At 41.7% G+C, this 287,439-nt stretch overlaps 8 protein-coding genes, 1 long non-coding RNA gene, 2 other non-coding genes and 1 pseudogene across 18 annotated transcripts; 7 read left to right on the forward strand and 5 right to left on the reverse strand.

The window, feature by feature from the left end:
• Positions 1 to 11,924: 11,924 nt before the first annotated feature.
• RNF135 (ring finger protein 135) lies at positions 11,925 to 27,434 on the reverse strand. 2 transcript variants are annotated; one of them, XM_069602880.1, is made up of 5 exons: positions 25,888 to 27,434; positions 21,641 to 21,766; positions 18,395 to 18,554; positions 14,464 to 14,553; positions 11,925 to 13,514 (listed from the first exon to the last, which is right to left on the reverse strand). In XM_069602880.1, the coding sequence occupies exons 1-5, from the start codon at positions 26,242 to 26,244 to the stop codon at positions 12,985 to 12,987; spliced, it is 1,263 nt and encodes a 420-aa protein (XP_069458981.1). In that variant the 5' UTR covers positions 26,245 to 27,434; the 3' UTR covers positions 11,925 to 12,984. The 2 variants fall into 2 exon arrangements, with proteins under 2 accessions (XP_069458981.1, XP_069458980.1); XM_069602879.1 differs by having other exon boundaries at positions 21,623 to 21,766.
• An 8,774-nt stretch (positions 27,435 to 36,208) lies between these two features.
• Positions 36,209 to 65,820, reverse strand: ADAP2 (ArfGAP with dual PH domains 2). 2 transcript variants are annotated; one of them, XM_069602881.1, is made up of 11 exons: positions 65,588 to 65,820; positions 64,629 to 64,759; positions 62,724 to 62,815; positions 58,525 to 58,604; positions 57,193 to 57,305; positions 49,349 to 49,495; positions 44,835 to 44,918; positions 41,702 to 41,764; positions 40,300 to 40,377; positions 38,786 to 39,014; positions 36,209 to 37,536 (listed from the first exon to the last, which is right to left on the reverse strand). In XM_069602881.1, exons 1-11 carry the CDS (start codon positions 65,679 to 65,681, stop codon positions 37,502 to 37,504), a joined length of 1,146 nt encoding a protein of 381 aa, XP_069458982.1. In that variant the 5' UTR covers positions 65,682 to 65,820; the 3' UTR covers positions 36,209 to 37,501. The 2 variants fall into 2 exon arrangements, with proteins under 2 accessions (XP_069458982.1, XP_069458983.1); XM_069602882.1 differs by lacking the exon at positions 40,300 to 40,377.
• On the forward strand, positions 65,002 to 82,722 carry TEFM (transcription elongation factor, mitochondrial). Of its 4 annotated transcripts, none has more exons than XM_069602884.1 (5): positions 65,002 to 65,113; positions 77,671 to 78,107; positions 78,987 to 79,450; positions 80,532 to 80,681; positions 81,878 to 82,722. In XM_069602884.1, the coding sequence occupies exons 2-5, from the start codon at positions 78,077 to 78,079 to the stop codon at positions 82,313 to 82,315; spliced, it is 1,083 nt and encodes a 360-aa protein (XP_069458985.1). In that variant the 5' UTR covers positions 65,002 to 65,113; positions 77,671 to 78,076; the 3' UTR covers positions 82,316 to 82,722. The 4 variants fall into 4 exon arrangements, with proteins under 4 accessions (XP_069458985.1, XP_069458987.1, XP_069458986.1 ...); XM_069602886.1 differs by having other exon boundaries at positions 65,003 to 65,113; positions 77,778 to 78,107; XM_069602885.1 differs by having other exon boundaries at positions 65,005 to 65,113; positions 77,763 to 78,107.
• A 1,665-nt stretch (positions 82,723 to 84,387) lies between these two features.
• ATAD5 (ATPase family AAA domain containing 5) lies at positions 84,388 to 119,292 on the reverse strand. 2 transcript variants are annotated; one of them, XM_069602877.1, is made up of 23 exons: positions 118,800 to 119,292; positions 113,966 to 115,875; positions 112,891 to 112,987; positions 109,597 to 109,752; positions 108,088 to 108,223; positions 107,428 to 107,509; positions 105,570 to 105,754; positions 103,757 to 103,914; positions 103,113 to 103,272; positions 102,335 to 102,661; positions 99,629 to 99,725; positions 97,972 to 98,051; positions 97,607 to 97,749; positions 97,370 to 97,520; positions 95,594 to 95,770; positions 94,729 to 94,862; positions 94,016 to 94,109; positions 92,968 to 93,032; positions 89,773 to 89,953; positions 88,003 to 88,184; positions 86,618 to 87,480; positions 85,880 to 86,038; positions 84,388 to 85,766 (listed from the first exon to the last, which is right to left on the reverse strand). In XM_069602877.1, exons 1-23 carry the CDS (start codon positions 118,863 to 118,865, stop codon positions 85,688 to 85,690), a joined length of 5,682 nt encoding a protein of 1,893 aa, XP_069458978.1. In that variant the 5' UTR covers positions 118,866 to 119,292; the 3' UTR covers positions 84,388 to 85,687. The 2 variants fall into 2 exon arrangements, with proteins under 2 accessions (XP_069458978.1, XP_069458979.1); XM_069602878.1 differs by having other exon boundaries at positions 84,395 to 85,766; positions 85,880 to 86,035.
• Positions 119,293 to 129,755: 10,463 nt separating this feature from the next.
• CRLF3 (cytokine receptor like factor 3) lies at positions 129,756 to 171,797 on the forward strand. Its single transcript, XM_069602887.1, has 8 exons — positions 129,756 to 130,142; positions 144,829 to 145,036; positions 147,661 to 147,748; positions 148,871 to 149,048; positions 150,728 to 150,950; positions 151,855 to 151,987; positions 169,153 to 169,265; positions 170,337 to 171,797. Exons 1-8 carry the CDS (start codon positions 130,026 to 130,028, stop codon positions 170,591 to 170,593), a joined length of 1,317 nt encoding a protein of 438 aa, XP_069458988.1. The 5' UTR covers positions 129,756 to 130,025; the 3' UTR covers positions 170,594 to 171,797.
• Positions 136,345 to 136,961, reverse strand: LOC138447252 (large ribosomal subunit protein uL13 pseudogene; annotated as a pseudogene).
• LOC138415557 (small nucleolar RNA SNORA30/SNORA37 family) lies at positions 156,257 to 156,387 on the forward strand. Its single transcript, XR_011247310.1, has one exon. It is a non-coding gene; the product is annotated as a small nucleolar RNA SNORA30/SNORA37 family (small nucleolar RNA).
• A 7,093-nt stretch (positions 171,798 to 178,890) lies between the features above and the next one.
• SUZ12 (SUZ12 polycomb repressive complex 2 subunit) lies at positions 178,891 to 217,938 on the reverse strand. 2 transcript variants are annotated; one of them, XM_069602890.1, is made up of 16 exons: positions 217,407 to 217,916; positions 215,047 to 215,093; positions 214,898 to 214,962; positions 210,586 to 210,654; positions 202,588 to 202,637; positions 199,152 to 199,237; positions 196,952 to 197,183; positions 195,797 to 195,890; positions 191,533 to 191,638; positions 187,837 to 188,014; positions 185,233 to 185,324; positions 184,869 to 185,012; positions 184,238 to 184,395; positions 183,668 to 183,866; positions 183,125 to 183,204; positions 178,891 to 181,270 (listed from the first exon to the last, which is right to left on the reverse strand). In XM_069602890.1, the coding sequence occupies exons 1-16, from the start codon at positions 217,678 to 217,680 to the stop codon at positions 180,925 to 180,927; spliced, it is 2,220 nt and encodes a 739-aa protein (XP_069458991.1). In that variant the 5' UTR covers positions 217,681 to 217,916; the 3' UTR covers positions 178,891 to 180,924. The 2 variants fall into 2 exon arrangements, with proteins under 2 accessions (XP_069458991.1, XP_069458990.1); XM_069602889.1 differs by lacking the exon at positions 210,586 to 210,654 and having other exon boundaries at positions 217,407 to 217,938.
• LOC138447254 (uncharacterized) lies at positions 195,310 to 220,693 on the forward strand. The gene is made up of 3 exons (XR_011259750.1): positions 195,310 to 196,234; positions 196,323 to 196,452; positions 216,991 to 220,693. It is a non-coding gene; the product is annotated as an uncharacterized lncRNA (long non-coding RNA).
• A 21,342-nt stretch (positions 220,694 to 242,035) lies between these two features.
• Positions 242,036 to 268,694, forward strand: UTP6 (UTP6 small subunit processome component). Its single transcript, XM_069602891.1, has 19 exons — positions 242,036 to 242,269; positions 243,637 to 243,721; positions 248,114 to 248,155; positions 248,377 to 248,469; positions 249,602 to 249,649; positions 250,104 to 250,167; positions 251,945 to 252,063; positions 252,663 to 252,740; positions 253,944 to 254,025; positions 254,455 to 254,536; positions 255,481 to 255,665; positions 258,478 to 258,557; positions 259,150 to 259,227; positions 261,576 to 261,755; positions 262,650 to 262,730; positions 262,913 to 263,022; positions 263,995 to 264,061; positions 266,462 to 266,534; positions 267,563 to 268,694. The coding sequence occupies exons 1-19, from the start codon at positions 242,178 to 242,180 to the stop codon at positions 267,718 to 267,720; spliced, it is 1,797 nt and encodes a 598-aa protein (XP_069458992.1). The 5' UTR covers positions 242,036 to 242,177; the 3' UTR covers positions 267,721 to 268,694.
• LOC138415560 (small nucleolar RNA SNORA54) lies at positions 252,815 to 252,942 on the forward strand. Its single transcript, XR_011247313.1, has one exon. It is a non-coding gene; the product is annotated as a small nucleolar RNA SNORA54 (small nucleolar RNA).
• Positions 268,695 to 274,590: 5,896 nt separating the features above from the next.
• Positions 274,591 to 279,171, forward strand: COPRS (coordinator of PRMT5 and differentiation stimulator). The gene is made up of 4 exons (XM_069542689.1): positions 274,591 to 274,811; positions 277,389 to 277,440; positions 277,822 to 278,043; positions 278,744 to 279,171. Exons 1-4 carry the CDS (start codon positions 274,713 to 274,715, stop codon positions 278,911 to 278,913), a joined length of 543 nt encoding a protein of 180 aa, XP_069398790.1. The 5' UTR covers positions 274,591 to 274,712; the 3' UTR covers positions 278,914 to 279,171.
• Positions 279,172 to 287,439: the final 8,268 nt, after the last annotated feature.

The raw sequence follows: 287,439 nt of genomic DNA on the forward strand, positions 1-287,439 counted from the left end.
CCGTACTGGGCATATAGGTGGCACTGAATAATAAACTCTTACTGATTTGTCTAACATTGCTTTAATTTCTTCTGACTTTCTCCATCCGGAGGAATTTGTTGCTATATGTGTAATGCTTGAACAGAGCTTGGAATACAGTGGGAGATGATAGCTATAGAGGTATCTAGAATAAATGAAGAAACACTAAGCATAATATTCCTTTTTTTCCTATGTTAAATATTACAAAATGATTTTTTGGGTTTTTTGGCCGTGGTATGCTGGCATGCAGGATTGTAATTCCTGGATCAGCGATCAAACCCACGCCCACTACAGTGGAAGAGTGGAATCTTAACCACTGGATGGCCAGGGAAGTCCCCAAAAATGAATTTTTTAAAGGAAATGACGTGTACGTTATACCAACCCTCTTTTCTCCTAAGAGAAGCCTTGTGGTCTGGTGCAGCAGTTAAGACCATGCTGGCAAACTGCATGTGTTTGTATCCAGAGCCCATCACCTGATAGTTATATGATCTTGAGTAAGTTCTTTTATTTCTCCAAGACTGCCCCTTCTTCTGTAACATGTCAATAACAATAGTACCTACCTCCTTGGATGGTTGTGAAGAATAAAGATAATACATGTCAAGCATTTGCCAGACTCACAGTACTTGCTCTGTAATCTTGAGGTCATTACTGTCATAAACCTCACTGAAAAGTTGAAATCCGTAGGTTTTGAGGCAAATTCATTGTTATGTTTACAAGAGTATTTCACTGTCTTATTTATATGATATCCCTAAGAAGCATAGGGGTGGAGGCCCTTCCAAAAATCACTCTGTGATATAAGGAAGAAGACAGGAAAGACACACTCTCTGCTCACTGGGAGGTAATAAGTCATATTCCAGGATGGAGGCAAATAAGATGAACTCCACAAGGCCTGATGGCCTGCTCTTTCAGAGGAAAGTATTTCTCAGAATTTTTAGTACAGTAAGTCCTCTACATGTGAACCTTCAAGTTGAGAACTTTCAAAGATGGGAACAAGTGTTCACACTGAAAAGAGTCCCAACACAGTAAATGGCAGGGGGATTTTTCTTTATTTAAGGAGGCACTGTTAGTTTTTGAGTCACTAAACCCAAATGTGGAACAGCACACAAATGTTACAACACCCGTTCAAAATGCAATCCAGTGCTACCGTGTGATCTAGGATGAAAAAAAAAGACCTACTACCCAGACATCACTGGATTGTTTTTTTCAAGAGGGTACATGGAATTGCATCCAGCAAGGAACCAGAACCTGTGCCATCAAGGTCAGACGTGAGTGAAATTGCAGCTTGCCCTCCATCTCCCACCTCCTCTCTTTCCTCCAGTCATTAACTCGTCTTGCCTATTCACTGGCAAGGACTAATGGTTTGTTATAAAAGAATAGCAACAGTCCCTAATGAGTGGAAGTAGGGAGCCTGACAAGCCAGAGTGTGTCTCTCAAGCAATGTAAGTTTCCTTTTTACCATCCCTTCCCATCTCCCAATCAGCTATACTTCTGAAGCTTTGGCCTCCTGCCTTGCCTTGAGCTTTATGCCCTTCTCCTGTGTTAACAGACATTCATCAGGGGCCACTCTGAAGTTCTCTTGCAAACAGCATAGCTCAGTGATTAAAATCAGGGACTCTGGAATCTGCCTGCCTAAGTCTGAACCTCAGCTTTACCAATTCCTAGCTGTGCATCGTCAGGCAAATTGCTTAAGCTCCTCTAAGCCTCATCTGCCAAATGGAAATAACACTTCATGAGACGGTTACAAAGATTAAATGAGTGAATATAATAGGAAAATGCTTCAGAGAATGTCTGAAACATGGTCTATAATATACACAAATGCTGAATAAATAAAATAACTCATGAGAGAAGTGACTTCTATACAACTTTCTGAGCCTGAGGACTGAGCCACACAATGACCCGCACTTTGCAGCAAAATAAAAGTCAGAGAATGGAGTTGTTGGCAGTGGATTTACAGTTGGGATATTGTAGATTGATGACTGGATATTAAGTGGATTGGATAAAGCCAAGAGAACAGATTGGTATCTAGAAGGCACTGGTGGAATTTTCCTCTGGAATGCTGGGAAGCAGTTCTGCCTTCACAAGACAAACTTCAGGGCTTCTCAACTGTGAAGGGAACACTGGAAAGTCTGAACAAAGTGCTTTCCCCAAGAGATAAGAGGCTCCATCTTTCATACCTATCAAAGAAGGAACTTGCAACATAGCCTTTCTCTGAGATTCAGGACCGTGGAACGCCCAGGGCTACTGGGCAGGCCTGCTGGGTGGAAGATACAGTGTGTTAAATGACTGATACTGGGTGGAACAAGAGGCTGGTCTGTGATGGGTGAGTTAGACACAGTCCTGGGCAGGAAGCCAAATAAGATGGGTTGGCATTGGTCCCACCTTCAGATCCATCTATCTTTGGTCTCTCAAATTAAACCCAAAGTGGTATCCGTCTTCACTCTTGTCTCCTGTTTCTTCCAGGAAGACTTCCTCTTTTCCAGCCAAGTTGCTCTGGCAGAGCAGAAAAGTCTAATGACTTGATAACAGAGTAAACCTTTTATCTTACCTTTGAATGCACTTGTTCTTGACTCATTGGTCAAACATCTATGTCCTCTGCATAGTCACATGGATTGATCTCCAGAGGACGTGGATTCTATTTGTTTAATTTGGTCGAAAGAGACATCATTCAGCACCTTTACTTTAAAAAGATATTTGATTATAATTAACCATACTAAGGGGACATTTTTCCAGACAAGAGCCTCATCTGGTGATGAGGTTGCATCCAGTTTTCTTTTGAATTTTCTCAAGTTCAAATTCAAATTCTCAAATTATATGAATTTTTTTTCATATAATACTGTAAAACCACTCTTGATTAAGAGATAATTGACATCGAGAAGACTCTCAGAACTTCTTGCCCCCAGGTGGCCTGAATTCCCTCATGTCAAGGTTAAGAGCATGAGCTCTGGAGTCTACATTTCATCTCCAGTACTTGGCTACCTGTGCAATATTAGACAAGCTACATAACCTCTCTGAAAAACCCCATCAGCAAAATTAGTTCATAGAGCTCTTCGAGAATTAAATAATGCAATAAAACATTTATCACATTACTTAACATATGGAACATGTTCATACATCATCCTTACCAACTGCATTTTTTTAATATTTACTTATTTTTTTAGAGTACATAGATTTTTAAAATAATTTCACGTATTTATTTATTTTTGGCTATGCTGGGTGTGTGTTACTGCTCGGATTTTTCTCTAGTTGCAGCGAGCAGGCTTCTTACTAAAGTGGCTTTTCATTTTGCAGAGCATGGGCTTGAGGGCATGCGAGTATGTGGGCTCAATGGTTAAGGTTCCTGGGCTCTAGAGCACAAGTCCAACAGTTGTGGTGCTTGGGCTGAGTTGTTCTGCTGCCTGTGGGATCTTCCTGGACCAGGAAGATTGAACCCATGTCTCCTGCATTGGCAGGCGGATTCTTTACCACTAAACCACCAAGGAAGCCCAGCAACTGCATTTTTAAATTTGGGATTCATTTGCTGATTTGCCTTATCTTTCCAAGGGCAGATTGATTAGCCTGCCTGCCCAAATTGTAAGCTCTGAATGACAAAATGCATATAGTATAATTTTTAATTACTGCAGAGACATTAAAATTTGTGCTGACTTGTTATCTATGCCAACCAGTGATTCTCAAAAAAAAATTTAGGCCACAAGCCATTTCCACAAAACAAAAAATTCTGTACAATAGTAAAATTATAATTTGCTGATCTCTGCAAAGAAATTGCCACAAGTAAATATGTTCCAAGCAAATAATCTAAAAGAAGAAATATATGTCTACACATTATGCATGCGTGCTAAGTCACTTCAGTCATGTCCGACTCTTTGAGGTCCTCTGTCCGTGGGATGCTCCAGGCAAGAATATTGAACTGGGTTGCCATTTCCTCCTCCAGGTGATTTTTTCCGACCCAGGGATTGAACCCCCGTCTCTTGCATCTCCTGCCTTGGCAGGCAGATTCTTTACCACTGCGCCACCTGGGAAGTCATTGTTTGGTATGTGTGTGTGTGTGTGTGTTAGTCCCTCAGTCATGTCTGAGTCTTTGCAACCCCATGGACTGTAGCCTTCAGGCTTCTCCATCCATGGGATTCTCCAGGAAAGTATACTGGAGTGGGTTGCCATGCCCTCTTCCGGGGCATCTTCCTGACTCAGGGATGGAAACCGCATCTCATGTCTCCTGCATTGGCAGGTAGGTTCTTTACCACTAGTGCCACCTGGGAAGCCCATTCTATATACCTATTCTATTTATAGCATCATTATACAGTAGTAGAAAGTGGAAAATTAGACAATGTATATTGTATAACAAAGCATAACAAAGAAATAACATGTATTTCTGTAACTTTTACCCTCCACACCTTTGCAATTTTGAACTTTTGCCGGCATGCACAGGTATTAATTGGGTAATTAAAAACTAATGGATGGGACTTCCCTGTGGCACAGTAGATAAGAATCTGCCTGCCAATGCAGGGTACACGGGTTCATTCCATGTTCTGGGAAGATCCCACTTGCTGTAGAGTAATTAGCCCTGTGCTTTTCTGAGCCTGTGCCCTCGAGCCACAACTACTGAGAATTAATAAAGCCTGCATGCTCTGGAGCCGCACCCTGAAACTACTGAGCGCCCATGCTGCAACTGCTGAAGCCAGGGTGCCTAGAGCCCATGTTCTGCAACAAGAGAAGCCACCGCAGTGAGAAGCCCATGCACCACAACAAAGAACAGCGGCTGCTCGCTGCAGCTAGAGAAAGTCCACGTGCAGCAGTGAAGACCTAGTGCAACTAAGAAAAAACAATGATGTACATAAAAGATGAGAGTACAAAGGAGAGAGAAAACGTGCTAAAGATTAGGAATTAGTTTTTAGTACAATCATCTCTTGTAAAATGTCAACATTAATAACATCTCTTATATAAAAGTAATAGAAATATTTGGAAAAATAGCAGTGCTTTAAGTGAGACATTATTGTAGGATATCAGGGCTTCCCAGGTGATGCTAGTGGTATAGACCCTGCCTGCCAATGCAGAAGACATTAAGAGACGCAGGTTGGATCCCTAGGTCAGGAAGATTCCCTGAAGAAGGGAATGATAACCCACTCCAGCATTCTTGCCTGGAGAATCCTATGAACAGAGGAGTCTGGCAGGCTACGGTCCATAGATTCGCAAAAAGTCAGACGCAATTTAGCATGCACAAAATGTACGATATCGTGTTTATAAAATGATTTAGCAAATGTTTATTGCTTCCACCATGTGCATTGCTCTGTACTAGGTTCTAAGAAAGCAGTAATAAGCAACACAGACTTATTGTGGCGGGCAAGTTATGGATAAGGAAGTCTCACCAGAATCCTCCAAATCCTTCTCCCATCAGCCCAAACTGCCTTTTTTGAAAACCTTTCACAAGAGGTAGCATCTCATAATCTAAATCTCTTTCTACCTCCTCTCTCCCCATCCCACCCCTAGCCAAAACCAGCCAGACTTGTGTGACTGTCCCACTTCTAGTAATCCACTCCCCCTGCCTGGCTGTGTTCACAGACAGCCTCCAAGGCAACACAATGCCTTAACCAGAAAAACTGCAAATATCCCCATAAAGCTCCTAGGAAAATGACTATGATTTTAGCCTGAGTGGCCTTCCTGGACCTTCTTCTATAATTAGTGCATCAGCTTTGATCTGAGCTAAACTCGGTACACACGCACACATCACCATGTCAGGCACAGTGACAGTGAGAGACTCCAGTCCCCTTGGTAGAAACCAGATCCACTCTGGGTAAACCGTGTTCAACTCTGGCCAAGGGGGTGAGAGAGAGACTCCAGGCCAAGCAAACGGCAATTGCAAAAGTATATGATGTGACATAGAGAAGGAAGCTGGGCAGGACGTTGCATCTGGGGAGATGACAGGAAATGGGGGCTAGAGGTAGGTGAGAGCAGAGACAGGAAGCAGAACTTTCTATTTTAGGAGACTTTAAGGAGCACCCAGGAGTAAGCTGGGGAGTGACATGATCTAACTCCCATTTCAGAAAGTTCACATTAGAATGAGAATAGATGGGGAGAGGGCTCCTCACTAGAGATGGAGGAACTCGAATTAAAATAATCTTGGAGAGAAGGGATGAGAGTCTGAACCAGAGCACAGATACAGAGGGAAGAGTTGGGGGGCAGAGTTGAGATGCCTTGAGAAGGCAGATGCTAGGCTCAGAACTTGGTGACTGATTGTAGGGAAGGTGCTACCTGTACCAGAAAAGCTCCCTTGGCAACACCCAGACATTGAGTCCTGGAGATGTCACTGACCAAAGCCATAAGTTTTCTGCCCCCAGGGTGTATTTACTCTGAAGAATAAAGGTGAAAATTTTCACTGAGCACAGTCTTCCACATTGCACCAGACCAATCTCTTGGAATCACCTGGTAAAATAAGAGGTGTATAAGTGGTGTAGGGACAGCAGAAACTGTAAGCCTTGTGGACAGAAACCTTTCTTTTTCTCTATTATCTTTCCATCCTGATTAAGTCAAGATGAAAGCCTCAGTAAATCTGTGATACCTGATAATCTTCTTTTGAGCCAGAGAGAGAGAGAGAACACTTCAGTTCAGAAACTTAAGACAAAGGTTCCAAGCTAGTTATAGCGTTTTGTTTTCCTTGAAACATACATTTACGCTTATCTCCATTTCAAACATATGATTCTGATTTCCGTTTATATCAACTTTTTAAAGCTTCCTTTTGAAACCCATGTACCTGAAGAGGGAAGAGTGAGTTGGTTTAGGAAAGATATTAAATAAAAAATGGTACAGGAGATTTGAAGATGTAACAAAAATCATGGCATACGAAAGGCTGAAGCTTAAGAAACCTTGTCTTTAAAAAGCCTATGGCTGGTTAGGAAGAAAAAAATCACAAATCTTCAGCATAATCTAAGTATTTATAATTAAGGAAGAAAACTTCAGTCATCTGGAAGGACCCAGTGTTTAGGGTTTTGAGCAATTATGAATAAGGATGAATTTGGGGCTAACGGCTCAGCAAAGTAGGGGTGATGGAGCCTTTCCGGTCAAAATCCCCAGGTGCCTCCAGGGAAGGGACTTCTCCCTCCAACAGAGCAGAGGAGGCTGAGAGGTCTCCCAGAGAGCAGCATTATTTCATTTTGTGATTTGTCTCTATAATGAGCTAGGAAATAAAGTCTTCACATTGAACTTTTCTGGGGCTTCCACGGTGGTTTAGTGGTAAAGAACCCGCCTGCCAATGCAGGAGACACAGGTTTGACCCCTGATCCTAAAAGATCCCACGTGCCATGGGGAAGCTAAGCTCCTGAGCCACAAATATTGGACCTGTGCTCTGGAGTCCAGGAGCCTCAACTCCTGCGTCAACGTGCTGCAACTACTGAAGGCCTAGAGCCCATGCTCTGCAATAAGAGAAGCCACTGCAACGCGAAGCGCACCCACCCCAGCTAGAGAGTGACCCCGACCCCTGCTCGTGGCAGCTAGAGGAAAGCCGTGCAGCAATGAAGACCCAGCACAGCCAGAAATAAATAAAATTTTTTTTAATTAAACTTTTCCAGAAAAAAAGAAAAAGTACCCGAGGGAGGAAAAACAAGAGACAGATAGATATAACTGTATTAGGAGCTGTCGTGAGCCTTAAGAAGGTGGTGCCTTCCTCCTTAGTAGGTGGTTCTTCCAGGAACTGGAAATTCTGCTGTGCTCTGCTTAGTCGCTCAGTCATCAGTCTTGTCTGACTCTTTGTGAACCCCGGGACTGCAGTCCGCCCAGCTTCTCTGTCCATGGGGATTCTCCAGGCAAGAATACTGGAGCGGGTTGCCATGCCCTCCTCCAGGGCATCTTCCCAACCCAGGGATCGAACCCAGATCTTCTGCATTGCAGGCAGATCCTTTACTGTCTGAGCCACCATGTCAACAACCACTTAGATGTTTGAGAGAAACACCTCCAGATGGGGTGAGCGGCTGCCTTCAGAGTCCCTGACGGGAAGTCTTTCCGGCTTGGTCCTGGGATGGATGCTTCCCCCACACGGTGCAGACCCAAGTGAGAGGTCCTTTATCCACTGGCATTTCAACTTCAGTTCTTCTTCTAGGTAGGATTTTCAGTTTTGTTTGAGAAAAGGGTGCGATTGATATTTTTCACACTGCATGGGAAAGGATATGCTGACAGAAAACAAGGCAAGGGACTTCCCTGGTGATCCAGTGACTGGGACTTGGAGCTCCCAATGCAGGGGGGCCTGGGTTTGATCCCTGGTCAGGGAACTGGGAGCTTCCCTGGTAACTCAACAGTAAAGAATCTGCCTGCAATGCAGCAGCCGCAGGAGATGCAGGTTTGATCCCCTGGAGGAGAGCATGACAACTCACTCCAGCATTCTTGCCGGAGAATCCCATGGATAGAAGAGCCTGATGGGCTACAGTCCATGGGGTCGTAAAGAGTCAGACAAGACTGAATCAACTAACTGGATCTCTCATGCTGCAACTAAGAACTCACGCAGCCAAATAATAGAAAGCTTGAAAGAAAAGCAAAGAATCCAAAAATGATAACCTTCATTCCCACCTTTATAATTCTTGCGCTCTGGCTGCAGTTTGGGGAACTCATGTGACCAAAGAATTAAACCCCACTCTGACAAAGGCCCCATTGTCCAAACCACCTGAGAGGATGGTATTTAACCAAATGATTTCAATAGGCCAAAACCCTGGCCTTTACTAAGTTTTAAAAGGCAAACATCAGGGACTTCCCAGTGGCTTGGACTCCGTGCTCCCAACGCAGGGGCCTGGGTTCCATCCCTGGTCAGGGAACTGGATCCCACGCGCTGCAAGTAGCACATCCCACCGACCACAACTAAGACCCAGCACAGCCAAATAAAGATAATAAAGTAGAATAAAATACTTTTTTTAAAAAATGAAAGGCAAACATCAAGGTGACTCTGGGTGAGCTGATAAAGGCTCCACAAAACAGGAAGTGAGAACAGAGAGCCTTTTAATGGTCATCTGGCACAAAGAGAGAGGCCCTGGCCCTGCTTAGGAGCTTGAGGCCACTAGACTGAGACCTGACACGAGTGAAGAAAGGGCATCTCGTGGCGTCAGTGCTGTGTCTTATCAGAGTGGACAGCCAGGTCCGGGTCTCAGCCAGGATCTTATCAAAGGATGTTAAGCTTTGAGACTAGCAGAGTGGGAACACTGGGCTGGCTCCCAGATCTGCCATGCTCAGCTGACCGATCCTGCCCAAACCCCTAAGTTGGTCCAGGCCCCCACTCCCCTCTCTCAAGCGTTAACAAAAGGTGATAATACTCATCACACAGCGTAGTTTATGAGGCTCAGAGAGCAAATGAGTAGATCATGGGGGAAGAATTCGGGTGCTCCAGTTTCCAAGAACATGTGTGGAAATTAGGCGCGAATCTAAAGATGCTGGAGACCCAGGTGCTCTGCTGTGCCTAATCGCTCAGTCGTGTCTGACTCTTTGCGACCCCATGGACTGTTGCCTACCAGGCTCCTCTGTCCATAGGGATTCTCCAGGCAAGAATACTGGAGTGGGTTGCCATGCTCTCCTCCAGGGGATCTCCCCAACCCAGGGGTTGAACCCAGGTCTCCCACATTGCAGAATTCTTTACCATCTGAGCCACCAGGAAAGCCCAAGAATACTGGAGTGGGTAGCCTATCCCTTTTCCAGGGGATCTTCCCAACTCAGGAATTGAACTGGAGTCCCCTGCATCAGGTGGATTCTTTTCCAGCTGAGCTACCAGAGAAGCCCCAGAGACCAAGGTAGGTGATGTGAAAGTACAGTTCTGAGGCTTCCCTAGCAGTCCAATGGCTAAGGCTCTGGACTCGCAATGCAGGGGGCACAGGTCCAATCCCAGGTCAGGGAACTAAGGTCCTGCATGGTGTGGCCAAAAAAAGAGAAAGAAAATGTCGTTCTGTCATTGTTGTCATGCTTATGACCACCCTGGCATTCTTCCAGGGTCTTCACCCATAACTTTAACTCTTTTGCAACCCTTTGAGGAACAGAAGGAAGGGCCAATAATAATGAGTGCCATTTTACAGGGGAAAGACAATGAGGTGAAATGCACTGCCAAAGGTCGCCTGGCTGGTTTGTGCGGCAAGACTTTCTGTTCAACCCAGTCCAACAGAACTGGATTCCACATCTCCAGCAGGTGCTCATGCAACCTGGGGGCCTAGAGATCGATTGTAAGGTGAAGAAAGGGAGAGGAAGGCTGTAGATCAGGTGACTTCAAAGACATAGCAACTGTTCATAGGAGTGATGAAAATGTTCTAAAATTAGATTATGGTGATGGTTTCACAACTCTAAATATACTAAAACACATTGATTTGTACACTTTAAATAGGTGAATTTTATAGTACGTAAATTATATCTCAACAAAGTTGTTAAGATATATCAGGGTTTGTGGGGTTTTTTTTGAGTTTATGCTAAAGATGCATGTTTGGGTGCTAAAACTCTAAAGAAATGCAAGCAAGTGATTACTGTAAAAGTCAAGATGCCTTTCAGGTGGAAAGAGGATTTTGTAACTGGAATGGGGAAACAGCCTCTGGGGTCGGTAGCAGGGATTTATTTCTTGACCTGAAGTGTAAAGGGTGCTTAATAATAATAATAATTATTCCTTATGCTGCACATGTGCTTTGTGGTTTTCTCTATCCATTCTGTTATGGATTCTAAAAAAATGGCGGAAATCACATATGAGATGATACCATGTGATGGCCAGACTATAAGGACCACCACCCCCCACTTTCTGGTATTCATGTTCTTGTGAATCCCCATCCCTAAATGTGGGCAGGGCCCGTGACTTGCTTCTAATCAACAGAATAAGGCAAAGGCTAAGGGCTCCGCTGGTTATATGTCCGTGTGTTTACATTCAGTTCAGTTCAGTTCAGTCACTCAGTCGTGTCCAACTCTTTGCGACCCCATGAATTGCAGCACACCAGGCCTCCCTATCCATCACCATCTCCCGGAGTTCACTCAGACCCACGTCCATCGAGTCCGTGATGCCATCCAGCCATCTCATCCTGGGTCGTCCCCTTCTCCTCCTGCCCCCAATCTCTCTCAGCATTACATAAGATTTAATGTTGGGACTGATTTGGTGGTCCTGAGGTTAAGAATTCACCTGCTAACTCGGAGGACACTGGTTCGATCCCTTGGTCCAGAAAGATCCCACAATTCATGAGGCAACTCAGCCCATGAACCACAGCTACTAAGCCTGTGCTCGAGAGCCCGTGCTCCGCAGTAAGAGAAGCCGCTGCATGAGAAGCCTGTGCAGCGCAACTAGAGAAGACCACACGCAGCAATGAAGACCCAGCGCAGCCAAAACTAAATAAATTAAAAAACATTTCTACCACACATCAGCATGAATTAGCCACAGGTCCCCTCCCTCTTGAATGTCCCCTCCCTCTTGAATGTATGGCAGAAACCGAACCAGTATTATAAAGCAATTACTCTTCCATTAAAAATTAACAATTTTTAAAAAAATTAAAGTTTTTAAAAGAGTGAATGTCCACCTTTTGGGAGACTTGATCTCCCTCGTTGGCTTTGATGAAGTAAGCAGCTATGTTGCAGAGGCCCACTGGGTAAGGAACTGGGGTCCTCAGTCTGACAACCCACAAGGAACTGAATGCTGCTGACAACCACGTGAGCTTGGAAGCAAGTCCTTCCCCAGGGGAGCCTCCCTGTCAGCGGCCCTAGTTCACACTCTGACTGCAGCTTTCAAGACTCCAGAACAGAAGCCTCAGCTAAGCCTACCCTGACTCTGGCCCATAGAAGCTTTGAGATTATAAATGTGTGTTGTTTGAAGCCACTGAATGTTTGCTTGATAGCATGCCCCTTGTGGGTGGGGAGGAGGTCCCCTAAAATCAATCTCATTATCAGTGTCTCACTAGAAGGACTCACAGAATTCAGCAAAGCTGCTATACTTGTGATTACAGTTTATTACAATGAAAGGATACAGGTTAAAACCAGGAATAGAAAAAGGCACACAAGGGAGGGGTTGGGAGACCCCACCCTTCTCTCAGTGGCGTTATAGGGCCATAGCTTAGTTCTCCCAGCATGATGTGACAATACACGTGGAATACTGCCAACGAGGGAAGCAGATCCAGGACTCAGTGTCCAAGGCCTTGATTGGCCCACGGTAGGCAGATTCCCCGGCGGCTCAGATGATCAAGAGTCTGCCTGCAATGAGGGAGATCTGGGTTCAATCCCTGGGTCAGGAAGAATCCCTGGAGAAGGAAATGGCAACCCACTCCAGCATTCTTGCCTGGAAAATCCCATGGATGGAGGAGCCTGGCAGGCTACAGTCCATGGGGTCGCAAAGAGTCGGACACGACTGAGCCACTTTATTCTGTAGGCAGAATCACTGCTCATATGGCTGATCTTCGTTTCCAGCTCCTCCAGAGATCAAGCTGATACTGTGTGGCCCAAGGGCCTCCGATAAAGACAATCTTATAAGGCAGGATAGTCCAAGGGCTTAGATGTTATCTCCTACTCAAGAGCCTATCCTTTCTTTGGACCGCGCAGGGTTTGAACAATGCAAGTTAGCCGAATTAAACAGTTTCTTTGCATCCCTCAACTTTAAAAGTTCATTCCTTTACTGTTTGCAATTTCTTTATTTTTAAAAATTATTTTTGGCCGCGCAGGGTCTTGGTTGCTGCGTGCAGGCTTTCTCCAGTTGCGGTGAGCAGGAGTTATTCCTCCTTGGGGTGTGTGGTCTTCTCATTGTGGTGGCTTCTCTTGTGGCCGAGCACGGGCTCCACGGCTCCAGCGCTCAGTAGATGTGGCGCACTGGCTTAGTTGCTCTGTGGCGTGTGGGATCTTTCGGGAATCAGGGATTGAACCCGTTTCCCCTGCTTTGGCAGGTGGATTCCGAACTGTCTGGACCACCAGGGGAGTGCTGGAAGAGGGATTCTTAAGTGGCCACCCTGCTAAAAGTCAGAGAGACCAGGAAATCGATGTGTTTTAACACCCAGGGAATGTTTACACATTCATTTGCCTTATGGTCAGAGAATTTCCAGGGTATAAGCCATACAGCCAGAAGGCAGGGTGTAGGGGAAAAGAGACAGAGACTGGGCACTCAAACAGAGGCTTCGCCTGATCTGCCTCGGAATAGAAGGCAAGTTTTCCCTCCTCAAGGTCCAGCCAGATGCCCACCACACTAGGTCTGTCTGAGCCGAGGACAGTTTCCTTGACCATGCACCATGCAGAGAGCTCACTGGTCCCTTTCCACTCTACACACCAGGAGTCCATGGTCCTTCCCAGGATCTGGTCACGCTTCATCCCCCGTGAAGCCACCCCGACTGCCCAGTGGCTACAATGCTGAGTGTCCACTTCCCAGTAATGCTGCCCAGAAGAGAGAGGCTGGGAACATAAAGCCTGGCTGGAGGCAAACCTCTCGGGACTCCAGGCATAGAACATTGGGAAGTCAGACACAGTCACTGTCCGGTGATCCACAGACACCTTTAGATTACAGGAGAGGCTCTCAAGCTCAAAGGTTGGACTGATGGCCCCTGGGGGAAAAAATAGAACATGACCAGTCAGCTCTGATGGTTCATGCTACGAGGTCCTCAAATAGCGAAAAGCAGCTGTGTATCTTTGAATGCGATCCAGTTTTTCTTATATTAGCATTACAGTCGGAATGTCAACTTACAGTGGAAGCTTGTTATACATACCCCTGATGCTGTTCTAGTAACAATACTCCCCTCTCCCACCTTCATTTCTACTTAGCCTTCTTTCAGGAAGCTGTCTGTGAAGCCCACCCCACGAAAGTCACCTCTTGCTTTTCCCCTAATGCTTTACCTGATCACTAGTGATACTTAACCATTTTCTATCTGTAGTAGAGTGATTGATGATTACGGCTATTTACATCTCTCTGGTTACACTAAGCTTCCTGATTAAGGCTCATGTCTTATTCATTTTGTATATTCCATACCGTTTTCCGCTAAGGGAGTAAATAACTGCTAATACTCAGCATTCCTACTGAAACTCATATTTACACACGTTTGCTCACTTACCCTGATGACAATCCCACAAGGAAGTAAGTACTACTATCTCCATCTTACAGATGAGGGAACTGAGGCTCTGAGAGATTACATGACTTCTCCAAGATCAGACAGCCTAGTGAGTGGAGCAGTTGGCTCCAGGATCTGTGCCCTCAAGGATTATTCCAGACTGGCGCAGTGATAGTAGTTTAGCCAGGTTGGGGCACTGGCAGTTGGCTGTAAGTAGTGCCTCTGGCATGAATGCCCAAAGGTTGCCAGGGTTCTGAGAACTCATTGGTCTGGCTCAACCTGGAATTTGGGAGTCTTCAACCCCTTTTGCCTTTGTCATCAGCTCCCCATGGGGAGGGGCCAGGTGTAGAGGAACTAGCCAAGGGGTCTAACAGCAGAGAGATGGACACAAAGGCAGCTCCTTGCTCCGCCAAGCCAAACCCAAGTTGTAGGCAGATCATATACTTACATCGAGCAAACAAGGAAGCCTTCTTGGGTGCAAAGCGGCTCTGGTCAGGCAGTGGGCATGAGGAAGAAGATGGAACTTCTGGGAGTTCAACTATGGAATCAAAAATATTAGGAGAGGGAGACAGTCCCATCAAAAAAAAATGCACGTAGAAGATATCCAAACATCGTGATCAACACACACAGCTTGTCTTTCTCATCATCAGCATTTGATCAGGCAGCACATCCAGCTTAGGTGTATCTAGTCCCATGTTCTTACTGTGGACTTTTTCCCCCCACTGAGTCCTAAGCTCCTTGCTGGCAGAGATTTTATTCATCTCTGTATTCTACATTGCCCATTGCCAGGAACATAGGAAGTATTTTATGCATATCTATCAAATAAATTAACTAATATGGTTCTAGGAGATCTCAGCACCCTCACCCCCAGAATCTCCATGACTTCAGGTCAATGTTTTAAATCATTATTAAACTGGGAAACATGAGTTGATATGAGACTCATCACAACTGCTGATACCTATTTCCTCTCAATATACTGAAGTTCTGTTTTCATTTTATTGAAGTATAGTTGCTTTAGTGTTGTGTTAATTTCTGCTGCTGCTGCTGCTAAGTCACTTCAGTCATGTCCGACTCTGTGCAACCCCATAGATGGAAGCCCACCAGGCTCCCCCGTCCCTGGGATTCTCCAGGCAAGGACCCTGGAACGGATTGCCGTTTCCTTCTCCAATGCATGAAAGTGAAAAGTGAAAGGGAAGTCGCTCAGTCGTGTCCGACTCTTAGCGACCCCATGGACTACAGCCTACCAGGCTCGTCCGTCCATGGGATTTTCCAAGCAAGAGTACTGGAGTGGGGTGCCATTGCCTTCTCCAGTGTTAATTTCTACTATACAATAAAGTGATTCATGTATGCATATATATATTCTTGTTCATATTCTTTTCCATTATGATTCATCACTGGCTACTGAATATAGCTCCCTGCACTATACAGTAGGGCCTTGTTGTTTATCCATGCTATATATAATAGTTATACCTGCTAATCCCAAGGCTTGTCAGGTGGCTCAGTGGTAAAGAATCCACCTGCCAATGCAGGAGCCTCAGGAGAAAAGGCTTCAATCCCTGTATTAGGAAGATCCCCTGGAGGAGGAAATGGCAACCCCTTCCAGGATTCTAGCCAGGACAATCCCATGGATAGAGGAACCTAGCAGGGTACAACCCATGGGGTTGCAAAGAGCTGGACATGACTGAGTGACTGAGCACGCGCTAACCCCAAACTGTGCTAAATGTTATTATTACCTTAAAGCTACTGTGTGCTTACAATGACCACAGTAAGTGGCAGAAGGGAAAGTAAGGGAAATGCTAGGACATGGACTATGAAGGTGAAATCTTCCCCATTTGTATCCTGAAGTGACAGCAGCATAAACTGAACCTCAGTCGGATGATGTAAACTTACGGTGTAGACAGATACAGTACAGTGCTGTAACTGTATTTTCTCTTCCTTATGCTTTTCTTAAGAACATTTTCTTTTGTTCTAACCAACTTTACTGTAAGAACATAGTGTATAGTACACAAAACATACGAAGTATGTGTTAATCAACTGTTCATGCTATAGTATGGCTTCCAGTCAACAGCAGGCTACTGGTAGTTAAGTTCTGGGGCAGTGAAAAGTTATAGTCAGATTTTCGGCTTCATGGGCATTTGGTGCCCCTAATCCTCATGGGTTCAAGGGGCAACTGCATTCCTCAATAATTAAATTTGTATTACAAATAATCACCCATACTGGGTAAGCCCAAAATGGTCATCAAAACTGTAGTGTGCATTAAAATCTCCTGCAAAGTTGGTACAAATACAAATCCTTGGTACTTAGTCCCAGAGATGCTAGCTCAATAGTCTGGCAACGGGGCCTGGATTCTGAATTTTCATTGTTTAAGGGTGAGAAGATTTTTAATTAATACTATGAAGTGAGCATAATATTGATATCAAAATCAGGAAAAACACATAAGAAAAAAAAAGTAACAACATAGGCTAACAAACTGGAGATTATCTGCATTCTTTCCAGTGTTATACAGAGCCCTGGGCCGTGCCTTGAGAAACACTGCTGTTTAGGCTGCGTAATTTCCACAGCAGCTCATGGTCTATCTCAGTTCAGTTCAGTTCGGTTCAGTCACTCAGTCGTGTCCGACTCTTTGTGACCCCATGAATCGCAGCATGCCAGACCTCCCTGTCCATCACCAACTCCCGGAGTTCACTCAGACTTACGTCCATCGAGTTAGTGATGCCATCCAGCCATCTCATCCTCTGTCGTCCCCTTCTCCTCCTGCCCCCAATCCCTCCCAGCATCAGTCTTTTCCAATGAGTCAACTCTTCGCAGGAGGTGGCCAAAGTACCGGAGTTTCAGCTTCAGCATCATTCCTTCCAAAGAAATCCCAGGGCTGATCTCCTTCAGAATGGACTGGTTGGATCTCCTTGCAGTCCGAGGGACTCTCAAGAGTCTTCTCCAACACCACAGTTCAAAAGCATCAATTCTTCAGCACTCAGCCTTCTTCACAGTCCAACTCTCACATCCATACGTGACCACTGGAAAAACCATAGCCTTGACTAGATGGACCTTAGTCAGCAAAGTAATGTCTCTGCTTTTGAATATACTATCTAGGTTGGTCATAACTTTTCTTCCAAGGAGTGTCTTTTAATTTCATGGCTGCAATCACCATCTGCAGTGATTTTAGAGCCCAAAAAAATAAAGTCTGACACTGTTTCCACTGTTTCCCCATCTATTTACATAGGGTCAAAGGAAATCATTGTGAGGAGGCCAAATTGCTTAGCAGCTGCTAAAGTGCAGACTTGAAGAACAGCTAATCTATTGTCTTAAAAACAATCTTGTGAGAACTTCAGGGAATGATGTTTCAGGAAATATTCAGATCCTGTGTTTTAAAGCTGCCCTGGACTGGTCCAAACAATCAAAATCAAAACACCCGAAACAGGGGCTTCCCTGGAGGTCCACAACGGCAACCGGCAGTCCCATGGTTAAGTCTCTGAGTTTTCAGTGCAGGGGTTGCAAGTTCTGTCCCAGGTCAGGGAAACTAAGACTCCATGTGCCTTGACACCATCCCCGCCCCCCCCCCCCAAAAGACTCCTTTTTCCCCTACAGCGGAATGAGCTTAAAAAAAAAAAAAAAAAGCCGAGATAATAAAAATTGTACTCGCTAAGACATACTTGAATTTTCTAAGTTAAATTTTTTTAAAAACTATTTTATTTCTGAAGTTGCAGTGAACGGGGGCTACTCTCTCACCGCAGTCTCAGGCTTCTCACAGTGGTGACTTCTCTTGTTCTAGGGCGTGCGGGCGTCGGTTGTCATGGTTCTCGGGCTCTAGAGCAGAGGCTAAGTAGTTGTATTGCACAGGCTTAGTTGCTTCTCAGCATGTGGGATCTTAGTTCCCTGACCTGGGATTGAACCAGTTTCCCCTGCACTGGCAGGTGGATTCTTACCCACTGGGACACCAGCCAACTTCTGTTATAATCTACCTTGTTACTACTTAACATGTTAACACACCCACCAGAGATTATAGTTGAATAGAACTGTACACAAAGTTGCATTCTTCATTAATAAGACATTTGCTAGTGAAAAATTAAAAAGCCGCCTATTTCTGAATCTCCTCAAGTAGAATAACACAGGTGTGCAGTGAGCTAGCAAAATCAGGTCTAGGTTCTGGATTTATAGGTCTTAGAAAATGAGTTTCTGTCTATTAAGGGCCTGTGTTATATCACACCTCCAGTCAGGTCCAAAAACACATCCAGCCACAAAAATAGCTCAGCCCACTCCTTCCTCATTCATATCCCAGGGAACACGCAGCTGGGCTCAGAGATCCTGTTCCCTCAAAACGAAGCCGTGGGACACTGGCCCGGCTTCCATCATCAAACCTCTACCAAATAACATCAACTCACCCTGTGTTTGTTCTTTAAGGGCCCCTTTCTGCGTGAAGTTTTCTCGTAATTTTTCTTGGATCTCTTCTAGGTCATGGAGAATAGCTTTCATTTTTTGCTCAGGTGGGCTGGAACTCACTTTGGGAGAAGCCAAGGAAAGGTCCACCCCTTCCAACAAAGTCTATTGATGAATAAGAACAGAATGAAAGAGAGGGAGGGGGAAGGGAGAGGGAGGGAAGGAAGAAAGAAAGAAGACCTTCTAAAGAATGCATCAAATACATTCCAGTCCTGCCAACCATCTATAATTTTCTACTTACCTCCCAACAGGTTTTTCAAAATATAATTAGGCCCTCAAAATACGTGCCTTGAAAACAATCTGGAATACACTATTATGGCAATAATATTAGAGAGTAGCGATTTCTGGGTGATGGGGTTATGGATGGGTTGTGGGTCTTAAACTGCTATGTATTTTCTAGTATTTTGTACAACAGATACAGAATTCTTAGCTCATACCCCCCCAAAAGTTTTAAAGTTTTAGGCCCATCTTATAGGGGCCTTACAAAATAAATAATACAGATAGTCACTAAGATAAGCCACAGAGGCTGAAATAGTCTTCCCCCGACTGCTATCATCTTATCATAATAACTCTTCCCCTGGGTCAAGGTAATCATGTGGCCTGCATCCAGTCTCTGGGGCCTCCAACACACACACTCTGCTTTTCTTTACCTTCAGGTCCTGTTTTTCCCCAGCACAGCCTCTCATCTGCTCACCACCTTCCTACCTCCAGCACTTGACTTTCCTTCCCAACTTAGGAAAATCCACTTCCCATTCTTTTCATCAGTCATAACAGGAGTAGGTACCACCTCTTGCGTATTTTCCACTGCTCACCTCTAACTGCCTAACAACCTTCCAAGATAGGTTTGTTACCCCCATTTTGCAAAAGAAGGTTAGGGCTGTGTGTGTGTGTGTGCTCAGTCCTGTCCGACCCCATGGACTGTAACCCATCAGCCTCCTCTATCCATGGAATTTTCTAGGAAAGAATACTGGAATGGGTCGCCATTTCCAGGGTTAGGGTTAGGGTGAGTTAACTAAATTGCCACAGTTAATTTGATTGTCCCACATTTTCACATTGCTTAAGGACATTTTAAAACAAGATATTTTAAAAAAAAATCTCCCCATTAAACCAATGAGGAGCAGGCCACAGATCATTTGTGTTGTTGTTTTACAGATAGAAGCCTGAGACTCAGAAAGATGAAATGACTGGCCCAAGGTCATAACACTAGTGAGAAACCACATCAGGACTGACAAACTCTCAGACTTTCTGCCCCAACACACTGCATCCCTGAGGACCCATTTATTCACTCATTCACATACTCTGGGTATTTACTGAGCACTTACTATGTCCCCAGCACTGTGCCAGGCCTGGGAAAACAAAAATGAACAAAAGAACAAAAGTCATCAAGGTCTCTGCCCCCCTAGAGCTTAGAGTCCAGTGCTTAGGAACAGGAATGAAAGACAATAAATTATGGTGTCAATCACTATCAAGTCACAAGTCTGACAACTGCTGCAAAAGAAAGGGACATGGAATCACACACATGAGAGCCTCTAGTAAGGGAACTTGACTTGTTCAAGGAAATCAGTGAAGGCTTCTTCAAGGAAGTGATAATCTAGTCGAGGTCTGAAGGATGAGCAGGCATGACCTACATGACAGGGGAAAAGAAGAACATTCCATGGTATGGGCCCCATGATGAGAAGCAGTGTGACTCTATAGAGGGAACAGAATGGAGTGATTAGGAGGCTTTGGTAGAAATCCAGATCAGAGATGGTCATAGGATTGGATTAGAGATGTTTTTAAGGAGCTCCAGAATAGTAAATAGGTTCAAGAGATGTTTAGGCAGGTGATGGAGGAGGGCAACATGATCCTCAGCTTTCTGACTTGGGCATTTGGAATGGTTACAGGGTCAGCTGCTCAGACGGGGTACCTAGAGGAGAGACAGCTCAGGATGGATTAAGTGTGATGTGCCTCTGAGATGCCAAGAGGAAAAGACGAGAAGGAAGACACCAGATCAGAGGAGGGTCCAGACTGAAGCTACGTTTGTACCCAGGGTGGGTAATGAAAGCCACAGGTGTGGACAGGGCCATCTGAGGGAAAGAGACAGTGACCTACAACTCAGCCTTGAGGAATCCCAGCATTTCACTGCTTAGCAGAGGAGAGTGAACCCGCCAAACAGACGGAAAAGAGCAGCCAGAGAGACATGGAGGAAAACTGGAAGACTCGCATCTCAGAGCTAAGGGGAAAGAAAGCTTCAAGAATGAACTTGTGAGAAGCAGCAGACTCACTGATATACAGAAAACAAATCTGTGGTTAGCAATAGCTAGTGGGAGGTTGCTGTATATCACCGGGAGCTCAGCTGGGTGCTCTCTAATGACCTAGAGGGGTGGGATGGGAGGAGGATGGGAGGGAGGCTCAAGAGAGAGGGGGGAGTATATATATTCGCGTAGCTGATTCACTGTGTTGTACAGCAGAAACAAACACAACACTGTGAAGCAACTGTACTCCAAAAATAAAATTTTTTTAAAAAAGAAAAAAGGGGGAAGAAAAAGATGTTTTATCTCCAGTCATAGCAGAACAGGTTTCAAAAACAGATTTTCTTTTAAATATATTCAGCTATTACACAGTGTTTTGTAAATATATATATTAAATATATATAAATATTAAAAACCAAACAAATCAGTGGGGAGAGAGGGGAAGAGAGGCAACACGGGGGCAGGGGAGTGAGCGGTAAAAACTACTGGGTGTGAGACAGGCTACGAGGATGTGTTGTGCAACACTGGGAACATAGCCGATATTTTGTAACAACTGTAAATGAAGTGTAACTTTTAAAAATCATACAGAATTTTTAAAAAATTAAAAAAAAAAGAATGATGCTGTGGTCAACTATGTCATAGGTGGCTGAAAGGCCAATGAGAATAAAAGCTGGAAGGTCTGGAGGATTTGTATAGAGGTCACTGGTGATCTTCGGGGAGTAAGCTGGTTATGTGGAGTGGTAAGGATGGATGCCTTCACACCTCACCTCAAACATTCCAAACTCCCAATTATCTGTGTTGGGTAGTGAAGAGCAAGGTGAAAGATTGGGATTTAGCGCATCCTTCAAGGGCAAACATATTCATCTTGCTTCCCAGCGGTTCCAGGGAGTTGTCCCTAGCCCCACCCCCTGGCACATCCTTTCTTCTCCCAGATGAGCCTACCATAGCCAGAATGCTCACTTCTTTATCTGGTTCAGATTCTGGGAGGTGTCTCGGACTCTGAAGGTTCCTGACAATATCTATAAGCCGTTCCACCAGCTTTGCCAGCTCCCGGTCAACTTCTGTGACGCTCCTCGGTGCCTCCACCTTTAAAAGAGCAAAGCAGAACACAAAGCTGGACCCGGGAACCAGCTCTAGACAGAGGGAGCCGTAAACACTGGATAAAGGAAGTGGGCAAGGAAGTGACAAAAATGTCTAGAGGAAAAGGAGGTAAAGTCCTCGGACTTTCCGCATTCCCACCTCCCCCTGCTGGTTGTTCACAGGGAAGCAGCGTTCATCCATCAGATGGGGCCAGGGGGGTGGGAGTGAGGCATGAAGGGAAGACTGGGGTTATTTTGAACTGGGGAAGTCAGAGAGGAAGCAGGGTGGGAGCCTGGAGATTTGGTGCAGGTGGCAGCTGGTACGTTGAGTGGAAGGCATTTAGCTCAGGCTTTAGCTCCACTCTCACCTCTGACTCATCCTGCGTCTTCACCACTCCTTTCAAAAATTAAAGCGACCACCCCTAGTTCCCTTTAACAGTGAAAAGCATCTACTATGAAAGGATCGTGGAGATTCTAGATTGCTGTACAGATGCAAGCTCTTTTTGTTTATCGGCGTCCTTCACATTTAAAGAAACATTCAGATGAGAATGCTAAACAACTCTGCTTCCAGAGCTTCATCTGTGCAGCTGCCTGGCTGAGAGTGGGAGGAAGTTTGGCCACCAACATTTTCTGGCAACAACCTCAAGACCTGGTGACCATCATCAGAGGCAGGCGGGGCCCAGAAGTCATTGGAGAAATCTGAACTACCTCCCAAAGTGGTCCTACATAGAACCACAGAAATACAAGATTTTCATTATTCTACTCTAAATAAACCACAGTTTTTAATAACTTTGGGGGGACAGCTCTCACTTTTTAAATTATGCTGGAACCTCAAAAACTGGAACTAATTTTTCATCTCTAAGAAGCACTTATGTCCCTCAAAAATAGCATGTGTTTCAGAAGCCATATGCAGACTAATTTTCAGAGGAAGGTGGCTGACCACTGGTAACATTGTTTGCTCTTGTATATCCAGGTCTCACTCCTAAACATTCTGGCAGCTGCAGTTCTGGAGTGGAGCCCTTATCTAGACACCTGAGCAAATTAAAAACTTTTATAAATAAGTGTTGGTGGTTTTTCTATCCATAAAACTGCACACTTATCATGATGAATGTAGAAAATGCACAGGGTTGAAAGAAGAAACATTTTAAATCATCCAATATCCTACCATCCACAGACAATTGTAATCTGAAAGCCAATGCAAAGTATATTCAGTCACTATACTAACAAATAGTTTTAAGGACCTGAGGGATAATGCTGAATTTATTCATCTGTGGCCACACCGCTCAGCTTGTAGGGTCTCAGTCCCCTGACCAGGGATAGAACCTGGGCCATGGCAGTGAAAGCGCTGAATCCTAACCACTAGACCACCAGGGAACTTCCAATGCTGTGTTTATAACCAAAAAGAAGAAAACAGCTTTAATTATAAGGGGGGGGTGGAAAGGAAGCAACCAATATGTCCATTAAAAGGTGAATAGACAAACTGTGGGACATGTATGCAATGGAATATTATTTGGCAATAAAAAGAAATGAGCAGTCAAGCCACAAATCTTAATTATGTTTAGTGAAAGAAACTAGTCTGAGAAAGCTAGACACTGTATGATGCCAATGGTATGACATTCTGGAAAAGCCAAAGAGATAGCAAAAAAAATCAGTCATTGCCAGGGGTTGGCAGGGGGTGAGGGGATACACAAAGGTGGGGCTCAGGGGGTTTTGAAGGCAGTACAACTATAACTGCAGATACCTGACTTCGTGCATTTGTCAAAACGCATAGAATGGTACAACACAGAGCGAACTGCAACTATGGATTTTAGTAAATGACAATGTATCAATATTGGTTCACGGGACTCCCCTGGTGGTCCAGTGGTTAAGAATCCACCTGCCAATGCAGGGGATTGACCCCTGATCCGGGAAGATTCCACACGCCACGGGGCAAGTAAGCCTGTGCACCACCGCCACTGAGCCCCCGTGCCCTAGAGCCCCTGCTCCACAACGAAAAGCCACCGCAATGAGAAGCGCAAGCACGGAAACTAGAGCGTAGCCCCCACTCAACACAACTAGAGAAAGCCCATGGGCAGCAATGAAGACCCAGTGCAGCCAAAAAAATAAATGAAAATTTTAAATACTGGTTCATAAATTGTAACAGAGGAACCAAACTAATGCAAGAGAGTAGTAATAAGGAAAACTGTGAGGGGAATAAGGGAACTTTCTGCACTATCTGCTCAATTTTCTATAAATCTAGAACTGCTCTAAAAAGTAAAGTCTATTAATTATTTTTGGAACAACAAAAAAAAAGGAGTAGATAGCTCCAAGCTTTCTGACCCTCCATCAGTCCCTAGCCTGTCCCAACACATCACACACAGAAACGTCACAAAACAAGCAAAAACTGTCAGAATCAACTTTTTGAGGCAGAACTCTGGCAATCACTGACTCAAAAAAACACAACCTGGCAGTAGGAAGCTTTGTGACATTCTGACCTGCACTCACCTCATTCCCTTCCTGGCTCAGTGACAGTACTGAAAATTTCCAGCATGAAACTCTGGTCCTGGTTCCCAAAGACACAGAAGAGATTTTATTCCCAAACCATTGCATATGTCTGTTCTAACCAGGCTCAAGGTTTCCAAACCATTGCATACGGGGCTGTCTGAAGGAATGACACAGGGTGCTCATTCATCTTTGTTTCACCTAACTTGGAGCTCAGCTCAGAGAGGTGGTGGGCATTGCTCAGAAATGCTGCAAGAGGAGTCAGCCTTGCAGGTGTCCAGGACAAAAGAGCATGGTGTAAACTGACAATACCCTAAGTCACGGTGGCTAACAGACGAGGAGCAAATAGACCTAAGTCCCTGGAGCAAAAGTTGAGAACTGGAACCCTTCTACTTTGTTAATGGGAATGCAAAATATTGTAGCTGTGTGGAATGCAGTTTGGCTGTTCCTTAGTTAGCTAAACACAGACCTGTCACGTGGGCCAACAATTCTGCTCCTACTGGAAAGAACTGAAAATAGGAATTCGGATATCTGTACACCAATGTTCACTGCAATGTTACTTATGATAACCAAAAAGTGGAAACAATCCAAATGTCCATCAATGTTTGAATGGATTAAAAAAAAAAAAAAGAGTGGTATAATCAAACAAGGGAATTATCATTCAGCCACAAAAAAGGGAATGAAGTTCGGACCTCCCTGGTGGCCCAGTGGATATGAATCTGCCTGCCAATTTAGGGGACATGGGTTCGATCCCGGGTCTGGGAAGATTCCCCCTACCTCAAAACAACTAAGCTCCTGCCCAACAACTTCTGAGCCTGTGCTCTAGAGCCTGAGAGCCGCAACTAGTGTAGCCTGCATGCCCTAGAGCCAAGGCTCAGCAACAAGAAAAGCCACCGCAATGAGAAGCCTTCACACCGCAACCAGACAGCAGCCCCCGCTCACAACTAGAAAGCTTGAGAATAGCAACGAAGATCCGGTGCAACCGAAAATAAACAAATGAAGGAATAGTTAAAAAAAAAAGGAATGAATTTCAGATATATGCTACAACACAAATGAATCTTGAAAATGGTATAGCAACTGAAAGAAGCCAAGGCTAGAAACGAAGCGGCAAATACTACATGATTCCACTTGTCTGAAATGCATAGAGTAGGCCAAGTCATAGAGACAGAAAGTAGATGAGAAGGTACCACGGGCTGGAGGGAAGGGAGAGGTCATTGCTTCACGGGGACAGAATTACTGTTTGTGGTTTTGGAACTAGATAGCGTTGATCATTGCACAGCAATGTAAATATAATGCCACTGAACTGTACATTTAAAAATGGTTAAATGGCAATTTTATGTTATATAACGTAAACATATTTTAGCACAATTAAAAATCGTCAGAGAGGCTGCAGAAAGACTGGAAATAAGTGGAAATAGTCCAGGGTAGATAGCACTTAAGTTGATAGGATTTCAGATTTGGATTTTTTTTCTCCTGCTTCTTCATATTTCTCTGAACTTTCCAAAGAACGGGTTCTATGTACAGCCTGAGAATACTAAAGTGAAAGGAGAAACAAACAGGAAGAGAGGAAGCGCCCTGTAGGTACCGCGGTGCAGGCGGCGCGGATGAGCGGAGGGCAGAGGGCAACCGCTGGTCCCGCCTTCCTACCCGCAGCTGCGCCGTGGGGCGCCCGGGTCGGAGCGCCGGGCGAGGTGCCGGACCCGGCTCCGGGCCGGGGTACGGGCTCAAGCCCTCCAGCTCTCGCGCCGCCAGCCTGTACTTGTCCGCCAGGGCCTCCAGCACTGTGTTCTTCCGCAGCTGCGGCGGCCGGGGGGCGCCCTCGCGGCAGGTGGGGCAGAACCGGCCGCGACTCGCGGCCCACAGGTCCAGCAGGCAGTCGCGGCAGAAAGTGTGGCCGCAGGGCAGCGTGGCGGGCCAGGCCAGCAGATCGTGACAGATGATGCAGCCCAAGTCGTCCTCCTCCAGCCACACGGGGATCGCCGGGCCCGCGCCCAGGCCCGCCATGGTCCCAGGCCGCCCCCGCCCACCGGCGCGGGCGCGCGGAAGTCGGGGCCACGTGGGGACCGCCAGCTCCAGGTTACGTCTTCGCCAGCTCCTCCCTCGCTCTCTGCCTGTCCGCTCCTCCTTCGCTGACGCTCAGGTCCACCCTCGTTCCCTTTTCCCCGTCCCCCTGCGAGCTCACTGGGAAATTAGCTCGCCCCAAGTCGCTAGAAACACGCCGATGCCATAAACAAAAAGGAATTTGAGTCCGGCTGTAGTGACTCAAAGCCTGTTATACAGTGAAGTAAGTCGGAAAGAGAAAAACAAATATTGTATATTAACACACACACCAGCCAATCAACCCTGAACTTGGAAGGACTGAAGCTGAAGCTCCAATACTTTGGCCACCTGATGCGAAGAGCTGACTCATTGGAAAAGACCCTGATGCTGGGAAAGAGTAAAGGCAGGAGGAGAAGGGGACCACAGAGGGTGAGATGGTTGGATGGTATCATGGACTCAATGGGCATGAGTTTGAGCAAACTCCGGGAGATGGTGAAGGACCAGGAAGCCTGGCCCGCTGCAGTCCATGGGGTCGCAAAGAGTTGGACACAGCTGAGCAACTCAACAACAAAATACAACGGCATACACAAACGCACACACATATGTATAGAATCTAAAAAAAATGGTACCTTTGAACCTATTTTCAGGGCGGGAATAAAGACACAGGCATAAAGAACGGCCTTGTGGGCACAGCGAGGGGAGAAGGCGGGGAAATTGAGAGAGGAGCGTTGACATACATACATTCATGCCAGTGTTCAGTGACTGGAGTAATGTCCGACTGTTTGTAACTCCATGAACTGTAGGCCACCAGGCTCCTCTGTCCATGGGATTTTTTTAGGCGAGGATACTGGAGTGGGTTGCCATGTCCTCCTCCAGGGGATCTTCCCCACCCAGGGATGGAACCTGCTGTCTCCTGCATTGCAGGAGGATTCTTTACCGCTGAACCACCAGGGAAGCCGCATATATACCCTACTATGTGTGAAGTAGACAGCTAGTGGGAAGCTGCTGTATATGAAAGGGAGCTTGGCTCAGTGCTCTGTGATGTGAGGGAGGCCCAAGAGGGAGGGGAATATATGTATACTTTAAAGCTTATTCTTGTACAGCGGAAACCAACACAGTATTGTAAAGCAACTATCCTCCAATTAAAAAAGAGAGAAAAACCAGCTCATTAAAACTATAAAGTTTTTTAAAAAGAAAGAGATGTGCTGATATCCCCAAATTAGCTTTATGTTCCCCCGCTGCTGCTGCTAAGTCGCTCCAGTCGTGTCCGACTCTGTGCGACCCCATAGATGGCAGTCCACCAGGCTCCCCTGTCCCTGGGAGTCTCCAGGCAATAACACTGGAGTGGGCTGCCATTTCCTTCTCCAGTGCATGAAAGTGAAAAGTGAAAGTGAAGTAGCTCAGTCATATCCAACTCTTAGCAATCCCATGGACTGCAGCCTACCAGGTTCCCCCGTCCATGGGAGTTTCCAGGCAAGAGTACTGGAGTGGGTCGCCAGTGCCTTCTCCGTTATGTTCCCCAACCCCCAATAAATTGCGACCTGGACAACTCTCTGGAGAAGAAAAAGGAGAGGATCCAAGAAGTGTTTTCTGAGCTGCGCCCACTAGGTGTCATTCAGCTACACCATGAAGCAGTGAGGGATTGAAGAGTGCTGGGTGCGGGTAGCTGGCAAGCGCTTTAAAGGCTGATTTCTTTGTCTAGGGTGGAAACCCGGCATGGGTAGTTTTTAAAGCCTGACCCAGATGATTTTGGGGCTTCTCAGGTGGCTCTAGTGGTAAAGAATCCACCTACCAATGCAAGAGATGCAAGAGACACCGGTTTGATCCTGTATTCTTGCCTGGAAAACTCCATGGGACAGAGGAACCTGGTGGACTACAGGCCGTGGGGCTGCAGAGAGTCGGACACGACTGAGCGCACACACACGCAGATGCCTCTAAGGTGGAGCCAAGGTTAAGTCACCCTTAGATTTTTAAATTGTTATTACGATGCAGAATTGTGCCACTGAACCACTGTTTCCTTACTGCTCCCTGCTGGCTGAAAGCGCATTGCCTGCTAGACTTCAGGATGAAAATAACTAACGTCTGTTTTCTTGAGGGAGCACGCCTGGCCCGGGTGGGGCTTTCTCTCTTCCTCCTCTCTTATTCTAGTCCTATGTGCATGACAAACATAACATAGAAGAGCTGGAAAAGCAAAGTCCCCAAGAGGCAAATGAACTTGCAGGCTTACCTAGCAATACCTGAATGGCAGAGAGCCGGACCCTTATCTGTTATCTGTTGAAATGAACTAAAAGTGTCCTATATTTTATTTCACCCCATATTGCCTGGGATCAAAATACAGGTACGGGATAATATGAATTTGTGGCTATTTCCAATACTGGAAATGACAAGAAATACTCTTTAGTGCTGCTCATCAAAGTCTGCACTATCTATATGTTAAAAAAAGCATAGTGATGCACCACCAGACATTATTTTTAATAACCTCTCAGCTGACAACTTGATTAGATTTTCCTTTTTTTTGTTGTTGAAAGGAAAGAATTTGAAACCACCTGTGTTCCAAAAGTTATTGGAATTAACCACGTTCTCATTTTCTGGGAGGTAGGCTAAAAAGACTTTGAAAAAAGTGTGAAAGTAGCTCAGTTGCATCCAGCAACCCCATGGACTGTAGCCCACCAAGCTCCTCTGTCCCTGGAATTCTCCAGGCAAGCCTAGTGGAGTGGGTTGCCATTCCCTTCTCCACGGGATCTTTCTGACCCAGGGATTGAACCCAGATCAGACACTATCAATTATACCAGTTACTCTTTTAGTTAGAGGCACATTGTTTAACATGATATACTCAGAAAGGCCTAGGAGAATTAGAATATTGTTCATTTATATAGACCTTTGTTAATCTAATTTTTTGGAAAGATACTTGTATCTTAAATGCTTGAAGGAGGAGAAGGGGATCACAGAGGGTGAGATGGTTGGATGGTATCATGGACTCAATGGACATGAGTTTGAGCAGACTCCGGGAGATGGTGAAGGACCAGGAAGCCTGGCCTGATGCAGTCCATGGGATCGCAAAATATTTCCTTCAAATGTTTGGAGCTGCAAAATTAGCTCATTCAGTACAGGTAAAATATATGCCACACAATCTAATTGGCTGTGCCAGTTCTCATAGTTAAACCAGTTGGTCAAATCAAACTCCTTTTCTATCAGAGAGTCTGACATCATTGTTAAATTTGAGTGGATATGTTAATATACATCCCTGTGATGCTGAGCTCTAATGCTAAGTCAGATGGGAAAGCACAAGGGTCTTGAGTTTGTATGCAACTGCCATTATTATATTCTGTCAGGGCTCCTTTCTTTGTTTTGTTCTCACTTCAGGGACAAAGCATATTTTGTCAGGGGAAACATCAGTAAACTGCTAACCTAAAATAATAAAACAGCCAGTTATTTTACCAGCAAAAGGGGTAGCAAAAGTAGCAGCAAAGAATTGCAATTCAGGACAGGGAATTATGGTGAACCACATACAACTCCAGTTATGCAAAGGACGGGAAACTTCTATTATAGAGAAGGAGGGGAAGCTGGGCTAGACTTCTAGAAACAAAAGGTCCATTGGAGGAGTTTAAAGTACAGTGGCTTTTTATTGGCTGAGCTGTTGCCAGGCAAGGGGAAAAATCTTTCTGCCCCCTGCTGGCAGAAATAAAGCAGTGTCATTCCCTGCTGGCGATGCAAGGTACATCTCTTCCTATAGTGAAGTGAAGTCGCTGGTAGCATCTTAGTTATCTGGACTCTGACTCTGCGTGCGCCTCCATTTCACTGGAGGTTTAAAGTGAAGTCGTTCAGTCATGTCCTACTCTTTTTGACCCCATGGACTGTAGCCCACCAGACTTCTCCGTCCATGGGATTTTCCAGGCAAGAATACTGGAGTGGCCTGTCATTTCCTTCTCCAGGACATCTACCCCACTCAGGGATTGAACCAGGTCTCCTGCATTGTAGACAGACGTTGTACCGTCTGAGCCACCAGGGAAGTCACATCTCTTCCTATAGGGGTCTGTACTGACGTGGAGTTGTATGTACCTGATAGAGCTTCCCGCTTCTGGCCTCCTGACTCCAGGTTAGTTTTCCCTTAATTAATTTTCACCAAATATACATCATCCATATTTCCACTCTACATGAATGCAAAACACCCAAATATAAGCCAAACACCCTACTTTTAATGCCAAACTTTGTCACCAACGAATATCTGCATTAAATGAAGGAAATCACAAACCCTGACCTCAATGCCTTGATGTTAAAAAAACTTCACTGACACTGTTAGAAGAATGAAAAGCTATAGACTGGAGGAAAATATTTGCAAATCCTATATCTGTCAAAGGCCTTGTATCTAGAACCCAGAAGAAAATTTTCAAAACAGTAAGAAAACGAACCATTTAATATCACATTTGCATTGATAAAACTGTTTCATTTTCTGGGGATAATTGCTTTAACTTTAAAGAAAAGCATATTAGTTTGAAAACTGTGCCTCGCCAAGTTGAATACATCTGCAAACTCTAGTGTAAACTAGTATTATTTTAAAGGGAGACTACATAAATTTAAGAACAAGTTCAGTATCAATCAAGTGTCCTGCAAATTCCTCTTACAGCTTTTTTGGACAATTCACCTTACTACTGGTTATAATTAAAGTGTTCTGTATATTGATTCATGTTAGAAGAGTGTATAAAATTGTTATTACCAACAAGGACCTACTGAATAGCACGTGAAACTCGGCTCGATGTTATGGGGCAGCCTGGATGTGAGGGGAGTTTAAGGGAGAATGGAAACATGTATATGTGTAGCTGAGGCCCTTTGCTGTTCACCTGAAACTATCACAACATTGTTAATTGGCTATAAAAATGTTATTACTGATTTGTATTATTAAATGTTTTCATCTCAACATAAATTCTTGTAACTGCTTAGCTAAGTCACATATTAACCTTTTCTTAGAACTTCAAAATTAGCTCATTCATATGCAGTGTGACATCAGTGAGAAAACATAATCACACTGCCTTAGGCCGATTGTTGACTATTTTGTAAGCACTCCTTTAGTTTCAAGAAAATCTTGAGTTGAAATGAACAGTACATTAAATAATTGTAAAACTTGTTCAAAACTCAAATGAAAAAATGTGAGCTCACTGAATTGTCTTCCATATCTTTCAACAGTTCTATAAATTGGCAGTGCTTCATAGCATTTTCATGTACATGCTGAGCAATTTTAACAACTGTATCCATGACAGTTTTCATAGTCTGTTTCAGGAAACTGAACGTAAATATTTTTACTTTGTGTCACACAATGGAACCCTTATTTTAAAATTTCAGTATTTGAATTTTTGACCTAACACAGCTAAAAGAACCATCTGTCACAATAAAGATTGGGTTTTCCATATCTACCTGAAATTCTTTTCTTACAGATGTAAAAGATTCAAAAATATCTACAGCATGAGTTTGACTTTTTAGGCAGTGGATTGACATTTCCTCATAAATGTAAAAGTCCTTTGAAACAAAACTTACCCATATTATTCATTGTTAGTCTAGTATCACATAACTCAAAACAACAACAAAAAAAAGTCTGCCGTTTTTTCAAATTTTGAATCAGTTGATCTCTGACATTTTTAGGGAAAAAATCTCATATTCTACAGGTAATCATTTGGCAGCTTAATTGAAGATACTTCACTTTTTATAAAATTTAGTTCTTACTTTTTTCTATATCATTAAATTTTTTTCCACAACTAAAATAATAGCTATCTAATGCACTGCAGGGCTTCCCTGGTGGCTCAGAGGATAAAGTGTCTGCCTACAATATAGGAGACCAGGGTTCGATCCCTGGGTTAGGAAGATTCCCCTGGATGGCTAAATTAAAATATGTCTTACCAAAGCTACTAAGATGTGTCTGAAGTAATGATGTTTTACACTGCTCCAGTTTTCTCATTTTAAATTTAAATTACTTAAATTTAGGGACTCTCTTGGTAGTCCAGTGGTTAAGATTCCATGCTTCCACTGCAGGGGGCATGGGCTCGATTCTTGGTTGGGGAACTAAGATCCTTCATACCAGGGGGCATGGCAAAAAATAAATTTTTTCAAATTATAAAATTAGATAAAATGAAGTAAAATTAAAAATTCATTACCTCAGTTACGTTAATCACATTTCAATGCTAAATGAAAACATGTGGCTGTTGTCACCATATTGGGTAGTACAGCTGTAGGTCATTGATTCTTTTTTTTTCCAATTTCAGTGTAGTTAATTTGCAATACTGTGTTAATTTCTGCTGTACAGCAAAGTGACTCAGTCACATACACATTCTTTTTTATCTTCTTTTCCATTATGGTTTATCCCAGGATATTGAATATAGCTCCCTGTGCCATACAGTAGGATCTGTTGTCTGTTTGTGTGCCCATTCACTCAGTCATTTCTGGCTCTTTGTGACCCCATGGACTGTAGCCTGCCAGGATCCTCTGTCCACGAAATGTTCCAAGCAAGCATACTGGAGTGGGTTGCCGTGCCCTCCCTCTAGGGAATCTTCCTGACCCAGGGACTGAACCTGCATCTCTTTCATCTCCTGCATTGGCAGGCGGATTCTTTACCACTGCACCACCTGGGAAGGCCAAATACGAGCTGTCTGTGTAAGTCACTGATTCTTATGCGTTTCCCTTTAATTAATGCTTTAGCTGCATCATTTCAATTTTGAAACTTTTATTATCATTCAGTTATAAATCTTTCTAATTTCCCATCTGGTTTCTTTTTCTGATCCATGATTATACTGATGTGTCTATTTTTCCCTTAAATTTTTCCCATTTTTGCTGCATGTACTTTGGGGCTCTATTTTTAGGCACATGCCACATCTATGATCCATTATGTCTTTTAATGAATTACACCTTTTATAGTTATGAGACATTACTCTTTATTTCTGGTGTTACTCCTTATCTTGAAAAAAGTACTTTATCTGATCTCAGTATAGCCTCTTCAGCCGTTTTATTGTTACTGTCTGCATGGTGTATATTTTTCCATACTTGTTACTTCAACTTATCTATGCCTTAAAATGTCTTTTTATGGGGGAGGAGTCAGACCTTGTGGCATGCAGGATCTTCTCCTGACCAGGGATTGAACCTGTGCCCCTCTGTAGTAGAGGGGCAGAGTCCTAAGCAGTGGGCCACCAAGGATGTCCCCTAAAATGTCTTTTTAACATCATGCAATTGGATCATGCTTCCTCATCTTCTCTGACAATCGTGTACTTTAATATAAAAGTTTAATCCACTAATATTGAATGCATTAATTATTGATATGACCAGGTCTCCCTTTTGCTCTGTATTTTCAGCTTGTCCCATCTATTCTTTATTCATTTTGTCCTTCCTGTCCTGCCTTCTTCTGGATTAATCAAATGCTTTTAAAAATTCTGTTTTAATTTCCTTGTTAGCTTTCTAGCTATACCTCTTTGCACTACAAGTTAGTGATTCATTAAGAATTACAGCAGACATCCCTGACTTTTCACAATCTACTTAGACTTCCTTTTGCATCGCTTCTTGTAAAATATAAGAAGCTTGAAGTGTGTGGTTCCATTTACTTCCCCTCCAGGCCTCCAGGAGGTAGTTGTCATATATATCACCTCTACAGATGCTATGAACCATAATACATGTAATTCTTGCTTTAAATAGGCAGCCTTTTATTTACTTATATCTTTACCATTTCTATTACGCTTTATAGATCAGATCAGAGTTTCTGTTTGGTATCATTTCCTTCTACCTCAAAGAACTTTCTTTAGTACTTCTTATACTGTAATTCTGTCAGAAATCTATACTTATCTTTATGGGAAATGTGTTTTGTTTGCCTTTAAAAAATAAAAATCTACCTTTATGCCTTTTTTATTGTGATAAAATATAACCAACAGGAAGTTTAGCATTTTAATCATTTTTAGGTGTTCACTTCAGTGATATTTTGCCTTCTTTTCTAAAGATTTTTTGGTTTGTTATCTACATAGGCAAGAATACTTGAGTGGGTAGCCATTCCTTTCTCCAGGAAATCTTCTTGACCCAGGGATCAAATCCAGGACTCCTACATTGCAGGCAGATTCTTTGCCATCTGAGCCACTAGGGAAGCCCCAATATCTATCTCAGTTCAGTTCAGTTCAGTTCAGTCGCTCAGTCGTGTCCGACTCTTTGCGACCCCATGAATTGCAGCACGCCAGGCCTCCCTGTTCATCACCATCTCCCGGAGTTCACTCAGACTCATGTCCATCGAGTCCGTGATGCCATTCTTGAAAGATGTTTTTTCTAGTGTTCTAATTTGATTTTTTTCCTGAGAAATTAATTCCTTTTGTAATCTTATTTTTAATTTTTAAAATTTATTTTTAATTGAAGGATAACTGCTTTACAGTAATGTGTTGGGGTTCTGCCAAACATCAACATGGATCACCATAGGTACACATATGTCCCCTCCCTGATTTTTTTCCTTTTAGAGCTTTAAAAATTTATTTTCCCTGTCTCCTGGCCTCCTTTGTTTCTCATTAGAAACAGTATTTCCTTGTATGTAATGTATCATTTTTCACTGGCTGCTTTCAAAATTTTTATCTTTGGTTTTCAGCAGATTGGCAGTAATGTACCTGAGTGTGACTTTCTTTGTATTTATTCTACTTAAAGATTGCCAAGCTTCTTCTCTTTAATAAAGTGTTCTTTCTTTTTTTAAAAAAAATTAATTAATTTTAATTGGAGGCTAATGACTTTACAATATTGTGGTGGTTTTTGCCATACATCGACATGAATCAGCCATGGGTGTACAAGTGTCCCACCATCTTGAATAAAGTGTTCTTTTTTAAATATTTATTTACTTGGCTGCATCAGGTCTTAGTTGCGACAAGTGGGCTTAGCTGCCCCGTGGCAACTGAAATTTCCCAGAGCAGAGATAGAACCATGTCCTCTGCACTGGCAGGCGATTCTTAACCACTGGACCACCAAGGAAGTCTCCATCTCATATCTGTTCTCGGCCCCTCTGAGGGGCTCCTAAGAATCCCAAATTGCTCCTCCAAGTAGTTTTGTTATTGCCTGTTTCCTTCTCTTTCTTCTTCTCTGGACCACAAGTTCCTTTATTGAGTCTCTCATTCTCAGAACTTAGCAGAGTACAGCCAACAGAAGGTAACAGTGTGGTTAGAAAAAAAAAAAAAGGCAGGCAAGTAACATGACCCTTAATATACCTACAGCCCAGCAGGTGCTGAAACAGACATTTTCAAGGTGCTTTAGGGGACAGAAGAGGAAGCAAGCATGTCTTCATCTGGGCAGTCAGGAAGCCTCAGGAAAGACAGCTCAATGATGTTGCTTGTCCTCTGATCAAAGGAAAATCCCATGAAAAAGCAGAGACTCTCTTAAAGACCCTCCCAACCCTGTGGGTCTCCACTGAAATGAAAACAATGTCTTTCTTCATGTCACTTGAAGGGATAAGGAATCATAGAGCCTAGACCTGGGTGATCTATTTCTCTAACACTGCAGCCACCCGCGATTTCTTTCCCTTCCTCTTGCCCATCTGGGAGCCTTTGAACATTTTCCTCCCTTACCCTAGAGTGTTTTCCTGGCCCTCTTCTCTTTGACTAACCTCTGAAGAGTTAAAGGTTTCGACTTAGACGTCACTTTCTGAGAGAAGAAGGAGGCTCCCTCCTCCCGCTCAGGGTGAACCCCGTTGCCACACACCCTGCAGCAGCCCACACGTCCCCTTTCTGGACACTTGCCTCATTGTCTTGCCCTCTGTTAGGGCTGCTGTCTGGCGGGCTGAAATCTGTGACAGCAGGGACTGCGTCATCTGGTTCCTGCCCGTGCAGAGCCTGGCACCTGGGAGGTGCTCAGAAATAGCTGTTGCTTCCATTGAATTTCAGCAGTTGCTACAACTTCCTCATTTGAAAGAGAAAAACCAAGGCACAGAGTGGGGAAGTGAGTTTTCCAACAGTCTCATTATTCTTGCCTGGAAAATCCCACGGATGGAGGAGCCTGGTGGGATACAGTCCACCAGGTCGCAAAGAGTCAGACACGACTGGGACACAACCGGGGGACTGAGCACACACACATGCGTTAGTGCCAGGGCCAGACATGGCATTCAGGCTGGATAGCTCTCTCCCGGGGGTCCAGCTGAGTTGTTGTCTTGTCCTCCTTCTTTCCTTCCAGAGTGTGTAGATGGGAACACTGTGCTTTGAGGGGAGGGGGGTTGTTTGTTCTTTTGTATTAGCTACTAAGATGTGCACAAAGGTAGAACTCTCCCAGGAACATTTTCGATTCATGGGAAAACACACTACTTTTGAAGAGTGAAAAGTGGATGCTTTTAAAGTAATTTCACCCTAACTTTTAAATTCAAAAACTTTCAAGCCTATAGGAAATTTGCATGAATTGGACAATAAGCATCCAGCTATACTTCACCTAGATGAAGTTGCTAACATTTTGCACAGTGGTCAGCTTTGTCTCTCTCCCCCTGAGTGTGTGTGTACACAGACTTTCTTTGTCATAAATACACACTATATCTATGTATATACTCTCTATGTACAAATACATTTATATTTTGCTGAACCATTTAGGTCAGTTGTAGACATATTATATTTTATCCCTGACCACTTCAGAATCCCTAAGAACAAGAGCATCCTCCTACACAAATACAGCACAATATCACAGTCTTACAATACTTCTAGCTAATATACATCCATATTGGAACTTCCCCAGTTATCTCGATTACATCTCAAAACCTGTTTCTTTTAAAATCCAAGATCTAATCAAGAATCATGAATTGTACTTTGTGGCTATGTCTCTTTAGTCTTGTCTAATCTAGAACAGTTTTCAGACTACTTGACCTTTCATGATACTGGCAGTGTTGAAGTGTCTAGCCAGTCGTTTTGCAGAATTCCTCTAATGTGGACTTGTCCGATTGTTTCCTCATGGTTGGATTCAGATTAAACTTTTTGTTGTTTTCTGTTTTTTCAGCAAGCTTGGCTGATGCCACGGGTGCCTTCCCATTGCAGTGCCTTCATTCCCGGTGTCCTGAGCCCCGAGGACATTTACCAGCTCCCCAGACCCCTAGGGCAGTGGGGAGGCCCAGGGAGCCAGCAGGTAAAGCCCAAAGCTTTGGTCTTGGCAGAGTTCACTGCCCGTGACAGCTGCTGACTTGGGGGGGGGGCACTCCTGCGAGGCCCCCAAGACTGAAGTGGCAACTCTCCACCAGGCGCGCTGGGTGGCCGGTGGGTCACCTGTGGCTGCAGTCACTCTCTGTTGACACAGCTACAAAGGGAACAAAAAGAGGGCTGGGGGTATGGCTGTGCCAGCGTAGTCCCACTGGAGGGAAGCGACAGCAAGAGGGGAGGGGAGCAATGACAGAGAGAAACAGAATAAAAAAACAGACCAGAAAGTGGTAGATGAAGGGGACACACACACAGCAGAGAAGGAGAAAAAAGCGGAAACAGACGGCAGCAGAGACTCAGAAGCACAGGCCCCCAGGGGCGGGGGGTGGGGGAGAGCACCAGCTACTTCCCAGTCCATTTCAGAGGCCCTTCAGCTTTGGGATTTTTGGAGAGTGAAGCAAGTCTGTGTTTATCCTGGTCAGACTCAAAGGGCACCAGGGTTTCTCCCCAGGGGCCGCGTGGGGTCACCTACTCAGGCTCTACTTTTCCAAACACGGAACTTCTCCTTGGTGTCCCAGGAGCCAGAAAGCCCTGGGCCAGAAGTTTCCTGCTCAGAATGTCTCCCCTCCTTCCATGAGGCTGTCTGCAGATGGGGAAGCCTGCTCGAGACACATCTGGGGCAAAGGGGAGGAGCAGGAAAGGAGCAGACAGACCAGGGCCCAGAGAAGAGCAGCACCCTAAAAATAGCCTTCCCTCTGAGTGGGGAGGAACCCAGAATCCCAGGAGCTGCCAGCGGGTGTGACCTTCCTAACAGGCCAAGGATTTCTCACGGGAAAAGGGACTCAGGGGCAGGGAGCGGAGGGGCAGAGAGGCTGCTGGGCTCCAGGGAGGGAGCAGGGTAGAAACCGGGACCTAAGCGACAGTTCGGGCTTCCCTGGGGGCTCAGTGGTAAAGAACCCGCTTGCCAGTGCAGGAGCTGTGGGTTCGATCCCTGAGTTGGGAAGATTCCCTGGAGGAGGAGATGGTAACCCACTCCAGTAATCTTGCCTGGGAAATCCCACGGACAGAGGTGCCTGGCAGGACTACAATTCACGGGATCGCAGAAGAGTCAGGCACAACTTAGAAACTGAACGTGAACGACAATAGCGACAGCTCTACCAAGATGAAGCTCATCCGGATGCCACTAGGGAAGGCCTCCCGGTAGAGGAGCTTAACGTGGACAGAGAGGGTTTTCGGGCAATAATGTGCACTGTCTGAACTTCTCTTGGGCCAGAAGAAAAGAAAAGGGAAAGAGGGCAGTCAGGAGCCATGACCCTGGTTTCAGGACTCACAGCTGAACCCAAGCAAAGAAGCCCCTTTCTGCCCACTTTCCTTGGCCAAAGGAACACACGCAGGGCCCTGTATCTTACCAAGGAGGTTGAGGGGCGTCAAGGGGCTGGAGAGGACCTCTCGAAAACTCTCCAACCATTCACGCTGCTCCTTCTCGCTGGGGCAGGTGAAGACGAACCTCCGGTGGGGGGTCACGATGGTGAGGCCAGCTTTCCAGCGGTTCCCTCGGATACCCTTGGGCAGGTCTTCGAATACCTGGTACCCCTGTTCATTGCTCCCAAGAAACACCTGGCCCAGCTCGAAGGCATCCTGAAAAGAGAGGACAGAGGTCATCAGAGGCCACACCTGGGGCAGAGGGCCACCTGCAGGCCTGAGAGCTCCCAGGTCCATCTTAGTAAGAGGGCTGTGTGTGTGTTGGGTGGGGGGCTCTGTTGGGGATTTCAGCTAGGTGGACCCCTGACTTTAAAAGGCTCAAACTATAAAGGAAATCACACACAGCCTCTGTTTAAATGAGCTTCTCTGGTGGCTCAGTGGCGAAGAACCTGCCTGCAAAGCAGAAGAGGTCGGTTGGATCCCTGGGTCAGGAAGATCCCCTAGAGGAGGGCACCGCAAACCACTCCATATCCTTGCCTGGGGAATCCCATGAACAGAGGATCCTGGCGGCTACAGTCCATGGAGTCACAAAGAGTCAGACACGACTTAGCAACTAAACAACAACATCTGTTTAAATGATACTTAATGTTTGCGTGTGTGCATGCTAAGTGACTTCAGCCACGTTAGACTCTTTGTGACCCCATGGACTGTAGCCCGTCAGATTCCTCTGTTCATGGGATTCTCCAGGCAAGAATACTGGAGTGAGTTGCCATGCCCTTCTCTAGGAAATCTTCCCAACCCAGAGATCGAACCTGCATCTCTTAGGTCCCCTGCATTGGTAGATGGGTTCTTTACCACTAGCACCACGTGGGAAGTCCCATACTCAGTGTTTATGGAGCGCTAACTCTGGGAGTTGGCGATGGACGGGGAGGCCTAGCATGCTGCAGTCCATGGGGTTGCAAAGAGTCAGACATGACTGAGCAACTGAACTGAACTGAACTCTGCTCTAAGAATTCAAGTGCTTTATATATAGTAACTCATAGAATAATCCTCAGGGCAACCTCTGAAGATGGCAGTGTTATTAAGTCACCTCCTGATTGAGGAAACTGAGGCACGGAGAACTGAGTGCTCTGCCAAAATGCCACGGGTGCACCCCCAAAAGTGGCAGGGCTGGTCCCAGAGCCCAGACAGTCAAGTTCTAGAGCTCTTACTCCCAACCGTGACTCTCCACAGCCTCCATGTTGGAAGGCAGCCCTGGAGACTAGAGGATGGGGAGCCCCTCTCTTGGCTACATTGGCAGCTTTTGGATACACGTGAAGGACTTCCAGAAGGTGAGGGAGAGCACAGTTTCATACACAAGGATAACTTAGAGACAACCGATGATGGAGGGGTGTCTCTCGCTGGGTCTCTCCAGCCCTGTCGCATCCCCATGGTCCCCAACCAGCTCTGACCCCACCGCTGCCTGCTGGTGCTCAGCAGAGGGGCCATCAGTGACTCTTACCAGTGGGTTCTTGTAATAAAGCAGCCTGCGCTCTTGGGAATCCAGAGCAAACCACCTTTTCTTGAAAGGTTCTCTCTGCTGCAGAAGAGGGAACTTTGTATCAGGCTTGGCCAGGCGGGGGTGAGGCACAGAGGTCAGAGGGCCAGCCTGGGCCAGGATGAGGGAGCCGGTCAGTTCCTGGCTTGGCAGTCGGACACCCCAGTGCTCGCCCCACCCCCTGGCCTCGAGCTCTGACGGCTACAAACACCCTCCTCCACCCCAGCTTTCCCTTGCAGCCTCCAGCCGCTGCCTATGTGCGTTGGAAGAAGCATTTTCCTCTTTCTCAGGCTGTGGACAAGACATCTCAGAAAAAGGAACCTGGGAAATCAGAAGTGGCTACTGCTCAGCGCTTCTGAAAGCCCTGGCCTTGGCCAAATTCTAACCTAGGTCAGGGGAAGGAAAGTCCCCCTAAGAGCTACAGGGGCGGTGCCACCAGCTGGTGAAGGACAAAAACCTGCAACCCTTTACCCAGCCGTCTGAGGCTTCCTTTACTGTGACTGCCTAACACTTTTCACTGTCATCTTAACAAACATTGCGTCAGCGTATTACACCTTAAAAAAAAGCATCGGAAAGCCGTTGCTTTGGGGTTTTTTCTTTTTTTTAGGGAGTTCCTCTGCTTTTCTCTGGGAGAAGGAAATGACACCCCACTACAGTATTCTTGCCTAGGAAATCCCATGGACAGAGGAGCCTGGCAGGCTACAGTCCACGGTGTCGCAAAGAGTCAGACACAGCTGAGCGCACACACATCTGCTTGCTTCCTTCTTCCTTCTCCTCCTCCCTTCCCCGCTTCCCTGCACCGCCCCCTCTGTGCAACCCCCCACCATCTCCATCTTCTGGCTTGGAGCTTCACCCCACCAGCATGCAGGCTGGGTCGGAGACTTCCTGGGGTGGCAGGGGCCTCACTGGCATCCAAGCACAGGTACCGAGGTGAGTTCTCTCAGACCAGTCACTAGTCCTGCCTCACTTGAACGGTCCTGGTAGGGCCCCAGCTCGGAGCACACAAGTGTTCAAGAGCTGCCCCCCAAAGGAGCTGTGCTTTTCAGCTGTGCTTTCCCTTTTCAGCTGTGCTTTCCCAAGAACAGGGTCAGTTAGATGGTGTAAAGATGAGAGCCACTGATGGTGATGCTGATCAAGAAGGAAGATGCCCAGTTGCAGGGAGAAGCATCTGCAGTGAGGCTGGACCACCCTCCAGCCACCCTGTCTCCACTTGGTCCTTCACCCCTGGAACTCACAAAAGTCCATTTACTTCCACTTCCTCCCTCCTCCCTGCCCCTGGTTCCTCATTTTCCCACCTCCCCACTTTGGCCCCACTGCCCACTGGGACTGAGGCCATGAAAGTCCCCCCCGGGAACATGGGATGTACCTTCGGACCGGTCTTTTCCATGAAGCCTTGTTTGAGATAGTTCCTGGTGATGAGGGGCACAAGCTGGGGGAAGAGAAACACACATTGACCCCCTGCCTCCCACCCAAGAGGCCGAGCTTCCCCAGTGAACTTGGCTCCCCAACCAAGGGGGAAGTTTGCAATGGGGAAGGATGTGTGCACATGGTTATATTTGGTATGGATGCAAGGCTAACATTTCAACAGAGCCCGACAACAGCACCCCAGATGTCTGCAGAGCTAATCAACACAGCTGAGTCTTGGTATAAAGACTTAGGTTAAGGGTTCTTTCAGCAATTCCAGGAGGAGGACGCAGGTCAGGCTCTGAGGAGACCCTCCTGGTGTCAGGGGGTTTTGTATTCTGAGTATCTACTGTGTGTCATCGGTTGGATGGCATGACCGACTCGATGGATGTGGGTTTGAGCAAGCTCCGGGAGTAGGTGATGGGCAGGGAAGCCTGGTGTGCTGCAGACCATGGGGTCACAAAGGACTGGACACGACTGAGCAACTGAACTGACTGACTGACTGTGTGTCAGGCTCTGCGTGTAAATCTCAACCACCCTGTGAGGTGGATGTTATCATCTTCATGCTCTGTATGAAGAAACAACACCTCAGAAAAGTCACTGAGGATTTTCCTGAAGACATGTCGCCGGTAGGATGAACTTTCGCCACCGAGAGCCAACAGACACCAGCCAGACCCTAGTAGTAGCTCTAAGATGCTGCTACTCTGTGATGCTCAAGTATAAATATGCCAGAACCTTCTGATCAGGCCCTTGGCCAAGACCTGGGCATTGGCAGGGATTCTGAGCCAGGGCCATAGGAGGCGATGGCAGGATGCATTAAGTAGAGAAAGCTCTGGACTGGGAGTCAGGAGACTTGAGTTCTAGCTCCAGGTCTGACCTCAACCAGCTTTGTTACCTTGGTAAGGCCTTATACCTCTCTGGGCCTGTTTCCTTCTGTGTAATAAGGATACTGCATTATGTGATCTACAAGACCGTCCTATGCTCAGAGAAGCTTCCAGGGATTGACACTGGCCTCCTATGCTCCAGGGTTTCAAACTGGCAAGTCTAGAACTTCAGATGAGAACGGAGCCTGGGTTGAGAGCAGGGGCAAAGGCGATGTAAGGTTTGGGAGTAGGAATGGGAAGTCTGAAGGGAGAAAGTTGTGAGCAAGAAACCAAAAATATAGAGGACACCACTCCCCTTTCCCTAAAGTGCATTCTGTAGGCTTTAATTCCTTCATTTGGAGCAAAGACAAGAGTCCTAATCATTCAGTTATCTGAATGGAAGCCAGAGCAGGGTGAATCTAGGCCTTGAGAAGGAGAAAGAGGCCGGGAATGGGGTACTATGCCCTGCACCTTAGACGCCTTGGCTCACTGGACACACACAGCCCTGGAGGCAGGGACTGTCCCAGTGGTGACAGAGGAGTAAACTGGGTCTTGGAGAGGTGAGGCCACTTGCCTTGCGTGACACACTGGCTTCCCTGCCTTCGGGTCCATGCATTTCTTTTTACAGGACCACAATCCCACTAGGGTCCCCCAGGTTTCTGGCGTTGGGTCCCTGAGCTCGGGCAAGACTTGGGGTGGTTGCTCAGAACCCCACACCCTACGTAGACATAGGGGGAGGAAAGACGGGGAGAGAGGCAGGCGGGGAGGAAACTAGGGGAGGAAAAGGGGTAACGATAGTGGAGGCGGGAGGAAGAGGACATTGAGGATGCTGACCAAAGCCCAGTTTCCCCCGCATGGGTCGGGCAAGTTGGAGAGCTGCCCAGACAATGAGGTGGGGCGTCTGCAATTTGTCCTCAGCGTCTCCAGGCAGCAGTCAGCACCCCCATGCCACGCCCATGCAAGTGGGCATTCACCCGCTATGGCAGCTGACTCTGCAGGCCGGGAGGGCCCTGAGCCAGGCCTGGCTGGAGGAACTCGTGGAGACGTGCCGTCTCAGTGCAACCCTAGGTCTGGAGAGGACCCCTGTTCCAGACACTTCGCTCCCTGCAAACTGGGGAATTAAGGAGCACTTAGGCTTTCAAGAAGGGTCTAACATTTGGGAATAATAAAGTCCCAGGAATGGGACTTCCCTGGTGGTCCAGTGGTTAAGACTCTGCACTTCTACTGCAGGGGGCCCAGGTCCCATCCCTGATCAGGGAAATAATGCTCCACATGCTGGGTGGTATGGCCAAAAGAAAAGTCACACGATTAACATGGTCTTTCCACCCCCTGTCTCTTACAAAATCCTTCCAGAGCAGGCCTAACCCAGGGACTAGAGCACAGCACCTCAGAGTTAGAAGAGGCCCTGCAGATGACCCAGACCAAGTGCCGCCTTACACACGTGGGAACAGATGCTCAGAGAGGCAGCTCCACCTGCAGTGGTCACACAGCAAGTCAGCAGCAGAGCATCCACAAGGGCCCAGGCCTCCCAGCTCACACCCTCCGGCCCACTCTATACAGCTTCCCCAGCCAAGCCTGAGGGATGTACATGGATGCCCCAGACCTCTGAAGACAACTGAAATGAACTTCTCAGGCTCACTGTCACCTCGGCCAAGAAAGGCAGACTCTTTCTGTTAGAATGATAATGGGAAAGATCCCACTGCCTTCCTTAAAGCAGACTAGGAAAGGGCAAAGTAGGGGATGTTCAAGTGGGAAGAACACCTTCGGTTACACACTTGACCTTCCTGGGACTCAATTTCTCATCACTGGAATGGGAATAATCACCTCACCTAACTGCTGGCCACAAAGGACGATTAGATAAAAGGGATGACAAGATAAACCAGGTTCAGAAGCACATTGTAAGCAGTATGTGAGGGACCATTTGTGCATTGCAGTGGGAGAAGTCAGGAAGAGATGCCCAAATCCTGAGCCTTTTGACACTGTGAGTGACGGATCCCAAAAGGGAGAGTCTGATCTGCTTTTTGGAGACTGCCTTGCCAACAGTGAGGCCATACCTCCCACCTCCCCAGGAGAAAGCTTTTGGTTTCCTGCTGAGGTCCCCAACCCCAAGGCTCAAGGTCTTTGCTGCAGTCAAACTGAGTCTGGCCTCTGCGTGTCTTTGAGGTCAGCCAACCAGGAGCACAGGAGGTGGCAGACAGGAGCCATGGAAGTTGGGGTCTGCATTTAGCTCACCTCAGACTCTGGGAGCTCAGGAAAGGCCATTTTTAGGTATTGGAGACGAGCTGCACGGAGGGCGTTGAACCAGTCCACTATCTCCTGCAGAGAGACATGCAAAGGACAGACAGACAGTCAATGAGACTGAGAGCTGGTGGGGGCCGGGGGGGCGCGGGCAGCTGAGGCTGGCAGCAGGCAGCCAGCTGGATCTTCAGGTTTGGGCACATGCACACCCCCCAGTCCTACGCAGGCTGATCCCAGGCACCTGGGAGGATGGTGCCAGAGCCCAGGGCGTCACCCGAGCAAGTGGGAAACAGATCCCCAGAGCCATGGGAAAGGACCAAGGCCAACCGCACAGGAGTTATGCAGCGGCCCAGCACAGTGCTTGGCTCTTGCTACTGTGTGTATGCATCACCCGAGGATCTCGTTAAAATGCAAATTTGAATTCAGTGGGTTTGGGGTGGGGCCTGAGATTCTGCATTCCTAACAAGTTCACAGATGATGAGCTGCTGGTCATTGGGAGACACGTTGAGGAGCAAAGGTCCTCAGATGTCAAAGACCAGCTTTCAGGTGGGGGCCAGTGCTCCTGGGGATGCGCCATCAATACAATGCTCATCACCTGGAGTGCAAGTTAGGCCGAAGCTGGCGTGGACCGCCTGTGTCCCTCTGGGAGAGCGCCTCCCTCAGCAGTGTCCACCCTCGTCTCTCACCTGCTGAACCCGTTATTCCAGCCGGTTCTGCCTCTGCTCTGCTGCTCTTCATTCAGTCCTTACGGCAGCCAGAGTGATTTCCAAATTGCAAATCTAACTGAGTCTAGCTTGGAGTCCTCTCCACTACCCTCAGGGGAAGAGCCTTAAGTTCTTTAGTATGACTTACTTTGCCCTCTGGACTTCTCTGACAGCTCAGACAGTAAAAATTCTGCCTGCGAATCTGCAGGAGACCCAGGTTTGATCCCTAAGTTGGGAAGATCCCTTAGAGAAGAAAATGGCAACCCACTGCAGTATTCTTGCCTGGAGAATGCCATGGACAGAGGAGCCTAGTGGGCTACAGTCCGTGGGGTCACAAAGAGTTGGACAGGACGGAGTGACTAACACTGTCGCTTTCACTTTCCTCTCTGAGCTCTTTCCATACAAAATCATTTGCAATCGCTGCCCCCACGTTCTTCCCTTCTCTTGGAACATTCTGCCTCACCCACCTCTCTGCCCTCACCCTTGATACACCTTTTATCTAGAACATTTTATTCATCCTGAGAGTGAGTTTAGATGGAATAGATTTTTGCTCCACCCAAACCCTGATTCTATGAAAAATGCCCCACCCATTCTCAGCCGCGCACCACCCATCCACACTTGCTGCTATGATCCTACCCCTTCTTGGCCACAGAAAATGGATGAGGGCTGGCCCAGCACAGGGGCTGAGCAGGGCTTATCGGATTCTGTCTCACAGGAGTATGGAAGAGGAGAGGAAAGACCTGTTCAAATAGCTGCCGTGCTGCACTCGGATGCAATACAATGATTGAGAAATTCATTTGAACTTGGTTTCAAAGGTATGAAACATCAGTACCTTTCCTCCGTTTTAGGCCAAGCTTTGCTGGTTCAATATTCCTAAACTCTCTTGACCAGGGCATGAAGAACCTTATAGGGTTTCAGGCACTAAGGGAAGGGGGTCATCCCCACGGAAGACCCCCCCAGGCCTTCACTTTGGAAAGACTCTTCCAGGCACAAATCCAACCTGCATACAGTTTGGTTTGTCCTTAAGTTTTGCCTGTTTCAGTTCTCTATACACGTGTTCCTGTTTGCCACAGACTTAAGGCTGTCCACTTTACTTTTAATTTGCCCACCTGGCTTCTGCAGGCGTGAGTTTCTGGCCCCCCATTTATGCCCATCTACGGGAGAAGCTGCGGCATCACCAGGGAGAGGAGACTGGCCGGAACCAGGTTGTCAGCTGCTCTACAGCTGGGCCAGTGGGAGGGCGTCAGGTACCATAAGTGTCTGAGATCATGGGCACCTCAGCAAAAGTCCTTTAGCAGCGATGGGCATGGAGAGGGAGCCACTGGTATCCAGTTAGTCTGGACATGGGGCCACAGCAGTGAGCCCGGCATGGACTGAGAGCCAGGGATCTCCAGCATGTCTCCTGGACTGCACGAGTCCCAAGATTCTGGAAAAGCCAATGGAGGGAGCCGAGAAAAATGAGTGGCACTAGACTTCTTGGCAGTTTGGGGAATGAGATCCTTGCATTTAGAGAAACAAAGAAGCGAGACGTTACTTGCACTCCTGGTTTTATAGAACAACGTGTTCCTGTTAAGAGTGTATTCTCTCTCTCTCCAAACACACACAGAATCACACACATCACAGTTCTTAATTCTAACCTCTCAGGCGGCCCAACCGTGCTTCTGTCCTTTGAAATAAATACCCCTGTTTCTTTTCCACGCATGACCCTTTCAAGTGGGTTTGAGTGTTCTCCTTCTCAGCATACTCACACAGTTCTTAAGTAGAACCTCCCTCTTTGGATAGCCTTTTGGAGTGCCCCTCCCCCAGACTAGGCCACTTACATGTCTCCTGTGTGTCTCTAGCACGGCTGCCACCGGCATCATCACACAGTATCTTCAGTGCCTATTTCCCCATCTGTCTCTTTCCCAAGACTATGAGATCCCAGAAGCCCATTCACTACACACCCCAGTGCTGTGCACGTTGCAGGGAGGGGCGCTGTAAGGATTTACTGAAAGAGTGAAGTCCTGAACACAGAAATGATCAGGAAAGGCTCGCAAGAGCTTGTCTTCCGCTGCTGCCACAATCGTGAACAAATAACAACAGTGACAACTAATGTTTACAGTGCACTTCTCAGTAATGAGATGCATTCACATTCATGGTTCAGAGTCTCTCGATCCTCAAGACCCCTCCAGGAAGTGGGTATTATCAACCATACACAGGCAGACTTGGGAGGGGAAGGGACCTGCCCTCGTAACACACCAGGGAGTGGCAGAAGCAGGGTCCCAACTTCTGACTCCAAACCCCAGCTCTTCAGACCACGCCAGGAAGTCAGCCCAGACGCCGGAGAGAGCAGGAAGCCTGCTAGGAGGACGATCCACGGTCAGTATCCCACTGCTGGGGCCTCTTGGGAAGATCCAGGCCCTGTATCTAGTTTCTGACTCCTGCTGGCAAGGGTCTTCCTCCAGCAGAACCACATGGGGTGGTAAGACAGGTGCAGGGTTCAGGAACCATCGGCCACATGACTCTGAGCAAATTACTTCACACACCCATGCCTCAGTGCATGGGTACTAAGTTGCTTCAGTCGTGTGCGACCCTTTGAGATGCTATGGACTGTAACCCGCCAGGTTCCTCTGTCCATGGGATTCTCCAGGCAAGAATACTGGAGTGGGTTGCCATGGCTTCCTCCAGGGGATCTTCCTGACCCAAGGATTGAAACTTCATCTCCTGAAACTCCTGCATTGCAGGTGGATTCTTTACCGCTGAGCCACCAAGGAAGTCGCATGCCTTAGTAACATGGAGATACAACATTTCCAGGGTTGTTTTGAAGATTAAGAACTGATGTACAGGACTTCCCTGGCAGTCCAGTGATTAAGACTCCACGCTTCCAATGGGTCCATCTTTGGTCAGGGAATGAAGATCCCACATGCCGCACGGCGCAGGCAAATTAATTAATTAATTAATTTTTTAAAAAGAAAAGCAATGATGTATAGTGATCACCAAGAAAAGTGCCCAGCACAGAATTAATAGCAAATCACAAAACGTCAGCCCCCACCTTTGCACCTCCTCACCTCCACTTAGCATCTCTGACTCTTGCCCAGTCACATGACCCTGCCATTTAGAGTTGGCTTTTGTCTTAGCAGCTGTACTATTGGCCTGCTCTTCTCTGACGGAGCTGACTTCCTGGACCTTTGATAGTGCTTCTCAAACTTCAGCGTGCCTGAGTATCACCTAGGGATCCTGTGAAAACGCAGTTTTAACTCAGCAGGTCCAGGATGGGCCCAAGACACTAGTTCTAACAAGCTCCCAGGTGATGCTCACGCAGTTGGTGCCGGACCACACACTGCGATGGGAGGCCATGGGATGCACTGCTGTTTGAGCTTCGAGTCATCCCTCCTCTCATGTCTGGAATCCCTGGCTGCACCTGATTTGCCACCTCTGGGCATAGTCCCGTCTGCTAACCGGACGGCCCTTGGTGGCTGTGCACCATCCAGACACACCCCTGGACCCTGCCTGGTTCCTCTCCCAGATCTCGCTCTGCCTTAACTTCTGCTCTGTCCCGACCAGAAGTGACAGCAGGGACTTCCCTGACGGTTTGGTGGTTAGGACTCGGTGCTGTCATTGCCGTGGGCCCGAGTTTGATCCCTGGTTGGGGAACTAAGATCCCACAAGCCACACAGTGTGGCCAAACACAGAAAGTGACAACAGATGAAAGCAAACAGCAGCGGCACGTCTCAAGAGGCTGCTGCGCCAGGGAGCCAGGGAGCTGTGTCTGCAAAGTTCGGGGCTGCTGAGCTGGAGGCTGGAGAGGCAACGCCATCCTCTCACCTTCCCACTCTCGTGGTACACAAAGAGGTTCCGAACGTGGCCATCTCTCCGGTAGGTGATCTGCAGCCCGTGGGGGTTCCCAATCTTTTCTGTCTGGAAGGTGGCATTCAAGTCCTTGATGCTGATGACAGCTTTGGGGTCTTTACCCTGAAAGAGAGGAATCAGATACTCAGGATGCCTACAGTCAGTGGAGTGACTTCTCCTCACCTTCGCCATCAAGCCTTAAGCCAAACATGACCAATTCGGAACTCCACATAGGTTTTGTAATGTTCTTGCTCTAATATCAAGATCCACAGATATTCTACTATTCTCTGTATCCAGCCATTCCACTAATACTACTACTACTAAGTTGCTTCAGACGCGTCCGACTCTATGCAACCCCATAGACGGCAGCCCACCAGGCTCCCCCATTCCTGGGATTCTCCAGGCAAGAACACTGGAGTGGGTTGCCATTGCCTTCTCCAATGCATGAAAGTGAAAAGTGAAAGTGAAGTCGCTCAGTCGTGTCCGACTCTTAGCGACCCCATGGACTGCAGCCTACCAGGCTCCTCCGCCTATGGGATTTCCCAGGCAAGAGTACTGGAGTGGGGTGCCATTGCCTTCTCCAAGCCATTCCACTAGTCCTGCTTAATCAGTTGGCTTCTCTGAGCTGGAAGGGGGCTTGGAAAGACTGTAACTTGGCCTTTTCAAGTTTTTCAGCCATAGAACTTTTTCTAAAATAAATCATTAGGATTTCCCTTAGCGGCCCAGCGGTTAGGACTCCATGCTTCCACTGTACGGGCCACGGGTTCAGTTCCTGGTCAGGGAACTAAGATCCTTCATGCTGTGCAACCAAAAAAAAACCACAAGAATTTATAATGAATATCCATGGAAGCCAATCAAATGAAACAGATAAACCAATAAAAGCAGGGGTGGGCCTCAAAGCGTGCCTTCCCACACTATACTCTGTTCTCAGGGTCTGAAAACATTTTGAGCACTCCCTGATGCTAAGAAGGCAAAGGAAAAACAAATGTTTCCTTTCATAACTGATGAGAGGAAGAAAAATGATACCAACAATCTGGTCCCATAGTAGCTGTAGCTGTAGTCACATGTAGATATTAAAATGAATTAAAATTAGGACTTCAGGGACTTCTCTGGTGGTCCAGTGGCTAAGACTCGGTGCTTCCAATGCAAGGGGCCCAGGTTTGACCCCTGGTCAAGGATCTAGGTCCCATAGCTGCACGAAGTTCCTGCACGCCACAAGGAAGACCAAAGATCCTGAGTGCAGCAACTAAGACCCATCACAACCAAATAAATAAGCAAAATTTTTTTTAAAAGAGACTTTCGTTCCTTGGCACACGTAGTCCCATTTCAGTACTCAGTGGCCATCTGTGGCTAGTGGTTAGGGTGTTGGACAGATACAGACAGAACATTTCCATCACTGACAAAAGTTCTAATAGACAGTCTTCTCTAGAGGGAAATTTGATCTTATTTATTAAAACATTGACTGCTTCGCTCTAACCCACAATTTCACATCTCAGAATCTATCTGAGAAAGCAACTGCATTACTATGCAAATATATATGTCAAAAGAGGTTTTACTACCATGTTGCTTATATTAGTTAAAAAAAATTATTTCAATGTCCATCAATGATAACGGGTTAAATAAATAAATCATGGCACATCCACACAACGAAATATCACAGAATTGTTTAAGGAAAATTTAAATCAATATTACTAATATGAAAAAATATCCATGATATCCACGTGTAAGAAATACCAAGTACTAGGATAGGATATATAGTAGGAACCTATTAATGCAAAAATTGTACACACATATATATCCATATGCTACCTGCATATAGTGTATATATGATGTACATAAACTATATGTATATATCTTTATTTGCACATACATAGGAAGTATGGACAGATTCAGGCCAACACTCTTCATAACGGCTTTCTTGAACGATTGCTAGAAGAATATTTCCTTTTAAAATATTTACTATGAAAAATACTAAAAATACAAAAAAGTATATTTTGACAATATTGTTCCTTAAAAGGAAATTTATTTTAAAAATATGACATTACTAATAAAGTCAAAATCCCTTTAATTACTACTTACCCTGTCCCTTCCCCTCCTCCATTTCCCACAGTCAATCACTGTCATGAGTTTGATGTTCATCTTTCTAGCTCACTTCTTATACTTTTATACACACATACACATGCTTATGAACATACATGTGTCATGTGGCTTTGATTTACATAAATGGTATCATATAATATAACTCATTCTACATCTTACTTTTGTCACACAACCTTGTAGTTTTTGGTTCTATCCATGTTGAAATAAATCCACCTACTCAGCTCTTGTAAATGACTAAACCAAAAGTTATCCATTTATTTTCCTGGTGACAAATATTGGGATCGTTTGTAATTTTTTGCTGCAGTCAGCTGGCATCCCTGGTATACATCTGTAAGGGTGTCTCTAGGTCACAGTACATACTCAGGAATGGAATTGCTATCTTATAAGTGTATGCATCTTTGACTTACTGAAAACTGCCAAATTATTTCACTAACTAGCTCTCCACAGTGGTTGCACCAATATTTACTTCCAACAATAACACAATAGTTTTCCTTTCTCCATATCCTCACCAACACTTGATGCTGCCAGTTTTTTAACATTTTGCCAACACGGTGAGTTTGACTGACTCTCAATTTGTTGTTAATTTTCACTTACTCAACTTAACTGAGGTATAATTTATAAGCAATAAATGGAACTCATTTTAAGAGTACAGTTTTTTGACAAGCGTATATACTCACGTAACCACCACCACAATCAAGACACACAACATCAGGAACTTCCCTGGTGGTCCAGTGATTAAGAATCCCCCTTGCAATCCAGGGGACGAAGGCTCAGTCCCTGGTCAGGGAACTAAGATCCTACATGCCGCAGAGCAACCAAGTCCAGGAGCCACAACTACTGAGCTGGTGTGCTCTATAGCCCATGGTCCCCAGCAAGAGAAGCCACCAGAGTGAGGAGCCCGTGTAACACTAGAGAGTAACTCCTAATAAAAAATAAAAAATTTAAAAATTTTTTTTTAAAAAAAGAGTAACTCCTGCTCGCCACAACTAGAGAAAGCTTGAGTGCAGCAGTGAAGACCTGGCACAGCCAAAAACAAGGAATAAATAAGTATTAAAAAAAAAAAGAGGCACAATCTCTATCCCCTCCCCAAGGACTGATGTTGAAGCTGAAACTCCAATACTTTGGCCAACTGATGGGAAGAACTGACTCATTTGGAAAGGCCCTGATGCTGGGAAAGATCGAAGGCTGGAGGAGAAGGGGACAACAGAGGATGAGATGGTTAGATGGCATCACCGACTCAATGGACATGCGTTTGGGGAAACTGCAGGAGTTGGTGATGGACAGGGAGGCCTGGCGTGCTGCAGTCCATGGGATCGCAGAGAGTCGAACGTGACTGAGCGACTGAACTGACCCGAACTGAATTGGTTTTGGTTGCATGACTTGAATTGACCAATAGCAGGCAGTTCCTGGCCTAAGCTTTGGGGCCTGGCAGCATCCTTGTTTGCTTGGGGGAAGTCGGCCGCCATGCTGTAACAAAGCTTGAGCTGGACTCCTGAATGAGGAACATTCACAGAGAGAAAAGCCACAAGGGAGCAAAGCACGAGACACGTGAGTGAAGGTTTTCTGGGTCTCCTAGCCGAGCCCAGGAAAATGAAGCAGAGGGAATGACCCAGCTGAAGTCACAGGGAGTGCCCTGCAGCAGCCACCACCTGCTCAAATTCCTGACCCTAGAGGATTATGAGACACAATCAACTGTTATTTCAAGCCACTAAGTTTCACGGTTGTGTGTCACTCAGTAACAAATACCTAAAATACTCAGTCCTTAGACATCTTTTTTCATCCATCCCCACCACCCCCCACCTCGGTGATTCCAACCAGTCCTGTTGCTTAACCAGTTTGCATGCTGCTGACTCCAGCTCAAAACTTTCCCCAAACCTCTAGACTCAGAACTTCTGAGAACCTCTTCCTCAGTCTCTACGTGGATGACTAATAAGCATCTCAAATGAAAAAGGACTCATGATCATCCCCTTAGGGAGCTAAATCTTTGCCATCTCAGCAAATGACAAACTAACCTCATAGTTGCATAAGGCAAAAAATCTGGGATGCATTCTTATTTTTTGCTGTGCTGGGTCTTCACTGCTGCCCTTGGGCTTTCTCTAACTGAAGCGAGAGGAGGCTACTCTCTCTAGTTGCGTGGGCTTCTCACTGCGGTGTCTTCTCTTGTTGTGGCTCACAGGCTCCGGAGCACTTGGCTCAGTAGTTGTGGCACACAGGCTTAGTTCTTCACAGCACATGGAATCTTCCTGGAGCAGAGATCAAACCTGTGTCTTCGGCACTGGCGGGTGGATTCTTAAGCATTGGACCACCAAGGAAGTCCTGTGGATCATTCTTGATCCCTCTCACTTTCACACCCCGTGTCCAGTCCTTCGGTAGATCTCATTGGCTCTATTTCCAAAATGCAAGCAGACCACTTTTAACCATCTCCAACACCATTGTCCCGATCTTGGATTATTGTAGTAGCTTCCTAACTGGTTTCTCTGCTTCTACTCTTGCCTCCTCCTGCCCCACTCTTGCCCAAGTAGCAGCCAGAGTGTCTCTTTTTAAAAGTTTTAGTCAAAGCTTATCACTTTTCTGCTCAAAACCCTCCTGCGTGCATGCTAAGTCACTTCAGTCGTGTCTGATTCTTTGCGATGCTATGAATCATAGCCCACCAGGCTCCAAAGTCCAGGGGATTCTCTAGTTAAGAACATTGGAGTGGGTTGCCATGCCCTCCTGCAGGGGATCTTCCTGACCCAGGGATAGAACGTGGGTCTCTTACATCTCCTGCCTTGGTAGGCAGGTTCTTTACCACTAGTGCCACCTGAGAAGCCCCCAAACCCACGTATGTCTTCCCAATAGCAGAGTCAAATCCAAACACAGACATTTTTTGTAAAAATATTCATAATGAAAAAGAATATTAAGAAATAAGATGTAACTTAAAAAAAAATCATATACCCAATAAGGGCCTTGTATATAGACTATATAAATAACTATTACAGCTCAAAAAGAAAAACAAATAACATAATAAAAATATGAGAAAAGGCTGTGAATAGACATTTCTACAAAGAAGATGTGCAACTGGCCAGTAAGTACATGAGAAGACACACAACATCACTAGCCATCGAGGACATGCAAATCGAAATCACAATGAGATATTATTTTGTACCCATTAAGATGGCTATGATCAAAAGGACAGATAATAACAAACATTGGTGAGGATGTGGAGAACCCTCATACATTGTTGGTGGGAATGTAAAATGGTGCAGCTACTTTGGAAAAATTCCTCAAAAAATTAAACAAAGAGTTATTACCATATGACTCAGCAGTTCCACTCCTAGGGAGAATTACCCAAGAAAATTGGAAACGTAGATTCACATAAAACCTTGTACATGAATGTTCATAGCAGCATTATTCATACTAGCCCAAAAGTGGAAACAACTCAACTGTCTATCAGCTGATGAATAAATAAGTGAAATATGGTATATCCTTACAGTGGAATATTACTTGGCAATAAAAAGAAATGAAGTACTGATACATGCTACCACATGAATGATCCTTAAAAACCTAATGCTAAATGAAGGGAGTCTGCTATAAAAGACCACATATTTGTATGAAATGTCAAGAACAGGCAAATCTGACAGTAGATTAGTGGTTGCCTAGGGCAAGGGGCAGAGAAGGCAATGGCACCCTACTCCAGTACTCTTCCCTGGAAAATCCCATGGACGGAGGAGCCTGGTGGGCTGCAGTCCATGGGGTCACTGAGGGTTGGACACGACTTCACTTTCACTTTCACTTTTCACTTTCATGCATTGGATAAGGAAATGGCAACCCACTCCAGTGTTCTTGCCTGGAGAATCCCAGGGATGGGGGAGCCTGGTGGGCTGCCATCTATGGGGTCACACAGAGTCGGACACGACCGAAGCGACTTAGCAGCAGCAGCAGCAGCAGCAGCAGGGCAAGGGGAGGGCTTCCCTGGTGATTCAGTGGTAAAGAATCCACCTGCCAAGCAGCAGACCTGGGTTCCACCCATGAGTCGGGAAGACCTCCTGGAGTAGGAAATGGCAATACCCTGGGAAACCCCATGGACAGAGGAGCCTGGCGGGCTATAGTCCACGGAATTGCAAAGAGTCAAACAGGACTGAGCGACTAAACAACAGGGCTGGGGGAGGCTAGTAGAGTGGAGAACTAGAGCTCACACATGTTCTTTTCAGGGTAATGAATGAAAATGTTCTAAAATTGACTGTGGTGAAAGTCGCACAACTCCACGAGTATACTAAAAGCTATTCATTACATACTTCAAACAGGTGAACTTCAAAGAGCTGACTCGTTGGAAAAGACCCTGATGCTGGGAAGGATTGAGGGCAGGAGGAGAAGGGGACGACAGAGGATGAGATGGTTGGATGGCATCACCGACTCAATGGACATGGGTTTGGGTGGACTCCGGGAGTTGGTGATGGACAGGGAGGCCTGGCGTGCTGCAGTTCATGGGGTCGGAGTCGGACACGACCAAACGACTGAACTGAACTGACACAGGTGAATCCTGTGGTATGTGAATTTACATTTCAATAAAGCTGTTAAAAAACCCATCTTCCAATGGTCTTCAAAGTCTTCCACTATGTGAGCTCCTCTCTCTATTTTTTCCACTCACTCAGTACCAGGCACTCTGGCCTCCTTCATGCCCTATAGACTCACCAAATATACTCCCAGCTCAAGCCACGGCTATGGCTCATGGTTGGGCAGTTTGTGCACTGAACAGAAAGCTCCTGGCTGAAGGGATGGGGGAGAAGCGGCATCCAGGCTTCTGCTTGCCTAGACTGGGACCAGGGATGCACCCTCTCGGAGGCGTCATCTTTTCTAATCAGCACACGTGACCATGCTCCTGCACATACTGTTCTCTCTGCTTCTTCTACCCCTCCCCCACACATCCACAGAACTTACTCATTTTTATTCAGTTCTGTGCTCAAAGGTCATCAGAGAGGCCTCCTCTGACCACCTCCCCTTGCGCCACTTGTATCATGCTCTAACCCTTCACCCTCTTTTATTTTACTTCATAGAACTTATTGCCACTGGGTAGGTAACATATATTGGTTATTACCTGTCTCTGTTCACTAGAATGGAAGCCCCAAGAGATCAGGAACTTTGTTTAGTTCACTGCTGTATCTTCATGCTTGGAATAAGGTCTAGCATAGTAGGTGCTCAATGAATATATATTTTTTGGCTGTGATGAGTTTCTATTGCTGCATGAGGGCTTACTCTAGTTGCAGGGATCGGGGGCTACTCTGCAGTTGCAGGTTTCTTACTGAGGTGGCTTCTCTTGTTCTGGAGCACAGGCTCAAGGGCACACAGGCTTCAGGAGTTGCGGCATACAGGCTTAGCTGCCCTGCGGCGTGTGGGATCTTCCTGGACCAGGGGTCGAACCCATGTCCCCTGCATTGGCAGGTGGATTCTTAACCCCTGGACCACCAAGGAAGCCCAATAAATATTTCTTGAGTGAATGAATCAGTGAAGTAAAGTCAAGTGATCATCAAAAGCTTAATCATGGACCAATCTAAGCCCATTCAAGGTGAAGAGAAGGTGAGGTTTTCAGTGGACTGCATGGATTGTATAATGAGGAAACATAGCAGCATGTGGTACCTAAGTCTCAGTGACTGAGCTCATCTGCAAGACCGGGCACCATTGATCAAAACATAGACTGGAGAGGGGTGCGTGCCCTTGCTTGGGCAGGAGTAAGAGAAGCTCACCTCTTCCTTAGTGTAGTACTTCAGCAGGCCTTCTCTTGCCAGGAGGACAAACCTCCTTTTCAGGAACTGTGCGTTGTCCCTTCCCCGCTTCCACAGGAACCCTTCTCTGTTACCTGCCACCAAAGACGAGAAAGAGTGAACCACCACAGCTCTAAGACCAACAGGCAACTCTCACCTGCCTATTGGTGACCCCGTGCCGTGCAGTCTCAGGGGTGGAGTGGACCTCCCACCTGCTGCTGAAACGTCTCGGATCTGATTTAGCTCTTACAGCTGCAGGATGTGGGGTCCTTTGCAATGCTGCATGATTTTAGTTGGGGGTCCCCTCCAACTTTCTTTCTTGGCTGTTTCCTAAGAAGACATAGTAAACCTTTAGGTGGGGACTTCCCTGGTGGTCCAGTGGTTTAGAATCCACCTGCCAATGCAAGGGACATGGGTTCAATCTCCAGTCTGGGAAGATCCTACATGCTGCAGAGCAACTAAGCCCACGTGCCACCACTACTGAGCCACGTGCCACAACTATTGGAGCCTGCCTGCCTAGAGCCTGCGCTCTGCAACAAGAGAAGGCACTGCAACCGGAGAGCAGCCAGTGCAGCAACAAACACCCAGCACAGCCAAAAACAAATAAATAAATTTAAATGTCAAGGAACCCTTAAGTAGGCTAAAAACTGAGAAACTGGACTGATTTTGAAAGAGGCCCAACTTCACGTTGATATCAGCCAAATGAAAGTCTCCCAAGTACGGGAATAATGAGTGACCTCTAGGTCCCTGCTGGTGGATGAACACTCTGTGCTCCTGGCGGCTACGAGCGTTCAGCTCTGGCTGCCTCTGGTCCTCGAGAGGACCAAATGTTTTGTACATTTTGCTCTCTGGGACAGTGTCCATTTGGACTCACAGCAGAGGGGTAGAATGTGCCACAGGTCCAAGGCCACCGATGAGGTCATGCCCTACCCAAAGGCGGGAAGGGAGGCAAAATCCAGCCCATTCTCCTTCTCAAGGCTTGTGCCACACTAGGGTCCGTTAGCCAGAAACAGATTGTCTATTTCTACCTGGTCTCCCCAGGGGGTGAATCTTTTTGCAATTTATACTAAGACTCTGTACACCCTGTGGTCCTTCAGGGACCTGAAACGAATGAGCTTCTCAGCCAAGAAGACCATAAAACCCCACCAGCCGATGTGTTGCTATTTCAGAAGCAGAGGAACCCACACCTTGGTCTCTGGGGCCAGAGTGAGGGCGGCAGGTATCTCTCTGCTGACCTTGTTCCTAATACTCAGGCACTTTGTTTTCTAGAATGCATCAGAATCAGCCCTCAAGAGATGATGAAAATAACTTTACCTGGGGCTGAGATGGTTTTCCCATCGGCCATAAATTCCTGTCTCTCATACTTAGCTCGAATCCACTGTTCTTTTAAGACCCTAAAAAGAGAGAACCTTTAGTCAGCTGTGTCTGGTGAATCCTCTTTTCATGGCAATTTTATGAGACCCTGTAGCTGAGGATGGGAGCTTCACAGCGATGCCTGGCTACCTGCCCAGCCTGGTAAAGTTTTGCCACCTGCATACTATTAACACTTGGGACCAGGTAATGCTTCATGGTGGGGGACTATCTCGTGCTTTGTAGGATGTATAGTAGTATCTCAGACCTCCACCCCCTTGATACCAATAGCAACCCTTCCCAAGTTGTGATACTCCAAAATGTCTGCAGACAAGGCCAGTATCTCACCAGGGAATAAAATCTCCCCTCAGGGGCTAAATTCAAACCGCTATGCTATTCCAACCTCAGCCCCAATCCTCTAGGTCAATGAGACAGATGCCAGCTTTCCTGGACCGTCTAGTCGGCCACATTGCACTGTGTGTTCATGAGCTTAAGCCAGGAGAGTCCATGAGCCTCTCCCCAAGGCCCACCCATGAGATCTGGGCATGCTACAATGGACACAGCAGTGGTCTCAGGGTCTCACCCTCTGGGACCTGGTCCTAGTGAAGTCATTTAGTTCTGTCCGACTCTTTGTGACCCCATGGACTGTAGCCTACCAGGCTCCTCCCTCCATGGGATTCTCCAGGCAAGAATACTGGAGTAGATTGCCATTTCCTTCTCCAGGGGATCTTCCCGACCCAGGGATCGAACCCAGGTCTCCAGCATTCCAGGCAGGTGCTTTAACCTCTGAGCCACCTGGTCCTACTCTACCATTTATCCACTGTGTGACCAAGGGCAAGTTACTTTACTCCTCTGAACTTGGGGAGTATTCCAGTAATATTATATCTACCTATCCCTTAGAGTTGTTGAGAGGTTTAAATGCATACAGAGGGCCTAGTACTATGCTGAGCACATAACAGGCATTTGATGTTAGCCCAACCAGACACTGTCACCCACGACCCCTACAGAAAATCCACACAGCTGAGAGGGACTTCATTCCAATTGTTTGGTTCCCTCTTGCCTTTTCCAGGCAAACGTTCCCAGGTTGATATGACCTCATCCCTTGGCCACAGGGAATGACCTAGAACTGAGTACCTGACCCAAATTGGTCAATCAGAGCTTGGCCCTGGGCTGTGGGGACCAAAAGGAGTAAAACTGAGAGAGGTGGATTGGAAGCCCGCTCTCCAAGGCTGGGAGCTGGAGCTGGGAGCATGGATATGGTGTTGCTCTCAGCTAGAGGAAGAAGTATATTGAAAAGCAGAGATATCACTTTGCCAACAAAGGTCTATATAGCCAGAGCTATGTTTTTCCAGTAGTCATGTATGGATGTGAGAACTGGACCATTAAGAAGGCTGAGCACCGAACAACTGATGCTTTCTATCTGTGGTGCTGGAGGAGACTCTTGAGAGTCCCTGGGACTGCAAGGAGATGAAACCGGTCAATCCTAAAGGAAATCAATCCTAAATATTCATTGGAAGAACTGATGCTGAAGCTTAAGTTCTGATACTTTGGCCACCTGATGTGAAGAGCTGACTCATTGGAAAAGGAGCTGACTCCCTGATGCTGGGAAAGATTGAGGGCAAGAGGAGAAGGGGGCGACAGAGGGTGAGATGGTTGGATGGCATCATCGACTCCATGGACATGAGTTTGAATAAACTCCAGGAGATAGTGAAGAACAGGGAAGCCTGGCATGCTGCAGTCCATGGGCTCACAAAGAATTGGATACAACTGAGCAACTGAACAACAACAGGAAGAAAGCCTGGCTGAGAAAAAGAGGTAAGAATGGGAACCAGAGGGATTTCAGAGACTTGATAGTGCTGGAGCCTCCAGCCTGTCCTTCCGGAGGGTGGCTCCACCTCTGTTCTTTGTGCGGTCTGATCCAAACCCAGAAAATCACCTTGTGCATAAGCTGGTTTAAATTGGGTTTCTGTTGTATGTAGTCAAGGGCCCTGCTGAGTGCACAGCCCTTGGCCCCAGGACACAGAGGAACACTGAATCACAGGATCAGAGCTGGGAGAGAATGGAGACCGACATTCTGGAGGTGGAGAATTCAGGGGACTTTTAGAATTAGAGATGGAGTTTTAGCATTCAACCAGAAGGGATTACAGTTCAGGGCTGTAGTTGGGGTCATGACACATAGCGTCTGTGTAGCACTGGCGGAGAGCCTTGAGCTCAGTAGGTGCTCACCAAGTACCTGGTCCCTTCCCCCTGGAGCAAAGGGTTGGGTGGCAGTGGTGAGGCAAAAGGAGCCCTTTCACATTAAGCCTGGCACATCCCACAGCTGGGCCAGCCACCAGCCAGTATGCCAAGGTGGACGTAGAAATAGATTAAAACTGGCATGAAGGGGTTTCCCTGGTGGTCCAGTTGTGAAGAATCTGCCTTGCAAGGCAAGGGACACCAGTAGGATCCCTGGTCTGGGAGGATTCCATATGCTGAGGAGCAACTAAGCCCGCATGCTCTAGGGCCCGCACGCCACTGCTCCTGGGCTCACAGTGCTGCAACTGCTGAAGCCCACGTGCCTAGAGCCTGTGCTCCAAGAGGGGAGAAGCCACCACAGTGAGAAGCCAGCGCATCTCGGCAAAGAGCAGCCCCAGCTTGTTGCAACCAGAGAAAGCCTGCACACAGCAGCGAAGACCCACACAGCCAAACAAATAAAAAGAAGTAAATAAATCCTTTAAAAAGAATGGCATGAGGGGTGTCTTGTGAGATGTTTTACCTAAGTTATCTCCTTTAATCTCTACCATCATGCCTACCAAACGTAGGCATCACTGTCTACGTTTCACAGATGAGGCTGCCACGAGTTGCAGAGTTCTGCTCCCTTGTCTACCTTTTCACAGCTGAATAGAGACAGAGAAGCATCCTGGGGTCTCCTGAGTGCAAAGCTGTGCCTGCTCTACCCTGCGTAGGTTGTTTAAATACCGGGACATCACAGGACACTAGATACGGTTGCATAGCTTATGCACTGTCCACCAGCATCCTGCCATGGTTAGAGGTCAATGGCGGCAGAAATGCAGCCTGTTTCCAGCAAGCCACGCCTCCTGTCTGCCTGGAGATAACCCTTCTCCCCATTTACACTCCATTCACACTCAGCCAAGATGCTGAGTCCCTGGGAGGGAAGCTCAGGCTCAGACAGTCTGGCCTGCAGAGGTTTGGGGTCACTACAGACCAGTGTCACCCCCACCCCTCACCCCCAGGGGACCTGAACCCTCCTGCTGCTCCACAGCATGCAATCCCAGTACCCTGGACTTTTTTTCCCAGCACCTTGGTACAGTCACGAAGGCCCTGGTGTCAGATGGGCTAGTCCCAGCTCTGCCTCTATCAGCCTCAAGTTTTTCATTTTTATGGTGGGGATAATGCAGTATGATCTCATAGGGTTGCTGAGAGAACGAAAATTAACACACACAAGCATTTAACACAGGGCCTGATACAGAGTAAAGCTCAATAAATATTTGAAAGTGAAGTCACTCAGTCGTGTCTGACTCTTTGCGACCCTGTGGACTGTAGCCCACCAGGCTCCTCAGTTCATGGGATTCTCTCCAGGCAAGAATACTGGAGTGGGTTGCCATTTCCTTCTCCAGGGGATCTTCCCAACCCAGGTATCGAACCCGGGTCTCCCACATTGCAGGCAGACGCTTTAACCTCTGAGCTACCAGGGAAGCCCCAATAAATATTAGTAGCTACAAGTATTTCTATGGTTATTATTTGGGGATCTGGGGCCTAAGCAGCTGCCTTGGAGCTATGCTGAGCTTAGGTGGGACAGCTCTGGGCACAAGATTCTGTGCAAAGTAGCTCAAGCACATTGATTCTGCTAGAATACTGGCATTACTCTTGTTAATCAAGTTAGTCATCACCTGTAGGCTATGAGAACATCAAGGCAAAGGGACAGAAACTAAAGCAGATGTCCCATTTCACAGATGAGTCCAGGAAACTGAGTCCCAAAGAGGGGAGGTGATGACCCAAGCTTCGAAGGTAGAGGGCCTTACACAGGTCTGTGTGTTCTCATATACCAAATGCTCTCCTGGCTCCACCTGCTGGGCAGGTCCACAGAAAAGGCTGTCAGAGACAAAGGCACTGGAGATGGGGTAGCGGTGGGGGTGGGTGGGACCAGGAAATCACCCACTCACATGCAGTCGCTGGCCTGGGGGATATAGTAGAATGCAGGGACTCTGGCTTCGTACTTGGCCTTCACTCGGAGGTTCCCGTTGTGGGTCATAAACTGCAAGACAAGAGCAACTTGGGGTAATGTTAGAACTTAAAAAAATGTGAAATGAAACCGCAGTCTACCCAGAAGGCCACTGTTCTCACTGACTCCTAGGCTGAGTCAGGAGACACTCCTCCTGGAGTCTGACATTTCCCCCAACCCAGCTTGGTCACGCGTGATGCTCACAAGTCCCAGCCTGGAACAATGTAACAACCACGCCTCATACAGGCATAGCACTTTACAGCTCTCTCACATTATTCCATTTGATCCCCTCAATCACTGTAATATTACTGTCCCTGTTATAAAACAAGGACAGCAAGGCTCAGAGAGGTTAGGCGACTTACCCAAGGTAACACAGCGAGTCAGTGGAGAGCTGGAATTTGAACCCAGACCTGCCTAACTCCAAAGCTCATGTACCTTCTCCACTGCCCTCCACAGATGGCCAGGACCACCAGCAGTAGTCCCTGCAAGTCCATAGGAGATGGATGGAACTGAAGGATGGAGCACTTTAGTGCTCCACCCCATAGCGTATGTGGGTCAGGAAGATTGCACCAGAGAGACCCAGGGGCACGTGTGTGTGTCAGGAGCGGCCCTGGCCATCAGTCAGCACTCAGTAACATCGGTGGCATATCTGGGCTGGGGACACGTGGGAAAAAAACAGCCCATTTTTAATCCACATCTCTTGGAAAGAGTGAACTCTATTCTTCCCTTCCCCACCAGCCACTGGGTTGTCACAGGATTTGCATGGGCTTTGAGTCTCCATAGAGCAGGGTTCCCGTTGGGCTACACTTAATCCCCTGAGCTTCAGGGATCTCACCTGCAAAGATGAAGAAGCTATAACTGGGGAGTGCTAAGTGTTAAGTTGCTTCAGTCGTGTCCGACTCTTTGTGACCCCCTGGATTGTAGCCCACCAGGCTCCTCTGTCCGTGGGATTTCCCAGGCAAGAACACTGGAGTGGGTTGCCATTTCCTTCTCCAGGGGGTCTTCCCAACCCAGGGATTGAACCCGTGTCTCCTGCATTGGCAGGCAGGTTCTTTTCCACTGAGCCACCACAAAGCCCATAATGGGGGAGTGATGAGGCACAAAGAAACAACCTTCAGGTTTATATGCCAGTTTCTGGTCTTTCTCCTGCACTAGAATGTAGGCTCCACATAAGGAGAGACTTTATCTTCACTGCTCTGTCCTACACCCAGCAAATGCAGGCTTACAGTAATGAATGAATGAATAAAGCATCGAGCCCAGTGGTCTAGCACAGTGCCTGGCACAGACAGGGGTACTCAGTAAACATGGGTCTGCTTCCCCGGTTCCTTGAAATCCTCAGCCAGCCCAGTTTAGGACTGCCTGCTCTCTGAAGGTTTTCTGGCCAGAATGGTGTCATCATCCAGGCTGAAGATGTTCTCCATCTCTGGAGATCAGGAGAACACGGTGGCTCCCTCCCTGGCTAGGGGGACTGGAGAAGGGCTATGGATCATGAATCAGGATACTTCTGTTCTGGTCCAGGACTTCAGCTACTAAGGACAGCAGCTGTTAACTGACTATTTACATTGTACTTGCCTTGAGTCAGCATTTAATCCTCATAGCAACCCTGTGAAGGGATAGTGGTATATTTATAATACACATGTGGAAAGGGCCCACAGCTAGTGTTAAATAGCAGGCTCCGGACCTCACAGCTTGCAAGTAAGCCATGGAGCTAGGATTTGAACTCAGGGCCTCTGTCTAAGGTAACTCTAACTGGCTCCTTACTGCCCCTCTCTCGGCCTCAGTTTCCTTCCCTGAGGAACGGGAGCAGGCTCCTGTTCAAAGGCTCTCCACGTGTGCCCCTTGCTACCTCCACGATACTGTCGTCCCAGAAGTCAAGTCTGACGGATTTCACTTTGCTGATGTCTGGAAAGTTGCGGTGGACTCCGGAGCAGTTCAGACAGATAAAGATGCCCAGCTTGTAAGAGGCCCAGTCGGGATCTGCGGGGTGAGAGGGCAGGGTGGGGAGCTGGGTGAAGAGCTGGCTGAAGAAACCAGGGCTAGGCTAGGGGCGCCAGGAGAGGCAAGGGCTTGGCAGGTACCAACAGCCCATGCCTTCCCTCTCAGCCTCCCCTCCTTGCGCGAACTAAGATACCAGCATGAAACCCTCTGGTCAGCCCACTTGGCCCTGACGCGGCTGCGGCGGCGGCCAGAATGAAGATCTTGGAAGGAGTCCCGGGGATGGAGAGCGAGAGGCTGAGGCGGCGCGAAGTGGAAGTGACAGCACTTCAAGGAACCGAGAGGAGAGCGCGGAAGGACGGACCCGCAGCTCGACGCCGGGAGCTGCCGATGGAGGTGGGTCAGAGTCCCTTGGCGTGCGCCGCGTCTGAGCGCGCAGAACCCCGGGGACGTCCGAGGCGCGGGAGGGGACACTGGACCATCCGGGAAGACCTGGGTCCGGGGTCTGGGAACCGTGGTGTGTGGGATGTTTGGATCCGAGGGTGGGGGAAGAGGCTGGGTCCGAAAAGAAGAGGTCAAGGACCGTGGTCCGAGTGGGCAGGGTGTCTGGCAGAGGGAGGTGAGTAGAATGGGCAGGGCACCCGGGGCTGGGATCTAGTGTCGAGGTCCAGAGGGGGCAGGTCAGGGGTCCCGGCTTCGAGTGGGGGCAGTACTGGCCGAGAAGAGGGCTGTGGGGGGCTCGGGTCCGAAGGTGATATAAGAGTCGTGCGCGGGGGCCTGGGACTCGCCCGGGTCTGGAGGCAGGGGACGGGACCCGCGGGCCGCGGGCCGGCCCAGAGTACCGGGCTACAGGCGCCGCCGCGACCTTACCCGCCGCCCCGCAGTCTGCGCAGTACGCGTTGCCGGTGCCCGCCGCCTGCAGCAGCTCCAGCAGCCGCTTCTTATTGCGCTCGCGGTCGCCCATGGCCGGCCCCGGCGGGCTCAGGGCTCAGCCCGGCAGCCCCTTGGCACGCGGCAGTCCATGGCCAGCTCGCTCGCCCGCAGGTGGAGCGGGAAGCAGCCTCAGCGCCTGCAGCCAAGTCCTCGCCGCCAGCCCCGCCCCCGGGGGTTAAGCCCCGCCTACTCTGGACTTTCCGCCCCGCCCCCGGCTCTTCCAGTTTGCCCCCCTGCTGCGAGGATCCAGAGTGAGGCCCTCTCTAAGGCCGCACCCGTCCCGGAGGGACCCAGCGCTGGGCTTGGAGTCGCTCACTCTGGCCGCTGATCAAATCCTGGCCTATCACCGGCTAGCGTTGTGACTGTCGACAACCTGATCAACCGCTCTGGGCCTCAGTTTTCGCCTCTGTAAAAGGAGAATGAGGACATATGTCCTTGGAAAACTAGAAAGGTTCTAACTTCCGTTAAGGCATTCTCCTGATGTAGGTGCTGTGCAGTGCTTAGTTGCTCAGTCGTGTCCGACTCTGCGACCTCATGGACCGTAGCCCGCCAGGCTCCTCTGTCCATGGGGATTCTCCAGGCAAGAATACTGGAGTGGATTGCCATGTCCTCCTCCAGGGGAAAGCCCAGAGATTGAACCCAGGTCTCCCGCATTGCAGATGGATTCTTTACCGACTGAGCCACCAGGGAAACCCAAGAATGCTGGAGTGGGTAGCCATTCCCTTCTCCAGGGGATCTTCCCTACCCAGGAGTCAAACTGGGCTCTCCTGCATTGCAGGTGGATTCTTTACCAGCTGAGCTAGTAGGAAATATCTATGTAGATCCTACATCTACTTAAAGACATAGAGACGTCAAATGCCACCTCCTCAGGAAGCCCTCCTTGATACTTAGCTAGCTTGGAGTGACCTCTCCAGCTTCTGGTCTTGCTAGAATACTGGCCCTTATAGGATCCATTTCTCCCTTTGGCCCTGAGAGCTTTCAACCAACTTTGCATCACAGTTATTTATATATTTATGTTAATTCCTCCCCAACTTCCAACACACACTAGTTTGATGTCAGAAGTTTTACTTCTGTATCCCACACAGCTCCTAGAAACAGCACCTGCACATTTTTAGAAGTTCAATAAATAGTTGTTTGACTGTGTTCCCCAGGAAGTGAGGCTTTACCTTTATAAAGTGAGGCTTTATTCTCACTGAGAATGGTCATCACTTAAAGTATGGGGAGAGTTTAGGTGGTCTTGAATCTGGGCATTTCATGAATCCCCCCCTCCCTTCCGCATTCCTGTCCTTCCTTGACATCATCCTCAGTGATGCGCAGACTCCCGGGAAGGCACTCGCTGTGCACACCTGCCATTCCCTCTGTATACAAACACCTCTCTGTCATAAGCATGAGGCTTAATGCACATAGACCTTCAGTTTCCATCCTGGTGGGTTGCAGCTGATCTTCTAGCTGACCTGCCAGCATCTCCAATTCATCACACATGCATATATGCATGCGAACATGTAAGGCAGCACGGTATAACGGAATGGATTCAGGAATCCAGACTTTGAATCTTGGCTCTATCACTTACTAGCTGTGTGGCATTGGGCAAGTTCCTTCACTTCTCAGAGCCTTGGACTTCTCACCTGTAAAATGAGGGTCGAGAGATCACCAAATAGGGTCATTGAGACGGTCATTGGCACACAAAGCTCTCAAAACTCAGTGGCTCCCTTGCTTCCCCTCTGGGCAGCTTATGGGATCATCTGTTGGAATGCTCTGTGTCATTTCCCATCTTCTCCAGGGTGGAGGAGGTCAGGCCTCCAGGCCCTGGGGGAGGGGAATATGACCAAGAATAACCAGCCAGGACGGTCTTGGCTGTGGGGGTGCTGCCTGGCCTAGGAACATCTCCAGAGGAACCAGTGAGAGAGCCTAGAGAAGGGTCAGAGACTGTTTACCAAACAGGCCGAAAGATGATTCATTTCCGCTGCTTTACATGAAAAAGAGACAAAAATAGATCTCCCAGGAGAAAGATGGGAAAAGCATCCTAAGGTATGAAGGCACGGCAAGGGGGAAGAGGGGAACAAAAAGGGGACAGGCCAAGGACATCATTTCTCCACTGAATGCCAGGGCAGAATGGTGATGTTGGGATGGTTCTTGGGCGCTTTTGTCCCACTGAGCTGCCCTCCTTTGCACCTTGAGTCTCAGCATCCCCTCTCTGGAAGTCCCACAAAAAACAACTGAAGGAAAAAAACAGCATCTCTTTCACAGTGAGAAGCCAAATATTGAGAGGTTCCTTTAGTTTCCTCTCTTCCTTATTTCTGGAAGTTTCCAGTTAACAGAATTTCAAGGGACTTCCCTGGCAGTCCAGTGGTTTGGACTCTGTGCTTCCCCTGTAGATGGGTTCGATCCCTGGTGGGGGAACTAAGATCCCACATGCCGCAGGGCTTGGCTAAACTTTGTTTTAATTAAAATACATTTTTTTAACTAAAAAAACAAACAAACAGAATTTCAAGCCTCAAGATTTGCCAAGAACAAACAAATTAAAAAAAAACAACAGTACTGTTATACTTCTGGTGATGAATTTCTTCCTTTCCTTCTTTTTTTGGGAAGGGGAGATAATTCTAATTTAAAAGTATTGAGTGTTAACAGAGGATGTTTATATTTCAAAAAAAAAAAAAGTATTGAGTGTTATTTTGGAGAGTTTTACAGTATTTGATCACATTTGTATCCCGTGAAAGCCATCTGAGGACAGCTTGCTACCCTCATGGAGGATGAGACGTTAAGGTACCCAAGGTCATGATCAGCAAGGGTGGGAACGGGGTTTACACCCAGTTCTCCTATTGTAGTGGCCACCAAACCCCACAGGACAAGCCTCTCTCCCTTTAGTCTTCTTCCCACAACTGGACTTTTTTTCCACTTAAAAAAAATTGCGACAAAAATCTCCATAAAGTTGGCTATTTGAATCATTTTCAAATGCACAGTTCAACGGCATTCACTCTATTCACAATGCTGTGCAACCATCACCACTGTCTAGTTCCAAACGTTTTTCAAAGCCATAAGAAGAGACTCTGTAGCCCCCTCATGGGGATTGGACATGATCAAAATCAAGCTCAGCTCTGCATTCGGGAGCCAGAAGCTGCTTCTAAGGGAAGAACTCTGTGCCAAAGGAGGTTGTGACCCAGCGGAACATTGGGATCAGCTAGAGGCAGCCCCCCTTATCGGCTCAGTCCATACAGCAGCTGCTGGGGTGAGGGGGCAGTCGGGCCCTGGGACACAGTGTTCTCTGTAAATAAAGCTCCCAGGGTCCCTCAGAGCACAGACATCAGTGGTGCTCCCAGGATCAAGGTCTCTGTAGAGCTGAGCCCAGCTTCGACAGGGCTGGAAGAAAGCCTTCAACCGCATTCCCAGGCCTGGACTGGGCTTAAGATCCCCACGGGATAGACCACAACTCCCTGGAAATTTTAAATAATTGTGTTTATTAGTTATACAGAATTTGAAAACTATAATTATAGGAAATTTGGAATACATAATAAAGAAAGAAAACACCACCCACACTTGGGCCATTTATTCAGGGCATTATTCAGGGATTGCTGTATGTTAGGCCCCTTATGGGCATTATTATTCCATTTCCTCTTGAATATAACCCTGAGGTGTAGACTACTTTTATGCCCATTTTGTAGATGAGACAACTGAGGCCCTGAGAGAGAATCTAAATAAATTTGTCCAACCAGTGTTACACAACTGAGACGATGCATACTGGATGATACAAAGGACCAGATCTGGGATTCAAACCCAAGTTTATCTTGAGCTCTTTGCAACAAAATATTATGTTGAAATGTGTAGAGCTGACTTATGAAAATAGTAATGTCATGCAGTTCAACCTAGTGCTCTTTTAACGGACCTATCACCAAGATTTACTATCATGAATATTTAAATGGATTTCCTTCTAGTCTTTTATACGTCTTTTTATCATTGCAGCCATATTTTTCATATAATTGTTTATCCTTTAAAACTTTATCTTATATTACTATGGATGCTTCCTGACATCATTTTAATAGCTTTATAATTGTCCATGGGGTATATGTATTTCCATATTCTTGGACACATAGATCATGACTGATTTTTTGCTGTTACACATAGCACTATAATGAGTAACTTTGTACCCAAAGCCTTTTCCCTCTTTAACACTGGATTTTCAAGCACCCAGCTCTGCTGTACTTGCTCACTGGTCTCCCTCACTCATCCAAGAAAATCTGTGAAGACAGAGTCAGATCAGTGTATCACCATTGTACCCCCAGCACCTGTCTGCCACAAAACAAGGATTCAATAAATACTTGTGAAAAAAATGAAATACGTGGGGGTAAAAAAAATAGCAAGCAATAAAGTGAGAGGACTTGAGGTCACAAAAGTATATTCCTTTCTTTTTTAAAAAATTGAAGTATAGGGGCTTCTCTGGTGGCTCAGTGGTAAAGAATCTGCCTGCAATGCAGAAGACACGGGTTCAATCTCTGGGTTGGGAAGACCCCTGGAGAAGGGCAACGCGCTCCAATATTCTTGCCTGGGAAATCTCAGGGACAGAGGAACCTGGTGGGCTACAGTCCTTGGGTTGCAAAGAGTCAGACACGACTGAGCAACTAAACACCACCACCATGTGCTTAATTGTTCAATTGTGTCCAACTCTTTGCCACCCCATGGATTGTAGCCCGCCAGGCTCCTCTGTCCATGGGGTTTTACAGACAAGAACACTGGAGTGGGTTGTCATTTCTTCCTCCAGGGGATTTTCTTGACCCAGGGATCAAACTCCTGTGTCTTTTGCTTTGCAAGCAGATTCTTTACTCGCTGAGCCATTGGAGAAGGCCAATAACAACATACAGCACAAGAATTAATTTACTCATATGTATATGTATATATATATTTATATATATTCTTTTCCAGATTCCTTATACATTATTATAAAATATTGAGCATGGTTCCTTGTACTATGCGGTAGATCCCTGTTGGAAGTGTTTTCCTTTCTGAAGGAAAGAAATAATGGGCAGGCATGTGTAACAGCTGAAACTCAAGCAGTCCTACAGAAGAATCTGATGGATTCACCTATTTATTTGTCTGTTCAATATCTGTCTTCACCAGCAGCTAGTACAGAGCTGAGAGGGACTCCCAACTGCCATACTGCCAAGGTGTTTGCTCATTGACTCATGACATATTTCCAGGCTGCATCCTGTGTGGCGGGTACTGTTGTGTAGGTACGGAGGACACAGTTATAAAGAAAGCAAACGGCTCTGCCTTCGGGCAACTTACCTTCAAGTGGGGAGACAGAAAATGCTATGAAGGGAAACAACCAGAGTAAGGGGATAGAGGGATATGGAAGTTTCTATTTTGATAGAGAGGTCAAGGAGGTCCTCTCTGAGGAGGTGGCTTTGTAGCAAAGATCTGAAAAGGAAGAGGTTAAGCCAGCTAGGCGCCCATCTGAAAGAAGAGGGTCCCAGCAAAAGGGGACAGCGAGTGCAAAGGCCCTGGGGTGGGGACATGCTTGGGGTTGCCCTGCTCACACTCTTCCTGTCCCACTCCGTCTCCCTCTTTTCTACTCCATCCTCCTGCCCAGCCCTCACTGGTCTAGCAAACTCCTGCCCCCACCCCCAGATGCAAATCTTACTTCCTGCAGCATCCTTTCTCTCCCTCATCTGTTTTCCCACAATGTTCGTACTTTCATTTCAATAATCATCACATCACCTTGTACATTAATTTTTTAAACTCTCTTTCATCCCAGTTGGAAGTGATCTCATTTAAGAGCAGCTTGTCATATTCATCTTTGAACCTGTGGTGCCCAGCAGTGCTGAGCCTGAAAAATATTGGTTGATCATTTGTGTGAAATGTGCAAGACAGGCGCATCCACACAGACAGGAAGCAGACTTGTGGTTGCCTGGGGTTTGGGGAAGGGAGGACAAAGAGGGACTGCTAAATAGTGTCGACAAGGTTTTTTTTAGGGTGTTAGAAATGTTCGGGAACTAGATCGTGGTGATGACTGCACAACATTGTGAATGCCACTAAATTGTAGACTTCAAAATGGTTAAAATGGTGAATTTTATGTGTACCTTTGTACGATAAAAAATATTGGTTGAATGACTTGAATTGAGTAGAGCTGAGAGCCACGTTACAAAGGTAGTTGGCTTATGGGAGTTTGCATTATGAATAAAATACAACCATCCAGGGATCTGGAGAGTTGAAGAATCCAGTTATGAAATCTGAAGAGCCTGAATAAACACAAGATAGTTAAGTGTTGACATTTTACATCATTACCTGGAGCCCTGAGTGAGAAGTTATTGCTACAGTTGAAGGGATTTGGGTGACGTTTTGATTTGAACACTGGGGTACTTCCCTATTGAACTAGAGTTTTTAAATTGAGTTCAAAATCTAAGACTTTCATTTCTTTTAGTTTCACCTAAATCAGTTCCATAAATAATTATCTTATAAAGCATCTGGGTATTTCCCCTTGAGATCATTTCTTAGACAACCACATCTCATCTCAACCTATATAACCAATTGTCCAATTAATAATCTCACTCACTGTATAACATTTTCTAATCTACCAATCACCCATATAATTTCATTTTGACAACTGCCTTGTAGGTAGAGGTATTTTGAGCTTTATTTTGCAGGAGAGAAGACTATTCGTATAGAAATAAACTGATATATACATATATAATACAGTTCAAGTATTGTGATTCTGGGTCTCAAAGTGTGAATGCTGTTTTTCAGTTTGAAAGAATTTAAAATATGTGCTGGATAATGTAACAGATATAATTACAGTTCGAATCCCTCATGCACTCTAGGAGGATCTGAAGAGGCATGGAGAGGTGATGTCACTTGCCCTAGTTCACAATGCTGGTTTGCCCGGTTAAAACCAGGTTAAAACACAGGACTGAATGATCTCAAAGTTTAAGCATAACCACTGAGCTCCTCTGTCTCCAGGAGAGCTATTGAGCCACAGGAATGCCTTTCTGTTTTGTTTTGTTTGGGATCGATATGTACACACCGCCTTACTTATTTCTGGCTTCGCTCGGTCTTCAGTGCTTTGTGTGGCTTTCTCTAGTTGCGGCCAGTGGGGGTTGCAGGGCACAGGCTTCTCTCGTTGTGAAGCACAGGCTCTAGGCTCACGGGCTTCAGTAGTTGTGGCACATGAGCTTACTTGCTCCAGGGCACGTGGGATTTTTCTGGACCAGAAATCAAGCACGCTCCCTGCATTGGCACCACTGCACCACCAGGAACGTCCCAAGGAATGCCTTTTTGATATATCCTAGTTGGTAGCTTCCAGATCATCTTGGAAAGAGGAGCAAATAAGGAGACATGGGACCTCCCTGGTGGTCCAGTGGTTAAGACTTTGCTTTCCAGTGCAGGGGGTGCAGTTTGATCCCTGGTCAGGGAGCTAGGATTCCACATGCCTCTGGGCAAGGAACCAAAACAGAAAACAGAAGCAATATTGTAACAAATTCACTGAAGACTTTAAACAAAAGCAAGCAAGCAAGCAAACAAAAAATGCATGGACTGTCTCCTGAGTGGGAATCTTAATCAGAAAGTGGTCAGTTCCAAGTATCAGAATACTGATGGGAAAGTGCCTTAAACAAGGTCAGTTATTCCCTCACTGAACCAAAAGTAGGCGGTTTCAGGGTTGGTCCTGCAGCTGCACAATGTCCTCAAGGCCTGTTCTAGTCTTTGTCAGTGCTGCCTGTCTATGGAGAGATGGTTGTTTCTCTGCCACCACCCCCTGACATCACAGTCACAAGAAGAAAGAGGAGGTGGCCACTTCCACTCCCATACATCACTCCCACTCTTTATCAGGCTACAAAAATCATTTCCTGTTAGTCCCCCCAACAGAACTACACCCACTCTTATTTATTTATTTATTTTTTAGCAGCACAGGGCCTGTGGAATCTTAGTTCCATGACCAGGGAAGCCCCCTGTAGTGGAAGCACAAAGTCTTAACCACTGGACCACCAGGAAAGTCCACCACACCCACCCTTATCTTAATCCTTGTCATTGTTGTTCATTCCCTCAGTCCTGTCTGACTCTTTGCAACCCCATGGACTGCAACACTCCAGGCTTCCCTGTCCTTCACCATCTCCCTTAGCTTGCTCAAATGCATATCCATTGAGTCGGCGATGCCATCCAACCATCTTGTCCGCTGTCATTCCCTTCTTAAATCCTTAGTAAAGGGAAGTGGGATTCCCATAAGGAGTTCACCTTCTGGAACATTGCCACCTACCCACAACCAGGACTGTATCAAGAATGTGGAGAAGCAGCTCACCTGGAGGTGAGCAGAGAGAAAGACCAGGAAGAGCAGGGTGAGGCCCCTCCATAGGGCAAGAGTTGGAGGTTTGGCCAGCACTGGGGTCAGGACAGGGAGGATGTATGTGAAACATAGTGACAGGGTCAGGCTAACAGAAAGCAGAGAAATCAGGAGGGGGAGGGGTTATTGCAGGAGCCCAGTGGAGACAGGAGGTTCTGATTTGAGTGGCCACGGCAATGGGGAGGCTAAAAAAGACATTTTGCAGGTAAGGTCGATAGAATTTCATATGTTTTAAACTGCAAGATACCACACAGTAGTGAGCTGTGAAATTAATATCAATTTAGTGGTTCCAATTAACCGAGATTTAGAAAAAAATCTTTTCCCACCTCAAAATTCTCTGTGTCCTTTGTCCCCTCTTTCACTTGACTTTGTCCTGTCTCCCTTTGAATCTCTCCAAACATCGCTTCTCCATCTTTTGGGGAATCCAAATACTCTACCCACCCCCCAACGCTGGTGCTCCCAGCTTCTCTCCTGGACACCCCGCGCCTTCTTAAACCCACCCCTCTCCTTGGCTCAGCCCAGACATTCTCATGGGATAAAGTGTCTTTTTTTTTTTTTATGGCATAGCACAGTCCTCTCCTTTACATATCTAACCATCTACTGGACATCTCCACCCAGTGTCCTGTGGGTTAAAAACAGACCAGTATTACAAACAAATAAACACACATCAGTGTTTTTTAAAAGCTGAAACACACACACACACAAATTGAAATAGAAAATGTCAAAGTTCATCCTACGTAAGAACACGAATATTTTTCCTGTTTTTTTAATCAATATTTTATTTTATTTTTGACCACACCACAAAGTATATGGGATCTTCATTCCCTGATCAGGGATTGAACCTGTGCTTTCTGCATTGGAAGTGCAGAGTCTTGACCGCTGGATCACAAGGGAAGTCCCTTTCTCTCTCTTTTTATTGAAGTATAGTTGATGTACAGTATTGTGTTAGCTTCAGGTATACAGCAAAGTGATTCAGCTATATATATATAAAAAACATGTGCATAAATATGTAATAATATATAATACTGTTCTTAATGTTCATATATATAAAGTTCATTTTCAGATTCTTTTCCATTATAGGTTGTTATAAAATATTGAGTATAGTTCCCTGTGCTATACAATAGGTCCTTCTTGGTACAAGTATTTTTAAATAAAGCTTTTGTTTCACATGTACATCAACATCTCCTGAGTCATGGTCAAAAAAAGTTTTGAAAATATAGAAACTGGGTAAAATGGGCTAGAAATAGGAGTGAGAGGAGCCAGGGTCATCTGCATCTAAGCAACAAAAACAGGGAAGTGAGAAGCTGGTTTTTGGGGAAGATGATGTCTTTCATTTTGAACCCACTGATTCTGATTTACAGTAAGTCATACCTAGTGGTTGCCTCTTACTACTTCCAGACTGGTCAACATAATTCTGAATGAATGCTCTGAGAAATGATGGCATTTCCCCTCAAGGTTATTCATAATTAGCTCCAAGGAAGAGGTAGTGCTTTAATAGAGGATGTAACATTCATTGAACACTTATTCTATGCCAGACTCTCTGCATCCCGTTTCTAAGGAGAAATCCTTGTAGCAGGATTTCTTGGCAGTATGAGGTGGGTACCATGATCTCCATTTCACAAATGAGGAAGCTGAGGTTCAGAGAGGATGAGAAACTGTCTATAAAGCTGCACAGGTAAAAAGTCATTTGTTGCATCTTACCAGGGAACCACATCATTTCAGAAAGCATCAATCGCCAGGGTTCCTAGGGCTGCTAAACAAATCACCACAAACTGGGTGGCTTAAAGCAACAGAAATGCACTTGAAGCATTTAATTCTGGAGGCCAGAAGCCTGAAATCAAGATGCAAGCAGAGTGGATTCGTTCTGTTTGTGAATCTGTACCATGCCTGGTGATCCTTGGCCTTGGCTTGTTGACATGTCATCCTAAACTCCACCCCCATTTTCACAGGCATTCACAGGGTCATCTTCTTATAAGGACAGCAGCCATATTGGATGAGCTGACCCCATGTACTGTAGTGTGACCTCATTTTAATCTTCACTGATTGTGTTTGCAATGACTATCTTTCCAAATAAGGTCACGATCTAATGTACTGAGAGTAAGACTTTAATGTCTCTTTTTGAGAGATACATTTCAGCTCATTAACATTTCATTAAGTGGAATTAGGGCTTCCCTGGTAGCTCAGCTGGTAGAGAATCTCCGCCTGCAATGTGGGAGACCTGGGTTCGATCCCTGGGTTGGGAAGATCCCCTGGAGAAGAAACAGCTACCCACTTGGGTATTCTGGCCTGAATAATTCCATGGACTGTATAGCCCATGGGGTTACAAGGAGTTAGACAGGATTGAGTGACTTTCACTTTCACTTAAGTGGAATAAGCCTCAGAGTAAAAAGGAAATTATTTCCCATTGATTTGGAGAATTTTGCACAAAAAGCTGGCTTTATTTTCTGTTGGATTCATAAGTGCCCCAGAAATTGGCAAGAATATTAGAATTCTCATGAGAACCTACAACTGGCTACATCTCCACCACCTCTTGGACAGTATCTACACAGACACTGCTGCCTCATAAAAACACAAACCCACCACTTTTCCCTCCCAAAGTCACCATGCTCCTGATTTCCCTGTTCATCACAAATTAAAGTCTCTCCATCTTTCATGAAATGGGCTTCCTAGGTGGCTCTAGTGGTAAAGAATCTGCCTGCCAAGGCAGGAGATGCAAGAGGTGTGGGGATGATCCCTGGGTGGGGAAGATCGCCTGGAAGAGGGCATGGCAACCCACTCCAGTCTTCTTTCCTGGAAAATCCCATCGACAGAGGAGCCTGGTGGGTTGCAAACAGTCCATGAGGTTGCAAAGAGTCAGATACAACTGATATGATATGATGATGGTATGATATACATATCTTTTGTGAAAGGGCCCAGAGTCAGCAACAGAGGCATCAGTGGTTTCGTGGATAAGGGTCTGAAGCAAAAGGGTTCTGGAGAGGCACTGCACGGTGGCAGGCAGGACAAGGCAACCTGTCTTCACTGGGTGTGGGGGAAATGACCCCAGGTTGCCCGGAAACCAGGGAAGGAGGATGCCCCTCACCACCCCTTTAATAAATTATCCTAGTAGAGATGTTTTGAGCTATAGATTAGGAAAATCACTAGCTGGGACTGGGGGCAAGTACATAGGCATTTATTCGTTAGGTTCTATGACTAGGAGGGATGATGTGAGGGTGGTGTAGGTGAAGCGGGGACTGTTCTAGCAGTGAGTGTACAAAGAGCAAGGAACAGCCATCCAGCATTACCAGATCACACAACTGCCCGGGTTCAGTTCCTGACGGTTGCCTATGCCTTGAGGATACACTAGCTTCCAGGTACACTTTGTTACCTCTAATCCAGCCTCACACTTCAACGTATGGTCAGTTTTTCAGAAACACACCTCAAGTCTGACTCTACAAAGTCGAGGTGGTTTCCAGACAGGACCAACCATTTTTGGCGCCAGCCTGATCTGCATCCATCCCTTCCACAGGGGATACTTTTGAGGCCCAGCGCTAAAGCCACTTCCTCCTCAGGCTCCCTTCCTGGAGCTTGTCTTCAGCTTGCTGGGCTCCTGAAACACCACCTCGCAGCTGTCCCAGTTAGTCCATTCTACCTGGGGTATTGGTTACGTATGTTCCTGCCTACGTTCCCCCGCCAGACTCTCCTCCTTGCGCCCCAGACAGGAGTTCACCAATCTAGATGCCTGGATCCAAGCCCAGGGAGGCTCCCCAAAGGAAGGATCTTGCCAACTACAAGCTAAAACCCGCCCAGACGTTCTCTTCCCAGAGATTCGGCTCTGCAGCTTTCAGGGGCCACAGTGGGCGAGGCCGTTTTCCGGATGGAGAGGAACGAACCTACGGCGCAGCTGGGAGCTCCGGATCCCAGCACTACTACGCCGACGGAGTCTGCGTCGAGGCTCTACGAAGCGACTGCCCACAGCCCAGCTGGAAGCCCCTAGTGGCGGGCCGGAACGGCGCTTCCGCCGGAACTTTTGAGAAGCCGGGCGCTTTTGGGAGAAGCACGCAGAAACCGGAAGTCCGTGGGGGACTACTGGCCCGTGGGAACCTAGTGCTTTAGCGTGGAGGATGAACGTCCCTAGTCTCCTCTTGGCGGGAGGTAGGGTGCCTGAAATACTGGATGAATCTGCCGTATGCTTTTAGTGCCTGGCGTATTTACCCTCTCAGGTCCCGTGTCCAGGTCTCCCTCTTGGAGACCCTGCCGGGGAGACTGGGCGGTTCTGGTCGCCTCTGAGCTATTGGGATTCCTTTCCCTGGGTTAAGGGTCCACGAGCGACTCCTCGGACTGAGCTGAGGGCAGAGGGCAGAAGGTTCAGTGTCTGACAGCTGCTTGCTTACTTCTGGATGCGTTATTGTCCTGTGGCCGCAATGTAAAACTTTCCCCTGGTTTTACAGAGTTGCTCTTTGTATGGGTTTTCTTCTTTGTAGACTTATGGTAGAAATCGTGAAAAGAGTACAAAAGAAAATAAAAACCGCTCTTAAATTTACCACTCAGCTAAAACATTTCTTGTAAACGGGTAAAATTTAGTTTTGTTTTATCCTCTCTGTGCAGCTTTCGGGATCTTAGTTCCCCGCCTGGCGATTGAATCCCCCGCTCTGGCAGTGACAGCGCCAACCACTCCAGCGTCAGGGAATTCTCTAAAATGTAGTTTTATTTGGTTCCACTGGATGAGAAAGAAACTAGTGAAGATAAATATTGTTTAAAATATCAGTTAATTGCAAAAATATTTCTCTAAGGTTAAAATTTTTAAAAACGTTAAAAAGTTGGAAATAATCGTTTTAATACATGCTTCTTGTTGGACGTAAGATTTATATGTAGTAAAATTTAAGTTTGTTACCCACAAAAATCAGACTATATCTCTTATGGATAGTTCTTAAATGATGGGAAAGTCCGTATCACTTTGCAATCGCCCTCGTTAGGCCACAACACTAAGAGGAACTAACGTCTAACTTAAATTTTGCTAAAATTTTCTTTTAGGGAGATGGAGATGTTTTCCACTTCCATTAGGGTCCTCCTTATTCCAGACCCTACATAATTCCTGCTGTCGGAAAGAATCCACTGCACCAGAGAAAATCATTCCCCATGTTGATTTTTCTGATGAGACTGCAAAGGAGTCTGGAAAGACATTTGACAAGCTCTTTTCTTCAGAACAGCAGGCTTCCATCTTGCATGTGTTGAATACAGCATCTAATAAAGAACTTGAAGCTTTCAAATTGCTTCGTGGAAAAAAGTCCCTCAATATTGTAGAACACAGAAAAAAGTTTGGACCATTTCAGAATTTGGAGAGTTTAATGAATGTGCCCTTGTTCCACTATAAAATCACCATTCAAGTTTGTAACTCCATTCTTAATCCAGAGACTGGAGGGAAAAAAAAGAAGCTACAGGAAAGTCGGATCTTGAGAAAGCTCATCAAACCAGAAATAGGAAGAGAGAGAGTTAAGGTACACTCTTAATGTCTCTTTTACTGTCTAAATATTTGACACCCTACAAAGTACTATTCTGGGCACCAAGACAAGATTCTTCTGGCAATTATAGTTTAGTCCTGTGGACCCAGGGATACACACATAATCTATTTATAGTTATTCTCAAAGACATGAGATGTACAGGTAGTAAATTGGCAATTTAGTGGAGAGAACTGTGTGTTGGGGAATGTTTACTAGAACTCAGCCTGGATCCTGGAGAGAGAGCTAGGCTAGTAGAAGAGGAAGGCATTTTAGGAAGGATAATTGATGTAGAGAGGTAGGTCTGTGCAGGACTTACGTAGAAGGAATGTTGAGTTACCTGTTTTTGTTTCTTCCTTTATTCCACATATCAGTTATACTCCTATTGCTTTTAATCTGTTTGTGCTTCTCACTGTGACTAAGATTCTTTGCGGTGTAACAGGTACCTGATGCAGATCTTTCTCCCTAGTCTAGCCATCGCCCATCCACTTATACACAGCTGTCCGTGTTCCTTATGAAATGTAAATGTTACACCTGAATGTTGTATGCTTTGGTGGCTCCCAGTAGCTCTCAGGATAAAGGAAGTTACTTTCTGCAGAAATCTGCCCACCCCTCTGCCCTTTCGCCACTTGCATTCTTTATGCCACTGTCTTGAGAGGTGTCAGCCTATATCTGCAGACATCTGGGTGAAATAACTTCCCATTTACCGTTTTACTATCTCCTAGTCCTCCAGTAAGTCTTCCTGACCATTTCTCCTCTCTACAGTGTAACTTGTATGGTGGTGTTTCTTATAATGTAGGGTCATGTCCCTTGTTTCCCAGTATCTAGCACATTCCCCAGCAACATCCGAATATCTGAACACCTGCTTTGAGCTAGGTGCTGAGAACAAGTAAAAGTTCTGCCTATAAACTGACTACTGCTGGTTACTTTTTAATAATAACTACTTTAATAATTCTTAGTTCATAAACTGTACATATTATTTCTATCACATAAACTAATTTGGATTTCTGAGTTTGTATCTTAAATCTTGTGTCTGTTAAAATGTTCACACTTATAATTAAACCAGGCTTTTTTGTTTCAGGCAGTTAATAGTATAGTATCCATTGTTTCTGGTACTCGAAGACTTGCCTGGGCTCACCTCGATCGTAAATTGGCAGTGCTGGACTGGCAGCAAACCGAATATTGCCAATTGATGAAAGGATCATACCTATCATCTGTCTATTTAGAAGAGGTAAGGCAGTTGCACCTCCAAATCCTGACCTGCTGGAGCTCCTCATCTTTTAGTCCTAAAAGGGATGAAATAGTTAAGGATGGATTTTCTTAGGGTACTTACTATTCACCTGTTCCTATTGTGTTTTCCATCGCTTATGTTTTTTTAATTAAAATGCTGTGCTGGGTCTTCAATGCCGCATGCAGTCTTTCTCTAGATGCGGTGGGTGGGCCTCTCATTGCAGTGGCTTCTGTTGCGGAGCTCAGGGTCCAGGTGCTCGAGTTTCCATAGTTGTGGCCCACAGGCTTAGTTGCTCCACGGCATGTGGGACCTACCAGGACCAGGGATCAAACCCATGTCCCTTGCACGGGCAGGCGGATTCTTAACCACTGGACCCCTAGGGGAGTCCCCACTTATGATCTTTTTAAAAACTGAATAATTTATTTCAAGAAATGCCTTATGAATCAAAGGTCGATCCTGAGAAAATCAGTGGTAAAGTATACTGTTCTCAATGTTAAGAAACTTCTGCCCCATATTTATAAAGCTTGTTCTTCATACACTTTTATTGTCTCATCTGAGTCTTCAGAATCTGGTGAGATGGGCAGTAATGATCATCCTGATTGTATCTGTAAAAACTGTTTCAATCAGTCATCTGATGTGATTAGTCAGTGGCAGAGGTGATTGAGTCTAGGCTAATCATTCCAAGCCTATATGCTACCCTATAATTTTTTAAAAGGTAAATAAGATAATTTTGTCCAGATTTAAAGGCAATCTAGATCTTAGGGATTATGAAGCCCATTGCACAGATGAAGAAAGTAGTAATTAGGATGATTAACTGGCTTGTTTTAGCTCAGCTTGTTCCTGCTAGAACCATGATCAGAAGAACTTAGCTATCCTTACTCCTCCATAAGTCTTTTTCAGTTACTTCAAAATTGTCAGCGGCAATATAATGGAAGTTATATATTTAACAAACAGAAGTGGGACAGAGATGGAGGCCTAAACAATAAAACTAAGTGAATTCTTTCTTAACTTTTGGCTGCACTGGGTCTCCATTGCTGCATATGGGCTTCCTTTAGTTCCCGCGAGCAGCGGCTGCTCTCTAGTTGGCATGCTCAGGCTTCTCATTAAGGCGGCTTCCCTTGTTGCAGAGCGTGGGCTCTGGAATGCACAGGCCTAGTTGCTCTGTTCACTCATTTTACCTTTTTCTCCTCCCAAAGATTTCTTCAATCATTTCAAAGATGCCTAAAGCTGACCTCTATGTTCTGGAAAAAACAGGACCTTCATTCCAGAACCCGTCTCTGTTTCCTGTGCTGCTCCATTTTCACATGACAGAAGCCATGCTGTACGCCTTACTGAACGTGACCTTTGCCCAGGATGGTCATCACCAGGTGCTGAGCATGAATCGCAGTGCAGTGGGGAAGCATTTTGAGCTGATGATTGGGGACATACGGACTAGTGGGAAAGAGGTGGTGAAGCAGCTCCTCTCAGAGTCTGTACTGAAAGATGAGCCTCGGGTATTCTTCCCCCCAGAGAAGATAGTCCGCTACAGACAGATGTTTTCATCTACTGAACACAACAGAGTGGAGGAGTTATATGATTCATTATTACAAGCTATTGCCTTCTATGAACTGGCTGTTTTTAATACTGAATCTTAAAATTCCGAGGTTAATATGTTACATGCTGTTAATATTCTATGAATTTATATTTATTAGCTCCTAAGTTGTAAAAGCAACTGTTTTGAACATCCATGTTAACGGAGAAGAAAGCACAAGTTTGAATGGATTTAGATGTTTAAAGTCAGAGTTTTGGCTCTTGAATGGTTTATACAATAATAAACCAAGGCTAAATCAATAAATATGAGATCCTGTGCCTTTCAGGTTTAAGTGTTAAAAAATATGATGTTCCTTAAACATCCAAAACGGGGAACAAAGTTATCTTCCTTGAAAGGTAAGTGCCATCTACACTAAAAGATCTGCATTATTATATTGTTAAAGTGAGGACTAATGAATTTTCTGGATGGTGCTCATCATGGGAATAAAGCTAAATATAATCAACAACACAACTTGTGGAGTCCTCCTCTTGCTCTGTGAGTACAATGTGGTTTGATGGCTTCAGAAGGTACTCTTCATCAGCTCAATCTATTAAGCACCAAACAAGCAAGTTTTGTTTAACAGGCTCTTTTTCGTTGCTGCACTATGTGGCCTGTGAGATATTTGACCCCTGCTGCTGCTGCTAAGTCACTTCAGTCGTGTCCGACTCTGTGTGACCCCATAGACAGCAGCCCACCAGGCTCCCCCATCCCTGGGATTCTCCAGGCAAGAACACTGGAGTGGGTTACCATTTCCTTCTCCAGTGCATGAAAGTGAAAAGTGAAAGGGAAGTCGCTCAGTTGTGTCCAACTCTTCACGACCCCATGGACTGCAGCCCACCAGGCTCCTCCATCCATGGGATTTTCCAGGCAAGAGTACTGGAGTGGGGTGCCATCGCCTTCTCCGATTTGACCCCTGACCTGGTGTCAAACCTGTGCCCCTTACGGTGGAAGCATGGAGTCTTAACCACTGGACCATCGGGGAAGCCCAGTAGGCTCATTTTTAAAACTTTTTAAATTGAAGGGTAATTGCTTCACAGAATTTTGTGCAGGCTCATTTTTTAACTTTTAAATACTTTACTCAATAGACCATCTTCTCAGAAAAGTAGCACTTAAAATTTTTTCCCCCATCTCTCCATTTTGCTTACGCTCAGGCCCTCCTTATATCTCACTTATACTGAACCCAAGTCACCCTGATGTCAAAGGATTAAGTCTTTTCTTTCCTTTAAAAGTGAAGTATACTTGTTGAAAAAAAATCCAAATAATCAGATATCTGTAACATACATGAACGTCCTCCCTTCCAGCGCCAACTCCCTAGGCACTTTGAAGTGCACTCCAGACTTGTGGCCATGCACTGTCAATCTCTACCTGTGTGACTGTATTCAGAAGCATCTCCACCTGAGAACTGTTGCTGCTGCTGCTAAGTCGCTTCAGTCATGTCCGACTCTGTGCGACCCCACAGATGGCAGCCCACCAGGCTCCCCCATCCCTGGGATTCTCCAGGCAAGAACACTGGAGTGGGTTGCCATTTCCTTCTCCAATGCATGAAAGTGAAAAGTGAAAGTGAAGTTGCTCAGTCGTGTCCACTCTTAGCGACCCCATGGACTGCAGCCCACCAGGCTCCTCCGCCCATGGGATTTTCCAGGCAAGAGTACTGGAGTGGGGTGCCATTGCCTGGTGGTGAGCTGATAAGAATGTGAGAACTGTTGCAGATACCTCCAAGTACAGGTCTGAAACCATTCTTCCTCCAGACCACCTCGTTTGCCACTGTGTGGTACTCTGGTAAACAGCTTCACCAGCCACTCAGTTGGTCAGGCCAGGTGGGTGGCATTCTACTTCTCACATACTTCTGAAAACAGCTGTGGTGAACATGTGTTCAAGTTAGACATTTAAAGGATAAGACGCTAAGTACTGAAAAGTCATCAACGTGGTAACTTTCGTCACAAAAGTAAATCTTAAGTCTTACAGGTATTTATCGCCTTTAAGAACTGAGAAAGTATTTCCTCAAAATATGCTAAACCTGAAAAAAGAAAAAGCTATTACCTCTGTCCATACTAGGGAGGAAAATGATTCTTTCATTTCTTGATTTTTGGTATCCATACTACCCAGATGATTTCATCTGGAACTCCCATTTAAATATTGCGTAGTCTTACGTTTAGCCTTTAATTTAATCAATGTACTCGCAATACAAGAAAAGATATATTGAACAAATATTTTAAGAGGTAAAAACATTTTGTACACAGGTATATGTCTATGTTCTTCAACTGTAGAAAATTAGGATCCTTACCTTTTGGAGTGAAAACATAATTCTCCAGATAATGTAACTGAATATTAAGCTAATATATAAACACTTGAAATAGCAAACTATTTTCAGATACACCTGATTATCTGATTGTAAAAATGATTTTACGTGAAATGTTGTCTATTTTAAAATCTTGTAATTAAAAATAGATACTTTCTCCAAAAATATAACCTTAAGTGGAAATGGCTATCATGTAGAAATCCTAGAGTAGAATCCTTTGTTACAGTTTGAATGAACAGTTTATCCAGAATATTTATATTAATATCTTTATGAAATAAAACATCAATGATATAAAAATACAAGAAAAATGTACAAGACAAATTATTTGAGTTATCAAAATATACAAGATATCACATTTGTACTATTGCTAAAAAAAGATTTATGAAAACTATAATTCATAATCTTGATTTCACCTTCTCAGTATTCAGTGATTCACATGGAAACATCCTGGACAGCACATTAAAAATAAATTTATCAGGAAAAACTTACTTTTTGAAAAATGATACATTTCTTTCCTTGGAAGTTTTCTTACTATTGTCCATGCTATTTCATATTCTGGATTGTGTAATTTATTTATTTTTTTAAAGATATTTATTTGGCTGCATGGACTCTTAGTTGCAACATGTGGGCTCTAGTTCCCTGACCAGGGGTCGAACCCCGCCCCCTGCATTGGGAGCTCAGCGGCTTAGCCACTGGGCCACCAGGGAAGTCCCTAAACTTATTTTTAAAAAAGATCATCACCTGGGTGATTCACATTCACAATTTGACAGGGCGCTGACCTTTGGTTGGAGAGAGGTGGATTGAGGATCACGAGAAAGGGAGAAGGTGTAGATTAGTTTGGCATTGAAGCACCTTTAGGAATATTTAGGGAACTCTACCTTCTAGAAACAGCCCACACACATATTCCAACAGAGCTAAATCAGGTAATACAAAAACATACAGAAAAAAAAAATACTACCATAATTATAAATATAATTTGTAACTCCAATTTTTTCATTTTAAATATTTACACACTAATAAAAATATACAAAGTCTGTTTTAAATGTACATTAAGAGAACACTTCCATGAACATCAATATAAAAATTTATCTTGAGAGCCACATGAGACTCCGTAGAAGGCATTGGTAATGTAGAATATTAAGGGAACTCAGCTGCCAAAGTGTTCATAGTCTCTTTTGAAATGTTAAGATGAATTCCTTCAAGATAGTGCAGGAATCTGTCAAAATTACAAGGAAAAATACAATTTAAATATTAATATTTCCATCAGATAAGAATATTTATCAATCTGTAAACAGCTATGTCAAATGTTCTTTTTGTAAGAAACTTTACCTTCTTTTACTTTTTCCTTGTTCCTTTAGCTTCTCAGTCCTACAGATGTTTCGAAGAGTTGGCAAGTATTCAATTATACTGGCTTGTCTATTACCCAGGTTCAGAAGAGATCGGCTGGAAAATACACTTTTGATGACTGCTACCCTCTGCCAAGCACTGCTGTAAATTAAAAGTAATGCATTACCTTTTGATTTTTAATGTCCAATAAAAATGCAACAGTCTCAAACACAACCAGCTTCTGGTCTCTACTCCACCTTGATTCTAGTCTAGTGAAGTGAAAGTCACTCAGTAGTGTCCGACTCTTGCGACCCCATGGACTGTAGCCCACAAGGTTCCTCTGTCCATGGGATTCTCCAGGCAAGAATACTGGAGTGGGTTGCCATTTCCTAGTCTAGACTAGATTAACTGTATTCCAGATGAACCTCCTGTACCATTTTCAACACATCAGTCACTTTCGTACTGAAAAGACTTCCTTGGCCACCTGCTGGCTACACAGCAAATCCAGACCCCTTCCCTGTGATCCAAGAGTCTTCCAAATCTACTCCCCCTGCCCCCAATATCTCATTATTTCTCTTCTCAGAAATCAGGCCGGTCTCCTTAACTGTCTCCTTACAAGCTACAATATTATGGGCTTACCTGGTCAATAAATCCCAGCATTTCAAAATTAGTAAGAGAAAGAAACCAGGAACTTCCCCTTTTTTATCATTATTGAAAAATAAAAGTAAACAGAAGACTTACTCTAAATTAGCTGCAGACTGACTGAAGCACACATTGTTGCGTCTTTGAGAAATATAAAAAGTAAGCTCTTTTGTGGGATCTCTTCCTAATTTCTTGCAAGAATTCAGAGAAGTTTCCAATGCTTTTGAAATAGTAGAAGAACATTTACTAAAGCTGAGAGCTTCTACAGCCGCCTTTATTTCTCCAGATCTTTGAGAAGTCCATCCATCACTACTCTCGAGACTAAACTCATCACAAAGTCCACTTTTAACCTTTCCATTTGTCCAACCAAAATCATCTTTACCAAACTCCCTTTGTTCCCGTACATCCATTAGAAGGGCATCTAAGAAGGACATGTTGTCCATGAGCTCAGTGAGAGAATTTAAACAGTGAGAGACAAGGACAGAACATTTTTTTTCTGCTGGTGTTGGAGGAGGACGAGGAATAGACTCAACGTTTGACTCTAGACGTTTGTTTAGTTTCTTTGTCTCTGGATTGCTTTCTTTATCTCTGGCTTTCCTTTCTTCTAAATTTGAAGATGCAGAGTAGAGACTAATACATTCACCAGAAATGTCCAATTCACTGTCAAATAAGTCACTATCATCTAAAGTTACAATCTTTTTCTTATGTTTCTTTTTTGGTGACTTTTTCAAAGGCTTCTCTCTTTCAAAAGGTGTCCCAGCGAGGCATCTCATGTTTTCTGTTGCTGCATTGGGGTCCACATTTATTGATGGAACAGAAGAGTTTTCTGTTTCTGGAATGATATCAACAGGTAGTGGTAGAATGAACTCAAGATTACTATATAAGAAATCCACATTCTGCATTTGGAATTCTGTAAGAAGGTGGATGAGCTTATGCCAGTCTTCCTTTGTTCTGATTTTGTGCTGAAAAACAATTGTGAGTAAAGAAATGTTATAATAGTACCTAGTCTGAACATTTTTCTACCCATATGAATAGTGTCATTCCTATCTATCTTCAAAGTAATGAGTCTCTACCCTTCATAATTTTATTAACTTATACTTCCTTAATACATCAAAACAGTATGATGAGTCTAAAAAATTAATTTGGAGTATTAAATTGAAGAATTAAATTCTCTAATTGTCAGTATATCCCCTAATTCAATAATTAGCAGTTCATTTGTTTAAAAACTACTGTTCTGAAACTTCTTTTAATCTGAAATATCTCTAAGTTCTATATTCTATAATATATATTTAAAGCAATGCCTATGCACCATTTGTCGTAGTGGTACAATGTGTTAAAATGTGGTACAATGTATTAAAATCAGCAATCTGAAGCCTACACAAATTATTGGTAAATTACAATTAACCTTAGATTTCAAACAATAGAAGTGAGCATTGGGAAGATGAAAAAGCACGTAAATATTCCAAACCAGACACTGAAAATACCTTCAAAAATGAAAATAAGTCTTCAGATGGGGAAAAAATGTTCTTAAGGCCAAACAAGGTCTCAGCACAACCAGTGTCACATTTGGGAAGGTCTGTTGGATTCCTTTTTGTATTTTTAGGGTTACTTTTGGAATCAGGGTCATCTTCAGAACAAACAAGTGGTACATTTCTGCTATTTCCTCCTAGAAAATTAGTAAAAGAAAAACTGAGTATCCATATTTTTATCAGACTGTAACAAGCAATTATTTAACATCCAAGATCCTTTGGCATTTTTTTCTACCTAATCCTCATTTTGTTATTCTCCATCTGTGTATCTGATTCACAAAGAGAACAATACAAACATTATTTCTACATAAATTAAGTGGGGGTGGGATGTGGGGTAAGCTTACAAACAATCCAACTGAAGAAAGTGCAAGGACACACAAATACCTAATAAACTCATAAAAAGATGTACAATTTCACCAATGATCATGGAGATTAAGATGTTCATTTTTCACCTTTTAAATTGGGAAAAATTAAGATAATCACTGCATACATTAATGAGAAACTGAAGATGACTTAAATATTGCCTAGTAAGTAATGGTTAATTATGTTACATCCATTTTATATTACAGAATAGCATGCAGTTGAGAAAAAAAGGGCTAGGACTATATACTGACAATAAATTGTCAACTAAAAGAAAAGCAAATTATTTAACTATAGATAGTGCTGGTAATTCTGCTAAATAAGTAGGCAGCAATATTTGTATGTGCACAGATAAAGGTCTAACGGTAGCTACCTTTAAGAAGCGGGGAAGCTCTTTTACTTTTCATGTTATGTATTTCTCTACTGTTTGATTTCCACTGAATGTATATTTGTGTGTATGTATGTGTGTTTTTAAGAGAGGATGAAATGCATTTAAGATCTTCAAGAAAATAAATAATGTTAAAGTTCTTGGTACTGCATTTTATATCCAATAATATGGTGATAGTTATTAACTATTTTGTTTATGACAATTTCATGTCTTATTTATCATATTTACTTCTAAGAAATAGTGCAACTGCCAACTTAAATTGAGTTATTAATAAATACTTGAAAAGAGTAAGATATTAAATTCTGAACTAACTGAAAAACTGGCAAGGGATTAATATAACAGAACTTCACCTTTTAAAAATTTAAATGTTAGTATATATCCCAGAGCAAGATCTGTAACTATAGAACTGTGACTGTGGAGCATGGAAACCACAAACTATGAACTTCTTCGGGCAAAGAACCATGTCTTATTCATATAAACACAGGACCTGGCATGGAGAAAGTCCTCAGAAAATGTCTGTGACTTGAATTAGGTAACAATGACTGAAGACTGATAAGAAATGAAGCATTTTTGAAATAACAGAATTCTTAGGAAAGACAGGATTATAGGCTATTAAAGAAGTTAACAGGGAAATTACAATACAGCCATCTAAAAATAATTTACATATGGAAAAATCACTAATACATTTTTAATAGGTGAAAAAAGGAAGCTGCTAAATAATATAATTCTATTTATTTATAAGAAACTATACGTTTATAAATGTACAAGTAACCATTTGTTCCAGATTCAGTTTAATTGTAAATACGCACATTTAATGCTTAGAAAACTCTCAGAAACAAAGTTGATGCATGTTTATTTTAATATTGACACGATATCCCAATGCTTAAAATTTTTATCATTTTCAAATATTTTGGTACAACATATATTTTAATATAGAATCCCATAACAGAAATTTCCTTTCTAACAAAGCAACTTACGACAAAGAGATAATGGCCTTTCTTCTAAAAAACCACCTCCACTTCTAATCCAGAACTGTAAGTAAAGGATACTTTTCCTGATATCACAAGTGTTTGCAGTTAGCAATGTTACAAAATCCTTTACATCAGTTCTGAAATTTTCAGTCAAGCAGATCATCTGTAGGTAGCTGGCAACATTTAGCTGGGGTCAGGGGGAGGCGAGGGGTAGAAAGGGAGAAAGAGAGGAAAGAAACATGGTCAACTGCAGAGTTAGCAGAAATAGATCAATACTCTAACAAAAAGCCAAATTTCGCTAAAATTTTAAAACATCTTAATTCTTACTGAGAATGATTGAAAAATACGAGGAAATATGTTACCAAATTAAAAGCATCTATATATAATGCTTTTATTAACTGTATACAGTCTGAGACAGCAAGACTGTATCTTGGTTTTTTTTTTATGGGACATTCTCCAACCTGAATACTAAAGGCAATCTTATTAAACCTTAAGACAATCCCTTAGGATCAATGGTACAACCTGATGGAACATTTACAGCCATTAAAATGATAAATATGAATACTATACTATACAGGAAGAAACATACTTACTGAATAACTTTTGAAAACCAGACTTAGTAAATCATATCAATGCATGCATAAAAGAATAAATGCATGTAAATGAGAAATAGAAAAAATTTTTTAACATATTTGTTAGCAATAAATGTACAAAGTTTACTTTTAAATTTTATTTAGTGTACAATTAATTTCCTATATTTTTTATAAAACAATATAATTCTCTTCTTATTGTTTATGGAAAGCTTTTTACCTTGAAAAGCTAAAACATATAAAATTATATTCACAGTTCACAGATATTACAAGACTACTAGCATTTTTACATTATAATAAACAAGACAATTAAAAACATTTTCCCCTATGGTATCTTTGACTTTATTCTATAAATATGTATTATTCTTGCACATATCTGGGACTTCTTCCCCCAGACCAGGAATTCTCCTTTCAATAACAAGAGAGTACTTACTATAAGACAAACCTTGCCATCAATAATAACTATAAGTTCTATAATCAACTTAAGAAAATATAAAAAGCCAATTATCTGAATGAAGAAGAGAATAACCAAAGGCAGAAGAAAATGGAAGGGAAATCAACACTTGGACAAATGAAATGGCCTTGGGTGAATCCCCACCACACCTTTGAAAACTGATTTTTGACTGAGTGCAGGCTGTAATAGTGGTAGCTAAAACTCACAGCAACTAGAAAGTGAGGGGGAGGTCCACGAAAGTAGAGAAACAGAAATCCCAACTCTAAAGAACGCAAATCACAGGTTGATGCTTGAACTTTATGTGCGTGAGGCTGTCTTAAAGCAGCCCAGCTAAAACTAAAAGAATTGAACAGAATACTTGTTCAGAAGAACAAAAAGAATCCAGAATATATATATACATTCACAATGTACAATATATCATTCACAAAGTACAAGATAAAAATCTAAAATTACTAGACATACAAAGAAATAGGAAAAGTAACCAATACCTCAGAGGCAAGACAATCAGGTAGAGACTGATCACAAGATGACAAAGCCAGAATTGGCAGAAAGAATTTTAAAACAGCTAGTAAAACTATGTTTAAGGAAAACATGCTTATAATGAACAATAGGAAACTTCAACAGAAAAATAGAATCCATAAGAAGGAAGCAAAAAGAACTTGTAAAACTAAAAATTAATGTAATATTAGAATAAAGATTTCTGTGGATGGACCTCATGGAAAAACAGAGATGGCAGGAGAAAAAGGTCAGTAGACTTGAAGATAAATCAATATAAATCACCAAATCAGAAGTATAAACAGAAAAAAAAAATTGAGGGAGTGGCTTGGGGAAGAAATAGCACATCTCAGTGACATGGGGGTCAATGTAAATGTCCAACCTTCTTGTAATTAAATCCCCAGATGGAAAAAAGAGGAAATGAAGATAAAATAAATTTGGAAAAATAAGCCTACAAAGTTCCCTAATTGGAAGAATGATATATAATTAAGGATAATAGATAATAAAGAATCACAAGCAGGATAAATATGAAGAAAAATAATACCTAGGAATATCACAAGAAAACTGCTGAAAACTAAAGTTAAAGAGAGGATCTTGAAGGCATCTAGAAGAAAATGACACATTATATACGGGGCAGAAACATAAATTTTAAAAATCTGTTTAAACTGCTGGGACATAACAGAAACAGTGGTGATCAAAACACAGTGAAACGACATGTTTAAAGCAGTGAAGGAAAAAATGAAAGAAATCTAATATAATCCACTGCCAGCAGACTTGTTCTATAAGAATTGCTAATGAAGTTCTTGAGGCTAAAGAGAAATAAAACCAAGGAAAAACTCAGATCTTCATACCGAAATTAAGAACATACAAAATTACACAGGTAAACAAAAACTTGATTTTTTACCTTCTTAATTTCTTTAAAGTATATATGATCAACTAAAGCAAAAAACAGAGCATTGTATCGAGGAGTTTATAATGTATGCAAACATAAAGAATTTGAAAATTAAAGCATAAAGTTTCATAACAGACAAAACTAATCTGAGTTAATACACATTAGAATACTGGTTATCTCTGGTAGAGAGGGGAGTGTTGACTAAAAAGGGCCCAAGGGAACTTTCTGAGGTGATTTTGATCTGGATAATGGTTACATGGATGTTTATCTCCGTTCATATTTTTCAACTTGTATACTTAGTGCAATTTTAACTGTATGTAAATTTCACCTTAAAAAAGCACTGGTTTCCATGAAAAAGACCTAAAGAACACTGGAGTCTAGTAAAAATTTGAATATTCAAATTTTGAAAAAAAAATTTTAAGTTAAAAAAAAAATCACAAGTCTCCTAAAACTCAAAATGGGCTTCCCTGGTGGCTCAGAGAAACCCGGGTTCAATCCCTGGGTTGGGAAGATCCCCTGGAGAAGGAAATGGCAAGCCACTCCAGTATTCTTGCCTGGAGAATCCTATGGATGGAGGAGCTTGATAAGCTACAGTCCACGGGGTTGCAAACAGTCGGACACGACTGAGTGACTTCATTTTCTCTTTTCACTTAAAACTCAAAAATGTTAATGTACCCCTTAAATAGTTAAAATATAGATACATATTATAATAAATTACCTGTTAGGTAATTGTGATATATAATTTATGATCATCAAAATTCAAAGCTTACCAGTGAAGGAGTATTAAAATTAATTTCTTCAAAGCAGCCATCAAACATTAAACTAAATGTTGGATCTATAGTGAAAAAACATATTTTTAAACATTAAAACCACTAAGGTACTTTCTCTAGTCATACATTTTCTATGAAAGTATTCTATATTTCATCAGTAATGAAAACATCATACAAATTATAAATCATTAAGAAACTGAATTTCTACCTTGACCTGTTGAACTACCAAGTTACTTGTGATTAATATGATTTTAATGATATTTTTAGAGTATAATCATTAACTATTAAATGGGCCATTAATTTCTAAGTAGAGTCTAACACAAAACACATTTTCCTACAAAAACCCATAGTAGAGACATTCTGAATAGCAGCAATAACAAATATTGAAAATATTACAATACAATATATAGAATGAAAAATATTGCATGAAATTTTAAAATTAAAAACCGAATTCTAATTATAAAGAAAAGGGGACCAATTCTGTGAAACTGATGATGGCTGACTTCAGCTAAAATATGCAATTAATCCATATGGAAACATCACCAAGGGCCAAGGACTGACCAAGTTCAATATTAAGGAACTGCAAAAAGGTTAGGTTCCATAAAAAATTCTGACCAGTAAATGAGGTTTGGTGACCTAATTATAGGTATGAGGAAGAGATAAAGAGAAAGATTTGTTATTTTTCTTCCCAAAACCCCTTCACTGGCTTGTCCATAAATTTCTTTATCTGTGTAGGTAGGCTGTTGTTGGCATCCTAAATATCTAACACCCCAACACAGTAATTCAAAGTAGTACCCATTTTTTAAAGTCATTGGTATTTACAAGTTAATATATTAAGCTTTATAATTACAGAAGGCTGCAAATCAATTGCAAATTTGAATAATTCTTAGTTGATTAATAAAAATAATCTAGAAGCCTCCTCTTCAGGAAAAAACAACCAATTTAATTCACCAGCAGACTTCTAAAGCAATGTATCTAACCAAAATTAGAAGTTTTCCCCAAATATTTTAACCGAAAGTAATTAATTGTAAAATCACTGGTTACCTACCACTTGTTGTAAGGATTACAGGTCTTTTCGTGGTTGCCATGAATGTTTTGATTGCATTCAAAAATCCAGCATCTTCTTCGAAAATGACATCAACCTAAGAATAAAATGGTTATTAGGATACTGACATAGTGAGTAACAATACTTGAGTATCAGTTATGTATACACAGTAGATACACTATGTGTCAGAGACAAAATTTATGAATTTATAAACAGTGTGACTTCACACCACACTTACAATGTCTTACACTACTATAAGAGTAAAGAAATTATCAAACATTAAAACCAAAGAAATACAGTTACCTATTAATATAACTGGATAAGTATGGGCCAGTATAATTTTACAAACTCTAAACAGTAATCAAATTGTATGAATCATGTTCCTAAAAAATTCTTCTATGGTTGACAGTTTTATTCACTTTAATTTGAAATGAGTGAGTGTTAGTCACTCAGTCAGACCCGTCTCTTTGCAACCCCATGGACTGTAGCCCGCCAGGCTCTTCTGTCCATGGGATTCTCTAGGCCACAATACTGGAGTGGATTGCCATTCTCTTCTCCAGGGGATCTTCCCGACCCAGGGATTGAACCAGGGTCATAGACACAATTATTCCTGACTTTCTTGGCTGTTTTACAGATCGTCAGAGTAACACATATAGTAACCTCTAGAATAAGCTTTTATCAGGAGATATCACAAATGTATACCTCTGTAAACCTACCTCCTCAAAAAGAATGAGGGATGTTGCATTTTTTCTGTTGGGTTCCTCAGCCCCAAACTCTTTGACATTTGAATTAGTTGTGTTTGTAGATTTAGTCTGAATGATTTGTTTCTGCTCAAAAGAATTTTTGATTCCTGCATATAAAATAATATTTTATATAGAATAGTTTTTTATTAGAATATAATTACTTTACAATGTAGTGTGAGTTTCTGCTGTACAATGACATGAATGAGCTGTCTGTATACATACATCCCCTCCCTCGTGGACCTCCCTCCCACCCTAACCTTCTATCCCACTCACCTAGGTCATCACAGAGCACCAAGCTGAGCTTTCTGAGCCATACAGCCGCTTCCCACCAGCTATCTGCTTTACACATGGTACTGTATGTATGTCAATCCTAATCTCACAATTCATTTTACCCTCCCCTTCCCCTGCTGTGTTCACATGTTTCTTCTTTATGTCTGTGTCTCTATTCCTGCCTTGGAAGTAGGTTTATCTGTACCATTTTTCTAGATTCCACATACATGCGTTAATGTACGATATTTGGTTTTCTAACTTACTTCACTCTGTATGATAGCCTCCAGGTTCATTCAGGTCTCTACAAATGACCCTATTTTGTTTCTCTTAGTGGGATGAATAATATTCATTGTATATATGTACCCTATCTTCTTTCAGATCAACTTTTGATTGAACATTGACTACTTCCACAGAATAAGCTCAAACTGAAATCCCCTATCAAAACTGAAACAATGTATCAAGACTGCTACAAGTAGGACCTTTAGACGTTTAATAAATAACAATAGGAACTCATGAAATATGATCCAATTTTTATGTATCAGGGTTCTTTGTCAATTTAGTGTCTTACCTTTATTATTTTCCAGAAGTGCTCCTATTTGTTCATTATTTTTTGGCTTAGAAGACACTTTAAAATAATTTGCCAAAGTTTTAGGTGGAAGTGTTCGCTTTGGTCCACTACTTTGCGGTGATGGCGGAGGAAGTTTTCTTGGTGAAGTAACAACCTTCTTGGGGGAGCATAATTTTTCTGCCAAAAACAAACTGCACTTAAAAACAAATATTCTAAAAATTAAACAGATGGCAAGATGGAGTTATCCACAGTATAATTCTACTCTTACCAGTTAAAAAGCAAAGATATAAAAATTCTTTTTCATTCTTATAGTCAAATACTCTTTACGCTTAAATATTACTGTATTGTTAGCCTATCAGTAGAGAAGATAAAGCCAATCATCTAGAAAAGATACTCTTTTCCATATTTGAAGTAAATAATGTTCACAATCCTGCCATTCACTCTGTCTATATCTGCTAGAGGTCAAAAGAAGCTAGAGGGGCACTTCCCTGGTCATCAGCGACTAAGACTCCACTCTCCCAATGCAGGGGGCCTGGGTTCAATCCCAGGTCAGGGAACTAGATCCCACATGGTGCATTTAAGTGTTCATATGCCACAACTAAAGGCTGGAGGAAAAGTGATATTGGTGTACACTGAGCACATTACATGCCTTCTAGTCCAACTTTGATTCAGCCCACAGTAAATGGTACTACAAGCGATATGTTTTTCTAGATATGAAAGATGGATACAAAGTTAAAAACAAATGGCTGATGTCCACCTTTCAGAAGCCTGACAGTAGCCTGGCATTTATCCCAGAGCTTGTCCTTTGCTCCTCTCTAAGTACCCCAATTCAGCCTTTACATGCACTAGTTATTATCAATGGACTCAGAGCAGAATCTTCTTTACATAGCAGCATACGTGCACATATCCATGACTATGTCCTATTCTTTTTCTATACCCTCACCTTCAGAGATTTTATATTTCTTGTGTATCATAGATGTTTGAAAAAACAGTGGAAATTTTGAGCTTTGAAAAAAATTACCATAGATATCACTATCATGTCATAAAAATCAGACATTTTAACATCACCAGGGAAGAGGTATAATCTTAAAATGAAAAATATCTTAGTATCACTAAAAGTGGTTAACCAGTTGTTATGTATCTCTTGCTATGACACCACAGGAAGCACAGCCCCAATGTACACCGGCACCAAAACGGAAACGAATCTAATCAAGCCCACAGATCTAACTGCCAGTTTATAAGAAATACAAGGAAGAGGAATGTATTAACTGATACCACGTACATACAGTCAGCCAAATCCAGAATGTGAGACATTTTTATGACCAATGTCCCATGTTCTTCAACAAACAAATAACATGAAGAGAAAGAGTGAAGGAGTTAAGAGAAATGAAAAGACACTTAAGAGACATTAAGGTGTGGACTTTGTTTGAATCCTGATTTGAACGAACCATTTGAAACAACAGAAAACTGAAATCAGACTATGTATCAGATCAAATTAAGGTATGTGGTTAACTTTGTTAGTCTGGTTATGATATTGCAATTATGCTTTTAAAAAGTCCTCATCAGTTAGAGCTAAATAATAAGTATATATATATACATGAGTAAAATTATGTGATGGTCATGAGATTTGTTTTAAAACATAAAACCTGAGAAAAATTTGAAAGGCACATATATAAGTAGCAAGAGACAAAATATGACAAAATATTGATTATTAAAATTCTTTTCTTAAATTTTCATTTCTTAAAGGCTATGATTTGAAGAAAATAATTCACTTACTTGGTGACCTGCTGATATTGTAGCTATTAAAAAAGCAGGGTTTCTGTGAGTTGACACCTTGCTTGTCTACTTGATGAGACTGAGTAGCTTCCTTCAGCTGAGACAGAATTTGTCTACCACTGCGCTGAGAAGAGGCATTCACTTCAAATATCTAGAAGAAGAATACATGAAAAGGGGCAGAATGGTTTATATTTCATTTCATTACATTAGTATCCATCCACTAGAGCTGATACTAACCTTAAATCCAAGTTCTTGGGCACAAGCATATACCGCAGCAGTCTTCCCCACGCCTGTTGGCCCTGTTATAAGAACGGTATTACAAAGGCGATTTTCTTCTTCATCATCTGAACTGCCTTTGAAGTCTCTGCTATCCAACGAATCTGAAAAATCATTCAAACGCACATAAAACAACCGCATGGGCAGCAGTTCTCTCTCACCAAACCTGGTGACCAAATCCCACAACTTCCTACCGATAAATGTTGGCAATTCAATGTACAAAAACGAGAAAACTCAACATAAGATACCAAATAAGAAGCCTCACAAAAGTGTTTAGCTAATCTAAGAATGTTCAGTGAAATGGAAAAAAAAAAGACTCAAAATACCTTCCTGTTTCTCGTCTCTTTTTCCCTTCAAATTCTGTCCTTCTTCTAATTCAGCTCTTCTTTTCCAGTCTTTCAACCAACTATCAAAAGAAAATGTATGTTAATAAAAATAAGCCACAGAATATAGTTTTTAGACAGTATGTTAAAATGGTTGTTGGGGGGAAGGTATGGTATATTGTTACATTTTAAGAATTCCATGATGCTTTTGAATCAACTATATAGTAAAATAATTTTACACTGGCATGAATATTTTAAAATGAAGTAATTTTGCCTAAATACTCAAAACAATATGTGCAAGGATATTCACTACGACATTGTTTAAATTAGCCTCCAAAACGAAAAACTTAAAAGTGCATCGGTAGGGAAAAAGATGCCTTATGGTATGGTCACATAAGGAACCAGTACAGAGAAACTTAGAAATGGAATAGACTGTACGATGACTTGAAAGATGTCTAATCCACCATGCTATGAGTAGGAAGCTTAAATTCTCATCTGGAGCTAGACCGCCTGAGTTTAAATTGAGCTCCACCACTTTTTAGATGTATGACCTCGTACAAATAACTCAACCTCTCTAGGACTCATTCTTCCTGAGGAACAGGAATGATCCCTCATAGGATCATTCTAAGGATCAAATGAGCTAAGAACTATCAAGTATTTAGAACAATGCCAATCTCAAAGTGTTTATTATTATGGCTCCCAATTTCTTGTATGAAATCCTTTGGGCCAGGTGAGTTTTAGAATTTAGGATTTTTCAGATATTAGAAATGTAATTTGGAACATATACTACATATCACATAATACCTTTAGTGGGTCTGTGGCAGTACATTTATAATCACTGGATATTTCTGGTTGGGACCGATAATATATAATGAACTTCTGTCGTTGCTGTTTAGTCGCTAAAGTTGTATCCAACTCTTTTTGACTCCATGGACAGTAGCCCTCTAGGCTCCTCTGTTCATGGGACTGTCCAGGCAAGAGTACTAGAGTGGGCTGCCTTTTCCTTCTCCAGGGGATCTTCCCGACCCAGGGATCAAACCCGCATCTCCTGCACTGCAGGCAGATTCTTTACCTCTAAGCCATCAGGGAAGGTCATAATAAATATTATATATATAATAAAGTTAATAAACTTTCAATTTCCAGAACTCTTTGGAGGTGGGAATTGAAGACAAAGGATTATCACCTGAGTTAGTAATAATATGATCCTATCTGTTAGGAAGAGCAACTATATGCATTAATTTTTTTCTGGAAGTTTTATAAGACATTGTTAATAGTAAGGAGTAGAAACAGGAGAAAAGAGGTACATTTACTTTTCACTTTGGATTTTTTTTAAGATTTTACCTTGTGATGTATAACTTTATAATTTCTAGCGTTGTGTTAGTCGTTCACGCGTGTCTGACCCTTTGCGATCCCATGGACAGTAGCCTGTCAGGCTCCTCTGTCCATGGATTCTCCAGGCAAGAATACTGGAGTGGGTAGCCACTCCCTTCTCCAGGGGATCTTCCTGACCCAGGGATCGAACCTGAGTCTCCTCCATTGCAGGCAGATTCTTTACCATTTGAGTCATCAGGGAAGCCCATAATTTCTAGATTTCAGTATAAATAAATAGTAAAACTAGATTCATAAACTATTTCTCAATTCCTTTATAAATTTTACCAACCTATGTAACTTTTTTATAGCTAGCTCATTGCCTATGAGTTCACTGGAGTTCTGAGGTTGATACTTTTCCGTCCAAAGCATGTCTTCAATTCCAGAATCTAAAGAAAAAAATACGTATTGAAGTATTTTGTTCCTTGACATAAACATATATTCTTATACATTTACATTACTGTTTCATGTAACAATAAGTATTTGTTTATATTTATAAATTGCCAAAAAAGGCAATTTTAAAAACCTTACATTGAAAATTCTTCTCATCAAACCTGTTCCCCTTAAAAGCTAACCACCATAAAGTCTTACGACTATAAGATTTAAAAGTATACATTAAAAACGTTACTCAAAGCACTCAGTTCAGTCACTCAGTTGTGTCCAACTCTTTGCCACCCTATGAACTGCAGCAGACTGGGCCTCCCTGTCCATCATCAACTCCCGGAGTCCACCCAAACCCATGTCCATTGAGTCAGTGATGCTATTCAACCATCTCATCCTCTGTCATCCCCTTCTCCTCCTGCCCTCAATCTTTCCCAGCATCAAGGTCTTTTCCAATGAGTCAGCTCTTCCCATCAGGTGGCCAAAGTATTGGAGGTTCAGCTTCAGCATCAGTCCTTCCAAAGAACACCCAGGACTGATCTCCTTTAGGATAGACTGGTTGGATCTCCTTGCAGTCCAAGGGACTCTCAAGAGTCTCCTCCAACACCACAGTTCAAAAGCATCAATTCTTCAGCTTTCTTCACAGTCCAACTCTCACATCCATGCATGACCACTGGAAAAACTGTAGCTTTGACTAGATGGACCTTTGTTGGCAAAGTAATGTCTCTGCTTTTCAATATGCTGTCTAGGTTGGTCATAACTTTCCTTCCAAGGAGTAAGAGTCTTTTAATTTCATGGCTGCAATCACTATCCGCAGTGATTTTGGAGCCCACAAAAACAAAGTCAGTCATTGTTTCCACTGTTTCCCCATCTATTTGCCATGAAGTGATGGGACCGGATGCCATGATCTTGGTTTTCTGAATGTTGAGTTTTAAGCCAACTTTTTCACTCTCCTCTTTCACTTTCATCAAGAGGCTCTTTAGTTCTTCTTCACTTTCTGCCATAAGGGTGGTGTCATCTGCATATCTGAGGTTATTGATATTTCTCCTGGCAATCTTGATTCCAGCTTGTGCTTCTTCCAGCCCAGCGTTTCTCATGATGTACTCTGCATATAAGTTAAATAAGCAGGGTGACAATATACACCCTTGACATACTCCTTTTCCTATTTGGAACCAGTCTGTTGTTCCATGTCCAGTTCTAACTGTTGCTTCCTGATCTGCATATAGGTTTCTCAAGAGGCAGGTCAGGTGGTCTGGTATTCCCATCTCTTTCAGACTTTTCCACAGTTTTTTGTGATCCACATAGTCAAAGGCTTTGGCATAGTCAATAAAGCAGAAATAGATGTTTTTCTGGAACTCTCTTGCTTTTTCCATGATCCATCAGATGTTGGCAATATGATCTCTGGTTCCCCTGAATTTTCTAAAACCAGCTTGAACATCTGGAAGTTCACAGTTCATGTATTGCTGAAGCTTGGCTTGGAGAATTTTAAGCATTACTTTACTAGCATGTGAGATGAATGAAATTGTGCAGTAGTTTGAGCATTCTTTGGTATTGCCTTTAAGAAATGCAAATTATGAAAAATAATTTGTACTATAAGAAATGTCTAAAAGACAAATGTAGCATACTTTTCACGAAGCCTCTTCTTGACCACTAAAAAGATACATTGGAACCTTCTATAAGGTCAGCCTGAGTAAATGGAGAGAGGCTACACTCCTGACAGAAAAGACAACATTGGGAAGATACCAGTTCCCTTCAAGTTAACCTACATACAAAATCAAAATGCCCATGGAATTTGTGGGGTTAAGGAATCTGCACTTCATTTAGTGGAGCAATGCATGAAAATAGTTTAAAAGAATTATAGATGGATAGGTCTAGTATTGTCATACTGAGTGATGTAAGACAGACACAGAAAGAAAAATATCATGTGATATCGCTTATATCTGGAATCTAAAAACAGGGAACAAATGAACATTTTTACAAAACCGAAGCACAATCACAGATGGAAGGAGAGATAAACTGGGAGACTGGGACTGACATATACACCCTACTATATATAAAACAGATAACTAGTAAGAGTCGGCTATATAGCACAGGGAACACTCCTCAATACTCTGTAATGGCCCACACGGGAAAAGAAGCTAAAAGAAAGAATGCATTTACGTACATGTATAACTGATCCACTTTGAGGCATACCTGAAACTGACACAACGTTGTAAACCAAGTATACTTCAACTAAAAAAAAAAAGACTTGCTGTACAAATGATCAAAACATACTCTAAATGAATAAATTAATTAGTTCAATAGAATACTCCAGATACGCTAGATAACCAAATGGGACTATGCCAGAAAAATCAGTGAAACAGGTGTAAAATAATAGGTAGAGTGTGATCCCAAGTTTTTAAAAAGGCATACGTATTTACGGAAGCACAGAAAAATCAACGGCCAAACAGAAATCTGTTAAATGTGGTTTATCTGTAAGACCCTAATCAGTGAGGCTTCCACGTCTTATTTTGTTTGAATGCTGCAATGAGCATACATTAATAAAGAGGGGGAAAACAAGAGGTTAAAAACAAACAAAAAACGTATAGGACCAGAAGGAGAAAAGAATCTAATTTACCTGGAATAGAAGACCCTTCTGATGAAGACTCTTTGTCATCATCTATTATCAGAACATCAGGATCTTCTACTGTTGTTTCCACTTTACACCTTGTATTCAAAGCTGTTTGTTTCTTCCTGGATGTTTTAGGAAACAAACCTTTGGAAGAATCTAGCTTTATCCCACTGGAGTTGTTTCTTTTGTCAAGTTCTTCTGGTTTCCCATTTATCTTTCTTGGACTTTCTAAATATTCATTTGGTTTCCTTCTTTTGGATTTATGATTTTCCATTTCCACTCGTTTCCTTTTGGTTTCTTTCCGGCTGACAATGGGTTCAAGTTGTGGACTTTCTATTTGGGAAATTACAGAAATGCACATGCTTACCAATCAACAGAAAACTAATTTTATTACCTAATAATCTTAATATCACTTCAAAATACCCAATAGCCTTATTACTATAAAATGAAAAGCCAAGAATCAAATATTGGATGCTGAAAGCTAGTTGCTATCTTGTTATTTAGACTGCCTTTTGAACAGGCTATAAAAACTACCTCATCTAAGACTTTCCTTAAATAAATTATTAGTATTTTAACATAATTAAAGCTGTTTTGGGGTTGGCCACTCTGGAAGCCAGCAGAGGCCAACAATGCATCACATAATATGCTTTACTTTAGTTGAACAAACCTCACCGTCAACCACAAGAAAAGTTCTCTCAGTGGTGACCACTTCCAAGAGTTAACAGCTAACCTCAGCATTTTCAAAACTGAAATGTTAATGGAAATGATAATATTTATCACTAACCTTGTTTACAATGACACTCAGAAAGTACCTGGTGCTCAGTTCGCTTTTTTAGAAGCAAAGAGAAGTATTTCCTCAAAGGAAATCTGGGATTTGACCACCTAATTTCCTCCAACAAAAGATTTCTTGCTTCTTCAGTCAAATCTTTCCTTCTCCCCATAAACTGCAATAAAAAACCAATGTTCAATTAAACTCATATTCTTATAATAGTTTAATCAGAATACTACCAATTATTTTCTGTTTATAAGTCTACATCAGGGTAGGATTAACTTTTGTCATTAAATACAACCCTTGATGGCAAAGCTGCATTTGCATAGCTTTAGAAGGACTTAGTTCATATTTTTATTTTTCTTTTTTAAATGAATTGTATTTTATACATTTATTAGAGTATAATTTTGACTGACAAAGTATCTAAATGTACTATATAATCTAATATTCTTTTTGAAACTGCTTATCATTAACTCTTAAAATGTTTTTAAAGCTCTCAGAGAATTTAAAAGAGATTTATATTTCAATTGGGATTTATTTTTTAAAATTGGACTCCAGGAAGAGATGATCTTTAGGCTCCAATAGTAGACACGTAAAATTTTTTCCCTCTGAAAAATGTGAAGGAAACATCCTATAATGTTGACTGCTCTCATACTTACCACAACAGTGGAATTACTACTTTTCGAATTTGAATTCAATGTTGAAAATTCACCAAGAGCCATAACACATTTTGAGAGATCTATTACTTTAGTATTTAGTTCTTTAAGTTTAGTTAAGAGAGGACAAGTGGGTGGTTTCAAACGCCACAAATGGCACCCTAAAGAAAAATAGAAAAGTAACATTAAATACCTTCATTCTTCACATGCTTATCCATTTACCAAATGCCAAGTCAACAAACACAAACAGACTCAACAACAACTACACAGTTAACACAAAAGTTTCAAAATTCAAAGGAGTACCCAGGAACAAAATCCTCACCTGTAACAAGTTAATAAAAATTACCTAGTCTTCCCTCCCAATTGTTAAAAATAAGCAAATATTAGCACATTTTTCATTTTTTTAAATCAACCTTGCTACTCAGGTTAAAAATTTCAGGGGCAATTAGCATCCTGAAATCCAGATTCTATTACTAGGTGATCATGGGCATATCCTAAGGAAAAGTATAACTAATTTCTATAGTTGAACATACTATTAGAAAATGCTTTATAAAACTGAGCTGGTGAAAGTAACAAGAAAGGTTTCATCCACTGAATGGCCATAGAGGAACTGAGAGAAAAGGAAAAGTAGAATATTATTAGAAAGGCTGACTGGGAACTTCTCCATACAACAGAGAAAGGACAGGCTAAATAAAACTCAAAAACCATCAAGGTCAGAAACATAAAAGGAAAAGAAACGAGAACAGAACATAGTGAACATTTCATGAGTAGAGGGACTACACCAAACCGAACCACAAAGCCAGCTGAGAAGAACATAACTGTTTCTGCCCTGACAAAAAGCACTAGGTTGGAACAACAACAGGGGGGTTCCCGGGTGGCTCAGACAGTAAAGAGTCTGCCTGCAATGCAGGAGACCCCAGTGATCCCAGGGCTGGGAAGATCCGCAGGAGAAGGAATGGCTACCCATTCCAGTATTCTTGCCTCTGAATTCCATGGACGGAGTCCATGGGGTCACAAAGAGTCAGACATGACTGAAGTGACTAACACTTTCCAGGAACAACAACAAAGCAAAGATAGAAGGCTCTGTATATGATTAGTATTTATAAAAACTAAATAGGTAAAGAAAGACTGTGGTTACCAGAGCGCTTGAATCCACAGAGAATTAGATCAAGATCAAGTTAACACCATCCTACAAGGCTTGTGTAAACATCTTGCTCTCGAGTGCAGTACATGTGACGGTAGAGAGAGCTAGAACAGTGGAGCACAGCTCCCTGTTACCAACTCCAGGAGATGGTTCACAAGATACTTGTGTGGTACCAAACAGCACAAGCTGTTACAGCAAGGAGGCAAACAGATTTCTCTTAAACAGTGAGCTGCAGACTGGACAGACAGGGATGGAGTTCCTCTAAGAAACTCTTAAAAGATGATCTGTGCACATACAGGCTCAGATTTCAAGAAGACAGCACCTCTCTGGAGAGCATTCACTTCAGCTCCACACACGTGCCTGCCCTCCCCTGGCATCAGGGTTAAGGGCTTCGGCTTTCCTGCCCCACCCCCTTTCTCAGCCCAAGGCTGCAGCAGAGAGGATGTGGTAGTGCTGGTTTAGTTGCTCAGTCGTATCCGACTCTTCGTGACTCCATGGACTGTAGCCCACCAGGGTCCTCTGTTGATGGGATTTCCCAGGAATAGAGAGGATAAAAAGCTACTTTAAATTCCACATAAGAATTACACCTGAACCTTTGTCTCACCTAAAACCAAATTACATAGTTTCATATTGCTACTAATGTTTAAAAATATCTCATAATAATAAACTCACCATGGTCTTTTTGCTGAACATGAAGGACTCTCTGGAAACTGGAGCTCACTGCATTGTACACATCTAAAGCAGCAGCTTTCTTTGCAATCTGTCGTTTCAACAAATCTGGCAAACCACTCATGAGGAAGTCACGCTTTGCTTTAAACTGCACATCACAATCCTGAGACTTTTCAGCTGCATCTTGGCTTTTAAGAAAATAATGTGAGAAAAGGATAGCTAAGGTTATAAACACTTAAAAAAAAATACACTATAAGATAAATGTCCCTAAACCTGGTCTTCTTCCATTATGCAACCCACTAGCCCAGATCAGAACTTAGGTGTCATCTTCCCATCGTCAACTCTCCTACCCCCAGCACCCCTGTCTAATTAATCCACCCCAGGTCTCCAGCATTGCAGGCAGATTCTTTACCAGATGAGCCACCAGGGAAACCCAAGAATACTGGAGTGGGTAGCCGATCCCTTCTCTAGCGGATATTCCCGATCCAGGAATCGAACCAGCGTTCCTGCATTGCAGGCCGAGTTTTTACCAACTGAGTTATCAGGGAAGCCCAATTAATCATAAAGCGTTCTTAAATTTATTTCCTAGGGAATTCCCTGGTGGTCCAGTGGTCAGGACTTCACGCTTTCACTACCAAGGGCACAGGTTCAATCGCTGGTAGGGGAACTAAAACCCCACAAGCCACATGGTGTGGCAAAAAATTAACAAATGAATGTCATTCCTAAAATCTTTCATACATCCTCTCCAATACTTGGGTCCATACTTTCATTATCTCTCACCAGGACTCCTGTATCCACTCTAATCCCTCCTCTATCCCATTCTCTGTACAACAGCCAAATTAATCCAGCAGTCAGATTAAACTTTCAAAATTCAAATGCTTAAGTTTCCATTCATGTTTAAAACCCTCTGACTGCTTCTCATTGCTCTTAGCATAGTGACAAAATCCATTCATGTGTCCTAAAGGTCCTATCCACATGGGCTGGTACCACCTCTCCAGCATAATCTCACACTCTGCTCACTGTGCTCAAGTCACAGGGACATTCCTTCAACTTCCTGTATTTACTATGCTCCTTACAGTCACAGGGACTCTGGATGGTCCCTCTGGATGGACCACTGCTCCTCCCCAATGAGCTCCTGCTCATCCTTCAGTTCCGGCATCATTTCCTCAGCGAATCCTTTCTTATCCAGACCAAATCTATTTAATAGAACTTTGCACCTCTCCTTAGCACAACTCCAATTCTTCACTTGTTGGCTCAGTTAAAGCTTAATCAGAGATTGTCTTTCCTCTAAAATGTAAGCCTCAAGAACACGGTGTGTGTGTGCTAAATCACTCAGCTGTGTCCAACTCTTTACGACCCTATGGACTGTAGCCTTCCAGGTTCCTCTGTCCATGGGATTTTCCAGGCAAGAACACTGGAGTGGGGTGCCATTTCCTTCTCTAGGGGATCTTCCTGACCCAGGGATCAAACCTGAGTCTCTTACGTCTTCTGCACTGGCAGGCAGGTTCTTTACCAGTCAAGAGGATGGGGAATGTGTCTTACTTCCATAATATTCCTAGTACCAAACACAGTGCCTGGTACATAATGGATATTTAAATATTTACTAGGTTCATAAATCAGCTTTTTGGTATTTTTGGTTTGCCTATTTATTTTTCCACTAGTCTGTCTAGAGGTGGCCACAAAATGTTTGCAAAAGATCAAGATCTTCAAATTGCAGTTGTAGCATTGTCAACATTGTCATCTTTTAAAATGGACTTATTAAAGCTTCAAATGATAATTTAAATATTTCTCATCAAAGTAAATGAATACAAAGTACATTCCATAGCATATTTTGGCATTTTAAAATCTGTATCAGACTGACCTGCTTTCATCAAAACCAAGGGTGGGATCAGCTGTCTTCTGAGTCTTTCTAGTAAGAAATAAAGGTGCGACTTTCACTTTTCCTTAGAAAAATAAATACTTAGGTTAGTATCAAGGCTTATCATCTCCACTTACCTTCAATTACTTTCAGAACTCTTAAAAAATTTTTTTAACTAAAATTTTTCTATATAATGAGTTGGTTTCTCAACTCATTATATAGAAAAAATATATATCAATATATATATTTTGATATCTGGCAATATCAATATCAGAATTCCCTGGGAAGCTTTTTTCTAAGTTACAGATTCCCACAACCCACCTCTAGACTCTTCGTCAGTAATGTCTAGGAAAGGACCTAGAAATTTAACATTTTTTTAAATTTATCCAGATGATTTTGATGATCAGTCAGCTTTCAGAATCACTAAGTTAACTAAGGCTAAATAGATACAAAGAAATGCAATCACTTAAAATATACTCACTTACTCTTTGTAAAACTCTTTACTAACTACACTATAACTTCACTCATTTATTCATCAAAATAAATATTTAATATAATTAAAAGGTTATAAGACAAGAAATTTAAATTAAATTAAAATTCAGAACTATATAATCCCCCTCAAACCTCCTAATGTTCACCATTGATATTATCAAATCTGATTACCAGGGACATTTTTAGGAGTCTTGTTAAGTTTTTTTCCTAACACATCATTCAGACACTGAAGTTTCTTCTGATTTTTCTCAGGATGCTTTACAGGAGGAGGACTAGGAGGACTTGAACTTATTATTATTAGAGAGTCCTAAGAATAAGAAAAAAAATTTTTAATAACATGATGTTATTACAATTTCAAAAAGATTATAGTGCTAGAAGTCATAGAAAAGAAAATCACATTTAGTAATTTCATACATCTCCCTGTCAGAAACTATTTGATACAAAAAATACATGATATGAATGGCAGTAGTCTGTGCTTACACCATACAAGTTCACATGATCAAAAAGATTTATTATGATCATAGTTTTCTGTTTTAAAGAAGCAACTAACAAACTATATTCCAGATAAAAGAATCAATACAACCAAGCTATAAAAATTCTAGCTATCCCCTTTCAGAACTATATATCCTAGAAAAATATTAGATGAAGTTTGGTAAGTACTCATATGGTCGGTATATATCTCTGAGTATCTACTATGCATAGGCAAGAGCAGGCCCTTGAAACATAGACAAATGAAAGTCTAGAGATGGCATCAAGGTTAGAACCAGGGTTTAGGGGACAGAGGGAGAGCTAGTTTAACGTCCAATAACTGATGGACGTTAGTTGTGGTATTCCCGTATACCACATGTGGTATTTCCATATAATGGGGTATTATTTGGCAATAAAAAGAAAGAAAACACTAATGCTACAACATGGATGAACCTTTGAAACATTATGCTAAATGAGAGAAGCCAGATACAATGGATCACACAGTATTACATGTGATAATATATCACTTGCATTAAATGTCCAGAACAGACAAATCTATATGGTTTGGCTAGGGCTGAGGGAGGGGAGATTGGGAGGTGACAGCTAAGGACAATGGGGGTTCTTTTGGAGGTATTAAAATGTTCTAAAATTGATCTGGTGATGGATGCACAACTCTATGACTGAATTGCATACTTTAAACAGCAAACTACATGGTATGAAAGTTATATCTCTCTAATAAAGCTATATGTCTGTAATAAAATTGTTGTTGTTGTAGTTTTTAAAAAACAGAATATGGTGGCATTTAGCAGGATCTTAAAATCTAAGTAGGAATTCCTCCAGTAGGACTGAGTACCTAATACACATTTTAAGCTGAAACTACAAACTGAAAAGAGTTAAAACTGTACCCTTTGGAGATAAATGAATAATTTAGTAAGACAGTGAAAAGTGTGTATTTGAGGAAGGGGGTTGTTTTGAGGAAAGATAGGAGCTAGTTCTGTGTATGAAGGGTCTTCAATGACAATAAGGATTCAGATTGTATTCTGTGGGCAAAAGAAAGCCAAAGTCCTTTAAAAAAGAATGGAAAATTATATTCTTCCTACCACTTCAAGGCTTCCTACAAGTACTCTATCTTATAATTTTATAATGGTTTCCTTCTCTCATTTCAAACAGAAGAGAACAAAATTTATACCACTAAATATCTGTAATACTTACTTCTGTTTCTGATCTTTCAGGAAGCGTCTGATGTCTAGATGAACGCCTTAAAGGTGTCACTACTTCTTCAGTAGATTTTGACTTACTAATATGCAAAGCTTTTGCTTTTTCAATCAATTGTTTTGCTTTTGATACATTTTTTGAAGCACGGCTTACCTAAACACAAATGTGAAATAATAATTTAGGTTTCTGGCAAATTATATTTAATAACAGAAAAAACAGAAAAGACAAAACTTTAGAGAGAGTAAAAAGACAGGTGGTTGTCAGGGGAAAAGGAAGGGATGAACAGGCAGAGCAATCCCTTAACAGGGATTGTTAAGGCAGCAAAACTACTCTGGATGGTACTATTAATATAACGGTGGATACATGTCAGTATACATTTATCTAAATCCACAGATTATGCAACACCAAGAGTAAGCCTTAACTTAAACTATGAGGACTTCCTTGGTGGCGGAATGGATAAGAATCTGCCTGCCAATGCAGGGGACATGGGTTTGAGCCCTGGTCCAAGAAGATTCTACATGCCACAGAGCAACTAAGCCCATTCCCACAACTGTTGAAGCCAGGGCTCTAGAGCCTGGGCCCCACAAGAGAATTCTGGGCTCCGCAACAAAAAGTAGCCCCCACCTGCTGCAACTAGAGACAGCCCTTGCAAAGCAAGTCTAAATAAATAAACAAATGTTTTTTGGAAAGACTTAAATAAATAAACAAACATGGACATTGGGTGATAATGCTGCATTAATGTAAGTTCACCAACGATAACCAGTGCACTATTCTGATACTGATAACGGGGGAGGCTTTGCCTATGTGGCAGCAGAGGCTATATGGGAAACCTGCACCTGTTGCTCAGCTTTGCTATGAGCCTGAAAGTGCTCTAAAAACTGAAATCCACGAAATATATACATAATGGAAAAATATAATCACAGATCGCACCAAATAAAGGACCAAAAAAACGCCCATTCAAACTTTACCATGGAAATGAAATTACAGTGTATCTAATTATGCTTGGTTTGCCTTCATTTTTTTACTTGAAAGCTATCCAGATAAACATAATTACATTTGTTAAAAAACACCCAGAAAGATGACTGTGTACAAAAATTACAGAAAAAAAAAAAAAAAGATGTCTGTACAGATTGGAATGGTTGGTTATTTCCATCTTCATGGCATCTTTTCTTTGTTTTTAGTCACTTTTAGGCTGAATCCTTTGGAGAGAAATTGAAAGGGCAGTAGGCATAGAAAAGAGCAAAGTCTACCCTGCAGGTCTGGCTCTGTCACTGATGTACTAAGCGACTCTGTGTATTCAAATATTATCTTCCAGATAATGTGTTTTCCATATTTTGAGTTTGTAAGGTTTTATATCTGTATTAAAAACAAATTGCAAACAAGCTATAAAACAGTTTACATTATACGATCTCTAAGCACAGGAAAACGTCTGGACTAATAAACTTGTAACTATTCAAAGTGGGTTACCCTTACAGAATAAGAAGGAAAAATTTTTTTAAAGCTTTCATTTTTATATGTATATACTACTGTGTTTTTTAAATGAACGTTTGTTATTTCTTCAAAACTTTTAAAATGTTTTTTAAAAAATGTTGACGAGAATAGGCATAAAAAAATAAAAAAGAACAGGCATGGATATTCAGTACATAAGGAGGTTAGGAATGTTAGGGATTTGCTTTACAGGAGTAGAGTGATAGATATCTGTTGTTCTGGTAGCAAAAGTTTTGACAGGCTGGTGATAAACCTTAGGGTAATAATACAGCTTAATTTAAATTAACAACTCCATCACTGAACCAGTTAACAAAGAGATCTGTTTTAGTACATGTGTGGGAAAAAAAACACGTGCATTTTGGCAAGTTCTACTATTACTTGAAATTGTTTTTTTCTTAATAGCTATTTTTCTGATTAAAGTTTTTAAAAGTTCTTATTTATAGAAAAACAGAAAACAGAAAAATGAAGGAAATTAAAATCAACCATAATCCTATCACCTCAAAAAATAGTTTCCAATGCCCTCCTTTGAGACCGAGCTGCCTGTCCTGCCAGCTCTTACTTACTCCTAATGTAACAGCAACTTCCGTCCTGATAGTTCTCTACTTTCTTCCTATGTATCAGCTTCTGGTAGCCCTCTTCCCATGCCCCCAGCTTAAAATGCACTGTGTATCACTTCAACTCTCAAAAACGTTTTAACCTTCTTTGGCACCACTGTCCTTCAAAAGAGGGCTAAATATTTACTTCATGAGATTAATGGTATGAGTACTAAGCATAATACCTGGAATGTGATAAGCTGTCAAAAAAAAAAAAAAGGACAGCTGTTAAAGAAAAACAAAGGAGATACCAACTTTCTGTGGCAGGGGGCTTTCTCCCAAGAATTACATTAGAATCACCCTGGTAGCTTTTTAGACACACACACATTTGTATCTACTCACCCAAGAGAGAATCCAATTCTTTCACGGAGGGGATAAGCAGTCTGTTTCACAAAAGCAGCTAAACTATTCCTACACATTCTCCATTCAGGATAGTGGTAGTGGTTTTCAACTGGGTGGGGTGATTTTTCCCTCCCGGGGATATTTAGTAATGTCTGGAGATATTTTTGGTTGCCAATGTTGGGCGAGTTGGACTGCCACTGGCATCTCGTGTAGACACCAGGGTTACTGTTAAACACCCTATAATGCATGAGACAGTCCCCCACAACAACGAATTATCTAGCCCATAATGTCAACAGTACCAGGGTTGAGAGACCCCACTTTTTAGCCTCTCATCTAGAGAAATAAAACAAAAATTCAATCATGCTTATTTCTGTAACCAGCCTTAAGGAAAATGATTGGAATATAACTGCGATTAAGAACATCTTTTCTGGGACTTCCCTGGTGGTCTAGTGGCTGAGACGCTGCACTCCCAACACAGGGGGTGGAGGTTCAATCTCTAGTCAGGGAACTAGATCTCCCATGCCACAACTAAGAGTTTGCATGCTCCAACTAAAGATCCCACATGCTGCAACCAAGACCTGGACAAGCCTAAATAAACAGATAAATAAATAAATTTTTAAAAAGAGAACACCTTTTCTAAGCAAACTACACGATCTTTATCAATTGCTTTCATCTCACAATAAGATATATTGATTTTTTAATAAGCTAACTCACAGAGTGAACAGTCGAAAACAGTAAAGGGTTGTAGTTAACATAAAGGAGTCTATGAATTATGTGAATCTTCTTTTGGCGTATCACTTGCAAAAATAGTGGTTGTTATTTTAGAAAACAGAATACCACTTACAGGACTCCCTAATATTTCAATTACCTTTCTAGTCTGAGTCTCAAAATCTTCATCAGCAGCTTCAGATTTCTTAAACCTTATCTTAGATTTTTTTGGAGTACTAATTCTGGTGAATTTCATTCTGAAAGCAAACCAGAAAGATATTGACAAATATTTTTATGATTATAATGTCTAAGAATTTCAATTAAATTTAGTAAACAACTAACTAGAGCTCTAATTTCTGGACAGTTCTGAAGTACAAAACAAAAAAAATAAAACCCTCCATTAGTTTCAAGTCACTGGTTCCAATGTAAGCCAAACTCAATGTTAAACTCTTAGAAAACATAAAGCTTCTTTTGTAAATCTTAAGTTTTCCAGAAAATTAGTCCCTAAGATCTTTCTTATCTTCCCTGATAGCTCAGCTGGTAAAGAATCCGCTTGCAATGCAGGAGACCCCAGTTCCATCCCTCGGTCGGGAAGATCCCCTGGAGAAGGGATAGGCTACCCACTCCAGTATTCCTGGGTCTCCCTTGTGGCTCAGCTGGTAAAGAATCCGCCTGCAATGTGGGAGACCTGGGTTCGATCCCTGAGTTGGGAAGATCTCCTGGAGAAGGGAAAGGCTACCCACTCCAGCATTCTGGCCTGGAGAATTCTATGGACTACAGTCCATGGGGTCACAGAGATGGACAAGGCTGAGCAACTTTCACTCTACTTCACTTCACTTCAAAAATCTTACATTAGCCAGAACCAGCATGCAAGTATATACCTCATAGTATATGGCTCAGTTTACCTAAAGTTCTATAACTTATTTTTAATCTCATGTTTGCTAAATGCACAGAATTCTTATTTGAAGGATATTCCTCCAGGAATTAGCAACTATGATAAACAAGAGTGTAAAGCTCATCTAAAATACATCCAGAATTCCTCTGAAAGCATGCCTGACTTTAAGTATGGAAAATAAGCCACATTTTTGAAACCCTGTTTTCTTTTTCTTATAAATAAGCTGTGTTCTAGGGGGAAAAAAAACACCAAACTACTCTCCAGTGCTTGACGTCTTTTCCTTCAAATCTAATAACTTACACAGAATATTCAGAACCGGAGAACAAAACAGAACTTTTACCTAATAGGACTCTCTGAATCAGAAGGTATGGTGATTAATTCCGCTGTATATAAGCGATGCTTCTCTGATAAGCTGGCTGCTTTTGGAGTCGAAGCTTTGACTGGACTATCCTCTTGCGCATCTTCAGAATCAGTACCTCGGACGATTATTGCAGCAGGCGTGCTGCTACTTCTTACAGATCTTCTGCTTGATTTGGGTGTAGAAACATTTCCCAAGCTGTCTTCAGCCTCAGCTTTAGACTGTATAACCTTATCCTTAACTGGTAAGCTGGTTTTTTTTGAAGACTTATTATTACACAGAGAGGAAATCTTAGGATCATCATTTGCTGTACGTTCACAAACAAGGCTTTCCCTGTTAAATAATGTGCTGTTTTTGAGTTCTGTTTTCTTTTGTCTTAAACTCATTCTAAGACTGTTCTGATTTTGCTTCTCTTTAAAGGAAAGAGTTGTTTCTTTTTCCTGAGTATTTCCCTCTCTATTTTCAGCTGGAATACCACCAGTCTCTAACATTTTTTTATTCTTTTTCTTCAGTGTTTTACTTTTCTCCTTAGGAAAACTTCCTTTATCAATGTGGGGCTGTGAACTGCCATGATTTGAAACCATTTGGATATTAGGATTTTCCACGATTTTTTTAGAATTACTATCGTTTTCTTCCTCATTTAAAGATTTTTCATTGAGCTCTTTCTGCTTATCAGAAGACTTCTTGACTCCATTTTTAAGTGTATCTGATACTGGCTGCCTAAATGCTTTCATAAACTGTTGTCTTTCTTCTGGAGTGCATTTAGGTTTCACAGCATCAGAGCTTCCAGTTTCCAACACCGCCAATTCTAGTTCTTCCTCGTGTATAACCACGTTAGATTTTCTTTTCTGAACTGCCTGTTCATTCTCAGGATCAGACAGACTACTTTCCATTTCCACCTGCTTTTGTTTCAAGAAAATGGAGGGTATTCTCCCTGTCTTTTTGGGGGGGATAGGGTGAACCTGCGCGAGAACAGTGACTGTTTTAAAGCGGGTCTGTTGGGAAATTTCATAGGTTTCAGGGTCACTCATAGAACCACTTCTGACTGTATCCTCAACAGTTTCAGAAGGAATACAAATTGACACTGTAGAGTCTGGTGTCTGCTCCACTTTATTTTCCTTGTGACTTTTTAAAAATTCCTCATATGAGACGGTTACTGTACTATCCTTTAATGGGGCTATCTCAGTCATTTGATCTCTAGGCTCAGCATCATTTACAGCACTTTCGATTTCATTAGTTAGGGCAGGCCTTATCTGTTTACTATTGTTACCATCTTTTTTAAGGAGATTTAGTTCCTCTGCTAAGGGTAAGCTTTCAGATAGACCTATGACCTCTCGGTGCTTCCTTTTTCTCAGTGTTCTGCGATCGTTTTTTGAGGGCCCATGTTTAGGATTTACTTTCTTGGAACTTTTTTTGGAGGTCACAGTGCTTGACTGTTTTTTGAGACTTTGAATACTTTCTGCAAGTACCTCGACATGTTTCTTGTCAAGTAAAGCGGAAGCACTACTTTCCACAAAATCGCTATCTAAACTACAGTCTTCTTTGCTCTCATCACTGTTAATGTCAATTGGAGTTTTATGTTCAGTTTTAATACTACTTAGTCGATGAGATAAATTTAGTCTCTTTCTTCTCTTCTTACACTGTGTATTTGAGAGCATTTCCAAAGAGTCTTCGCCGCTGTCAGCAGGCAATGGTGTGGATGACTTTGTCTTGCACTTTTTTGTTGTCTGAGTCTTCTCATTTGTGAATGGAGTCTTTCTAAAGTAATCCAGAATATTATTGGATTTGGGTGGAGAGAAAACCCTGTCTCCAGTCTTCTCCATGGGTGATAAATACTTTGTGATTGTTCTGCAAGAAGTTCTGTCATCGTCTTTCCTTCGCTTCTTGCACGCCTATCAATTTAAAAGAAGAAAAAAAGCACTTATTTCAAGCAAAATACTATACAGTTTAAACATGGATTTATTATCTTATGTAATGGGATTAAAAAAGAAGGCTTCCTTACTTGATAAACATGATATATTAGGAAGAAAAAGAACTTTAAACTTAAACATACAATCAAATCTCAATGTCACGTTGAGTTACACAATTATAACTTGTGTACTTTACTGTATGTATACTTCAATAGAAAGTTTCAAGGACACTGTATTTGTGTACAAACACATTAATTACTGTTGGCCTCTGTTCATTTAATAACCTTCAAATAGTGCCACACACTCCAACAGAATTTGCAATGAACATGTTACATACAAATACATAAAGTCTGACCCATGATAGGAACTTTATAAATATTATTTCCATTCCCTTTATGGGTTTTTAGCTAAAAGTAAACAAATTATTCTAACTATTTCCAAGAAACAGGTACACAGGGAACAAGCCTAGGATCCCAAAATTTACTAATTAAGCAAAAATTATAGTGGGCATTTTCTACAAATAAATAAGATTTTCCAGTATTTTAATATGCTATTAAAACAAAAACAGATGCTTGCTCCTTGGAAGAAAACCTATGACCAACCTAGACAGCATATGAAAGAGCAAAGACATTACTTTGATGACAAAGGTCAGTATAGTCAAAGCTCTGGTTTTTCCAGTAGTCATGTACAAATGTGGGAGTTGAACTATAAAGAAGGCTGAATGCCGAAGAATTGATGCTTCTGAACTGTGGTGTTGGAGAAGACTCTTGAGAGTGAGTCCCTTGGACTGCAAGGAGATCAAACCAGTCAATCCTAAAGGAAATCAGTCTTGAATATTCATTGGAAGGATTGATCTGAAACTAAAACTCCAGTACTGTGGAGTTTTACCCTGATGCTGGGAAAAGACTGACGGCGGGAAGAGAATGGGACAACAGAGAATGAGGTGGTTGGATGGCACCACCGATTCAATGGACATGGGTTTGAGCAAGCTCCAGGAGTTGCCGATGGACAGGGAAACCTGGCGTGCTGCAGTCCATGGGGTAGCAGAGTCAGACATGACCGAGCAATTGAACTGAACTGATTAAAACAGTTACTGCCTGACTCCTACACTAGTCATTGCCCTTATAAAAAAACTCCATCAGTCTTTTCGTTATTTTTAATTTCCTTCAGTTCATTTGCTAGAATAAACTTGCCAGAATAATAAAGAAACCTTTTTTTTAAGATAAGTAATCAAGAAATTATACTTCTAGAAAATTAACATGTATTATAAAGCTATCATGATTAAAGCATAGCACTGATGCATGAATAGGCAACTGAACAGAACCGATTAGAAAACCACAAAAAGACTTAGATATTTAAGAATTGGCATATGATAATAACAGCACTCAAGTCAGTGGGCAAAGAATTAGTTAATAAAAAGTACTGGGGCAAATTTCTAACCCTTTGGATAAATATAAGGCAAAATAAATTACAGACAGATTAAAATTTTACCTCTTAAAATGAAGTGATAAATGTAGTAGAAGAAAATACTATTTAGTTGTTAGTATTATTATCCTGAACTGGTATCAGAGGCAGTATACCATAGGCTCTGGAGTTAGGCAGATCTAAGTTCAAGTGATGGTTCTACTAGTGTGGGACCTTAAGCAAATTACTTTTAGTTTTCTAATTTACTTCTTCTAACCTAATTTAGATGGTCGGATGGCATCACTGACTCAATGGATGTGAGTTTGAGCAAACTCAGGGAATCCTGTAGTCCTTCACCAGAGCGGGGGGCAGCTGTCGCTGCCATGGCCAGGACCCCCTGGCATGCCCCCCTGGCATGCTGCAATTCATGGGGTCACAAAGAGTCAGACACAATTTAATGACTGAACAACAACAACCTAGGTTAACTTACTTTTAATTACTACTTAACCTCTCATCCACAGAATACAGATAATAACACCTCATCACAGAGTTGATATACTCTACCAATACTGAACAGTAAATATTATTACTATGAAATAACCCTCTAAGCCAGGCATAAAAAGCAGAAACTGTAACAAAAAGAAGGGAGAACTGCCCAAACAAAAAGCAAGAACTGTGTGATTCCAGTATTAAAATTTCTTTTCACACCTAAGACAAGCAGAGCAAGTGCCTTGATTTAGCAAACAAGCACCGGCATAACAACTAATAACAAGTGGACAACAGAACTCAATTCTAAAAAGAAAGAGTCCCAGTTACATAAGTGAATATACATCTTGGCTCACTTCAAGGACATATATACAGCGCATACATACATCAGATAGAATGCCAGCCTGAGATGAAAAGGTGTAAAAAACAGCAACCATCTACTTTAAGATGCTACTTCACTACTTCATGGTGTTAGAAGCTCTTTATAACAACTGCTAGTACATTTCCCTGAAACTTGATGAACACAAGAGAAAAACAGTATGGCAAGGTGGGACTTCTAACTGCAGTATCTTAAGCTATGGAAGAATGAGAAAGTGACTTTTAAATGAAGGGTTCTGTTTGATTCCTGTAGTGGCAATCTAATCGGTATTCCTAGAGCCGGTGGATTTGGGTGGACAAGTAGAACTCAAAGATTCTTTTCAACGTTAAAGTTCTCTGCTGCTTTATCATAAACTCAAACTAGACCATGGGATCCTTCATGACATTAACCAAGGCCAAAATATCCAGTTTCAACATTTCAGGATCTGGGAACTGGTCCTTAACAAGGCATCCTGAAGTCCCCGCAAACATCACACTCCTAACGTTTGCCAGGACCTATCACGTCTTCAAGAAACGATACACCCCAGCAATTGTCGCACACAATGTCACAACTCTGTGGGGCCTCACCAGGTCCCTCCTTTGCCCTCATAGGTTCTAAACTGGGATCACTCCTCACAAACGGAGATACTCAAGCTCACCTCGATCTCGTAGTCCTTCACCAGAGGGGGAGCAGCTGTCGCCGCCATGGCCAGGACCCCCACCATGCTCCCTGCTCTCCGGAATACCAGTTCCTAGGACCTTGAGCGGCCCGGCCCGGCTTGTCTGGAGGCCATGGAGGCGGCCGACTCCAGCAGGAGAGAGGACCTGGGCCGCGGGGTCCACCTCGGACTCCCCCGCGCCCACGGCCCGGGGTGGTCGCAGAGGCTGGGCCCAGCTCAGCCGAGTTGAACGAGGGAAGAGGCGGTAAGAAAGCGCGGGCAGCGAGAACCCTCGAGCGTGGTCGATGAGCTTGGGGTGCCCCCAAGGCGGGCGCTCTAGTCCTGTGTGATCGGGGCTGGCGGTCCCGCGGGAAAAGCAGGTCGAACGCAGAACCAACCCCTGGGCTTCGGAGGGAGTTCTTGTCAATTGGGTTTTCGCGCCGACTGGAGCGCAGGGGGCGGAGCTTAGGTTGCTTCCGGACGCTGCGCGGACGGTGAGCCCAGAGGGCCAAAATACTGCTTTGCCAAACCTGCGGGAGGCGGGACTGTTTGATCGAGAATCTAAAAGTAGCGGGGAGTTTGCCGATTTCAAACGTCTAACGCTCCGTTTCACGGATGAAGATGTGCTTTGACTAAGGCAGTTGGTGGCAAAATTAAAACCGTATACTTTTTCTCGGCCGCCTGTGAGATCTTTGTTACCCCGCCAGGAATTGAACAGGCATCCTCAGTAGTGAAAACGCGGAGTCCCAACCACTGGACGGCTAGGAATTCCCTAAACCCCTATATTTTGATGCCCCAGATTAGCCCCTATTTAAAAGTGAAAATTCGTGAAATATCGAAAAAGGAATAACGATTGATTATCCTCCTCTCACTCGGACCAAAAGGTTATTTTGGCAAGCGTCCTACGTCGAGACACGCCCACTTGGGGGTCCAAGATTTCGACTTTCTACTCTTTTTTTTTTTTCCCAGTTCTTTTTCCTATTTATTTTGTGTGTGTGTGTATGTGTGGCTTCGACTTTTTAGTCCTAATTGAACTCATTTCTTCCTGTGGATCTTGTCCGCGCGAGCAGCTACGAGCCCACAGTCATGGCCTCAGCTGGCTGGCGTGTGTCCGAATTGTCCCTGCATACCAGTAGTATGCTAGTTTGTAGTCGCGATAATTTCATATATCTTTTGTATTGTTTTCATACATACGTTTAGCTTTACATTTTTTTACATGACACTTGCAATTTACAGAGTGTATTTATTTTGTTTGAGTGCATTACTACACGATGTGTAAGAGCTGGCACAAGACATTTAAACAGACCAATCAAATGAGAGAGAGAAGCCACCTTGTTTACCGGGTTATGCAAACTGATTTTAACTGTTGAGTAACTTCGTCTGTCATTATGGTATTTGCTATTGTCTGGACAACATAAAAGTACAAATGTCTCCAATGAAATTAGTGGTAATTACATTCTCTTTGAAAATTGTTAACCTTGATAAGGTTTTGCAGGAAGGGAGACTGCACTTCTATTTGTTGTTTTGGTTTGGTTTGTTTATAACTCGTGTAGAATAAGAATACGCTCTAGGACAGAAAAGAGGAGCAGGAGGCGGAGCTAGAGTTGGGGGCGCTGAGGAGGAGGAGGAATCGATTAGAAAATTACTGAAAAAAACTGTAAGTCTCTCTGATTTGCACCCCCAAATTCAGTTTCTTCCTCTTAGCCGCAAAGGCAGCCAATATTACCTGTTTGGTAGATAGTATTGCAGACTTTCTTGGGGGGCTACCCTGGTGGCTCAGACGGTAAAGAATCTGCCTGCAATGCAGGACACCGGGTTCGAGCCAGAATTCCATGTATATGGATAAATAAATGTATGTAAAAGTACGTATAAAAGTATCTGTAGAAAAATCTTTAGCTTTGTTTTTCTTTACACAGAAGGTAGCAACGTAAATATCACTCAGCAATTTTTTTTTCTGTTGTCTTCAAGACCTAGCCATGATACAGGTCCATTTGATTCATTCTCTTTCATTCCTAAGCATTTCACCCAGTTATGCACCTTTTATTTATCCATTTCCTTAGTGATGACCATTTAAATTGCCTTCAGTTTTCTGTTAGACAAACAGTGAGTTGATGAACATGCTTGCCTCCTTGAACGCAAGTAGTGCTTTTCCAGGATACACACCTAGATGTGGAATTGCTGGTTTCTGGAGTATGCAGGGAGAAGGCAATGGCACCCGACTCCAGTACTCTTGCCTGGAAAATCCCATGGACGGAGGAGCCTGGTGGGCTGCCGTCTACGGGGTCGCACAGAGTCGGACACAACTGAAGCGACTTAGCAGCAGCAGCAGCAGCAACAGAGCATGCAGTGCTTTTTAGTCTTCCAAAAATCTACACATTTAAAATGTGCTGTGTTGTTAAGCATTTGCACTGAGTTTATTTTTAGATATTGAGTTACTATTTTACACAAATTTATTTAGGAGCTTATGGCATTTATTAATTTTCAATTAAATGAGCTGTCATATTTGTATGACAATTTAGCATTTACAATGTGCCTGTGTTGTTTTCTATTATCTCCCTCATCTGGCTAATCCTTACTTTTAAAAATTATTATTACCTTTTATATTCATCCAAATAATGCCTGTGTTTGGTTAAAAATGTCAAAGAGCTTCACAAAGCTTTTAGTCAAAAAACACCTAATTTATATTTCAACCTCCAGTTCTATTTCCCAGAGGCAACCACTTTCAAAACTCTTCTAGCACTAAGTATCTGCTTATCTTTAAATAATCTAATATCTTTATACAGCTATTTCTTGATCTAACAATTTTAAACAGTATTCACTAATGTTCTGTTATGGTGGTGAAGGATTTACTTCTCTTGTAACACCACCCTCCACTCTTCCTCTCCTCCCACATTCCCAATATACCTAAATTATGAAGACTTGTACACAAATGTTCATAGACGCTTTATTTGTAATAGTGAAAATCTGGGAACAACCTATCAACAGGTAAATTAATAAACATAACCATTCCATGGAATACTGCTGCTGCTGCTGCTAAGTCGCTCCAGTCGTGTCCGACTCCGTGCGACCCCATAGATGGCAGCCCACCAGGCTCCCCCGTCCCTGGGATTCTCCAGGCAAGAACACTGGAGTGGGTTCTCATTTCCTTCTCCAGTGCATGAAAGTGAAAAGTGAAAGTGAAGTCACTCAGTCCTGTTTGACTCTTAGTGACCCCATGGACTACAGCCCACCAGGCTCCTCTGTCCATGGGATTTTCCAGGCAAGAGCACTGAAGTGGGGTGCCATTGTCTTCTCCATCCATGGAATACTACTCAGCAGTAAAAAGAAATGAACTATCAGTACATGAAATAACATGGATGAATCTCAAAATCCTTCTGGTGAATAAAAGAAGCCAGATGAAAAAAGAGAATATACTGCATGATTCTATTTTTCTAAAATTTAAGAAGCTGCAAATTAATTTCTACTGACAGGAAGCAGATCATCATTGCCTGTGTTCAGGAGTTGAAGAAGGCATGGATTACAAAAGGATGTGTTACATGGAAAGTTTGGGAAGTGATAGAAATGTTTGTTATTTTATTATGGTCATGGTTCCCCATGAAAAAGTTAATCACATTACATGTTTTAAATACATGCAGTTTAGTGCAAATCAGTTATACTCAATAAAGCTGTTTTAAAAGATTGTTAACGCTGATTGAAGTTTTTCAGCATGGGCAGGACTCATTCGTGGATGACTGAGAAGATGAACTGGCATTTTCACTGAGGGATTTCCTAGTATTAAGAGGTGGAGATCTTTTCTCTGGAGCACTTGGTTTCTCCAGTCTATTGAGGGGCATGTGTAGGTGCTCAGTCACTCAGTCTTCTCCATATGGACTGTAGCCCACCAACCTCATCTGTCCACGGGATTCTCCAGGCAAGAATACTAGAGTGGGTTGCCATGCCCTCCTCTAGGGGATCTTCCCGACCCAGGGATCAATCTTATGTCTCCTGCATTGGCAGGTGGATTCTTTACCGCTAGTGCCACCTGGGAAACCCCTATTTAGGGGGAGAGGTATCTATATCTCATGTAGTTTCATGGAAGCAGTAGGGAGGAATCACCTAAATGCATGGACTAGGGCAATGGACCTAAAATATCTAACTCTAGTATTAACAGATATCCCCCAAGTTAGTCCCATAACTCATGATAATGTGCTGTGCTATTCATCCTTCCATCCATTCTATAAATATTGAGTGTCTGATACATGCCAGCTGTGAACAAAGCAGCTATAACAAAACAGACAAAAATTCCTCTCCTTTTAGGATTTATATTCTAGTTGGTAGACATATATAATACAAATGATAGATAAGTAAAATATATGGCAATGAGTGAGTGAAAGTTACTCAGTTGTGTCCGACTCTTTGCGACCCATGGTCTATACAGGTAAGATAGAGCTAAATGCTAGGGAGAAAATAATGTAGGAAATAGGATTCTTAAGGAGTGTCAGAATATAGGTTGTGGGTTTTTTTAAGTGACTAAGTATTTTTAAAGGATATATAGCCTGAATTTCCTTGGAGTCTTCAGGGGGAGTAAGCCCATTTCTCAATGGTTCCTCTTCTGCAGTTTCAGATATAAATTCCTGCAGTAGTCTTGGGCAATCACTACTTCTTCACTTCCTATCTTCCAAAATTTGTGGAACTTGCTAGTGCTTTTTGTGTTCTCTACTGTTCCACTCTCCTTCATGGATCACTGCCTTGTCGTGGCGAAGGGGCTTGTGTAACTCAATGAAGCTATGAGGCATGCTGTGCAGGACCACCCAAGTTGGATGGGTCATAGTGAAGAGTTCTGACAAAAAGTGGTCCATTGAAGGAGGAAATGGCAAACTAGTCCAATATTCTTGCTGCGAGAACCCCATCAACATATGAAAAGTCAAAAGGATGTGACATCAGAAGGTAAGACCCCCAGGTTAGAAGGTGTCTAATATGCTACTGAGGAAGAGCAGAGGGCAATTATGAATAGCTCCAGAAAGAATGGAGCAGCAGGGCCAAAGCAGAAATGACTCTCAGCCGTGGATGTGTCTGGTGGTGAAAGTAAAGTCCTGTGCTATAAAGAACAATATGGCATAGGAACCTGGAATGTTAGGTTCACGAATCAAGGTAAGTTGGACGTGATCAAGCAGGGGATGGCAAGAATGAACATCGACATCTTAAAAATCAGTGAACTAAAATGGACAAGAATGGGAGAATTTAATACTGATGACCATTACATCTACTATTGTGGGCAAGAATCCCATAGTAGAAATGGAATAGCTCTCATAGTCAAACAAAATGCAGAACCTGCAGGCAATCTCAAAAATGACAAAATGATTTCAGTTTGTTTCTAGGGCAAACCATTCAACATCGCAGTAATGCAAGTCTATGTATGCCCTAACCACTGATACTGAAGAAGCTGAAGTTGACCAGTTCTGCTGCTGCTGCTGCTAAGTTGCTTCAGTCGTGTCCAACTCAGTGCAACCCCTTAGACGGCAGCCCACCAAGCTCCACATCCCTGGGATTCTCCAGGCAAGAACCCTGGAGTGGGTTGCCATTTCCTTCTCCAATGTGTGAAAGTGAAAAGTGAAAGTGAAGTCGCTCAGTCATGTCCAACCCTTAGTGACCCCATGGACAGTAGCCTACCAGGCTCCTCTACCCACGGGATTTTCCATGCAAGAGTACTGGAGTGGGGTGCCATTGCCTTCTCCGACCAGTTCTATGATGACCTATAAGACCTTATAGAACTAACACCAAAGAAAGACATCCTTTTCCTCATATGGGATTGGAATGGAAAAGTAGGAAGTCAAGAGATAACCTGGAGTAACAGGCAAATTTGGCCTTGGAGTACAAAAATGAAGCAAGGCAAAGCTAACAGAGTTTTGTCAAGAGAACTCACTAGTCATAGCAAACACTCTCTTCCATCAACGCAAGAGACGACTCTACACGTGGAGATCATCAGTCAATACCAAAATCAGATTGATTATATTCTTTGCAGCCAAAGATGGAGAAGCTCTGTAGAGGTCAGCGAAAACAAGACCTGGAGGTGACTATGGCTCAGATCAGGAACTCCTTATTGCCAAATTCAGGCTTCAGCTGAAGAAAGTAGGGAAAACCACCAGGCCATTCAGGTATGACCTGAATTAAATTCCTTATGATTATACAATGGAGGTGACAAATAGATTCAAGGGATTAGATCTGATAGAGGGCCTGAAGAATTATGGACAGAGGTTGGTAACACTGTACAGAAGACAGTGATCAAAACCATCCCAAAGAAAAACAAATGCAAGAAGGTAAAGCAGTTGTCTGAGGAAGTTTTACAAATAGCTGAATCACTGCAGATGGTGATTGCAGCCATGAAATTAAAAGAAGCTTACTCCTTGGAAGAAAAGTTATGACCCACCTAGATAGCATATTCAAAAGTAGAGACATTACTTTGCCGACTAAGGTCTGTCTAGTCAAGGCTATGGTTTTTCCTGTGGTCCTGTATGGATGTGAGAGTTGGACTGTGAAGAAGGCTGAGTGCCGAAGAATTGATGCTTTTGAACTGTGATGTTGGAGAAGACTCTTGAGAGTCCCTTGGACTGCAAGGAGATCCAACCAGTCCATTCTGAAGGAGATCAGCCCTGGGATTTCTTTAGAAGGAATGATGCTAAAGCTGAAACTCCAGTACTTTGGCCACCTCATGCGAGGAATTGACTCATTGGAAAAGACTCTGATGCTGGGAGGGATTGGGGGCAGGAGGAGAAGGGGACGACCGAGGATGAGATGGCTGGATGGCATCACTGACTTGATGGACGTAAGTCTGAGTGAACTCCGGGAGTTGGTGATGGACAGGGAGGCCTGGCGTGCTGTGATTCATGGGGTCGCAAGGAGTCGGACACGACTGAGTGACTGAACTGAACTGAACTGAGGAAAGAAGAGAAATGAAAGGGAGAGGAGAAAGGGAAAGATACACCCAACTGAATGCAGAGTTCCAGAGAATAGCAAAGAGAGATAAGAAGGTCTTCTTCAATGAACAATGCAAAGAAACAGAGTAAAACAATGGAATAGGAAAGACTAGAGATCTCTTCAAGAAAATTGGAGATATCAAGGGAATATTTCATGCAAGGATAGGCACGATAAAGGACAGAGACAGTAAAGACCTAACAGAAGCAGCAGAGACTAATAGGTAGCAAGAATACACAGAAGAACTATACAAAAAAGATCTCAATGATCCAAATAATCATGATGGTATGGTCATTCACCTAGAGCTAGACATCCTGGAGAGTGACGTCAACTGGGCCTTAGGAAGCATTTCTAAGAACAAAGCTAGTGGAGGTACTGAAATTCCAGCTGGGCTATTTAAAATCCTAAAAAATGATGCTATTAAAGGACTGCACTCAATATGCCAGCAAATTTGGAAAACTCAGCAGTGGCCATAGGACCGGAAAAGGTCAGTTTTCATTCCAATCCCAAAGAAAGGCAATGCCAAAGAATGTTTAAACTACCATACAGTTGCACTCATTTCACATGCTAGCAAGATTATACTCAAAATCTTTCAAGCTAGGCTTCAGTAATACATGAACTGAGAACTTCGAGATGTACAAGCTGGGTTTAGAAAAGGCAGAGGAACCAGAGGTCAATTGCCAACATTCATTGGATCATAGAGAAAGCAAAGGAATTCCAGAAAAACATCTACTTCTGCTTCATTGACTATGGTAAACCTTGACTATGTGGCTCACAACAAACTGTGGAAAATTCTTACTGAGATAGGAATACCAGACCACCTTACCTGTCTCCAGAGAAACCTGTATGCAGGTCAGGAAGTAACAGTTAGAGTCAAACATGGAACAACTGACTGGTTCAAAATTAGGAAAGGAGTACAACAAGGCTGTATATCATCACTCTTTTTATTTAACTTCTATGCAGAGTACATCATGTGAAATGCCAGACTGGATGGCTCACAAGCTGGAACCAAGACTGCTGGGAGAAATATAAACAACCTCAGATAATGCAGATGATACCACTCTAATAGCAGAAAGTAAAGAGGAACTGAAGAGCCTCTTGATGAGGGTGAAAGAGGAGAGTGAAAAAACGGCTTGATCATGGCAACCAGTCCCTTTGTTTCATTGCAAATTGAAGGGGGAAAAGTGGAAGCAGTGACAAATTTTATTTTCTTGGGCTCCAAAATCACTGCAGACAGTGACTGCCACCATGAAATTAAAAGACACTTGCTCCTTGGAAGAAAATCTATGACAAACCTAGACAGCCTATTAAAAAGCAGAGACACCACTTTGCCAACAAAGGTCCATATAGTCAAAGGTATAGTTTTTTCAGTAGTCATGTATGGATGTGAGAGTTGGACCATAATGAAGCCTGAGTGCTGTAGAACTGATGCTTTCGAACTGTGGTGCTGGAGAAGACTCTTGAGAGTTCCTTGGACTGCAAGGAGATCAAACCAGTCAATCCTTAAAGAAATCAACCTTGAACATTCACTGGAAGGACTGATGCTGAAGCTGAACCTCCAATACTTTGGCCATCTGGTGTGAAGATCTGACTCATTGGAAAATTCTCTAATGTTGGGAAAGATTAAAGGAAAAAAGGAGAGCAGGGTGACAAAGGATGAGATGGTTAGATAGCACCACTGACTCAATGGACAAGAATTTGAACAAACTCTGGGAGATGGTGAAGGACAGAGGAGCCTGGCATGCTACAATCTATGGGGTTGCAAAACGTTGGTCACAACTTAGTGACTGAACAACAACAAAAACGTGTGAAATCTTCTCAGACCAGGGGTTGAACCCGTGTCCCCTGCATTGGCAGGTGGATTCTTAACCATTGGACCTCCAAGGAAGTCCCCTAATCCAGTTCTAAACTCGTTAAGTTGTTATTTTGATAGCTTTTTGGAAGGGAAAAGAGAGACTCACTTGGGGCCATGCCAAGAAAAACCTTAAGACTCACCTCAGAAGCTACTTTTTCCAAGAAACTTTCCCTGATAGCTTCTTCCTTCCACTTTACCTTTGGCTGGATTAGGCAGCAGGTTTCTGTGCTTCTACTTATTGCATTCAATGTATTAGAATACAAATTCCTGTATTTATCTTTGTACGATTCCCCCCAGTGGACTATGAAGACAAATCCTAGGTCTCATTCCTGTTTTGATTCCCAACACTTGGCACAGAGCCAGACACATACCTTACACTCTTTAAACATTTTGTACATAGATATGTGCTTTTACTTGGCCATATTAACCAGAATTTGCACACTCCCTGTAAGGAAGACATTTCCATTATTGTCAATTTTTTAAAATGTAGCTCAGACGTTTCCAAAATTGCTAGTCTCCTAAATCAAATTTTAGTGGTTTTTGGCAATGACATGTACTTGGTGCATGGAGAAATATGGAAGATGTCATTTTCTCCCCAATATTATACCATTTTCTCTTGATAACCATCACTGTAGTTATTCTGGAATACACACTTCTCCCACTTGACTGATGTACTTGGCGGTGGTGGTTTAGTCACTAAGTCATGTCTGACTCTCGTGACCCCGTGGACTGTAGCCCGCCGGGCTCCTCTGTCCATGGTATTACCCAGGCAAGAATACTGGAGTGGGTTGCCATTTCCTCCTCCAGGGGATCTTCCTGACCCAGGGATCGAACCCAGTTGAGATCTTCTGGAGGTTTTCTGAGTACCTGTTAACTTTCTTAACCTGAGCTCCATGGCCCTTACTTTGCTCAACTTCATCTCCCAATATATTTCAGTCCTTCCTCTCCAGTCACAGTGGTCTCCTCCTTCCTTACAGAATCCACTTGGATTCCTGCCAGCCTTATATATCCTTCCCCACTTAGTTTCGTCCTGCATGGGGTGCCTCTCCTTACTCCTTTTTGTTTAGTTAATGCCTTGATTCATTCCACAGATACTTGTTGAGCATCTGTGGAGTGCCTGGCTAGTTTAGGATAATTTCCCACTTTCTCCAGAAGGGCTTTCCTTTTCTAAACTTCTCTAATCTCAAGTGTCATTTTACTTAGCACAAAACAGTATGGTAGCAAGAACATGCGAGTCTGGCCCAGGAAAATTGAAATCTAGCCTCTAGTACAGATTCATTGTTTAACCTTGAGGCAGTCTGTATCTGAGGGAAAGCAAGTCTACCACACTCGGCCAGGGGTCAGGAAACTACTGGCGGTGTGTGCTAAGTCACTTTAGTGGTGTCTGATTCTGCGACCCTATGGCCTGTAGCCCTCCAGTTTCCTCTGTCCATGGTCTAAATCTGATCTACCATCTGTTTTTATTGGGCTCCTGAATGAAGAATGTTTTTTACCTTTTAAAGTAGTTGAAAAAAGATGCAAAGTATATTTTGTGACACATGACAATTAGGTGAAATTCAAATTTGTGTCCCTAAGTATTATTTGCACATGGTCACGCCCACTTACTTACTACATTGCAACAGAGGCCTTATGGCCAGCCAAGCTCCACATTTTCACTACCTGGCTGGTACAGAAAAAGCTTGTCTTGGAATTCTGGCAGGATTTAGGTACCTACCCGGGGTGGGGCGGGGGGGCCCACGCTTAGGCCTCTGTCTTGGCTCCTTTATTAGACTACGAGCTTCTGGGTGGCGGGTGATCCCTCTGAGCCTGGTGACTGGCTTATGGCAACCTCCTAAACCACTGGCCGCTGCAGGAATGCTCGTTCACTGACTCAATGGACATGAGTTTGAGTAAACTCTGGGAGTTGGTGATGGACAGGGAGGCCTGGCATGCTGCAATCCATGGGGTCACAAAGAGTCTGACTGAGCGACTGAACTGAATTGAAGACAATGATTTAAGAGCCATTGGGGTTGAAATCCCGACGGCTTGAGAAAGTTGATTTCTCTCTCCGTCCCTCTCTTTCCTCCGCTGTGCAATAGAGGTGCAAGGAGGCCTGGTAGTGAAAAGCCAGAAGGCTATAAGTTGTGCGAAGCACTTCGCTAGGTGCGGTCGTTAATCTTTCGTTGGCTCCACCCGGGCTGGGAGGAACCACCTCGGGCCAGGTGCGGCGCCGGAGCACCGCCGGGCAGGAGGCGCAGGCGGCCCGCAGACGGCGCTGGGACCCGGACGCGGGTCTCGCGCCGCCGTCAATCAAGGCCTCCGCGGGGCGGGGCGGGGCGGGGCTTCCGCCTGCCCTCCGCAGTACAGTGCCGCTCGGCGGCGCCTGGGACATTCGGGAACCGCGCCCGCCGCCGCCGGCCGCGCGGCCGGACGAGGGGACGATGGAGCTGGAGCCCGAGCTGCTGCTGCAGGAGGCCCGCGAGAGCGTGGAGGCGGCGCAGAGCTACCGCCGGGAGCTGAGCCAGAGGCTGCAGGGTCTGCGGGAGGCGCGGAGGCAGGTCGGAGGGCCGCGCCCGCCGGGGCGCTGTGGGCCCCGAGGAGGGCGCGGGGTGCCCCGCCGTGGGCGAGCGTAGGGAAGGCTGCGAGGGGCGGGAGTGTCCGGACACTCTGCAGGGAGGAGGCAAGCGGCTCTGAAGGCGCAGGAGACTTGGCTGGGTGTGGGGAAGGGGGAGGTGGGCTCTGAGGGGGGTTGGGGGAGGGGGTCTTGAGAGGAAGAGACGCGTTTGGGGAATGGAGGGAGGGTGTGAGGTGTTTCCTAAGCTGTGTGGGGCGATGCTAGGGATGCGAAGGGCTGCGAGGTTGGGAGGAGTCCGGGGTCGCAGCAGAAACCGAGGGCGTCGCAGAGAGTGGTCAAGATTGCGAGAGTTGGGGGCGGTGGAGGTTCATTGGAAAACCTGCCTTGTGGATGGAGATTGAGTTTAGAGAGCTCGAGGAAAATGTAGGGCAGTGAGTTGGGAGAGCGCAAACTGGAGGCAAAATGGACCGTGGAAGGGGAAGGACTAAAGAGAGGGACAGAGACGGGAGGAAGAGTTAACACTAAATGAATGGAATTACTGCCGGAAAGTAGTCTTTAATATCTCCTGTGATCGTGAATGCATTAAAAAAAAATCATTTAGCGAGATCCCATTCTAGTGAGTTTGGATTTTAAAGTGAAGCTGTGTGGAAAGGGCAAAGGAAAGAAAATGAAACCCTTGAGGGATGGGATACAAAAGCGTAGGGAAATGGAAAAACAGATTTAAAGAGAGACGTGTTGAGAGGAGAAGCTAAATATACTTCCAAGTGACAGCAGTTATCTGCTCCGTGGGGACCTGGTCCTCAAAGATATAGGAGAGCCACATGGTTTCTCCACACCCTGGAACGTATACGGAAAAAGATATAACACGCGGCCAGTGTGTAGTAGGACAGATAATCCTCGAGCAACTTTTAATTCAGGTGCTTAATAAGTGCTTCTTGAATCAGTGGGATTCCAGCTGAGTGGAATCATATGAGTGAGTGGCATTTTTCTTCATCACGCTTGTCACTAACCTATATGGTCATCCTAGTAGCTCTCATGCTGCAAAGAATCTGAAAATTACAACTAGTTGAATAGTGCTGTGCTAACAGTGCTTTGGGGTATTCTCATCATTAAGGGTACTCAACCTGCTTCAGGTTTTATACATTTTAAAATTCTTGTAGGTTTTTAAAAACTTTATTTTCACTTTTGACTCTGCTAGGTCTTCATTGCTTTTGTGCTGAGTCTTCGTTGCCTTTGCGTGGGCTTTCCGTAGTTGCAGCAAGTGGGGGCTGCTCTCTAGTTGCAGTATGCAGACTTCTCAGTTGCAGTGGCTTCTCATGTTGCATAGCCCTCTAGGGCCAGAGGGCTTCGGCAGTTGCAGCATGCAGACTCAGTAGTTGTGGCTTAGTTGCTCTGCAGCATGTGGGATTTTCTGAAGCAGGAATCGACCCAATGTCCTCTGCGTTGACTGGCAGATTGCAATCCACTCTGCCACCGTGCTGCTAAGTCACTTCAGTCGTGTCCGACTCTGTGCATTCCCATAGACAGCAGCCCACCAGGCTCCCCCGTCCCTGGGATTCTCCAGGCAAGAACACTGGAGTGGGTTGCCATTTCCTTCTCCAATGCATGAAAGTGAAAAGTGAAAGTGAAGTCGCTCAGTCCTATCCAACTCGTAGCGACCCCAGTCTCTTCTGTCCATGGTATTTTCCAGGCAAGAGTACTGGAGTAGGGTGCAATTGCCTTCTCCGTGTGCCACCGTGGAAGTCCTAAAGTTCTTATAGATTTTTAAATGAAGGCCAGGCATCATTTGTAGTTTAGTAGCAAATCTGAGAGGGAAATCTAGATATGGTGATCCTGACTTGATGAATACTTTTTAAGGCCTTCCAATACATTCATCTTGATTTTCACTTGGCAACATCTGTATTATTCTTTCTGCTATTGTGAAACAGAGGTTCTAAATCTAGGGTATGTTTAAAAAGAGATTTCAGTATCTCTTATTATATGATTAATGTTTCAGCCAGTTAAGATATTTTATGTATAAATGAGACTGTTGTTCAACTGTATCAACAATTAAGAAACAGTAGAGTTGATATTATCTTCCCTGATGGCTCAGTGGGTAAAGAATCTACCTGCAGGGCAAGAGACACAGAAGATACCGGTTCGATCCCTGGGTTGGGAAGTTCTCCTGAAGGAGGAAATGGTAACCCACTCCAGTATTCTTACCTGGAGAATCCCATGGACAGAGGAGCCTGGTGTACTATACAGTCCATGGGGGGTCACAAAGAGTCGGACACGACTAAGCAACTAAACACACACAGAGAGCTGATATTAAATGAATGAATGAGCTTAGCACCTGGGAGTAGTACTTATTAATTTCTCATGTTTTACTGAACACATTAAAACAATTCAGTATGATCTCATTCTAAGTTTCCAAACCTACATTCTTTTAAGTTCCATGTCCAATAATTTAAATACGGGACACACTTCCCTATAATTTAGTGGAGTTTAGTATGGGGTTTTGTTTTGTTTTTGAGTTCCATTGTCTCAGGCTTGAAACAGAAAACACTAGGAGAACATCCGTTATGCTTAGGTTCTCAATAACATTGCCTTCCAGTGGACTGAGTAATATGGTAGTTCTCTCGTGTGACCTGAAATGTGTTTTGTGCCAGCGCCAGTTACAGTGGCTTCTGGTTCTATTGGGCTGGCCAAAAAGTTTGTAAGATTGTATGGAAAAACCTGAACAAACTTTCTCGTCAACCCAATAAAAGCTTTAATTCTGCCTCAGAGTTCATTCTAGTGGGTTGCACACGTTTGGATTTGGAGAATAAGTGCTCTATCAACTTGCAGTCTAAGGAGGATCTGTGTTACAAAAATGTTATCGAAATAAGCAGCTGCTTTTGCTTAGTGGTTGGGATATTTTTAGGGTTCCAGTCATTTTCAGAATAACTACATAAAATATATGGCTTTTCAGTCAAAGATTTTGTGTGGGGGTGAATGAGAGAGCAGAGAAAAAGGATGCTCCCTTCGTATATATATTTTTACTTGCTGATTTTACTTCCTTATAGGATTTTTTAAAATTGATGTATAATTTACAGACCATACAATCCATACCTTAAAATGTACAATTCAGCAGTTTTTAGTGTATTTGCAAAGTTGTGCAACCATCACCACGGTCTGTTTCCAGAACCTTTTATCACCCCAAAAAGGAAATGCTTTCTGTCTCTCTTTGGATTTGCCTATTTAGCACATGTCATAAAAATAAAACCATACTGAATGTGACCCCTTGCGACTGGCTTCTTTGACTTAGGCATAATGTTTTCAAGTTCATTCATGTGGTAGCATGTATCGATACTTTAGTTCTTTTTGTGACTGAGTAATATTTTGTGGATAAAGCACGTTTTATGTTTCCATCCATCAGCTGATAGACATTTGGGTTGATTTCACTTTTTGGCTATTATGAATAATGTTGCTGTGAACACTCATGGTTGAGTTTCCGTGTAGATATTTGTATATTTGAGAATATACTTAGAAATTGCTGGGTCATGTGGTAACTCTTTGTTTAACCTTCTCAAGAACTGTTGGCATACTTTTTATCTTTGTTTTTGTTTCTTACCCTTGAAAAAAATCTCTCATGAAATTTTTTGCCTCCTGTTAGGAAATCATGTCTGTGAATGTTTAGAAGGAACAAGAGTGACGTCTTTTACTGTCAATCTTTTAGAGTCAAAAACAACTGCCAGCATGCAGCAGTTTCTCCTCTTGTGGTTAAATTAATGAAGCCTTACCCTCTGTCTTCAGAGAAAAGGAAGTTCTGTGTAGGAATGAAGTGTAGTCAGTAACTTACTGTTTGAATGTGTTAAACACTAGAGACTGGTCTTCAGGAAATCAGATGATATTTACAGTCAACTTGGCCTCACTGATGTTGAAATCATTAAGAATAGTTCTATATTGCTCCCTGGAATCCTTGGTATTAAGATGTAAATGCCAAGGAAATCAACTCCCACCGTCTTTAAATACTTATCTGTTCATTCATTCAATGAATATGTAATGCGTGCCTCTTGTGGGTCAGAGATACTTCTAGGTCCTAGAAATACTGTGGTCAGGGAAACAGACCACTGTCCTCACAGATGTAACCTTTTCCTTCTGTGGCTAATCATTAGACTTCCGCCTCAAAACAAAACAAATAGAAATCTAAATTCTTGTGTATTCGTTTTCAGATTTCACTTCCATTGTGTTCTTCATCCCTTGTTTATTTCTACAGGCTTGACTTTCCTGCTTGTTGTGAGTAGAGATAGGTGATTAGGATGTCACGCAGTAATGTCAGCTTGCCAGTCAGAGATGCCTCACGGAGTGACACCAGTGTGATGACATGGCCACGGTCCAGAGCCTCATCTTTAAGCATTGCAGGTCCAGAAACTCCATCTTTGTACATTATCAAAGCGGGGTTAGTTCGAGGTACTGGAGATGGTAGAAATACCGATACTCCAGTCCGTGTACAGTTAATAGTTCACTCCATAAAATAAATGTGTTGGCCATCATGTGCCTCTAATTAGTGTGATTCAGTGTCTCAGAGGGTGCTGTCAAGAGCAGATCCCTGCTCTTTCAGCATAATGGGCCAGATCCTGGTGTCTAAGATACTGTTTGGTGAGGACCCTGCCCAGCTCTGGCCAGTGGGTGTCCCTTTGATTATTGCTACTACACGCATGGTCTGTGTCTGCAGTAGGGGCATCCTGACCTGAGAGCTGATGAGGAAGGCAGGAATCAGGCCCCACCCAGACCTCCTGAATAGTCATCTGTACTTTAACAGTATTGCTGGGTGTGATGTGTATGCTCATTAAACACTGAGACACAGGGCCTTGGAGTGTACCGTTAACACTTCATCAGCTCTCTGCCGTTTTAACCCTTAGATGTGTTGTAAAATGTTGTGGTTTATCATCAAGATTTTTTTTTTATAATTCTCTTTTTATTATTTGTTTTTGGCTGTGATGGGTCTTTATTGCTGGGAGGGCTCTTTAGTTCTGGGGAGTGGGAGCTACTCTTTAGTTGTGGTGCCCGGGCTTCTCACTGGTGGCTTCTCTTGTCTTGGAGTGGGCTCCAGTAACTCCAGCACGTGGGCTCAGTTGCAGCTCCTGGGCTCCAGAGCACAGGCTCAATAGTTGTGGCGCCCAGGCTTCGTTGCAGCGTGGTATGTGGGATCTTCCCAGGTCAGGGATGGAACCCGTGTCTCCTGCATTGGCAGGTGGATTCTTTACCACTGAGCCACCAGGGAAGCCCTAGCCTCAAGATTAAAATGCTGTTTGAAATTACACGGGTTTGTTAGACAATTATACAATGTCAGACAAGTGATTAATTGAGAATCTCAAGCCAGCACTTATTTTAGCATGTCTTAAACATCTGTAATGCAACCGTTTGTCTCTCATGGTACTTTGTTTTCAGATATTTTTCTTTAAAAAGAATCTATTAGTTTTGGATCACAAAATATTGGAAAGACATAAAGGTGATGCCTGTGACCACTTGGCTGCACTTCCTTTCCATAAACTTTTTTTTTTAAATCCCAGACCTGTGCTGTCCAAGCATTCTCTCACATCCTAACAGATGCAGAGTATAGTATCCGACCACATGGAAACCTTAAGCACACACCTGCGGCAGTGTGGGATCCCTTGCAGTTAAGTCTTCCAGTTCACTTTTGCCAGTATTGCAACTGCGCTGGTTATTCCAACTGTGTCCTAAAGCTCATGAATGAATAGGTCCCAAATGATGCCTGCATAGCTCTCCACTTTTTTTTTTTTTTGCCTCCACTTTTTAAAAGGCCTTTCTTAAACAGCTGGGCTTTCCAGGTGGCGCAGTAGTAAAGAATACACCTGCCACTGCAGGAGATGCAAGAGACGTGGGTTCGATCCCTGGGTCGGGAAGATTCCCTGAAGTAGGAAAGTGGCAGCCCACTCCAGTATGCTTGCGTGGACAATTCCATGGACATGAGAAGCCTGGGAGGCTACAGTCCATGGACTGCAAAGAGTCGGACATGACTGAGCATGCATGCTTCTTAAACAGCAGTGACTAAGGCCCCTTTGCTATACCCACTCTTCTAAACCCCAGGCTGCCTGTGGCACCTGGATGGCAGCCCCAAGGGTCCCCCACATCGTAGGGTGGCGATGGAAGAAGGGCAGGCCAGGCCAAGCATGAAGAATAAATAGTCAGTTTTACTGGGCTCAGACTAAAAATCCATGAGTCCTGAGGACCTCTGTGAGCTCGTCAGTTTTCTTCCTCTGTGTTCTTTTCAGCCCGCTTCCATAGCCTCAAGAGCTGCTGCTTTTTCCGACAGTGGATCTTGGCCTTCTCCTTTCTCTTCTCCTCCAGGGTGGCTGTTATCACCTGGTGGTACTTGCAGTCAACCTCATGAGCCAGACACCCTAGGTGTAGGCGAACTTCGGAATAGGCTTCAGACGTACAACCTTGAGGGCAGCGGGACCCACCATCAGTTTTTTCTTTTCGTAGAGTGGCGGGATCCCGTCAAACACCTTGAGGCGGCCCGGAGCGGCTGGGCCACGCTTGGTCTTGTGGGCTGCCTGCCTTGCACTGTCTGCCAGATGATGTGTCTGGGGGCTCGGAAGTGGTCTGGGCCCCCAGAGGGGTTGGTGTTCATCTGCTTGCAGAGGAAGGCCAGGTACTTCCGGGTCCTTCTGTGGAAGCTGTCAGCAGTGTTGATGCCCTCACGGTGCAGGACCACAGCCTTCCGGTCCAGAAGCACCTGCTTGGCCACGACGGCTGCCTGGCGGCCCAGGAGATGGCCTCGGCCAGCGAGCCCCAGGACCTGCCCCTGCATCATCTTTAGGAGCCACCTGGGAAAGCTGTTTTCAAACTTTTAAATAGTTGATTTCAGCTAATTTTTTGAGGATCTTACTAGAAACCTTGATATTCCTAAGATACCTACACCAGGTTCTCCATAGATCATTATTCCCACAGGATTTGAAAACGTGTAGCATACTTAAGACTCAGTGTGGGGAACTCAGTGCAGGGAAAAATAAGTTATTTCAGAAAACAAGGGCAGAAAGTCTTAGTAGCTCAGCAAAGAAAAGAAAGCTATTACTGCTTCTTTTATCTCCCACTTCCCCTTCTGTTACCCATTTTCAAAAGTCCGAAACTCTGTTTGAAAATAATTTGTTACTGTGGTATTAAAATGTTCCTTTTGTGTCCTGTGTGCGTGTGTGCTCAGTTGTGTCAGACTCTTTGTGACCCTGCCTGGACTGTAGCCCACCAGGCTCCTCTGTCCTTGGAATTTTCCAGGCAAGCATACTGGAGTGGGTTGCCATTTCCTTCTCCAGGGGATCTTCCTGACCCTGGAATCGAACCCATGTACTCCTGCTTTGGCAGGCAGATTCTTTACCACTGAGCCACCTGGGAAATCCATTATTGTGTCCTAAGAAAAGGTTAAATCCCAAGCTGGAGAAACCTAAGAAGAAATGAAATAATTTGAAAATAACTCATAATTCTATTTACAGACAACCACTGTTAACATTTTGGTGTATCCTTCTAGACATATTATTTTGTCAAATTGAAAAACTACTGTATAGTAGTTTCGCAACTTTATATCTGCTTTTTTCGTTTGGCTAGTGTTATATCATAAGCATTTATTATGGCAGATTTCCCACGTACAGTCTAATTTTTAATCCAGAGGTGAATTAAAATTACCGAGGTACTTATAGAGCATTTGTTGGTAATAGGCTGAAAAGTATTGACTCAGATATGTCAAAATACAAAACAGAAGCAAAACTAAACAATCAACCACCAAGGGGAAAAAAGCTGCACATATATTTGTGTGCAAAAGACCACATATTTACATTGGCTTTTTAGTCATCTTTTCTCAAACAAGTCTTCACAAATTGTCTTTAAACACAGCATTCTGAAAGCTGCTTGTTGAGTCCAAACTCACTTGAAATATAGTAGGAAATGAGAGTTCATAAAAGCATTGGGAATTAATAATGTTAAACTCAGGGAGCTTAATTAAAAAGTGAGTGTCACAGAAGGGCCCAGTTTATTTCTGTCTAGGGTTTATTTTTTTCAAGATAGAGTGTGATGTAAATTTAACTTTGATAGAGAAGAACTGTTCTTATTACTAGAAACCTGGTAAATTATATGACTAATTTGTGATCTCAAAAGCCAAACAAATGTGGGACAGGCTTTGGAGTTTTTTTTGGACGGGGGGAGTCCACTGGGACCTGAGTTCGCTGACCCGAGATCGAACCCAGGCCCTGGCAGTGAAAGCACCAAGTCCAAACTACTGCACTCCCAGGGAATTCCCAGGACAGGCTTTTATTATTATTTTAAGAATATTTATTAATATTTATTTATTCATTTGACTGCACCGGGTCTTCATTGTGCCATGTGGGATCTTTGATCTTTTCATTGCAGCCTGTGGGATCTAGTTTCCTGACCAGGGATCAAACCCCGGGCCCCTGCATTGAGAGCACGCAGTCTTAGCCCCTGGATTACCTGCGAAGCCCCATGCTTTTCTTATTGAGGTATATCCATGAGTCATTTATATTTGTAGTCATTTTACTTTATTTGCATTTGCCCCCATTAGTCATAAGACCTTGAGACACTTAACTTTCCCAACTGTGCAATGCCTCACTTTCCTATCTGTGCAATGAGGATAAGGATAGGACCTACTTTATTTGGCCACTGTGGGAATTAAAGGGAGAAATGTATTTCAAATGTTTAGCACAATGCCTGGGACTTACGAACTGCTTAATAAATGTTAGCTGTGGAACTAATACCATTATATTATTATTCAGGGTGACCTCCCCTACTTCTCCACTGGCAACTAATTCTTGAAACGTCTCCTCTGTCTTCCAGCAGAAAGGGCTTTTTGAGCTCTGATGGCAGTTTGTGGCTGTCCCACTTACATAAGAACTTAATACTTTTTACTATAGTTACGCGAGCATGCAACTTTCTCCTTTCCTAGAATGACACAGTTTTCTGAGGTCAGGATCATGCTTTATTCATCTTTATAACCTCAGTTCCTGGCACATACTAAAGCTCAATAAATATTGAATGAGTGCTGTTACGAATGTTCTGGGTGTACTTTTGCAGACATTCTTTTTAGATTGTTCGTGGCTTTGATTATATGCACCCTATTCACTAATGCAGATAGTCACGAATTAAACATTTGTTTTGTCATGATTTGGTTATTTGTTGCTACATAATAAACTATGTCAGAGCATAGTGGCTTAAAAGGCAGTCACTTGCTTAGTGTTCTGGGGGCTGAGTGGGGCCCAGCTGGGCAGTTCTCCCGATTTTGCTGGCAGCTCTTCTGTAATTGCAGTCAGATGGCAGCTGAGGCCGGAATGTTCAAGATGGAATATTTACTTACCTGTTTGGAGCCTAAAGTGGTAGCAGGGCTCAGCTGGAATGCTGACGTGGCTGGGCCTGGCTACCAGGCCCTCTTTCTTCCTCCCACACCTCCCACTTTCCTCCCCCCTCAACTTGGTCTCTCAAGAAGGATAGCCATGCTTCATAAATGGCAGGACCCCTCAAAGTGCAGAAGCAGAATTTGCCAGGTCGTCTTAAGGCTGCGGCCTGGAGCCAGCACCGTTCAGCTCCACTCTGTAAGGATGCACGGCTGACTGCATTGCTAGTCACCGCCCAGCCTGTATTCTCAAGGAGGGGTCTCTACAAGGATCTGAGTGCCACAAGGCATAGTTTGTGGTTCCCTGGGGCCGTTAATGTAACAGACTGCCAAATCATATAGTAAAGTTTTCCTTTTAAAAGTTTAGTAAGCATTTTTAAAGAAAGCCTAATGTAAGAGAGACAAGAAGGAAATGTAGCAGTGCTTATGAGTCCATACGTAAAGCAGACAATTCAGATTTTCTGCCGCTTGACTGGCTTTGTGATGTGGGCAAGTTCATCTCTCTGACTCCTATAGGTCACTCACCTACAGATGATTTCTTCATAGGGTTGAGGTAGAATTTAAGTGAGAACAGGGCTGTAAGTACCTGGTACACAGGTGTTGGGTAAGTGGGAGCGGCTGCTATGTTGTTATTATTGCCATTATTATTACTATTATTATTAATGACTTATGTCTTGATGTCAGTGTGAAGACAAATAGCTAATACAGTACATTTCCTGTGAACCGAGAAGGAACATTTTGGTTAGCTTCTTCAATTTCAGTTGATTACTTTGTATCTTTGTCTTTTATTTTTGATGTGTATGTTCTTGTTAGCTAATGGTATTTAAAGCTAGCCTCTAATAATTTGTTTCCTATAAGCAAAACAATCGGGAGCATAAATTCTTAGATTATAGTTGGAGGATAAAAATTCTTTTCTTCTGTAGTCATGAAAATCCATGGTTTAGAGGAGATTCCAGTTACTTCATTTCCTGAAACACAAGCATGTTATGTTATAGACAGAGCTACTATATATTGCCACTGAAGATCAGAGATGTCTAAAATCAGATTCTACACAGGCTTTTTGATATTTTAGTAGCTAAACTTTAGAGGAAAATCAATATCAGTCATTATTGTCTTGGAGGGCTGGGAAGTATCTTTTACTAGGCTTTTGTATGGCTTTGTACTGTTATATACGCTTATTGATTTTTTGAGAACCTCTGTTAAAACTTTAAAAGTTGCTTTGGAATTAGAATCAACTGCAGTGGAAAGTTTGTAAGTTTTAATGGTCTGTTATACTAGAAGTTTTAGTAGAAAATTGGTTCTGAATATTGTTAATCAATATAAATAATGTATATTGCATTTCCTTTCTGAGACCTTGAGTTGTATATCATTTGTATCCTTCTTAAATTTACTTTGTTACAAACTGTAATAGCTGTTTTGCCCTGAGTGGTTGTCTACCACACCTTTCTCTATGCAAGGACAAGAAATACACACTGAAGCAGGAAATGTCTTGAACCAATCACGTAACTTTACAGGTTTACCAGAATGCTTTAAAATGGGTTCTGGGGGACTTCCCTGGCAGTCCAGTGGTTAAGACTGTGCACTTCAAAGCATAGTGTGTGTGTTTGATCCCTGGTTGGGGAAGTAAGGTCCCACATGCCACATGGCCAAAAATGAAAAAATAATTTAAAAACAAACAAAATGGGGTCTGTACGCACTAAGCAGCTTGGTGCACTGGACAGACCGTGAACCTTTGAGTCATGCTATTTCTGGCACCAGGAGGCTGTGGGGAAGTTTTTTTGGCTTCTTTGAGCTTTTTCTTCAATGTAGACAACACAGACCCACCTCTCACAGTTGTTGGGATGAGTGAACGAGCTAACAGTGAGCCCACTGGGCCATGGTGCCACATCAAATACCAAGAAATTCACTCAGCAGTGAAGTCCACATTTTAAAATTAGTTGTGTAAAAGCCCAAGGAATGACCTTGATTAGTTACATGATTCGATTAAAGGTGACTGTAGGTTTGAATTAAGAGCTATTTCTGGGAGAAGAAACTGGTGCCAAGGATGTGTCAAGTTTGAAACAGTGGTGGTCCAGAATTTATGAGCAAAAAGGAGTCACATTTACAATGAAATGACAGGAGGTGAGTTTGGAAATGGATTCTCCCTTCACTGGCCCTCTCACTGCTCTGTGTTTACACACTTCCTTTTTTTCTGAGGTTCTGAAACAAAGCAAAACTTAGTGGGGCTCTGCAGCAGCAGCAGGAGCTTTTGAATTCTTTCTAAAGAGGAAATTGACTTTACCTAACCAGTGCACTTCCTGTGTATGTGGTATCCGTTAGGGAGAGATACAGGACCTTGTTGGTACAGCGCTCGACTGCAGAATTTCCTCTTGCTGGTGTGTGTGTGGGGGTGTTCGAACTGTATTTCAGAGCTTCAGTTTGTCGTCTTCATGTATCCTGGTATCTGTGAGGTCTGTGTGAATCACCTTGTTACCATCGCAGGTTCTGATCCAGTAATTCTGGGTAGGACCTGAGATTTTCCGTTTCTAACCATATTCCAGGTGAGATGTATCAAAATCCTAAGGCATTCTTTCCCTGGTTCTTTTTGAAAGGTCTTAAACACATACATGGGCTTCTCTAGTGGCTCAGAGGTTAAAGCGTCTGCCTGCAGTGCAGGAGACCTGGGTTCAATCCCTGGGGTCAGGAAGATCCCCTGGAGAAGGTAATGGCTACCCACTTTCCGGTATTCTTGCCTGGGAAATCCCATGGGCAGAGGAGCCTGGCAGGCTACAGTCCATGGGGTCACAAAGAGTCGGACACTACTGAGTGACTAACACTTACACAGAAACACATACACGATTAACTTAATTGTATTGAACAACACTTAGTTGCTAATTTTTATGTATGTTAGGGCCTGATTCTCGGGTACCTAATCCCACAGTTGGGTGATGTGCTAAAGCAAGGACATTTTTAATATAACCCTCTCGTTTTTTTAAACTTCAACTTGGATTTAGTTCTCTAGTAACTTTACAGAGATTAATAGCAATTAAACTTGTTAGAATTTCTTTGTTCTTTATGATTTAAGAAATTCTTTCGCTTACTGCACAAACACCATTGTAACTTACATTAATGTTGAAAGGAGAAGAAATTGTTTCTACAATCTCCCCAGCCAATGAGACTATTTTTTCGCCTGTATTTCTTTGTAGCCCTTAGATGTGGGCATTTTTTGTTTTCACATGCTCGTGAACATTTCTGGGTAACTTGTTTGTTCTTAATGGTTTTGTTTATTTATTTTTGGGGCTGTGCTGGGTCTCCATTGCTATGGGCGCTTTTCTCTAGTTTTGGGGAGTGGGGCTACTCTGTAGTTGCAGTGGTGGGCATCTCCATGCAGTAGTTTCTCTCGTTGCTGAGCGCAGGTTCTAGGGCCCATGGGCTTCAGTGGCTCCCAGGCTCTAGAGCACAGCCTCAGTAGTTGTGACAAACAGGCTTCATTGCTCTGCAACACGTAGGATCTCCCCTAATCAGGGATTGAACCTGTGTCTCCTGCATTGGTAGGCGGATTCTTTACCCCTGAGCCACCAGGGAAACCCCTGGGCAACAATTTTGTATTCTGGTTTTCAATTTTAGTGTTAGAGAATAAATAGAAAGTTTTCAAAATTTCTCTGTTACCTGTTGAAATATTGGGCTTTATCCATATTTTGATACATTCTTTTCTTGGTGGATTTCTTGTAGCCTTCAAATGCTCTTCCTAAGATCAAGTTAGCAAAGGGTTAGGGTAATAAACATAATATGTCTTAGGAAATTAATATGATAATATTTGGAAAGTACAGTATGAACTTGGTTATGAAGATGGTTAGATAGCATCACTAACTCAAAGGACAGGGATTTGAGCAAACTCTAGGAGATAGTGAGGACAGGAGAGCCAGCATGTTGCAGGTCATGGGGTTGCAAAGAGTTGGACACAACTTAGTGGCTGAACAACAACAAAGTGTGAGTTTGGTTTAATGCAGCTGACTAGTGTATAGTTAGAATTTTCCTGTTAAGTGAGAAAAGGTGAATTGTGTGTTATCTGTATGCTTAAAAAGAAAATCTGGTGTCTGTAAAGACAGCTGACTGGTTTTCAGAATATCTGTGAGATGTAAGGATTTTTCTGTCATATCTCTTAGAACAATCATTCTTAATCTGGGCTCTGTGGACTGAGGGTAGTGTGTCTCAAAGCATGGGCTGCATAGTCACAGATGTGCTTGTGAAAAAGGAGGACTCTGCCTGTACGTTCCCCTGACCCCTTCTCCAAGCTAGTTCTGGGGTGGAGCCTTGCCATCTAAACTATAACAGGTTGTCTGATACGTGATTCTTCCGCAAACCAAGTTTTAGAATTACTGCTCTGGGCAAGCCATAGTTGGGATCTGAGGGACTTTGTAATCTCTGATATTGAATCAGTTTCTTTTTGGTAGGGATTATTCATTTTTTCTGGAAAGGTCTATAAACCTCTCATTGAAATTCACAAGGGACCATGACTCAAAGGATGACGTCATTGTCCCAGAGGTGTGCTTTGAACATCTTCTGCTTCCTGTGAACCTTTTGGATTGTAAATAAATTCTTAGTTTTTTTTATTTTTACCATCATGAGGGCATTTTGTCCACACTGATTTTTTGTTGTTGTTGTGCTTTTTTAAGCTATCATTTCTTTTCTACTTTTCAGTGAAATGAATTTTTTTTGCAGGGGGGAGGGTGGGCCTCATGGCATGTGGGATCTTAGTTCCCTGACCAGGGATCAAACCCATGCCCCCTGCAGTGGAAGCATGGAGTCTTAACCACTGGACTGTCTGGGAAGTTCCAGTAAAGTGAATTTTAATCTCTTCCTAATCTAGTTTTTTTCTTTGGCACTGAAACATTACTATTTCCAAAAACTGCTGTGTGCAGATAATATTATTGCTAATGTTTATTTATTGAAAGCAACAATGTGCCGATTATTTTACCAAGTGCAGGACATAGACTATTTAATCCACAAGCAGCTCCATCAGGCGAGCATAATTATCCTCATTTGATGAATAAGGGCATTGAGGCATGGCGTGTTTAATCATTAATAACTTAATCCTATTGACACAGTCTGTGACTGATGGGACCAGGGTTGAGGCTGTTCTGTCTCATCTGAAGGCAAACACTACGCAAATCTGCACAGATGAATCACATTTGGTTTACCAGTGACTGGAAGGTGATGTTGGGGTAGTGCCTTGAGATTATTCTGGGTGATGCCTGCGGATCAGCCTTTCCTATAGATTCTGAGTTTTTATGTTATTTCGTTTCAGATCAAGGAGAGTGCATCCCAGACAAGAGATGTCCTCAAACAGCATTTTAATGATTTAAAGGGAACGCTTGCAAAGCTCCTGGATGAGCGATTGGTGACCCTCTTGCAAGAAGTGGACACCATTGAGCAGGAGACCATCAAACCACTAGATGACTGCCAGAAGCTGATAGAACACGGAGTTAACACCGCAGAGGACTTAGCCCAAGAAGGTGGGAGTCCAGGGAGCCTGTTAAATGCGGCCCATTCAGGTCGACGTTGTGCTGGTTTCCCAGGGCACCAGCAGGCTTCCTGCCGTCCCTGGTTGCTTAGGCTGTTCGTACCTTGGGAAAGTTTTTGATAATAGGATAACAGGGGTACAGTGAGGTATCCTAGGGTAAGTTGCAATTCATGTACTAATTATAGTAATTTACAGAACACAGAGTAAATGATCTTTCTTATGGTTCTGTGATAACAGTCTCTCATTCATGGTTAACAGCAATTTTGCGCTCATTTTGAATCTGTTCACATAGTTTTCAGAGTGTTGATGGTTTATAGGATTTAATTCCATTGTTATTTTTAGAGGGTTAAGGAGTAGGATTGGTGTTTACTCCTGAGATTGTAGTGGTTATATTCCTGAATGTAGTCAGTTACTTTGGTTAAAGCGTGCCCGGTTCTTCCGTTGCTAACTTCCTGCCTCCATGTCTGTCTACCTTCCTTCCTTCCCTCCTGTAGGTCTTTGTCAGGTACATTAAATAAAAAGGTACTAGTTCTGCCCTTTGGGGTTCACAGGCCAGTGAGAGAGGCACACAATGGTGAGAGAGATCTAAGACCTCATGGGAGCACAAAAAGAAAAATGCTTAGCTCTGGAAGAGGGTGCGGTGGCTTCCAACAGGAGAACTTCCACAAAGGCTGAAGAAATTCATCAAGCAGGCAAAAGAGGAAAAGGAGTTCACAGCAAGACTGGAAACAGAAGTCATGCCCAGAATAAAGTGAATGGCGTATCTGGGAGGTCTTGAATGAAGTCTTTTAGGCAACAGAGTTACACAGTCAGATTTACATTAAAAAAAAAAAAAAAGACACTGCCCACAGTTCAGAAACTGTATTAGGGGTTTTAAAGAACTCAAAAGAGCCTAATGAGAACTCCATGGCAGCAGTCCAGATGGGAAATGACTAAGGCAGTGACAGGTGAAGGTGAAGCAGAGCAGGTTTTAAGATCTTTTGGAGGTAGGATGATGGCTGATTTTACTGAGCTCTTCCTGTTGGTGTTGGTGATTGCCCAGTTATAGGATGGAGGAGGAAGAGAAGGGTTTGGGATGCCCCAGGCCAGCGTGGTTTTAGAAGACTGGTGAATTGTACCATTGACTGACTCAGGACGTGAAGCGGGAGGGTGAGTGGCTAGACAGTTGGTTCCGGGTATGTTGAGCTTGAGGGGCTGAAGATGTCAGGAGCTGGAAATGTGGGTGTGATGCTAAGGAGAGAGGTCCTACCTGGAGAGGGGACTTTGGCCGGGAGTGGTGTGTACAGCACATCTGAATCCATGGGGATAAGTAAAGTCATCAAGAGATAGCACAGTATGTTTGAAATGACTCCTTGAGTTGTTCATATTTCCACTCTTTCTCTGTACTTTCTTTTTTTAAAATTATTATTAGAGGATAATTGCTGGTATGTATATATAGGTCTCCTCCCTCCTGAACCTCCCTCCCACCTTCCACCCCATCTCTGGACTTTCAGATGGTTCAGGGTCACTCTTACTATTAGAATTTAGGTTTACCTGAAATAGGACATTTTCAAAGACCCGTCTTTCTTTCTCCATTAAAAACATTAAAGTAAAAGTTACGTTTCAGTTAAAAAAAGGGGGGAGGGTACAATATGAGATGGGAAGGCTGCAGAACGTGGGACTCTGAGAGATGCCAACATTTAGAGGTCAGTTAAGGACAGAGGACTCAGGGAAGGAGACTGAATGCCGTCCGTCCTTCAGAGTGCTGTGCATGGCACAGAATAACAAGTGTGTCTGGCTCCCAAGTTTGTCACTTCAGCTGGAAGTCAGTCCCCTTTCTAGTCTCACTTAGAATATAGTACTAGTGTTATGTTTACATGCTGATTCCATTTCCGTCTTCTCTTCAAGGACACATGTTTATTTGCCACTGACCGTAACAGTGTGTTTGAGAAAATTCTTTTTAGCAGGACTGCAGAATCTTTCCCTTGGGGGCTCAGCATTTGGAAACAAACTCAGCAGCAGTTCAGGACAGGTCAAGAGCGTGTACCCATCAGCATGAGGCCTAACCAGTGTTTTTATTTTAGAAAATAAATCCTTTGAGGCACATACATGTTTGTTACAGCATCTGCTGCTAAATTTTCTTTTTTATATACTTCAGAAATATTTTTAAATTTCAAACTTTTTTCTCCTTTCCCTTCCCAAGGGATAAAAAAAACTTATGGAATTTTGAGGATTCTGAAGCAGTGTTCGTATGCCTCTGTTTTCCTTTTGGTGAGGGGTAGGGTCATTGTTATGTGGTCTCAAAACGCTTGAGAACCAGTACACAGTGAGAGAAAACCGTTCTGGTAGTGTTCTTCAGGGCTACGGAAGGACAGGGTCCCTGGGGACTTGGCCATACAATTGGTTGATAAACCAGGTTTCCACTTGTAGAGCAGAATCTTTCATCTCTGGCAGAATGCAGTCACCGTGTACCCCGTTCCTCTTGTGTTTCACTTTAAAGTCACTTCTAAAATAGTTTCTGCACTTGCTTTTGGGGAATTTGTGACATCACATAAGAATAGTTTTCAAGAGACGCGGAGACCCACCTAACACAGGTGACCGTTTTTCCTGTACTGGTTCTCTTATCCCCGATTGTAGGTGAGCTCGCCATTCGGGGAGGTGTAGGAGAACAGAATGAAAAGCTCTGGAGCTTTACCAAGAAAGCCTCGCACATCCAGCTGGACAGGTGAGAGCTCGTGTCTCTTGGGCTTAAACTGCTTTTCTTTCTTTTTTTCCCTCTCTCTCTCTCCTTCTCTTTTTCCTTGTTAAAAATTATGATTCAAGGAGATAGAGAGTATATTTTTCAAAGTTTCACTACCCGTTACCAGTATTACTAGTGTGGAATAGTTGAGATTGTAATCTATGAAATAGAGCTACTACAGATTTTCTTCAATCCTAATGTGTAAGAGAATCATTAAATTTTAAAAATTCTGGACATATCATTAAAACTGAGTCATAGCTCAGACCACAAAGTCCTGCTGTACAGCACGGGGAGTTGCATTCAGTAACCAATGATGGACCATAATGGAAGACGATATAAAAAAGAATGCATGTAATATGTGTAAGTGAATCACTTTGCCATACAGCAGAAATTAATGCAATACTGTAAATCAACTGTACTTCAATTAAAGAAAATTGAGTCACTACTCCGTAAACCAAATCTTTTGACATAAACTTGCCAGTTGCGATCCTATCCCTTTTCATCCCCCACTGCCATTAGCATTATTTACCAGCGGCTTCTGCATCCTTACAGCGTGTGACTGATTGAAAATGTTCCTTGTTAGGACGCCCCTGGCTGTGCAGTGGTTAGGACTTCACTCTCTCTTTGCTGAGGGCCTGGATTCAACCCCATGTTGGGGAACTAAAATCCCACGAGCCACACGTTTCAGCCAAAAAATAAATAAGTGAAATGAAAAATAAAATATTCTTTGTTAATTAAAAAAAATTGAGGTATAGTTGATTTGCAGTGTTGTATGCGTTTTGGGTATACAGCATGTGCTGTGCTTAGTTGCTCAGTCATGTCTGACTCTTGGCAACCCCACGGGCTGTAGCCCACCAGGCTCGCTCCTCTGTCCATGGGTATTCTCCAAGCAAGGATACTGGAGTGGGTTGCCATGCCCTCCTCCAGGGGATCTTCCCAACCCAGGGATCGAACCCAGGTCTCCCACATGGCAGGCAGATTCTTTACCGATTAAGCTTCCAGGGAAGCCCAATACAACATAGTGATATGCAGTTTTTAAAAGCTATACTCCCTTGTATTTTTAACTCTTGGTTAAAAGTCTCATAAACATGAGCTTTCTGTCCTCAGCCTACCAGAAGTGCCTTTACTGGTCGACGTGCCTTGCTTATCTGCTCAGTTGGATGACTCAATTCTTAACATAGTGAAAGACCATATTTTTAAACATGGAACAGTAGCATCTCGCCCGCCGGTACAGATAGAAGAGCTGATAGAGAAGCCTGGAGGCATCATCGTACGGTGGTGTAAGGTATGTAATTCAGAACTGTAGAAGTGGCTTCAGCGTTATGAATTTGAGTTTTGGGGGCCTTTACAATTTTTTTTATTCGTTACCTTTGACTGTTTTCTTCTCTGCATGAAGAAAAATGCCTTTTGCTTTACAATTAAGGTCATAGGGAACTTGAACTAGCTGTTGCTTTGAGATAAACAGTTTTGAAGGTACTTTTTCAAATCTCTGTATCAAAATGTTTCCCATCACACATTTCCCAAACATAACTTGGCGAGTTGAGAATTGCTCCCATTTCTGTTTATTAGAAAAGTTCAGAAGGTGTTAGTGAATGTTGGGTGTTGGATATTTTTCTGTTAAACATTGAACTAGTACCTCTGAAATAAAAGTTCAAAAGTATGTTCTTTTCCCCCACACTCTCAGCATTACCAAGAATTTTGTGTATTAAGTCATATTAAACATGTGATAAGTCCTATTATGCATGTGAATTACCATATTTTAGATAAAAACCATGTCCAAGTGAGTCATAATATCTTGGCTGTTGACAAATACATCATTCAGAGGTGGGTGGTCAGCTTCTGGAAACTGTTTTCTTCAATGGGATTTTTACTTTTGTTATAACATTTTTTTTCTTGTCTTTGATTAATTTTTTATTTATTTCATTGTTTTTAATGAAGTTTAAAAAATGAAGCCTTTGTACAGAAGAAAGAAGTAGAGATACTTTTGTTGGTTCAAAACAAAGACTCTTATTCTATTTCTGTTTTTTTTTTGCCTGTCAGTTCTTTTGCTATAAGTATAATTATTCATGCTTTCTTGTGTACACAGTTAAGATTTTCTAAAGTATGTATAGCTGTAAAACTATGAGGTAGCATACTGGATCTGTACTCTACCAGGAGATAACCAAACTCTTCCCAAAGTGATTGTCCCCAAGTGTCCTTCTGCCAGGAGTGCACGGATTCCTCTTACTCTGCGTCTTCACCAGCACTTGGCATTGTCAGACTTTATACCTTTGCCAGTATAGTACCTCATTGTGGGTTTTGATTGCATTTTCCATACTACAAGTTAGGCTGAATATCTTTATATGTTTTCAGCTGCTTATATTTCTTACTCTGTAAAACACTTACTCATGTCTTCTGTGCATTTCCCTTGCTGGCTGCTTTGTCTTCTATTAATTTTACAAAGTCCTTTATATATTTCAGATATTACCTCTCTCTTAGTTATACGAATAATGTAGTTGCGGGATGCTTGTCTTTGAATTTTGACTGCCTTATCTTGGGCTTTATTGCGTAGGAAACACGTCATTACTTCAAAGGAAGCAGATCTGTTCATATCAGACCGGGGTCATAAAGCACATGGTTCAGGGACTTCTGGCAGTCCAGTGGTTAAGAATCTGCCTGCCAGTGTAGGGGATGCAGATTCAGTCCTTGATCGGGAAACTAAGATCCCACACGTCTAGGGGCAACTAAATCCAAGTGCTGCAATGAAGACTCAGTGCAGCAAAAAAATAAAATAAAAACACATGGTTCAGTAAGGAAAAGAAGGGAAATGATGATGTCATATTTTCTCTGAGCTTCCTGAGACCAGCCCATATTCAGCATGTGGGCCTGTTTGCTCAGCCCCAAAGGCCCCCGTTCAGAGTTAGGTTGTGATGCTGAGAGAAGTTGTTCTCTGACTCCTACCTAACGTAAAGCCTTTCTCCCCAGGTGGATGACGACTTTACCGCCCAAGATTACAGGCTCCAGTTCCGTAAATGTACTTCCAATCATTTTGAGGATGTATACGTAGGCTCTGAAACGGAATTCATTGTATTGCACATAGACCCCAACGTTGATTATCAGTTCAGAGTCTGTGCCCGAGGAGACGGCCGACAGGAGTGGAGTCCATGGAGCGTCCCCCAGATCGGTCATTCCACGCTGGTGCCGCATGGTATGCTGTTCCCCTCTTACTCCTGAAACTTTCCTATGTATGAAGACTTGTATTGTTTGCTAAAAGGCAGCCCACTGACAACCCTTTTTCCTAAGGATAGACCGTGAATTGATGGAGAATGACATGAGACATGTCTTTTACTTCCTGCTCAAATTCTTTCATGTGAATTTGGTAAATTTTCATTCATTCTTCTCTCAAACGTCCCCAAATAGGCTAAACAGGTGGTTCAAGTGGTAAAGAACCCGCTTGCCGATGCAGGAGATGTGGGTTCAATTCCTGAGTTGGGAAGATCCCCTTTAGTAGGAGATGGCAACCCACTACAGTATTCTTGCCTGGAGAATCCCATGGACAGAGGAGCCCGGTGGGCTACAGTCCACGGGGTTGCAAAGAGTCAGACTCGACTGAGCATGCATGCACACAAGGTTCCCCAAATAGTGCCAGATAGGATTAGAAACGTCCCTAAAACCAAAGATTTTTAAATATTGCCTAGAAGACTGCAATATTTAACACAAACCTTCAATGTATATCTTGGTAGGGGCTTTAAAAAAAAAAGGCTTATGATTTGAAATTGATCTCTCTTGTATTACTTTTTAAAAATATTTAGACTCATTTGTTAATTACCTCTTAGTCAGGTTGGAATAAGCTCAAACATGATTTTATTGAGTAGTAGGGGATAATGCTTGTTTGATCTTCCTTGCCACAAATGTGCAAGAAGAGACTAAAATCTTCTTTGTGATATGTAGAATTAACCATGATACCCTGTCACTGAATTTTTCCTTTTATTGAACTTGCCCATGACTCCTAACAGTAACTAGCATCTTCCGAGTTTTATTTAATATATCTGTGTTGAAGATTTCCCCCAAGTGATTGTAACAATTTTCCATATCTTTTGCTTTTTAAAAAGAGTGGACAGCTGGCTTTGAGGGGTACAGTCTGAGCAGTCGGAGAAACATAGCGCTTCGTAACGATGCCGAGTCGTCCGGTGTTCTCTACTCCAGCGCCCCCACTTACTTCTGTGGGCAGACATTAACATTCAGGCAAGTGGATATTAAAAGATCTGACTCTCAGGCCTTGGGCAGTAGCGGGAAGTACTCAGAGCATCCAGGAGCTTCTGATCTAGAGAGTCCTGAGTTTATTCCATCATTTCTAGGCAGTATTACCTTGGAGCAATTTCCTTATTTCTCTTTGCTTCGCTTTTCTCATATGTAGTCATAGGGTTATTCTGAGCATGAAGTGAGATAATGTATATAAAATGCCTTCCTTTGCTTGATAACATAGTGCATATTCACTGTGTTTGGGTCTTCTTTCTTCCTGGTAAATAGAGATAAACAGAATGTTTCTCAAAAGTCCATCTTAAAAATTCAGAGGTCCCCAATTATTTTTTTCCTTTGTGAATCCATAAGAGCAGGTGTCAGTGAAAGACAGCCTAAACATACTGTTATATAGATACATATGGTATATATGTTTAGTGTCTGTAAAATAAAATGGAAAACAAGCCTCTCCTGCCGCCAGTTAATTTTCTATTTCTTCACCCATTGCTCCCTGTGTTAGAAAAATTCCCTTTTCCTTGTTTTCATGTTTTCTGAGATACATGTTTCTCTGTAGTCTTGTTTCTAAATAACTTTTCCTGAGAACAAAGCCCAGTTTTGATTGAGGAAAGTAAAGCTCACCTGATGTTCACCATACACCCCTCAGTATAGCAAGCTCTCCTCTAGGTTTTTTTTTTTTTTTTAAACTTTATTTATTTATTTAGACTGCACTGGTCTTGGTTGCAGCACGCGGGTTTGGTTGCTCAACAGCATGTGGGATTTTAGTTTCCCAGGCAGGGATCAAACCCACGTCCTCTGCACTGGAAGGCCAGTTCTTAGCCACTGGACCACCAGGGAAGTCCCTCTCCTCTAGGTTTTAAGTCATGAGAATCATGGGATTTTATTGTGAATGCTTGTTCCGGGTTACTCTTGTTCTCAATCTCTTGTTGTATAAGGCATGGAGAGTATCTGAAGGTTTTCTCTAAGCTAATGTTGCCATGTTCTCCACCAGCCAAGTCATTTGAACTGTCAGCATGATCAGAATGCGCTAGTTTATGCTTTGCCTCATTTCTGACACCTCCCCTTGCCCCTTACGTTAAATGAAAGAATGACTTAATAACCAGGAAAATACTGACAGAGAAGTAAGGAGTCTAGTACCTAACATCAATTAGTTATTCCCCGGGTAACCAGTTTTCTGAACTAACAAATCTCTTCTCTGCTTATGTCCCTTGTTGATAGAGATACTCCCATTAGTGAGTCTTCTGAGAACAAAGGACTTCTGTATAATGACAGGGCTTCCTGAGTTAATAGGTTCAGGCCAGATCTCTCAGCTCATAACAAGAAGAATAATCAGTGTAATATTGCAGTTTTAAGTTGGATTTACCATGTGCCAGGTGCTATTCTAAGCACTTCACTTATTGATTCTCATAACCCAGTGAAATAGGTTTAGTTACCCATTTTATGGATGAAGATACTGAGGCACAGGGAAGCCCAGTCACTTACCCATAACTAGTAAATGGCAAAGCTGGGACTTGAACCCAGTCAGTCTGGGTCCCATGATTTTAACACTGGTCTTTATTGCTTCTTGGGCTTCCCTGTGGCAGGAAAATAATTCTCCTGACTTGAATTTGATCCCTGGGTTGTGAAGATCCCCTGGAGAAGGAAATGGCTATCCACTCCAGTGTTCTTGCCTGGGAAATCCCATGGTAGAGGAGCCTGGCAGGCTACAGTCCATGGGGTTGCAAAGAGTCGGACACGACTTAGCAACTAAACAACAAACAGCGATATTGCTTCTTGTTAAGTCTTTTTCATGCCAGAGTGTGGAAATGTACAGTTTTTCCATATCCTTAGCTCTTTTCCTTTCCCCTCTTCTGTGACTTTTCTCCCTTGGTGATGGTGATCGGATGCTCTTCTACCGGTAACTTCTTCCTCTGTGAACCAAGGGGAACCCGGCCAGTAGATGACCCACTTAGGTTTATTTCTTAAGTCATTCAATAAATGTTTTTAGGTTACGACATTAGAAATTACACTCTGATTTACACCCACCTACTTTCTGCAGCCTGTGTCCTGACACTTATTTGGCCTTAATAACCCATTAGCTCCTCCCTCCTCCTCCAAAGGTGCTTGACTGGGCTCCTCTTGGCAGGTGATTAACTGACAGTTAAGCTCAGTGTTACCTTAGTCAGACCTTTGGATTTTTGTCATTTTTCCTTTGAAAGTGGATTGAAACTGTTTTCTTTCCTTGTTTAAAGTAATGCCAGTCATTGGCCATGAAGGCAGAAGATGTGAATGGTGTGTTTGTGTGTGGGGGCACCGTCTTGTGTTTGGGGGGAGGGCGCAGGCAGATAGGCCTACTTGAATAAAGGTAAACTTTACCTAGTTTTTTAAGGACTTCATAGTCAGAAGGGTGATTATACTTCTGCAGGCCCTGTCCTGTGGCTCAACCCAGTCTATGCTGAAGTTTCTGAAATGCTTAGAGCTGCTGATGTCAAAGAAACCTGTTACTGGCCAGCTCTTAACAGTCTCTCCAGCCCAGTCTCAGGTGATGCCCGGGTCCCCTCCTTCCCGGCCACTCCCTGACTTCCTGTCTTGAATATTCCTGCCTTCCCTTGCTTCTAAAATTTCCTGATTTTACTATTTTTTAAACCAATGTTTACCGTCTCTTCTCTACCACCCCCTTTCTTTAGCTTCCCTTCGTCTGATAAAATATTTGCTGATCTATAAAGTGTGTAGAAATATTTCAGAATATCACTGTTACTCAGACTTGAGCCCTGAGAATGGACTCTATGCATTAGTAGTTTGATATTAAGTAAAGAATCTGGGATATTGAGAAATCTCATTTTTATAAGAGCATATCCGGGAAGAAGAAAATTTTCTTTGATGGTGAGACTTTTGTCTTAGTTCAGAAAATTATTTAATAATTCTTGGTTACCTGTGAATAAAGGAACTTTGTAATCCTCATTTCTCCTGTAAACATTGTCATAGTCAGCTTATGTACTATTGTTGCAAATAGCCTTGCTTTGCCCAATGCCAAAGAAGCCTAGAGGGAGAGTAGTCTTCCGCTGTTGCTGTAAATGTTTGGCAAAGCGCTTAATTTTTTAAGTTTTATTTTTTGCAATTGTTACCTACAATGAAGGCATCCCAGGTGACTCAGTGGTAAATGAATCCACCTGCCCATTTAGGGAATGGGAATTTGATCCCTGGGTCAGGAAGATCCCCTGAAGGAGGAAACAGCAACAAATCTTCTTGCCTGGAAAATTCCATGGAACGAAGAGCCTGGCAGGGTACAGCCCATGGAGTGACAAAGAGTTGGATACTACTGAGTCCATCCATAATGAGCTTTCTGAGCCTGGATAGTGTTTGGAGAGGAGGTGGTGGTGTAAGCTTGTATGTTCTCCTCCATACCGGGCTTTTTCAGTTTGGAGGGAAGTGTGGCTAAAGTTGACCTTGGAGCATGGGTATTGTCGCAGCACTTGACGACATTGCCATGGGAATAATAGAGCGTGATTTTGGTTCTCTCGTACATATATATTCACTGGAAAATAAATAAAAACAGGGGCTTCCCTGGCAGTCCAGTGGTTAAGACTGTATGCTTCCACTGCAGGGGGCTCCAGTACGTCCCTGATTGGGGAACTAAGATCCCACGTGTGGTGCTGTCAAAACAAACAAAATATATGAGATTTAGAAAGTCGGTCATGACGATCCTATATGCAAGGCACTGTAAGAGAGACAGATGTAAAGAACAGACTTTGGACTCTGTGGGAGAATGCAAGGGTGGGATGATTTGAGAGAATAGCACTGAACCATGTGCATTACCTTATGTAAAATGGGTGACCGGTGCAAGTTCAGTGCGGGAAGCAGGGCACTCAAAGCTGGTGTTCTGGGACAACCCAGAGGGGTGGGGGGTGGGGAGGGAGGTGGGAGGGGGTTCAGGATGAGGGCACATCTTGTACACGTGGCTGATTCATGTTGATGTATGGCTAAAACTATCACAATACTGTGGAGAAATTATCCTCCAATTAAATAAATAAATTTAAAAAAAATCTTCCTTTCTAACAGCCTTCCTTATCCTGGTAGCCTTGGAAGTTACTGTCTTCCTCTTTCCCCATGAGGAAATGAGAGCAGAGAGAGACTGACTCATCAATATTTAAATCCTGAGCGGCTCACCGCAGTCGGTGCTCTTAACCACTGTGCTACCCTGCCTTTCACAAGTAACATGACATGGTAACTCAGCTGGCTAACTTTTTTCTTCCAAGAACATCAAAAAGTAAAGTTCCACTAGCACGTTCACAGGTCCTCCCCTAGGCAGTGGGGCCAGGATTTGGTAGCTGGTGCTGAGATTGACAACCCTTGGTTATATCCTTGCCCTGGGACTGGGTCAGTGGCGACCGTCAATCAGTGGGACGGGGGTTGGGGGGGAGTCATGTTCCAGTTACTTATTGTTGTGTAACAAGCCACCCCCAAACTTAAACAACTCTAGTCACTTATTTAGCTCAGGAAACTGCAGTTCGCAGAGTATGGCAAGGACAGCTCATCTCTGCTTATGTGGAGTCAGCTGGGGTGGTTTGACCAAGGGTGGTGGATCAGCTTCCAAGATGACTTGTTGACATGGCTGGCAGATCGATTCTGGTTCCTGGGGCCTCTCTGTGGACTGCCTGTGCCTGCTTATAGCCTGCTGGCTGGGTTCCAAGAATAAGCATCCCAAGAGATAGGAAATAGAAGCTGACAGTTTCTTAAGGTCTGAGCCTGGAAACTAACCTAGTGTTACTTCTACCATGTTTTGTTGCTCAACTGGTCACAGAGTCCAGATCCCAGGGAGGAGGCTTAGACCCTGCTTTATTTATTTATATTTTTTGCCGTGTCTTGAAACATGCAGGATCTTAGTTCCGCAACCAGGGATCAAACCTGTGCCCACTGCCCAGTCTTAATTACTGGACTGCCAGGGAGAGCCTTAGATCCACCTTTTTTTGTTGTTTTGATTGCACCTTCCTTGACCAGCACTGAGACTCACCCCCTGGAGTGGAAGTACAGAGTCTTAACTGCTGGACCACCAGGGGAAGTCCCTAGACCCTGCTTCTTGATGGAAGAAATATCAATTAATTTGGAGGCTTTCTGTTAGAAATGCCATGGTTGGTAGCTGTTAGAAAGGGGTTTCTTGGAATATGTGCATTTGGTTTAATGCTTGCCGTTGGTTGGACATTAGCATTACCTTTTCTGAATGAATTTAAGCTGGAGGAGATCTTTATTTTCCTGTACAAGCTTGGTCTCTGTCATTACCAAGTGTATCTTCAATATTAATTACTACCTCTTCATATCGTAAAAAAAAAAAAAACAAAAATCTCAGTCTAATATAATTTTATCTGGAAAAATCCCATCTGGGCATAATCTCTACTAGGATTAGGAAGTTAATTTAACTATAGGGTCTTTGAAATCTTGTCAGTTTCTTCTTTTATTGAGATAGTGCCCTGTCCTAGGAGAATACAGCTTTGCTGGTGTTTTCTGTTTTGTTTGCGTGATCCCCTCTGGAGGCTTGATGTGTAGTTCTTTCAGGGTGAAGCTTGTCTCTTATTCCCCAGGTGTGGGGAATGTTGTCAGACAGAAGTTTTCCCCACAGACCTTTTATTATAGACTTGGATGAGATAAGACAGGTGGTTCCTAAGTAGACTAAGGATTCTGCAGGTTTCAGTTTGTTTGTAGAGAGAGGATGACATGAACTCATAGAATCATATCTGCTTTGGGATGTTCACAAGGAGTTATAACTATTCCTTACAGATAATCTGAGGAATATTTCTTGTACTTTTTTCCTATCCATGTCTCTCTGTCTGAAACTGCTCTTCTAAAATATATAAGGACAGTTCTCCTGCTCACCTGAGGTCTTTCTGAATAATGCTGACCGTTTCATTCAATTCTTATTCCACTCTGATGGTGTTTACAGTATTTGGTATGGTTGGGAATGCAAAGTTTGAAAAAAAAGGAAAAACAAGAACCTTTGGCTAGTAGTTTATAAGTTAGGATAAGAGAGATACTGAGGAACTTCCCTGGTGGTGCAGTGGCTAAGACTGTGCACTTCCAGCGCTTCCATTGCAGAGGGTACTGGTTTGATCCCTGGTCAGGGGACTAAGATCCCACATGCTGTTCAGCGTGGCTAAAAATAAATAAACTAGTAGCACCGTAGCACCATTAAAAAAATATGATTAGACAGTCAAACCTTAAAAAAAAAATCCTGAATGCTGTGAGATATAGGGGAAGGGAAATTTACTTATAGATGAGGGGATGATGAAGGCTTTATCTCAGAGCTGGAAAGGACAGTTCAGGTAGGGAAATAAAGCAAGAGCCAAAGATATGGAGGAGGAAAAATATGGAGAACAGGAAGTAATTAGTGTAAATGGGGTTGAGACAGGTACATAGTCAGAAAGAGCCCCAGAAAAGTAGGATATTCTTAGTTCTGAAGTGTTTAATGAGTTAATGTCTATAAATCCTCATTACATGCTCAGGAGGTAGAAATGTTATATAGATGAGGAAACTGAGGTGTTAGAAGATTAAACCACCTGCCTGAGGTTGTACAGATTCTTTTGGGGGGGATTCGTACCGTGAGGCATGTGGGATCTTAACCAGGGAGGGAACCTGTGCCTCTTGCAGTGGAAGCGTGGTGTCCTAACCACTGGACCCCCAGGGAGTTCCCTGTATAGATTCTTCTAGTTATCCTGAGATTGAGATCCTGGCAGTCCAGCCCTGTAGGCCTCTCTCTGCTTGGACCTAGAATGTGACAGGAAGCCATTGGAGGACGTTGAGCAGATGAATGAGGTGATCTGCCGTGCATTTTACAGGTTGTTTTGGCTGCTGGGTGGAAAGAAGTCTGGAAAGTGGTGAAGGCCTGGAGACCGGTTAGGAGGCTGGAGAGGGGGGGCAAAAACGTTACCAGGAATGAGGGAAAAGCTGCGCTCAGCATTCCAGGGTTAATCTTGGTAACAGCTCATGGTGACTTGGACCAGAAGTTAGTGATAAATGGTCAGAATCCAGGTTTATTTTGAAGGAAGCACTGACAGGATTTATTGACAAGTTGGTTGTGGGGTATGAGAAAAGTGTAACCTCGGGGTTTTCCGAGTAAGTAACTTAGGGTAGAATTGTCATTTACTAAAGTAGGCGAGGCCTTTTGAGGAGCCTATTTCTGGGTGAATATCAGTTTGTTTTTTCACAAATTAATTTCCTTATAAGACATTTAAGTGAAGATGTGGAGTGGACAGTGGATATACAAGTGTGGAGTTAAGTGGCGGAGACCAGGCTGAAGATACTAGCGAGAGTTTTGTGGGTTTTTTTAGTTTTTTTGGTCTGCACTGTGCAGCATGTGGGATCTTTGTTCTCTGACCAAGGATTGAACCTGTACTCCCTGCATTGGAGGTGTGGGTCTTAACCACTGGACTGCCAGGGAAGTCCAACTTCAGAGGTTTGAACATGGTGGTTTAGTCGCTAAGTCATGTCCTTCTCTTGTCAACCCCAAGGACTGTAGCCTGACAGGCTCCTCTGTCCATGGGATTTTCCAGGCAAGAGTACTGGAGTGGGTTGCCATTTCCTTCTTCAGGGGATCTTCCTGACCCAAGAATTGAACCCAGGTCTTCTGCATTGCAGGGGGATTCTTTACCAACTGAGCTACGAGGAAAGCACGGTTTTAACATATAGATGAGTATTTAGAGCCATGAGACTTGATAAGATCAGCAAGGGAATGAGTGTAGGAAGAGGACACTGGAGAATCTACCATTTAACTTTTGGGAGAAAGAAGGAACTAAGAAAGGATTCTGAGGAAGAGCAGCAAGTGAGATAGATGGAAAAAGTGAGAGCATGTGGTGTCCTTGAAGCCAAGCAAAGAGAGAGTTTCCAAGAGGGGCTAGTGATCAAATGCTGCTGACCCAACAGAAAAGAAAAGGGCTGAGAATTGACCTTTGGGTTTGCAGCGTGGATGTTGCTTGGTGACCCTGACATGAATAGTTTCAGGAGAGTTGTTGGGGAGGAAGTTTGGTCAGAGTGGGTTTATTTATTTATTTATTTATTTATTTTTGTATAAGATTTATTTTTATTTTTTTAATTTTAAAATCTTTAATTCTTACATGCGTTCCCAAACATGAACCCCCCTCCCACCTCCCTCCCCATAACATCTCTCTAAAAAGAGAGATGAGATCTTCTGGGACCAGTAGCTACATAGCAGTACCTTAGTTCTGAATTTTTTCCACTTCTGGAAACTTTTTGGAGGAATGAAAGAGGTGGGGGGAACCCAGAAGTGCTTTTTCAACAGGACTAAGTAATACAGAGAACTCAAATTCCAGATTAGCTGTAAAGGCTTCATAAAGACACAGCTAGGCAGGAAGTCATGATAATTTGCTGGGCAACCTCAAAATCTCCAGATATTCAGCCCCAAAAGAAGACCTCACAAGACTATGAACAAGGCCAGGACAGAACAGTGCTTGAGTATTCCTGAGGAAGCAGAGAGAAAAGGTGTAACAAATCTGCAGGGGAGTCAGAGTGCGGCTGTGTCTTTTGGTGACAGTGGACAGTGGTCTGTAAGCAGCCTTTGACGAGAGCGCCTCTGTCCATGGAATTCTCCAGTCAAGAATACTGGAGTGGGTTGCCATTTCCTCCTCCAGGGGATCTTCCCGACCTAGGGATCAAACCCAGGGCTTCTCCTGCACTGCAAGCAGATTTTTTTTTCTTACCGTCTCAGCCACCAGTGAAGAGAACTCAGGTATGTAAATCTGAAAGTCACCCTTTTTAGGGTTTTTTTTCCCCCTCCGACAGTACTGCTTGGCCTGTGGGATCTTAGTTCCTCGAGCAGGGATCAAACAAAGTCCCGCAGCTGTGAGAGGGCAGAGTCCTAACCACTGGACCACAAGGGAATTCCCATCTTCATTTAATTTTTTAAAAAATGCCTTCCATCAGGGTTCTGTCATTTTTTTTTTTCTTGTCTTACTACACATGCTAGGGAGTGTAATTCTGAGTAGCGGCGTAGAAAGTAGACATCCGTGTCTTATTCCAGATCTAGGAATGAGGTGCTTGTATGATGCTAGCTGTAGGTTTTTTGTGGATACCCTCTATCAGGTTAAGGAAGTTCCCTTCTATTCTTACTTTGCTGAGAGCTTTATCTATAAATGGATGTTTAATTTTGTCGTATTGTTTTTATGTAACTGCTAAGATAATCGTATGGTTTGTCTTCTGTTGATATAATGACAGCAGTAGTTTTTAAATACTGGACCAGCTTTGCATTCCCAGGAGAAGCCCTGCTGGACTATGTGTTCTTCTTTTGTATATATTGCTGTAAATTTAGCTTTTATTTATTTTCTGAGGATTTTTATGTCCCTTCACAAGAGAGATATCTGTCTCTTTTTTCTTATGATGTGATTGGTATCAGGGTAATTGCCAGCCTCACAGAGTGAGATGGGAAATCAGTCTTCCTCTTTTATTTCTCAGAACTGTCTGTGAGAATTGGTATTGTTCCTTAAATGTTTGGTAGAATTCACCAGTGAATTCGCCATCCTAGGATTCTATTTGCTGGAAGATTTTCAATTTTTACAATAATAATAAGGTAATCAGTTTTATTTTAAGAGAGAATAAAAGCTATTTTAGGATTTGTATAGTAAGGAATATATTTCTATATAAAAAAATCCTTGTCTCCCATGACTTGATAAGACATTCCTTTTCTTTTTTTTTTTTTTCCTGACAAGTCAAGCTGTGCCATGACCCTCTTTGTTAACATACGGCTTATTTGTTCCTTGGGCTAGATTCCCGTTGGTGACACACAGGCCAGCTGGCTGTGTTCCTGGAAGTCCTTGCAGTCTTCCCAGCAGCGTGTGAGGGTCCTGACTGACGTTGCTGCCTCCTTGTCAGTCTTAAGTGTTATGTTTTAACCTGTAGCTGTAGGCCATGATAATATTCTTCTTTTCTTTCTTATATTTATCATAAAGTTGGATACTTTTCATAATATATTTGGATATATTATCCAAACAACTGAATTTTTGGATCTTTGCTCCAGGTATTCACTGTGGGAAGAAGGAAATGTGAGGTTCTGAGGCTTTACCACTTAAATCCCAGTTAGCCAAAGTGCAGAGTAATAGGTTTAGCATTCTTTTTGCTGTCAACCTTGCTTCTTTTTGTTCTGAACCATGTTCTTTCTCAGAATACTTTATCTTTGAGGAAAATTATCCTCTGCAACTTTCTACATGATTCTATGCAGGATGCTTTCCTGCTAGTTTGTACATAAGTTGGTTTTTTTAAGTTAATTGTATCTCTGAGATCACTGTACCCTGCCATCAATTATTTTATATGCCATTTTTCTTTTTTATATACTTTTAATATTTGGATGATTTATAGGAGAGGTTTTTTTTAACAGGCTTGTTTATGTGAGAGAACCACTCAAATAGTTTTTTAGGATATAATGTCCTGATTACTTGTCTTGCAACTTAAAAATTAAAAAATGTTAGGAATCCCTGAAAGTCCGGTGGTTAGAACACAGTGCTTTCAGTTCTGGGGATCCGGATTCATTGCCTGGCTGGGGAAGTAAGATCCTGCAAGCCGTGTGGTATGCCCCCCACACCCTGAAAAAATATTCAAAGATGTTACATTTACATTCTGTTTCTTAGTGAGCTATGAAAGTAATTCTGGGTTTCAGGAAAATTAGCTCTCTATTTTCACGGTTCATTTTATATTCAAAGAAATTTCTGTAAGCTTTTAATGGCAGACTTGTGTTGTTTATCAAATGCTGTTTTCATGCAGAATGTTTCTAGGAACAATTTTGTGATTTATTCAAATTAAGAGGTTTTTTTCCTTTCTTCCCAAGATGTTTTTTCCCACTGCTATGAGTTTCTTTTTTTTAAATTGGAGGATAATTGGTTTTCAATGCTGTGTTGGTTTCTGTCATACATCATCATGAGTCAGCCATAGTATCCCTATGTCCCCTCCCTCTTGAACCTCCCTCCCGCTCCCTCCCCATCCCACCCCTCTAGGCTTCACGGAGCACCAGGTTGAGCTTCCTGTGCTATGCAGCAACTTCCTGCTTTGAGTTTTAGCTCATACTTTATTTCAAGAAAATTTGAGTTAATTATTCAGTTAAAAAGTTTAATCACAGGAAAAAATGTTCATTTGAAATGAGCTGGCCAAACTCAAGTGAGAGCACAGTTCGCCAAAAGTTACCAGTTGCAAGCTCAGGGGTCCCCAGGGCCCATCCTCGCTTCTAACTGCATAGCTGCCTACAAATTCCAAGGTTTCCATGACCACGCTCAGGTTTTATAGTTTGCTGGCATGACTCACAGAACTTTGGAAAGCACTTCACTTATGATAACAGTGTTAATATAGCAGGAGGATACACATCAGAACCTGCCAGAGAGGGACACACAGTGCGAGATGTGAGGGGGTTCCCAACCGAAGCGTACATCGCAGGGATGCAAGACTTTTTGCAATAACAATACTCAGAGTATTACAAAGCAGGAGTGCTCACTCCGCCTTTAGTGTCCAGAGTTTTTATTGGGATTTTATTGATTGCAGGAGATGCAGGTTCAATCCCTGACTTGGGAGGATCCCCCAGAAGGACACGGACACACACACACACACACACACACACACACCCCAGAAGGACACACATACACACACACATATCCCAGAAGGACACACACACACCACACACACACACACACTCACACACACACACACACCCCAGAAGGACACACATACACACACACATATCCCAGAAGGACACACACACACACACACACACACACACACACACCAGAAGGACACACATACACACACATATCCCAGAAGGACACACACACACCTGGGAGATTGGACTGACATCCCTTTGCTCAAAGCCTCAACCCTGTGATCATATGTTTGATCTTTCTGGGGTGACTTGTTCCCGTCCTGAGTCATCATGTTCACACAAACTATCTAGGGACCCACCTGGAGCACCTCATTAGCGTGGTGGATCTGAGATGCCCACCATGAGTAATAAAGACACACTACTGTCACTTGGAACATTCCAGTGGTTTCAGGATTATTTCCAGGCATTAAGGCAAGCCAAATTCTTCATTAGGCAATACTAAAACGAATAATTACTATCCTCCATCTATTAGTGATAATATTAGCATGTTTTTATTTTTTAGAGAAACAGTATTAGAGATGTTAGGGAAAAAATTGAAGTATCTTGTGTTCCTTAGATTCATCTCTCTCTCTATATATATATATGTGTATATAATATATATATTTATCCATATAATGTTTTGTGTGTTTTTGTTTTTTTGTTTTGATTAAAAAAATTTTTATTTATTCAGTTGGCTGTGGCAGGTCTTAGTTGCACCATGCAAACTCTTGGCTGTGGCAGGTGGGACCTAGTTTCCTGACCAGGGACTGAACCTGGGCCCCCTGCATTGGGGGCAGAGAGTCATAGTCACTGGACCACCAAGGAAGTCCCTGATTTGTGTGTTCTTAAAATCTTTATGAACATGATTTTTTAGATTCACAGAAGAATTGCAAGAATAGTACAAAGGATCCCCGAGTAGCCTTACCCAGATTCCCCAATACTACATTTGCTTCATCATTTTCTTTTTGTTCCCAAATCATTTTCAGTGAGTATTTCATAAAAAGAGATCATAAAAGTCATACAGTTAACATCGATACACGATTATCTAACCTATAGAGCTTACTAGATTTAGTTGTCCCAATTAACATTCTTTGCGGAAAAGAAAAAGATCTTGGATCACGTGTGGGACTCATTCGTTATGTCCCTTTAGTCTCATTTGTTTATTTACTCTTGGTCGTGCTGGGTCTTTGTCGCTTGGAGCGGCCTTTCTCCTGTTGCAGAGAGCAGGGGCCCCTCTTGGTTTTGGTTCCCAGGCTTCTCGTTGCGATGGCTTCTCTCGCTGCTGAGCACAGGCCCTGGGCACTCTTAGTTGCTCTGCAGCACGTGACATCTTCCTGGACCGTGGATCGAACCCGTGTCCTCTGCATTGGCAGGCAGATTCTTCCTTTCTTTTTTTGAATTATTTACTCATTTTTGGCTGTGTGTGTTCTTGTTGCTGTGGCACGCTTTCTCCGGTTGCAGGGAGCGGGGGCTGCTCTTCCCTGAGGTGCCTCTCATTGCGGTAGCTTGTGGAGCGGAGCACAGGCTCTAGGCTCACGGGCTTCAACAGCTGCGGCACTGGGGCTCTGTAGTCGTGGCGCAGGGGCTTAGATGCTCAGAGGCATGTAGAGTCTTCCCACACTGGGGATTGAACCCATGTCCCCTGCGTTGACAGGCAGACTCTCACGCACTGGGCCACCAGGAAGTCTCTCTTTAGCGTGTTAATCTGGAACAGTTTCTCTGTCTCTTTTCAATTTTATGATATTGGCATTTTATAAGAGTACAGGTCAGTTATTTTATAGACGATCCCTCAATCTAAATGTTAAGATTCGGGTTATATATCTTTAGCAGGAACATTATAGAAGTAATGTTGTGTTCTTCTCAGTGCCTTGAATTCTTTTGGATATATGCCCAAGAGTGGGATTGCTGGATCATGTGGTGGCTCTATTTTTAGTTTTGTGAGGAACTTCCATTCTGTTTTACAGAGTAGCTGGACCAATTTACATTCTCACCAACAGTGCTAGTACTTTATTTAGGATTTTTACATCTGTAGTCAGTCATCAGAGTTGTTGGCCTGAAGTTTTCTTTTCTTGCAGTGTCTTTCTCTGACTTTGGTTTCAGGATAATTTTAACCTTATAAGTTTGGAAATGTTGACCCCCCCCAAAAAAAATTGCACAACATGAGAATAAGTTTTATGTGAGGCAAAATGAGGACTATAGCCTGGGAAATAACATTTCAGGTAGCTCCGAGAAACTGCTCCAAAGAGGCAGCGGGGAAAGGTCAGTGTGTATGTGATTTTGGTGAAAGGGGAATACGTGCAATCTAGCGCTTTTTTTTTTTTTCAGAAGGTTTCTGCTAGTCAGAACAGTCATCATCGTAAAGGATTTTAGTGCTTTTCTAGATATGAGGAGATATAAGAATTGGGCTCATAAAATCTGCTTCTGAAACTATCTGATTGTCTGAAGACCCGTCCTGCCAGTTTAGTCCTGAGCTCAGCGTAGCTCGTTGCCGCTCTCCTCCCTGAACTCCTTTCACGGGTGTTGAAAATCGGCAGCTGCAGCAGCACGTGATTTAATTCCTTGTAGAGGTGGATGGCAACTGCCCTTGGCAAGTGCCAGTTGGTAGTTGACAGAAATATTCCCTCCTCTTTAGTGGTTTTGAAGACTTTGAGAAGGATTGTATTTATTCTTTAGTCATTTGGTAGAATTCGCCAGTGAGGCCATTTGGTCCAGGGCTGCTGTTTACTGATGTCTTGGTACATTTTTGATACTGATCCAGTCTCCTTTCTAATTATAAGTCTGTTCAGATTTGCTGTGTGTTTATGATTCATTCTTGGTAGGTTGTGTATTTGTAGAAATTTACCTATTTCTTCTAAATTGTCCAATTTCTTGGTATATTTTGTTTATGAGTTTCTTATAATCTGTTTAATTTCTGTGGTATCAGTTGTAATGTCTCCTTTCATTTCTGACTTTGTTTGTATCTTATCTTTCTTTATCTTAGTTAATCTAGCTGAATCTGTCAACTTTGTCAGTCATTTCAAAAACACAGCTCTTAGTTTTGTTGATGTTTTTCTGTTGTTTTTCTAGTCTCTGTATTGTCTGTTTCTGCTCTAATATAGTTAGTATTTCCTTTCTTCTCCTAACTTTAGTCTTAGTTTGTTCTTTTTTGTTCTTTGAGGTATAAGTTGTTTTCTGATATTAAAAAAAATTTTTACTTATTTAAATTTTTTGAAAATTGGATTAAAAAAAAAAAACACAAACTTTTTTTTGGTTGCCCCACATGGGATGGGGTGTTCGTACCCTTCCCAGGGATCGAGCCCATGTCCCCTGCACTGGGGCTTTAGCCACTGAACCGGCAGGGAAGTCCCTGGTATCTTTTTAGATGTTTGTGTTTGTAAACTTTGCTCCTCAGTGCTTTTGCTGCATCCTATATGTTTTGGTATGTTTTGGTTTTGTTTTCATTTGTATCAGGACATTTTCTAATTTTCTTTTTGATTTTGCCTTTGATCCATTGGCTGTTCAAAAATTGGTTACTTGCCACATATTCGTGAGCTTTCTAATTTCCCTTCTGCCGTTAATTTATAGTTTCATTCTGTTGTGGTCAGAAAATAGACATGGTGTAATTTCAGTCTTCCTGAATTTGGTATGACTTATTTTGTGACCTACCATGTGCTGTATATCCTGGAGAATGTTCCTTGTATGCTTGAGAAGAATGTATATTCTGCTTCTGTGGGGAGGAGTGTCCATATCATTTATGGTGTTATTCAGATCGCATACTCCTTATTGATCTTCTGTCTGGATGTTCTATCCACTGTTGAAGTAGAGTACGGAAATCTCCTTCTATTGTATAACTATTTTTCCCTTCAGTTCTGTCATTTTTTGCTGCATATATTTAAGTGCTCTGATGTTGGGTGCGTATATGTTTATAATTGTTCTGTCTTCCTGGTAAATGGACTTCCTTGAGTTTGTGGGTGCAGTTTCTCCATTAGAGCCTTGCTGGCTTTTCAGGTGCTCGTAATCTCTTGCTCCCTCTGGTGCCAGTTTATGGTACTGCATGTTCTGCAGCCGCCGGGTGCCTTCACTCTCTTGGACCCAGGGGCCCCCAGACATCCAGAGTATGCTGGCTCCCGACAAGGGAATGAGACAGATACCATTCCTTGGGCCGGCCTGTGGAAAGACAGCACCCCAGAAGGAAGTCTTCCTCTTCTCCCTCCCTGCAGCACTGGCTGCAGGCTGCTGCCCCTCACTTTTCTTGGCAGCATTCAGGCACCCGTGCTGTGCCAGCTCCATCAGTGCGCCAGATGAGACATGACAGAAACCAGTCCTCTGGGAAACCCTCCAGGGAGCTGGAATGCTGAAGGCACACTCCACTCCTATGTGTCTTTTCTGAAGGGAAAGTCAGGAACTGGGCTGTGCCTGCCTGGTTCCAAGCTGTGGTAGCTTGGAAGAGGGGTTGACATGAGGCAAGTGAAATTACTCTTCTCACCCAGTTCAGTGCAGCTGTTCCCGGCTTTGTGCTCCTTTGGGACTTTTTAACTGAATTCTGGACATCTCCTAAAGGTATTTTGGTCTGTGTATCATTTAGAAAGTGTGTGTCCCTATGGCAGAATGAGTCCTACGACTTAACTATGGTGTCGTATGGCTGGCGTCATTCTCCTCCTTTGTACTGCTGGTTTAGAACTGAGATGACTTCAGAAACCCACCCATGTGTTTATTATGGACTCACATGTTTGCCACTTTACAAGGAAAGACATCTTGAGGCCACTCTGGGTATCAGTAACCACATCTTTCCTTAAAAGCTACGTGCTGCCCCTTGCTCATTTTTCTTTTTCTGTCCTTGCAAAGTCTAGCTTTCAGGAATGGAGAGAAAGATGACCCTGGTCACTGGGATGTGGGTTGACCTTTACATCTAAGTACATGATGACATATTGTTTGAGACTTAAACGCAAAAGGAAATGCTTCAACTTACTATGTATGAAGTTCTCCAGCCAGAATATGTCCCTAACCATATTATCCTCTGTTTTAAAAGAGGGATAATGTCTATTTTTAAATGCTTGGTAAACAGTAGTCATTGCATAGACTCTCCTAATAAAAGTTTAAGTGATGGTCACATTCGTTACAGTAGCAAATACGACACATTTTCTCCATGTCTGGAGCCAGAACGTAGAGCAGAAATGTGCTGTCTCGGCCATAAACAGCTAACGTGGACTCTGAAGTCAGAACGCCTGAGTTCGTGGCCTAGCTCCACCACTCAGCTCAGTGATCAGATCAGTTCATTTTCCCTTTTCTTTAAACCGTTTTTTTTCTTTTGTGCCTGTGTTTACTCGTGTATAAACTGGGTATGATAATAACAGCGCCTACATCGTGGATTGTTACACGAATTGAATGAGAAGATTTGTAGATAAGATATACAGACACAAAGTTTTCAGAACAGGACCTGGAATTTAAGAAGCACTACATCATTGTTAGCTATTCTTAAGAGTAATCCTGATGAGATAGCTCTTGTTATGCTTAGCAACTAGTAGAGATCGCATTTAAAAAAAATATTTAAAAGATTTTTCTGCCCCGTTGACAGAGTTGAAACTGTGGGACAGCCAGACAGAAGAGACAGTATAGGAGTGTGTGCAGAAAAACAGAATGGATATGACTCCCTGCAGCGGGATCAAGCAGTGTGCATTAGTACAAATGGTAAGGAGGAAATAACTGCCGTTCTCTTTGAAATGTATGATTTACTATAATAAGATTTGAATCAGTCTCAGTATCACACGTTTATACCAGATGAAAAAATGTAGGTCTTAATGACATATCTATGTGACTGCTTCATACCAGGCATTATTCTCTACCCTTTAAAAGTAATACCTTATTTAATCTTTAACACCTTTTTGAAGTGAGGAGTAGAGTTACATCCATTTTGTAGTTGATGAAAGGGCTTCCTAGGTGGCTCAGTGGTAAAGAATCTGCCTGACAGTGCAGGAGACGCAGGTTCGATCCCTGGGTTGGGAAGATTCCCTAGAGGCGGAAATGGCAACCCACTCCAAGTATTCTTGCCTGGGAAGTTCCATGGACAGAGGAGCCTGGTGGACTACAGTACATGGTGTCGCAAAGAGCTGGAAAAGAGCACGCAGAGCACTGAGCGACTGGGCACACACAGCACACGATTGATAAGAAAAGCCACAGGGAAGCCGTGGCTGAAGTAGCTGGCGTAAAATCACTTAGTGTGGATTTTTTGCCAGGCAGTTTACTCCTGGATTCCGTGTGCCTAAGTCACCTGAATTCATAGAGAAGATACATTCAGCATAGGTTAGGGGAGTGAGGAGAGTTTACATCTAGAGTCTCCTTTGGCTCCTTACTTCACAGTGATTGCAGTTAAAAATCACTGCCAAGATGTGTTGATATTTTATGGTGTGGGTCAGACAGTCGATAGCAGGATCCTTGTGTATTCCCTGGGAAACAGTCCTGCTGTTCCACAGGAAGTAATTTTATAATGGAGATGCCATCCATGTAGGAAACTCACGGTCTCTGTTTTAAGAGTGGAACCCTGGACCTGAAGCCTAAAACGTTATTAAAGCTTTAACTTTTCCTTCTGCCTGGGGCATGTGGGGGTTAATGAACATATTGAACTGCATTATCTTTGACCAGTTGGCATTCCACAATGTTTTCTTTAATTAGGAAATTCGCTGCATTACCAATAACCTAGCATCTGTTTCCATTCTTTAGTTGTTGCTCACATGTGAATGACTCTTTACCTTAACATTTTAGGTGCAGTTTTTGTAAATGGAAAAGAAATGACTAATCAGTTGCCCGCAGTTACTTCTGGGTCCACTGTCACGTTTGACATTGAAGCTGTGACTCTAGGATCCACCAATAATAACGAAGGCGGAAACTTCAAGCTTCGAGTGACTATTAGCTCAAATAACAGAGAAGTGGTGTTTGATTGGTTACTCGATCAGTCTTGTGGTTCTCTTTACTTTGGATGCTCATTTTTCTATCCTGGGTGGAAAGTGTTGGTGTTCTAGGTTGGCCGATGATTGGCTTTGGGTGTGCGGGGGTTTCATGTAGCTTTCCTCTCAGCCCAGTTGTCATTGGTTTAAAAAATGGTTAGATTCATCTCGCAGTTAAACCATTGGAAACAGAAATTATTTACGGGATTTCTTTTGGACCATCTCAGCAATAAGAGGCGTGAATATGGTGGACGAAACTGTTGCAATGCAGTAAATTTTATTTTTTAGCATAGTGTTAATTGGAATATGACATCACAATAAAAATCAAATTGGGTTTTAATGTATGAGGAGATACAGAAAGCCCTATGAACCTTTCCGCTGTACTTCTAAAGTTGGTTGTAAGAACAGAAAAATGCAACATAGCATCATTTTTTATTAAGTCTCTATCTTGTAAAGATCCAAGGCCATTTAAGACTTTAGAATGAAAAGCCAGGACTAGACCAGGCAGAATATGCTATAATGCATGCTGTAACAGACACTCCCTTGTGTTCTCCACAGGAGTGTTGAATATGCTCTTCATCTTCAGGGATTTGTAAGCAGTATTGAATTTTATCTCATGTTCAGTAATCTTTAAGTCCCCAAAGTGTGACAAGTTTTAAAAATTACTGAGCAAATGTCTACAACAGGCAAAGTGTTTTCTTTTGTTCTTTCCTTGCAGTTCCATTCCCAGTTAGGTTTGAGGGGTTTTACAGGGTAAAACTACTTACGGAAGTAGTATGCACAGCAGTGTTATTAATAGCTATGTCCCATGTATGAAATATGCACCGGTGCATATCCAGCCTCAGTGACTTGCATGTCGCTCTTGGTAGGGTCTGAGTTGCAGTCCAGTTCATGAATGGTCTTTTAGTGGACCAAACAAGTGTAGGCTAAATACTTGACCTATTTTTTGGGAAACAAATTTGTTTAAAATATTTATTTGAAGGACTTGGATGTAAACATGATTATCTTAACTTGCTATTTACCAGCCTAAGATCTTTTCTCTTTAATGTGAATTTTTTTTTCCATTTTTAAGAGTAGAAAAGTGGAAAAGCAAGTTTGATATTTTTGTAAGATAATTTATTGGGGGATTCCAGTTCCCTATTAGACAATCATGACCTTTTCCCATTGCCTTTTTATATATAAGTAAGCTGTTTTTCACTTGTTTAGTGATTAAGAAGATGTGCTAGAATGTAGATGCCTCGTCTGACTATCTGAAACAAAAATAAAAAAGTAAAAGGTATGTGTGTGTATTTTTTTTCTTTCATGAGATTTAATTCATTCAGATTTAATCTTTTAAGTGGAGGGAGAAAAGTCATCTTCACTTTTAAGTGTGTGTGTGTGTGTATATATGTATATATATATATACATATATATATATGGTAATAAATAAGTCATGTACACATATATAACATATATATTGGCAAGACTGTACTCCTTCCAGAGGGTCTAGGGGAGAATCCTTGGAGCTTCTGGTGGCCACAGGCATTGTAACTCCAGTCTCTGTCTTCCCATGGCCTTCTCCCTTGGGCTTTTCTTTTTTTTCCAACTGCCCTGTGAGGCTTGCAGGATCTTAGTACCCTGACCAGGGATTGAACCCAGGCCCATGGCAGTGAAAGCACCAAGTCCTAACCACTGGATCTCGAGGGAATTCCCTCCTTTTGTCTCTTCTAAGGACATTTGTCTTGGATTTAGTACCCATTCAAATAATCCAGGATGATCTCATCTCCAAGTCTTTAATTGACTTATAGCTGCAAAGACCCTTTTTCCAAATAAAATTGCTGCCACAGGTTCTGGCGCAGACGTGTCTTTCTGTGGGCCACCGCCATTCAACACGGATGATGGGGTCTGGCCGAGTGGTTGTTGGCCGTCAGTCTGTCTTGCTAGGCTGCCCCTTGCCTGGTCCCTTGGCTGCAGAGAGCAGGTTTTTGTTGGCGCTTTTTTGTCGACATTTCCGTGTTGCCGGCGTCTTTTGCCCCCAGGTATGGGATACCCAAGACGAAAACCTTAAGAATGCACAGTGTGGAGCTCCTTGAGTTTTAGGTACCTTGGTCGTCTGTCAGTCTTAAGTTTGTTTCATTATATTTTTTCCCATAGTTTTTAGTTTTTCTCAGCTGGAGGAGTGGGAAAATGATGCTACTCCATCTTCTCAGAAGCATAAATTCTGAAGCTATAAGATTTTAATATCAAAACAAAAATAAAAGAGTAAGTAGGGATGAAGGGCAAATGCATCTCTTCGGAGGGCTTTCCCTGTAGAGGGGAGCAGAGTAAGCATCTAGCTCCTCGGTTAAATATGAAAGATTTAGTTCAAGAAGTGAAATTTATTCAGTTATTGACAACAAACTATTGTGACAACTGTTGACAGTAACGCACTCACTGAGGTATCTCCTAAACCGGTTCAGAACTTTCCACACGTGTATGAATCAGCCAGTGCCAGAACGGACAGTTTGTTCAGCTCCGATCAGTGTCCTGTGTCTTTCTCTCTCTTGGATTATTCCTTAACCTTAGTGGAGCACTTCCTCCATTTGCTGAGAAAGGGTGCCCAAGAGGTAAATTTTTTGAGATAGAAAGCTGAAAATCTCTTTATTCAATCCTCCCTTTGACTGTGACTCATTAAGAATTCTAGGTTGGTGACCCTTCCCTCTCAGCATTTGAGTGCACTGTTCGGTGGTCTCCCGGGAAAACTAATGCCCTTCTGGTGCCTGTTCATTTGCATGCTGTATGTTTTTCCTCTTTGGAAGACTGTAGTATCTTCTCTCTATTGCGGCGGTCCCCTACCTTTTTGGCATCAGGGACTGGTTTCATGGTAAGACAGTTTTTCGCGGACTGTCAGGGGCAGTGGTTTTGGGATGATTCAAGCACGTTATATTTTTTGTGCACTTTATTATTCCACAAGCTGCACCTCAGATCATCATGTATCAGATCCCAGAGGCTGGGGACCACTGCTTTGTTGTCTTCCTAGTTTGTTTTTGGTATAACACTCAGCCACGTAGCTCATATGACAGCTAACCCTGTAGGTATGTGAGTTTCTAATACCTGCTTTAAACCCACTAGATTATAAATTCCTTGAGTTTTTGTATCTCTTATAGCCAGTTATTCTCAACCCTGGCCTCACATTAGAATTTCCTAGAGAGCTTTTAAAAATAGCAGAAATTCTGATTCAATTGTTATTAGTGGAGCTCACTTTTTTTTTTAAAGAAATGAAATTATTATTATGAAGGCAGATTTGGGAGTAACCACTCCAAAGTAACTACAAGTCCAGTCTCCATGGTGATTTTTTTTTTGGTAAATCTAAATTTGTTCTCTTTGGAAGACTATCCTTTATTCTGGAATTTAAGTTTCTTGCTCTTTTTATACTGTGTCCTTCTGTAAAATTAAAGTGACAGTAGATATCAGGTTTGCTGGGTTTGTTTGTAAATCCTGACAAAATGTCAAAAATTTTTTGAATATATATTACAGGTCTGTGAAATCCAAAAGTCTGGGATGTCCTTCCTACCCAACATTTCCTTATATGTGGGTATCTGATAAGTACTTATGAACTAAGAACAGCACTTTCCTTCTTAAAAGACAAAAACCGTATTCAGCAAAATAAAACTAATCTCTCACAAAAGCCTTTCTTTCATGGAATTTAATGTTGATTAAATGAAAAGTGACCTTTCTATGTCACTTCTATTCATTAGTCTTACCTAAGGCAGTGTTAGAAAGCTTGCAGTTCGGTAGAGAATTAAGACTTTGTTAATATAATCTCAGGAGACTTCTCCAGGGTCTTAAAATATATAGCTTGTGGAAGAAGGAGCAAGCATGTGATTTTTCCTCAGAGGTGGGAGCTGAGGATTGAAGTTGACAAAACTGTAAGGTTGTAGGGAAGGAAACAGTGATGTTAACCAAGAGCAGGTTACTGTCTAAGATCCCTTGTTGAAGGAGGCACTCTTTTTTTTTTGGGGGGGGGGGTCTGTTGCCATAGTGATTACTTTTTAAATGCATTTTTAATTGAAGGATAATTGCTTTCCAAGTCTGTGTTGGTGTATGCCATATATCAACATGAATCAGCCATGCGTATACATGTCACCTCCCTCTGGAATCTGCCCCCCCCCCCCCCCGCTTCCCATCCTATTGAAGGAGGGATTTTGATCCCATTTTACAGTTGAAGAAACAAACTCAGTGTTGTCAAGTAACTGAGTTTTGGAGCTGCAAAGGCCCTGGGGTTGGCATTCAAATCCAGGCTTGTGGATTCTCAGTTCTTCTGCCACGCTCCTCTGTGTCCACACTGCCCTATGTCCCTGGGGCACCAACTTGAGTGAGACGTTTAGCTTACTAACCTGGCTTACTAAAAACACGAACGAATGTTGCCCTCTCTGGAATTCAAGATTCACAAGGACAAGAACAATGTCTGGCTTCTTCATCTTTGTATCCTAACACTTAACTAAGGCGAAGGCCATTATAGGTGCCCAGGAAGTAATTAAGGAATAAATAAGGCTCCTCAAGCCTAATTAACGGCATGGCAACCGTGGTCCTTTCCATTCAGGGCCTCACAGAAGAGCCAGCTCCTGCTTTCCCCAAATAAGACAAATAGGGATCATTTGGACAGAATCCACTCAGAAGAAAATCTTAGTTGAATTAGTGAAGAAAGAAGTTAAGATTTGTTGGACCCCCGTTACATTCTAGGCCCTTGTTCTAGGTGATTCATATGTTTGTCTCAAAATAGAAAAAGCTTTCATTCTGTGACCTGTGTAGCTTCACTGCTTCTCTGGAGTAATGAGTGATAAGTCTAGCAAAGAGGTGCATGCTTGTTTAGGGATAGGAGAAAGAAGTGGCTTTAGTTTTGATCCATGAGAACTGGGAGAATCCTTGAAACATGAGTCTTACTCAACTCATTCTCAGTACTTGGGGCAAGTCCCGGCACACATCCACAGATGGATGACTGGACGGCTGGAGTGAGAGTGTGCCGCCAAAGCAGGCAGAAGCTACTAGGGTTCTGGAAAAGGACGGAGTAGTGGACAGAAATATGATTCCAGGAGATGGTGTACCTGTAGGTGGCCGCTGGTTAAGTTCTGCCATGTGGGTGGACAGGATGGTAGTCAGAAATGGGAAAAGACAACCGATTGAATACAGTAGTTTGGGAGATATACACCCTGTTCTCTAAAACCAGCTTTATAATGTGATTGATCCATGTGACATCTTAACATAACTAACAATCTTATGTTTGTCTAAGAATATACTTGACTGAATTTTTACCTCTGTATAAAAACCAATCTTACACTTGTAAGACACAGAAGGTGCTCCAGAAACTGGATTGTAGACTGTGTATGGAGAACACCAGGGTGCATGGTGTGTACCATGCTGTACTCTGGTACCCTACCTGGTTGGAGGCGAGACTGCATACATCAGAGATTAAGACTGAAAAGAGAGCGAATTCCCATCAGGCAGGAAAAATATGATTTTTATGCTGTCAACAACTCAGTTCAGTTCAGTCGCTCAGTTGCGTCCGACTGTGTGTGACCCCATGGACTGCAGCACACTGGCTTCCCTGTCCATTACCAATTCCCGGAGTTTACTCAAACCCACGTCCATCACGTCGGGGATGCCATCCAACCATTTCATCCTTTGTTGTCCCCTTCTGCTTTCAATCTTTCCCAGAATCAGGGTCTTTTCCAATCAGTCAGTTCTTTGCATCAGGTGGCCAAAGTATTAGAGTTTCAGCTTCAGCATCAGTCCTTCCAGTGAATATTCAGGACTGATTTCCTTTAGGATTGACTGGTTGGATCTCCTTGCAGTCCAAGGGACTCTCAAGAGTCTTCTCCAACACAATTCAAAAGCATCAATTCTTCAGCTCTCAGCTTTCTTTATAGTTCAACTCTCACATCTGTATAGGACTACTGGAAAAACCATAGCTTTGACTAGATGGACCTTTTGTTGGTAAAGTAATGTCTCTGCTTTTTAATATGCTGTCTAGTTGGTCATAACATTTCTTCCAAGGAGCAAGTGTCTTTTAATTTTATGGCTGAGGTCACCATCTGCAGTCATTTTGGAGCCCCCAAAAATGAAGTCTGACAGTTTCCACTGTTTCCCATCTATTTCCCATAAAGGGATGGGACCAGATGCCATGATCTTAGTTTTCAAAATGTTGAGCTTTAAGCCAACTTTTTCACTCTCCTCTTTCATCAAGAGGCTCTTTAGTAATTCTTTGCTTTCTGCCATAAGGGTGGTGTCATCTGCGTATCTGAGGTTATTGATATTTCTCCTTGCAATCTTGATTCCAGCCTGTGCTTCATCCAGCCCGGCATTTTGCATGATGTACTCTGCATATAAGTGAAACAAACAGGGTGACAGTATACAGCCTTGACATACTCCTTTCCCCATTTGGAACCAGTCTGTTGTTCCATGTCCAGTTCTGTTGCTTCTTGACCTGCATCCAGATTTCTCTGGTATTCCTGTCTTTTTAAGAATTTTCCAGTTTGTTGTGATCTACAGTCAACAACTGGGAACCATCAATGATCTATTTTAATATGGTACTGGTATAGTTAATAAAACGTATCTCTGCTTTCCTTGGAGCGACATACTATTTAGATTAACAAAAAATATAAATACAGCATTCAGACAGTTTTTTACAGCGCCTGTTTTACTTAATACCAATTGACTGTGTTCCAAATCTTTGTTAACAACTTACCCATTACCTGGTTCCCAGTGAGAAACCATCCCTCTTCTGTATTTTCAGGTTTTTAAATGTAAAAACTATAGAAAACAGGCAGTACATTTAGATTTAAAAACTGCAGAGTTAACAGCCTCCTTCCCACCTGCCCTTTCGCCCAGCCATCTTTGACAGCAGTTGCTTTTGTGTATCCATTTAGTCATATTCTTCAAGCAAATATGGGCACACATTCTTTTCAAATCTTGTTAAAAATGGAAGTATTCTAGAAACTTTTCTGTACCTTTCTAATCTGTTCAACAGTGGTCAGTCTGTCGATTTACATGTGCCCCCGTTTATCTGTCGGGTTAAATTCCTGAAGATGAAATCGTTGGGGCAAAGGTTAAACGCATTATGATTTTAATGGTAAGTACCAAATTACTCTGTAGAGGTTGTACTAGCTTATTTCCCCACCAGAAATGTCACGAGTACCCACTTCTCCATTTTTTGCCGAACAGTATTATCAGCACTCTTTCACCTTTAGCAAGCTGAATCGACCTGTGTTCTTGATCTTCCTTTCCTTTTCTGGCAATGTGTATCTTTGGTGTCCTCTGTCTTCCATAGCCTGCAGGCTCAACCTTCCTATCCACTCTCCTGTCTCTCTGCCTGTTTCCCTTTTGAAGGCCCTATTTCCCGCATATTCATGATAAACTTCTCCGAATCATTTTCCATTTGTTAACACTAAACTCCTCAAACCTGTTTCGGGATGGCTTCCTTTATGAAACTCTTCTTCCCTTGGGTTTGTCACTGCTGATTAGTTCATTTCTTCACACTGAAACACTATTACTTCTTGGGCACTTACTTTACAGTGGGCAGAGTTCTATTATTTAGTTGGGTATCTCACCTGGAGGACTCCTGCAGCATCCCTGTGCTTCTCCCTGTGGAGAGCTTCTTCCCTCCCAGATTCTTGGAGCCACGGCTCACCTATGACACAGACTGGTTTGTGTCATGTCTGTGCAGTAAATCTCCAAATACTTCTTACTGCCTGAAACCCAAATGCTTAGTTACCATGGCATATAAGGCCTTCAGTTTATATAACAAATATCTCAACACCAATGAAGACCATGAGTCACTACTAAGGCTAGTGTGACTGACTCAACAGTCTAATGAAAAGGAAGCAGGTGCTTAAAGAAACAGAGTGAGCTTTGGAACCAGAGGGGCGCTCAGCTCAAGGAATACACAACATGTGAACAGGCAAGCTATTTCTTGTAAATAAAGCAAGCACAGTGGAACTGTCAACACGCTGGTAACATTTTCCTCAATTAGTCTAATTTCAACTACTGACCTCACAGAATACAGTATTATATAATTGTTTTATTATTTGTGTCTCACCATATGGCTTTTTGAAAGCCAACGTAAATCCTTCTTCATTCAAAAGAAAATTGAAAAAACCAAAGGTGAATCAGGATTAGGGCAATTAATATTATTACCCTAGATGATAAATTTTAAAATATTTTTTATGTGACAGTATAACATACTAGTTACAACTGCTATTACTAGAACCGAAAGCAGGATTTCACATTAATTTTTCTCAACTTATTTGCTCTGACTGATGGATATAATTTTTTTGATATTTCCTATCCTAGCCAAGCCAAAATTTGTGTGTGTATTAACAATTCATAATATAATAAAAAACAAAACAGAATGCAGCTTTTATATTATTGAACTTTATGTACAAAATCATTTGATTTCAAATAAACATTTAATGTAAAAACAAACGTTCTTTTAAACTGAATTTTTTTTTTTTTACATCTACTGTACCATTCAAATGCTTTATCATCTTACATGATTTCTTCAAAATCTCTTATCAAGGGTACATATAGAAAAGCTTTTTTTTTTTATAAATAGAAACAAAGGGATTTTTTCAGCTTTTATTATAAGATGACATAAAAAGTTTACTCAACAGAAGTAATTTCATTACTATTTGGGGGAGGGAATCACCAACTTTTTGTGCAAACAATGCTAGCCTTCTTTTAAGCATTTAAGAGCATAACTGCTTAAGAAATGACATAAGCAATAATTCTACACCTACATCTCCCCTAAAATAATCTATTTTTTTTTTTACATATGTGCACAGCTTTAGCAAATTAAAGCCCGAGAGAAATGCTCAAAATCCACTATGCAGAGGCATAATCAGAGTTTACTGTAACTCATCATTTGGAGAGCTTACCAATCAAGGAGTCTGTAATGAAAGCTGCAGTTTCCCTCTTTCCTATTTTTTTTAAACACAAAAAAAATCAATGACTAGGAACTTAATACTGGATGACAAATCACATCCACACTATCAGTTAAATAGCCTCACAGTTAAACACATCTTAAAGACCAATCAAATCAGTATTTACATTTTATAAATTTCTGAAGACACCATTAGAAAGCTTATATATCCCTTCATTAAACAAAATAGGGAACTGCATCTGATGGTGGTGGAATGAAATTAAAAAAATTAAAAATACCTGTATTTACAGCAGCATTGATCCTTTATAAATAAAGAATATGAAAATGCAATTATCTTTAAGGATAATAAAAAATTGAGGTGATGTTACTCAACCACAGTGCTTGGAGTTGGACTAAAAATCTATTGGTGCTTGTTAATGTGCCAGTAGTGAAACCACTTTCTGTTGGAGAAAATCCAACTGTAAATATGTGCATGAGACACATATAACACAGGGCAAAATTGCTCAAAACGATTCAAGTCAGCTTATCTGTATTGGATATTCTAATCATGAAATACATTACAAAGACATCCTTGCAAAGGAAAAAAAAAGTTACAACATTTTCTGGTTCATTTTTATAGAACATTTCCTCCCTCAAAAGTGGCATCTTAAAAATCTTAAACTCTTTCTTCCCTTGGTTTACAATCCTAATGAACACATGTGGACAGCTGAATCTTCCATGTGATTACCTAGCTGGGAAAGAAGGAAAAAAAAAAAAACAAACAGCAAAATGTTCAAGTTTAAAAAAATATACTGGGTGAGCAATGCACTAAAATTATCCACATAAAAACAAATGGATGGTCAGTAACCTTAGAAGCCAACATTGACATTTCACTGACAACAATGTGAAAAATTAACATGTTCTCAAACAGGCCTAAGATGAAGAAGTGCTATTTTTAAATTGTAAAATGAACTCACATAATGTAAAATACCTTATGTTGTAATTTTTCATTCCAAATTGATAAATGATTTCAAAGTCAAGGATTAAGGTCTGATTGCAAACAGTACTGCAACATAATTTCACAAAAATCTTCAGTTTCTAAAAAAAGGAATCACTTTCTAATTTTCCCTCCCCAAGAAAATGTCTCACAATTACAAAGTAGAAAAATAGCCAGTCACAAATGCAAAAAAAAACACCACCCAACACAATATAAATATGAAATAATTTCTAGATTATCAATTCAGTATATCTCATAAGACAATTGTTGAAGTTAAAAATACTTTAAGGTATTGCTTTTCATGCTTGAACTTGAGAATATTTTAATGACATCAATAAAACTGATATGCGGGTAATGCTGCATACTGCAGTTGAGTAGAACCCTGATTAAAAATATCCTTGTTGAAATCATTTACTTCATCTGACAGTGCCTGTTTGGAACCTATGATTAAAAACAAAAACAGAACTCTTCCTAGAGGCTGAATTCCCTAGAATGAAATTTCAGTGTTTGTCCATAATGTGGGGTTAAGCCTTTTCAGAGTTTTTGTTTTTTGCTCTGTTTTGAAACCCCTGAGACACCATCTGTTTCCAAAGCTTTCTCTTTTGAGTTAATTTCACTAAATCCATTTGCTGTCCCATTTTGTTCTTCAGTGACTTCTTCATTTGCAGGGGAAGCAGATTCTCCTTTTTCTAATTTTTGTTGCATTTCACGGAGCTTGGTAACAGCTTTATCTATTGACATTATGCTAATAAGATTAAAGTCATGCATGCTGACTAGATGAAGCATGAAGTTTCGACATAAATTCTTCTTAATTATTTTCTGTCCATAGTTTTCTACAAACAGCATACAGGCATGATTCATTTGATTGTCAGCAATAAACCTATTTAATAAAAACACAAACACATCAACAACAATACAAAGTATTTCTGTCACAGGCCACAGTGATAACTATTACAGGATAATAAGACTATATCTAGAAAAGTGATGATTTAACTAGTAAAACTATAGTGAATCTGAGATTCGATCACCTGAATAAACTTACCATGTTAGAAATTTAAAGAGGTTTAATTTAACCAGAGCTTAAACAGATGTCATTTCTGTTTTTCCTAATGAAATTAGGAAGTTAGCAGTTAAAAGTGTAAAATATTTTCTCCTGCTACTCCACTTTCATTAACTGTATAACACTATTCTCTCAGTTTCCTATTTCAGAAGCAGTGTTTCTGCACACTTTCAGTTCATGGTAAACTTTTGAAAAAATGAAGATGTCACAACAATTGTGGTATAGTGTGACTGTTTTGGTGGAAGGCAAGGAATAAAAATTTGAGAGAACCAAATTAAACCAAATAGGAGATGGATGTTCAATTACCCACTGAGACTCAAACCAGAATCTGTAAAATGTAAAAGCCTGATTGCAGATCTGAAAAAATACAAATAGTTTACCAACTACCTGCCACTTGGTAATGCCAGTTTATAGTGAACCTAGTAGTTCTCACGCTGACAGATTTGGATCAGGAATTAAAATATAACTCAATTAAGTAATTTGACTAAAACTCTATCTTGAAACTGGCATATCAAGACAAAAGGAGAAAGATTTCAGCCAAGCCTCCACATACATATTTACTCATAACTGAGTTTTAATGACTAGACCAGGGACAAGGCAAACATTTTCTATAAAAGGCTAAACAGTAAGTATTTTAGGCTTTGCAAGCCATATGTGGGCTTTCCAGATGGCGCTAGTGGTAAATAAAGACCTCCTGCCAATGCAGGAGACATAAGAGACGCGAGTTTGATCCTTAGGTTGGAAAGATCCCCTGGAGGAGGGCATGGCAACCCACAACAGTATTCTTGCCTGGAGAATCCCATGGACAGAGGAGCCTGGTGGGCTACAGTCCGTAGAGTCACAAAGAGTCGGACACGACTGAAACGAATTAGCAAGCCATATGTAATCTCTATTGTCTTCCTCTTTAATTTTTTTTACAACCCACTAAAAACGTGAAGACTATTCTTAGCTCAAGGCAGTTTACAAAAAAAAAAAAAAAAAAAAGGCTATAAGCAATGCACCCAGTCATCTGAACTAGAACTTAAAACACTTAAGTCCTCCATTCCCCAAAAATAAAGAAAATAAAATGCTCCTTCCCATTTATTTCATTTAACCTTTAAAGGAAAACACCTTAGATCCATGTGCTATAAAAGAAAGCCTTATTTAAGGGTCTAATACTAATGAAGGTAGAGAAGAATCTATGTACTGACAGGTAAATAGTTCACATAGGGAAGCAGTTGTACAGGAAAAACAATGCTATAGCCCCAAAGGCACGAGAAATTAGGATTGTTCTACCCTCAGCTTTATGAAATGGTAGTAAGAAATAAGAAAAGCTAGCTGTTTAGATTTTAGTCTGAATAATAAAGCAGTTAAAAATTTTGTTAATAATTCTGTTAGTGGTTTTCACGATTTCCAGGTGTGTAGCACATGGTGTATTATTTATGTATTCCCTAGCAATAAAAGGAATAAAAGCTGGGTTATTAAGAAAACATTAACTAAAAACCTGCTGTTAGATGGAGCTAGCACCTTACTTAAACATTCTTTGAAGATAACCATTTTTCTAATACTTGAATTAGGATATTTAGAACAAACTATACCTAAATTTTAAGTAAGATCCTAACACAGATTTATAGAATGTGAAGCAACAAAAAGAACATAAAGGAAATTGAATATATAAATCTAGAAACACCCTACCCATGCTTCATGACATGGAGATTCCATAGTTTCATCACTTCTTTCTCTCCTTCATTGACATCAGAAAATTCCTCAATTTGCTTTTAGAAAAAAAGGGGAAAAAAATCTATTAGATGCAGAATAAATATAATTGATATTTCTAAGAAAAAATTGTGAGAATGTTAAAAACAGAATTTTTTGTAACTAAAAATACCACAACTTATTTATATAGCAAAGCAGCAATGTTTCCAACATCCATTTAAGTGGTAATTTTAAAAGGGAAATCCTTAGTTATGAAATAGTTGCCTTAAAATAAAGTGAAAAACCACAAAATCACAAGAAGAAAACCCGCACTTCCTTTAGTTGGCAACTATTAAAATGACACAATTACAAAAATTGTAGATTCCTGGATTCCTTAATTTAGAAAAATGCTCCTTAACATTAAATCAAAAATTTAATTCATACTAAAGTTATTAGTTTTCAAACAAAATCATTTCATCATAAAATTGTAAAATCATTGTCAATAATGATAATGATGGTAATAGCAACAAAACTAATAATTACAGTAATGGTTTTTTCTCTCAGCCATTCAGGGTCTTTCTCATCTTCACTGTCTACTTCCATTTCTTGTGGACGGAGAGGTAAACAAGTATCACTATGGAAATAGAGGCGGTTGTGTCCACTACTGTATGTTCGCTGCTGTTCCACTTCTCCATCTTCGGATTCAAGAAATTCAGACATACTTGCTTTTGTTCTTTTTGGCCTAATGAAAAGAAATGTTGCTGTAATATTAAGTAACACAGAGAGGGCTCACACTACTCAGAGTACATTCCTTTCTTACAGAGGTTTCCACCTAGGCATGCACACAGACTTCTAGTGGGAGACACTTTAATCCCCCTATAACCACTAGAGCAGTAGCCACATGAACACAGGAAAAAGGTGTGCGGAGGAAGTGAGAAAACTGCTGTAGAAACAGGAGCCAGGCAGTTATAAAGCAGTATATGACCCTAGAGACTTATTTAAAACTGAAATAAGAACTGCCACCTAAATAGTAGTTTTGACTGGCTTCCCTTTATTCCTCAAACATCAATAAAGTCAGAAAATAAACTTCTGCCACATGACCTTTTTACCTACCTGCACACAAGAATGTGTGTGATAGGTGTTCTCTTTACTGGTCCGTTGCGACTAAAAGCAAACCCAGGTTGGCGATGAATATCCTGAGGATTTCCTGCATAGGAGCCATCATAACACTCGTTGATAGAAACATCTATCCTAGCACCTTTGGGATGATACTGTAACAAAAATAGCAAGGTGATTAGAAAAATAAAGTATTAATTATCCTATCTTAAATACCTATTCCTCCAACTTAATTAATTAAAATGTACTTGTGGGTTCTTAAATGTTTTGAAAAGTAAAATAAGCCAGGCATACCAGCATGGTGAACAGGAAGCCAGAAGATCTGGAGTCAAAAAGATCCATGTTAAAATCCTGGCTATGCCATTTATTGGCTTGGTAACTGTACAAATTATTTCTTGTCTGAGCAAGGATAAGGAAATTACCACTTAATTCAAAGAGCTGGGGTTAGGATTATGTGAATCATTAGAGGTGCACTATGCAAATATACACAAACACTGAATCATTCACCGTAATTCATCCATAAACAATCCATTCAATGTAGAAACTGGCATTCTGCACAAAGTACAATTTCTGAAAGCCAAATTGTATCATAATGTATAACAGTAAGAAAAAATGAAAAGCTACTTACAACATAATTGAAGATAAATCTGCTGTGGCAGAGTTTAAGATGTTTAAGTAAGCTATAAAGTTTGCGGCAGTTCAGGGTGCACCAAGGGCAATGTAGGTCATCTCTTGCTTCAGTTTGTTGTCTCGTATTGTTGTTATAAAGGAACTTTAAAGATAACAAAAAACAAAAAACAGCAAATCTCCAACTTACTTATCTCAAGATACTTTGTTTCAATATCAACTTTAAACATAGTTAAAACAATATAAAAGGAAAATCAAGTCAGAGGCATTCTTTTTATTTAAATAAGCCAAAATATTTCAGATAGAACGTGCAAAACAAAGGTATCTCATGATTACTTAAAAAAAGAAGGGTCAGCTATGCTTACCTGATAAAATATTCTTAATTTTTGTCGGTTTTCATTTGAAGTATCTTTTTCTTTTCTTGTTTGCAGATCTGTAGTCAATGATTCTTTAACAGCTGAAAATATATACTTTTAATGAAAATACTTGCTTCTAAAAAGTGAAATATCTGTTGTGAACATAATTAAACAATAAAGGTTTCACAAAATTCTTGTGGTATTTAATACAATGTTCTCACCCTCAACTGATTTCAGGGGAACAATCCCTTTATCATCAACCTAACCAGATACTAAGGTCTTTACTGGTAAGATCCATTCTTTTTTCCCCTTTAAAATGTTCTAAAACATTAGGACACCTATCATGTTCTAAAACATTTAAAAAATAACCCCAAGTAATTATACGTAGTCACTGTAATTCTTTAAGCACTTTCAGGTCAAAGTAAGGTTTTGATTGGTCTCTGTATTCCCAGTGCACAACAGTGAGCAGATATCCACTAAATATTAGTTTAACAAATTAAATGAAAATGATTGTAATAATATCATTCCAAATCAAAAACATAATCATTATTAATAATTTTGGTGTATTATTTTACTGACTTAAAAATGATAATTTGTATTTCTCCTGACATAAGTAATCATTTCCCATGTAAAACTTTGTAAAAATCTTTTCTTCTCAGTTTCCTGAAAACTCTTTTACTAGTATTTGGCCACAGAACACTTTGAGAAGTGCCCAGACTACAATTTCCTTGGGAAATCTTTCCCCTGACACGGGTCATTTCTTACATCTCCTAAAATTGACTCTAACTACAGTGACTTGCACACAGCTAATGGATGGACTTGAGTGGTATTATGTCAAAGACAACTCCCTTCTGCCTTCTTAAACAGTCTTAGATAAAACACATGGATACCCTCAGGTCAAGGACAGTGTTCTCATCAGGCAGATAAAAAATGAAAGAATACTGCAACCTGAGCCTTAACCCAACAGAGCTAACTGCTACAATTTGTAAATGTTTCTCCTCTTAAAAATTTACTACAAAATTTAATCTGATAAAATTCAGGTTATAATAATCCTCTTCCAGCCCTCAAATTGTTCAAATATTCTTAAATGGTTAAGTCAATTCCATAATATTAACAAATTTTTATGTAAATTTGAAAAAGCACGTAGTTCCAAACCCCTTTATAGCTGCAATTCCAAACTACAAAGCTCTGAAAACCAATCATTTTCTCATGCGTTTGGGACAAATTTATTTAATGGAAAAACTTCTCCTAAACTGACATAAAGGTATCTATAGACTATGCCAAAGCCTTTGACTGTGTGGAAAATTCTGAAAGAGATGGGAATACCAGACCACCTGACCTGCCTTTTGAGAAACCTGTATGCAGGTCAGGAAGCAACAGTTAGAACTGGACATGGAACAACAGACTGGTTCCAAATAGGAAAAGGAGTATGTCAAGGCTGTATATTGTCACCCTGCTAATTTAACTTATATGCAGAGTACATCATGAGAAACAGTGGGCTGGAAGAAGCACACTGGAATCAAGATTGCCGGCAGAAATATCAATGACCTCAGATACGCAGATGACACCACCCTTAGGGCAGAAAGTGAAGAGGAACTAAAAAGCCTCTTGATGAAAGTGAAAGAGGAGAGTGAAAAAGCTGGCTTAAAGCTCAACATTCAGAAAATGAAGATCATGGCATCTGGTCCCATCACTTCATGGGAAATAGATGGGGAAACAGTGGAAACAGTGTCAAACTTTATGTATTTGGCCTCCAAAATCACTGCAGATGGTGACTGCAGCCATGAAATTAAAAGACGCTTACTCCTTGGAAAAAAAGTTATGACCAACCTAGATAGCATATTCAAAAGCAGAGACATTACTTTGCCAACAAACGTCCGTCTAGTCAAGGCTATGGTTTTTCCAGTAGCCATGTATGTATGTGAAAGTTGGACTGTGAAGAAAGTTGAGCGCTGAAGAATTGATGCTTTTGAACTGTGGTGTTGGAAGACTCTTGAGAGTCCCTTGGACTGCAAGGAGATCCAACCAGTCCATTCTAAAGGAGATCAGTCCTGGGATTTCTTTCGAAGGACTGATGCTAAAGCTGAAACTCCAATACTTTGGCCACCTCATGCGAAGAGCTGACTCACTGGAAAAGACCGATGCTGGGAGGGATTGGGGGCAGGAGAAGGGGACGACAGAGGATGAGATGGCTGGATGGCATCACCAACTCGATGGACATGAGTTTGGGTGAACTCCAGGAGTTGGTGATGGACAGGGAGGCCTGGCATGGTGCAATTCATGGGGTCGCAAAAAGTTAGACATGACTGAGCGAATGAAGTGAACTGAAACCTCATTTGAAGATATTATGTAATATATGGTATATATACTATATATTATACCATGATTCTAAAATTTAAAAAAAAAAAATCTCCAAAATTCCCACATACATCTAGTGAATAAAGTACTGTTGATCAGCACTTCATCACAGAACTTTAGGAGAATCGTAATGTACTCATCATGTGTCTAGTAAGTCAAATAATATTTCCAAAGATTACTGGAGCAAAAGACAAATTAATCTAAAACCTAAGTCCTAAGTCTGCAAAGCATTATTTGACAGCAAAATTTTCATACCAATAGTTTGAGTAGGTTTTACTGAACCAGGCTTATTTTCTTGATGAAGACTCTCTGAATTTCTAGTGGCAAGAGGTTTAGCTATAGGAGCTGTAGATTTATCATTGGTCTCTCCTGTCCAACGAAGAGTGAACTGCAAAGTAGGTCCCTGAGAAAATGTTTCAAATGGAGGCAGTCTCTAAAAAAGAAAAAACATGAAAACAGTGAAGATCCCCCAAAACAAAAGAAATTGTAGGAGTAAAAAAAAAATACTTATTATGACATATTAATGTGGAACTGACTTCAATCAACAGATTTTTCCTTTAAAAACCCCCAAATGCCTACATGGATAGCCAGGGAAATAAAGTAAATGTATGGCGCAGTAAAGACTGTATACAGTACTAGAGGGCTCAGCCTGGCAATTGCTAAACTGGTTCCCCATACAAACACTGGCCATATTTTCAGACTTTTTTCTAAGTTCATATGAAAAATACTCCCATTTTTATTTGCTGGTAACTAACAAAATTAAAAAAACAACAACTATGGTACCCAAAGCCTGCCAGTTTGCAACTTCTCTAAAGATGACCAATTACTTCTGACTGAATTGAATGGTTTTAGCAATGAATAATTTTTGACTTCTTAGCTTCACTAATGACTTACTGCCCTTGGTTCTCGCTCTGAATTTTAGGACACTGAGGCTTTCCTCCTCCACTTTCAATCACTTCCAAAGCCACTCTTCCCTTGGTCTCCTTAATTAATTCCTAGCCAACATTTAGCCAAAAGCCCCAATCTCTCACCCATCCTCAAGGATTTACCTATTAGATTATTCCCAAATTGCTTCTCCCTTCTTTACACTTAGAGCTCTAAACATTGTCACTTGGATATCCAGGTCATCCTGAACTAAAGTATGTTTAGACATGAATCTATTATCTTTTCTTCTCAAGTACACTTATTTTTGTCCCAAGCATTATCATGGAGAAGGAAATGGCAACCCACTCCAGTGTTCTTGCCTGGAGAATCCCAGGGACAGGGGAGCCTGGTGGGCTGCAGTCTATGGGGTCACACAGAGTCGGACACGACTGAAGCAACTTAGCAGCAGTGACCCTAAACTAAAAATTTCAGAATTACATTTGAAACCTATTCTTACTACTCTCATATAATTACTACGTAAGAATCTTACTACAGTATCTTATTATTAGAGAGCAGTATCTCAGCTGCTCTCTCTGCTTCTAATTTTTACTTCTCAATCCATATTCAGGAGACCAAGTAATTTTTGTCAAAGATGCTTTCATGCTATTCCTTTTTATAGAAATCTTCAATGATTTCCTATTTTACTGCCACATAAGTCTAACCTCCTTCTACATCTTTATTACAAATAATCCTTTTAAAACTAGAATTTCAAACTGGAGTGAAGTGAAAGGGTAATCATATAAACCGATTCTGACATAATGAGTCTGTATCTAGGAATTTATCTTGTAAAAATACTTGCAATGCAAAAAGATACGTGTACAAGTGAGTACAAGTATACTCACGTTTGTTAAAATGTAAAAAAATTAAATTATCAACTTAAGTGACATTAGTTTAGCAACTTATGGGACATATACTTAAAAGAGTAACATAGAGCTGTTAAAAAGAAGCAAATCTATACGACCTGACTTAAAAGGATATCTCAATTCCTTGGGAAAATCCCCAAGCTCCTGTATCAGTTCAATTCAGTTGCTCAGTCGTATCCGACTCGTCGCAACCCCACGGACTGCAGCACGCGTATAAACTCATTTGAGTATAAACTCATATATAATAATTCTGTTTTCTCATGAAGAAACTTAAACTTTAAAAAAGAAATTTAATATTGTCTCAATTTCTTGGAAAAACCTCAAAACTCATACACAATAATCCTATTTTCTCAAGGATAAATTTAGACTTAAAAATATTTAAAACATAAAAATAAGAAATACCTGCAGAAAATTCAAGCACTGTAGATACATATAAAGTTATTTAAAATCCCATCACCTGAAGGTAACCACTATTATGCTTAATTTTAGAAAAGGTGGTTGTATGTGTTATTATATAAAAATTGAATATCATGGAAATCTTGTCAAAATATTGCCCTTTTTAATGGCTATCATTTTAAGAGTTAAGGTGTTTCCAATTTTTCACTATTTAAAAATTTCAGGCAAGACTTGTTACCTAGATCTTTTCAGTTATCTAGGTACTACCTTGTGACAAAATTATAAAATATAAACTGTTGTATCAAATTGTTAATGAGTATATACACAATTAAAATTTTCATTTATATTGTCAGTCTCCCCTCCAGTAAAGTTATATCAACTTATTTTTAACTTAAAGCATTCTTTGAGAATATATGTCCCCACATCTCCAACTAGAAACTGTCGACCTCTTTTAACTGTTGTCAAACTAGTAATCAAAAGCTAGTAATCTCTGATTTTGTTTACATGTCTCTGAATACTAGTAAAGTTGAGTATCTTTTTAAAAAAGCTTACTAGTCATCTGTATCTGTTGCTTTAAGAGCTGTCAGACTGTTCTTTATCCATTTTTCCTAATTAGATTGCTTTTTATTAATTGCATATTCATATTAGCCTTTTGTATGTTACAAATATTTGCCCCAGTCCATCATTTGGTTTTTAGACTTTTAAAGTATAGAAACGACTCATTTTAATTAGTCGTTTTTACTGTATGCTTTCTAGCTTTTGTACCATACCTAGAAGGGCTTTTCTCATACCAAGATTATATTAATATTCACCTGTCTTTTTTCTGAAGCTATGTAGTGTTAATTTTTACATTTACATTTATGAGCCTTCTGGAATTTATTAGGTCTACATTTATTTCCAGATGGCTAGAGAGCAATTCTGTCACATAATGAATGGTTATCTTTCCCACACAGATCTAACAATTTTATCACAGATTAAACTCAAAACTATTTCAAGACTATGCTTCAGTGATGTGCTTGTCTATTCCTATACTTGTACCATAAACTTAAGTTCTTTTATTGTTATCTGCAATGTAAAGGTTCTCAGAAAACTTTTCCATAATTTTCCTTAGTACTATTACACACAGTTTTAGGTTAACTTTAGACTAATTCCAAGGCTTAAGAAAAAAAAAAATCCTTTCAGGATTTTGCTTGTGCTGCTACACTGATCTAATATATTTAGAAGCAAATGACACTGGTTCTTTTGTCTGCCTATCCAAGAACTGTATGTATGCCTATTTTTAAGTCTCTTAAAAGTTATTTTAAGCCTGCTTCATCTAAGATTTAAAGATTTCCTGATAAGTTTATTATTAGTCAGATGTTACCTGCTGTTACTATGAATGGGATTTAAAATATCAGTTAACATTTATTGAGCACTTATTTTATGCCAGGCACGGTGCTAAGCATCTTTCATTAATTATTTCATTTAATCCATCAATTCTATGCCTTGCTTTACAGATGAGAAAACTGAGACACATAGGATTAAGTAACTTGCCAGATGCCACATAGCTACAAGTAGAGATTTGAACCTGGTGGTCTGGCTCCAAGCATGATGCCTTCCATTAAATACTCTGACTAGATAATTTTGATTTGTGTTTTTCAAGGTATTAAGAAAAAGGACTCTTCCTTCCAATATGAATTCAACATGAATTTGCATTCGGGGAAGAAAACATCAATCAGAAATGGGAGTTTATAACTATAACGTGCTCAGTCTTCTGAGTAGTCCATACCTTCCCATCAAGAATAGTCTCCCATGTTGCTCTTTTCTTGCTTATTGGACATTCTTCCATTTCCTGCATGGCTACTTCATATTCCCCATCTAAAAGCTGTAAGCGCCTGTTAGACAAACACATACACTTTAAAGTAACCTGAGTATTACTGTAAGTACACAAATTCTACATCTTTAGATTTATATTCAAAAGCATTTATTAAATTTATAAACTAGCTTACATTCCCAACAAGATTTAAAAATATACCTACACTCCATTCCTGGCCAAAATTTTTTTTTTAATGATTTGTACTAATAACTATTACTAGAGAATTATTTCATTACTGTAGCTACTCAAATATAACTTAAAACATTTAAAGTATAATATGCTTACAGTATTAAAACTTAGTAAGTTTTAAATATTAAGTATAAAGCATGTGTGCAGGCTTTATACTTTTAGAAATGAAATAACAACAGTATTTTAATACTTGCCTTAGGGAGCCACTAAGAATTATGTCTGTTATCTTTAATTATTGTAAATACTTGAACTAGAATTCTTGACTCAGCAAACTGATGATTATAATGACAAATCGGATAATTATAAGATCCTAAGGGGGCACCTGGCACATATAGGTGCTCAATAAACATTTCACAGGTGAATGAATATGTGGAATACTAGTTGAATCAAAGAATCAATCAAATTAAACCCATACTCACAGTACAGTTTTAATGTGTGTGTACATATTTGTGTGTGTATATATAGTTTTTTATTTTTTCCATACCATTAAACACTGGTAACATTACTAACCTAAATACCATTCTCCAACCATACCCAATAATTAACTATATATCAAGAATCTGGCATCTCCTCATCAGTCTTAGAGAAATTCTCTTAGGTGATGTTAGCTAACATTTATTGAGTGCTTACTATGTGCCAGGCCCTATTTTAAAGACTTTATTTACATGGTTCATTTAATCTTCCCAACAACTCTATGAAGTAGGCTATTACTTCACTGTTCAGAAGAGGAAACAGGGGCAGAGACAGGGTTAAATAACTTGCTTTAAGATGACACAATGAGTAGACAGAGCTAGCAATACAATATAGACAGCTTGTCTCTGAAGTCTGACTCTTAACAGCAAATGATTTCAAGAGCTTAAGAATTTTTGTCTTTATGTTGTGCTACTTGAATTTTTTCTACTTCAATGTATCAGCTTAATATTTTTTAAAGCTGATTTTATTAGTTTGAATAGATATTAATATTCTTCTAAAATGGAGAGGAGCTCTCCTCACACGTTTACATGGCTACATAACATTCTGTTTTATGGTTGTACATTTGATGGCTACAATCCAATTTACTCTCCTATCTGTAATGTATGAAGAGTCCCTTTTCCCCCACAGCCTCATCAATGGTACTTTACCAAGTTTTTTGATATCTGTCAAACTGGTAAGTGAAAAAAATGACATCTCAATGCATTTTTATATTCAGATGTTTTACCTTTTAGTTGTTTAAAAACCATGTATGTTTTCTTTTTTTGTATTTTCATGATATCCCTTCCTCATTCTATTGGTCAGTTGTGTTTTCCTTTTTATTTAATATGATCTGTATGTATTAGAGGAATGAGGTATCCATTGATATCTACATATTGTGAATTCAAATTAATTTTCTTCTGACTTGTCATTTTTATTTCAACTTGGCTTACGATGGTGTTTTTGTTTTCAAAAGGAAAGGAAAGTGAAGTCACTCAGTCGTGTCCGACTTTGCGATCCCATGGACTGCAGTCTCCCAGGCTCCTTTGTCAATGGGATTTTCTAGGCAAGAGTACTGGAGTGGGTTGCCATTTCCTTCTCCAGGGGATCTTTCCGACTCGGACTGAACCCAGGTCTCCTGCATTGCAGGCAGACGCTTTACTCTCTAAGCCACCAGGGAAGCCCATTTTTTAAAAGAAACTTTTTGCTCCATATTCATATTTTTTTATATGGCTTTTGATTTTTACTCTTTAAGGAGACTTTAACTTCTCAGAGATTATAAAATGAATTTTTAAACATCTAATCCCCAGATCTTGGCTGTCAAATACTTTTCCTCTACTAAAGGAACCATGACTCTTAAGAAAGCCAATTCCAGAGCAGAGGTAGGAAAAGGAGAATGTAAAGCCTGGAATATCTAGAATACTCCAGAAAACAAGGAAATAAATGAATAAAAATAAGTCAAAGGGACTTAGGAACCTGTTTGGAGCTCCAGAGCTCCTCCTGAGCAAATTTAGGACAATTTGAACATTAAAATAGCAACAGAAATAGATTAAAACAGACTGAATAAAAGTGGAATTCATTAATCCATACTTGGTACCGTTATAGTGGAGAAATATGAACACCACTTTAACCAAGTGATCAAACCAACTATCAGCTGTGTCTGCGACATGCACAAAGAACACATCATCAATTAGTGTTCTTACCCAAAATGTTTAATCTGAATCTAAACAGGAGAACAATCACAAAAGTCCAAAATGGAATACATTCTGCCAAACTACAGGCCTGTATTTAAAGTGTCACAGAAGGGGAAAAAAGCAGGGGGTGGCGACTGGAAAACTATCCCAAATTAAAGGAGACTAAATATATACAACAATGGACGACTAGCTAGAGATCACAATCCTTGACTACATCGAGTAGGGAGCAGAAAAGTACATTACCGAGGCACCTGGGGAGAGAGCACTGTATTTTTGTCTCATGTTAACTTTTCTGCATATGGTAGATGTATTGTGGTTATGGAGGTTAATGTCCTTGCTCTCAGGAGATCTGGGCTAGGTTTAGGAATAAGAAACGGAATCAAGTGTCATGATCTAAAACCCTCAAGTGGTTTATCACAAAAATACTCATGAATAAAGCACATGTGGTAAAATGTCAACAAATTATGAATCTAGGTGAAGGGTACATGGGTATTAACTACCTGCATTTTTCCTTCAACTTTTTTAAGTTTGAAAATTTTCAAAATTTAAGTTGGGAGAACATTATTTTATGATTTCCTCTTGGTACTGTTTTAAAAAGCAGTTTTTATATGTATACCTATAGCTGATTTGTGTTGATGTATGGTGGAAACCAATGAAGTATTTTAAAGCTATTATCTTTCAATTAAAAATAAAACTTTTAAAAAGGCAACTGTTTTTAAATACAAGGAATATGTTAACATATTTAAGGTAGAAAGAATTTTTAAAAGAATATAATGTACCCCTCCTCCTACACTGCCTAAAAGAGAACATTTACTAACATTGATGAAGTCCAGTGTACGACAGCCTAATTGCTTTTCCCACAGACATAACCCCTTTCAAATTTCTGACTTTAGAGAAAACAATGTCGCTGACATTAAGTGATAGACTCAAAGACAACATGGTAGCAAAATCAATCGCACTATTCCTAATCACCTTTGCTTTCCCATTAAAAGCCCAGAAACTTTCTTTACCCTGGTGGCTAGTAAGTGGATTATATCAAGGCAATAATCTACTTTTTAAAGAGCAGGAGAAAGGCACTAGTTGGCTTGGCTTTCTCCTATCCCTGACTGACAGTGAACTGTGTTCACTACAGTGAGCACCTCAGGACAAGAAATCATGGCATATTACAGGTTTCATCCTCTAATCATACTAAATAAAGAATACGGCATTCGCTTCCCAGTGGTTCTTTACTGGCACTAGGGTGCTTAATTCCCAAGTGAAAACTGCAGAAATGATTATAAATCCAAGTGTTCCTTCCTACCCTGTGTCAAATGCACACAGAGCCACACAATGATGGTAACACACAATTTTCTTCCTTAACTCAGATAAATACATAATCTCAATATTTGCATGAAGCCCACCTCATTCAAGTCTCTGCTCATATATGACCTTCTCCCAGAGGCTTTCTTTATAAAACAACCCTTTATTCTCGTATTTTTCTTCACAGCATTCTCACTAAGTACATTAGCTGATACAATTTTGGGGAGTAGTACCTGTTTCCTCTACTAGAATTTAAGCTCCATGAGGGCAAGGGTTTTGCTGCCTCCTCATGGGCGAAAACAGTATCTAACAAAAAAGTAGACACTGAGAAAATACTTGCTGAATAAACAATCTTAACTGAACATTCAAACAACTCATCGGTATTTATTGCTTTCTAGGTGATAAAGAGAAAACTTTAGTATTTGCAAATTTGTTTTTTCATCCATAGTAATAAAGAGAAAGGCAAAGAAACAGTATCACCACTATATTCTGCTTCAAAATAAAAACATTCCTAAAACATGGGAGCCTTGCCTGTCCAACATTACCTGTTTTTATCAAATACTGTCATTTGTGCAACAAACGTTTTTTCCCCATCTTCACGATTTCGTTTTCTTCTAGCTGGAAGTTCTTCATTGACATCTGAATTTGACAAACATTACTCATGAATCAAATATTCAAACAAATACACCAGATTTATGACATTTGGACCCTTCACATAGCATATACTCTATCCCAGATGAGGTACAGGAAGTTGCAACATAATACCCAGACTGACACCCCTCAATTTTATGTTTCTACCTTATGTGTATGTTCTTACTTTTTAATATTCACTGACATTATTAACCCCACATCTTTGCAGATGTTAGTTTCGATTCAGAATGATCTTCCCTGCTAGGCAAGGAGAAAAAAATTCCTCCTCATTCGTGGTTACTTTCCAAGAACTTCAAAGAATGCCTCAAGACTCAAAGATTATTTTTGTCAAGGTATTTCTCCACTAACCTTCAAAAATACCTCTATTATACCATGGATCATTTAGCTGCAATTATATTTTATGTTTATCTCTTATTCTAGGTTATGAGGCTTTGGAAGATGGGACTGGATTTCTTAATCATCTTTGTGTCCTGAGCACCTATATGTTATATGAATAGTTACCTCAAAGGTGGATTCAGAACAGTGTGGAGGATAGAAGGATAGATATGTGGTAAGTATAATAAAATGTTAACTGTAGAATCTAAGTGGTAGATAAATAGTTGTTCACTACCAAATTCTTCTGAATGTTCTGTATGTATGAAATTCTTCACATGCTGGGGGAAAGGATGAATTATTTGCTCAGAGACTAATTTAAATACCAATCTTTTCCATCCAGTGTTCAATATATACATACATTTTTTTACTACATGAAATGTTTCACCATATAATAATGAAAATTTTACAAATTAAATACCTAGTACAGTACAATAACCAATAGCGTAAGCACCAGGCCAATTTACCGCAATATTAATTATCTCATTAGAGATTTCCTAATAAAGGCCATGTTGTTAGAGCGCATGCAATAACTTCTAGTTCTGCATTTTTCCCTCTTAAAAAAACAGTTTGTACACAATTATGAGTACTATGAAGATGCACTACTTCAATCATTTTTACAGTTCATCTTAATCTCCAACAATAAAATCTAACAAAATTATTAAAATAAAAATTACCAATATTTTCATTGGTTTCTCCATTAATCATCCCATTATACTCTCTTCTTCCTGGACGAGTCACTCTAAATAGCAATGAGTAAGACTTCACCATATGGCTGTTACTAGGTTCAAATTCATTACTGGAAACTGCAAGGGATGGGAAGTTTCCAGGTTTTGTTTGATTGAGGTCAGGATTCAAAGGCACCTGCTTTTTACCTGTAGGAACTTGCCTTATCGGACAACTTACATCCTGCAAAGGCAAAGATTATTATATTTATTTATGTATATGCAATGATAAGAATGATAATAAAACCTCTAATCACAGCTATAGGAAGTACAGTTTAGGGCATGATTTCCAAATGGCATGCTAAGATTCTAAACAAAGGTCTGAAAATTGTGATGAAGCACAAAGAAAATATCAATCAACTATCTTTCAAATATTAACACAATTGAGGACTTCCTCAATATAATGAAAATAATGATATAGTATATCTTATATTTAGCTGATGGTCATCTTAAAGTGTTAAGTCAGAAATATAGAACTAAAACCATGCCTCAAGTATTACAACTCATGTAAACTACTCTTTTCCCTTAAATATTCTAGTTTTAACAAAGTAACTAATAGGATCATTAGAAATGAAAAAAGATGATTACGATAACCCTGACAACAACCTTAAGAAATAATAAATCCATATATTGAAATATATTGTCTATAAAAAGTAATATTAATCATCTTATGAGTAATGGTCTATCGTTATTTAACCAGGGCTATGCTGAAAGAGCAAAGCCAAAAAATTGCAAGATGCAGACGACCTTATAACAAGAAAATACAGTACCCATTTTAGGAGCTTCTGTTTTAAAACAAACAGAATACATGCTTATAGTCTTAAAATTCTGTTCTACAAGAGTGTAAAATGGGAAAAATTCAAGTCTCCATCACCCCAGTTCTTATACTCTAGAGAGGACTGATATTAGCAAGTGGCTGTGCATATCCTTTGACGAAAATATTTATGCCTTTTCTTAACACAAGAAGGATCATACTATAGTTATAGTCATTTCTTTTTTGCCTAAATAATATATCTTAAAGAATTTTCACATTACTACTTACTGTGTGTGGGGTTTGGAGGACTAGAGAGTATTATTAATTAACCTTTATAGAGTTTTTAATATACAGTTACACTGGTATCTCCCATCACTTTGGTCTACTCCATATCTCTAGCAGTTTTTACCACATCATCTTACTATGATTTTGGAAGAGCATTAGCAATAGGAACCTCTATACAGACCATTCTTACTCTTTTTTTTTGGCCTTGCCCCACAGCTCGTGGGCTTTTAGCTCCTCAACCAGGGATAGAACCCATGCTCCCAGTGGTGAAAGTGTCCTAAATTTTTGGAATGCCAGGGAAGTCCCTCCTATTCTTAAAACACCGAAGGACTTCCAAGGCTACTAAAAGTAAACCTACTGGCTTTGGTGGGTTCCCAGGAAATTTAACCAGTATAACACTTGTTTCTATGGTAAAATGATTTCATCTTGCAAATAAAAATTTGAAGCAATATATTAACAAGTTAATGACTGATAACGCTAGCAGCTGAATTTCTTTGCCTGAGAGTACTGGTATAAGATAATTCTTTAGGGAAGAACACTCTCTTAGCCCTTATTTAAAATACCAGTGTGTTTAAATAGCTAAGGTGAAAAAAAAAATTAAGAGATTAGAGTAGCAGGAAGCAACTGAATTTATGTCCTAAGACGCTAAAAAATAAGCTTCTTCCCCCACATTGTCACACTTCTATAACAAAGTTTTATGCAGATACCTACAGTCAGATTAGAAAAACCTGAAGACATGGGAGGTTGGCAAAAGAGGTTATCAATTTTACAGTTCAGCCATCAACATATTTTAAAGCTTTTAAGGTTTAAAAGTGCTTTCCTGCTGGCTCAGTGGTAAAGAATCCATCTGCCAATGCAGGAAACTTGAGTTAGATCCCAGGGTCGGGAAGAGCCCTGGAGAAGGAAATGGCAACCCACTCCAGTATTCTTGCATGGGAGATCCCATGAATAGAAGAGCCTGGCAAGCTACAGTCCATGGGGTCACAAAAGAGTCGGACAAGGTTTAGCAACTAAACAACAGCCACATAGTTTAAAAACACATATATTTGCATAAACATATTTAACGGAAAAAAATTATTCCATTTAGTCCACCAGTATCATTTTATACATTACCTTTCTTTTTTTGTGGCAAACTTTCACAAGCAGGACTTCCAGGGTGACAGAATTTTGTTCATTTTCTGAATTTTGTGTTGGTTTATCTAAATAGAAAAACAATACTTCAAAATCTATTTTTAAAAATAGTACTCATTTTCCTAAGACGTCTGAGAATTTCAAACAAAGACTTTCTATAATGAAGTCTTCTCAGAAGTTTACTCATTTCTTTTCTCCAAGTCAGTTCCAAATTTAACAAATACAGTTAAGACTTCTTAGAAAGCATAAATGAAATAGTTCAGGAGAGGGAAGACACAAAATAAACATTTTTTTCTTTCTCCCAAAATCTATTAGAAAAATTTACTAGTTTAAGACATATTTAAATTGAATTGGTTACTATCTTTCACTTCATTTTGAATGCTCAGATGTCTAAACTAAAAGGCTCTCTGATGTGACCAAAGCTTGTAACCAAAAGGATTAAAAGAAAAAAGGATTTCAAAAAATATTAAACATAACTTATTTATAATAATATAAACATATTATCATTTTATAAGCGAGTGAGCTAGTTTTGACCTTTCCCCCAGAATCTTTTTTTTTCAGATTTTCCCCATTTATTACAATTTTTTTTCTTTTTTAAATTATTTTATTTTAATTGGAGGCTAATTACTCTACAATATTGTAGTGGTTTTTGCCGTACATTGACATGAATCAGCCATGGGTGTACGTGTGTTTCCCATTCTGAATCCCCCTCCCTCCCCCAGAATTTCTTTACAGCATAAATGGGATAGCAAATATCAAGATATTAGTTACTACCTAGGGGAATCTCTTGGTTTACATGGTTTACAGAGTTTAGGAATCTTAAAAAGTGATAATATATAGTCTTTTTATCAATGAACTTAGAAAAAAGGCTTCTGCCAATTAAGGTTCCAGAATACTTCCCTACAATTTATCTTTAATGCCAAAGGCACTAATAGTCCAAAACCTTAAATATTTTATCATTCATTTATCATTAAGTTTCAATAATATACAGTTACTATGTTATATATATGTATACACACACATATATATGTTATAGATGAGTAATACACACATATATGTTATAGATGAATCCATATACAAAGAAATAATCTTTGTTCTGAAATTTTAGGCAACACGTTTTCTGCTTAGAAATATTCTTCTTACTCAGGGTATATACATAAAACACATTTGAATCAGCCTCTTGAAAGCTGTATCCAGGATAAAGATAATTTAACATAGCCAAAATATCCAAATGTCCAAAATGCAATAACAAAAATATTCTCTGAACAATACTCACCATGAAAATAGTACCCTAATAATCTGTGTATTCATTCTAAGCAGTTATAAGTAGTAACTGCTAAACAAGTCTTCATTCAAAAATAAAAGAAAAAATAATATTTTAGGGATCTGGATGTTATTTTTCTACCCTGGTTTCTTAAAAATATTATTTCTTAAAAAAAACTACAAATATACCTTGAATAGACAAGAGAGGCAATATATCTGCTTCTTTCCAACTTCCACTAATTTCAAAGTTATAATGGGAAATTACTTTCTGGAAATAGAAGTATTGACAGTTTACTCTCTCATTTACTCCAGTAATATCAAGAAAAAAATAAAACTTTAAGTGAATCTGAGCAACTCTTGAACTGTTCTGTCATGTAGACAGGAAAAAAATTATCATACCATGTGGCAGTTTGTCAACTAATTAATTCAAGTAAATTACTGTTACTTATATAATATTAGTAAATAGTATTCTATTAATATCCACCAATAATTTCAGTGATGAGTAATTTATGTTTATAGAAGTACCTGAGAACAAAGGGCTAACAAACCTATAAAATTCATATTATGAGCTTCTAAAGTATTAGAATTCATGTACTTTTTAAGTACCACAGGAGATTAAATATAATGAGTGATTAGAAATAAGAACTCTACAAGATAATTATAAATGATTTAGGAGAAAAAACATGAAAATGCCACTCAGGATACTTCTATTAAAAAAACAGACCAGGTCTAAGGCAAAACTAGAAGTTAACATTAGCTGCTAATATGACCAGACTAATAGGATATGACCAGACTTCAAATTTCTTACATTAAAAACTTGACTAGTTATCAAACTGTTCTAACATAACCATTCTATTTATTATTACACTGTTTCTTACTAAACAATATCAAGGATGAACAACTTGACCTGTTTCTTATAAAGATTTTATTACATTGCATGATTATATTAAAGGATACACATTTAAATTTAAGATGGACAAGTCCAGAGGCATATTATCCATTTTGAAACCAACTGAAATTTTCCCAGTATGCTTTCACCTTTTTTTAATGAAGTAACATTCAAGACTATGTAATTTTCCTTTTACAATATCTAACATATTGATACATCCCATTGGTTAGCAGTGCTCGTTTCAGTTGTTATAGCTTTGTACTGGGATGGCCACAAAGTTTGTTTGGGTTTTTTCATAAAATGTCATGAAGAAAAAAATTCAAAATGTTTATCCCTATTTCAGGTTCTGAGGCAATTAATTAAAATTCTCACCATCTTTATAAAGTTTGAAAAATGTTGTAAATAAAAAATAACAAAATCTAAGAAATTTCATTTTACTAAGTCTTTCCTGTATTTTCTACTGGTGATCTTCGGAAAGATGAGGGCTCTGAGTTGGTAAGATAATGTTATACAGTTTTTTTTTAACTGCAATACTTGGAGCCCTAAAAGGTATGATTGAGTTTTTAGAGGTGGAATTTCATCTATTTAGATAAGCTAATGTTTGCCTTCAAGAATGAACCCATAAAATATTGATTATTTTAATAATTTAAAAATCCACTCATAACTTAAATGGACAGCAAGAAAGCTGTAAGGAAACCAGGTGCTGAGCACAATGTTATGTATGTACAAGGTTGACCTACAATTTTTTAAAGCTTTTAAGAGTTTTTTATTTATTTTTATAATAGTATAGTTGATTTACAATGTTGTGCCAACCTCTGATGTATAAGAAAGTGACTCAGTTATACACATTCTTTATTTAAAGTAGTTTCTTAAAACTTCTCAGACAACCTATTTCTGAATTACCTTCATGCCTTATTAAAATACAGACTCCTTAACTCCACCAAAACCCTACTAGATCTGAGGCCTTAGAGGGTCCAGGTATATGTATTTCAAACAAACTGTCAAAATGTTTCCACATAGACTAAGACTTAAGAACTACTACTTTTAAAGTTTAATGAGTTATAAGTTACATCCTCCATATTCCACTATTGACCACAAAAACCATAACTGAAATTGCTGGGGAAATCCATTAAAGAGAAATTAGATGAGAATCAACATCTTTTCCATTAAATACGATTTTACAAATTTACAGTTTAGTGGGGGGTTTTTGCATTCACAAAGGTGTACTACTGTAGACTGCCAGTAAGTTTACTTGTAAATACATACCATTTTTGTGGAAGAAACCAGTAAATGTAAGCTGCAGATGAGCTGACAAGCTAAACAGAACAAACAAAAAATTTTACTACTTTAATATGCTATAACAAAAATAACTTAGACTTTAAATATAACACTGAAATCAAAGCTACTTCAGCTAACTTATAAATATTTGGCTGTCTAATTCTTAACTCTATTCAAGCCTAATGACTCCATGCTTTCCGTGTTAAGTGTGACATCCAAAACAGTGTGTCTATACACACTGAAATATAGACACCACACAAATAGAAAAAACACCAAAGAAGCAAGGCAGAAAGAGACCACCAAATAAAAGGCAAGATGATTTATAGTGCTTTAATGTTCTACCTGTAAAACGGGGACAGATTTCCCTTCCCATCCCTCTAAACAATAGCTGAATCCATGCTACTCAATACTCAAGTGTTTTGTGTATTGTCAAGCTACAGAATTTCAACCTCCTTAACAAATGATGCAGAACCATCACTTTCTACTTTAATGAGGGATGAAATACACAATCACAAATATGCTATCAATTTGTTACTTACTATTCAACATGTCATTTTCAGTTTTAGTTTAATAAGCAATGAAAAGGAAGCATAAATTATAATGATCCTTTTGTTTCAAAAACTATTTACTATAATGGAAAAACTATTAAGTTGGGATAAATAAAAACATCAACAGTCTTTTGTAGTAGCTTTAAACTGGCAAAGAGCAATCTATCTTTAAATCAGGAGCCATTCATAACTTTCCAGAACAGTTTCTGTCATGTGATACAGACACCAGATTATAGAGGGCTACAGACAACAGATGTTGGGAAAAGGGAAGCAGTACTGAACCCTTACTCAAGAAATTTACTAGTGTAAAGAATCAAAGTAAAACAGTAAAAGCACAATATGGTTCAAAAAAGGGTATCTTTTTTTTTTTAAATGATGGTGACAATTTATGCATTCATATAACCAGAGGGGAACAGTTATATAGACTTTTGAGGCAAGAGAGCGTCAAGGAACGAGCAATGGTTAGAAATGAGGCCATATTACTAACAAGTTAGTTCTGTAACTGTGCCCAGGACTCCAAGTATTAGCGCAATAGGAGGTTAAGTGAGATATTTCAAAAGAAGATGTGAGGATGCCTCTATTTTCTAGTGAGATAATCCATGAAAGTGTATGCTAAAAAAATACAGGGTGGGAGTCCTGAAGGGCATTTTTAGAATGGTACTAAGAAAAGTAAGCTAGGATATCAACAGACTAACAAAATGACTATGAAGTGTAAGGGTTCAAGCAGAGTTAAAAAGCATAAACACAAAGGAAAAATTAGTAACTGTAACTTAATCAAGAAAAATTTTTTTCAAGTACATTAAGAGGATCAACTGTAAATGAGCTCAAAGGACTTTTTCCAAGGTGATGAAAATGTTCTATATCTTAACTGTGGTTACGGTTACACAAATGCATACATTTGTCAAAACTCAAACTATATACTTAAGGTGAGTGTATTATACTGAATATTAATTATATACCAAGTTGATTTTTAAAAAGTATATATACCATCTATAAACTCTACAAGCCATTTCACTAAAAGATAACTAGCATTTTTCTATAAAAAACTGTTCCATAAACGAAACCTTGTAACGTAGAACAGGTGAAACTCCAAAATAAAACTGAGACTGAGAGAAATATTCCAGTTTCCACATGTTATAATTCGTTAGTCACAACCAGCCTATCCTACTCTTAGTTGCTTCAGTTAAACCTACATACTAAAGGCCAGGTTAATTTTTCTTAAAACATCATTTTAAATGAATCAATCCTTTCTCCAATTTTCTAATGGGTCCCCAACTGCCAAATCTTTTGTCTAAGTGCTGTCTGTGATATGGTTCCTATTTCTCTTTAGCCCTACTAAAGACTCATATAAGAAAGTAGAATAGAATGATAAAATAGAGGCAAATCCAAGTTTGAATTCTGGCTCCAGTTATTAGCTGTGACCTGGTATCTATAAAATGAAGATTGGGAGACATGGATAAAAGACTAAAGATATCCATCAAAGTACTTGCTTCCCCTTCTACATAAGACCCTATCCCCAATCAACCCAGAGCTTACTTTCCTTTATAAGCACTTGTATTTACCACTTTTTGTCACAATTTTTTCATACACATTCTAACATATCAGTGTCCTTTGTATCCAGTAATGTCTTACAGAAAGGCACTCAACAAATGATTTTCAAAAGGATAATGATGTCCTCCCTACAGGTGTAAGATTTTTAAGGTCAGGGATCAAGACCCATTATATTGTGGTACTTCTAAAATTATTTACATTGTTTTTATAGGAAATTCGATCCTAGGTTCCAACTATGAAACAACAAAAGTACCCTGCATTGATCTACCCCAGAAAACACTTTATATTAGTGTTATTCAAAACCTGGTCTACCCACTGAGATAACTGGAGAAACTGTTACCATGCCACAAGGCAAAATATTGAGAATTAGACTTTAACCATTTTTATAGAAATTTAGCATTGCCATGACATCCAAGTACATGATCAATATATTTTACACAAAGTATCCATCTACAAAATATTGGAAATTAAAAACTAACAAAAAGGTCACCACAGGATGGTTTGAGGCACAGTTTTAAATGGTACATTACAAATTAAATGAGATGGCAAATCCATTCAGCCACCATATAACATTGTTTGAGAAAAGGAATTCCAAATTTCAATTAACCAGCTTAAAAAACAAATTTGGCAATGTGATTTGCTATGCATAATTTTCCCTAAAAGTAAGCACTTTTAGGGGAAAACACCCTCCTAAAAGTAAACACTGATATGTGCCTAGAATACAATGAAACAATGAGGCCAAGTTGATCCTGTTCACCAGTGATTTAGTCCAAGGAAAGAGGACAGTTTTCTCTCCCTTTCTGATTTACCCCTTTCCCTCTCTTGTGGCTACTGTGTCTACATCTTAATTGGTTAAGCTGGATCAGAGGAAGGGAAAAAAGAAACACGTAGGCCTTGTCAAACCTATCTGGTCTTAGGCAGCACAGAATCCAGCTTAGATGATCAGAATAAGATATCAGATAAGGATTTGGTTCATCTTCGTGATGTGTTTCCTATTTTTATCTTCTTAGGAAGAAAGCAATATGGGAACAGGAAACTAGAGGGGGAATGTGAAATTTTGGGATAAGATTTTAAGCACAAGTAATTGACAAGTATCTGACAATTGTAAAGCAGAATAAGGTTAAGTAAATTTAAATTCATAAGAGATGAATATTTTGAGATGAGATTCATGTAGGAAACTCAAACTTTAGGAGGAGACAGATCCCACAGAAGGACCAACATTTTTATGCAGGAAAGAAACCAAGATGAGTGCCTCAAATTTATACATTAATCTGACAGCGGCAGGTTTAAGACTTCATTTCTAGAGTCATAGCTGTATGACCTCAAAATAGGTCAAGTGTGATGATAAGCTAAGTTACATTTAATGTTATGATGTAAACATTAAGACGACGAGCATTTCTTATTAGTATATTGCTTCACACTGTAAACTGTGTGTATCAAGCTGTTTCCAAAAGATGTTTATTTTCCTTAAGACTTAAGTAAAAAGCGGCTGTAGTCAGAAAAAAAGTCAATAAAGATATTGTTTTGGGGGAAAAAAATCTGTTCTCAAATACCTAGATTTTAAGAATCATGTATGATTAGTGGTGAATGATAAGGCACCTTCAGAAGTACACAGGCACAAAGAAATTTACAGTCCAGATTCTAAAAAAGGAACAATTAAAACTTAAGTCTGAAAGGATGTTGATATGAAAACAACTTCAAAACTTACAATCAAGACAAAATTGTTAAAAAAAAAAAAAGAGAGAGAAAGGGAGGAAGACATCAGATCCTATTATGGTGGAAAAAGACACATACTCAACTTAAGAAGCAGCTTGAAGTTTTAAAAATGCAGCTAAACCTACAAAACAGGTGGCTAGAGTAACACCATTAATGCAATATATCTATTTAAAATAATTTACAGCTTTCTCAGGATAAAGACCCACAATCTTAAATAGCGTACAAGGTTCTGCATTATCTGGTCATGGCCATCTGCTCTAGCCTCATCAAATGTCATCTTCTCTCTAGTCAGGTACACACTGCCCTCAAATGATGTTACCTTCCCTTTATCTAGAATCACCTACCTGCTCACCCTCTATCCTCATTTTACTCCTATATTCATGTTTCAAATCTCAGCTTCTTCCTTCAGGGAAGCTCTCATTGAACATTTCTATTCCCAAATGAGACTCTCAAACAAGAGCTGATTCTCCTGCCTCATACAGCCGTAGTTTCCCTATGTGTCTACTTTTACTTTCCAGCACTTATATTTATTATACAATTATGCCTTTTTTCCCTAAATGCTGATAAACTCCAGAAAGGCAAGGTCTTCATCTGTTTTGGTCACCATTACATCCACTAGGTCTTAGTAAAGTGTCTGGGACATGGTACATGAAGGAAATGGAAATCCCAGAAAAAAATAGATCCAAATTTTGTTACAGTACAAAAAGATGATAAGAAAAGGAAGATTACTAACTCAAAAGTTTAAGCTGTAGTAACAACAACATAAAGTGTTGGAAGGCACTTTACCTTTTCAACCTACTAAAAACATAGGCTTGGAAATATACCTAGTAGATGTTCTACTTGAGTTATCTTTGGAAGGAATTTTTCCAGCTACTAACAAGACCAGGAATGGAAAATGATTAAGTGGAAATGCTTCTAAATTGACCACAGGAAATATTTCTGGAAGCAATTCCAATTTGGAAATCTTTTCATGCTACCTTTCAGTCAGTGGAGATGCACTTAGAAGTCAGGAGTTGTGACTACAGAATTCCCAAACTGGTAGGATTAATAGCCCAAGAGACTCCCTGGGATCTTGCTAAAACAGAATACTACAAAAAGATCAGAAATTTATACCAATGAATTGCAGTGCTTGGTCAAAACTCAAAATAAGTTCAAAATCCACAATATACTGGCAAGTCAGAAACAAGAGATGGAGAGGACAGAACATAAAGTATTGTATCATAAATTCTTTAAAAAGAAAGACATTTTAAATATACATAACCACACCAGAAGAGCAAGAAAAAAAGATTAGGAAAAAATAGAGACTAGAGATGCGACCACTATGAATTTCTAAAATTTGCTAATTGCTATCAAGTTCACAGAAGCCATTGAATAACAAAAGAAATAATCTTCATAGTTGGTGGGTATTACTACTGAGTTTTAAGGTTATAAATGCAACCCTGATCTACTGTCACAAACTGACTGATACCTTAAAGAAGTGAAAACCATGAAATATCCCATGTTTCTTTTTTTCTATCAGCTTATCCCCTAATAAATTTCTGCCATTATCTGTGACAAGTAAGATAACCGCAGAGTTAAAGTACAAAGGACAAAAAAGATCCTTCAACACCAACTTCATTCTGCACAGATAATGCCAGGAATTTGGTTGTTTTTAAGTCTCTACAACTGTGTTAAATAGATCAGGCATGTGACTGTTCTAACGTTTGGGCTCTAGTACTACAGTATCTGGGGTATCTCAACAGTCTCCTGGAACTTTGGGGAATGAAATGCATTAGGTTTGGGAGTGGAGACATTAAGACTGTTGAAGTACTGAAAAAACATGAGTTCCAATGGAATATATCCCAACTGTAGCTACTAAACAAACCCAGGATCCAGTTAAATTGAGTAAGAGCTTTATGTTTAAGATAGTATAAAATAAAAATATAGATGGGAGATACTTTATTTGTACATGATTTAAGATTTTAAGGTCTACTAATTAATTTCATGGAACAACAAAGATTTACCTTGTTCTCCCATAAGAGAATTTGACAATAGATCTTGCAACTAAGGTTTTATAGTGCTGACATTATATACTGCTGTCTAGGGAACTTACAATCCTATGTGATAATAAAGTTTAGTAGAACGGCAGCATTATGCCTAATTCGAGATGCAAAATACATTGAAGGAATTTAGTAACATAGGGCCTTGTGGGTAAACTTAAAATGAACCAATTTCTCAGTTAACTTTAGTGACTCTGGGAGCAACAATGAGACGTTCACAAAGATGGAGTGTGTGTGGTGTGGGGCTTGGGGGGTGGAACATTGAGTACAGTGATTCAACACCTCATGGGCCTGAAGAGCCTTGCTGAGTATTAAGCATGGTCAGCTCCAACACAGATAGGTCTGTTTAAAAAGATTTTGGGGAGCTGAAATGACCAACTCACTGGTCCCAGTTAGATCCTAGACTATTTTTAAAATTACAAGCAGGAATTCTATGCAACTCTCTGAAGTTTCTGTGAGTTGGTCAACAATACCCCTGTTATAGTACTGGCAGAGTTGTTAAACTCATTGGGTCAAAAGGAATATAATTATTTGGTGAGTACCAGTATAATAATCTATCTTCTTCACAACACACACTCTAAGAGAAGTTCTGTAATATTTATCTAAGCCAAGGTCACAATGAGATAGTAGTCACGTTTAGCAGTGATGAAGGTAGAACTTTGATGGGGGAGATGAAGAAAGGTTCAAGTTTTCTTCTGTTTGTTTTCACTCTTCCTTCTCACACAAGCCTCAGAAGACCTGAGGGCAAACTATTAAAGTGTTTAGGAGAAAAGAAGTGAGGATGTATGGTCAGGCTCTGACTACAGCTTCACACTTTAACTACAAAAGGCCCAGAGGGTCCCAAAAGGTCTTTCCAGGGCAGGTGAACAGAGAGGATTTGGAACAGAAATTCAAGTAAAGAATAGAGTGCATGCACTGAGCATATTTTCAGTCTATATAAACCAATACTGTAAGGTATTCCTTGGGCAGTAATTGATTAGGTAAAGATTTGGGATCTCAGCTTCTAGAATGAACCATCAAAGTGTATTCACAAATCAAAGTCTGCCTAGATAGGGAAATAAATTACGCTTCAGTCCTACAAGACTGCAAACATTTTAAAAATGAGATTAAAAAAAATTCAAATAATAACCAAAATGAAAAGGCAAACTTAAAAGCAATTATAAAAATGACACCTCTTGGTCACAAAAATGAGATACTATAAATAAAGCATCATTGAGTTAACGTACATCCTATCTAAGTTGGTAAAGTATGATTTAAAACTTCAAGAGAAAAAGAAAAATCCTGTGGCCGTTTTCTCAATTCCATTTAAAAAAAAAATCTAGTATGTTTAGTTCTACATTCTCCCCTAAAAGTAGTCAATGAATAAACAAATACCACCCAAGTCCCTGTTTCTCTTTAGAATAATACTCAACTTTCTTTACTTATCAAAGAGTAAGTAGATACCTACCGTCTAGGATTGGAAGCATCTGTCTAGCCTAGGGAGATATTAAGCTAACTGGGAACATTTAGGGATTAACTCTGGGAATCATATTTGAAAACACACATTAAGGTTCTGTCCAAAAGGCCAGGTTTCTGAAACTATCATGTGATAAACACATTTCAAATATAAACTACAGTTAAGAATATTTTGTCTGAAGGACGTCAGTAAGAGGAAGGATGAGAAAGGGGAAAAAAGTGCCTCTCTCAGAACTGTAGATGATTCCTTAGAAAAGATGTGATCATGTGAAGCACTTGGCACAGCACCTCAAGTACAGCTGAGTACACCATAAACATGAGCCTCCATCTTTCTTCAGACGAGGTAGCAGGATTAATACTAACTCCAAAAGTTACAGAAACTTTGATTCAAAATGCAAGAAACTGTAGTACAGAAAAATAATAATGAACAGAAATGCCTTAGAAAACAGTGAGTTTCCAGCACTGGAGATATTCAAGATTAGGCTTAAGAATGGAGTCTCTGCCAGGGAGGCTACAGGAGAAGTAATCCCTGATTTGTGTATGAGTTTGGATCAGATGACCTCTAAAGTTCGCTCTAACTCCTTACAATATTGAGGTGATCACAATGAAAATGATCACTGTACTTTTTCTTTTTTCCTCAAGTTTGTCACTTAATGTAAACTGATAGGTTATCTTACCTATGAGATTCTTGCTCTCCTTTCATTTTCTCTACTTTTGATAACATATCATCAACTTTAAATGTTTTCCTGGAAGAAACAGATAAACAAAATAATCACTTCTCAACTGGGAAAAACAAACAGATTATACTTTAGTCACTAGAATAGGCAAACTGGGTATGTGATTTTTATTTTTAATAAGATAAATTATGGATGGTTAGCCATAACAATGAATACTATTGAGACAGTGTGTATTATAATACAGCAAACAAGCCTTCAAGTCCCATTTCAAAGGCTAACTTTTCCATGAAACCTTGGGTAATTAATCCAAAACTAGAGGGATTTCTCCCTACCTATGGAACTTGGTTTATACTTATTTTGACATTTAGTCTCCTAAATGTGAAACTTGAATAAATATTTTATTTCTATTAGATTGTAAGTTCTAAAGGGCAGAGATTCATCTTCTTCAAGGAAAGCCACATTGTGCTTGGCATGTTGTCTTAATCTCGGTAGGTGCCAAGCATCTGTTGGACTGGGCCAAACAAATGCAAATTACATATATTTTGAAACATTCATATTTCTATTAAGTAACCTGACAAATATGGATATTCCATAAAACATATGAAGTATAGTAAAACACCCTCAAAGATGAGCAGCAATGGCTAAAGTTAAATATGTCACTGTAAAGAGATGGTTGTCACCATCATGAAAAAAACTGAAGTTTAAAGGACATATCATCAAATCATAACAAAATCATCAGCTTTTTAACTTAACAAGAGAAAAAAGTAGTTTTCCACAAAATAGAAACTTAAATTAAGAATAACCACACCCTCAGGAAGCAATTTAAGAATGAATGGATTCTAAAATAAGCCTCATCTTTGTTCTTAAGGTAATCTACTATTTACATTTTTTAGAGGCTAAAAAACTAGACTCATATATGTTAATGGGAAACAAATATTTCTAATACTCCCTTCAAATTTAGAACTCAAAAAGATTCATGCATTCCACATTAGTTACTTTGTAAAGCTTGAATTCAGATACTAGAAATTACTAATATGCTCATTCCTCAAAAACAGCTATTGTACCCTATAATAAAATATCAGCAGAGAAATGTTGATGTAAATGTACCATAGTAAAACACTGAGAGGAAGAATAGAATTGATATAACCTATATTTCAGGTGAATAAATAGCCTCCATTAACAAAAGGTCTTTTTTAAAAAAAGCTTCTCTCTTTACCTTTAGAGTTACTGAAAACCTCAATATTAAAGTTTCATCTGATAAAGCATAGGAAGAAGTTCTTTAAGAAGGATGGCAATACATTTTCAATCTCCATAGATAAGAGAGAAGAAAGAAGAAAAATCTATGATTCTTTTAGGCTAGTTACAAAGAACTTTTCAGTATAAATACTGAAATGTACTACTGAGGAGGTTGTAAAGTTTCTGAAAACTTTTAAGAACAAAATGTTTATCTTTGTGTAATGATTAAGAAGAAACCTTGTCTGTAGGAAGAAAAGACTGTGGGTCACAAGGTTCATCTCTTCCAACTTTATGGAGACCGTTCATAGGAGAACTGAATATTAATAATCACTTGAAATAGATCAGATCATACAAGCAACCCAGCATTCCTTAGGAAAAACAAAACAAACCATATAGGTAACTACATAAAAGCAGCCTCACCTCCCAACACCAAGTATTTCTGTTTTTTAGACAGGTGCTGCTCCTCTAGCTCAGATTTAACAAGGGATATAGTTATCAAAAGGTCATCAAAATGGAGAATATTATTAAAATTCAAGAAATTTCAGGAAATTTTGGAGGGAGGATTCAGAAGCAGCTTGCATGAAACCTAGTAAAATGGGCTCAATAAGACACCATTCTCTCCTCACCAGTGTTTCCACTGTGCCAGGGTAGTGGCAGCCTATAAAATTTGAATACCTCTATGAAGTGCAACAAAAGTAAAAGACTTTAACAAATATACTACATTTAATCTTACACCTGCATGTCAAAAGGATAAGTATATTCCAACAATGAATATTATGTTGTTATAATGGTACAAAAGGAGTTCCCAAAACATGGTGAGCAAAGGGATAGTACTAAAAGCAATTTTGTAAAAGCAGTTTCAAGAACACTGTGAACAAAGACCACAATCACTGCGCTAAATTCATCACCTTCCAAATTCACTAACTACTTTGAAAAGGACAGCACTCATTTGAAGATACTAAGTTGTAGTATAAGTGTTAAAAATGAGTCAGTGTCTCATACAGGCCAAGCATGCAACAAAAGAATACAGTGATTCTTAATGCATTCTTACATGGAAAATAGACTAAATGGAACGTGTATGTCTCTTGGCTGACAAACTGCTTAGAAACTGTCCCCAAAGACAATTTTTTACCTATGGGGTACCAAATTAAGAAAATTCACTTCTACTACTCAACTTCTAGAATGGCTTCCACTCATTAGTGGACAAGAGAAATTAATCCCACAGACAGTCTAATAAACAATTATGATGTATTCTTTAATCCACTTATAGATTAACTCAAATTTACTTTTAAAGAACTTTATCACTTTAAATTAAAATCAGATAGCATTCTAGATGATAACTGCAGTAATTTTTTTTTTTGCCACATGGCAGCATCCAGGATCTTAGTTCCCTGATCAAGGATTGAACTCGCACCCCCTGCAGTGCAATTACAAAGTCTAAGCCACTGGATCGCCAGCAAAGTCCTCTAGATGATCTCATTTCCATATTAAAAATATTGAAAGAAAAATTTACTAATCAAATCCTCCTACTTTTTATAGAGTAAATCAAGGGTCTGCAAGTTATGGACCACTGGCCAAATGCAGCCTATTGTCTGTTTTTGCACAGCCTATAAACCAGAATGCTTTTTACAGATAAACATTTCCAAGTAATTTGATAATAGAGAACTCTAAATCCCAGTTATGTTAAATGCTATCCCCTCACCCCACTTTGCAAAAATAAAAGAATTCCACATTTCTCCACATTTCTCATTAGTAGGCATGTATTATAAAACACTGCAGTAGGGAATTCCTTGGTGGTCCAGTGGTTAGGGCTTAGTGCTTTCACCACCGGAGCCTAGGTTTAATCCCTGGTGAGGGAACTATGATCCTGCAGGCCATGTGGGGGAATTAAAAAAAAAAAAAAACCTGCACTCAATCATTATATTTTGAATTTCATCGATAAAAAAATTTTTTGACATATGTTTTTTCTTTTTTGTATAATACCTATATACTACCTAATATCCTCAATTCTGTTTCCTGGACCACAAAGCCTAAAATATTTACCATCTGGTTCTTTACAGAAAAAGTTTACTGAACCCTGGCATAGAGCAGACAGGTAAAGAACTGACATATTTAATTCTGCTGCCTAGTCTATCATTTTCTTTCTAGTTATTTAGAAATTTGACAGTTTTCACTAGTTAAATACATGTGCAGGCGTGGGCACAATCGCATGTGCATGCCCTCTCTCTCTGGATCCAGAGGGATTATCAAAAGACAAATGGTTTCAACATTTCAATCCTTCAAAATACATCTAGATAGATCTACAAAACTAAACTATGTCTTACCATAAAAAACACTGATACTTACTTAGTAATCAGCAGGAGTCTCCAAAGGAGTTTACTTTCAAAGTTTACTGAAAAGCTTAATGGTTTTCCTAAGTCAAGACTATAACAATACCAAATGCTTAGTAGAGGTTCTCTCCTTTAAAGTTTTGTTCACTTGATATGCTCAGTAAATAACCATGGGCACAGAACAAGAAACTAGCATTCCATAATTATATACGGTTAAATGTTAAAAGCAAAAATAAGCTCTCTGACACCTCTAGATTTCACTTTAAGACTAAGTAATTAAGATTAAGAAGTTTTTAAAGACATTCCTCCTATTGACTTCAAAAGTATTTCCCATTTAATAAAACAACCACCAAAAATATAAAATGAGATTTCTTTACTGTTAGAACATAAAAGAAATACTCAGACATTAACTGGTAAAGTTACGTATCAAAGATAAGTTCCCATAAGCCCTAATTTAGTAAATATTTAAATCAACTCCTACCAAACTTGAAAAAAACTATTAGCACAGAGCAAAAACATCAGTCAGTAAAATCACTTCATTTACTTCACTACTAAATCATTTCTATCAGGAATAAACTGGCAATCAACTGGGATTTACAAAAGTGGTACTTTAAAAAGTTGCTTTGCAATCAACTCAATTACTCTTTCACTTCAGTTTTCATATTTAACCTTTCATTAGTGATCGTACTTTAAAACAAAATTTTAACATGGTTTGATCAACTTGAAATAAGATTCATAAAATGTACCTTTTGATGTTTGTTCTGGAGTTTCGATGAGACATGTAAGTAAGAGTTCTATGCAAAAATATTGGCTATAAAAAAAGTTAAAATATTCAAATTAAATAGATGAAATTCTAGGAAAAAAATAATGCTGATGAATTTTGTTGCTTACTTACCGCTATAAGATTTCGTGTTCGAAGAAATCTATAGATCTGCGTTGGTTCTAGGTAACAGAAACAAAATCCAAATGTTATCTAAATTCACTCATTACTTAAGTTGTTAAGAAAATACCAACCCAGCCCATGTTATAACCAATATAAACTAATCACCTATATGAAAATCATGTACTGAATATTTACATCAAGAAAATTAGTATGCACAACACATTAAATGACATTCAGTCTACAACACTCACAAAATGCATCTACATTTATTTTAAATTTAAGGTACTCTATAATCCTGTTTTTAAGCCTTTCATATCTAAGGCAGCTATTTTTAAACAAGTTTGTATGCAGAACCGCAGGGTAGTTATATTCATTTAACTTAGTGAATATAAACTACTAATAACCCATCTCTTTCTAAAAAGTAGCTAAAATGAGATAGTTGGATTCCGTAAAAGGACTCCATATTGATGCCAATAACAAAAATGAAATCTTCACTTTTTAATTGGTCTTTTCAAAAGTCTGTCCAGTAGTCAGCTCAAACAGAACACAACTGTTACCTAGATAGATGTCCCAATACAGATATGAACAAAATTAGTCAGTACTGAAATCTAAAACACAGATCAGCTAAAATTTTCATTGAATTTATTTCTAGCTATAGTTGAAGTTTCTATTTTGCTCAATGAAAATATTACCTCAGTATGTAAATACTATCGCAGCACATATTTTTAAAGTAATAGATTCCCAGAATGTTTTTAATGCTGTTTAGTTAAATTTGTTACAAAGGACGTAGGTTATAAATAGAAAATATTTTATACACAAATACCATAATACCAGTTACATTAATGACATGTTAGTAATATATTTCTTTAAATAAAGCAATATAAAAATTACTGTATTCATAAATACATCAAAGCATATACATGTCTCAGAAACTAAGATCAATATTAGAGAATCAAGTTGTTCTGTGACCAAATCTTTTTTTTCCAAATCTAACTCTTAATGACAGTTCATCTCTACAAAGCAGACTCATCAGAAAGCAAGACAGATAAAACTTTCTTCGAGGATTTGTCTTCTCATAATGTTTAGAGAGAATTTTTTAAATTTCCACTCAATCTTTAGTTAGCTAAGTTTTAGTCTCAAATAAACTAAAAGGAGATGAGATGTTTTAGAAAGGGTACAAACATGTATGTTTATTGTCATCCCTGTGCTTTAGTATTTCCAATTGAAAGCCTCTACAGATTTCCGAAACTATATTAAGGAAACGCGAGAATAATGTAAATCTCTCTCAAGCAGGTTCAATACTCATTTCAATAAAAACTGAAATTCCTTGTATTAAATTTCAATTAGAGTTTCATGAAGCACTAATGAGTGAGAATGAAAGAAGGGTATTAAACAATGTAATACATCTTTCCAAGCACAGCTGATACCATGCCCTTAACATATGCCACGGAAAATTGTAAATAAAGACACTGAGTGGTAGAGCTGAGTTTATTCAAGTATCTGTAAGACATCTAGCTGTTAAATATCATCCAGATACAACATCCACACCAAAGCAGAGAGGAAAATAACCAGGACGTAATATTCATTAAAGAACAGGGCAGGTTACTCATAGTCACGCTGTTTCTTACAAATTCTATTGTTTGTTTCCAGACACCTTGCCCCCTTCCTAAATTAAGTCGTAGCTTTGCCCTCGAAACAGACCTTAAAAACAGAAATTGACATCAGAAAATGTTCTGAAATGAACACAAACAAAACGGGCAGAATTCCGAGAGCGTGTCTAGTGAAGTGAGTTGCTTAAGCACTACCTGTCTCAGTTTACATCCCCCTTAAATGGGTGGAAAGATTTGAAAGGTTTAGAGCATCAAAAGGTGCCATGTTAATGTGCAGCACCAAGTTCTTGCGAAGGCATTTCAGACTGACAATTTGGTCGATTTTACTGCATTCCTCTCTTCACAGGCTTAATTTTGCTCCTCTGAACCTACAACCGACAGCCTTGTACTTGGAGTACGGAAGGCATGAAAGAAAGCAAGAACTAGTCCTGTACCGCAGATCCAACTGTTCAGTTCAACCGTGACCTCCTCACCTAAAAGCAGCCTGCCCTTAACGCGGGGCCCCACGGCCTCAGCTAGCGTGTAAATCTTTGGGGAGGCACGAACCTCACCTGGACCCCTTAGCCTATCTCCCCCAAAGCCCTTAGACTTCGAGCCCCCGTGAGCCGTAACCCCCGAAGGCGGAAGAGCCCCCTCAATTTCGCCCTCCACTCCCGAATCAAACCGACTCCAGGAGACGAAGGGGGTCCCAGCACGAGTGTCCCGGCCCCCTAACGCTGCAAGAGTGGAGATTCCTGCCCTCAAAGCCTCCAACACACTCACTCTCAAAGGCCTGGAGGAAAAGCTCGTGGTCAGCCTGGACGTGCTCCATTTTCGGCTTCTTCACCGGTAACACCGCGGCCCCCGCCGCTGCCGCCGCGGAGGAGGAGGAGGAGGCCGAGTAACTGCCGCCGCCTCCACAGCCCCCGCCACCGGATTTGCCGCCCGACGCCGTCGCCGCCGCCACCGCCGCCGAACCCCCGAAGCCGCCTCCCCCGGACCCCGCGCTGGGCCCCGAGCCGCCCCCTCCCCCACCGCCGTGCTTCTGAGGCGCCATCGCGGTTCCTGCCTCCTCCCCCCGCCAGCTACCCGCCGGGCGGCCCCGGAGAGTAAGCGCCTGCAATACCAACCGCTCACCCCAGCAGGCTCCGGCGGACCGAGGGGGGAAGGAGGAGAGAGGGGAGGAGAGGGGAAGGGAAGGGAGGAGGAGAGGAGGGAAGGAGGGAGGAAAAAAAAAAGTGTCTCCTCCTGAGAACCCCGCTCCGCTCGAGAGACCGCTCACCCTAGCCTGGCCTCGCTCCGCCCACTTCCCCCGCCCGGCGCTCTGATTGGTCGGCGGGAGCGCGCGCCGCCCGGCCGCCCAGCCCGTTGGCCCGCGGATTCCCCCGTCAGTCACGCGGAGGCGCTTCTCGCGGAGGCGCGGCTTGGTTGGCCCGTGCGCGCTGCCGATCGCGGGCCCGGCCGCCTCTTTGAACTGAATTCGCGGGAAAATTAGGGGTCGGAGCGGCCTTCCTGCTGGCCCCGGTGCATTCTGGGGAGAGAGGGACCCAGCGAGCGGCTTAGGGAGCCGTTTCTCGCCTTCTGAGCGTCGTCAGTCGCCGCCCCCGGGGTATACAGGACCCCTGAGGAGAGGCGGGTCTCTGAGGAACTGGGGGGCGAGGGCCCTGCTAAATGAACCGAGATCCTTGCTGGATCGTCGAGTCTCTAACTTCACAGGAAGGGGCCTGCCTGGGGGTTTGGTCGGGTCGGGTCGGGTAGCTTCTGGTCTAAGGGGCTCGCGGGGCGGGGATCGCTTCCCTGGTCCCCTCATCACCACGTGCCTCAAGCCGCCCTTGGCCGAATCCCACCCAGCGAGACCCGAAGAGGACTGGGGCAGCCAAGGGCTTGCGGCTGCTGCTCTCGAACGCCGCAGGGCTCCACCAAAGGGAGCGATTTCTAGGGAGCTTGAATGTCCAAAAATCAAATGAAGAAAACGATGTTCTGAAGGTGCGGTGAAGCTTCAGGATGCTTACTGAGAGAGGTTGTGGCTTCTCAACATGTTAGAAGTAAAACCTAGATATTTGATCCCCGGACACCAGACGAGTTGTCAGAGGGACAAACTAGATGATTTTTTAGAAGTATCTACACCCATCTTGAGCATCTACTCATTTTGCTCTCAAAAACTGTAGAGGGAATCCGGTGTTTCGCCTGTCTCTTTTGAAAAGAGATGCGTAGGCCCGATTCAGGCTTCCGGTCCGGACTGGTTTGGAGTCGAGCTAATACTCTGAGATTTGAATTTCAGGTTGGGCAATATGATCTCTAAGGACGTCCTTCCAGTTGAAATCCTGTGATCTTGTATTACATTAAAATGAAATATTATCGTCGAAAATTGCAATCGATAAACACAGATCCATTTCATACTTCCAATTATATTTTTTAAATGCTTGCGTTGGGCCCTTTATAGTTAATTTCAAAATGTTGTTTACGAAGCAGGCATCTTTGGAATGGTTATTTAACCAAAGCGCTGGTTTTATCAACGCATTTTCTACCTAAGAAAGTGAGCTCTGCAGATTTTGCATGTAGTATAAAAGTTGGCATTTTAGAAACACATCCAAAAGTAGGTATACCTGTTGCTGGTTTTTAAGTAGTCTGTTTTTTTATTCAGACAAAAAGTTCAGAATGCTCTCCTGTGTTATACTGTTCTGTACTGAGTATTTTTTTTTTAGTTTCCCCCTGCCAAAATAAAGAAGAGATTTTGTTTTGTTCTTTAGGTTTCTGAAATAACCCTTTTCTAGAGGCTTGTGGGGTATTAGATGTTGCTAAATTGCTCATCTTTAGCTTTACAAGGTTAGAAAATGAAGTTTCATCAATTCAGTCAAGGTCTGGAGTACTAACCATACTAAGCAAATCACAAAATATCAAGTTATAAGCCTAAAGGCTAATTTGTTAATTAAGAGTAACTGACAAAATTACCCATCTTCATCATTTAGGAGAATAGGGTTCCCCTTTTGAAGTGGAGGGTGGAAATACAGATAGAACCAAAGAGGTTATGGTAAATCTTCAATGAACAGAGAAATAGAACCAAAGGATTTGGGATGTTGGTAAAGAGTATTTCGTTTAAGAATGCCATGGTATAGCATTCTAGGCTTCACCCTGGGCGTAGTTTTAATGTACAGTAGCTAACCAGTACTGATGATGAGAATCAAAGCTATCCATGCTATGGAAGAGTTGTGTAACACATTCTCACTTTTTGTATTCTCCTTTGTCCAGAATGTATGTAGCATACTAAAAAATCCTTATAACCTCGAACAAATTAGAATTAATTGAGTTATCTTGGTCACATTACTATCTTCTTAATCAGATTATATTCCATAGATAAAATGTTAATAGATCACCTCAAGGTTGGTCACTTCTGTGACTAGGTTGTTTTGTTATTTTTTAAGTTTGGTGTGGCAACTGTTTTTGAGACTGGTGATGCCAATTCACTGTCAAAGACAGGTATATATTTAGTCCCCGGCCTCACACTGAATTTGAATTGCTTTCAAGGGTCTTGTTTGTTTTGGCTTTCATACATATTTGGAATTGGTAAACCCCTAAAAAGCAAAGGCCACTGACCTTTTCTATTTCCTAGCACCAGACTAGATATGTGTGCAAGGAAAGAATAGCCATCATATTGACCTTTATAGTTGTGAGTATTCTTTTATGTATGTTACCTCAATTTGTCATAATGATCCTATGAAGCTGGCATTATTTTCATTTTACAGAAGAGAAAATAGGCTCAGAGAGGTTAAGTCACTTGCTCATTTAGTGGCAGAGATGTGACTTGGACCCATCACTTTAAGATTAAGCATTGAGTCTATTCGAGTAAGCCAATAAGAGCTGTATCAGAAGAAAAAGAACGTTTAAGTCTCACTTTGAGGAAACTAAAGTTGTATTTGCTAACATGTTCTGAGAGAGAGATAATCAAATTCGGTTTTTAAAAAGGAACGCCCTCCAATGTAAAATATTAATAACCTTCCTAATAAAAGTTTGTATGAAAAAATAATTTCAACAGTTCTGTTTGAAACTTAAAATAAAAAATTTGCATATTTTTCCCTTTGTCTAGAAAAGAAAAACATAAGAACCATGGAAAATTCACTGTGTATTATGGGGTTTTCATAATAACCCCCTGATTTGTGTGTGTGTGTGTGTGTGTGTGTTTATCTAGGTTTAACTAGATATAATAAGGGTGGTAGTAAGGAATAGTTAGAACCCCTGGGACAAAAAGAAACTTGACACTAATAACCTGAGGGAGGAGAAACCACCTGAGACACAACAGAAATATCTAAACCTGAATTTTGGGAGGCCTATAACTGGAGATAACTACTATGCCCATTTGTTTTAAACTGTGGGACAAGTGATTTTATGTTTAATTTTAAGCAAAAGCAGGAGTGAACTGAGATTTATTGAGCATTCTATCCATACAACAGTTATAAACTGTTATTTATTATTGTTAGTCTCTTACACACAAGTAATTGAATCTCAGAGAGATTAAGTCACTCTCTCACCATCCCACAGCTTTTAAGTGGGCAAGCTGAGATTTGAACCCAGTTACAGGGAACTCAAAACCCCATGTGTTTTCCAGTAAAACAAAGGTGTCCAGTCTGTCATCTTGGAAGACCCAGAGTTTCAGAAGGCAAGCGTAGGCTCTACTTCCCCATCATCTGCAATCAGAGCTGTTCTGCTTTTCTGAGTTCTGTAATTTCAAAAATAATGGATCTGCTTGCTCAAGAAATATTTTTTGAAAACCACTGCATTACTCTCTGCTACCTTCCCAAGTCTGATAATGAGGAACAATGAGCTAAAATGGCACTAATAATGTGGGCTATACTCACCTCAAAATTTGACACCATGAAAAACATGAGTATGCTTAGAGTAATGAAGTTTACTTTAATAGTAGTGAAATATAGATGAAAAAAATCTGTTTCTCACTCATGCCCTGCCCAGAAAAAAAAAAAATTTGATCTTCTTGCTTTTGTTATCCCTTATCTTTGTGTGAACTGATTGTTTCCAAACTAAGTTTCCTCTTTATTTCCTAAGGGGAAGAAAAGCATTACTATGTCACCATCCTTCATAAACAATATCAACAAAACTAGATAGATATTATACCACTTCCATAATAATGCTGTAGTCTGAATTTCCATTTAAAGTTTGTAAGTTCACCTTCATTGTACAATTTCTGATTACTGTTGATAATCAGAACAAATTAAGAGATACAGGCCTTTATTTTTAGCTTGTTGTCATTTTACAGATACTGTTCTTATTTCCTTGAGACAGTTTTCGTTTGACCGGTATATTTAGCAATTACTCTTTATAAATGACTTTGTTATGTGAAAACAAATTTTATAGCTAGAAGAAACTTAGATAGTATCCAGCTTAAGCCTCTTTTTATACACCTGAAGAAACTGAGTTCCAGAGTTTAATTTGCTAAGATTACACAGGAAGTATATGCTGAGAGAGAATCTATAGGGTTAAATACTTGTGGAAAAGCTGCCTCTTATCTTCTACATTCAGTTTTATTTAGGATGTTGTATGTTCTTCTTTAAAAAAGTTCTTTTCTACCTTACTCTACTCAGAATTTTATTTCTGCCTGCACACTATCCAATGGAACTAGATCCTGGGGAAACATTGCTATTATTCCTGATTGAGCTAGTTTTTTCTCCTTCACATTCATGGCTTCCTACAATAACTTATTCATGTGGCTAGTTTAAGAAAGTTGCCACCTTCATGGTTGAGCTGAATGAGAGAGATGTCCTGAAGAGACTACCGAATGATTTGGCAGCTGTTTTTGATAGAACAACACAGAGCTTACAAGTTGCCACTGGGATATCTAGTACTCTATGTGCCTGCAAGAAATTCCCTGAGATTATAAAAGCACTGGGCAATAGATTTCAGAATTCTGTAACCATTTTTTATCACAGAGGCACTTTAAAGAGAAGAATTTGGGGAGTAGGACTTCTACTTCATATCAAGATAAATTAACTTTCTGTACTTTGGGGATCAAATTAATACACAGAAGCCAAGAAATTAATTTGGTTGGGCTTTCTTCAGACAGCACTCTTCAAAGAGAGTTTTCTTAATAGGAGAGAAATGTTTCTGGCTCTATTTCTATTTTTTAAATCTAATTTTTTCCTAGATTTTAAAAGTTTGCAACAAACTTAGGAGAAAGGACATTATACTATCAGTCAACTCTTGTCATTATTTCACAGTGTGAGTTTGATAAAGTTATTTAAGTTCTCTGATCTTTGTTTTCTCAAATATAAAATTAAGGATTGATTTAGAATAGTGATTTTTGTCCGTAACAGAATCCCTGGAAGTTGAAGGTAGAGCATGTATTATGTGGGAAATCATGTTCAGCATTATAATTTTGTTTTTGAAAGGGAAAAACAAAGCTATCTATAGTTCTTATACTATGATCAGTAAAAATAAAGTTTTTTTATTAATGACTATATGAAAAAAGAGACAGTCTTCCATATACCACATGACACACTTATAATATGTGTTCTTAAGGCACATTTCCCTACAAAGATAGACATGGGTTACAGAGGTAGGAGAATAGGAACTTTTAAAAAAATCAAACTAGGTATAGAGGGAAAAAAATCAAGAAACACTGATACAGGTTATTGTTAAAGTTATCCCAGTTCTTTAATTCTAAGAAAAATAACAGAAATCACCTTCCAGTACGCTATACCAAAGTTAAATTCATGCAAATGTCCTTCTCTATAAAGTTATAAAACATGGGTTCTACTTTTGATTCCTGAATGAAACAATAAACAAAAGGCAAATAGTGTTATTTTTTCTCTAATGGAGCAGATAAGGGTTAAAAATTCAGCTCAAAACATGTCAAATGATGTAGAAGAGTGCCCAGTAGGAAGGTAAACTACACAATATTTAGAATGGGAAATGAAAACAGGAAAGTTTATGTTGTACTTATCATGTAAGAATATAGAAATCTTCTTTCACCAAAAAAAGCAAAAATATCTGAAAAATGCTGAGAATCCAAAAAGATCTGAGCCGACTGAATTGCCCACAGAGACGAATGTTAAAAAATAAGTTGGTAGGCCTTTTAACAAAAATTCGGTAATTTATTCAACCAATCTTCAATTAATTGTTACACTATGAAGAAAAAAAAAAAGAGGCCTGTACAAAGGAAAAAAAAAAAGGCCTGTACAAATTGCTTTTAGGAATTTGTTGAGGTTTTTTCAGGGTCCCAAATGGTCGATTATTTTTTAATGTTTCATGGTTGTTTAAATAATATGAATATTTTCTGTTTTGTCCAGAGTTAATCACGTAGGGAATTCCATGGCAGTCCAGTGGGTAGTACTTGGCATTTTCACTGCAGGGGGCTAGGTTCAGTCCCTAGTTGGGAAACTAAGATACCTGACAGTCTCCAGTGGTCAAAAAAATACCCCCAAAAAACAAAGTTAATCATCTATGTCTGTCTACTTCTCCGTCCATCATCCAAGATACCGCATTGCTTTTGGTCCTCATGTGCCTTAGTCTCCTCTAGTCTGTGACCTGTAACAGCTTCTCAGACTTTCCTTGTTTTTGATGACCTTGACAGTTTTAAAGAGTACTGATAATTTATATAATGTTCCTCAATTTGGATTTGTCTGATAGTTTTCTAATTGAGTAGGGTTATGGGTTTTGGGGAGTAAGATCTTGGAGGTGAAGTGCCATTTTCATCACTTCATGTCCAGGGTACCTGCCATCAACATGATCGTCATTGATGATGTTAACCTTAATCACCAAACCAACTTAGTATTTGACAATCTTCTCCACTCCCATCCTTGAAGCAAGTCCCCATGTGTAGCCCACACTCAGGTGTAGTGACGGAGGTTGTGGTGGTGAATTAAGCTCTTCTTCCTTGATGGGGGAGTAGCTTTGTAAGTTATTTACAATTTCTCCGTATAGGAGACTTTTCTCCCTCATTTCTGTATTTTTTCAATCATTTGTTTATGGGTGCTTACTTGGATACTTTGGGCTATATCCAGTGCTACATTATTTATTTTGTTGTTCAGATTGTTCATGCTTTGGCCATTGGGGAGATCAGCCCCTTTAACGTGGCCCCATCATTTGTGTTCTGTTTTTTAGCAATTTCTTTCTTATGTTGTAAGTGTCAGCCTCATCTTGTATATTCCCTACCCTAGTCTTCAGTTCAGTTCAGTCGCTCAGTCGTGTCTGACTCTTTGCAGCCCCATGGACTGCAGCACGCCAGGCCTCCCTGTCCATCACCAACTCCTGGAGTTTACTCAAACTCATGTCCATTGAGTCAGTGATGCCATCCAACCATCTCATCCTCTGTTGTCCCCTTCTCCTCCCACCCTCAATATTTCCCAGCATCAGGGTCTTTTCAAATGAGTCATTTCTTCAAATCAGGTGGCCAAAGTATTGGAGTTTCAGCTTCAGCATCAGTCCTTCCAATGAATATTCAGGACTGAATTCCTTCCGGATTGACTGGGTGGATCTCCTTGCAGTCCAAGGAATCCTCAAGAGTCTTCTCCAACACCACAGTTCAAAAGCATCAATTCCTCAGTGCTCAGCTTTCTTTATAGTCCAACTTTCACATCCATACATGACCACAGGAAAAACCATAGCCTTGACTAGATGGACCTTTGTTGGCAAAGTAATGTCTCTGCTTTTGAATATGCTATCTAGGTTGCTCATAACTTTTCTTCCAAGGAGTAAGCGTCTTTTAATTTCATGGCTGCAGTCACCATCTGCAGTGATTTTGGAGCCAAAAAAAATAAAGTCTGACACTGTTTCACTGTTTCCCCATCTATTTCCTATGAAGTGATGGGACCAGATGCAATGATCTTAGTTTTCCGAATGTTGAGTTTTAAGCCAGCTTTTTCACTCTTCTCTTTCACTTTCATCAAAAGGCTCTTTAGTTCTTCTTCACTTTCTGACATAAGTGTGGTGTTATCTGTATATCTGAGGTTATTGGTATTTCTCCCAGCAATCTCGATTCCAGCTTGTGCTTCATCCAGTCCAGCATTTCTCACGATGTACTCTGCATATAAGTTAAATAAGCAGGGTGACAATATATAGCCTTGATGTACTCCTTTTCCTATTTGGAACCAGTCTGTTTTCCATGTCTGGTTCTAACTGTTGCTTCTTGACTTGCATACAGATTTCTCAGGAGGCAGGTCAGGTGGTCTGGTATTCTCATCTCTTGAAGAATTCTCCTCAGTTTGTTGTGATCCACACAGTCAAAGGCTTTGGCATAGTCAATATCAGCCATTTCTCCAAGGAGCTCTGATTCCTTTAAGAGGAGAAACAACAACCAAATCTGCCTGTACAAGGAAGGGTGGCACAGCTCATTGCCTTTCCCAGCAAACATTGGTGAGAGAAAGAGGCGATGAAGGTCTGCTTCCCAGCTCTTCCCTGGCAGAGCTCACCCTCCAAACCAGGAGCTTCCTCTTTACCATGAGCCCTCATCAGAAGGGGCAGGTTTCAGTTTTCTCACATCAAGGACTCCTGGGAAATTGTAATAATCAGTTATATTTTTCTGATTCTAATGAGGTTGCTTCTATACTCAGTTAAAGCAGAGTTCCCTTTTTTCCCTCCTTAGAAGTTAGTTTTCATTTCTTGGAAATCTTAAAATTTTACTGAAGTGTCTGAGCAGAAGAAGGGAGAATAGAATATATCTTGAACAGAGGGAATTTCACTAGAAAACCTGCAAACAGCGTTGGGGAACTTGTTCTATTCTGTGATAAATGTTTCCTGACCCTTTGAATTTGGGAGTATTTCAGAGAGAAGAATGGCAGGTAGCAAGTGGTCTGGAAAGCTGTGAGTCTTGAAGACTTTTTTAAGTGCCTAAGCTACTGAATCCTGCTTCAAACAATACTTCAAACAGAGCCTTTTGTAAAGTTAATAAATGTTCCTTATTTCTCAGGAAAAGGGCTTGCAATGTCAGAGTCCTGCCTACTTTCATATTTTACCTCATTATATTGATGGCTATACTGCCTGCTCTCCAGTCACACCAGTTTAAGCATTATTTCATGAATATTTCTATAGTTTCTTACTATGTTTGAAATGTCTACCCCTCATTTCCTCATCAAAGTGCTACACATTTATCACTTTAACTTCAATGTCATCTCTGACATGAAAATATCACCTAATCTTCCCAGATAGAGTAAATTACCCACAGCGTATGGACTTGTCTATCCCATTAGCCAAGGTATGTGCTGTGCTTAGTTGCTCAGTCATGCCCAACTCTTTGCGACCCCATGGACTGTAGCCTGCCAGGCTCCTCTGACCACGGGGATTCTCCAGGCAAGAATACTGGAGTGGGTTGCCTTGCCCTCCTGCAGGGGATCTTCATCTTTAAAGCCTACTGTGGAATAAGTATTCAATGAATGTTTGTTGAACTCATTAACAAAAAAATGAACATATCTGCATAAAGTTGCTTCAAGACTGCTTGGTGAATATCAGAGCTTGCCCCTAGGCAATTATTTATAAAGTGTTAAGAGGAAAAGTCACACTAAAATGGGAGCCAAGGTACCTAGCTTCTCTAATCCACTTTACCTTTAGAGCTTGTGATGAGAAAAGTATACAATGCTAAATAAAATTTAAAAACCCAACCCACTAGTAGACATAGAAGACAAGGAAAGATTTTTTTCTTGGTAGATCCCCAAGGCTGTATTAGTCATTTGCTGGACATTCCTGTAGTACTTTTTGGTTTGTGTTGTACATACCTTTTAAAAGGTACTTATCACACTCATTACATTAATATGTATTTAAGTTTCTGCTTCTCCTACTACACTGGGAGTACATCAAAGAAAGGAAATGTGTTTAATTCATCCTTGTATCCTCTGCCTCTTTTGCTTAAGACCTTGCCCATAGCAGACACCTGATCAATATTTGTTTGATGAACAAATAAGAAAGGTGGATTGTGAATTGAGCCTTGACTATTGAGGATGTCAGGAAGCAGAGAAGCAATATAGTTTCACTTAGGAGAGTGATGTGAACTGCATTTGGAAGCTTGCTGCTGCTGCTGCTGCTAAGTTGCTTCAGTCGTGTCCAACTCTGTGCGACCCCATAGACGGCAGCCCACCGGGCTCTCCCGTCCCTGGGATTCTCCAGGCAAGAACACGGGAGTGGCTTGCCATTTCCTTCTCTAATGCATGAAAGTAAAAAGTGAAAGTGAAGTTGCTCAGTCACGTCCGACTTTTCACGACCCCATGGACTGCAGCCCACCACACTCCTCCGTCCATGGGATTATCCAGGCAAGAGTACTGGAGTGCTTACTCTGATTTAATTTTATTATGTTAGAGAGCGTGGTTTTTAATTTCGAAGCAATAATTTGCAGGAGGTGGCTCATACTGGTGTGCAAGAGCCAACTGGTGAATCTTGAGGAACTTTGCAATCCATTTGTTAAACACAATCATTAGTAAAAATTAGGATATGTTATTGTTGTTGTTTAGTCATGTCCGACTCTTTGTGACCCCATGGACTGTAATCCACCAGGCCTTTCTGTCCATGGGTTTCCCAGGCAAGAATATTGGACTGGGTTGCCATTTCCCTCCCCAGGGGATCTTCCTGACCCACGATTGAATCCACCTCTCATGCATTGACAGGCAGATTTTTTACCACTGAACCACCAGGGAAGCCTTGGGTTACCACTAAAGATAAAATAATTTGGAAGTGATGAGTTTTGCATATTATTCTATTTTTAATATAATATCTTTAGGTTATATATGGTTGTAATTAAACATATATTAAAAATAATATTTAAAACTAATCACTTCCAAATTATTTTATTATTAACATTTAATTGTTATCTATGCTCTTGAGATTATTTGTATATTGTATATATATGGTAGAAATACTAGCATAATGATACACTACTATGCTTCTCTCCCCAACTCTGCTTTCAAGGGTATAATGTTGGTGGCTTGAAATCAGGCATGGTGGAAATACTTGCACGGAGGAAATGGGCAACCACTAGCAATGATGGCTCCCCACACCCCTCTTTGGAGAGTTCATTGTTATTTACTTGCACATCATTGTTTAGAAGGCAAAATTGACAAAGAGGCAATGAAATGTTTGGAAAATAGAGTTGAGGAAATTTGCAGACAAAGAAGGAAATGAGAGAATGTGCAGGGAAAAAAAAAAGAGAAATGAGAAGTGGTAGAGAAAAGATGAGAGAATTAGAATCATTTGGAGATACTGATGTACCAACAAAAAGAATTTGAGAAAGTAAAAAGAGAGAAAGAAGGGTGGGGATTGAATGGGATAGAAGATGTGTGTGGAGGGGAGAGATCTAATGAGTAATTGTGCAAGGGACAAAAAGTTAAGGAAGAAAATTTCCAGAACTGAAGGGCAAGAGTTTCTACAGTGAAGGAGTCCTTGAGTATCTTACACAATGAATGAAAAGATGTACATCAAGACATACCGTTGGGCATTTTCAGAAAGTCAAAGATAGAACATAAAGCTTCCAGAAATAATAAAAATAGAATAAAGGACTATGGGTCATGGACAAAAGTAAGAATTTCATCAGACGTCTCAGCACTAATGTTGGAATCTAGAAGACAGTTCATAGTTGTCTAAGGAAAAATGAATTCCAATCCAGAATGATATACCCAGACGAAGGATCAATGTCAAATAAAGATATTTTCAGACTTGCAAGATGTCAGGAAAAAATCTCCTCCCTTACAGTCTTTTTTCAGGAAGCTAGCAGAAGATGTGCTGTACCAAAATCAGGGAGAAAAACAAGACAAGGAATCCAGTGGGAAACGGGACTCACAAAAAAGTAAGGAAAATTCCCAGGATGACGATGAAGGGAAATCCCACAACAGGGACTGGCCTACTGAGCAACAGTGAAGACTGGAATGGGAGGAAGATTTCTGAGAAAAAACCAAAATAGATGTATTCCTTGATGAGTTTGAATGAATGGGGATTTACAGTTTGGGCGGAATATTTGGGGGGAAATAAGTGAGATTTACATAGAAAGCTTAACAAGGAATTGAGACAATGATTAACCCCAGGTACTAGAAAGGAGATATAATCGTACTACATTACTCAGACCCATTGCTAAAAGTATTTTCAATTCGTTGTAGGTAAATTAAAAATTTATTTAACCCACAGTATGGGGAGGATAAGCCTGTGTGGAGGAAAAGGTATGGAGTTGGTGAGAGGCGGGTAAGAGGATGCCACACTGAGGGGGAAACAGCCCCCCCATAAATAAAGGACATTTTCCTCCAAAGACCTCCTCAGTCTGAGCGAAGACATGCAAAGGGAACCAGCCAGAAGGAAAAATTGGAGGGCTTGGTGGCGCGGTTCTTCGGAGCAAGGCCGAGGGATGGTGGTCCCCTTCGTCCCTCGAGGGCGAGGCAAGAGTGCGACTCTCCACCCTGAACTCAGGAGGGGCCTTCGGGCCGAGTGGCCGGAACCCGGAGCCCCAGTGCCCGCCCCGCGCCGGCTGCACCCCGGGCCGCCTCTCGCGGGGAATCCGTGGCCGGGGAGGCTGACGGCCTGCGGGCGCCAGGGGAGGGCTGTCGGGTTGGGCCGGGACTGCGGCGCGGAGTAGCCGCCGGGACTTGGTGGAGCGGAGGGCGGTGACCTGTCCCCGGGCGCGGCCGCGCTGTCGACCGCCGGCAGGAGCCGCCAAGGGCCACCGCGGCCCGGCGGACAGGCGCCCGCTGCCGGCCTCCGCTTCGCCCAGCTCCCCGCGCCGGCGCAGCCCCCCACCCTCGACTCTGACCCAAGTCCCCTGACCCCGGCTCTCAGCCCGGGATCCCGACCTTCTTACTCCGCTGACCCAGATCCTTGTCCCCCGAGCCAAGCCCTGGGCCCCCACCCCTGGCTCTCGCCTGCGACCCCGGCCCCCGTCCTCGGCCGATCCTAGCTCTCCGACACCGACCGCCGCGCAGACCCAGGTTCGCAGCCCGCAAGGGATTGTGGTGAGGCCAGGCCGGGCTAGGGGGAGCTGACCGCTCAGCCCGCGTCCGGGTCCGGGTCCCGCTGGTGGTCCCTGGGCTCTGACCAGCGGTGGTGCTAGACACTCAATGAGCGAAGAGAGGGGTCCGGACCGAGTTTCCAAGCTGGGCAGGGCAGGTGACCCCTTGAATCAAGAGGGAGCAGAAGCAGTGGACGGCAGAGTGGCGTTGTGGTTATGTCGTAGTTGGTGGTGGTGGTTTAGTCGCTAAGTCGTGTCAGATTCTTGCGACCCCATGGACTGGGAACCTACCAGGCTCCTGTCCATGGGATTCTCCAGGCAAAAATACCGGAGTGGATTGCCATTTCCTTCTCCAGGGGTTCTGCCCTTATCCAGGAATCGAACCCAGGTCTCCTGCATTGCAGGCACATTATTTACCGACTGAGCTATAGAGGAACTGTGCAACAGATGGGTTTATTGAGAGATGTGGTGGTAAACCAGTAGACAGAGTGTGTGTGTGTGGGGGGGGAGAATTGCACGTGGTTGCACAGAAGAGTTATAAGATTATACTTGGTTGCACAGGAGAGAAGGGAAGGGTGGGGTAAGGCAGGAGTCCCCCTACTCCTTTGCCACAGGTACCTCTCGGTGGCCTGATAAGAAGTAGGCTGCATAGCAGGCGGGAAACGGGAGCCATCCTGGATACCCCCTTGCCCCAACACACACACACACACAAATTGCCTTCCACTGATCCAGTCGGTCCCTGGTGCCAAAAAGATTGGGGATTGCTGGGGTAGAGGAAGGCTTTTTTTTTTTTTTACAAGTTTTAGAGCACTATTTGGCTTTTGAAACTGGTTAGTTAGGAAAAGGAGGAGGGGGAGGAAGATAAAGAACCATTGGTGACCTTTAGTAACCCCGAAGTTTAGATTTCCCAGCAAGCTCCTGCAACTTACTAGTGGTGTCAACTTGGGCCAGTCACTTCACCCTTTGGAACCTAGGTTTGCTGGGCTGTGAAATGAAGCTCCACCCACAGCATTTCCTAAGGATTAGTGACAGGTAGGCAAAGATACTTTGTCAGAGTCTGTGATGGGCACAAGCTAGCTGTTCAGTGAACCTTATGAATGAAGTTACTTTAGAATGAATAAAGGGATTCATAGCCAAAAGCGGCCTCCCTGCCACAATACCTGTGTGCTGAAGGGCTGCAGTGGATGTGATCCAATTTGAATGTGGGTTTTTGAGCAGACCAAGGCTGTAAAGGAGAAAGCAATAATAGAGCTACTTGTGTGAACAACTAGAGGTCTTTTTAAATGTTAATTTGTACCTGGACAGCTCCCAGGTTGTGGACGCTTGGGGTGAGAAGGGGAGAAAAGGGAGCAGGATTTTCGAAAGAGAGAGAATATGCCCAATTTCTTATGAGTATCTTATTAGCACACAGATAAGTTAGGGAGTGAAATTACTCATCTTACAAAAAGTGTTCCTCACATGAAAAGCGGATCCTAAGTCCCTTAAGGCAGAATCACCTCTGGTATTTAATAATAGCAATGTGTAAAATAAAAGTTGAGGTATTTCAAGCAATTGCTGTGAAGTGTCAATAAGATAAAGCAAGTCTGTGTTTTAATATCCCAACTAACCCAAAAAGAATGATAGAGTTGGGATTTGAACCAGAGTTTGATTCTGAAGCCTCTTCTTTCATTTTTTCTTTTCTCTCTATTGTTTTATTGAAATAAAAACTACAAAAATAATACACCTTTGTTATATTGCTCAACAAAATAGTAATGGAGAAAGTCCCATCCCAGTTCTCAGATGTAACCAATGTATGAATGAATGGTTTGGTGGGCAATCCTCCTAGCTTTTTATTTTGTTCATAACATGCACATACACACTTTTAAAATGGATTATACAATAACTACTATTGTGCAACTTGCCTGTCTTAGATTTAACAATGTGTAATAGGCCTATTTCCATCTAATAACATATACAACACTCTTCATTCTCTTTAATAGTTATGTAGTATACCATTGTGTGCATGTATAACCACTTGCCTGATAATCAGTGTAGGATCTTTCCAATAGTTTGCTATTGCAAACATTGATTCCGTGATCCTCCTTATATTGGGTTGGCTAAAAAGTTCATTTGGGTTTTTCCACAATATCTTACAGAAGAATCCGAACACACTTTTTCATTCAACCCAGTATGTATATGTCTGTGCATTTTTGTTAGTGTTTCTGTATGATAGATTTGTAGATGTCAGGACGGCTAGGCCTTAAGCATGCATGCTTAAAATGTTTTAGCTACTGACGAAACATACTCAAAATAAAGCTCCTGGTTTTAATGATTATATCCCACTGCCCTTTAAGCAAAGTAGCAACTGCATTTTGAAATAGTTGGCTTCCTTGGGTAGTGGCAGCTGTGTGGATCATAGGGGAAGGCTACTCATGGAAGGGGAAAAAGAGAAAGATTGTGATTAAGTCTTTGAAGCAGACGGCCCCTTTCCTTGGGTGCTTTGTGTTTACCCAAGCCAATGGTATGCCCTGAAACATAGCAAGGGAATTTGAGGTTTGTGGCTCTCTTGTGGTTATGAACTATTGAAGAATATGGCCTCTGGCAGTATGTGACTTTTTGGATAAAACAAATAAATAAAAGATTGTTAAAAGTGACCACAGAAGGACTTCCCTGGTGGTCCAGTGACTAAGACTTCGAGCTTCCAATGAGGCAGACTGGGTTCTGTCCTAGCTGGGGGAACTAGATCCCACATGCTGCAACTAAGAACTGACAAAGCTAATAAATAAATAAATATATAAATATAGTTTTTAAAAGTGACAGATAATAATCTATTGCTGTAAATCCAGAGTTTCAAATCTGTTTAAAGCAAGGTACCTTCACGTTGTGAGTGGATTCTAGCTGCCGTAGGAGTGTGGCGTTAAGGAAAACCAAATGGCTCTGAAGAGAACTTTCATCCCTATTATTCCCAATAAATATTCAAAGCTCAAAGGGTTAATTGCTTAAGGCTTTGAAGAACACCTCAAGTGTACTATTTGGTAAAAAATATGAAAACACAATACCCTCAGTCTTTGATAGGTGATAGCAACTGTATGAACCAAGAATGGTATTTTGGTTAGGTTGGGCATTGTCAGTTACAGAGACAACCTCTTAAGACACCTCAAGCAAATGGGCATTCTTATAAGTGACACAGAGAGCAAGAAAGGGCACAGAGATTCAGAGCAGCATGAAGTGGGACTTCAGCTGCAGGAGTCTATGGTCCTCACTCCAGGGCACTCTTATTAATGTGATTCGGTGCTCTCTTAGGCACTTAGGCACATGTTCTTTTAGGCACATGTTCCATCCCCATCCACTCTTACCCTGTATATTTTTCTATATTTCATAATTTCTACTTACCTAGTTTCTGCTTTCTGACAACTTTGCCTTTCCACATTTCAAGCTCTTATCTCTAATCCATGGGCTGTCTTTGGTTTTTAACTCATATGTTCCCATCATGTACTTCTCTTTTTACTTCTTAATCCAGAGTCTGAAAAGGGAGGGTTAAGTTAGTTCAGTTCATCTTTTCATGCCAGGGATCATTATAGGCCAGCCCGTGGATGGGTTGTCCTTGAGTCAGGAGCTTACTTGTGGTCTGATCAGTAGTAGCAAGTCGCCCAGGGTCAAGTGGAAAGAAAAAAAAGTAGCTGTGAGTAGATCAGTTTCCTTCAGGAAGGGTTTTGGGTGTGTTAAACTCTGTAACTCATGACAGTGTGTGTAATGTAGAGCTGTTACTTTTCAGTAATGTTTATTGAGTACCTAATGTTTTCCAATATAAGGTTTTAGGAACTTCAAAGATAAATAAAATATTTGTTCTCTCTGTCACAGAAGTCACAGTATTATAAAGGATAGACATAGATTAAAGAAAAAAGTTATAGCACAAGCTAAGTAGTGTGTGCCTGTGTGCTCAGTCGCTTCAGTCGTGTCCAATTCTTTGTAACCCTGTGGACTGCAGCTTGCCAGGATCCTTAGTCCATGGGATTCTCCTGGCAAGAATACTGGAATGGGTTGCTATGCCCTCCTCGATGGGATCTTCTGGACCCAGGGACTGAACTTGCATCTCCTGTGTCTCCTGCACTGCAAGTGGATTCTTTATCCACTGAACCACCTGGGAAGCCCAAGCTAAGTGGGGCAACTACACAGATACCCATTCATTTATTCAACAAACAGGTAATAAGCACTTATCATGTGCCTAACTGCAGATTGAGCAGCAAACGATGTCAGCTCCATGGAACTTCTGTTTCAGCATAAGCTTGAGGAGAGAGACAAATAATAGACACTCCTATAATATGTTGAATGGTGGTGATATGGAGGGGAAAAAAGCAAGATTGCAGAATAAGGATTGTTGAGGGTAGGAGCTGTCATTTTAAATAGGAAAAATCTCTTTGAGAGAGGAAGTGAAGGAATGAGCTAAGAACTTATTTGGGAAAGAGAATTTGAGGCAGAGAAAACAGCCTGTGAAAAGGCCCTGCATTGCTATAGGGAGGGATACAGAGGAGGCTGTGTTTCTGGAGTGGAGAAAACTAGGCTGGGGTGGGAAATAAGGGCAGAGTGGAGAGGGAGGGGCAGGGCAGCAGACCCTAGGAGATTTGTAGGCATGTGAAAATGGCTTTAGTTTCTACTCTGTCCAGAAGCCACCGCAGGGCTTTGAGCATAGGAGTGATGTGGTCTGACATGTTTTAACAAAATGCCATTGGCTGCCTTTTTTTTTTTTTTTTGGCCATCCTGCATGGCATGCAGAATCTTAGTTCCCAGACCAGGGATCAAACCTATGTTCCCTTTCTTGTAAGGGCAGAGCCTTAACCACTGGACCACCAAGGAAGTCCAACACTGGTTGCTCTTAAGAATAGACTTCTGTTAAGAACAGATTCAAGAGCGCCAAAGACAAAGCAAGGAGAGGAGTTGGAAGCTTTAGCAATAATCCAGGTGAGGATTCTGGGCTAGGATGCTTGCTCTAGCAATGATGGGATAGATCACATTCTGGCTATATTTTGTAGAACAGAAAGGATGACTGACAAATTAGATTTGGAATCCAGGGACAAGGTTTTTAGCCTGAGAAATTAGAAGAATGGAATTGCCATTCAACCAAGATGGAGAAGTTTATGGCAAGAGCAGATTTGGGGCGAGAATATCAGCAGCATGGGTTTGGACATACTAATTTTGAAAGGCTTATAAGATCTCTAAGTAGAGATATAGAGTAGGCACTTGGGTATACTGGCATGAGTCTGGAGTTCAGGGAATGCATCAGTTATGCATCAGGGCGATAGCACCTCACTCCAGTACTCTTGCCTGGAAAATCCCATGGACGGAGGAGCCTGATGGGCTGCAGTCCATGGGGTCGAGAAGAGTCGGACACGACTGAGCGACTTCACTTTCACTTTTTACTTTCAAGCATTGGAGAAGGAAATGGCAACCCACTCCAGTGTTTTTGCCTGGAGAATCCCAGGGACAGGGGAGCCTGGTGGGCTGCCGTCTGTGGGGTCGCACAGAGTTGGACACGACTGAAGCAACTTAGCAGCAGCAGCAGCAGCAACTATAAATATGGATGTCGCCTAGATCTACATTGTCCAACATGATAGCCAGTAGCTACATGTGACAATTTAAATTTCAATTAATTCAATGACATTAGGAATTCAGCTTTGTAACTGCTCTAGCCACATTACAAGTACCCAGTAGCCACATCAGACTTGTGGCTGTTGTGGTGGACCGCACAGATACAGAACATTTCCATCATCACTGAAGTGTTATTGGACAGTACTGATAGAAGACATTCAATGTTACAGGCCTGAATGATTTTCTTCTTTTATGGACCTAGAGAATTAGTGAGAGGGGAATAAAAGAGATTGAAAGACTGAGCCCTTTAGGGGAATTCCGTGAAGGTCCAGTAGTGACGATTCGACACTTTCACTGCTAGGACCCTGGTTCCATCCCCGATCAGGGAACTAAGATCCTGCAAGCCACGTGGTGCAGCAAGGCTGAGCCCTTTATATAAATGTATGTAAGTAAGTACACAAATTGGTGTTGATGGTGGGGCATTAAGGGACGGCTTCCTTTTTTACCCCCCATGATCTATGTTTGCCAAGTAAATAAGGGCACAAAAGACACGCCAGGCACTTGGAACAGGGGCGTCGACAGAAGTACGAAATAGCACGGTGTGGTTGGGAGCTATAAGAAAGCTGGCATTTTTGGAACAAGGCCATATTATTTTAATATATTTAAGACAGACACACACATAACACAACTCTAAGCTTCTTCCTTGCTTAAACAATTTGGGACTGAGCACGTGATGCTGAAGCTAATCAGTCCAGGTCTAATTGGAGGGCAGAATGAGAAGGGGAAAAAGAATTTCCCTTGTCATTTGTAAATTGGGAGAGAATGTAAGAATTAAATTTAGAGAAACGGATACTACCTTACAATTGATACTACCTGTTTCAGCAATAAAAATCAAATCATCACAGTAATTTTCCATTTTTTGAAGACGTGTTTCATAAAGATCTGAAAGTTACTTAGCAGGGCATGGGTTTCTATCTGGATTGAAATGAAGTTGATGTAGCTAATTAGCTATGGCTTTGCTGAAAAGTATTCATACACAAACAATTGCACCCCATCCGGGAAGCCAATCGTTTCAGAACATGTTTTTTCAAGATGTCAGTTTGTTTTAATAGTAGGTTGTTATCTCCGAGCTACTATATTCTTGGTTTTCTTTCTTTCTTTTTTTTCCCCCTGAATTTTCAAAAAGCAATAACATAAAAAACACAAAAGTACTTTTCACCAATTAAAAGAAACTCTTTCCTTTACATGGGTTTTGAACTAGAATAACCTAAAAATTTTTTTAAAGATTTCATTAGAATAAAAAAACTTTGAAAAGTGTAATCTATTGGAACCTCACGTTGTCATTCCATGCTCCTACAGTTAAAGACCATGTCATTATTTCCATTATACTTACCTCCTAATTTTCAGGGCTTATTAGCCTAGCTGTAAAAACTTGCTCCAGTTGAAATTTGGCAAGCTGACAAGGCTGCGTGCCAAAAGTAATTTACTATCCAGTGTGGTTTGCAAAGTAAAAGAAGCTATATATAATAGAAAAAGAAATGAAAAGTTCTTGGTTCCAAATATTTTAATGTGTGTAATGCGTGTCACCTCAAACTTTTCAGCTTTTGTTGTTAGCAACGTGAAATAACATGAAAGGACTGAAAAGTACAGATGCTTTGCATCCGCATCAAACTGAGGGATCTGACGTTCTTAGGCATCAAAGACCAGACTGTGTCTATCACTTCTGCTGTGACTTTGAAGTCTACCAGGGCTCTCTGTGTGGGAGAAGCCGGCAGGGGACTTTGAACAAGATAGGGGGATGGGATTCCAGGTGTCTCTCCTCTCATTAGCACTGAAATTAGGTACATCTCTTTGTGTGTGTGTGTTAGTTGCTTAGTCGTGTCCAACTCTTTGCAACCCCATAGACTGCAGCCCACCAGGCCCCTCCATCCATGGGATTCTCCAGGCAAGAACGCTGGAGTGGGTTGCCATTTCCTTCTCCAAAATGAACTATAGAAAGAAAAAAGTGAAGTCGCTCAGTTGTGTCCAACTCGGTGCGACCCCATAGACTATAGCCTACCTACCAGGCTCCTCCATCCATGGAATTTTCCAGGCAAGAGTACTAGAGAGGAGTGTTTCTTTTTCTGCTGGCCATTTTTTGAACCAGGCCCCAGGAGTGAAAGGGTAAAAGTGTAGAGGCCTAACCGGTAGACTGCCAAGGAATTCCCTTTGCTGTTGCTTTCAGCCACTGAGCTATCTGTGAACTTAATCTTCAGATGTGACAATGAATATTCTAGGGAAAAGTTAAAGTTTACTTTGAAATTAACATTTAAGTACTTTGAAGGCCATAATAGAAATTTTAACTTGATTTGCAAACCTCTGGGTCTTCCCACGTGGTGCTAGTGGTAAAGATCCCACCTGCCAACGCAGGAGATGTGGGTTCGATCCCCTGTGGGAGGAAATGGCAACCCGCTCCAGTATTCTTGCCTGGAAAGTCCCATGGACCATGGAGTCACCAAATGTTGAACACGTGCACTCACACACTCAAACGTGTAACTAATGTTCATCCATCAGACTTCTTAAAAGATTGTCTTGGGACCCCAAGTGAGACCCATCTTTACTGTTTTCCAAACTGTCTTCTGAGGATTGCAATGGGACCAAGTGTTGTTCTACACCTAGTGAGCAGGGTACAACTTTCTGGGAGTAATCTTACTTGACAAGCTTGGGGGAAAACCACGATAATTTATATTCAAACAAACACTAATCTACTGTGGGCCAGAATGGAAAATTAGAATGAACTCTTTCAGAGAGGAAAAAGACTTGATCTTTTGTGTGTCAATATTTTGACCCTGCCACACACATAAAAATTATAGTCGAAGCTCTCCGAGAGAAAGATATCCTCAAAGAGAAGAAATGGTCATTAATGTTTTTCTTTTAAAGTATAACTTTCATAAAGTGCACGAATCTTAAATGTATCCCTCAATGGATGAAATTTTATAATTTACCAGGGAATCCTATTTATAATTTGTACATTCATATAAAGACCATCTAGATCAAATACAGAAATTTCCAGCACCCAGCAGGTTCCCTTGTGCCCCCTTCCTAGTCAGTGAAGGTATGAAAAGTGTCCATTGCTTAGTCATGTCCGACTCTTTGAGACCCCATGGGCTGTAGCCCACCAGGCTCTTCTGTCCATGGGATTCTCCAGGCAAGAATACTGGAATGGTAGCCATTCCCTTCTCCAGGGAATCTTCCTGACCCAGGGATTGAACCTGGGTCTCCTGCATTGCAGGCAGGTTCTTTACAGTCTGGACCTGCTTAATAATCTGATATCTATGGTTATTTTAAAGGTCAAATAAAGGATGAATAGATATATCAAACTTTCTGAGGTATACCTTAGACTCATGAGCACTTTTTCTCAGGCCCTTGGTTTCTTAGAAGGTGTACTCAAGGACTTCCCTTGCAGTCCAGTGATTACACTCTGAGCTTCCAATTAAGGGGGCACAGGTTTGATCCCTGGTCAGGGAACTAAGATCCCACACATCCTGAGTGGCATGGCTAAAAAACAAAACAAATGAAAAGGAAGCTGTGCTGAGCTAAGGATTCTGAGACCCAGTGGGTATTACGCAGTTTCTTCTGCTGTGTTGGACTTTCTATAATAGTGCTTTTTATCTTTTCAAGAGCTCCTTCTGGGGTTGATATTTTAAAATGTCTGTGATGTATAGAAGAGTTAATATATAAAAAATTTAGTGCACATAGGTTCTGGGCACACAGTATTGGTAAGTCCTAGATAAGTGATAACTATCATTATGAGATGAAGAAGAGACAAAAGGTTTGTCATTATCATTATAACAATTCCTAGAGCAAGATAAGGGGCTTCTCAAGTAGTGCTGCTGCTAAGCCACTTCAGTCACGTCCAACTCTGTGTAACCCCATAGACGGTAGCCCACCAGGCTCCCCCGTCCCTGGGATTCTCCAGGCAAGAACACTGGAGTGGGTTGGCATTTTCTTCTCCAATGTATGAAAGTGAAAAGTGAAAGTGAAGTCGCTCAGTCCTGTCCGACCCTCAGCAACCCCATGGACGGCAGCCTTCCAGGCTCCTCCGTCCATGGGACTTTCCAGGCAAGAGTACTGGAGTGAGGTGCCAGTGGTAAAAAATCTGCCTGTCAATGAAGGAGACACACCAAACACAAGAGATGCGGACTTGCTCCCTGGGTAGGGAAGATCCCCTGGAGGAGAAAACAGCAACCTGCTCCAGTATTTTTGCCTGGGAAATTCCATGGATAGATGAGCTGTCGGGCTATAGTCCATGGGGTTGCAAAGAGTCAGACGTGACTAATCACGCAGAGCAAGATAAATGTGGAAGCTAAATTTGAAAATAAGAGAGCAAAGTATTATAGTTGGGTTGATTTGATGTAGTTATCCATCAAATTTGCTTTGAAAGGAAAGTTTACCAGAGCTTGCTGACTCCTTTCGGCCTAAAGAACAGTTAGTACATTTTCTCATTCTGTCATGATTTTACTGAGTGTGTGTCACATTTTAGGCACTGTTCTAATGTCCCAGGTATCAACATAGAGGAAACAAAAATCTGCCCATATGGACCTTACTCCCTAGGGGCATTTGTGCTCTTACTGTTAACACAGGCCCCAGAGATTTTCCTATTACCAAGAAATTCCATCTGTGTTTTACATCCATGATTTCCTTCCATATCCCTCATGTCTTACAGCTGAGGGAATCAAGAATCAAGCCACCCTTAGCCTAAGTGCTGAGACTAGGGGGGAGAAAAAAGAAAGGAAAGGATCAAGGATAGAACATGGTTAATTGCTAAGCCTATATTCCCCTTTAATAAATCATGGAGGATCAAGGTACTAATGCTAATGTTGAAATAAACAGGTCTAGCAAGAACTTCTGCTTTGGTTTTTTGAAATCATATTCCAGAACTTGAACTGAGCCACGTAGTTAATATTTTAGATTTAGTAATGACACCAACAATATCACTTTCAAGCTCGGTTGTCTGTATCTTAGAAATGCTGACTTGCTTGGGCAGAGGTTAAAGGAGGGTATGTATCTTATTGACTCTTATTTGGGTAACTCCCAAACTTTTCAATACCAAGATTCCCTCTTCTTAAAAAAAAAAAAAAAGTTTCTGATATCCACCCAGGGGCCGGCCATGTTTTGAAAGATATTGTCTGCAAAGGCAGGATAGCTTTTTAAATAATAAAACTCTTTCCCCATTTAAAAATTAATCACTATCTAATTGGCACATGAAAAACCAGTGTTATCACACTAGTTTACCAAATCTTGTCGAATGCAAAGGCACAGTGTTTGGGAAAGCCTGAACCATTTTTAGCGCCCCCTACAATTTTCATCGGGCTTCCCTCGTGGCTCAGAGGTTAAAGTGTCTACCTGTAATGCAGGAGACCTAAGTTTGATCCCTGGGTCGGGAAGATCCCCTGGAGAAGGAAATGGCAACCCACTCCAGTATTCTTGCCTGGAGAATCCCATGGAAGGAGGAGCCTGGTGGGCTCCAGTCCTTGGGGTCACAAAGAGTCAGACACGACTGAACGACTTCACTTTCACAATTTTCATCACTCCTCTTTGAAATGCTTACTACAATTTTACGATATTTTCTATCCTTCCCTCTTGGAGTGTTTGTATTTTCGTTCTTAGTGTTGGAAAGCAGAATAAAAGCAGACAGGATCTTGCAGAAAATGCATTTCAGGCCCCTTTCAGGTAAACCCTCCAGACCGCGAGGTGCTTTTCCCGGTCCCAGCCCAGGTCTATCCGTGCGCGAACTTAGCGCCGCCCCCATTTTAGCCCCGCGCCTCAACTCCAGACCTCAAGCACTCGAGTTGAGCAGGTACTCGCAAGCAACCTCACAGTCAGCCACCAGGAGGAGACAGCGGCCTCAAGAGCCGGGAAGACCTGTCCAATGGTGGAGGCGGCGGAAGCGGAAAAGGCGGGACTTAGGGCGCTGGTGACGTCAGCACGCGCGAACGTTTTGGCCGGTTCTCGGGATTAGAGGGTGGCCATTTACTTCGCGTGTCGTCGGTCAGAGGAGCTGTGGTGGGTTGTGAAGTTCGGCTATCATGGCGGAAATAATTCAGGAACGTGTAGAGGATCGACTTCCCGAATTACAGCAGCTAGAGCGCACTGGACTCTTCAGTCAAATGGAGATTAGGTGAGAGAGCGGAGGAAAGAGGAAGGGCTGGGGCGGGCAGAGGGGAGGCAATGGCGTGTGTGTGTCGGGGGCGGATATAGGGGCAGTTGGGTGGTTGTTTTTCTAATATGGCGGAAGGCCGTTTACAGATTTTGATGTTATCTAGAATTAATTTCTCATTCATTGCTAGGGGATCCGTCCTTTTACCCCGCAAACAGTATGTTTCTTCGTAGAGCCGAGTTTTGAGGCCATAAAGGTGATAAAACCAGGACCCCTACCGGTCAACAGCCAGTAGCAGCCCTGACGCAGTCGCGGGGGGCGGAGGGGAGTCAGACAAGAGAAACCTTTTTTTCACGGTACAGTGTGGTGTAAGTTGGTTGTAGCCGAGTGTACGGCCTAAAGATGCCGACAGAGTGCTGTGTGCCTAGGGGTATGTGTGAGTGCTCCGTCGCGTCTCACTCTGCGACCCGCTAGGTTCCTCAGGGGGTCGCCATTTCCTACTTCAAGGCATATTCCCGACCCAGGGATTGAACCCCCGTCTCTTGCGTCTCTTTACCACTGGACCGTGGGAGCCCACGAGTGATAATTTTTTCTAAGAAGACTGGACTTTGGGGATCATTTAATTCAGTTTCATGTTTTACCTTAGGGTTTAGCGAACCACGACCAGCGTGTAGTTATTCATTAGTTTGTTAAAATTTAGTTTAATAGTTTTTAATAGCTTTCTGTGACTTTTTTCATTTTACAGTGACTGCAAATGTAGTACTATGACTGTGGGAACCTTTAACATTTGTTAATGAAACACAACATATTGTTAATTCTTTAGTAACTGTTTAGTAAATGTTATTATTATCGTTAAATAGAGACGATTTTTGGTCTTGCACATCTTGGCTTAAATTCTAATATACCCATGTTCATTTCTTAAATACAGTGAGTCTTCATGAATAAGCCCTTTGTAGTTATGAAACCGGTAGAGACAATCCAGGTGGTGGTGTTTTTTTTTTTCCCCTAAACTGCTTGTTGAGAATTCAGAAACGAGGAATTTAGGAAAGAAATTTGTTTATTATTTAAACTGAAGTGACCTGAATTTGGAGGAAAAGAAATCTTTGCTGGTGGGACTATTGCGGTGATTTTCATGGAAGTTTTAAAGTACATCTTCATGCTCTTGAGACTGCATAAGTCCTGAAACTAATAAATATTGTAAATCAACTATGCCTTAATAATAATAATAATAAAGAATACAGAAGTGATTGTATAAGAGAATATTTACTTAATGAAAGGTAATTATTTGGGAATTATATGTTCTTAAATATATTGGAAATAGACTTAATTGGAAAGTCTTTTATTTCTGCATATCTCAAGTGTTACATTTTAAGTGGCTTTCTCCTCAGGGCAATCATTAGGAAGGCTTTAGAACTAGAATACAGGATACAGCGAAGGAGTCTTTTAAAGGATGACTTTATCAGATACGTTCAGGTGAGTAATTTTATTATTTCTGAATTCCCTCACAAACTTAAAATCAGTTATAGAATAGTTAGCTTGCTGTCAGTTTCCTTTGAACTTCTGGAACTGATGATGAGTAGAAAGGCAGTTTTTGAACAGGAATAGAGGTGATTTGGGAATAGCATTGCTCTGCTAAGGGTTTGGTCCTTGGAAAACAGCTTTCTCTTATTCTGTAGGGTTAGTACATCAGAGACTCCAAAAAACCAATGTGTTAGGATTTCAGCAAGAGATTTGATTGATAATGTCTTGTGGGGAAAAAGAAAGGAGTGTGAGTTTGATGCTAGCAGGTGGATAGAAAGTTAATATTAGGTGCCTGTAGTGTGTTGATTTAGAAAGAGGTTAGGTTTGCTACAAAATTCTTCAGTCCTGAGAATGAATGGAAGACTTGAGTGAAGATAAAATGTATATGCTAGATCATTTTTCAGTTTGGCGAGAATAATCTGTTGGAGGACAAATTCAGGATTCAGAAAGAACCCAATAACGAGATGATGTCAGTCTTACATTTAAGACTGATAAACATTATAAGAATAAAGGGTCTAAAGCTTAGATTAAAAAAAATCCTAGTGAATGAAATATGACTAAGAATGATACCTGGCTAAGAATCTTGTATTTGAAAGGTCCTAAGGTTTAATAGAATAGCAAGGAGAGATAAGAAAGCCTTCCTAAGTGATCAGTGCAAAGAAGTAGAGGAAAAGAATAGAACGGGAAAGACTAGAGATCTCTTCAAGAAAATTAGAGATACCAAGGGAACATTTCATGCAAAGATGAGCACAATAAAGGATAAGAATGGTATGGACCTAACAGAAGCAGAAGATATAAAGAAGAGGTGACAAGAAAACATAGAACTATACAAAAAAGATTTTCATGACCCAGATGACCACGATGGTGTGATCACTCACCTAGAACCAGACATCCTATAGTGTGAAGTCAAGTGGGCCTTAGGAAGCATCACTACAAACAAAGCTAGTGGAGGTGATGGAATCCCTGCTGAGCTATTTCAAACCCTAAAAGATGGTGCTGTTACAGTGCTGCACTCAATATGCCAGCAAATTTGGAAAACTCGGCAGTGGCCATAGGACTGGAAAAAGTTAGTTTTCATTTTCAACCCAAAGAAAGGCAATGCCAAAGAATGTTCAAACTACTGCACAGTTGGCACTCATCTCACAAGCTAGCAAAGTAATGCTCAAAACCCTTTAAGCTAGGCTTTAGCAGTACATGAACCAAGAGCTTGGAGATGTTCAAGCTGGTTTTAGAAAAGGCAGAGGAACCAGAGATCAAATTGCTAGTCTGCTGGATGATAGAAAAAGCAAGGGAATTTCAGGAAGACATCTACCTCTGCTTCATTGACTATGCTAAAGCCTTTGTGTGTATCACAACATACTGGAAAATTCTGAAAGAGATGGGAATACCGGACCACCTTACCTGCCTCTTGAGAAACCTGTATTCAGGTCAAGAAGCAACAGTTAAGAGCCGGACATGGAACAATGGACTGGTTCCAGATTGGGATAGGAATTTGTCAAGGTTGTATATTGTCATCCTGCTTGTTTAACTTCTATGCAGAGTACATCATGCGAAATGCCGGGCTGGATTCAGCAGAAATTAGATCCCTTCCTGTTGAATTGAATAGCTAAATGTGCTGGGAAAACTTTAAATCTTCTAAAAATAATGAATGACTTTAGGTTCGGAAGAGTTTCTTTTTTCTTTTTGTTTTGTAAAATTTTGTTTTTATTATTTCTTTTAAACACCAGAAACATCTTGTATTGCAGTATAGCTGATTAGCAGTGTTGTGATAATTTCAGGTGAACAGGAAAAGGACTCAGCCATACATGTATATATATGTATTCATTCTCCCCCAGGCAGGCACATAACATTGAGCAGAGTTCCATGTGCTATACAATAGGTTTTTGTTGATTATCCATTTTAAATGTAGTAGTGTGTACATGACCTTCCCAAAGTCCTTAACTGTTCCTACCCTCTGGCAACCGTGAGTCTGTTCTGAGTCTCTGTTTGGTGAGTTCATTCGTGTCTTTTTTTTTTTGATTCCACATATAAGGGATGTATGATATTTCTCCTTCTCGGGAAAGGTTTCTTATTTAAATTGAAGTGTAGTTGATTTACTATGCTGTGTTTATTTCTGGTGGATAGCAAAGTTATTTGACTATTCATACATATGTGTATGTGTATATATACATATGTAATCATTTTCATATTCTCTTCCATTATGGGTTATCACATGATATTGATTATAGTTCCCTGTGCTGTAGGACCTTGTTGCTTATATATTTTATATATAGTAGTGTGTATCTCAGAGAAGGCACCCCGCTCCAGTACTCTTGCCTAGAAAATCCCATGGATGGAGGAGTCAGACATGACTGAGCGACCTCACTTTCACTTTTCACTTTCATGCATTGGAGAAGGCAATGGCAAGCCACTCCAGTGTTCTTGCCTGGAGAATCCCAGGGATGGGGGAGCCTGGTGGGGTGCCGTCTATGGGGTCGCACAGAGTCGGACACGACTGATGCGACTTAGCAGCAGCAGCAAACTACATTTGTTTTCTGTCTCTGAGTCTATTTTATTAATGAGTTCATTTGTGTTGTATGTTAGAGTCCACATATAAGTGATACCATATGGTGTTTGTCTTTCTGACTTATTTCACTTAGTATAATAGTCTCTAGGTCTGTCCATTTTGCTGCAGATGGCCTTATTTCATTCTTTTTTTATGAGTGAGTTGTGAGCGCAAACCATGAAAGAGAAGACCAGTTTGTTTATGTTAAAGGTAAAAATTTCTGTGCAAAAAGGGAAAGATACATATTGTAAAAAGACAAGCCACAAAATGAGGTAAAATATTTGTAGTACGTATAGTGAGAATCTAGAATAAGTAAAGAACTAAAAATCAAGAAGAAATGATGAGTAGAAAGAAAATGAAAACAGGAGAGCTAGGAACAAGCAGTTCATAAAGGGGAAGCATCAGTCATTGGTAAACTTAGGAAAAGATGTTCACCTTTTTAGTAATCAGGTAAATATTGATTAAAATCAGGGGGCACTACTGCTTTATAGCATCATATTTACAGACATCTTGAAGACTGACATTATTAGTATATGGTTTGTCCCACCACTTTGAAGAGCAATTTGGCACTATCTCATAAAGTCGGAGATGCATGAATTCTGTGACCCGGGGTTTCATTCGTTCATACAGTGTATATTGAGGGCATGTTAAATACATGGCACTATCCAGTCCATTGGGGGTACAAAAGTAAATTAGGCAGACAAAAATCATTGCCTTTAGGAGCTTACATGTTAGTAGTAAAGTTCCTGGATGTATCTATAAGAAGACCTGTTCAAGAATATTAATTTCAACTTTTTGTAATAGAAAAATTTGAAACAAATACTATCACAGGAGAAAGGATAGGTAAATTGCTCATTTCTATAATGAAATATTATACAGCAGTTAAAATGAATGGACTTGAATTCCTTGTGACAACAAGGCTATATCTAAAGTCACAGTGTTGAGTAAAATAATGGAGTGATGGGTTCAGTATGATACTATTTGCATAAAGTTTAAAAGCATTTAAGACCATATTACAATAGAGTTTGAAGTCATGCTTTTGAATGATAAACAACTGAGTCAAGATAGTCATTTCCTCTGGTGAAGAAGAAGAGTAGAATCAGACATGGTTCATAGGGGGCTTTGCCTTTATTTGAAATGTTTTATTTCTAAAAATATTTTAAAGCAAATAGAGTAAAATGTAGGCTTTGATGTAACTGTGGTAGCTGCATGAGTGTTCTGTATGTTTGAAATATTTTGTTTTAAAATGAAGCATGAGATCTTGTAAGGTTCTATGCTTTCTCTTTCTAGTATTCCGCCCCGCCCCCGCTGGTAGTTTTGAAGCTTAGAGAGGAATTATTTTTGGAGAGTCTTAGAGGTTCTCAGGGGTCCTTTAGAGGTAAGGGTAGGGAGAGCCAATTAGGGACTGTGTTTCAACTAGTACAACCCTGTTTATCTGCTTTATTTGCTTGTACATCAGCTAAAATATTTAAATGGTTGATTTACTGAAAGTTGGCACACACTGTTGTAGACTAGGTTAGATTGATAAGGTAAATCGTAAGTCTTAACAGCTTTAGTAATATGCATTCTTCTATCTAAGATGTTTGTATGCTAATATATGTATGTGTGAGTTTTGCAGATGTAAGGTGCATTTTCAGGGAATGCTACTTACTGTAAATCAGGTTTCTTGATAGAAAGTTCTCTTCTGTTTTAGGCTCTTGATTTTTATTTACTTTATAGTTTTAACCAAGTGCATTGCCTCTAAATAAAAGGTTATAATATTTCTTGTTTTCTTTTTTATGTGTGTTTTTCTTTCACAGTATGAAATTCATCTTTTGGAGCTGATCGAGAAACGGAGAACTGTAAGTAGATTTTCTGAAAGTTGGAAAAAATACATTATTAATTAATATGACTCTAGAACATGGGTTTGGGAAGCAATTGGCACTGATAATTGTGTGGTGGTATGCTCATAATGATGTTTTTAACTATTTGCTTTCTCTGTCAGTACTGTTTAAAGATCAAGTGGGGTTTGGATAAGTGGGATTAAGCTGAGGCTTTTTTTTTTTTTAATGTCCTTTTTCAGCGCGTTGGATATACATTTAAGAAGGATGAGATTGAGGATCCTATAATACATCGGATACAGAGTGTCTTCCGACGTGCATCAATTAAGTGGAAAGTAAGTGTTCAGTGTGTCCTTAACTGTAAGAGATGTGAGGATATGTATTGTATGTATTATGACTTGGATGTGCAAATGTGTGGTTGTGGATTCTTATCATGGGTATCTTGATACTTATTCTAGTGATAGTATCATTACTTGAAACCATATACCAACCATTAAGAAAATTGATTGCATTACCTTAGAGTTATTTTTTGAGGATGATGCTGAAAACAGTGGATATCATACATATTTAAGGATCATAAAATTATCTGAGATGTGTTTGGTTATGTCTCTAAGTAAAATACAATGAAGACTTGAGGTGGAAGAAAAGGTGAGAGTGTTGTTCAGTTGCCAGGTGGTGTCTGACTTTGCAACCCCACGCCAGGCTTACCTCTCCTTCACTATCTCCCAGAGTTTGTCCATTGAGTCGATGATGCCATTGAACCATCTCATCCTGTTGCCCCCTTCTCCTCCTGCCCTCAGTCTTTGCCAGCATCAGGATCTTTTCCAGTGTGTATGCTCTTTGCATCAGGTGGCCAAAGTATTGGAGTTCCAGCTTCAGCATCAGTCCTTCAAGGAATATTCAGGGTTGATTTCCTTTAGGATGGACTGGTTTGATCTTGAGAGTAGGGGCATCAGCTCAGTAACTTGGTTTTTCTTCAAGTTTGGTTCTGGGACCACGATATATTATCTGGGAAGTATTCTGGATTGTTAGGAATGATAAATTTTAGTTTGTAATCCCTGATTGAGACCATTTCAGAAGTGCATTTTTTAAAAAATATTTTCTTGGCTGTGATGCATGGCATGTGGGGTCTTAGTTCCCCAGCCAGCGATTAAACCTGTGCCTCTTGGATTGCAAGCATGGAGTCTTAACCACTGGAGTGCCAGGCAAATCCCTCAAGAGGGCATCAAACAAATTGGATAGATTTTTGTCTTAGCGCGTGGGAGGCGGGGTTAGGGGGAGACAGTTATCATGGTTAAGAGATCTAAAGCCTGGGTGTGTGACAGCCTAATAGGCTGAGGGATGTGGTATATAACACATTGGAGATACCAACATCTTCCTCTGTTGCAAACAAAATTGATGAATGCAAAGGTGTATTGTATATAAAATTTCAAATGCAGGTAGCTTACTACATTGCTTTTCTTGCAGGATGATGTTCAACTTTGGCTGTCTTTTATAGCCTTTTGTAGGAAGTGGGTGAGTATTGGGCAGCTCTGTCTCGCTCCCTTTTTCCTTTTGGTTAGCCTGCATGTTAAACCTCATACTTGACTCCTGAACTCTTACGTTTTCTCCAATGACGTAGGGAGGGTTAACAAACAGGAAGAGAACTCAAGAATGTGGAATTTCAGTGTAACATTTGCATGTCTGAATGACTATATAGATGGCTTCTATATTAGTTGAAAGGAAAATGATCTTTATGTGTATTTGTTCATTAAAGTTGAAATCATTTTTTAGATAATGTAAAATGTTTATCTGTAGTTGTTTAGGTAGAAGAAAGCTGTGAGTGAATCTTTGTTTATATCTCCCTAGCAATAACAGATCTTGCCTCATTGGGTTTTACAGGGGATTACAGTACAGTACAGATCACTTAGAGGTTCATATCAATGCCTTTGCTGTGCAGGAAGTAGAATTTTTCTTTTTCTTTTAATAGGCTGCCAAGGTTCACCTTAGCAAGGTATTTTCTTCCTTGTTGGCCATTCATTCGAACAAGCCAGGTATGGTGATATCCTCCTTAGTTCTTTGTCTACCTTTTTTTGTGGACTAAAGCCATTTTGGAATTTATTTTGCTTTATAGACCTGAAAGAATTATTTTCAGGATCTGAGCATAGGATCTTGGCCTCAGCAGTTTTTATTCCTGAATTAGCTGCCTTTTTAGTTCATCACTGCCTGCTGTATACTAGTAACCATGCTAGGTACTGTATCTGTGGGCAAGAAGGACTGCAGTTCTTTTTAGCTGATGGTGGAACTCCTCAGTGCTTTGAGGGGTATTCTGTTTGGAGGCACTCAAATCTGAGGATTTCAGAAACTTAAAGGGGAAAATATGAATACAGATTTTTACTAGGGTTATTCCTGGATAGCTCAGTGGTAAAGAAACCACCTGCCGAGCAAGTGATTTGGGTTCGATCGCTGGGTTGGGAAGATCCCCCCGAAGAAGGAAGTGGCAGCCCACTCCAGTATTCTTGCCTGGAAAATTCCATGGGCAGAGGAGCCTGGCAGGTTACAGTCCATGGGATTCCAACGAGTTGGATATGACTTAGTGACTAAGCAGCAGCAGTGGCACTGGCACAAGGTAGGTACTCAAGAAGAAAACCTCTTGTGAACACCGATATTTTATAGTGGAGGTGCTTAAGTGTCTGTTCTCTAGTATTAGGTTTACACTACACAAGACTCAGAATTGGCTGCATTTGGCACCAGTTAATTCAGAAAGATCCAGTAGTACTCTCAGCAGCCTGGAGGTTTGTCTCAGATGTGAGGGCATGAGAACACATGAGTGGGCAGAGGAGAGAAGACCCCTGGAGGGATGTAGCTTCCAGGTATTATATATATGAATTGTGCTCAGTTTCAAGAGTCACATGCTCAAGAAAGTGCAAAGCAGTGGCTCTATACCATTCAGAGTTCTAGTACAGACACAGTTACCAACCATGGGCCATTTTTACCAAAAGCAGTCTTCTCTGGTAATAGCTGATTCTGTGAAGTCTCTGGGAAAGAGCTAGAATGTTAATTTCTCATATAGAAGGGCAAAGGTTTTTTTCTTTTAAAGCCTTTATTTCCAGTAGGTACAGTAGAAAATTTTTTGATTATGAGTCATTTGAAAGAAATCATTAATATTTAAATAATTTTTCCTTTAAATGAAAAATCATTTAAATACAGAGAAAAGAGCAAAATAATTTATTTCATTGTCTCTAAGATGCACAATTTTTCCCAGCCTTAACACTTAAAATTTGTATGTGACTTAAAAATGAGATGATTGACCTTGGATCTGATGAAATAAAGTAATGGGCACATAAGTACCCACTGCTACTGCTACTGCTAAGTCGCTTCAGTCGTGTCCAACTCTGTGCAACCCCATAGACGGCAGCCCACTGGGCTCCCCCATCCCTGGGATTGTCTAGGCAAGAATACTGGAGTGGGGTGCCATTTCCTTCTCCAATGCATGCATGAAAGTGAAAAGTCAAAGAAAGCTGCTCAGTCCGACTCTTAGTGACCCCATGGACTGCAGCCTACCAGGCTCCTCTGTCCATGGGATTTTCCAGGCACAAGTACTGGAGTGGGGTGCCATTGCCTTCTCCATAAATACCCACAGATGTTAACATTTACTAGTTTGGTTCAGAACACTTTTTCGTTTTAGATAAAGCAACAGTACTTTATAGATAACTGTTAGAAACTCCCTATCTCCATCCCCTTCTTGATTGTCAAGTTTAAAAAAAGTTGGGTATCAAAACCTGACTTGATTATTTTATTGAAATGAAGTTGAATGTCTTCCACTTACAGGTTTGTGGATTTTGGCGGCCAAATGGGAACTGGAAGACTGCTTGTCTTCAGAAAGTGCAAGACAGTTATTTCTTCGGGCTCTGCGCTTTCACCCACGTTGCCCAAAACTTTATGAAGAAGTGAGTGTGCACATAAGATGAGAGTAATGGCTCTGTTTGGTCCTCTGGAGAAAACATGTATGCTTCATTAAGTTAAGGCTTTGATTTATGGAGGCTCGGGATAAGTAGGGGAGCTGCTGGGGAAAAGGGGCCAGAAGAGTATTTCTTGGCCAGTATTAGGTATTTACCTTGTTCATCTTCCAGATCTTTAGTGAGAGATGGAGACTCCTACCTTCCCATTATGGTGGGAGGGATAGGGAGCTGAACCTTACTTTTCTTTAGTTGAGGCTTAAGGTTCATTTTTATACTTTTGTACATAGGTATATATGCATTTGTTCATTGACTCTCCCCTCCCATTGTCTCTTCCCCTCCACTTCTTCCTCCCCTCCTCTCCCTTCCTGCTGCTTTTGCTCTTTTTTCTGTAAAACCTGGCATGGCCAAAACCAAAAGAGCAAAACAGCATACCTTGTCATTGTCAGCTAGTTTCATAACAAGAGAAAATATAGTCTCTCCACGCTTCCTCAGATCTGATACTTAGGAGTAAGAAGTGTCATCTTACATATTTCTAACTGAAAAATTATCTCCAAAGATGATTAGTTTGTTATTTCCCTTCTGTGCAGTACTTTAGGATGGAGCTGATGCATGCTGAAAAATTGAGGAAGGAAAAGCAAGAGTTTGAAAAAGCCAACATGGATGTGGTAAGATCCTAATATACTGTAACTTGTTAATAAGATAGAGTGTTTTGAGTTTGCTTAGGAGTAAAAGTCTTTGGGAGCACTGTTCGTGACCTGCTGGTCTGCCTGTGGCTGGCGGGTTCCATTCCGGTGCCATAGCAGCTCCAGCACCATGTGACTGACTGCCTGGCCTGGAGGCCCTCGGTTTAAGGTCTTGGAGACAAAGTGAGATAAAAAGAAAATCTTTAGAGTGGTGGGTTTTTTTTTTTCTTTTTTAAAATTTATTTATTGTTGGCTGCACTGGGCCTTTGTTGCTTCGTGGAGGCTTTCTCTATAGTTGTGGTGAGCGGGAGCTACTCTAGTTGTATATGCATCCTAGAGTGTACAGGCTTTAGTAGTTGTAGCATGTGGGCTCAGTTCTCCAAGGCATGTGGAATCTTTCTGGACCAGGAATCGAACCCATGTCCTCTGCATTGGCATGCAGATTCTTAACCACTGGACTATTGAGGAAGTCCCAGAATGTATTTTTCATTCCAGCTTAATGTTTGGAAACTTATAATGTCCTGCATTGACTTAATTAAAATGGACCTAGTAATAAAAGTGGAATTTTGTGCTTTTAAAACAAACATTTGGACTCATGGGCGTGGCCCTTGAAATTATTACTGATGGAATGGCCAAAAACTATTCTTTATGATCTCATTCAGTGATATGTTAATGGTTCTAAGGAGCTTAAGAAAGGCGGTGAAATGTATGATCCCTAGCTGCCTTTCTTTACCTATTCATGTAATTTTTTACCTGACAGAGTGAGTTTAAAGAAATGTTTGAGAATGTTAGAGCTGAAAAAGGAACTTCGCTGTCATCTGTTAACGGTGGTTTCTAGCTCTGAACTTTTTAACTAGTTAAAATTTTACACAGAAGAGTCAACAAAGCACGTTAAAACCTGACCTATTCAGGGCTAGATGGAGACTAGGACCTTAAGCCGTGTGATCTTGCCATCACTCCAGGAGCCTGGGGACACAGTTGTAAGATCAAAGATCTTGTTCATGTTGCACATTTGACAACTGAGGGAAACTGGCCTAGAGAGAGGTGTGATTTGCCAGAGGGTGTGATCTGTGTCATGCGTGATTGCTGTCATGTGGCACAGTTAGTCTAGGGTTGTTAATTTTTGCCCTAGTGCTTTTTCTTGCCAGCACCATCTGTTCAGTTGTTTAACATCCCACTCTTTAGGGGAATCTTGAGCATGCTGAAGAAGTCCTTACGGGCGAGTTGGCGCGGATCATCTATAAGAACGCTATAAGTGTAATTAAAAGTAGGTATCTTTTGAAAACTTATTTATGGTGGGAAAATGAACCATTCTTTTTATAATGAGGAAGACCTTTAGCCTGTTTTGAGAATTTCTGTTGGAATGTGTAAAACTCATGATTGTGGGAAATAGTGTCCTATTTCTTTAAGAAAATGGCAGATTTCCCCTTGGATTATAACCGTGTCTAAGTTTTTGAGTACCTAAATCATGATTTAATTAAGTTTAATTGAGTTCCTTTTGCCCTAAGACACTTAGAATAAAAGTTAAAAGTACTTACTGAATACTCAGATATTAACAAAGACTTTGTATTGTGGGACTGTTATTTTCTTCCCCATTTTCTTTTTCTTCGCATTTTATAAAACAAAACTAATGCTAGTACTTCGAGAAAGTGCTCCTTTAGAGTCTTACTCCACTCCCCTGCTTTTAAAATTTTAGGTGCAAAATTTCATGTGTCACTGCTTTCAGTTGCACAGCTGTTCGACTTTGCCAAAGATCTGCAAAGAGAAATTTACAATGAGTAAGTAAAGTAGTGGAAAGGTGACTAGGTCTGTTTTGATCTTGGGGTAATGATTTAAGTTGGATATTTAGAGAAGGGGAAGGAAGATACCATATAAAATCCTTGGAGAGAAAGCTGTTTCTGGACTATTACATCACAGTACATAAATGTATTTTTTAAAAATATTTATGGCTGTACCAGGCATTAGTTGTGGCATGTGGGATCTAGTTCCCTGACCAAAGATCGAACCCAGACCTGCATTAGGAGCATGGAGTCTTAACCACTGGACTGCCAGGGTAGTCCCTGAAAATGTATGTTTGGAGAAGATGTTTTGATTCACTCACTGGCTTTCTGTTCAGTAAGAAATCTGTGCTACAGCTTAAGTAAAAATCTGTATTCCGGCCTTCCTGATGTGTTTTTTGTCCTTAATATGAGAGTGAGTGAAGGTTTATAGTTCAGTGCTACAGGTAATCAGACATTGTTGTTTTAATGTCTGGTTGTATGGTTGAAGAATTATTTGCAGCCTACCTTCTGGGTCCTTCACCCTTGGGAAGACTTATATTCATAGGAGATAAGATAGAACTTGGATCTGTTTGCTCTGTGGATACCTTTAGGTTTTTGGCAGAGGATTAGACTCCTATTAGAGAAAACCCAGAGCCTGGGCTCGAGAACCAGGAATCTTGTCATACATACCTGCCTTTGGCATCTAATTTGTAAGTTAATATTTATGAATGAGACAGTCTGCAGTTAACAAGTATGGATTCTTCTTAATGGATGGACCGTTCTCATCCATTGATACTTATATAGTGAGGGTGAAGACATCTGGAGAGCCGGTTGGGAAAGGACTCTTGTGATGAGGGAATTGATAAAGAGGTGTTCTCAGTACGTTTTCAGAGCATTGGGACTCTCTGTTCTGATAGTCTGAATCAGTTACATGTCCTAGGTTGACAATCAGTATTTTTTAGCCTTAAGGCTCTGCACACAGACGACCCCCTCACTTGGGACTATGTAGCCCGGCAAGAATTGGTGATTCAGTCACAGCCAGGAGAAGAGCTGCCTGCAACCAAACAAGCCAAAGCGAAGGAGGTGGGCCGCCGGGAGGAGAGGTGCTGTGCTGTGTATGAGGAGGCGGTAAAAACTGTGCCCACAGGTGAGCTTCCCCAGGCCCTGTGTGCCTAGGAGCGATGGTGTTCCTGAGTGGGAACCTGGAGCTTCATTCTCAGTAGCAGAATCAGTTCTGGAACCTCTGTGTGGTAGCTTACAGTGTGCCTGGCTGGCTTTCCACTTCTTTCTCTTTTATGACCTTCCCCGAGAGCTGTGGCATTTGTTCATTTATTTGGGGAAATAAATTATACTTCAGTTGGTCTGTCGTGTCCGACTCTCTGTGACCCCATGGACTGCAGCACGCCAGGCTTCCCTGTCCATCACCAACTCCCGGAGCTTGCTCAAACTCATGTCTATCAACTCGGTGATGCCATCCAACCATCTCATCCTCTGTTGTCCCGTCTCCTCCCGCCTTCAGTCTTTCCCAGCATCAGGGTCTTTTCTAGTGAGTTGGTTCTTCACATCAAGTGGCGAAAGCATGAGATTTTCAGCTTTAGCATCAGTCCTTCCAATGAATATTGAGGACTGATTTCCTTTAGAGTGGACTGGTTGGATCTCCTAGCTGTCCAAGGGACTCAGAAGAGTCTTCTCCAACACCACAGTTCGGAAGCATCACTTCGGTGCTCAGCTTTCTTAATCTAACTCTCACATCTACATGACTGCTGGAAAAACCATAGCTTTGACTAGCAAAGTAATATCTCTGCTTCTTAATAGCCTATCTAGGTTGGTCATAGATTTTCTTCCAAGGAGCATGTGTCTTTTAATATCACGGCTACAGTCACCATCTGCAGTGATTTTGGAGCTCCAGAAAATAGTCTGTCACTGTTTCCACTGTTTCCCCATCTATTTGCCATGAAGTGATGGGATCAGATGCCATGCTCTTAGTTTTCTGAATGTTGAGTTTTAAGCCAACTTTTTCTCTTTCCTCTTTCACTTTCATCAAGAGGCTCTTGTTTTTCACTTCCTAACATAAGTGTGGTGTCATCTGCATACCTGCGGTTGTTGATATTTCTCCTGGCAGTCTCGATTCCAGCTTGTGCTTCATCCAGCCCAGCGTTGCTCATGATGTACTCTGCATATAAGTTAAATAAGCAGGGTGACATATACAACCTTGATCTACGCCTTTCCTCACTTGGAACCAGTCTGTTGTTCCATGTCTGGTTCTAACTTTTGCTTGACCTGCATACAAATTTCTCAGGAGGTAGGTCAGGTGGTCTCGTATTCCCATCTCTCAAAGAGTTTTCCACAGTTCTTTGTGATCCACAGTCAAAAGCTTTGGTGTAGTAAATAAAGCAGAAGTAGATGTTTTTCTCATACTCACTTGCTTTTTGGTGAGCGAGTTGGCAATTTGATCTCTGGTTTCTCTGCCTTTTCTAAATCCAGCTTGAACATCTGGAAGTTTACGGTTCACATATTGCTGAAGCGTGGCTTATAGAATTCTGAGCATTACTTCGCTAGCATGTGAGATGAGTGCAAATGTGCAGTAGTTTGAGCATTCTTTGGCATTGCCTTTCTTTGGGATTGGAATGAAAACTAACCTTTTCCAGTCCTGTGGCCATTGCTGAGTTTTCCAAATTTGCTGGCATATTGAGTGCAGCACTTGCACGGCATCATCTTTAAGGATTTGAAACAGCTCAACTGGAATTCCATCACCTCCTCTAGCTTTGTTCATAGTGATGCTTCCTAAGGCCCACTTGACTTTGCATTCCAGGATGTCTGGTTCTAGGTGAGTGATCACACCATCGTGGTTATCTGGGTCCTGAAGATCTTTTTTTGTATAGTTTTTTAGTGTATTCCATTGCCACCTTAATATCTTCTTGTTAATATCTTCTGCTTCTGTTAGGTCCATACTGTTTCTGTCCTTTATTGTGCCCATCTTTGCATGAAATGTTCTCTTGGTATCTCTGATTTTCTTGAAGAGATCTCTAGTTTTTGCCATTCTGTTGTTTTCCCCTGTTTATCTGAGGTTGTTGATATTTCTCCTTGCAATCTTGAGTCTAGCATGTGCTTCATCCAGCCGGACATTTTGCATGATACACTTTGCATATAAGTTAAGTAAGCAGCGTAACAGTATACAGCCTTGACGTGCTCCCGATTTGGAACCATATTGTTCCATGTCTAGTTCTAACTGTTGCTTCTTGACCTGCCTACAGATTTCTCAGGAGGCAGGTCAGGTGGTCTGGTATTCCCATCTCTTGAAGAATTATCCACAGTTCGTTGTGATCCACACGGTCAAAGGCTTTAGCGACTGCATGGACTATATAATCCGTGGAATTCTCCAGGCCAGAATACTGGAGTGGGTATCTTCTCTTCTTCAGGGGATCTTCCCAACCCAGGGATCGAACTCAGGTCTCCCGCATTGCAGGTGGATTCTTTACCAGCCGAGCCACAAGGGAAGCCCAAGAATAGTTGAGTGGGTACCCTATCCCTTTTCCAGCGAATCTTCCCGACCCAGGAATCGAACCAGGATCTCCTGCATTGTAGATGCTTTACCAACTGAGCTATCAGGGAAGCCCAAATTATACTGAGGAAATGATATTTTAGAAGATTGCTTAATCATCATTCCTTGATTATTTCCTGTTACAGATTTACTTCACAATTTTGCAATATTGGGAAAAGTAGCGGGTACCTGACATGGATAGGCTTTTTGTTTTTTTTAAGGCTTTTAATGTTTATATTTCTGTCACTTCTCAGTTGTTTTGCCCTCAATATTTGAGATATTTGATAGACTGTAATCACAATAATTTATTTTCCACTTCAAACTCTTCCTCAGAGGAGTTTTTCCTGAGATGATGTGAGGACTGTTAGACTAAAAAAAGTGCTGGTGGTCTGATTAACATAAGCTTTGACTTTTTCAGAGGCTATGTGGAAGTGTTACATGAACTTCTGCATGGAGAGGTTTACTAAGAAGACAAGCAGTCGCCTCCTCAGAAAGAAGGTATTGACTTTTAAGTGGTGAAAATGGCTGACTAGACAATGTCTTCTTTCTTTCATATATATATATATATATATATATATATATATATATATATACACACACACACACACACACACACACACACACACACACATTTTTTTTGTTGTTGTCTTTGGTGAGATGTGAAGGGCTGCATGGCATGTGGGGATCTTAGTTCCCCAACTAGGGATCTTACCCATGCTTCCTGCACTGGAAGCATAGAGTCTTAACCACTGGACCACCAGGGAAGTTCCAGAAAGTGTTTTCTGAAAGAAGAACGTGGGCACAGCTCCTTGGGGTCTGGGAGTTTCCAAGAAGGTCATGAATAAGCACCTTTTCCTGACTTGAAAGGCCTGAGTCAGCTGCTTTGATCTAGTTCTGGCCACATATTGGAGGGGATGCACTCTCCCTGGGCTGCGCTTGGTGCAGCTGCCCAAATCCTTTAGTCGTAAGTGAAACCACCTTAGCCCCTTCTCTGAATTCTCAGAAGTAAAACTGCTTCTGTTCCTGTCAAAGGCCAAAGGCCCCTGCTAGGATCTTTGTAATGAACTAAAAAGATATTTTTTTATTTCAGAGGCTGGAAAGAACCATGGCTGCATTCCGGAAGGCACATGAGCTCAAACTTTTACCAGAACTCCAGTACAGGCAGCTGGTAAGGACACATTCATGCTGATTACATGTATTTCGTTCTGGTTGGTTCATGCTCGTATAATGTGTTTTAATATATATGGTTTTATAAGTAAGCACATTTGGAAGATTGGCATGGTAGATGTAGAGAGTTTATTATTTGGTTGTCAGTATTTGGTAAATCTGTACCAGTAGAGGGAGGAATGTTTTTAAGTACGTAGTGGAAAACACTGAAGAGTCATACTTGGGTGTATTCTGTCTGTCTGTTCGTGTTTTCCTGAACCTGTGCTTGGCTCAGAGTAACCGTTGGTACAATAAAGACAGATGTGTTCCAGTGTTTTAAAGTTGACATTTTAGTAAGAAGCACATTAACCCATCCTTATGTTCTGAAGTGGGTAAAGATTATATAGAGACCAGGATAATAGTGGGATTATTATTAATAGTAGTGTAGGAATACACAGGTCTAGACTGGATTTTGCCACAAAATAGGCAAACTGCTTAACCCTTCTGAGACTGTTCACTTGATTTTAGAGTGATAGTGATCCTTGTTTTTGCCACCTCATAAAAAACTGTTGGGAGCATTACATGAGATTGTGAATGTTAATGTATTTAAATACTTTTATAGGGGAAGAAAGGACAAAAATCTGTATTTATTGAGTACCTTTTACTTATACAATTCTTTTTATTTATATAGTGTACATAGTTTTTACATAACTGCCATTAATGTTTTGCTATTTTGTGTTCTGCTGTTTTTGCGTTAATATTTTGTCTGTACTTCTTACATGGATCTACATAAGCAACATGTTAGTAGTGTATCATGTTATACCACGACTGGGGTGCCCTTTGTCCATTAGAGCATCTTAGCTGTGAAAAGTCCCCTGTTTTGGATGAGTTCAGATGCCATGTTTGAGCTGTTAATTGAATACTGGTGAGACAGTCCCACCCTGTATGTTTGTTCAGCTGCGTGCATCTTGGAGTGCCTTGGTAGTCATATTCAAGTTCCATTATTGGTTTCTTTTGCCAGTCATAACTCTGACCATTTCATTTTTATTTATATATATTTATTTATTTTTAAGTTTTGGCTGCACTGTGTTTCATGTGGGATCTTACTTCTCCAACCAGGGATTGACCCTGCATCCCCTGCATTGGGGCATGGAGTCTTAACCACTGGACCACCAGGGCAGGCCTGCTCTGGCCATTTCAGACAACTTCTCTTCTTTACAATTCTGGCAGTAACCCTTCCAGGCCTCCCTGTGTGTCACTGATTTGGTGACCTTGCCTTTCGTGGGAGTCCTTCACTGTACTACCTCTTAACTTCAAATGCTTGGTTGATTCTACACCCATCCTTTCTCCAGATTATTCTCCACAGAACGATCGTTTAAAATCTATTATCAGGTTATTCTGTGGCTTCCCATTGTCCTTTGGATAAAGCTGCTCAGTCTCCTTAATTTGGCCCCCAAGGAATTTCCAGTCTCTCCAGTTTATATCCCAGCCCTCCAGTCATTCTGTGCTTCGATTTCTTTTTGGATCCAAAGTTTCTGTCATCTTTAGCCTCTTGCCCATGTTGGTGGGAGAGTCTTCTCTTTTCCTGGTGAACTGTGCTTACACCTGAATAATGCCTGATCTTTCTGAAGTCTTGGCACAGATGGGGCTTCCATTTGGGGAGCCCTTTCTGATCACTGCTGAAGACAGTGCTTTGTACTCCTATAGCATATGATTCTTTTCCTGTGATCATACATATCACATTGTCTCTGGTGCTAGACTGGAGGCACTGTGGGTGTTTGGGAACACACTTGACCTTCTCATTATTGAAGATTCAGTAATGATAATACACAGTGTGCAGTTAACATGCTTGTTGAATAAATGGATTACATATGGCCATTTACTTACTACTTCACAATTTTATAATAATGGATTGGTTTTAGATTTTTCTGTCCCTATTATAGTAGCATGGACACAAGCATTTTTGAACAGGTAATATTTCCTCCTGTTTATTTCTTGGGTCATACCTGTTAAAGTAAAACTCCCCAAGTTTATGTATGAACATGCTCATGACTCTTCAGAGAAATGGTACCAGTTTATAGTATGCCAGGCTCTTGTTTGATTGAATGAGTTTCTTTCTTTACCACCACACAGATAGTAGTTTTATCTTTACTGATTTTTATATTCTGTTCGGTGGGTGTGGATTTTGTTGCAGTGAACTATGTTATTAACAATTTCGCTTTCAATCTAAATTATTCAGGGCCTTTGCCTTTTGGCTCTTACCTGTTTTTTTGATAGTCTTTGGGAATAGGAACAGGAGTGGAGGTGAAATTCCAGTTAGATAACTTAGATCTCAGCAGTGACTCTTGGATGGCCCTTTGTCTTCTGCAGAGCACGTTGTTGCTGCATCGCCAGTTGTTAAAGGAATCCCTGGAGGTGGCAGACGCTGGGGTGAAATTGTTCAGGAAATCAGTGGAGATGTGGCAGGTGAAGCTGGAGGCCCTGATTTCATCAGAGAGCCACGAGATGGCCAAGGGTTTTGACCAAGCCTTTGCGTACCTGAAACCTCAGGTCTGTGAGTTGGGTCTTTTGCATTTTGTTCTATTTGGGACCTTTTAAGACTTCAGCCAAAGTGTGTTTGGAGTAGAGTTGTCAGAGGAGAGCTCGCCTCAAAGTGCATTCATGGTGATGGTTGAATCAGGATCACAGGTGGAAGAATAACTTCCATTTACTAGCATGTTTCTACATCTTTATTTGAAAATAGACTAAATTATGTAAACTTCTCTACTTCTATTTATATATCTGATAAGTGAAAACTATTAATAGAATATTATTTTCATGTGCTTCCAAAGCTGACCTTAAGTCCCATATATATTTCTAAACTCTAAAGTTCATTTTAAAATTGAAAAAAAAATTTAAAAGAATAAGCTTTAAAGCTTCATGGTGAATCTTTTATACTAGTAGGAAAAAACCATTCTAGAGGTTAAAGTGGGGAGAAATCATAATTATTTTATTGCTTATCTGTGTGAGCTGCTGGGATATGAGTGAAGTCCAGGCAGTTCAGCCTAGATAAGTTAGCACTTGTGTTGTAATCCTGCACAGCAGACTACAGATCGTATATAGTGACCTTACGGACAGCTTGGGTGTAATTGTGGGCTGTTACATGCTTAACTAACAGATGATTGATAATAATAACTTTAGGCAGCAGTCCCCAGCAGAGGGGAAGTAGAATTAACAGAATAGTGTTACTTTGGGTGACTGAGTCCACAGGCTCTTTGTTTTGGCGTACCATTCCTGCCAGGCACCAAGAGTTCCATGAGGACAGACTGGGAATGACTCCGTATTTCACATTTTATTTCAAGGGGGACATATTTTTATAGTGACTAGTTTTCAGAGCTTGGCACTAAGCTGTCATTTTCTGTTTCTTTTTTTTTTTTTTTTCATTTTCTGTTTCATGGTGAGCAGATGTGTCTTCCATTGTGGCTTACTTGGGCCCAGTGGAGTGAAGATGCCGGAAAGCAAGAAGAAACTGAAGGAATCTATAAGGTACAGGCCCCCTGTCATAAGTCTCATGTGGGTAATGAGCAAATAATTCTAGTTGGCTAGCTTTCAAAGGGTTTTTTCCTAAAGCACTGTTCATTCAGTGTGCTGGGATGGTTTTGGGAAATTTGTCTTGATACCTACATGTCCCCTTATGTAGCTTGTTTCTTTTTTCTTTTCTATTTTAGAGAGCTATCTTCCGTCTCTCAGGAGCTGACTCAGTCCCTGTGAAGGAAAAGTATCTGAATTGGGCTTATCGAAGTGGTGGTTACAAAAAGGCTAGAGATGTGTTTAAAAGGTACTTACAGACATGCGCAGCTGTTACTTGTCTCTCCACCCCATACTCAGCCCCTTGTACCCATATTATATGTGAGGAATAAATCCAAGAGCCTTTTGGTTCATGCCCACTGTGACAAATTTTTTTAAAAAGAGAAGGAGGTAGGTAGCAAACAATTCATTATAATCCCATCATTAAGAGAAAAAGCATATTTAATCTTTTTAAAATTTGTCTTTCACCCCAATAAAAATTAAAGGGACTTCTCTGGTAGTCTGTTGCAAGGCAGGGAATATGGGTTTGATCCCTGGTTGGGGAAAAAGATGCAGAGCAGCTAAGCCTGCCCACTGCAACTGCTGAGCCCTTGCGCCACAGCTAGAGTCCACATGCATAATGAAAGACCCCACATGACGCAGCTAAGGCCTGGTGCAGCCAAGTAAATGATACCAAAAAATTCTTCTTTTAAATCTGTTTTTCACATATCTGAGATTATACTACAATCACATGTGGTGTACCACTTTTTATTGATGAGCCTTAGACTGGCCTTTTTCCTATCAGTAACAATTCTTTAACATTTATTAAAAATAACTTACGGATATGCCATAATTTATTTGGCCACAGTAACTGCTTTGATGAACCCTGCTGCACAAATATTCTTTGTCCATATTGGAAATTATTTTCTCAGAATATATTCTTAGAAATGGGCTTATTGGTGTCCTTCAAAAAGACCTTGAGATGAAGGAGAGGGAACTTAAAACCCTAAAAGTGAGAAAACAGAAAGAAAACTGGGCAGGTGTTTGGTGGTGGTGAAGAGTTCAGGCTTTGGAGACTGGAAATGGTGAGTAGCTGGTGGTCAGGTCCAGTCCCCGCACTGAATTGCAGCCAGAACTTTATCAGACCACGTGTGGCGGGGGCCCTGGCACAGTATTTATATTCACGATTTGTAAGAGGCTTTCTGTCTCTGTGCAAGATAACAGTTCCCCACTTCCTCTTTAGTTTACAGGAAAACCGTCCATTTTCAGTTGATTTTTTCAGGAAGATGATCCAGTTTGAGAAGGAGCAAGTAAGTGTCCTGTCTGTGCATTTCTCATTGGGAAAATGGATTAGCACGTACTCATCTATGGCAGCATTATGTTGTTTAAGATGCTCTCATCATAATATAGTATAATTTCTGGTCCCTTCTTCCAGCCCCTTTTCCATAGATGTGATTTTAGGAATGGTAGCCAAGCAAAGAAGAAAAGAAACCTGTCTTGAAACTAGACAACTCAGACGTTGTCTCATATAGGAAGCCGCGCCCTGCCTCCACAGTGCCCTGGTTGTCTCTTGTTTTGGGCTGTGAGGTAGAGAGAAGGCACACATAACTGTGTCTGGTGTTTTTAACTGAACTTGTGAATGAGGAAAAACACAGGAAAATGTCAGTTAGAAAACACAACGTAAAAGTCCAAATATATCTGTAATCCCATCACCAGTGACTCAACCAACCATATTATTTTTATTTTTGTTGTTTTTTTAATCCTTTATTTACCTATGTTTTGTACTGTTTTATTTCTGACGATACATGGAGTTTTTCTTTTTTTCTTAACATTATTTTGTAAACATATTCCTATGTTTTCACATGGTATCATTTTGAATGTTTGAATGGTTGTCTTACTAAACCTGTAAGTTTTCTTAACCATCCCATTATGTATAGGATATTTCCAGAATTTTGGTATTGAAAACAGTGCTGTAAGCATTTTATTTGTATACAGTTTTTTTTCCCTGTTTGAATTACTTTCTTGAGATAAATCTCTAGGATTGGAGAATACTGGCTTTTTTTATGGTTCTATATTGCCAGATAGTTTTCTAAAAATTATGGTGATAATTGCTGCATACATATATCATTATACCTGTTTTCTCCATATCTTTTCCATGTGTTCAATTTTGTTTTCTCTTCTTTGGCATTTTGATTTGTGTTTATTATTTTTCTTTGAATTTTGAGAAATTGATAATGAGGTTGAATTCTTATTTTCAAGGTTTTGACCCCTGTGTGGGTCAGTGATTTCTTTTTGTTGTATAGGAGATAATCTAACATAATAATTCACAGACTGACTTTGGGTTAGTAACACAGTGGTCATGTACCTTGGACAAGTCACTTAATTTTAACCTTCGACATACTCACCTGTAAAGGAGGTCGTAATACCTGTTTTGGAGGGGATATACAGGGCCAGATGGAAGACTGGATGGAAAGGACTTTGCATAGTTACACATTTACTATGAGCCCTTCGTAAAGTGTGATTTCTGTCTTTATCCATGTGTAAGACACGAAGTAAACTGGCTTTCTGTAAGATAGTACAGTCTCAGCAAGGAGAAATTGAAACGAGGACATAGTTATTTGACTACATAAAAAGATTTTTAAACTGAAGATGTTTATCTGCTTTGAAAATGAAACAAAGAGAAAACATTTAAAGTAGAGGTGAAGAATTAACGTTTGTTGTTGTAAAGGTAGTACTGGCAGGAAGTTCCCTGCTGGTCTAGTGTTTGGGACTCAGCTTTTAATGCTGTGGCTCAGGTTCAGTCCCTGGTCAGGGAATCCTCAGGGAACTGAAATCCCATAAGCTGAGTGGTCCTGCACTGCCCACCCCCCACCCCCACAAGGTAGTGGCTACTCTGCTTGGTGAATAATTCATTAGTAGTTTAATTGAATCCTTACAAATTGCTCTAAGAAATAATGTTACTGTTATCCTCATTTTATGGGTGAGGAAACTTGAAGGTCAGAGGGTTCAAAAAACTTGCTAAAGTTCATGTAACTAGTGTTTATGTAGTGCCTTGATATAAACAATTTTTTAAGGTGAGCATAGCTAGTATGTGCTGCTGCTGCTGCTAAGTGTCGCTTCAGTCGTGTCCGACTCTCTGCGACCCCATAGACGGGGCCCCACTGTCTCTGGGATTCTCCAGGCAAGAACACTGGAGTGGGTTGCCATTTCCTTCTCCAGTGCATGAAAGTGAAAAGTCAAAGTGAAGTCGTGCCCGACTCTTAGCGACCCCGTGGACTGCAGCCTACCAGGCTCCTCCGTCCATGGGATTTTCCAGGCAAGAGTACTGGAGTGGGGTGCTAGAGCCCATATATTAAAGGAAGAAATCCCTCACCATAGGGAGTAGAACCTTCCCCATTTATTTAGTTAAGTCCTGCAGGGTTTCACATATATCTTCCTGTGGAGCTGTCCTTGTTCCCTTAAGTGAGAATTGATGAGGCTTTTTGCAAGCCACCAGAGCAAAGTGCTTTTGTCATTGTTTGACTTTACTTCACTCTGCCACATAGTACATTTGACTTTTCTCTGGACAAGTTCAGAGTCAGGCTGTGTTTATTTAAACCCATCTTTCCTCTCCTTCAGATACCTAATAGACAGTAGTAGCAATATGTGTGGAATGAATTTGTGACATTACAGATTAGAGTTTTGAGGCAAGATTGTCTGATTATTTATAGGAATCCTGTAAGATGGAGAACTTAAGAGAGTATTATGAGAGGGCTTTGAGAGAATTTGGAACTGAAGATTCTGGTAAGTAAACTTCAGTTAACTATTTTTGGGTCATGGCCCTCCTTGAGAATAAAACTTAGCATCCTTCCTTTGCCTCCTCCCTTACTTTGTATGTAAATAGTTGCAGATATAATTTTACTGCTGATTTCAAGTTTACAAGCCCAGAACGAAGCCCATGGGTCTTCTATTAAGAAGAGCTCTGGATTAGAGGGAGATTTGCTTGGTTTGGTTCTTTTAAAAAATGTGATATTTGTAAGGAAAAGATTAAGGTAGGTCAGAACAAAATGGAGTGGGTATTATGTCAGGGGAGTGGTGATAACTAATTGACAAGGGTTGTCATGGGCTATTGCCACATTGTCTTAACTTAAAGGACTTGTAAAACATACCTCTGGGTATAGGTATGTCATGTAAAGTCTGTTGATTTAGGAACTCAAAAAAATTACACTTACAGATGTTAAACTCAGATTTTAAATCATACATTAGGTTTTACAAGGTTTTAGCATGCTTTCTGGTGAAATGAATGAAAACAGCATTTTTGCTAACATTAAGCACGTTTTATTAAGCATGTTGACAAGGTTCCAGTAAAGTCATTGAGGTAAGTTTCACAATGAAAGAGACTCAGCAAAATCCTCCCTCGAAAATATATTTAGCATTTTTGAGTTTACGAGATAGATTGTCATGATTAAAGTGAAGTTTTCTACTTAAAAACAAAAGGTTTTGATGTACCATACTAAAGAAGCTGAGAGTGAAAGTTGCTCAGTCGTGTCCTACTCTTTTCGATCCCATAGAATAGTCTGTGGGATTTTCCAGGCCAGAATGCTGGAGTGGGTAGGCATTCCCTTCCAAAGAAAGAAGGGGGAGAGGTATTATTTTACCTAGAAGCCACTTCTAAAGTAAGAAGCTGAGGTATTATTTTACATAGTTTTCTAGGAAAATAACTGCACAGAGTTGTTTCTTAGAAATCTTGCATTGAGTTGATGTTAAATAATTAAGTTGACCTAATAAAGCCTTGTCAGTTATCTCATTGTATGTTTGGATTCCCTTTAAAGATCTCTGGATGGATTACATCAAAGAAGAATTGAACCACCCGCTTGGTAGACCTGAGAACTGCGGACAGCTCTACTGGCGAGCCATGAAAATGTTGCAGGGAGAGGCAGTAGAGCAGTTTATGGCTAAACATGCTCTGCATCAGGCCGGCCGTTTGTGAAAAGAGGAAGAGCACAGTCACCTTTGTCAAATAGTGCTGTAAGCCCTCCGGGCAGATTTGTTTTATGCAGTCATCTGCAGTTTGCTGAGATGGTGTCTCATTTTGAGGCCTGCTTTAATTTTGTTGACGTGTTAATCTTGAATTCCAGAAAAGAGAAGTGCTGCTTAATGGCCAGAAGCCAGTTGTTGAGGCCAGGCCTGTGTAGATCCTAAATGTTTTTCAGAATACATGGAAACGATGTAACTGATCTTGTTTTACTACACCTTGTCAGGCTTGAGTAGCTCTAATCTAGACCTCAGGTTCAGTTAAAATGGAGACGAAAATACAGTTCTGTTTATTTTCTCCTTATAAAAGTATATGTGGTGTGCATTTAGTGTGAAAGTATGGAGGGGACAGAGTAATTTTGCAGTCTTGTCATCTGGGCTTAAACTCACTGGTATGATTTCCTTTGTTAAAATTGGATTTACACTGTTAGATCATTCATTCATTGAGTCCCTGTCATGGGCAAGAAAGAAGACAAGCTTTTGGGATGGAAGTGGGGGTTAAAGGCATAGAGCTGATGTCCTGAGTTGGTTGAAGCAGCAGAATAGGATGCTAGGTATTAGGGGGAAAGTTATCCTTTAAGAAGATCTTAAGAAATTACAAAAGTGTTTTTGTCTCTGGGACTGATCTGGAGAGAAATGTTTGCACTGGAGAGACCCAGTAACAAGGAAAGGCAGGGGTAGGGAGTAGCTTAGAAAGAGAAGGGCTTCAGAGGCAAGGATGGAGGGTAGCTTACAGCAGAGACGGGCATTCTTGGAGAAGAAGAAGCGGTTGTTTGAGTTGTATGTCCTTCAGCGTAACATGATACTGGGAGAAGGATTCAGTACAGTTTTACTTACAGTGTTTCACTTAATATTATGTTGTTTTCCATGTTATGTCCATGTTATAAGTAGCCTTGAAAATGTGAAATAAATCCATAGCATTCCATTGAATAGATGAGTCATGACTTATTTTTACTAATCGCTTGTGGTTGGACCGTGTGCCATTTTTTCTTGTAAGTGCTGTTGGTGAAGATTCTTAAAAATCTTGTTCACATCCCTGGTTATTTCTTTGGAAGACTGACATCTGACAGTAGAAATTCTGTGTTAAAGGATATATATATATATATTTTTCCTCTCTCCTAAGTTGCTGGGAAACACTCATCTATTTTCTTCTTCTTTTTTATTTATTTTTTTTTTAAAAATTTATTTTTACTTTATTTTACTTTACAATACTATATTGGTTTTGCCATACATTGACATGAATCCAGCACGGGTGTACATGTGTTCCCAAACACAAACCCCCCTTCCACCTCCCTCCCCATAACATCTCTCTGGGTCATCCCCGTGCACCAGCCCCAAGCATGCTGTATCCTGTGTCGGACATAGACTGGCGATTCAATTCTTACATGATAGTATACATGAGGATATAATTATTTTAAAGAGTATTAATAAGTATTGCCAATTTGCAATGTATGGAAATACTTTCAAGCATTATGGGTATTTTATATATTTTTTACCATTTAATACGTGAAAAATGATATATCCTTGTTTTAATGTGCATTTATTTGATGTTACTGTATGTTAATGTGTTAGACTGTGCTACTGTGTTTATCCTAGTTCTCTTTTCACGTTTGACTACTTTTTAAACTTTTTTTTTTTTTACTAATTTGTAAGTTTCTTATGTACTAAGAATAGTAATCTTCAGCTTGTGTTTTCTAACAGATATTTGCTCCCAGCTTTTTTTGTGTTTGTGTGTAGTGTTTTTTGGTGTTCAAAGGTTTTGTATGTGTGCGTGTATGATTTCGATTGTTGAAAACTCCATCTCCTGCTGAAGACAACTCTGTTTACGCCAAGCAGTTAACTGAATTTTTTACAACACGATTTGTGGTCATTTTTCTTTTTTAATTTTACCTTTATTATATATTTCTATGACTCTTAGTCTATTTTAGGACACCTTTATTATGAGCTTTTGTACCTTAAACGGTTGGTTGTGTGTCATTTATTCTAAAATAAGAAACATCTCTGTCTTCTCCACTAAGTCTTGGGAAGTTCAACATTTAAATCCTTAATGGGCTTTTTTTATTTTAGGAAAGGGCACATAAGAGATGAGAGTAAAAAGGATGGTGGTTGTCCTTCCAGCATGGCTATGAAGATGGGTCACCCTGGGGTCATCACATCCTGTACCTGGTTCTCACCATTGCAGATAATGAAAAGGCATGTAGCCAGTTCACCCTGAGCTCTGCTGATATGGTGGCTTCCAGCCACATGCGGGGACTTAAATGTATTTAAATTAGATAATTCATTTACACTGGACACATTTTCAAGTGCTCACCCAGCCCCATGGTTTCCTGAACAGCACAGATAACAAAACTTTTGTTTCTACCCATCAAATAAGGTTCTGCTAGACACTTCACCTAGATCCAGTTAGATCTGGGGAAACTGACTCATGCATCAGAAAAGAAGACAAATGGTCACACTCTCTTGTAGGAAAGCCTGCATAGAGAAGAAAATGTTACCTATCAACTGTGTTAGGCTAAATATTTTTCAAATGGCTTATGTAATGTATAAACAACATTCTTTGAGAGATTTGAAGGAATCGTGTAATCTCAGATTGTCATAAAATGGCCTGATGAACAAAGAATTCCAGCTTCCAGCTTTTCTGCTACTTTTACAGGTTAAGGTGATTATCACACCTTAAGCAGATTTGTTACAGAGGTTCAGGCAGCCCAGAGAGGGAAAGGCAGCAAGGGCTGCCTTTAGAATTTGCTGTTCCCCAGTTCAGGTGCTGCCTAACTTCTGCTGCCCTTGGCTGTAGAGGGCCAGACTTGGAGCACTGCAAGATAGGCGCCTAGGTGAGACTATGGGCACAGTGCAGGATGTTTAGGGTTACTGTGACCGAGTGTCATAGCTTATAGTTCAGTCACTGTTGTGTCCGACTCTGCGACCCCATGAATCGCAGCACGCCAGCCCGCCCTGTCCATCACCAACTCCCAGAGTTCACTCAAACTCCATTGAGTCGGTGATGCCATCCAGCCATCTCATCCTCTGTTGTCCCCTCCTGCCCCCAATCCCTCCCAGCATCAGAGTCTTTTTCAATGAGTCAACTCTTCCCATGAGGTGGCCAAAGTATTGGAGTTTCAGCTTCAGCATCAGTCCTTCCAAAGAACACCCAGGACTGATCTTTAGGATGGACTGGTTGGATCTCCTTACAGTCCAAGGGACTCTCGAGCCTTCTCCAACACCACAGTTCAAAAGCATCAATTCTTCGGCCCTCAGCCTGCTTCACAGTCCAACTCTCACATCCATACATGACCACTGGAAAAACCATAGCCTTGACTAGACGGACTTTTGTTGGCAAAGTAATGTCTCTGCTTTTGAATATGCTGTTCAGGTTGGTCATAACTTTCCTTCCAAGGAGTAAGCGTCTTAATTTCATGGGTGCAATCACCATCTGCAGTGATTTTGGAGCCCAAAAGCAAAGTCTGACATTGTTTCCCCATCTATTTCCCATGAAGTGATGGGACCAGATGCCATGATCTTCGTTTTCTGAATGTTGAGCTTTAAGCCAACTTTTTCACTCTTCTCTTTCACTTTCATCAGGAGGCTTTTTAGTTCCTCTTCATTTTCTGCCATATCTGAGGTGATATTTCTCCTGGCAATCTTGATTCCAGCTTGTGCTTCTTCCAGCCCAGTGTTTCTCATGATGTACCCTGTATATAAGTTAAATAAGCAGGGTGACAATATACAGCCTTGACATACTCCTTTTCCTATTTGGAACCAGTCTGTTCCATGTCCAGTTCTAAACTGTTGCTTCCTGACCTGCACATAGGTTTCTCAAGAGGCAGGTCAGGTGGTCTGGTATTCCCATCTTTTTCAGAATTTTCCAGTTTATTGTGATCCACACAAAGGCTTTGGCATAGTCAATAAAGCAGAAATAGATGTTTTTCTGGAACTCTTGCTTTTTCGATGATCCAGCAGATGTTGGCAATTCAATCTCTGGTTCCTCTCCCTTTTTTAAAATCAGCTTGAACATCTGGAAGTTCATGGTTCACGTATTGCTGAAGCCTGGCTTGGAGAGTTTTGAGCATTACTTTACTAGCGTGTGAGATGAGTGCAATTGTGCGGTAGTTTGAGCAACCTTTGGGATTGGAATGAAAACTGACCTTTTCCAGTCCTGTGGCCACTGCCGAGTTTTCCAAATTTGCTGGCATATTGAGTGCAGCACTTTCACAGCATCATCTTTCAGGATTTGAAATAGCTCAACTGGAATTCTATCACCTCCACTAGCTTTGTAGTGATGCTTTCTAAGGCCCACTTGACTTCACATTCCAGAATGTCTGGCTCTAGGTGAGTGATCACACCATCGTGATTATCTGGGTCATGAAGATCTTTTTTGTACAGTTCTGTGTATTCTTGCCACCTCTTCTTAATATCTTCTGCTTCTGTTAGGTCCATACCATTTCTGTCCTTTATCAAGCCCCTCTACATGAAATGTTCTCTTGGTATCTCTAATTTTCTTGAAGAGATCTCTAGTCTTTCCCATTCTGTTGTTTTCCTCTGTTTCTTTACATTGATCACTGAGGAAGGCTTTCTTATCTCTCCTTGCTTTTCTTTGGAACTCTGCATTCAGATGCTTATATCTTTCCTTTGCTTTGCTTTTCGCTTCTCTTCACAGCTATTTGTAAGGCCTCCCCAAACAGCCATTTTGCTTTTTTGCATTTCTTTTCCATGGGGATGGTCTTGATCCCTGTCTCCTGTACAATGTCACGAACCTTTGTCCATAGTTCATCAGACACTCTATCAGATCTCGTCCCTTAAATCTATTTCTCACTTCTACTGTATAATCATAAGGGATTTGATTTAGGTCATACGTGAATGGTCTAGTGGTTTTCCCGAATTTGGCAATAAGGAATTCATGATCTGAGCCACAGTCAGCTCCCGGTCTTGTTTTTTCTGACTGTATAGTGTTTCTCCATCTTTGGCTGCAAAGAATATAATCAATCTGATTTTGGTGTTGACCATCTGGTGATGTCCATGTGTAGAGTCTTCCCTTGTGTCGTTGGAAGAGGGTGTTTGCTATCACCAGTGCGTTCTCTTGGCAAAACTCGAATAACCTTTGCCCTGCTTCATTCCATACTCCAAGACCAAATTTGCCTGTTACTCCAGGTGTTTCTTGACTTTCTACTTTTGCATTCCAGTCCCCTATAATGAAAAGGACAGCTTTTTTGGGTGTTAGTTCTAAAAGGTCTTGTAGGTCTTCATAGAACTGTTAAGCTTCTTCAACGTTACTGGTTGCGGCCTATAAGGGTGTATGAAATGTTAAGAGTTTTGATCAATCTGGCTTGGTTTCTAATGGGTTAACGCTAAGACCTGGTTAGCTCAGGGGGGAGAGTCACTGGGCTCCTGAGTTGTCTCATCCATTTGTGGGAGAGTTGTAGCCTGATTCCAGCCCAAGTTCTAGAAAAACCTGTTTATAGAGAAGAGTAAAATGGGATTAGAGCTACAATTGCATAAAAAGTTTTTAAACTCTTATGCACTATTAGGTAGATGCAGGTCAATTGACTATTCTAACAGGTTTTGACTTCCAACAAACTGGAAAATTCTGAAAGAGATGGGAATACCAGACCACCTGACCTGCCTCTTGAGAAACCTATGTGCAGGTCAGGAAGCAACAGCTGAGAACTGGACATGGAACAACAGACTGGTTCCAAATAGGAAAAGGAGTACGTCAAGGCTGTATATTGTCACCCTGCTTATTTAACTTATATGCAGAGTACATCATGAGAAACACTGGGCTGGAAGAAGCACAAGCTGGAATCAAGATTGCGGGGAGAAATACCAATGACCTCAGATATGCAGATGACACCACCCTTATGGCAGAAAGTGAAGAGGAACTAAAAAGCCTCCTGATGAAAGTGAAAGAGAAAAGTGAAAAAGTTGGCTTAAAGCTCAACATTCAGAAAACGAAGATCATGGCATCTGGTCCCATCACTTCATGGGAAATAGATGGGGAAACAGTGTCAGACTTTATGTTTTGGGGCTCCAAAATCACTGCAGATAGTGATTGCACCCATGAAATTAAAAGACACTCCTTGGAAGGAAAGTTATGGCCAACCTAGACAGCATATTCAAAAGCAGAGACATTACTTTGCCAACAAAAGTCCATCTAGTCAAGGCTATGGTTTTTCCAGTGGTCATGTATGGATGTGAGAGTTGGACTGTGAAGCAGGCTGAGAGCCGAAGAATTGATGCTTTTGAACTGTGGTGTTGGAGAAGGCTCTTGAGAGTCCCTTGGACTGCAAGGAGATCCAACCAGTCCATCCTAAAGGAGATCAGTCCTGGGTGTTCTTTGGAAGGACTGATGCTGAAGCTGAAACTCCAATACTTTGGCCACCTCATGGGAAGAGTTGACTCATTGGAAAAGACTCTGATGCTGGGAGGGATTGGGGGCAGGAGGAGAAGGGGACAACAGAGGATGAGATGGCTGGATGGCATCACCGACTCGATGGAGTTGAGTTTGAGTGAACTCTGGGAGTTGGTGATGGACAGGGAGGCCTGGCGTGCTGCTTTTCATGGGGTTGCAAAGAGTTGGACACGACTGAGCGACTGAACTGAACTGAACGGGTTTTGAAGGAAAGTATGTCAATTGTGATTGGGTAGGGGTAACACTCAGGCGTTCCAGACCCAGCTAGTCCTCTAGCCCTGGGACCTGCATCGCCAGTGGCTACAAAAATTAAGATTCGGGACGGTTGGGTGGACTGGGCTTTCGGAGGCGGGCACTCCCCGCCCCTTACTCCGCCCCGTCCGTTGCCCCGCCCCTGGCTCCCTCTTGACCCCCCGCGCCCCGCCCCCCGGCCGAGAGCACCCCAGGCTGATTGGCCCTCAACGGCGTATCCTCGGGCCGGCAGCCAGGCCGGCGCGTCACGTGGCCGAGCGGCGACCTGGGCGCCGAGCCGCGGGCAGACAGGCATGGACCCTCCGACCGCCGGGGCCCAGGCGCTGGGGGCCGCGGAGCAGCCGCGGGGTCTGCAGCTGCCGAGCGGGCGGGAGGCGCCCCCGATTCCGGGGGTGAGCGCGGCGCGGGGCCTGGGCGCGTCCACCACCTGCGGTCGGCGGCGGGAAGTTGCGGGGGCTCGCGGGGCGTGGGCCATGGAACCGGGGAAGCGCTCCCGGCCCTCCTCGGGCAGCCCGGCCGTTTGGGCGCGCGCCCGAGCTGGAAACAGCCGGGCCGCGGGACTGTGGGGCGGGGCAACCTCGAGGACGTGGGTGGGCGCGCCGGGCTGGGAGAGCTGGCTGTTGGCTCCAGGGCGCCTTTGCGTCCTTGCTAAATGGGAGGTGATGCTGCTGACCGAGAGCTGGAGCTGCTGCTCGGGGGCCTGGGCTGGGGCGAGGTGAGGGCTGCGAGGAGAGCTACTTTCCCTGAAGGATCCGTGTCCCATGGTGGGGATGCTCAGCTAAGCCGGAGCACCGGATGATGGCTCCTGCGCGCTCTCCTTTCACTGAAACCAAAAGGCCGCGTTTGACGCAGGGTTTCTAGAAACTTGTTTTCTTTTGCGCGCCAGACAGCTCCCGGTTTCTGAAAGACTGCTATTACAGTCATGTCCTGCCCTTGTTCAATAATCCCTTTTAGACGGTGAGCTCCTTGAGGGTAGGAACGCTCTATTTAGTGCTGAAAACCCGGTGCGTAGCGTAGTGCCTGGCACTTCACACACGCATATTTATTAACTGGATGGAAGAGGAATGCTTATCTAAGCATCAGAGACATCCTAACCAAAATAAAATAGGAAAAATGTAGTGGTAGGCTTATAAAGAATATTACTTTACCGGGCAGGTAGGATGAGACTGATTTTGGCAGGCCACAGCAGGAAGGTTCCTGCACTTCCTCTCCGAGATGAGAGGATAGTGGTCGTGGCAGAGGCGTGGAGATGAGGATGTGCAGGGCAGATGGTTGGGAGCTTGGAGAGAGAACTGTGCTGCACAAGTTGATGGAGCCTGAAGGGACAATGTGGATGCCATGGCGAATTTTGTACTCTAGCAGTGGAGGCCTGTTGAGGTTTCTGGGCAGAGTGGTGATTTCCAGTGTGAGGCTGTGGCCAAGATGGATGAGTGTGGGACCCTGGTGGTCCAGTGGCTAAGACCCTGTGTTCCCAATGCAGGGGACCCTGGTGGGGGCTCTCATATGCTGTAACTAATACCTGGTGCAGCCAAATTAAAAAAAAGAAAACGTGGGTGAGTGGGAAGGCAGTTAAGGAGCTCTTGCAATAGAAGAGGTGAGAAGTCCCACTATTGGTCAGCAGGGGTGACCGGGAATTGTCACCGACTACTGGAGATGGAATTAGCTCATTAAATCCAGGTAGGACTAGGTTGTGAGCTAAGGAGCAGGTGCCAAGTACAGTTTAAATATAGGGGCAAAGAAGGTGGGTTTCAGCTGAATAAATGTTATATTCCTGCTGTGTGCTAGGTGTCTTCATCAGTGTTATCTCATTATAAACCTCCTGCTGGGTTAGAACAATTGTCCCCAATTTCCAGAGACAGAAACCCAGGCATGGTGGCTGAAGTGATGTGTCCCAGGTATACTCTGAGTGAATGGGATTGAAGTCACGCCTTCTCATGCAGGCTGTGAACATTTCTCGCCTCACTTAGAAAGACATCTTCACAGGTGATAGGATTTCAGGAACTCTCTCTTTTTTTGTTTTTGGCCGTACTGCCCAGATATTGGATCTTAGTTCCCCGACCAGGGATTGAACCCATGCCCCCTGCATTGGAAGCTTGGAGTCTTAGCCACTGGATTGCCAGGGAAGTCACAGGATTTCAGAACTTTTGCGCGGTGGGAGCAGAGAAACCTAGCGATGGCTATGAAGGAAGACGATTTCCCGTCAACCGCTGATTTCCCTTGAACAGCTAAAGCTCTTTAGTCCTCCTGTGTCAGTCAGGAGATGAAATCTGATAAAAGAGCTATTAGCTAGATAAAAAGTTAAGGTAAAAATGAACATGGAGGTATCCACTGCAGGGAAACAGCAACCGGCCCCAGGGCTGAGGGAACAAAGGGGTGAGATTGGAATGACTAAAATGTGCAAGCTCAGAGGAGAATTTCAGGGAGCTGAAATTCCAGCCTCTGAGGACGGGGTGCTGTCCTGGCTAGTTTGGAGTCTCTGAGCTTGGAGGAGGAGACCAGACCTCTCAAGACAGGGCCTGGTGAGGGACTTCCTTGGTGGCCCAGTGGCTAAGACTCCACGCTTCAATGCAGGCAGCCTGGGTTTGATCCCTGGTCAGGGAACTAGATCCCACATGCCAAAATTAAAGATCTCAAGTGCTGCAGCTTAAGAGGTGGTGCAGCCAAATACATATTAAAAAAAAAAAAAAAAAAAGATAGGGCCCAGCGAGGAGACTGGCTCTGTATGTGCTGGCAGCCTGTACACTGGATTCAGTAGGCACTCTGTGAAGGCAGGTGATCCTGCCGGCAGGGGTGATGCCCACAGGAATGGGAAGCAGCAAGTCCCAATGTAACAGGGCACAGTAGAAATGTGGGTTGCAGGGTCCCACCCCAGCCTCGCAAAGGAGGGTCTGAAAGGGTGGATATGGGGCTGAAATACTGGCCATTCCCAAGATATCCAAGTCCTGGGTCCTTGTTTCTTCTTCCCGCAGGCTGACCACTCCAATCAGGAGAGAGCGCCTGAGAACGCCACAGATCGGCTAGGCAAGTAGGCGACAGAGGCGGGGGTGGCTCTTGGGAGAGACCAAGGAAGTCTGTACTGTGAAAGCTTATCGTTTTCAGAAAACCTTTCCCTGCATGTCATTTAAACCACCTGAAAATACACACTGCCCGATTTCCTCATGTGAATGAAAAGATTGGTAATGAATGGCCTTGTTTAAGATAGAACATCTTATTGAAAATAAATTATCAACCCTACTTCTAAAACTGGGAACAGAACGACAGTTCTTAAATAAGTGCTCTGGTGGCTAAGGGGCTCCACACGCTTGTTACTGTTGCCGTCTTAGTAAGTTTGCCCAGCATCTTCCTAGCAGAACACGACCAGGTTGTTGTTTTAAGATGGTCTTCCTTTTGTCGATTTCTTAGCCAACGGAGCACAGAGCATCCCTCACGATAGTCCTGCCCACGGTGAGGGCACCCATTGTGAAGAGGAAGGCTTTGCTGAAGATGACGAGGATTCTGATGGGGAACCGAGTCCCTGGGAGCTGTCAGAAGGAATGCCGGGCTGTCTACCCAAGGAACAGGCTGGTGATCTTTTTCACGAGGACTGGGACCTAGAGTTGAAAGCAGATCAGGGGAATCCATATGGTAGGTGCAGGGTTTCTGGGGTCCTAGGCCAGGCTCTAGTGCAGTCAGAAAGAATCTGCCTGCCAGTGCGGGAAATGCAAGAGACGAGGGTTTGATCCCTGGGTTGGGAAGATCCCCTGGAATAGGAGATGGCAACCCACTCCAGTGTTCTTGCCAGGAAAGTCCCATGGACAGAGGATCCTGGCAGGCTACATATAGTCCATGGGGTCACACAGGCCAGGCTCCTGAGACCCTCCTACCAGATTAACCCCTAAACAGTTTGGAAGAGGGAGCCACATCTGTTAGCTTTGCCTCATGGTCTGAAATTTCTGTGACGGCTCCTCTTTCATATTGGAGGTAGGGGGTGGTGGGGGGAAGTGCCAGTTTTGCATTTTATTTTATAACAGTATGGGTCTGTTTGAATGTTGAAACAGCGTTACTCTCTCCAAATATCTTTGTATGAATGGAGCAGCCGCAGACAGAAGTGCTCTCAGTTGCTTTCTCTGCACTGCTGAAAACCTGTGTCAGAGAAGCGGGACTGTGGGTGGCCTCAGAGTGAAGGTGCTTGGGATTGTCCAGCAACGGAAGACTGTGTGCATACGTGTGTGCCTGCCTGTGCGTATGTTTAAGCAAAGACGTGCAAGTGTCTGTCCCCTAGATATTTCTGGGTCTGTCTTGTCACACTCCCTCCTTTTAATCTGTCTTTTAAAACTGCCTGCAGATGCTGACGACATCCAAGGTTGCCTTTCTCAAGAGGTCAGACCTTGGGTGTGCTGTGCCCCGCAAGGAGACATGATCTATGACCCCAGTTGGCACCATCCGCCTCCACTGATACCCCATTATTCCAAGATGGTCTTTGAAACGGGACAGTTTGATGATGCAGAAGACTGAGGGTGTCACTTTTGCCTGCTGGGTGGGCAGAGGGGCCCCTCAGGTCAAGGTCTCCTTTCTTTGAGGTGCGAGAAGTCACACCTGAGGAAACATTCCCAGTGATCCCCCAGTCAGGCGAACGGACTGGTGTTAAGTAAGGTCCTGAGTGCCCTGGTTCTGTTGTTGTTTTTATAAGCTCCTCCTTGGAACGTGTGCGTGTTTATGTCTGTGTTGGGGGGAGGAACTGTGTTCTTTATAAATAAAAGAAGAAAAAAGTCAGTGTGCTTTTGCCTACTTCCTCCCCCTTTTTCATTAGATAATTCTGAGCAAAGCTTCCTCTCCTTCATATGAAGCCCTTCAGTCCATTTTCAGGATGGATGCATGTTGAGATGAAAGATTAAACGACTCTGTGAAAGAAAACCATCTTTTAGTTTGGCCTCTGTGGATCTGGTCCTACTGACCAGAAGCTGAGACGCTGGTGACTACACGGCTGACTTCTATTCCTGTTCTGGAAAATTGACCATTTACTTAGTTAGCAAGGACTTTCTGCAGGCTGGAAGATGAAATGGCAAATTAATTAAAGCAGCAATTGTATAACCCTCAATTGGCCTGAAAGGATTTTACACTCTGTTTTCCATTTCATCTTCTAATCCTTAATAATTACATAAGTCACTTGAAAAAAATTTTTTTAACCTCATTTTAAAGAGGAGGAAAATAAGGCTCAAAAAAAAAAAAAAAGAAAAGAAGGCTCAAAATGTTTTGACCTCTCCCAGATCATATGGCTGGGAGACAGCAGAACTGTGACTTGATCCGATACATGACTCTGAAGTCTTCCCGTGGTTGCCCTCGTGTGTGTGTGTGTACATGTGTGTGTGTATGTGTGTGTGTGTACGTGTGTGTGTACGTGTGTGTGTGTACGTGCATGTGTGAGTCTGGAGGAGGGACCTGGCGGGCCACACCTCAGCAGGTTTGTGATGCCCCAGACCGAGTCAGTCACACTTGCCCCTTTGGCAGGCTGAGGAATTGCATCTTAACCTCCCTGCCCCCTTAATGAAACTGCATCAAGAAAAAGTTTCAGACTTGAAACCCTAAGTCAACTTCACAGCAGTTAAATGAGCAATGCACCATTTAAGCAATTTTTTGGAGGCTCCATAAAAAGTGTGCTGGGCTTCCCAGGTGGTGCTAGTGGTAAAGAACCTGCCTGCCAATGTAGGTTAGATGAAATAGAAGTGGGTTTGATCTCTGGGTCGGGAAGATCCCCTGGAGGAGGGCATGGCAACCCACTCCAGTATTCTTGCCTGGAATCCCATGGACAGAAGAGCCTGGCGGGCTACAGTCCATGGGGTCACAAAGAGTTGAACACGACTGAGCAACGAAGGACGCGTGCATAAAATGTGTGAATAAGGCAGCACCGTGTGAGGGAGGGCAGTGGCTTTGGCTGGGAGGAGCCCTCATGGCCACAGCTATCCTAGGGAGGAAAAAACGGTCCCTTCCGCTGTCCTTCCTGGAGAGAGAGTTGTAGCCCACAGCCCCACGCCACTCTTGCTGTACTCCCAGCGTCACAGCTGGTGAGACCATGAGTGAGTCTGATGTGAAAAGAGGACCTTGAGAAATTGAGCCAAGAAACACTGAGAGCTTGGGGACCACGGCAGAGTCGCCAAAAAGAAAACTGGTGGTATGGGCAGGTTATGTGGGTGCGTGTGCAGTTAGTCACGAGGCAGCTGAAACTGAGTAGAGACAGAAGTCACGAGGTGGGGGGATTCCAGGTGTGTCGGAGGGAAGGAAGAAAAGAAGCACGTGTGCGTGAGTGGCTGAGCAAAGAAAATCGACAAGCTGCGTGGTCCAGGGGATGGTGGTGCATTTGGATTCTTGCTGCTTTAAAAAAGTTTCTCTTTGCCATTCTTCGTGGGTCCTCCCAGCAATATTCTCTTAACGACATTAGAATGGTTTTTACCGTTGAAAGTTGGGTATGTCAGGAGAACAGGAAAAGAGGGGAGGGGCTAGTCAATTGTTCTGATTTAGGTCTCATTCTGATGCCCTCTTCTAGGGTGGATCAAACACAGAAGGGTATTGACAGGTGGGTGACTCCCCAGGCTGTGAACCCTGGTTATCGCAAGGGGGTGAAGTGCGAGTAAGAAAGAAGTAGGGACTTGGAAAAATAGTGATGATATAATAAGTGAAAATACAGACTCTAGAACCACTCTGATATTATTGGAAACCTGAAAAAATGGCATATGCAAGGGATAAGGATTAACATGGACAAATGGAGACAGTTTGATCAGACAGTGGAGGTGCTGGCAATTTGCTTTTGTATTTTTGTTTTTTTAATATAGATTTTGCAGTGAGGTATGTAAAGACACGTTGTTATCCTAAAACAAGATGCCTCCTCTGCCTTGTCGTCCCTGTTCTCTCTAACAAGTGTCACAGCACCTGCCCCCCTCTGCTGTAGTTGCTGGCGTTTGGGTCCACCTCCTTCCTCAGAGTGAGAGCTCTCTGAAGGCAGGACCATGTCTGACTCCTCAGCCTCCCTGTTTCTTTAAGACAGCGTATAGGAATAGGACAGAGAAAAACATCCAGAAGTGGTCAGATTTGTAATCATCCTTTACTCTGAAAGCCTTCAGTCAATGACCATGTAAACTTCGTTCTCCAAACACTATAGAGTGTGTGTATGACAAATGAGTTTGTAATACAGATTATCAGATAAACAACAAAACATGGTTATATAAGAAATAATTGAATCAAAAGGAAACGTCACAGTGACTTCTCACCAGCATCCTGTAGTGAAGAACTTCCATTTTTGGTACTCAAAAAATACAAAACGCAAAACCCAAAGCCAAAAAGCTACTATATATCTGAATCTCTGATTTCTGAGTTGAGACTTACAATCTCAGAATAGGGAGAGAACGTTTATGTTGCTTAGCTTGGTCTGCTCGTGTGTGGAGGAATCATCTCTGCTTACTTCCGGCCACGGGGAGCTCATTACCTCAGAAGGAGCCCATCCATTGCTGGTTAGTGCTACTTGCTGGAAAATTCTCTCTGGTATGGAGTTGGAATCTAGCCATCTGGTGGTCCTGGTCTGCACTGTGGTCCTGATGTTTTTTCCATTGTAGGAAATGAGCACTTGTATCCTCTCTCCAGCTTTTCCTTTTCTAGGGACTTGCAAATGTGTCTGAAATCGAGAGATTGGGGGAGAAGAAGGTAGAGGGGGGAAGGGAGGAGCGGGTGAGGGGGGAAGTGGGGAAGGGAATGTTTTGCGGGTTTGGCAGGCATTGCAGTGTTGAGAGAGGTTGAACTTGTTCAACGAGGGCATGTGGAATGGAAGAAGACCAAGGACAGAACCCTGGGGAGCATTAGTGATTACCGGGTAGACAGAAGGATCGGATCCTGAGGGCAGGCTGTGACCCAGGAGGAGGAAAACCCAGGTGAGTGTGGGTGCCCCCCAAGTGATATCTAAGGAGGAGAGACTTTTAAGGAAGAGGGAGTGGCCGTCTCTTCTGGAGGCCAAGTAAGATGCAGGCCGAAGAGGGTGTTGCGGGTGTGGGAATCAGAAAGCGCTCTGAGAACGTATTGACTTGGGGTGGGTGCAGGGGTGGGGATGGGGCATCACGGGCTAACGCATTTTGAGGGATGCACCCGAGCTTTTGGTGCTGCTGTTTCTCTCGGGCTGGACTGGGGGCAGTGGTGACTTCCGGCCAGCTTCTCTCAGAATGTGCAACCAGGCTGGGAAGAGGCAGTCAGTGATGGGAGAGAAAAGGAGTGGCCAGCGAGAGGGGCAGACATGGGAAGAGGCTGCTGGAGAAATGGAGGCAGGAAGGGACTGTTAGCGGAGACAGAAGGGAAACTCTTATTCTGGCGTTTCTTTCAAACAATCGCATTAACCAGGAAAGAAACCACAGCTGACCACTTTGAAAACTTGGGTGATGGAAAGGAGAGGAAAAATGTGTTTCTTGTGTGTCTGGATGACATTTCTGAAGCACCCTGTTTTCTCTCCTGCCCTGTCTCCACGCAAGCAGGCTCCTTGCCTTCATGCAGGCACATGACAAGAGTCGAAAACAGCCAAGACGTTTTTTGTTTTTTTTTTTTTTAGCTTCGGTTTTACAAAAAGGATTTTTAAATTAAAAAAGAAATGTGTATATATTTGGTAAGCAGGCAAAGGAGTTTGGGGCCAACAAACTATGACTCTTGTAGAAATTTGGGAAGAAAGAATTTTCCCCAGGCCAAAAAAAAAAGTCCCCTCGTCTATGAGAACGAAGATGGAGAGAACAAAGAGAGCACTCTGGAGACGCTAAGATCAGATGGAATTATGAACCCTATTTCTCAGTGTGCCCCCGGGGGGTTAAGTCCCCAGAATGATAGATGTTGCTGTTTCTAGGCAGTCAGGACCATCTCCCAAAAGATGCCCAGGTCTTGAGCATGCAGAGGACTGCAGGGACCCAGAGGGGCCATGGGACAGAAAAGACCTGTGAAGGTGGATATCGGATGATGTCTTGCACTGCTTGAGGTGCTTGAGAAAGTGTGAACCCCAAAAGGTACACATGGAAGCTCAGGGTCGGAAACTGGAATGGTCAAAGAGACGACTGTTTTGCTTCTTGAGCCCCTGAAACGTAGAATTAACAGAAGCCAAGATGACAATGAATTACTGCTGGGGGGAGGGGGGTCAGATCATCAGGTAGGTATGACAGCGTATTGAAAGCATCATCATGGGCTGATTCCTATCAGAGCGCTGATAATTTTTGCTTCATTTTTATTTTCTCTCTGGATGAAAAACTCCCCGTTTTTGTATTGTGGCAGAAGAAAAAGAACTGTGCCATTCACAGTGTGTGTAAGTCATGCTGTGTATTTTTGTTTGGCTCTGGCATGTTTCTGTAAGTTACGGCTTTCTTTCCTTTTGGAAGGTCTGGAGGAATGTACTCTTTCGCCTCACCCCTCAATTAGTTTGGTGCAGTGTTTATTTTTGAAAAGTCTTTATTGAATTATTTACAATATTCAAATTTACAACATTTACACTATTGCTTCTGCTGTTTGTGTTTTATGTACATTTTCAATATTTACACATTGACAATATTGATTCTGCTTTTTTATGTTTTGGTTTGGTTTTCTGGCTGGGAGGCACGTGGTATCTTAGCTCCCCAACTGGGGGTCGAACCCACAGCCCCTGCATTGGAAGGCAAAGGGAAGTCCCTGGTGCTGTGTTTATAGTGGGGACAACATGTTCATCATGAGACCCTGGGGAGAATGGGGGATGGTGCTTCCTGTAGCTTTTTCTCTGGTGCTTGGTGCTTGTTGGGTTGACTGTGAAGGCTGCAAAGGCCACACTGTCTTTATGTATAGGAGCAACTGGCTGGACTCTGCAACGCTGCAGTGCCCTGAGGAAAGCCAAGATCGCCTTCCAGGGAGAAGGAAGCATGCTCATTGGCTTAGTAAATACCTTGGCGCTGCACTGCCCTTGGTTTTCCGGAGTTCACACAACAGCCCAATACCCTGGCTGTAGCCCATGTGGATTCTGCCTGCCAGTTCTCCCAGAGCAGATTCCCCACCCAAATAACAGACTGCTGGATCTGGAGGACTCCTTGTGTGTGTGTGCACACATGTGCGTGAGCGTGGCAGGCCCAGGAGAAGTGGGAGGGTGTAACAGGAAGGCAAGCTGCACGGCTGGCTCCCGCTGTGTTGACTTAGCGGGTCTGGCTGCAAAGCCAAGGCCTTTGGAAAAGCACGGCCTCCCAGCTTCCGGCAGTTTCTGTGGAGCTGGTTCCAGGACTCAGCTAGATCTTGCAGGTGTTGATGAGCAGGAGGAGAGTTCAACTGGGTCCCAGGGCACCAAGGTTGAGAGGGTCCCACCAGGATGTGTCCTCACTCAGGGCCTGGGGAGTAAGCCACAGTTTCAGGAGAAGGCATTTCTCTCCATCTTACAGGGTTCTCCCGTCCTCCCGCTTTGAGTGAAAGAGAGAAGTTTCCCCAGGAGGCATACTCCCACTTTCTGCCATTGCAAGGTACAGTTGGCTTTCCTTTTCTTCCCCCCCGCCCCCTTTTCCGGTGAGGTGATTGTGATTTCAAAAGCCATTTCCTCTGACAGCTTCTCGTGAGCTGTTGAACAAATGTGGCAGATAGACCTTAGAGCCATGTGTTCGGCAACTCAAGGCAGGCGCCTGAATCTCTGCTGCCTGCCGCCTGTAGCCCTACCCCATTCCTCCAGCAGGTGGCAGTACAGACCCACCCACGCGCTGTGTGCTGTGTGACCGCGGGGAGGGCGAGGGGCCCTGGAGGAGCTGCTCAGCGGGCTCAGGGTTACCTTCCTGTTAGTGGGCTTCCTGGGGATTAGCAGTCTCACCTGTGAGTTCAAGGGCAGGATTTACTCCTGATTTGATAGAGGAGTTTTCTCAGAAAAGATTATTGTGAAATTTAGGGTAAGAGTCATCATCACCCACCCATGCCCCCCCCACCCCAACACCCATCCCAGAGCCTGGCACATAGTAAGCACTTAAAATGCTTGCTGACTTCAACCAAAGTGTGGGTATGCACGCAGGAAAGTCAAATGCATCATGCTACATCCCTCTGCCGGATGACACCTTCGGTGGTTTTTCTTACAAAGCTTATAATTCTCGTTTTACAGAAAGAGACACTGAGGCTCAGGGAGGTAAGAGAACTGGCCAAAAGTCACAAAGAGGAGAGATCGTGACGCAAGTCATCTGACTCCTAAGTTTTTGTTCTCGTATGCTCACTCTACTGGGATGGGAAACATCTAGATTTAGCAACAGCCTAGGCTTCTCAGGTGGTGCTAGTGGTAAAGAATCCGCCTGCCAATGCAGAACTGGGTTCAGTCCCTGGGTTTGGAAGATGCTCTGGGAGAAGGGAAAGGCTACCCACTCCAGTATTCTGGCCTGGAGAATTCCACAGACTGTATAGCCCATGGGGTCGCAAAGAGTCGGACACGACTGAGTGACTTTCATTTTCTAGGCTTTCCAGGGGGCGCTAGTGGTAAAGAACCTGCCTGCCAATGCAGGAGATATGAGAGATACTGGTTCAATCTCTGGTTTGGGGAGACCCCCCGGAGGAGGGCATGGCAACCCACTCCAGTATTCTTGCCTGGGGAATCCTATGGACACAGGAGCCTGGCAGGCTATAGTCCATAGTTCGCAAAGAACTGGACACAACTGAATCGACTTAGCATGCAGGATGAATTTTGTTTGAGAAAAAGCAGGAGAATCCCAAGTAGACTCTATCTTTATTTATCAATTTATTCCTGAATACTGTCTACTCAGGATGGAATGGTTCCTGCTTTTAGGGAGCCCAGCACAAATATGGACCCTTCTCTCACCACAGGAGAACTATGTAGGCCCAGGGTATGGTGGGAACCCTGAAGAAGGAGAGACAGGTCAAGGAGACCCCTGAAAGGAGACAACCTAGAAGCCGAGTGCTAGAGGACTTGGCCATGAAGTGGGTGGAGGATCAGCCAGGCAGAGGGAGCTGTGTGTAGAGAAGCCTCCAGGTGTGAGAAAGTCTCATGTATTTGGGGACATGGTGAGGGATGAAGTCAGGTTAAGCAAGAGTCTTTGAAAGATATGCCAAGAAGCTTGAAGGGTTCTTAACAGGAATGTGTGATGGGCAGATTTTCGTTTTCAAAAGAACCTCCTAGTTCTTGGTGGGAGGAGGCTGAGACCCAAGCCAGGGAGGCCAGTCTTGGAGCTGTAATCTAGCAAGAGAGGATGGGGACCTGAACTAGGGTGATGGCTCTAGAGATGGATGGGGAGGAACAGGCAGGGATTATATATTTAAGGGGGACAGATCACCTGTGAGGGTACAGTGAGGGAGAGGAAAGAGTCTGGACTGACCTCGAGGGCCATCCTGGTTTGGGGAACCAGATGGATGGAATGGTCTCTAGACTGAATGACTTCTAGATTTGTAAGACCTTTCACATCCACTGTTTCAAGAGGAAGGTGCTCCTTGTTCCAGATGTTCAACTTTGCTCTCAGGGTTTAGAGAACTCCCTGGGGGGTAGGGGGAGCTGTGTAGCCCTCCACCTTGAACTTCGCCTGTGAAGGTCACACGTCAAGGGCACCCTCTGTCCTTCCTGTGCTCAGAGAGCCGATGTTCAGAGATGGCCCCATTCTTGCACGTGGTGTGTGGGGTGGACACTCTGGATGCCTCGCTTAACATCTGTGGCCCTCTTCTTGATGACCACACCTTTCTTAGGGGTGGGAATCAGGCCTAAGTTGATCTGTGTTTCCTGTCTTCTGGATTCGTCTCCTATGCCTGCTTAACAAATAACCATGACCTTGGTGGTGTAAGACAACAGAAATGAATTTTCTTGTAGTTTTGGGGCCCAGAAGTTCAAAATCAAGTTATCGGCAGGGCTGGAGCCCCTCCAGAGGCTCTAGCAGAGACGCTGTTCCTTGACTCCTTCACCTTGCGCTGGCAGCCGGCATCCTCGGCTCGTAGCTACTCACCCCAGGCACTGCCTTACTTCTCCATCCGTGCCTGTCTTCTCCTCTTCTGTCTCTCATAAGGGTACTTGTCATCAGATTTAGGGCCCACTTGGGTTATCCAGGA

The sequence above is a fragment of the Ovis canadensis genome, chromosome 11 (assembly GCF_042477335.2).
Source record: "Ovis canadensis isolate MfBH-ARS-UI-01 breed Bighorn chromosome 11, ARS-UI_OviCan_v2, whole genome shotgun sequence".
NCBI lineage: Eukaryota > Metazoa > Chordata > Mammalia > Artiodactyla > Bovidae > Ovis > Ovis canadensis.

What these genes read in the sequence shown, in the direction of transcription:
- RNF135 (XM_069602879.1), bottom strand. Translation starts at nt 26,244, where the DNA reads ATGGCGGGCCTGGGCGCGGGCCCGGCGATCCCCGTGTGGCTGGAGGAG. An exon ending in GCCCCACGGCGCAGCTGCGG is followed by an intron (nt 21,767 to 25,887) that starts GTAGGAAGGCGG and finishes GCTCTTTTAAAG; the next exon opens with GTGGAGGCACCGAGGAGCGT. An exon ending in AAGTGAGCATTCTGGCTATG is followed by an intron (nt 18,555 to 21,622) that starts GTAGGCTCATCT and finishes ATTCATCAATAG; the next exon opens with ACTTTGTTGGAAGGGGTGGA.
- ADAP2 (XM_069602881.1), bottom strand. Translation starts at nt 65,681, where the DNA reads ATGGGCGACCGCGAGCGCAATAAGAAGCGGCTGCTGGAGCTGCTGCAG. An exon ending in CTGAGCTCCCAGAGTCTGAG is followed by an intron (nt 41,765 to 44,834) that starts GTGAGCTAAATG and finishes CTCTTCCCCCAG; the next exon opens with CTTGTGCCCCTCATCACCAG. An exon ending in GACGCCCCTCAACCTCCTTG is followed by an intron (nt 37,537 to 38,785) that starts GTAAGATACAGG and finishes TTCCCTTTGTAG; the next exon opens with CTGTGTCAACAGAGAGTGAC.
- TEFM (XM_069602884.1), top strand. Translation starts at nt 78,077, where the DNA reads ATGAACGTCCCTAGTCTCCTCTTGGCGGGAG. An exon ending in TAGTCTCCTCTTGGCGGGAG is followed by an intron (nt 78,108 to 78,986) that starts GTAGGGTGCCTG and finishes ATTTTCTTTTAG; the next exon opens with GGAGATGGAGATGTTTTCCA. An exon ending in CATCTGTCTATTTAGAAGAG is followed by an intron (nt 80,682 to 81,877) that starts GTAAGGCAGTTG and finishes CTCCTCCCAAAG; the next exon opens with ATTTCTTCAATCATTTCAAA.
- ATAD5 (XM_069602877.1), bottom strand. Translation starts at nt 118,865, where the DNA reads ATGGTGGGGGTCCTGGCCATGGCGGCGACAGCTGCTCCCCCTCTGGTG. An exon ending in ACTTCTGGAAAATAATAAAG is followed by an intron (nt 94,863 to 95,593) that starts GTAAGACACTAA and finishes TTTTATATGCAG; the next exon opens with GAATCAAAAATTCTTTTGAG. An exon ending in CCCTCATTCTTTTTGAGGAG is followed by an intron (nt 94,110 to 94,728) that starts GTAGGTTTACAG and finishes TTTTATTCTTAG; the next exon opens with GTTGATGTCATTTTCGAAGA.
- CRLF3 (XM_069602887.1), top strand. Translation starts at nt 130,026, where the DNA reads ATGGAGCTGGAGCCCGAGCTGCTGCTGCAGGAGGCCCGCGAGAGCGTG. An exon ending in TGCGGGAGGCGCGGAGGCAG is followed by an intron (nt 130,143 to 144,828) that starts GTCGGAGGGCCG and finishes ATTTCGTTTCAG; the next exon opens with ATCAAGGAGAGTGCATCCCA. An exon ending in TCGCACATCCAGCTGGACAG is followed by an intron (nt 147,749 to 148,870) that starts GTGAGAGCTCGT and finishes TTCTGTCCTCAG; the next exon opens with CCTACCAGAAGTGCCTTTAC.
- SUZ12 (XM_069602890.1), bottom strand. Translation starts at nt 217,680, where the DNA reads ATGGCGCCTCAGAAGCACGGCGGTGGGGGAGGGGGCGGCTCGGGGCCC. An exon ending in ACACACATTCTTGTGTGCAG is followed by an intron (nt 183,867 to 184,237) that starts GTAGGTAAAAAG and finishes TCTTTTCATTAG; the next exon opens with GCCAAAAAGAACAAAAGCAA. An exon ending in CTCCATGTCATGAAGCATGG is followed by an intron (nt 181,271 to 183,124) that starts GTAGGGTGTTTC and finishes TTTATTAAATAG; the next exon opens with GTTTATTGCTGACAATCAAA.
- UTP6 (XM_069602891.1), top strand. Translation starts at nt 242,178, where the DNA reads ATGGCGGAAATAATTCAGGAACGTGTAGAGGATCGACTTCCCGAATTA. An exon ending in TAGCCTTTTGTAGGAAGTGG is followed by an intron (nt 249,650 to 250,103) that starts GTGAGTATTGGG and finishes TTCTTTTAATAG; the next exon opens with GCTGCCAAGGTTCACCTTAG. An exon ending in AAACTGAAGGAATCTATAAG is followed by an intron (nt 262,731 to 262,912) that starts GTACAGGCCCCC and finishes TTTCTATTTTAG; the next exon opens with AGAGCTATCTTCCGTCTCTC.
- COPRS (XM_069542689.1), top strand. Translation starts at nt 274,713, where the DNA reads ATGGACCCTCCGACCGCCGGGGCCCAGGCGCTGGGGGCCGCGGAGCAG. An exon ending in AGGCGCCCCCGATTCCGGGG is followed by an intron (nt 274,812 to 277,388) that starts GTGAGCGCGGCG and finishes TTCTTCCCGCAG; the next exon opens with GCTGACCACTCCAATCAGGA. An exon ending in GAACGCCACAGATCGGCTAG is followed by an intron (nt 277,441 to 277,821) that starts GCAAGTAGGCGA and finishes TCGATTTCTTAG; the next exon opens with CCAACGGAGCACAGAGCATC.